Source organism: Neoarius graeffei, chromosome 9, assembly GCF_027579695.1.
Source record: "Neoarius graeffei isolate fNeoGra1 chromosome 9, fNeoGra1.pri, whole genome shotgun sequence".
In the NCBI taxonomy this organism is placed as follows: domain Eukaryota; kingdom Metazoa; phylum Chordata; class Actinopteri; order Siluriformes; family Ariidae; genus Neoarius; species Neoarius graeffei.
In genome coordinates this window covers 68,368,689-68,640,740 of record NC_083577.1, presented here as the reverse complement: position 1 = coordinate 68,640,740, position 272,052 = coordinate 68,368,689, and the positions used below count along the sequence as shown (strand labels likewise).

Genomic DNA, 272,052 nt, shown 5'->3' with positions numbered 1-272,052 from the left:
ATAGGCTCCAGCTTGCCTGTGACCCTGTAGAACAGGATAAGCAGCTACAGATGATGAATGGATGTATATTTTTTTCTCCTTTAAATTTCAAATTTTTTTCTTTCCATTCTTCAAAGTGGTCCTATCAAACCACAGTAAAAGTGATAGCATTTAGTTTGCTAGGATACAGTGTCTTGCAAAAGTATTCATCCCCCTTTGTGTTTGTCCTGTTTTGTCACATTACAAGCTGGAATTAAAATTTTTGTCACAATAATAAAACAATTTGTACCTTTAAAGTGCACATCCTGGACCAATTTCATTTTGTTTTTGATATGACAGAATGTCCCTTTACACACTCGTCCAGAAGGGTAATTTTGCACAAGGCATCTGTCTACAGCAGAAAAAAATAAAATAACAAAACGCGTCTGGAAAAATCCCAAGGGAGTCTGGAGCCAGATTCGTGACGTCACCTGTGGAAGCGCCAGCAGGCTGCGCGAGCTTTGCACGGTTTCAGTGCACAGCCTGTGTAGACCAAGCGCTCCCATTTCTCTCTCATTGTCCGGTCTTTTGGAAAACGATGAGTACTAATCCCATCATGATTGGTGTTGCTACACCCTCCTACGATACATCTGTTAACCATTTTAATAATTACGTGATAACGTTGAAGAAATTTGCAGAAAACCACCAGGTCGTTTTCTCATAAACAAACCATCGCTGACATAGGATTCAGAGGGAGGCGTCCCGCACGCGACGTCACGAAAATCAATGTTTCCCAGGAAATCCAAATGCCAAGTTTTTTCAGAGCCGGACCAATCCGCCTCAAATGGCTTGATTTCAAATGAATTTTTCTGGTATTGCGCACGGCAAAAAAATTGCACAAAATGCAAAATGTGACAGATATTTGACCAAAGTTTAATATAAAATAGGAGAATTACATTGATCTTGCTCCTGAACTTACCCGTGATATGCACTTTAAAGTGCTAGGCATGTTGTGTAAATCAAATGGCGCTATCCCCTGAAAAATTCATTTTAATTCCAGCTTGTAATGCGACAAAACAAGACAAACACCAAGGGGGATGAGTACTTTTGCAAGACACTGTATATTCTGTGTTAAAGCTGAGGGATTATTGCTGAATCACAACATTGCCCGAGTGGCTATCCAGTGCTCCTGCTCTCTCTTACACAACACATAAGCTTCCTTGGAATGTCTCTTAAAGTGCTACGCTTGAGCCCCAGTGCTTTAGAGAGCCCTATATGAGCCCCATTCTTAACCTCATATGGAACTACAAACTCTCAGCCATCGCATCAGCCCAAAGATACTATCAGCTGGAGCATGGAGCCAGTCTTCAGACATGTTTTTGAAGAAGCACACAGAGATCTTAATGCTGCAGGGCTGAACCATTAGTGTAATGTTGCTGTTAAGAGAGAACCGCATGTCTCTCTTGGCAGACACTTTCCCCAAAAGTTTTCCATGATTATCATGAAACTTCAGTGTGATAATAGTTACATTTGTAGCCAGACTGTTTCAAGACTAAGGTGGTTTATATAAGAAATCCATCACTGGTGTGTACTAGTAATGCTCTGAGACAGAGTCATATGATTTGAATAGGAAATAAAAAAGGCAGCAGTAACTGAAACCATAACTGTCAGAAGGGCAACACCAATACTTCAATTATCGCCATCTAATAAATCCTAAACTTTCTGCATGTACTTTTTCCTTGTCTTATGAACAAAATGTTTTCTCATGACAGTTTTCTTTTGAAAGAAGATTGATGTTATTAATGACATTCTGTGTTTAATGGTCAATTAACCAAAACATTGATTTGTGGCTAAGAATTTGTGAATAAAAAAATATTGGCAATGATAATTAAAGAAGGCGGCACGGTGGTGTAGTGGTTAGCGCTGTCGCCTCACAGCAAGAAGGTCCGGGTTCGAGCCACGTGGCCGGCGAGGGCCTTTCTGTGCGGAGTTTGCATGTTCTCCCCGTGTCCGCGTGGGTTTCCTCCGGGTGCTCCGGTTTCCCCCACAGTCCAAAGACATGCAGGTTAGGTTAACTGGTGACTCTAAATCTGGGGTGCCATGGTAACGGCCCGCGGGCCGGATACGGCCCGATTGGTCATCACATCCGGCCCGGTGGTTAATGAGACTTTTTTTTTTTAAATAATAAATTAATAAAAATCGAATGTTGTGTTTTTTTTCGTAATGATTTTAAATCTAATGTTTCAATTTGATTCCATTTTCGTGTAATCCATCGGTTCATTTTTAGCTGCTCTCTGCTTGCTGCAGCACGCGCAGGTGCAATGACCCGGATTTAATGTAGAGTAGGCTAGTTGTTGCTCGTTCACAAGCAACAACAGTCTAAAAAGAGAAAAGTTGATTCTGAGGGTCGCATCTTTCAGGAAAAATGGAGAGAGAAATACTTTTTCTGGGAAGTAGGGGGAAAACCTGTTTGTCTGATTTGTTCGCAACAAGTGGCTGTACCGAAGGAATACAATGTCATAAGACATTACGAGACCCACGCCGACAAATACAGCCAATTCACCGGGCAACGCAGGACTGAAAAGCTAAATGAGCTTGCCTCAAACCTTCAAAAACAGCAAGCAGCTTTCTCAAAGTCTCGAGAGACACATGAAGGTTCGTTTTAATATCATACATCATCTTCAGTTCTCCTTTAATGTTAAATGCGGCTGTTTTCAAAGAGGGGTGTCTCAATATCTTTGTTGTACATTTTATTTCATGTTAGGGGCAGTGAAGGCGAGCTACATCATCGCCTGGGAGATCGCAAAAGTGTCCAAGCCATTTTCGGAGGGTGCATTCGTCAAGGATAAATACGCATCTGTTGGAATCCAATCTTTCTATCAGTCATTGCCACCAGAGTACCCAATTATCACGGCCTTTGCCGGTAAAATACTCTGTATGTTCGGGACAACATATTTATGTGAACAGGCATTTTCAGTAATGAATATTAATAAATCGAAACTGCGTAGTCGTCTGACCCATGGACATCTCAACAATGTCATGAAAATAGCAACTGCCCAGAGTCTGTCCCCCAATGTCGACAAGCTGGTAAAAAGTAAAGGACTTCTGGCTTCCACATGTAAAATATAGCTGGTATTTCTCCCCCATGTTGCTGTGTGCTTGAGGGGGAATAAACAGGATGGGTGTGTGGAAATATATGTGGGACTTGACCAGCAAATTTAATGTGCCATCTGTAGTTTGTTTTTATTGGTATGTTCAGTCATATTTGGCTCTTTTAAACTAATGCTACTGGATATTTAGTCACTTGACCTATTGGTGGAATTATTTACCCTGGCACTTCTTTCTTTTGACTCGTTTAGGCCTACTTGCCAATCTTTTTAATTGGCCTAATTAGGTCTATGCATTGACATGTTTTTGATGTGCAAGATCAATAAATCTGATCTAAGTCATTTACAGTTTACACTTGTGTTATTTGTGTCTTAGTCCATTTCTGTAGCATTTTTTTTTTATAAGTGTAGGCTACTTGCATGCTTAGACTGTTACATTTTCAGAGGGTAAATTGCTTTTGTCTGCCATGTTATTGTGCGCCTCATTTTGAGGCTATAGCTTTACAATTCCTTTTGGGCGTATAGGCCTTCAAAAATCATATTAAATAATGTCCTTTTGTTGAGTTAGTGTCTGGTCTTTTCAGGCCAAAAGTGTAATCCGGCCCCCAAGGTCCCACTTGAAAAAAATCTGGCCCCCTTACCAATTTCACCCTGGCACCCCTGCTCTAAATTGACCGTAGGTGTGAATGTGAGTGTGAATGGTTGTCTGTGCCTATGTGTTAGCCCTGTGATGACCTGGCGACTTGTCCAGGGTGTACCCCGCCTTTCGCCCATAGTCAGCTGGGATAGGCTCCAGCTTGCCTGCGACCCTGTAGAACAGGATAAAGCGGCTAGAGATAATGAGATGAGATGAGATGAGATGAACATGTTATTCAATTACTTTTTCGGTTTTAGTAACCTTATATCATGACTCGTAGTGGCAACTAATTGCAATTAAATATTATACTTATCAGCCTATTTGGTTTTTAGCCATGTTGAATTTAGTTCATTTGGTCCACGGCAGGCGTCGCTTATCCGCGTGATCTTCACAAGACTTGTGCTAAATTTCAAAACGTGAAGTGTCAGCCAGGTGTCAATCCTGAGATCGAGATGCTGACCTCTTCTGCTCCTCTGACCTGCCTGATCCATCCTGGTGGCCTACGTCTGGCTGGAGTCTCATCACATCGCTCCTGTAGAGGACGGCCCCATATGGACAGTTGAAAGTCGCACTTGGAAGATGCTCTGGATACTTACAGTGATGTTTTTATGGCTGAGGACTACAGTTGACTTGCTAACTTTAGAACTGCAGTTGTCATGAGCAGTTTTGCACTCAAGTTTCCATCAATGAAGAGTTATAACATCAATGAAACTGACTTCATGTTAAAACTGTTAAAAATGTTATAATCACATTGTCTGTTATCACCCAAATGAGGATGGGTTCCCTTTTGAGTCTGATTCCTCTCGAGGTTTCTTCCTCATGTCATCTGAGGGAGTTTTTTCTTGCCACCGTCACCACAGGCTTGCTCATTGGGGATAGATTAGGGATAAAATTAGCTCATGTTGAAAGTCATACAAATTCTGTAAAGCTGCTTTGCGACAATGTCTATTGTTAAAAGCGCTATAGAAATAAACTTGACTTGACTTGACTTGAGGTGTCAGTGTCGCCATTTTGAAAACTGTTTTCCAAATGAAATATTGCACAAAAATGAGTTTAAATGATGATTACTTTCCTGATTGCTATCAAAACAAACAAAACTTCCAGCTTGATTACGTCAGCATTCGAAAGAGGGCTTGCGCGTCTTTTGACAACGTTGGCAGATGTTGGTCACTTTGATTTCCGCTGTACGTTTTACTTCCGTCCTACGATGTCTCGCACAGGTCTCATCGAATCTCGTTTACAGCCATTGCTTTGACATATGGACTGATATATTACATAGCATATTTCAAACACTCATAACTTGCTATAGCAGCGACAAAATAGCGATCAAAAATGCATTCCTATATTTAATAAAATGAGATAAATAGGATTTTGATAATAAAAAAAAATTGCCTTCAGTTCTCATCTCATCTCATTATCTCTAGCCGCTTTATCCTTCTACAGGGTCGCAGGCAAGCTGGAGCCTATCCCAGCTGACTACGGGCGAAAGGCGGGGTACACCCTGGACAAGTCGCCAGGTCATCACAGGGCTGACACATAGGCACAGACAACCATTCACACTCACATTCACACCTACAGTCAATTTAGAGTCACCAGTTAACCTAACCTGCATGTCTTTGGACTGTGGGGGAAACCGGAGCACCCGGAGGAAACCCACGCGGACACGGGGAGAACATGCAAACTCCGCACAGAAAGGCCCTCGCCGGCCCCGGGGCTCGAACCCGGACCTTCTTGCTGTGAGGCGACAGCGCTAACCACTATACCACCGTGCCGCCGCCTTCAGTTCTCCTTTAATAAAAACTAAAAACTACACTAGTTACAAAAAAGGCCATTATGCTGTATATTCAGTCCAGAGACAGTGACAGTGATGTATGTTTCTTGGTATTATGATTAAAAACAAAAACAGGTTTGTAGCATATTAGAAATATTTGAGACCCTGAAATTAGTGATTGCTGGACTAAAAGTAGGAATATAAATGTCTTTATAGGTGTCTTTCCAGCTGCAGCTTTTCACCGTGGTAGGCTGATTATATTTAGTTTATTCCCAGTCCTGGTTATGAAGGAGGACACATTCTAAGGAAACTCCTCACACAGAGATATTTCACAATCTGTATTCCCAAAGTCTATACTCTCTCTCCCTTTCTCACCCAACTCACTGTTAGTCTGAATGTAATAATGGAGAGAAATTAATAATCAAACAAAGGAAAATACAATCACATGTCCTTCCTGTGGCATAAAGGATCTGAGGAGAGAGTAATGGCAGCGAGTAAGAAATAATCTGAAACGATACTGAGGGATGGGCTTGCAAGGACTGATACATTTCCCAACTTTAAACAATGTTTTAAACAAAACAATCTGTCTAACGGTAGTGCTCCGAGTTCATGTTTAATTTCATTTCAGACAATTCATCACAGGGGATTTGAAATGCCTTTTAAAGCTAGTTTAAAGACTTGACAGAAAGGGCCTAATCCATTCAAGCATGGCTGTGATATGAATACTGTGGTATGTGTCTTATGACATGTCACTCCTCATAACTGAGGAATGTTTATTCATTCATTCGTCTTCAGTAAACACTTTATCCTGGTCAGAGTTGCAGTGGATCCAGAGCTTATCCTAGGAAATGTGGGTACAAGGAGGGAACACACCCTGGATACGATGCCAGTCATTTACAACTAGGAGCAATTTTGAGCTGAGAATCCGCCTACTATCACGTTTTTAGGAGTTGGGATAAAACTGGAGAAGCCGTAATAAACCCATATTAAAATGAGAAGAACATGCCGACTCCTCGCAGTAACCTGAGCTCAGGACCCTGAAGCTGTGAGGGAGCATCGCTAAACATTCCTTCTGAGGAATGTTTCATGTGTAGCAAATGTAGTTGGTGACTAAACAGCAGCTGGTGAGAGGCAACAGTGGTTAGGACACATTTAGGGTGAAGAAGATGGGGGGGTGTGAGGCTAATCAGGGGGTTGAGTGAGCTAGAGAAACTAGGAGTGGGGGCAGAATGGAGAAGAGGAAAAGGAGGGTCTTTGAGATGCAGAGGGGGTTAATTCGAGCGACAATAGGGTGAACTGACAGGGCTCAGGACCTGCTCCAAAGAGCGGGGCCGGGCCAGCAGAGGCCAGCGGGGTCGTGTTCAGCCTGGCGTGCCATTGAGCCTGGCTTTAGGGGGGTGATGGGGGAGGCCCCGCTGTGAGGCCCTGGGGGGCATTTTAATCCCCTCTTACTTGGACAAGAGATTAAGAGATTCCCGCTTTATTTCCCCAAATTTCCTGCTGCTTCTTGTTTTGCTAGGACAGGCGACAGTTTGGGGTTTCTTTTTCTTTTTTTTTATCCATAAAACACATGATATGGAACACAAGCCTGTCGCAGCTTTGATATGGGGTACTTAGCTGAAAATTGATGGGATTGTATGAGGAATGAGGATTTTGCACAAAAGCTAGGTTAAAGTCAAAAGCTCAGGAAGTAGCGTGTTGACTTGATGAGCCACTAAAATGGAGACAAAATGGCCAAATGGTGTGAAGTGACAGTAAATACATATAGGAGTGTGAGAAAGAAGGGATGAAGGAATGGGAAAGTTACAGCGAGACAGAGAAAAGCAAGATGGTGCTGCGAGAAGACAGTGGTGCGAAATAACAAAAAGAAAACAAATTCTGACAGGAAATTGGCTGCAACGACTGAACTTTGTTCAGCTGCAGGAGAAAAAAAAAATCACTCAGCAACAATTAAGCATTCCCGTCATGGCTGCCATGTCCCATGGAGTTCAGTGCACATTTCCCGAATGTCTCAGAGCTTTTTCAAGCCCTTCTTTCAAAAAGCAGCCTGTTAGATAGTATCTTGCTGACAGCTAAAACTCCAGCGGGCAGCCTCAGATTCAGCCAGGCAGGAGCCAGAGCGAGGTCAAGAGCTCCGAGCCAGGGGTCTTGTTTCTCTGTTGATCCAGCAGGGTATCTTGAGGAGGGCTCTAGAGCAATGCAAACACTCCTGTGTTTCTTCTCTTGTAGACACCAATGGTTTAAAAAAATCCCTGCCAGCACTGCTGCAGTTCACCACTATTCCCTGCTGATCTGTCAGATAGGTGAGCATGCTGATCTGTTAAACGCAAACACTGCAGGCTACGCTGAGAGCCAAGAAGACACACGAGTAAGAACAGCAAGCAAAGTGGTGCTGTTCTCAACAAACACTGCATAATCAGATCGGTGCCATCAGATAAACTGAGATCAGACACCTTGCTCCAGCATGCTAAGGTAGCCAATTCTTTACAAACTCTGGGAATAAATGAACCTTTTACCGTCGCTGAAGATCAGCATCCCAGTCCGATTCCTAATTCTAAAACATTCTCTGGAGGCCCCCTGATCAGTTGCCAGATAGCTCAAAATGAACCCTCTGTTAGCGTTTGAAGATGCCTTGTACGAGTTTGCAAGGGGGTTCCCCTGGTTTGGTGGCACACGTGATGTGGCGGGCTACTCTGAATTCCTGCAATAACACTCATTCCACCCTCACCATGTATCGCAATAAGGCCGTGAAAGCCCCCTCCCAAACCCCAAACCTGTATACAGGCAGGACGGGATTGAAATAGCCATTCAAGAGCAGAACCTTCTCTCACCAGTTTGTGGAGAGGAAACTGCCTTGGGCTGCTAAACAACAGATCCATCACAAGAGAGACAGCTCCAGAGTATAATGTAAACACGTACAATAGACCCATGTCACTCAGAAGTTTATTTCTTTTGTCAAAATAGCATGAATGAGAACGGGAGTAAAACAACTATTTGGAAACCCTTAAGAGGAATGCATAATGAAGAGTTCCCGTTAATTTATTTTTGCGCTGAATTCTTGAGTCATAAATCAAGATTTTAGTTCACGCTGTCCCAGGAGCCACCCATGCCTCCAGTTTCAACACAGAGACTAATAATTTTAAAGATGTCATAAAAGATACCTGACTGACAAAGAGCATGCAAATTTATCTCTCTTATCCACCTGTTTTCATACTTGCAAATTTGTAACAATTACAGAACTCAATTTGTATAAAAAAGATTAAGATCAAGGTGAGGGTTGTACATTTTCTTACTTGAATTTGTATAAAAGTTCAAGACTTCAAACAAAATCCACCTCCAACTGTTTGAACTTGTACTCATTTCTTTTTCTGTTCAGGTTTTTCTCATTGCCAGTCTTTATTTTACTATTCTTACAGTGGTAAAGCCTACAGAAATTCAGAGGAAAGACAAAGAAAAAATGAGCAAGAAACACAGCAAGCTGAGACCTCGTAGAGAAAACTTGTGGAGGAAGGAAAAAGGAAAGAAGAAACGGACCTTACAGTGACCCCCAGCCGGGCCGAGAGGCTGCCCAGGATTTAATGCTGTTTATGCAGCTGTTTGAGGCACCCAAGAGATCACGGCACTGGAAAAGACACACACACACACCCAAATTCCACACCTTTTGAAGTGACATGTGGGATCTAACGTTCTGTCGTGATAAGGCTTCACCAGGAAGGTGTATTTGTTTTCTCCATTTCTCCATAGACTCGAGTAAAAAAAAGTTATATTCTTTCCCCATGTCGCAATTCTTTAGTTTAATGAAACATCATTAGTAAATTAGGAACAAGATTAGTCTCATTATTTGTATTATTTTAACATATGATGCTCTCGCTGGACAACTTTACAGAATATGTTCGTCTCTGAAAATGAACTTCACAGTGAAAATCCGAGTTCTGAACTTCCTAAATCCAGTTTGTTCTGTCGAACAGATGGATCCACACACTTGTTTCTATATGAGACAACATAAAGCCACTGTCTCTGAAGTGTTTCACTAAGTCTGGAGCAGGGCCACAGGAACAGACCCTGCAAAAACAAACACCATTTGTCTGCGTGTAATAAATCTGAGCGAAACATGCCCCACATACGGAGCAACCCCTCCCCACTCAATCCTCCAAAAAAAACAACAAAGAAGATACTTGATCAATACTCAAGGCATGCGTCAATACATGTGCAACATTCATTCTCTTTGTTATATTATTTATGGATTCACCAACCTAAGCCTAGAAGGCAAGAAAAAAAAAACATTTCTATTAATGACTAACATATCTGATTTAACACACACACACACACACACACACACACACACACACACACATTTATACAGTCTGAAGTTAGATCTATCTGCAGGTTGATCTGCAGACATTCTTCAGGGGTGTGTGCAATATGTTGGTGAAGGGGCAGTTAAAATGCACTCACAGTTATTTTCAATGGCTCAGTACCATGTGGTCTGATGCTAATGTCTCCACAAACTGTAGTAACCTCTCTCAATGTGTGCCAAGAGCACGACTCCAACAAGGACCCTAAATTCTCTCACACACACTCGCACGCAGCAGAGCTTGTTAAATCAGTCTGGATGACAAATATAGATTTAATATCATGCACACTCATTTCAGCAAACGTACCCGTAAAGAACAAAGCTGACACTTTGACTGAGTGTGATTTATTCTAGGGTAATATATGGTCAAATTTCCTAGTGTCGACAGGAGGAGTGGGATTTAGAGCGGGATCGAGAGAGACGACGCGGCCCCATGATCTGGGCCCTATTTACGGTATCAGGCAGTCATGTGGCCAGGGGGAAAAGGGCCTCCATACATACACTTAGCCTTTTGTGGGGTATAGGAATGCTGTATGTTAGAGAGAGAGCGACAGAGTGAAAACGAGAGGGAGGAATAGAGGGAGAGAAGGAGGGACGGTGTGGGGGTAGTAAAAGAATGTGTGGGAGGGAAGTTAAAAGGAAGAAATGGGAAAAAAGAAAGGACAAAAAGAGAGTTTAAAGCATATAGCTCAGTCTGACATTGGCTTCATTCTTGTTCTATGGAACTGGGGTGTAAATCACATGCCATTCGTTCTGGCAGGGTCAACGATCGTAGCAGGAAGAGAAGAGTATAAGGAGCGGTGAGGAGATGAAAACATAAGAGATGTAGCGTTAATTTGAGGAATGATGCAGGATTGTTGTCAGTCAGCTCCAAACTCCAGTGAGATGCCTTCAAACCTCTTACTCGCTCTCTCTGTCCATCAGTCCCTTGGCCATAGCCTTCACTGTCTCTTTCACTCTTTGCTCCTGTTCCCTTTTTTCAAAGAAATAAACTCCCCCCTCCATAGCTTTTGGGATTTACACACAAACAAGCACACACACACACACACACACACACACACACACACACTAATTCATTCAACTTCAAAGCAGCACCACATCGACCTCTCTCTCTCTCTCTCTCTCTCTCTCCACAAATCACTTCTCTTTCTCTTGCAAACCTTTTTTATTCTCTTTCTCCTTCGCTCTAGCCAGCCCCACATCCTGGCAGCTGGAGCAAAAGAACGAGTAGTGCAGGAGTCAGAGAAAAAAAAATAAGAGTGGTGTACTGAATGAAAAGTCTTGTTTCCTTGAGTAAACACATCTTCACACTGTCTAAGAGACACTTTTAGAAAGTCATCTTCCTATTCATTCCATTTCAACTTCAGTACAAATGATGCTCTTCGCTGCATTCACACATTTTTGTGCGGTATGTCCATTGAGATCTGTGCTACTGTAACTATACCTACAGTGGTGCTTGAAGGTTTGTGAACCCTTTAGAATTTTCTATATTTCTGCATAAATATGACCTAAAACATCATCAGATTTTCACACAAGTCCTAAAAGTAGATAAAGAGAACCCAGTTAAACAAATGAGACAAAAATATTATACTTGGTCATTTATTTATTGAGGAAAATGATCCAATATTACAGGTCTGTGAGTGGCAAAAGTATGTGAACCTTTGCTTTCAGTATCTGGTGTGACCCCCTTGTGCAGCAATAACTGCAACTAAACGTTTGCAGTAACTGTTGATCAGTCCTGCACACCGGCTTGGAGGAATTTTAGCCCGTTCCTCCGTACAGAACAGCTTCAACTCTGGGATGTCGGTGGGTTTCCTCACATGAACTGCTCGCTTCAGGTCCTTCCACAACATTTCCAGTGGATTAAGGTCAGGACTTTGACTTGGCCATTCCAAAACATTAACTTTATTCTTCTTTAACCATTCTTTAGGAGAGCGACTTGTGTGCTTAGGGTCGTTGTCTTGCTGCATGACCCACCTTCTCTTGAAATTCAGTTCATGGACAGATGTCCTGACATTTTCCTTTAGAATTCGCTGTTATAATTCAGAATTCATTGTTCCATCAATGATGGCAAGTCGTCCTGGCCCAGATGCAGCAAAACAGGCCCAAACCATGATACTACCACCACCATGTTTCACAGATGGGATAAGGTTCTTATGCTGGAATGCAGTGTTTTCCTTTCTCCAAACATAACGCTTCTGATTTAAACCAAAAAGTTCTATTTCGGTCTCATCCATCCACAGAACATTTTTCCAATAGCCTTCTGGCTTGTCCATGTGATCTTTAGCAAACTGCAGACGAGCAGCAATGTTCTTTTTGGAGAGCAGTGGCTTTCTCCTTGTAACCCTGCCATGCACACCATTGTTGTTCAGTGTTCTCCTGATGGTGGACTCAAGAAAATATACACTAGCCAATGTGAGAGAGGCCTTCAGTTGCTTAGAAGTTACCCTGGGGTCCTTTGTGACCTCGCCGACTATTACACGCCTTGCTCTTGGAGTGATCTTTGTTGGTCGACCACTCCTAGGGAGGGTAACAACGGTCTTGAATCTCCTCCATTTGTACACAATCTGTCTGACTGTGGATTGGTGAAGTCCAAATGCTTTAGAGCTGGTTTTGTAACCTTTTTCAGCCTGATGAGCATCAACAATGCTTTTTCTGAGGTCCTCAGAAATCTCCTTTGTTCATGCCATGATACACTTCCACAAACATGTGTTGTGAAGATCAGACTTTGATAGATCCCTGTTCTTTAAATAAAACAGGCTGCCCACTCACACCTGATTGTCATCCCATTGATGGAAAACACCTGACTCTAATTTCAGCTTCAAATTAACTGCTAATCCTAGAGGTTCACATACTTTTGCCACTCACAGATATGTAATATTGGATCATTTTCCTCAATAAATAAATGACCGAGTATAATATTTTTGTCTCATTTGTTTAACTGGGTTCTCTTTATCTACTTTTAGGACTTGTGTAAAAATCTGATGTTGTTTTAGGTCATATTTATGCAGAAATATAGAAAATTCTAAATGGTTCACAAACTTTCAAGCACCACTGTACATCTAATCCTGACTTTAAATATTTTAGTTTCCAAATACAAGTCTACACAGTGTCAAATGTGATGCATTCCTATGATCACAGGAACATGTTGAAGAAGAACAACAACAACAACTTGTTTATTCATCACACACTTGTGAAATTCCTCTCTGCATTTAACCCATCTGAAGCACTGATCACACACATGTGAGCAAATGAGCACACACACATAACCAGAGCAGTGGGCAGCCATGCTAACAGCGCCCGGGGAGCAGTTGGGAGTTAGGTGCCTCGCTCAAGGGCACCTCAGCCCAAGGCCATCCCATATTAGCCTAACCTGCATGTCGTTGAACTGTGGGGGAAACCGGATCACCCTGAGGAAACCCACGCAGACACGGGCAGAACATGCAAACTCCACACAGAAAGGCCCCCGCCGGCTGCTGGGCTTGAACCCAGAACCTTCTTGCTGTGAGGCTAACCACTACACCACCGTGCCACCCACACAGAGCTAAGTACATGTCCGCACACTCTCCTCAGCTTGCTAAAGTAAGACAGTCATAGCTCCAACTTGAATGTTTTCAAAGCAATTCAGTCAGAAGGAGCATGTCTCTTATTTTACTCAGTGGTTCCTGTATTCTTTACTCAGCTTGCTGCATGCGAGCACCACAGAGGCGAACCCGCTCAGCCAGAGAGATGACGAGAGAAACTGAAAGCTCTGCAACTCTGAGATGAGAAACAAGCATCCAAATCTTTGGGAAATTCTCACCACTCAGACAATAGGGGGGTGGCCTGGAGAATGACATCATCAACTAGTAACAGCCCTGTCAATGAAAACGACTGGGGGCTGAACACCCTGGACAAGTCACCAAATCATTGCAGGGCTGACACATAGAGGCAAACAACCATTCACATCTACGGTCAATTTAGAGCCACCAATTAGCCTAACCTTGATGCCTTTGGACTGTAGGGGAAACCGGAGCACCTAGAGGAAACCCATGCAGACACGAGGAGAATATGCAAACTCCATACAAAGGCCCCCTTAGCCACTGGGCTTGAAATCAGAACCTTCTTGCTTTGAGGCAACAGTGCACCAACATGCTGCCACCACAGAAACCATCCATCCATCCATCCATTATCTGTAGCCGCTTATCCTATCCTACAGGGTCGCAGGCAAGCCGGAGCCTATCCCAGCAGACTATGGGCGAGAGGCGGGGTATACCCTGGACAAGTCGCCAGGTCATCGCAGGGCTGACACATAGACACAGACAACCATTCACACTCACATTCACACCTACGGTCAATTTAGAGCCACCAATTAGCTTAACCTGCATGTCTTTGGACTGTGGGGGAAACCGGAGCACCCAGAAGAAACCCACGCAGACACGGGGAGAACATGCAAACTCCGCACAGAAAGGCCCTTGTCGGCCGCTGGGCTCGAACCCAGAATCTTCTTGCTGTGAGGCGACAGTGCTAACCACTACACCACCATGCCGCCCGGAGAAGCCATATTTCCTGAAATTTTAATAACATGACCTAAAAGCTTATTGCATTCTATAATAATCTTCACTTAACCAAACTGCATGATGTGAAATTTTAGTACAAATTACCTTTAAAGTAAGAATATTTTGCACTTACTTGAATTACTGAAACATTCTATGTTTCACATAGTTGAACTAAAATTAGCCATATTGGTAAAATTTACAACCCCAAATCAGAAACACAATATCTCGAAATTGAAATGAAAGCTGAAAACAATGGTTTGTAAAGAATATTTGACCTGTATTGCATTCAAAACATACAACAGCACATTATTTGATGTTTTACCTCATGAACTTTGTGTGTGGGGTTTTTTTTCTCCAAAATAAACTCCTATTTCAATGGTGATTCTTGCAACACATTTAAAAAAAAAAAAAGGTGGGATGGTAAAGCATTTACCACTTTATAATGTTGCCATTCCTTCTCACAATACTAAAGGATATAGGGACTGAAAACACCAAGTGATGAAGTGTTTTAGGTGTTATTTTGTCCCATTCTTCCTGCAAATTGATCTGAAGGTGTGCAACAGTATGGGATCGTCATTGTCATATTTTTTGTTTCAAAATTTACCACACATTCTCAATTAGGGACAGAGGGGACAGGCGCCCTCTTTTTCCACAGCCATGCCTTTGTAATGCGTGCAGAATATGGTTTTGCATTGTCTTGTTGAAATATCCCTGGACAAGATGTCGTCTTGAAGGCAGAATATGTTACTCCAATATCTGTGTACTTTTCTGCATTAATGCTGCCATCACAGAAGTCTGGAACCCATGGTGTCCATTTCTTCCAAATAGACCTGGAATACTGATTTGTCTGACCACAATACATGTTTCCACTGCGTGATGGTCCATCCCAAATGCCTCTTAGCCCAGAGAAGTCGACAGCGCTTCTGGACACAGTTCATACAGGACTTCCTTTGTGCACAGTAAGTTTTAACTGACATTTGTGGATGTAACTCTGTATTGTAGAGCTTGACAAAAATTTGCCAAAGGAACCCTGAGCCCATGTGGTTATATCAGCTATAGAGGAATGATGGGTCTTGATGCAATGCCATCTGAAGGATCAGCACTCACGGGTGTTCAGCTTAGGCTTGTGCCCTTGACCTTTATGCACAGAAAGTCTTCCAGATTCTTTGAAATGTTTTATGATATTATGCACCATAGGGGGTGAAATATCCAAATCCCTTCCTATCTTTCTTTGAGGAACATTAAACATCTCATCTCATCTCATTATCTCTAGCCACTTTATCCTTCTACAGGGTTGCAGGCAAGCTGGAGCCTATCCCAGCTGACTATGGGCGAAAGGCGGGGTACACCCTGGACAAGTCGCCAGGTCATCACAGGGCTGACACATAGACACAGACAACCATTCACACTCACATTCACACCTACGGTCAATTTAGAGTCACCAGTTAACCTAACCTGCATGTCTTTGGACTGTGGGGGAAACCGGAGCACCCGGAGGAAACCCACGCAGACACGGGGAGAACATGCAAACTCCACACAGAAAGGCCCTCGCCGGCCACGGGGCTCGAACCCGGACCTTCTTGCTGTGAGGCAACAGCGCTAACCACTACACCACCGTGCCGTCCCACATTAAACATTTCGATAATTTTCTCACGCATCTGTTGACAAACCGGAGATCTTCGGCCCATCTTTGCTCCTCAAAGACTATGAAATGAAGTTGACCAGACAAAACACGAAATATCTTGTGTTCATACTGTCCACAATGAAATACAAGTCAAAGGAAATTTAGAAATCACTGCTTTCTTTTTTTTAATTGCATTTTCCATACCGTCCCAACTTTTTTTCTGATTTGGGGTTGCAGTATACAACTTTAATTGTACAAGAGTTCTGGTGCCGAGCTGTGTGTCATTCAAAGTTTCAGTGAAAGCTATGCCTTCTTTTGACTAACATAGTCTAAAAGTGTCCCTTATAAATCAGGAACTGGAAGTGTGTGTAAGAGTGTCTTTCATCACCTGCACATCTGAAAACTTTCCTAAATCATGGCTCAGCCAATAAAAATGCAGTCTCATGCATGACTGCATTCAGAGCCTGTTATTTAATCCTGGAGTGCATGTGTGTGTCCGGACCAGCCTCAGCAGAACATAAAGCACAGCAGTGTCTGAAGGGGACCATATTCTGACAGGCAGTCACCACAGAAGGGTGGTCTGCAGATAAGGTCTGTGTGCAATGAGGGAGCTATCTAATGGCACAGGGATCATATTAACAACCTGATGGTCAGTTAGATGAAAGCTACAGAGTGCCTGGGGGAAGTATTGAATTGATATTTGTGTGTGATAAAATAGGCGAATGTTAATGTGAATTAAATTATTTCCTAATATAAGACATCAAAACAGATCATACTGAGAATTTTCTGATAGAAAAAGCTTTGGGTTGTAGGCTACTGTAGGCGTCCATAGATTGTTTTAGGGACTAAATCTGTCAATCTCAGAGAAAGGAAAGAAGGGTGTATTTTTTTTCCAAAGAAACATGGCACAATTGAGTTAAGGTCCCAGCTCCATGACCTCTGACCTTGCAATCGCACAGGGTCAAGACACTGAGTATAGCCTGATGACAGAGTCTGTATGGCCTGTTCTAAGAGAGAGAGAGAGAGAGAGAGAGAAAAAGTGGGAGGATTGTCTGCCAGTTACCAATTTAGTAGCAGTCTCTGAGTTTTAATGGAAAGGGGTGTTGACTGATTAATATGCATGAATTTGGGAACAGTTGTGGTTTTGTGCTGGACTGTGCTTTTCTCACGAAAGGTGGGATGGCCAGGGGAATGAATGCATTAGTGCTCTGAAGGCCAGGGAAGAAAGAGGAAGACAGAGCCGTGAAAGAGAGGTGCTGGACAAAGGAGGAGGGGGGCTCTTCTGATTTTCCATCAAACAAATTAAGAAGGGAGGAAAAAAGGAGGCTGGTCCCTAAGTGGGGGTGATATCAGTTTTCTTCAGCCTTTCAGCCTTTCTCAAGCCGACGAAAGTTCTGAACAAGATCCAAACTCACTCCTCTCTCAGTGACAATAGGAATCAGAGCCAAGCATGGAATAGGTTAGCTTATTAGTAAAAAAAAAAAATTCAGATTTGGCCACCATATTAAATGTAGATAAACATTTTGCGATGGATATCTCAGTGTATACACTGATACATTAGAGGAAAAAAATACCCAAAGTTCTAATTATCACGAAAGGCAGAGATTGCACCTTATGTATCATGAAATCTTGTCAAAAGTTGAGGCAAAATCTTTCATCATATTCAGTTTGTTAATTCTCTTTCTCATACTCAACACGAGAAGATCTGTCATCAGGACACCCAACAGGGGAAAATGCTCAACATTCTGTGTTCAAACTCCCCTTCTTTAAAAGGAGTTTTATTCTAGTTTCATTTCTTACCCCTCCCAAATGTTTCTTTCCTCCACCGCCGCCTTTATCTTCACCACTCCAACTCCCCCTTCTCTCTCTGGACATGCAGAAGGAGAACTATTGTTCCCTCTCTCCCAGCATAGCCTGGGGCCCTGCAGCCTGGCTTGTCATGGTAATGGCTCTGAATGATGTGGTAATGGGATGTAAATACCGCTATACTCTTTAACATACCACCAACAGCACACACATTCAAAACTTCACTCCCTGTCCCGCGCTCTCCTTCATTTCTCTCTCTCTCTCCATCTGAGGGGAATTTTTCCAGAGTACACACAGGTTAGAGGACAAGGTAAAAATTTCTAGAAAATACTGTACAAGGGCTATTCTCTAGCTTTTTGGTTGAGATGTTGGAAGTTGGAGGTAATGAAGGGTGAAGGTTTTAGTCAGCCCTCACCACAGACAGCAGCTGTTTCAGACACCATTACAGAACTCGTAAAGCCATTACACACCACTGTCTCCACTGTCATTAAGAGATTAGAGACTTAGCCATACGCCTGCCAGCCTTTAATCATAATATTGCATATATTCAATAATTTAAGACAAAAGGTACAAAGAACACATTAGTGAAATTATGAAGCAGTTAAATGAGTAGACCAAAAAATACAAGTCTGATTCTTTTAACAGTATGATTAATTTCACATATGAGGATTTATTAATGAATTTTCACCTTCGTTTCACCGATCCAGTGCTGTCACTTAAACCTTAAAATCTAATAAAATCCTAAAGCAAAACAAATGAGCACACACAATCTTGACTACACCTGTAGCAAAATGTCTACAATCTGCCACAAGTGTGTTCTCTTTAAAAATAATCTTCAGACCTTTCTTTTTACTCAGGCCTGTGACTAGCTAATTTTATTCTATCCACATTCACTGGATATGAGCAATCGTGTGCTCTGATTGGCTACTCTACTACTAGACTATCAGCTCATAAACCATGAGTAGAGGTAAAACAAAATGGCGGAGCGCATCAAGTCAGATATATCACTTTGTTATCAAGTATTTAAAAGAAACAGAAATAGCTGAATAAAAGAATATAGTTTTTTTCCTCCCCCAATATTTCCTGTTCCGGGCGGCACGGTGGTGTAGTGGTTAGCGCTGTCGCCTCACAGCAAGAAGGTCCTGGGTTCGAGCCCCGGGGCCGGCGAGGGCCTTTCTGTGTGGAGTTTGCATGTTCTCCCCGTGTCCGCGTGGGTTTCCTCCGGGTGCTCCGGTTTCCCCCACAGTCCAAAGACATGCAGGTTAGGTTAACCGATGACTCTAAATTGACCGTAGGTGTGAGTGTGAATGGTTGTCTGTGTCTATGTGTCAGCCCTGTGATGACCTGGCGACTTGTCCAGGGTGTACCCCGCCTTTCGCCCGTAGTCAGCTGGGATAGGCTCCAGCTTGCCTGCGACCCTGTAGAAGGATAAAGCGGCTAGAGATAACGAGATGAGAGATATTTCCTGTTCCACACTCCAGCTAAGTCGGTGGCAGTAATGCACCTTTAAGTTGGTTTGCCAACCGCCAAAAAACGAAGAAAAGAAAATGGCAGAGTGTGTTACTGAATCAACCGAGGAAGAAATAAAAACTCTACTCAAAAACAAAACCCCAGAAAATACAAAAAAAGGAACAAAATATGGAATAAAAGTATTTGATGATAAAAACATATCTTTTTTATTTTTCAAGAATTATTATTCAGCATTTTTCACAAATTCAGGTCAAGGTCCTTCCCACACCATGCATTTGGTGGTGCCAATCTCCGTTTTGTAACCCTCGGCCTCTCACCTATATTACATAGCTAGGGTTACAGTGGGGGGGGCTAGTCCTCTGGTAACCACGAGAGTTTGACTCCCCACTCGCATCTATATTGCAGCGTGCCTTGCCAGTGGGCACCATTTTTATGATGGTCTTTGGTATGACCCAACCATGAGTAGAACTCACAATCTCCCGATCAAGAGGCAGACACGCTAACCACTAGACCGGGGTGGGCAATTATTTTTTCCATAGGGCCACATGAGAAACAGAAAATTTTGTGGAGGGCCGGACCATAAGGCTGAACTAAATTCTGCATAATATTAATTGTATTTCTTTATATAAAGCAATAAATATCATTGTTTTTACAAGCTGCTAAGACTGGTAAGAGTATGGAAGAAACGAGGTTGCCTTACAAAAAATGTAATTTATTCAATCAAATTTCCCAAAACAATGGTTAACAAAATGTGAACGTTTGTACCATTTTTTTTTCAGTCACATTCACCCCAAAACACAATAAAGGCATCACAATATTGTCTTTCTACTCCAAATATCAAGCAAGATACATCATATTATAATAATGATACCCACATTTGTAGTCTAATCACCTCATTTGGTGTTTTTCAGTTTTTTATTTGTTCAGTGAGAGAAATCTAGTCTCTGTTGGTCTTTAACGAGTGCATCAGAGTCAGGTTGAATGTCTGAGGTGGAGATGCAAAGCACAGCTGACAGATGATCATCAGTCGATTCGGTGTAGGTATCAGATCTACAGATCGGCTCGGGCTCCGGCGCCTGCTGGTGACGTCACGTTATGTGATTGGCTGGACCGTTTGAAGGATGACGTACAAGTTTGTGGTTGGTCTGGACAAATTACGGAAGTAGTTATCGCGGGATTAGGTTTCGTGGGATTTCATGTCATGTTCATGTCGCGCGCATTGCGTTTTTGTTGAACACAACTTCAAAATAAAAGCAATGCACATTCAGTCCATGCATGAGGTAAAATTAGAAAATACATTTATTTTGTAATTTCTAATTAACCTTACGCGGGCCGGTCAGAATGAACCAAAGGGCCGGATGCGGCCCGCGGGCCGTAAAATGCCCAGGTCTGCACTAGACCATTCACCGGTGGTTAGTGCTAGCTTCACAAATTGCTACTGTCATTTTGCTGGTTTGTTTACATTCTAAGCAGAAATGATTTTGTACATTTGGATGGCTTGTATAAAGTTTTTATTTATTGAATTTGCAAAAAATAAAAATGCTCTGTTTCTCAAAATCCAGCGAATGTGGATAGGATAAAACAGTTATTCCACTCAGTCTCATTGTACATGATTTATAGCCGACTCGGTGCTATGTGCCTCATCGTCTGTCAGCTCATGTACAACTCAATTTCGTGGAATAACTGTTATTTATGCAATATCCATCAAAAGTTTGGACACACCTACTCATTTGTAAGTTTTTCTGTATTGTGACTATTTTCTACATTGTACAACCCTGATTCCAAAAAAGTTGGGACAAAGTACAAATTGTAAATAAAAACGGAATGCAATGATGTGGAAGTTTCAAAATTCCATATTTTATTCAGAATAGAACATAGATGACATATCAAATGTTTAAACTGAGAAAATGTATCATTTAAAGAGAAAAATTAGGTGATTTTAAATTTCATGACAACAACACATCTCAAAAAAGTTGGGACAAGGCCATGTTTACCACTGTGAGACATCCCCTTTTCTCTTTACAACAGTCTGTAAACGTCTGGGGACTGAGGAGACAAGTTGCTCAAGTTTAGGGATAGGAATGTTAACCCATTTTTGTCTAATGTAGGATTCTAGTTGCTCAACTATCTTAGGTCTTTTTTGTCGTATCTTCCGTTTTATGATGCGCCAAATGTTTTCTATGGGTGAAAGATCTGGACTGCAGGCTGGCCAGTTCAGTACCCGGACCCTTCTTCTACGCAGCCATGATGCTGTAATTGATGCAGTATGTGGTTTGGCATTGTCATGTTGGAAAATACAAGGTCTTCCCTGAAAGAGACGTCGTCTGGATGGGAGCATATGTTGCTCTAGAACCTGGATATACCTTTCAGCATTGATGGTGTCTTTCCAGATGTGTAAGCTGCCCATGCCACACGCACTAATGCAACCCCATACCATCAGAGATGCAGGCTTCTGAACTGAGCGCTGATAACAACTTGGGTCGTCCTTCTCCTCTTTAGTCCAAATGACACGGCGTCCCTGATTTCCATAAAGAACTTCAAATTTTGATTCATCTGACCACAGAACAGTTTTCCACTTTGCCACAGTCCATTTTAAATGAGCCTTGGTCCAGAGAAGACGTCTGCGCTTCTGGATCATGTTTAGATACGGCTTCTTCTTTGAACTATAGAGTTTTAGCTGGCAACGGCAGATGGCACGGTGAATTGTGTTCACAGATAATGCCAGAAGCATGCCTGTATGTGATGCAGTGCCGTCTAAGGGCCCGAAGATCATGGGCACCCAGTATTGTTTTCCAGCCTTGACCCTTATGCACAGAGATTCTTCCAGATTCTCTGAATCTTTTGATGATATTATGCACTGTAGATGATGATATGTTCAAACTCTTTGCAATTTCACACTGTCGAACCCCTTTCTGATATTGCTCCACTATTTGTCGGCGCAGAATTAGGGGGATTGGTGATCCTCTTCCCATCTTTACTTCTGAGAGCCGCTGCCACTCCAAGATGCTCTTTTTATACCCAGTCATGTTAATGACCTATTGCCAATTGACCTAATGAGTTGCAATTTGGTCCTCCAGCTGTTCCTTTTTTGCACCTTTAACTTTTCCAGCCTCTTATTGCCCCTGTCCCAACTTTTTTGAGATGTGTTGCTGTCATGAAATTTCAAATGAGCCAATATTTGGCATGAAATTTCAAAATGTCTCACTTTCGACATTTGATATGTTGTCTATGTTCTATTGTGAATACAATATCAGTTTTTGAGATTTGTAAATTATTGCATTCCATTTTTATTTACAATTTGTACTTTGTCCCAACTTTTTTGGAATCGGGGTTGTAGAACAATACTGAAGACATCAAAACTATGAAATAACATATTGAACATATACAAAATTGTGTGGTAAACAAAAAATGTGTTTAAAAAACAAAACACGTTTCATATTTTAGACTCTTCAAAGTAGCCAGCGTTTACCTTGGTGACGCTTTGCACACTATTGGCATTATCTTAACCAGCTTCATGAGGTAGTCACCTGGAATGCTTTTCAATTAACAAGTGTGTCTTGTCAAAAGTTAATTTTCTGCAATTTTTTGTTTTCTTAATGTGTTTGAAATCAAACAGTAAATAATAAATAATAAAATATAGTACCCTATTCCACAACTGTAGTAATTCATATTATGTCAAGAACTTCTCAGCTAAGTAAAGAGAAATGACATCCATCATTACTTTAAAACATGACGTGTCTTTTAATGGATAAAAATACAGAAAAACCATTGAATTAGAACGTGTGTCCAAACATTTGACTGCTATGGTATGTTAGATTGTAATTTGCTATAGTCATCTTCTCTTTCTCTCTCATACTCACACATATTAATGTCTTTCTCGTTAATTTTCGTATGATCACCAATCAGTATTACAGCCACTCTGAATTATATTATGTTTTACTCTTTGTCTTTATTATTATTATTATTATTATTATCATCTACCATGATATATCTCATCATGTCAGCTTATATATCTACCATGAACTGTTAGACAGCTTTCATCCCACTAATTTGCCCTCATCAAAGCATATGCACAGCTTTAATGAAGCTCCTGGTGGCATGGGGGTCTGCACACACAGCATGGCAAGGTCAAACTTGTACGTGCCACTGATGCCATCCTATCAGCTCTTCCTGTACAAAACAGTGGAGAATGAGAGCTAGCATGGCATGAGGGTTACAGGACATGATGAAGAAATGAGATATAAGATGGAATGATAGGAAAGACCAATAGAGATATGGATGGACAGCAGATGAAAGGAAGGAGGAAGGAGGGTCACCCTCCTGCTGGGCTCATCCCAGCTGATAGCTTTATCTGTCCATTCTTCCTTTGTTTCACCCGCTCTTCCTGCCTTAATTCCCTTTATCTTTCTCTCCCTCTGATCACCATGTCCCTCCTCACTCCTGCAAGGCAGGCTCTCCTTCCTTTCTTTTTTCCTGGAGAAGATGCAAACTCAAAGAGACTTCACTCATTACTGATGATAAACACAGTCACACACACTCACAGTGTGCCGAAGAGGTAAAAACAAAAAAAAGTAGACTTTTCTTGTTTGACTGAGGTACCGATTTCATCTTAGGAACAAACACAAATTCCTTATTCCTCCATTTTCCAGCTTTCACACAGTTGCATCATGCTTCAAAGTTGAGAAGTGCAACTCACACACTGAAGTTTCAATCTTAAACTAATAAAGTTTCCAAGGCTGTGTGACTACTATTACATCAATGTTTAATTTTACACCAATATACAGTATAATTAATCTGCCTACTAATTAGAGGAAAATGATGTTTAAGTAATATAACACCATATACTATAACAATCCCTTACTTTGTCCAACTAAACCACTACAAATTCTATCAATTTGCTCAAATCTGATTTGTAATATAGGTGAAATTTAAGTCAATATGATCTAATTCTTGGCTTATAGTAGACATTTCAGGCATGTTTATGAAACTCATCGGCAGAACCACATGACTGGCTAATCATGATACATTCATCTGAACCTGGGAAGGGGTTCAGCACAGGATCAGCACCAGAGGAACAGTGAAACAATATGAAAGACAGACGAAATGGGTAGAGGGACAAGTCCATTTTCAGCCCAAATTATTATTATAATATCTAGGTTAATTAAATCACTTCTAAATGTAATTTAGTAACAAATTTAAACACAAAAGGGAAAACATTTGCAGTCAGTGGCATCCTGCAGTTTGTCATGTGACCCACACTCTTGCTATGTGACTCAATGATTCCCTAAAGAGCTTCTCTCTCTCTCTGGCTCAGTATCATCTCCCATACAGCTGAGCCACATATTCTTGAGTTTTGGATGATAATATATTCCAGCCACAAAGCCAGCTGAACAATGCTGTGTATAGAAAGGGTTCTCGCTCGGCCTTCCTGAGGACTGCCTGTTTTTCGGGCCCTGTGTTTTGAGTTTCTCTCCCTTCTTTAAATGACAAAGTAAATCCTCATGGCAGCCCCCTACGAGATTCTCTCGCCTGCCCCCTACCCATAACCCCCAAGCTCCAAGACAAGCCAACAAAAGGGCCCATTTGCACGGTGTAAGGGCATAATGCAGTTATTAGTGCGAGGAGCTGCAGAGGGTCAGAGGGGGAGAGCAACCCTCCTGCCCCGGTACAATGCAGGCCAGTGGGCTGAGCCAGGGGGCTCAGGGTGCTGGCCATTCGGCTTTTCTTCCCAGACCTTTTTTTCATCAAAGAGTCACTTGATTCACAGCTTTATAATAAAACGTCTGTTTTTTCAGAAATAAATTACTCAAGAATAAACCTGGCAAACATCTCAGGTTTTCAAGCAAATTAAAGTACTTTGTAAAAAACAGAAGAAGAAGAAAAGAAAGAAAGAAAAAAAATCTTAGCAGCTCAGCATTGACATTTGCTGCATTAAACCTTCAGTCACTCTAATTATCACAATAAGCTCCCACCTAAGAGTCATGACAGCCACTGAATCATGGTTTGAAGGGATCTCCTTATTAATAACAGTCCAAAGAAAAAAAAGTTTGCTTTTGATACAGTTGCTAGGTTCTATCCCATTAAGTGAAACCAAGGGTTTCGTTTTCTTTCACCACATCAGAGCAACTAAAACCCGAGCTAAACTCATCAGTCTTGTGCCCATTTCTTCCACTCAGACCTAACTCACATCTCTGGCCTAGTTGAAGCTTCAATCCACTGCCTTCTACTGTGCCCCATTATTAACCCTCTCCTTATCCCTCGCTCACACACAACTCATTTACATGGACGGCTGACATTGCTTTGATCTTGAATCTATCCACTCCATTTTTAGTTTGTAAAGTTAACGCAGGCTGTCCCAGAGAGAGATAAACACTAAATCCTGCTCACCCAGCACCTCATCAGTCTGACGTTGGCTTAGAAGATGGGCGAGAAACCTCAGGCATACAAAACCAGCTTTTGTGTATATGTGCACGTACATACGTGTATATGTGAATTTAAACATGGATACACAGAAAATCTCCAACATCCAGATTAATAATGAAAACATTTTTCTTTAAACCTTAACCAGAAGAGAAGCTTTTTTGAAATAACATCATGCAGGACTACTGAGGACTGGAACAACACAGTGTATGTATTAAATGTATTTTGTCGAAGGAAGACACTCAGTGCATTTACATGCACATCCAAATCGAGCTGCTGTCGGTAATCGAGCTAAGGGTCCCAGCAGGGGTGCCAGAGAAATCCAATCCTACATGCACACAAGGAAATCAAGCTATTGTGTGAGGTACATTGTGCACCCAAGCCACAGGTGGCGCTACACGCCCCATCGTGTTGGTACACTTCCGGTTGTCGTCATGAAGAAGAGCTATTCAAGAGTATAAACAAAGTTATCAGTTCCGTGTTCTGCTCGCCATTTTCTCTTCTTCGTTCGTTCGTTCTCCTTGTTCCTCCTGACCTCTTCTGGTGCTCGCTACTACTACTGTTGTCATGCCGACCGAGGCTGTCGTGTTTCCCGCTTGTGGTCTCGTCACTCGTCACTTCCGGAAGGGGCAGTGCTGAAGTAAGTAGCTCGACTACGTAGCTCAATAGGGTTTACATGCACTAAGTAGTTCAGCTACAATCGCATAATCTAGGTCGCGTAGCTCGATTACGAGAAATCCAGTTCGGTTCGATTTCAGCCGAGCTAAGCTGTTTCCATAGCATTTAGAACTTCGATTTCAGTCGAGCTACGGCAGAAATTCGATTTTCTCTATGTGCATGTAAACGCACTGACTGAGCCCAGACTGAACTGAATACTTTCTCATTTGTACCAAAGCTGTACACACACTGGAACAATTGGAACTCTAGTTCTTTGTGTACAGTAGCAGGCAAAAGTTTGGACGCACCTTCTAATTCAGTGTTTTTTCTTTATTTTCATTCATTAAAAGTCACTTCATGTCTTAAAGTAATGATGGATATCGTTTCTCTTTACTTAGTTGAGCGGTTCTTGACATAATATAGATTACTACAGTTGTGGAATAGGGCTATTTACTATATATTTATTATTTATTGTTTGATGGTGTCAAACACATTAAGAAGGCAAGAAATTGCACTAATTAACTTTTGATGAGACATGCCTGTTAACTGAAAAGCATTCCAGGTGACTACCTCATGAAGCTGGTTAAAATAATGCCAGTAGTGTACAAAGCATCATCAAGGTAAACATTGGCTACTTTGAAGAATCTAAAATATGAAACATTTTGTTTTTTTAACACTTTTTTATTTACCACATAATTCCATATGTTATTTCATAGTTTAGATTTTTTCAGTATTGTTGTACAATGTAGAAAATAGTCAAAATACAGAAAAACCTATAAATGATCAGGTGTGTCCAAACTTTTGACTGGTACTGTATATTTTCCTCACTGTCTCATTGCACTGTGTGTGCTAACTAAGGTGTATATTTTAGTAGTAAAATATACATTTGAATCATAACTTTGAGAAATAATTGCAGTCTTTAATATTGTAACATTCTCACAATACTAAGTTCTTCTCATGTGCATGTGGATTTTCTCTGGTTTCTTCCCACCTCCAAGAAACATGCTGGTAGGTGGATCCATGCTGGGTTCTGGATCCACTGCAACCCTGACAAGGATAAAGTGACTGCAGATGAAGGATGAATTATAGCACACAAACAGTCCAATATATAGCATGATTCATATTGTTAAGTGTTCTATCTAGAACCCTACAACAGAGAGTTTCACATTTCATAAATTGTTCAGAATTGCATCCCTTTATATTGGTTGAGGAATTCACTAAATAAGTTCAATAGGCTAAGGCTGAATTTCTACAACCCCAATTTCAAAAAAAAAAAGTTGGGACGCTGTGTAAACTGGATAAAAACAGAATGTGATAATTTGCAAATCTTGGAAACCATGTATTTCATTGGAAATAGTACAAAGACAACACATAAAATGTTGAAACTGAGAACTTTTATTGTTTTTTGAAAAATAGTATATGCTCATTTTGAATTTGATGTCAGCAACACATTTCAAAAAAGTTGGGACAGGGGCATGTTTACCACTGTGTTGCATCTCCTCTACTTTTAACAACACTCTGTAAACGTTTGGGAACTGAGGAGACCAGTTGCTGTAGTCAGAAAAATGTCATCCCATTGTAGCCTGATATACAATTTCAGTTGCTCAACAGTTTGGGGTCTCCTTTGTCACATTTTGCACTTCATAATGCACCAAATGTCTTAAATGGGAGACAGATCTGGACTGCAGACAGGCCAGTTTAGCACCTGGACTCTTACTATGGAGCCATGCAGTTTTAATATGTGGTTTGGCATCGTCTTGCTGAAAGAAGGAAGGCCTTCCCTGAAAAAGATTTTGTCTGGATGGTAGCATGTTGCTCTGAAATGTGTATATATCATTCAGCATTAATGAAGACTTCCCAGATGTACAAGCTACCCATGTCATGTGCACTAATGCACCCTCATACCATCACAGATACTGGCTTTTGAACTGTGCACTGATAACAAGCCAGATGGTCCCTCTCCTCTTTAGCCTGGAGGACGTGGGGTCCATGATTTCTAAAAAGAATTTCTACTTTTGACTCATCAGACTTCGGGACAATTTTCCACTTTGCCTCAGTCCATTGTAAAAGAACTCGGGCCCAGAGAAGGTGGCGATGTTTCTTAATATTGTTTATATCTGGTTTTAACTTGCATTTGTGGATGCAGTAATGAACTGTTTTCATAGGCGATGGTTTTCTGAAGTGTTCCTGAGCCCATACAGTGATTTCCACTACAGACATGTGTCTGCTTTTAATGCAGTGTCGCCTGACGACCTGAAGATCATAGGCATCCAATGTCAGTTTTCAGCCTTGTTTCTTGCATACAGAGATTTCCCAAGATTCTCTGAATCTTTTAATGATATTATGTACCATAGATGATGTGGTCCTCAAATTCTTTGCAATTTTACATTGAGGAACGTTATTCTTAAATTGTTGCACTGTTTGCCCACGCAGTCTTTCACAAAGCAGTGAACCCCTCCCCATCTTTATTTCTGAGAGACTCCGCCTCTCTGGGATGCTTTTTTTATACCCAGTCATGTTACTGACCTGTTACCAATTAACCAAATTAGGTTTGTTTCTTGTTTTTTTAGCATTACACAACTTTTCAGTCTTTTGTTGCCCGTGTTAACTTTTCTGAAGCATGTTGCTGACATCAAATTCAAAATCAACATGTATTTTTCAAAAAACAATAAAATTTCTCAGTTTCAACATTTGATATGTTGTCTTTGTACTATTTTCAATGAAATATGGGGCTTCCATGAGTTGCACATCTTCACATTATGTTTTTATTTATGTTTTACACATAGTCCCAACTTGGGCGCCACGGTGGTGTAGTGGTTAGCGCTATCGCCTCACAGTAAGAAGGTCCGGGTTCGAGCCCTGTGGCCGACGAGGGCCTTTCTGTGCGGAGTTTGCATGTTCTCCCTGTGTCCGTGTGGGTTTCCTCCGGGTGCTCCGGTTTCCCCCACATTCCAAAGACATGCAGGTTAGGTTAACTGGTGACTCTAAATTGACCGTGAATGTGAATGGTTGTCTGTGTCTATGTGTCAGCCCTGTGATGACCTGGCGACTTGTCCAGGGTGTACCCCACCTTTCGCCCGTAGTCAGCTGGGATAGGCTCCAGCTTGCCTGCGACCCTGTAGAACAGGATAAAGTGGCTAGAGATAATGAGATGAGATGAGACATAGTCCCAACTTTTTTGGAACTGGGATTGTATTTTTAACATAGGCAAATTCGTAATGAGGAACAGACAAGCAAGGGGAAAACACAGGAACGTATATATTTTTTTGAACCAGAAATTCTGGCTTAGGGTACTGGTCAGTCATGCATATTACACCAGAAATACTTGAAAAAGAACTAGGTCAAATGTTAGCAGCATAGGAGTCTGAGCCAGAGCTGGGAGATGAGAGTTATATCCACAGTTTGATATTCCCAAGGCAGAAATATCTATCATAAAATGCATAACAAATGCATCATTATACACGTCTGGTTTGTATGAATATGTTCAAAGCATTCAGTGATGGAGAATTTCCAGTCAGCAAAATGTTGAATCAGCAAACTGAGCAACCTTGAAAAGATCTATGAAACAATCAACAAACAGAGCAAAGAAAAACTGCCAAAAGTAGAATGTGTACATTCTGCCTTTTTTCCCCAATCAGCAGAGATCTGTAATCCCTGAAATATGCAACTTTGATAAAAGCAAGCTCTCCTGATGAAGATCGCACATGGTTGGGAGACAGGACGTCTGCAGAGCAGCAAAGATACAGTACAAAGTGGAGAAGGCCAGTGGAAGATAGTCCTGGTCTTCGTCCTCTAACTGCCACAGAGCAGATTTACAATATCTTGCCTCCTATCAATCCCGGAATCTGTGGAATGTACTTTGGCCAACTCAATAGGCGGACTCCTATCAGGAGCGGAGTTCAGCTCTCTGTCAGTTTATTGATAAAACAGCCTCTCTCTCTCTCTCTCTCTCCTTTCATCTGAAGTGTGCTCCTTCAGTACGGAAGCTGTCAGAAGTGTTCTGCCAGGCCGGAGACTTCTGCAATCACCACAGCAGCACAAAACAGAGGCCTGAGGAAAGCACTGGGGAAAATGTGCAGGCATGGAATTTAAAAACATACGAATATGGCTATCCATCAACACACTTGCACAAACATCACTGCATGTCATATACACAAAACCAGGCAAAGCAGTTTCCACTCTTATGACTAGAATATATCTGAAAATCAAACATCTATTAATGATGTGTTGGTGTATCCATTTTTGTCACTAAAATCATCTTATTTCTCAGTCATTTTGATAATCTACAACTCTAATTGGAACTGAAGACAAGAATGTAACAGAGTGTTGAAACTTAAGAGAGGAAGAGAAATGAAAGATTATTACAAATTGAGAGAATGTCAGTGATGGTAGCGAAGAAAAAAAATATTAAATTTATTTAAAAAAAGAAAGAAAGAGCAAATCTTTGATGGTTGTCATGGAAACTGTAGGCCCTTGGTGCTAGGCTGCATGTCTCTGAATGTGAGCAGACCAAAGGAACCTGACACACACGCGCGCGCACACACGCAAGTACAAGCTAAGTCACAGGGATGACAGTGGTGAGCATGAAGAGATGGAGAGAGTCTCACAACCCCTCTCTCTCTCTCTCTCTCTCTCTCACACACACACACACACACACACACTAGAGATGGTCAGACTGTCTCCTGTCTGCTGCCAATCCATTAGTTTCCCTAAACTAAGAAAAACAAAAGTTTATAGTTTGCTGCTCACCTTTATTGCAGATCACAATAAAAGTCTCATCTCATCTCATTATCTCTAGCCGCTTTATCCTGTTCTACAGGGTCGCAGGCAAGCTGGAGCCTATCCCAGCTGAGTACGGGCGAAAGGCGGGGTACACCCTGGACAAGTCGCCAGGTCATCACAGGGCTGACACATAGACACAGACAACCATTCACACTCACATTCACACCTACGGTCAATTTAGAGTCACCAGTTAACCTAACCTGCATGTCTTTGGAATGTGGGGGAAACCGGAGCACCCGGAGGAAACCCACGCAGACACGGGGAAAACATGCAAACTCCGCACAGAAAGGCCCTCGCCAGCCACGGGGCTCGAACCCGGACCTTCTTGCTGTGAGGCGACAGTGCTAACCACTACACCACCGTGCCGCCTTCACAATAAAAGTAATAATGCAAATTTGTTGTGCATATTGTGTAATGGTGACATTACAATAATATACTGTCAATTATAACAGTTCCATGTGACCAAAGAAATATAAAAAATAGGACATTTAAGACTGAAAAGATACTGTAGCAGGATGCTAACTATCAGACACAGACACAGGAGATGAGGTGGAAAAAGAAGTGCTCTTTTATTTACAGTGAAGTGGGGGGGGGGAAGTGGAGAGTGCAGGGTTGTATGAGGCATAGTGAGTGTCCAGGAGCTCTTCAGTTATGCACTGGAGTGGTGAAGGGGACCCGAGGAGCTTGCTGCAAGGCTGGAGCTCAGACTTTCTCTTCCTTGTCGTCGGCCAAGTGACCTGCGAGCAGTCTAGAGGGAGAGATCAGTATGTTCAACTGGCTTGTGTTCCTGGCGGTGCTTTCTTATACTCTCCTGATTGCTTGCGGAGGGTGAAGAGAGATACCGCTCAAGCTGCTCCACCTGGGGCTGGCTGATTGGTTCCACCTCACAGCCATGCACCGCTCTGCTATCCAAAATATAGATGCAGAACCGGGGCTGTGTTTTCAGTGCCTGAGATGCAGTAGCATGAGGAGTGATGTTCTGGCTTTGTGAGGTGCCGCTGTGACATCTCCCCCTGCTCAGCTCAGAGCTGCTCCCACTTCCAAGTTCAGCCCATATCTCCTTAACAGGCTGTCAGCATTCCCTTGCTGTGCCACCACTTGGTACTGGATCAGGAAAGAGAAGTCCTGTAATGAGAGAATCCAATGAGTGATGCAAGCTTTAGAGTCATTAGAGGGACAGCTATGGCCTGAAGGTTGGTTGTTGATTGTCCGTCTTTGTACCACTTTTGGTAGGTACTAACTACTGCATACCAGTACCACCCCACAAGATGTGCCATTTTGGAGATGTTCAGACCCAGTCACCTAGCCATCACAATTTGGCCCTTGTTAAAGTCACTCAGATCCTTACACTTGCCCATTTTTACTACTTCCAACACATCAACTTCAAGAACTGACTGTTCTCTTGCTGCCTAATATATCCCACCCCTTGACAGGTGCCACTGTAACGAGATAATCAAATGTTATTCACTTCACCTGTTAGTTGTCATAACGTTATGGCTGATCGGTGTAGTCTGAATATTAATAAATATAACATGACGATGAAGACAGTCCTATCTTTTACAAAGGCAGGAATTCAAGGTCAGAATTCAAAGAATTTTCATTCAAGGTCGGCTCATAACATCCGATCCCTTCATCAGACCGACCACTAGTTTTCATTTCAAGAGCCATGAGGCTAGGCCCTGAACTACACTGCCACAAATGCTTTTAGCATCACCCACTGCTAATAGAAAACACCCATGTGAACCTGGAACTGTGTGGCAGCAACACTACCTGCCGATGCCACCATAGTGTACAATGACCATCCAAATATCTCTTCACATCATAGTTGTCATGTCCGTTGCTTGGGTAATTTAACATTGTGAAACATTTCCTATCTGCTGGACCCGAGCCATCTCCTAAAACATAGTTGTGAAATACAAATTAAATACAATGCTGCTATCAGTTATTTGCACGATCACAAAATAAATCAGCTTTTTCTGTTTTCTCAAGATTTATGGTAAGAGGACTTGTGAAGAAAAAAGACTGATGAAGTCGACAACAGCAGAAACTGACTCTGCCTTATAAATCAGATAAAATTTCTAAAATAAAGCTACGTCTTACAGATATGATCCTGTATAACAAAGAAATTTAATCTGGTTAATTTATGAACAAGACCAAAATTAAATATTTCCGCATGGTTGTCAAGAAGAACATACCGGTAATAAGAAAGATAAGTTATCTGTACATTTCACAGAAACCGACTAGTGGCCTAGTGGTTGCGTGTCCGCCTCTCGATCGGGAGATCGGGAGTTCTATTCACGGTCGGGTCATACCAAAGACCATCATAAAAATGGTACCCACTACCATCTGGCAAGGCATGCTGCAATACAGATGTGCATGGGGAGTTGAACTCTCGTGGTTACCAGAGGACTAGCCCCCCACTGTAACCCTAGCTATGTAATAGGCGAGAGGCCGAGGGCTACGGAAATGGAGATCGGTGCCGCCCGATGCGCCACCATCAGAGTTGGGCCTGGTTAGTACTTGAGTGGGAGACTGCCAAGGAATACCAGGTACTGGGCGTGGGAAGGACTTTAACATTTCACAGAATGTGGGGTTTCCCCCCCCACACACACACACAGTTAAAATGCTAAATTGTAGTGCTCATGGATTTACAGTTTAGAGGTATTTTTATAGGCTTTATAATTTGATCTTGATTTTGATGTCTTATAATAGGCATGTAAGTGTAGTTAAGGGGTTAAGGTTACTCTGGATTATGACTTGTTTTTCACTTTTCTCTTCCTACATAATAGTTCTAAACTATTATTGGAACTTGTTGGAGAATCAGCCCTGAGGACACGTTGAAAAAAACTCTCGCTCATACACTCTCACACACACACACACACACAGAGCACGCATGTGTCTTCTCCCAGCGAGGTATAGCCAGAAGGGCTTTAGCAGCAGCCCGGCTCCTCAGAGACTGATTAACACAGGCATGTCTCCAAGTACGAGAGCATATCTTACACTCCTGTTCAAAGAAAGCAATCACGCACATGTGTGCACACACACACACACACACGCAACGTACTCACATTGTGCTCACACTCAAATGTTACTGCTACATATCAGAAATTGACACAGAGGTTCACAGAGGAAAACACACTCACATAGAACACACAAAACATTTACCTGTCCAGCTTAAGCAGTGTTAAACAGTGGCCATGTGGAGAGACCTGAATGCAGCAGTGACTGATTGTGCCCCCTGTTCTCTCCCTCGCCACACAAGCCTGCTCTGCTTTCATCCTAACCCCCCTTCCCTTGCTGCTGCCTTTTGTCTGGATGTGCTAATATCCCGAGTGCAACACTCCAAACTCTGCAAGCCTACTGCGAGAGGGAGATCAATACTGCATCCAGCTCTCTTCTGCCCTGTTACTCGGGGTTATGTAAATGCCCTCGATCGTTCCCAGGAAAAACAAAAAACAAAAAAACACCACACTTGCACACAAACACACACAATACTCTAACCCACAGCTCTAAGCACTATTCCTACCTCTTAAAAGACTACAGCCTGACATGGTAAAGGCGTGGAGTCAGAGAGTGGGCAGAGTGAACGTTTGAGTTCATCGATTTCCTGTCAGGTTAAAAGCCTAACCTGCCTAGCAGCAGTTGACTGCTCTTCTTCAGGTGCTGAGAGCTAGCCATCCCACAGCCTCAAAAAAGAAGCCATTACAGCAGCCAGATCAATACCAGCACTACGTAGCAGTCGAGAATAAGGCCAGAAATGCTGGACATCTATTTTTATGAGACCTGATCATCACCTCACAGTCAATTATAGCTTCTCACATGACTGAGAGTTCAGTGGGATCAGGGAGTTCAGAAAGATTAGACTAAAAATGATGACTGAAATGCTGCAGGAGTTCCAAACGCAACTGGATTAAATAAATATCATCTCCACTGGTTATGTAGAGCTGTTTCCATGAGAATTCATATACAACCCCGATTCCAAAAAAGTTGGGACAAAGTACAAATTGTAAATAAAAATGGAATGCAATAATTTACAAATCTCAAAAACTGATATTGTATTCGCAATAGAACATAGACAACATAACAAATGTCGAAAGTGAGACATTTTGAAATTTCATGCCAAATATTGGCTCATTTGAAATTTCATGACAGCAACACATCTCAAAAAAGTTGGGACGGGGCAATAAGAGGCTGAAAAAGTTAAAGGTACAAAAAAGGAACAACTGGAGGACAAAATTGCAACTCATTAGGTCAATTGGCAATAGGTCATTAACATGACTGGGTATAAAAAGAGCATCTTGGAGTGGCAGCGGCTCTCAGAAGTAAAGATGAAAAGAGGATCACCAATCCCCCTAATTCTGCGCCGACAAATAGTGAAGCAATATCAGAAAGGAGTTCGACAGTGTAAAATTGCAAAGAGTTTGAACATATCATCATCTACAGTGCATAATATCATCAAAATATTCAGAGAATCTGGAAGAATCTCTGTGCGTAAGGGTCAAGGCCGGAAAACCATACTGGGTGCCCGTGATCTTTGGGCCCTTAGACGGCACTGCATCACATACAGGCATGCTTCTGTATTGGAAATCACAAAATGGGCTCAGGAATATTTCCAGAGAACATTATCTGTGAACACAATTCACCGTGCCATCCGCCGTTGCCAGCTAAAACTCGATAGTTCAAAGAAGAAGCCGTATCTAAACATGATCCAGAAGCGCAGACGTCTTCTCTGGGCCAAGGCTCATTTAAAATGGACTGTGACAAAGTGGAAAACTGTTCTGTGGTCAGACGAATCAAAATTTGAAGTTCTTTATGGAAATCAGGGACGCCGTGTCATTCGGACTAAAGAGGAGAAGGACGACCCAAGTTGTTATCAGCGCTCAGTTCAGAAGCCTGCATCTCTGATGGTATGGGGTTGCATTAGTGCATGTGGCATGGGCAGCTTACACATCTGGATAGACACCATCAATGCTGAAAGGTATATCCAGGTTCTAGAGCAACATATGCACCCATCCAGGCGACGTCTCTTTCAGGGAAGACCTTGCATTTTCCAACATGACAATGCCAAACCACATACTGCATCAATTACAGCATCATGGCTGCGTAGAAGAAGGGTCCGGGTACTGAACTGGCCAGCCTGCAGTCCAGATCTTTCACCTATAGAAAACATTTGGCGCATCATAAAACAGAAGATATGACAAAAAAGACCTAAGACAGTTGAGCAACTAGAATCCTACATTAGACAAGAATGGGTTAACATTCCTATCCCTAAACTTGAGCAACTTGTCTCCTCAGTCCCCAGACGTTTACAGACTGTTGTAAAGAGAAAAGGGGATGTCTCACAGTGGTAAACATGGCCTTGTCCCAACTTTTTTGAGATGTGTTGTTGTCATGAAATTTAAAAATCACCTAATTTTTCTCTTTAAATGATACATTTTCTCAGTTTAAACATTTGATATGTCATCTATGTTCTATTCTGAATAAAATATATATGGAATTTTGAAACTTCCACATCATTGCATTCCATTTTTATTTACAATTTGTACTTTGTCCCAACTTTTTTGGAATTGGGGTTGTATATGAGGGCTTGAAATTCGTGGTGGTCCGGTCACCCGAGGCGACTTATTTTTTCATTTGGCGGGTAATTCCTGTCACTAGCCAGCCCGGCTGGCTAGTTGAAAATAAAAAATATATATGAAGCGAAGATTCAGACACACTGTCAACTAAAGCCGCCACATATTAAGCGCGTGCCGTGTCTGTGTTAATCGATGTGTTTATCGGCAGGACGGAAAATACAGAAGAATTCCTAATCGTATCGTGTATGAGTCAGGCTGTCAGTTTTTTCACTACTGCGCATGCATATAACACATCTCGTTGAATATCGCAGTAATCACGTGTAGTATTGGACCAGGTGGGTGGAGCACAGAAGCATTGCAGGCCAGAACTGAGTTCTCAATGAACTATTTATTGCTAGCTTTTCAGCCTTTTATCACTTCCCAGCCGCGCGTGCGCACACACGTGTTCTGGTTGGGGAGAGAGAGCTCCCTTTCTCTGCTCTCCTCTCCTTTTAAAGGGCGCGGTCACTGGGGAAGATACACAAACACAGGTTAATCCCCATCAGGTGCAATGATTCCACCACTTACCTTCCCTGACTCCGCCGTCCATTCACAGACCGATGCTTGGCCACGCCCCCGCTGCCACATCACGTTATCAAATTCAATAGATGTGGCCACATTATCGCCCATTTAAACTCGTGTTTTTGTTGTTGTTTACGTCTACATCTGCCAAAGCTACGTTGCAATGTGGAATTTTCTGAAAGGTGTACAGAAACCGCCAGAGACAGGGACAAAGCGACCTCGATCTGAAGAGGAGAAACAACAAAGGACTTATAAGCAAACGTGGGAGCAGGGTAGGCCTTGGCTGCGATATGATTTTTATGGAATAATTATTTTTTTTTCAAGTTGATTCCTAGTCAATATGAAGCTCCTAATGCTTTCTCTCTCATAAATGGTTAAATACAGAAAGCATGTTGGACATATTTTGGGTGCTATAGTCATGATAGTAAGTGTATTTGCTTTCAATACTCATACACCAAGTTGCCAAGTTTTCCAATATATTATTATTTGTTGATATTATATTATGGTGCTCTGTGTTGTTCTCATTTATGTATTTAACAACAGTATCAAAATACTCGGGTCTTGAAATAAATACACATTATTCATGAACAATGGTAACTACTGTCTTTTGCGTTATTTTTGACAGAAGTAAAATTCATACATGAACAAATTTTGGCTAGTTGATTTTCTGTTTGGCTAGTTACTTTGGAAGGTAACTAGTCTGGCTGGCTGGTGAAAAAAAATTTAATTTCGAGCCCTGTATATATATGTATGTGTATGTATGTATGTGTGTGTGTATGTATATGTATGTATATATACCTGTGAGTGTTTAGTCTATGTCTATTTCTTATCTAGAGTGTTTATACTGTTTATATTGTTTATTTCAGTTATTCTATTTTTATTTATTGCATTGCCTGTTTGCACCATGGGTCAGAGAGGACTGAAATTTCATCTGTGCTGTATGTTGAGCATGTATAGCATATTTGACAATAAAGTTGACTTGACTTGACTTGAAATTCTGTTTCAGCCCAGATTGGAGTGGGAGAAATGATAACGTTCATCTCATTACTATAGCATGGGAATTTCATTGTTTCATCCTAAAACGACTTGGGAAGTACATCATACACATTTTCTGCCAGCGCCATACTTCATACTTTGTCAGGAGCCAGTCAATCTTTCAGACTACTGTCCCATGTTTCTATTGGATTGAGAGCTATTCAGAAGTGGGGATGAATTAAAATTAAGAAAAATAATGTGTGGTGCACTTAAGTATTTGTATTTCTGGCTTTGAGACCATGCATTATTATCCAAAACATACATCATCTTTATTCTCAGTCTGAGACAGCCACAGTGTCAGGGACTACTAGTGCATCTCAAAATATTGGAATACTGTGAAAAAGTTTAGGGTTTTTTTTCATAATTTAATTCAAAAAGGTAAACTTTCACATATTCTATATTCATAACACACAAAGTGAAATATTTCGAGGCTTTTTTAAAAATTTTGCTGATTATGGCTTATAGCTCATGAAAATCATAAATCCAGGATCTCAAATATTCTTCGAGTTTGAGTAAAACAATATAAATACTATGTATCTCTTAGGCCCTGTCCACACGGCAACGGATTCAGGTGACTCCGATACAATTGCTTATCGTTTAGGCCTGGCGTCCACACGGCACCGGCGTTTTGGGTGCCCAAAACACAATCTTTTTGAGAACGGGTTCCAGAGTGGAAAAATCTGGCAACGTTGCCGTTGCGAAGTCGTCTGGATGAGTAGAACGGATTTGTTTACGATGATGTCACAACCACATGACTGTGAGTGCTTCACGCCGGGTAGAAGTGTAACGAACTCGATGCGAGTTGTCAACAAATCCTATAACTTGGTTCATGAAACGCGCTTACAAAATATTTTCACTGTGAATATTTATTGTGTAATGGTGCAAAGTGAGAGAGAGAGAGAGAGAGAGAGAGAGACTCTGCCCTTAGGGCAGAGTCAATCCCGCCAGCAAAAATAGGGAAAAAAAGGAGCGATCTCACCTCTTCAGATGTTGGTTTACAGTAAGTCCTACAATACATTCCTCAAAAAGGGCATAGAAGAGCAAATTAATCCATCAACGTGTAGCATTCAATTTATTCCGGACCATTAAAGACGCCGCCTTCCGCGTAGAATCATACGTCATCCTCGCCGCCATATTGGATAGGTCAAAGCGGAGAATAAAGATTCATGTGCTGCGTTTAACTGTACCAACAGGTTTACCGTCCAAACGAGATCACATGGGATTACCTTTCACAGGTGAGAAACAACAAATTAATCCATCAACGTGTAGCATTCAATTTATTCCGGACCATTAAAGACGCCGCCTTCCGCGTAGAATCATACGTCATCCTCGCCGCCATATTGGATAGGTCAAAGTGGAGAATAAAGATTAGCTGCGTTTAACTGTACCGTCCAAACGAGATCACATGGGATTACCTTTCACAGGTGAGACTGGAAAAATACTTTTCATTGTATTTGGTCATTATAACGTAATTTTACGAACAGATTTTCCTGACTTTGTAGCTAATATGAAGTCTCGCGCATAATAGTTTATGTGCATGCGTCCTTACTTCTTCTATTCTTCTGGTGTCTCCGAAGGGACCATCTTACAGCGCCCCTAGAGGTGTGGCATGTGTATTGCATCGTTTTCAGCAAGCGTTGCGTTGCCATATAGACCTGATATTTTACTGATCGTTGCCCATTTGGATGCGATATATTTTTAAATAACATCTCGTTGCCGTTGTCGTGTGGATGTAGCCTTAGTCTAGTTCAGTACCTGCAACCACAATCATGGGGAAGACTGCTGACTTGACAGTTGTCCAGAAGACGATCATCAACACCCTCCACAAGGAGGGTAAGCCACAGAAGGTCATTGCTGAAAAGGCTGGCTGGAAAAGGTGCACAAGCAACAGGGATAACCACAGCCTTGAGAGGGTTATCAAGAAAAGTCTATTCAAGAACTTGGGAGAACTTCACAAGGAGTGGACTGAGGCTGGTGTCAGTGCATCAAGAGCCACCCTGCACAGACGTCTTCAGGAAAGGGGCTACAACTGTCACATTCCTAATATTAAGTCACTCCTAAACCAGTGACAACGTCAGAAGCGTCTTACCTGGGCTAAGGAGAGAAAGAACTGGACTTTTGCTCAGTGGACTTGATAAAACACAGTGGACCAACACCAGCGGATGACATGGCACCCTAAATCATCACAGACTGCAGAAACTTCACACTGGACTTCAAACACCTTGGATTCTATGCCTCTCCACTCTTCCTCCAGACTCTAGGACAGGGGTCGGGAACCTATGGCTCGCGAGCCAGATGTGGCTCTTTTGGTGACTGCATCTGGCTCGCGGACAAATCTGACATTTGTTAACAGTTGGTCAAAAATAATTTTGTTAGGCATATATTATCAAAGTTTAAAAAATGACTTCCTGAAATCTAAATGTTAAATTAGCTTTCAAAATATAAAATATGATCACGTATTTGCAATCCATTCCATCTGGGGTTTTTTTCACCGCTGAAGTTCACGGGTGCGTCAGATCAGCCAATCCCAGCAGGCGACACGTCAGACATAAAAAAACCCCGCAATTTTTATTGGACAATAAGGTGCCTACGGGGTCGTGTGAGGTAAAATTACATCCGCTTTATTTAAAATTCCAGCTAGCTACCTGTTGCATGCACAACTAACAAAGAAGATGGCGAAGAGAAAAAAGGATGACGATTACCGAACATTTCAAAATGAGTGGACAGAAGAATTCGCATTTGTGGAGAGAGGAGGCTCGGCTTCGTGTCTAATATGCAATGACAAAATTGCTTCAATGAAACGCACGGCAGCAAGCAGAACTGGCCAGCCAACACAAGTGGACAGAAATGAAAAAACTTCCACATGCAGATGAACTGATTGTGAAAACATGGAACGCGCTTCCAGTCACATACCACACACTGCAGCGAGTGAGCGTTGCTGTGTTGACCATGTTCGGATCTACGTATACATGTGAGCAGTCCTTCTCTCATAAGATCGCGTCTAACTGATGAAAGCCTCAACGCCTGCATGAAGCTCAACCTCACCGCATATCAGCCAGATTACAAAGCCATCAGTAAAACGATGCAGTCCCAGAAGTCTCATTAATGGTGAGAAGTGGTTTTTTTCCCCTTCTTGGCTTCAATATAAAAACGTAATTAAAAATAATACATTCGTACACTCAAATTGTTTGGTCTTTTTAAAAATACATAGGCCTACATTTAATTGTATTCATTTTTTTAATGGTATGGCTCTCACGGAAATTTTATTTTTTAAAAATGGGCATTTATGGCTCAGTCAGCCAAAAAGGTTCCCGACCCCTGCTCTAGGACCTTGATTTCCAAATGAAATGTGGTCATCCCTGTTGCTTGTGCACCTTTTCCAGCCAGTCTTTTCAGCAATGACCTTCTGTGGCTTACCCTCCTTGTGGAGGGTGTCAATGATTGTCTTCTGGACAACTATCAAGTCAGCAGTCTTCCCCATGATTGTGGTTGCATGTACTGAACTAGACTGAGAGATACACAGTATTTATACCATTTTACTCAAACTCAAAATGAAATACTCTAATATTTTGAGATACTGGGTTTCTGATTTTCATGAGCCATAAGCCGTAATCAGTAAAAATAAAACAAAAAAAGCCTTGAAATATTTCACTTTACACATAATGAATATAGAATATATGAAAGTTTACCTTTTTGAATTAAATTACGAAAAAATAACTTTTTCACGATATTCCAATATTTTGAGATGCACTAGTATTATTGTTGTTTTACACTTTTCTGGCCATAAGCTTCAGAATCATGCAGGTTGCATTCTGACTCTTTCATCTATACACACTTCCTTGCACTAGTTTTCACAGTGAAATAAACTTTTGAACACAGTGGCACAATGAGTTGTTCAGGGCATGGTATATTGACTTGATTAAAGTGTACAGAAACCCATACTTAAAAAGATTTTTGAAGCACTTAGTTGTGAGTCATTGAGGTAATTTGCATGTTTGCCAGTGGGCTACCGCAATGTCTGTGGTTGGTCATCTTCCATCTGCCTATGAATGAAGTTGCATTTATTCAAGTAATGTACCAGACTCTCTAGTGATTACTAGAGTTCTGGCTTGTGATACTATATTAATTATACAATTAGACGTATGTATCTACTCAGTGGAAGTTTGTTTAGCTTTAGCAATGCAACTTCTATTCAGTACATTGTAATTTCCATAGTTTCTTCTGCATATTTAATTTAGCAATGAAAATAACCTGAGCTGCTTGAGTTATCGTCAACGTGATGAACTGACGTTGTCCCAAAACCTCAGATATCCCCAGTTTGTAGTGCTGGTATTGATCCAATTTCCCCATCTGGGAATTTGCCCATTGGTGGTGCAAAATCTCAGAATGATTTGAGATTAGACAGAGATGAGCCCATGATCCAGTGCTGGCCACTTGATATAAAAGAGCCATCATGGCTACAAGGAAGCAGATCACAACACTGCTAGCACGGGAAAGATTTCTGAGCAACATTCACATTGAAAAAATTCGACAAACACCAGCAAAGGCTGATGCACATGGATATGCTTGTCCACACACACACACACACACTCAGACAGTAAACAGAAGGTTTTTTTTTCCTCCTAATGTAGCATGTGTGTGTATGTCTTCCTGCTGTCTGAAGGGTCACTGTGTTTATTAATCTTACATCAGAATGTCACTTTCAAACAGTGCAGAGCTCCCAGAGGGGGCCCTCGACCCTGTTTTTTTTTCTCTCTGGTGATAAACACAAGATGGCTGGCCCCACCCCTGTTAGTTTACACAAGCCTGTTAAACATCCCCTGCCTCTTGCCCTCTGCACCGGCACCCCAGCACCAGGCTGCACAGCCAGAACAGCCTTCCTGCTCATTTGCCAGTGGACCGTACATGCAGCATGTTTGTGCTACATAAATCATTCTTTCATCGCTTGTCCCCCCCTCCCCCTTCTCTGGGCGCCATGTTTTTTTTTTTCCAAGTTGGTGTAGGTAATGTACCGCTCGCCTGTACTGTAGCAGCTCTGTAAAGCGCTGACGGATTGGAGCCAGCTGGCCAGGATTACGGCACTCTGCCCAACATTCCTGCCCAGCTCGAGTGCACTTCATCGCTGCCACCTTCACAGCATCCGTCAAGAGAAAGCAGGCTTGGCCGAAACAGCTACCTTATTCATTCATGTCCTCTTTCGCTTGTTAAGTCAGCAGAAATATCGAGGACATTAGAGCGAGCTTTGCTGTAATGTTTAATCATGAAGCGAGATGAAAAAAAAAAACCCTTATGGAAATGAAATATTTTGACTAATTCTAAAACTTTTTCCTTTCTGACAGCTCATAATCAGTTAATTTGCCTGCATTACAGAAAGCTGTTTCAATTAAATCCAGACTAGTTAATGCAGTGTGGGTGGGTGAAAGGGAAGGCATGTACACAGTTCCTTTAAATCTGGACTTTGATGATTCCAAGTTTCTCCAAACTATTTCAGCTAAAAAGCACGTTGGCAGACGGCTGTGTTTAAGTTTAACTGTATAGTGTGTTTACACTATGAGGGCTTCTTCCACTGTGGAAAAGGCCTCGGCTGAATTAGAGGATTATCAAAATGATGCATGGTCTCTGACAGCTCGCCACTTGAGTTTGACAAATGTTGTAGAAACATCTTCCATTCAGCAGAAACCCTGAGATGAACTGAGAGCAGGACTGGAACTATGAAGAGAAAAAATTATGAATAAAACTGACAAAACTGAAATCGAACAAGAACCAAACATGATACTATATACAGCCTGTAATAGAGGGTATAGTAAAGCTGTTTACATTGATGCTGTTTCATCCCGAACAAAGTTCCCGTCCCCTTTCCAGCCCCACACACAAACGCTGCAGGCCAGAGGAGGAAACACTTCACCGGTTTAGAGACTTTTACAACTCTAATTAATAGCAGGTCTGGCTCTGTGCTCCTGTCTCACACACACACACACACACACACACACACACACACACACACACACACACACACACACATATGTAAACATGAATGAATTGGGTCATAAGGTCATGCGATAATGTTGATTTTGGAAGATAAACAATAGTGTGCACATGAAATGTTTTAAAATATGAAATGTCTTTTCAGTTGGGGGTCTGGATTTAACAAGCAATCTAAAATCTACTTATCAAATTTCCCTTACAGCTTTCAATACATAACATTTTCAAACTTCCAAATCAATCAATCAATAATCCATGGGCTTGAAAAAACCCATTGGTGCTTCATTTTCTGATGTTTACCACTGCCCTCCACCATTCTCAATCTTGTGCAGTCTCAGTCATCTGGTGAAGGGTCATGTCTGTCCATTTTGTGATGTCATCAATCCACGCCCCACTAAGCCACCTCTTTATACTGCTTCCATCAACCATACCAAGCATGATTATCTTCAACAACTGCTCGATAGACTATATATATATATTCTACACACGTGCCCAAACAGCCGAACTTTCCTCCTCTTGATGGTCGTCACAACATCATCTTCCAGGTGCACACGCTCCCTGATCTCTTCATTCATCATATAATGGAACCACTTCACATCAAGTAAACTTCTATAACACTTCATCTTGAATGCTTTCAGTCTTTGCTCATCATCTTTCTTCAAAGTCCAAGTTTTGGAGGCATACAGAAACACACTGAAAACATAAACACGTAGCAGGTGTAGTTTCATCCGTAGACTCCGTTCACCAGCATTCCACGACTTTTTAAATATTACAAACAAACAAACAAACAAACAAACAAATAAATAGCAGCTAATTGGATGAATCTTCAGTACATAAACTGTAAATAATGAATGAGCATGAAAGTGTTGTCTTCTGTAAAGAAGATTTTCATCAAATATAAATGTATCCAAGTCTTGCATTAACATTTCTGTACATTGCATGAAAACAGGAAATATGTTAAACGCAATGCAAATCCTTCACAACACTTTACATAAATTGTGTAATCCTTAGGTTTCCATTAAAAATCCAATTACATTGAATTGCTTTGAATTTTCTGATTATTAATTTACTAACCATTATTGAGCTGCTCCTTTCAGGCCAAAAACTCAATTGTGGATCACATACATAACGTTTTACTTTTGAGTTCACACTTTGTTTTTGCCTTAAAACAGGAAGCACAAAACACTGTAATGGTAAGGGTCTCATGAAGGGTCATTTTTCATGATCACATGTTCACCTGTTGCCCTTTAGCAGCAATGAAGGTCATTTAGGATCCTTAGTAATGTGTCATCTCAAAGCTGTCTCTGAGCACTGCCACAAAATCCTGAGAAACCTGCATTTCCTGTTTCTCTTTCTCTCTCTCATTCATTCCTCATTGTAGCCTCCACGGTTGTTTATACTGTTCATGTTCATGCAAACAGGGTTTTATAGATCAGGGGGAAATAAATAAATATATATATATATATATATATATATATATATAGTGGCACGGGGCGGCACGGTGGTGTAGTGGTTAGCACTGTCGCCTCACAGCAAGAAGGTCCTGGGTTCGAGCCCCGGGGCCGGCGAGGGCCTTTCTGTGTGGAGTTTGCATGTTCTCCCCGTGTCCGCGTGGGTTTCCTCCGGGTGCTCCGGTTTCCCCCACAGTCCAAAGACATGCAGGTTAGGCTAACTGGTGATTCTAAATTGACCGTAGGTGTGAATGTGAGTGTGAATGGTTGTCTGTGTCTATGTGTCAGCCCTGTGATGACCTGGCGACTTGTCCAGGGTGTACCCCACCTTTCGCCCGTAGTCAGCTGGGATAGGCTCCAGCTTGCCTGCGACCCTGTAGAAGGATAAAGCAGCTAGAGATAATGAGATTATATATATATATATATATATATATATATATATAGTGGCACGGGGCGGCACGGTGGTGTAGTGGTTAGCGCTGTCACCTCACAGCAAGAAGGTCTGGGTTCGAGCCCCGTGGCCGGCGAGGGCCTTTCTGTGTGGAGTTTGCATGTTCTCCCTGTGTCCGTGTGGGTTTCCTCCGGGTGCTCTGGTTTCCCCCACAGTCCAAAGACATGCAGGTTAGGCTAACTGGTGACTCTAAATTGACCGTAGGTGTGAATGTGAGTGTGAATGGTTGTCTGTGTCTATGTGTCAGCCCTGTGATGACCTGGCAACTTGTCCAGGGTGTACCCCGCCTTTCACCCGTAGTCAGCTGGGATAGGCTTCAGCTTGCCTGCGACCCTGTAGAACAGGATAAAGCGGCTAGAGATAATGAGATAGTGGCATGGTGATGTAGTGGTTAGCACTGTCACCTCACAGCAAGAAGGTCCTGGGTTCGAGCCCAACGGCCAACGAGGACCTTTCTGTGTGGAGTTTGCATGTTCTCCCTGTGTCTGTGTGGGTTTCCTCTGGGTGCTCCAGTTTCTCCCACAGTCCAAGACATGCAGGTTAGGCTAATTGGTGGCTCTAAATTGACCGTAGGTGTGAATATATATGGTGTTAGCCATAGCCTAATGGTTAGAGATGCAGTTTTGGGACCAAAATGTCATTGGTTCGATTCCCTGGACCAGCAGGAATGGCTGAACTGCCCTTGAGCAAGGCATCGAACCCCCAACTGCTGCTCTGGGTATATTGTACATCACTCTGGATAAGAGCATCTGTTAAATGCCATTAATGTAATATACAGAAAGTTACATGGATTGTATATGCAGGACATATAATGAAATGCTGGCTAGACAGGGACATACATAGAGAGGAAGATAATAAGGGTTATATGGACAGACTCATGTTTAACCTCCTGGGAACCAAGAAAAAAATGTGTCTCTCAGTTTCTCTTTTGTTGTGATTTCCTTACTAGGAATTTCCCCAGCAACCCTCCTAGACACTTGATATATCATTGGAAAGCCCAGGATGTACTCTTTACAACACACCAGGATTCAAGTGAATAGCTTGAAAGAGTAAGAGGGTGTGCATGTAAAACAAATGTCAACTACAGAGGACACAAGTCTATGGGTTGGTTCTCAAGAGATCATGTGCTGTGGATATCAGGCATGAGAAAAAGCCTGATACAGAAACAGGCATGCACTGTTTTCTGCAAGTCTAGACAAAGATTAATACACGCAAACAATGAACACACATACATGCACTCATAATCACAGATAAATGTCTTATCTTCATCAATCCATCTCAAGCATCTTCACACCTCTGCACTGCTAGAGTGTAGATAAGAGCCAGCATGTCCTGCCAACTCAGTTGTGTTGAAAGCTTGGTCAATACTTTGGCACCACCCTTCCTGGTGGGTGTCAGGTAAGAGAGGAATACCAGGCATGTCTTCGCCTCAGGGGAAATGTAGCTAAAGCCTCACACAGCAGCCAAGCTAAAGCTACACACACCAGCACAGCTTCTAATTGACCGCAGTGATATACACTTGGCCTAGAAAGATGTGACATGAAGCACTCGCAGACTGCACTTAAACATTCTCGCTTGGCTTGTTTGTGTATTCTGTGTTGAGTTATGCACCACAGTCTCCTGTATACCTGTACATTTGCCAGATTATGGCAAACCAAGAGCTTGACCAAAGCAAAACAGGCTTTCACCCACAAATTTACAGACCTGCTACTGGAGGAGAGAGGACGAAGGAAGAGAAGGAAGCGAGAGAAACAGTCACTGAAACCTACAAAGAGTCTGCTGCAGTCATTTAATTGAAAAAAAGTGTAATTCAACAAGAAAATTCGGAACAAATAAAAGGAGTCCTGAAAGAAAAATAATCATCTGCTGACTACAGCTCCAGAGCAATTACTGCTTCTTATCTCCATTCCCTGGTAAAAGCCGTCCTGACTGCCTCTACCGGTACATCAAACATGTCCAACACACAAAGAGACAGGGCTCTGTATGTGAGGAATGTGTATGATAAAAACATTATGGGGAAAGTGAATGCTGAATGGTATAATGAGATTTCCTCATGTCCAAAATGAGGAAATCACCCGAGACAGACATGGCTATGACATGGGTTTTGCTGGAGACTTTGATGGATCAGACATCAATGAATTTGCAAAAGGGCCTCTAAAAATGAAATACATGCAAAAGCTGCAAAGTAAACACTACACATCCTCTCTAATCTTAAACATTCAGCCAAAGGGAGGGATTATTCAATAAAATATCCTGAATCTATCTGGGCCATTTAATGCTTAAACATTCTTAGTTGATTCTCTGGCTGGATCATCACAGAAATCCTATCAGAAATAAATACATTTCTATTTAATCTCGTGCTCATTTTATTTCACCGGCCAGTAGTTGGCGATATCCCAGGGGTCCTGTGATTACGACTTGCTCTCTGGGGAAATCAGAAAGAGCTTGCCACACACAAGAAGTGACCTTTTATAAAGAATACATAATTGACTAGCAGTGGAAAAAAACAAACAAAAAAAAAACAGGAGTTTAATTAGCACACTAGCCCTAAACCAAATGAAAGGAATGATTTCATCACATGACTAGACTTTATAAGCCCCAGGCCTAACGTTAACGCCTTCTTTGCACATTTTCCTTAAGGCTATGTGATGATGTGTGATGATTCCTTGAGGCTGTGTACAGATGTATGGTGATGAATGAAATATTCAAAACTAGTACAATCATAAATATATAATAACATGTTGCCCTATATATTCATCTGCAACTGCCATGTTGGCCAAGGTGGCTATAGGGTGGCTGTGTCTTTTCAAGGTCATTTTAGAACTAATCCATCACTTTATTAGTGAAAGCAGTGGCACACACAGCCCTAACTGCCGCTATGGATTTTTGGCACCAGGACAGACATTGACACTGCACACGCCAGTTTTCAACTCTGCTCGATTTCTGCAGGTTATTAGCAGCCAAGTGTAAGGCTACATCCACATTAATATGTTTTAGTTTTAAAGCAGCTTTTTAAGACAAAAACAATCTCCTTCCAGACTAGTGTTTTAGCTTTATTAGAAATAATCTCCATCCATAGCAATATGCCTGAAAACGCATATCACCTGACCATTCACATAAACTGAGCATGCACATGCCACCTAATAAAACAGCTGATGCCACCTGTCTTTTTCTAGAAAAGTCTTACATGATAGGAGTGTGACAAATCAGGGTGATGCGTCATGACTGATAAGATCCATTCATTATCTGTAACCGCTTATCCTGTGCAGGGTTGCGGGCAAGCTGGAGCCTATCCCAGCTAACTATGGGCGAAAGGCGGGGTACACCCTGGACAAGTTGCCAAGTCAACGCAGGGCTGGCACAACCATTCACACTCACAGTCACACCTACGGTCAATTTAGAGTCACCAATTAGCCTAACCTGCATGTCTTTGGACTGTGGGGGAAACCGGAGCACCCGGAGGAAACCCAAGCAGACACAGGGAGAACATGCAAACTCCACACAGAAAGGCCCTCGTCGGCCACGGGGCTCGAACCCAGAACCTTCTTGCTGTGAGGTGACAGTGCTGACCACTACACCACCGTGCCGCCCTGATAAGATCCAATCAGGAAGCAAATGTGTGTGTGTGTGTGTGTCTGTCATCGTTTATAAACGTCTCCATTTTTGCTAGTCTACACTAAAATCCTGCCCAGGAAATTTCAATCTAAAAAGGGACCAAGGGCGTTTTCAAATGTTTCTGTTTTTAAGGCTCAAAAACTCCAGCGTAGTGTGGATGCCAAGTGTAAACATAGCAAAAGTGATGCATTTTAAAACTAAAATGTATTAAATGTGGACATAGCTTAATTATGCCAGAAGCCCATCACACCAAGTAGGTGATTTATAGGTATTACTTAAAATAAAAGAATAAACAAGAGATGCTGTGATACGCCATGACCAGAGGTGTTTTTCTCTACCAGACATTTGTGATCTTGGTTTTATTCTGGCACATTTCCTTTCCATTTTGCTCCCTCTCTCTCTCCTTTCAGTAAAGGAGCAGTGAAGATATGAGGTGAAGCCAAGTGTGAAAGCTAATAAGGTCCAGTGGGAGAGTACATAACATTAATGAGCTCAGATACAACTCGCCTTCACTACCCCAACTGCCCTAATCAACTGCGGCACTGTGAATCTGATAACATTCAGCCGGCACACATTTGGTTCATTAGTAAATTTACTGACTCTCTAAGTGTTGGGTTTAAACAGGACTATAGTAGCATGCATCAATCTGTGCAACTTAAACACTGTTTGTGATATAGAAAGTTATTTTGGACAGGACTTAAGCATGCATAAGCATGCACAAAAATCAGAGATGTACTGGTATAAGAAAAGAAAAGTATGTGTATTTTCCCTAGCATAAAACATTCTGATGCAGACTGAAAACATGATTGAGGAAAAATCCATGAATATTTTCAGAGGAAATATTCCTGAAATGGGGCAGTGGTGGCTCAATGGGTTAAGACTGTGGGTTACTGATCAGAGGCTTGGGGTTTTGAGCCTAACACAACCAAGCTGCCACCTTAGCCTTATCAGCTCAACCTATCATTTCCACATCAAACCCACACAGAAGTGGGGAAAATATGTAAAAAGAAGAAGATGCAATGTTGCTGAAATGTAAAGACAAGGAAGAGTAGGACAATCATCAGACCCAGGGCAGAACTGATATGTTGAGAGAATGAGAATAGCAGGTGGCTCGGTTGCGAGGTGAGCCAGCAGCCTGGGCTTCTCCATGTGATTGATGTTGAAGTCCACAGAGCAGCTTATCTCCCTCAGCCCTTACATTTACATACTGAATAACCTCACTCTCTGCTCTCTAGATCTCTCAGATCTATTTTTAAAACTTGCTCCAGCAGAGAGCAGGGAATTTTTTATTCATGATCAAGAATAACTTATTAAATAACAAGCCAATAATTTAGGGCATCTGGTAGCAGCATGATTATTAATGGATCCATTGATTATCAGGTTGAGCTGTGAACATTTTCCGAGTTACGGCAGTTATGACGGATGTTATGTTGGAGATGAATGACATTTGTGATCAAGATGTTTTCTTGAAATATTTTACTCTTAATAAAAAATTTAACTTTTAATGGCACCTGTTGATGTAATTGTACAATTTAACCACTAAAAGCTTTCCAGTGCTCAAGAACTGGCTGTGTGTTCTGGCTTCTTGCTACCAATTTGAATTGATATGACTCTTATTCAAATGAAAAGAAGTTAACAAATCCTATGCAATTTGCCAAAAGTGACACAACTTGGGGTGTATGAACAGGTGTGTCTTTGTACTGTAACGCTGAAACTACCACTTTCACGTTTACAAATGAGCTGTTTGAGCTAATCTCTCCCACTTTTAACTAACATTAGGTTTAATGAATTTGGTTGAATTGAGAGAACTGTAGAGAGCTGGAAAAGTAATAGGTGTATGCCACCACTTTAAATATTCAATATTATTATACATACGGGCCACTTTTTCCATGGAATAAAAACATGTATTCTATTCCTTTCTAGTGTGTTTATTGATGGCATGTAATATTGTTATCATATCACTTATCCTCCATGTATTACACCACTCTCCCCAATGGAGAATGAGCGTGCAATATTGTTATAATATTGCACGTTGTCAAGACAACACGACGTCACACGTCAGAGCTCATGCGAAGATCCAGTGACAAAACTTTGCTGCTGCGCATGTGCACAATCATTTCTTTGTCGGACAGGAGAGAGAGAAGACAGGGTTAATTCAGTGCTCGGTTTAAGCACGAAATAAATAAACTGAAAACTGAAACTAAAGATGTGCTGAACACCCGAAAGGCTACCAAAAGTTCATTATATACATATTCTTCACACATATTTACAAGAGAAAAAAACATATCAATAGACATAAAAAAACTGGAAAAGAGACATGTCGGAGATGTAAAACTTGCTCACTAGCGAGTGACTGTGACAGTTTGTACGCAAACATGGCCGCGAGGTTTGCTTCATTAAAAGTGGAACAGTTAAAGAGAAAGACGCGCTGAACACCCGAAAGTCTACCAAAACTTCAATGGATATTCTTCACGCATATTTTCAAGAGAAAAACATACCAATGGGGTTCAAAAAACTGGAAAAGAGAGCAATAGCAGAAATATTGTCAAAGTTCTACTCGCAGGTGAGGAAAAGTGATGGAGACTTTTACAAGAGGACGTCACTCATGGACTTCACTCAGCAAAGCCCTTTTGTTTTGAACAACTGCAATGTAACAATTAACTATGACCAAAAGTAACTGTGAACTTGAACTGTCTACCTGTATATAGCTTGTATATAAGTTGGGTTGTTGTTCAGGCTTTTTGGACTTGTACCATTTTTATTGTTAGAACTTTGACTTTGTACAGTACACTGGATTGACAGAACACTGAATTACATTTGGTCAGAATCAGCATTCAATATTGGTAAGTTACCCCCCTGTTCTTAACTTTTTGTAAAATCTATAATTCTTCCATCACATGTGTGTATAATAATAATAATAATAATAATAATAATAATAATAATAATAATAATGGCTTTTTTTTCATGGTATATCAGATATATTCCATTCAGCTACTCATCTTCGACTCGTTCAGGAGCATGCTAGCTGAATGGAATATATCTGATATATCACTCAAAGCCAGCCAATATTATTTAATTATTATACACACAGGACACTTTTTCGATGGAATAAAAACATGTATTCTATTCCCTTCTAGCAGGTTTCAGTCATTTACTTTGATAACATGCAATATTGTTAGCATATCGTGTATTACGTCGCTCTACCCAATGGAGAATGAGCGTTCGATATGGTTTACGATATTGCATGGTTGTCAAGACAACATGATGTCACATGTCGGAGCTGATGCGAATATTCGATGAGAAAGTTTTCTGCTGCGCATGCACAGATGCATCTCTTTGCTCACCAGGAAAAAGAAAGATGTGCTGAACACCCGAAAGGCTATAAAACTTCATTAGATATTCTTCATGCATATTTACAAGAGAAAAACATACCAACGGACATTGAAAAACTGGAAAAGAGAGTGTGTGTATATCTCATCTCATCTCATTATCTCTAGCCGCTTTATCCTTCTACAGGGTCGCAGGCAAGCTGGAGCCTATCCCAGCTGACTACGGGCGAAAGGCGGGGTACACCCTGGACAAGTCGCCAGGTCATCACAGGGCTGACACATAGACACAGACAACCATTCACACTCACATTCACACCTACGGTCAATTTAGAGTCACCAGTTAACCTAACCTGCATGTCTTTGGACTGTGGGGGAAACCGGAGCACCCGGAGGAAACCCACGCGGACACGGGGAGAACATGCAAACTCCACACAGAAAGGCCCTCGCCGGCCCCGGGGCTCGAACCCAGGACCTTCTTGCTGTGAGGCGACAGCGCTAACCACTACACCACCGTGCCGCCCTGTGTGTATATAATAATAATAATAATAATAATAATAATGTCTTTGAATGGTATATCAGATATATTCCTTTCAGCTAGCATGATATTGAACGAGTTGAAGAGGAATGGAATATATCCGATATACCACTCAACGCCAGCCAATATTATTTAAATATCTTTAAAATATAATAAAATGATATAAAATAAGAAACTGGACATCCCGTATTCGAAACATACACTACCGTTCAAAAGTTTGGGGTCACTTTGAAATGTCCTTATTTTTGAAATAAAAGCACTGTTCTTTTCAATGAAGATCACTTTAAACTAATCAGAAATACACTCTATACATTGCTAATGTGGTAAATGACTATTCTAGCTGCAAATGTCTGGTTTTTGGTGCAATATCTCCATAGGTGTATAGAGGCCCATTTCCAGCAACTATCACTCCAGTGTTCTAATGGTACAATGTGTTTGCTCATTGCCTCAGAAGGCTAATGGATGATTAGAAAACCCTTGTACAATCATGTTAGCACAGCTGAAAACAGTTGAGCTCTTTAGAGAAGCTATAAAACTGACCTTCCTTTGAGCAGATTGAGGCTACATCCACACGACAACGGCAACGAAATGTTATTTAAAAAAATATCGCGTCCACATGGGCAACGATCAGTAAAATATCAGGTCCATATGGCAACGCAACGCTTGCTGAAAACGATGCAATACACATGCCACACCTCTAGGGGCGCTGTAAGACGGTCCCTTCGGAGACACCAGAACAATAGAAGAAGTAAGGACGCATGCGCATAAACTATTATGCGCGAGACTTCATATTAGCCACAAAGTCAGAAAAATCTGTTCGTAAAATTACATTATAATGACCAAATACAATGAAAAGTATTTTTCCAGTCTCACCTGTGAAAGGTAATCCCATGTGATCTCGTTTGGACGGTAAACCTGTTGGTACAGTTAAACGCAGCACATGAATGAGGCATCTTTATTCTCCGCTTTGACCCATCCAATATGGCAGCGAGGATGACGTATGATTCTACGCGGAAGGCGGCGTCTTTAATGGTCCGGAATAAATTGAATGCTACACGTTGATGGATTAATTTGTTCTTCTACGCCCTTTTTGAGGAATGTATTGTAGGACTTAAACCAACATCTGAAGAGGTGAGATCGCTCCTTTTTTTCCCTATTTTTGCTGGCGGGATTGACTCTGCCCTAAGGGCTATTCTCTCTCTCTCTCTCTCTCTCTCTCTCTCTCTCACTTTGCACCATTACACAATAAATATTCACAGTGAAAATATTTTGTAAGTGCGTTTCATGAACCAAGTTATAGGATTTGTTGACAACTCGCATCGAGTTCGTTACACTTCTACCCGGCGTGAAGCACTCACAGTCATGTGGTTGTGACGTCATCGTAAAAAAATCCGTTCTACTCATCCAGACGACTTCGCAACGGCAACGTTGCCAGATCTTTCCACTCTGGAACCCGTTCTCAAAAGATTTCGCCAGGCCAAAACGATAAACAATTTTATCGGATTCACCTGAATCTGTTGCCGTGTGGACAGGGCCTGAGTTTCTGGAGCATCACATTTGTGGGGTCGATTAAATGCTCAAAATGGCCAGAAAAATGTCTTGACTATATTTTCTATTCATTTTACAACTTATGGTGGTAAATAAAAGTGTGACTTTTCATGGAAAACACAAAATTGTCTGGGTGACCCCAAACTTTTGAACGGTAGTGTATGTACTTTTAAATTAATCCTTGTAACATTACCTCATGAAATGTGTTATTTTTATTGCATTTTTTTTCTTGTATCTTATCTTGGTATAACTTAATTATTTGGCCATCATAATCTCATTTAAAGGTGATTGACCACATGATGTCCAGTTACTACTTCAAAAGATAACAAAATACCAAAAGCATCAGGTAAAAGTCCTCATTCCTTGCCAGGACAATAAAATCAAGAACATCTGGCTCTCAACAAAGACGCGATAGATAAAGTTATAAAGAATATCACTGACATTTTTTTTTTTTTTTTTTACTTTAGCAAAAGCAGGAGGAGGAAAGTTTCTAGTAAACCTCTGCAATTACTTCCTTTGACCAATCAGGAGCAAGAGGCGAAGGAAAACAAAATCTGTGATTGGTCTGAGGGGCCTCGGTTTCAAGGCGCCCCGCCGTGACGAGCAGCGGGTCTGAATGAGGGGCGCCTGGAAACCGTGGACACACATTACAGTGTGCGCTGCGTGCTCGCGCTCAAACCGTGCAGAGAGAGAGAGACGTGATTTTGCACGCGCTCTGAGACGGACGACCGACAGACAGACCGACAGACAGACAGACTCGGTCTAACCTGGGGGAAAGAGTTTATACGCGTGGATCAAAACATCCTCCAAAGTGCATGAGATACGCATTCAAGGGCACTGAGGAAGCCATGGAAAGTTAACATCTGGATGGTTTTCTGATCTGATCCCAGTAATTTAGTTAATAATGGACTTTGGAGCAACTTGGTGAGTTTTTTGAAGACAAAACGCGTACATTTCTTTTTTTTTTTTTTTGCAAACTTGTCCGACCTGATGGTGCCATCATGCTCGTCTGGATACTCAGAGTGAGTTGGTGTTAAAAAAAAAAAAACCGATGCAAGCAACAGCTGGAAAGGATTTCCCCTCTGTGTAATTGGGTGAAATTCAGTGTTGGACTAAACAGGCCTAGTTTAAATTTTTTTTGACCATACTTAGCCTCCAAAAAAAAAAAAAAAAGACAACATATTGTCTTTTTTTTTTTTGTCCCATAACGACGGCTTTCTCCAAAATGCGGCGGTGCGCGGAACATGTGGACTTTCTCTTTGCAACTATGTGCCTTTTGTGTTTCACCCCAAGCAGCGGTCAGTACCACGGGGAGAAGGGCATCTCCATCCCGGAGCACGGATTCTGCCAGCCCATCTCCATTCCTCTGTGCACGGACATTGCGTACAATCAGACCATCATGCCTAATCTTCTCGGTCACACCAACCAGGAGGACGCAGGACTCGAGGTGCACCAGTTCTACCCGCTGGTAAAAGTGCAGTGCTCGGCTGACCTGAAATTCTTCCTGTGCTCCATGTACGCGCCTGTGTGCACGGTGCTGGAGCAGGCCATCCCACCATGTCGCTCCCTCTGTGAGCGGGCCAGACAGGGCTGTGAGGCGCTCATGAACAAGTTCGGGTTCCAGTGGCCCGAGCGCCTGCGCTGCGAGAACTTCCCAGTCCATGGCGCGGGTGAGATCTGCGTGGGTCAGAACACATCAGAGGCTGGAACTTCGACGTCCGATCCGACACCGTATGCGCCCGATCTCATCACACTGCCACCCATTGGAGGTAGAAACTCTCAGCAGTTCACTTGCCCTCTGCAGCTCAAAGTGCCATCATACCTCAACTACTATTTCATGGGTGAGAAGGACTGCGGCGCGCCGTGTGAGCCCGCCAAGCCCAACGGCCTCATGTACTTCCGTGAAGAAGAGGTGAAGTTCGGACGCCTCTGGGTGGGCATCTGGTCCATTCTGTGCTGCGTGAGCACCCTTTTCACTGTGCTCACCTATTTGGTAGATATGAGGCGATTCCGATATCCGGAGAGACCCATCATCTTCCTGTCTGGCTGCTATTTCATGGTGGCCGTGGCCTACGCGGCGGGTTTCTTCCTTGAGGACAAGGTGGTTTGCATCGACAAATTCAGCGAGGATGGATACAAGACAGTAGCGCAGGGTACAAAGAAGGAAGGATGCACCATCCTCTTTATGATCCTTTACTTCTTCGGAATGGCAAGCTCCATCTGGTGGGTCATCCTGTCCCTCACGTGGTTCCTCTCAGCTGGCATGAAGTGGGGCCATGAGGCCATCGAGGCCAACTCGCAATACTTCCATCTGGCAGCATGGGCCGTTCCTGCGGTCAAGACCATCACCATCCTCGCCATGGGGCAGGTGGACGGAGACCTGCTGACAGGCGTGTGCTATGTGGGTATATACAGTGTGGCGTCTCTGCGGGGTTTCGTCCTGGCACCACTCTTCGTTTACCTCTTCATCGGCACGTCGTTCCTTCTAGCAGGCTTCGTGTCGCTCTTCCGCATCCGCACCATCATGAAGCACGACGGCACAAAGACTGAGAAGCTGGAGAAGCTCATGGTGCGCATTGGGGTGTTCAGTGTGCTCTACACCGTGCCTGCTACCATCGTGATCGCGTGCTATTTCTACGAGCAGGCTTTCCGTGAGCACTGGGAGAAGACGTGGCACATGCAGACGTGCAAGCGCTTCGCTGTGCCCTGCCCGGCCGGCAACTTCGCACCCATGTCACCCGACTTCACCGTGTTCATGATCAAGTACCTGATGACCATGATCGTAGGAATCACGTCTGGCTTTTGGATCTGGTCCGGCAAAACGCTGCAATCGTGGCGCAGGTTTTACAAAAGACTCAGTAACAATAACCAGGGTGAGACGACTGTATGAAAACAGGACACGACCATGAGAGTCAAAGACAAGACTGAATTTTGGAGGGAATTGGTTCGCCGAGCCTGGACGACACTTTTTTTTAATAGACATTTTCTTGTAAACGAGCCCAAACACAGATCTGCAGTTTCAGATAAACATGCTTTACAGCAATTCTTGCTTTGTCTTTTGAGAAATGAAAATCTGTGGACACTCAAAAAAAATTATTAACAATAATAATAATAATAATAATAAAAAACAACAACAACATGCCAACATGTTTTCCCAAACTTCTGGCTCACTCGCCTTTGTTTTATTCATGTGAAACACATATTTTGACTTTGCCTCTATGTACCAGTATATTTTACACGTGATCTCTGCACATGCATTTTTAAGGCCGACATTTCACGCGCTGTACTCGGCATATAGGCGACATGTAGCGCTCATTACTGTGGAATCATGATTCTTTATTTTAAACCCAAGAATATTGACCATGTTTTGCTTTCCAGATGTATCCTCTCTCCTCTTCTATGGACTTGTATGACTTTCAGAGCCACCCACTGACAATCGTGCATCGTTCATGTGGCACAAAAGTGCACCAGGTTTGGGGTTGGAGGCCTACATGCATGTGTCCAGCTGGGAAATTATGCAAGCTCCTTTTAAACTGCGTAACTTGTAAATAATCACCTTTTCGTAAAGAATATATGTATTTATGAAGATAATCTTGTTGGGTTTTTTTACTTGATTTTTTTAAAAACAGAAAATTGGTAAGAGGACATTTGTATATGTACAGTTTCACCGAATAAAACGATTAGATTTTTAATTATCTGTTTAATAAGTTTTCATTTCTTGAGTGTTTTTGGTGATGATTTCAGTCATTTGTTAGATGATTTAAAACCCTGAACAATTAGACGTAGTTTATCCTAAGGCGATGTTGTAGTATGAACTTTGGAATATTATTATTATTATTATTATTATTATAATATAGCAAGAGCATTTCCACTCATTTTTTTTAAAGTCAAAACTGCCACAAATGAGCTAGATCTTCATCATGTTTATTAAAAGGCTACAAACACGTCAGTAAAAGTGGCTACAAGTTGGTCTTTTATAGACATAATAAACAGATGAACATGCATTAGAAAAGACAGTGGTAATTTAACAGGGACAACTGCAAAATCGCCTCATTATCTTCAGTAATAACCGCCTATCAGAGAGGAATGGCCCAAAAAGCATTATATCAGAGGTGTACCCCAGTGAGAGAGCGCCCCCAATCGGTTGATGGTGTTAAAGACACCTCTGTAAGGCCCTTGAACCTGGGCTTCTCAAAATGTGGTCCAGTGAGGGTCCAGTCAGGTAGTTCCTGAATTTACTACTCTTTTAATGACATGATCAGGGTCAGGAACTGCTAGGCCTATTAATAATATAGTTGTGATTCTAATTAAATATTATAGTACTGTTCAACTATACAAGCATCAACAATCTACAGTAAAAATATTATATCTATATTTGTCAGGTTCTGCAAGCTGCTTTTTAATAACCAGCTAATTTGCTTATAAACCCACACAAATTGTACCTGGTACTGTGGCAGCTACAATTATCGACACCTTAATGACTGTTGCAAAAGTAGAAGAGACTTTCAATACATAAATTGTGCATGAATAATTACTCAAACTTCCACTGGAAAAAAATGAGCTGATTCCCGATTACTTAGCGTATCAGGTCACGTGACACCGTTCCACAGTTATCGACATGTTTGTCCACAATTATCGACACTCAGATGATTATTTATAAAAAAAATTAAAATAATCGGTATGTGGTATTAAGTTAACAAAACATAGTTTTTATTTAAATTTTGTTTTACATAGACTTATATTTAGTACAAAATATCTTTTATATAAATATATCGATGTCAGTGTTTATGTAAATGAGGAAGTAATTCTAATGTTTGTAAATAAATGAACTGATAATGTTTAACCTGTCAGAAAATCTATTTGTTCCACTTTCTACCCTCTTTCTAAGCATTTTCGGAGATCACATTTTCTTAATCATTCGTTGTTGTTTGTATTAATTTCTAGTTTTGTAGTTTACCAATAAATATCAACAGGCAATTGACACTGTAACCACATGAAAATCCAGGTCAAAGATCGCATGTCATTCCTCGAACCAAAATATAAAATGTCTACTGATGTTGTAGTATGTGGTAGATATTTACAACAAACTGCAAAAATATATATATTTTCTGAATGGAATAGAAAAATCTGAATATTTCAAGCATGTAATTTTTTATATGCGAGGAATTTAATTCTGGTCTAATTCTATTTATTGCAATCGGATTCCAAATACTCTCTAAACATTCCATTCTGTTATGAATCAGAAAAAAAAATTATAAATCACAGCACTTTTATTTTTTTTAAAGTACTTCATCTACTTCAACAATGTTACACAAAGATCGATCCATAACAGTTGTAAATGTCCCTTAATTCCACAGGGTGTCGATAATGGTGGACACCGGTGAAAGCGATCACTATTATCGACACCTCATGTGGCTTCTCAAACGCACGTTTAGATACAAAATGGCGACTGTCAAATGAAAGAGTAAGAAACAAAGTAGGTTTCGACAAGGAGATCATGAAATATCGGTGAATTTGAAAAGTAAAATCACGTCCATGATCGTTCCACCATGCTTACCTGCGATGATAACGTCCAGGTTTTCCTCAAATTGCTGATCGTGCTAAAAAATTCCATCTCGGGTAACGAGCTGTGTCATCAGACGACAAGCTCAAAGGGCGAGGAGGGTCTTCAGGTTGATTAATTAACCAATATTAACTGTTGTAACTGAAACTCACCTTTGTGAAATTGTTTTTATTGGCAAATCTGAAAAGGTGTTGATAATTATGGACTGTTGATAATTGTAGCCGCCGCTCTACTATTTTTTATTTTCAGCAGAAGGTCGTCACACCAAATATTGAATTGTTTCATTCATTGCTGATTACTACTCTTTATAGTATTTTTTATTTTTGAAGCCAGCATTTCTTTGCATGTGCCTAAGATTTTTGCACAGTACTGTATGGCTACAATAAATAAATATAATAGTATATTATTCTTTTGTTCATTTTGAGGGTTGTGTTAGATCCAGAGCATATCCCTGGAACAACTGGCATGAGGTCTGGACACAGCAGTCTATTACTGTCTAAATATATTGAATATGTAGTTGTTTGTGCTCTGTTTATAATGCATGTAATTGTTTTGTTTGTTTGTTTGTTTACTCTGAAAAAGGCACCTGGATATCAAAACAACTAAGAAGTGACAATGAACCACATTTAAGGTGTGTCCAATTTAATCTGTACTTGACATGGCATTTATGAAGATTAGACCTCCATTGGGTGTGTTTAACCAGAAACAGATGAGTTAGATTAAGAGGTGATACACACGATGAAAATTATGGTAAAAGTCGTTCCTAATTTTACACACGGTACGTGAAAATTAATTAATGCAAGGGCATCGTTTACCAGTGTTAATGGCTCTCTGTAGTCTACGTATGGTAGCACGCAGAGTCCAACAGCATGATGACATTGCTTACAAACTAGCTCCAAGCCCTCCATCGTGCATGCTGGTCTAGAACAATTATTCTATCCATGGAGTTCAGCTAAAAGTAGGCAGCTACTATAAAGATGTGATCAGACTGAAATGATAAATTGCAAACTCCACACACATAACATCTGCTAATCATCTCAGCAAGCTTGGAAATAGTTCTGCTTAGCTTTGTTTTAGTATGATCTCACATAGCTATAAAATAATTTACTACGGTTATACACAGCAAGAGGAAATGCGAAAGCTAATATGAATGTTGTGGCTCACAGGCATCCTCAGCAGGGAGGAGAGATTCTCTCTCAGCAGTACACTGTGAGATTCCGGATCATTTTTCCAACATCTTGTCGCGAAACCACCATTCTAAGACAGTAATGCGAAATAATCGCTTCGATTTTATATTAAATCAACAGTTGATCCTAAGGTTATATGATTTAAATGTTCTGAAAAGTGCTGAATGTTCACTCAAACAAGCTGCGTTGAGAGTCTTGTGAAGTAAATGCGAAGGAATTGTCTTTCATGTACAAAACATGTATGTAAGTCGTATAACAAAGCTGTCTAACAACTGGATTTTTCGGTAATATGACCACAATAATTACTGATAAACCCAGTGCAGATCAATAATTTCAGTTAGATTCAGTGTTATTCGTATTGCCCATGAAAAACACTAAACAAGTACAGTTCACTCTATGGAAAGTATTCAGATCAAGTTCTTCTGGCACACTTCCCTCTTAAATAAATGGCCCATGGCTATGTGTCTACCTCCTCTCTGCTTTTATGGAGATATATTACACTAAATGTCAGAGGGAGGTGCAGCATTTGGAGGAAGTAACTAAAAAGTGACAAAACTACCCCAATCAAAAACTCTAATTAGGGGGTGCCCCATCTGGATCTGACAGGAAGTGATGAAGAGTTGTGGGGAAACCCAGCCCTCAAAGCAAACACAGGCCATTATTGTAAGTTAGCAGGTCTTCTCTTCCCTTTTGTTTGAAATTCAGGATGGGTACAACCAGGGTAGCCCAAAATAGCCACCTAAACCAGGGGGTAATCTCTTGGTTCCAAGGCAACATGAAAACAGTCCTGTCTTAAGGAGCTTTGGAGAGCCTAGCAACGGCAAACAGAGGCAACCAAATGGAGTCAGACATGACTGTGCTGCAGTGTGAAAGCAGCGATTCCCATTCACTGATACTGAACAGGCTTCGGAATATATTCTCAGAATGCTAAAGAGACAGTTGCTCAGGAGAAGAGCGCAGCAACATAAACTCAGGTGAGACAGCACAGCACTGGGTGAGTGAAATGTGTTTTATTTGTTCTTCCAGAACTTGATTCTGAAATACAGGCACTGAAAAAAAAAACCACTTCAGTCTTCACTGTTAGGTTATGAACTCTAGATTTTTTTTGAAAGGACGAAGAGAAAACCACCACCAGCTTCAACATGAAAGAGCTTGTCCTGTCGCTCCTGAGTCGAGGATATAGTCATGTGGTCCACACTGATGGCAAAGGACAATATGGAAGACTGGAAGTCTGTTTCGAACCTGAGGTATTCACTAACCGCACTAGGTGTTGTCAGTAAATAAGTTGTGCCTCAGCTCCAATTAGAACATCCTGCAGTAATTAGAGTGTATACTTCATTAGATGGCAGGCTTTACCTGTCTAGTGCATAAGTCACTGAACACAACTGGCTCAGTATGTACATTTAAATAATTTGAAAATGAAACACTGAGAGCATATCAATGGTTAGTCAAAATTATGTTAACACTTAAATGGTAGAAACCAATTGGATCTGTAGTGGAAGTTCATCAATGGCGTACTGCTGCACCATTTGTAAGTAGACATCTGATGTCATTGTTGGGGTGTCAAAAAAAGTAGGGCCCAATTACGCCAGCAGCGGTCATGGCACACCACACATTCAGGAGAAAAATAATCCATTAGTGTTAACATAATTTTGACTAACCCTGTGTGTATACTATACTATACTATACTATACGTGTGTGTGTGTAGGGCGGCACGGTGGTGTAGTGGTTAGCATTGTCACCTCACAGCAAGAAGGTTCTGGGTTTGAGCCCAGCGGCCAGTGAGGGCCTTTCTGTGTGGAGTTTGCATGTTCTCCCCGTGTCCACGTGGGTTTCCTCCTGGTGCTCCGGTTTCCCCCACAGTCCAAAGGCATGCAGGTTATAATTGGTGGCTCTAAATTGACTGTAGGTGTGAATGGTTGTCTGTGTCTATGTGTCAGCCCTGCGATGACCTGGTGACTTGTCCAGGGTGTGCCCCGCCTCTCGCCCATAGTCAGCTGGGATGGGCTCCAGCTTGCCTGCAACCATGTAGGACAGGATAAGGATAAGTGGCTACAGATAATGGATGGATATATATATATATATATATATATATATATATATATATATATATATATATATTAACCCAATTTTTATATGTGCCACTTCTTCAGGGGTCCAAAAGTAAACTGGAAAATTGGTGACTTTTTTTTTTTGGCTGGCTGGCTGGCTGGCTGGCCAAAAAAATGATTTGTTGCATCATTAGTTCATACTGTACATGAGAGGTAACCAGAGGTCTGGAGTTGATTTTAGACATATTAATTGTACCTGAAGTATGTTTCTTCTCAGTATGATGACTGAAGAAGTTTCAGTAAAGCAGAGTATTATGACAATAAAAATCTAAAGATGTGCCTAAAACAGCTCGGAACACACACTGTCAACACTGAGATGCCATAAAAAAAAACCTGAACATCTATGGTTGCTTGAATCTTCTGTGCAACTTGGCAAGAACTTGCCACTGGGGGCACGATTTGAAAAGAGTGTTTGGCTCCCACAGATTGTCACTTACAACTGTATTTATAGATATGATAATCGCATCTGGAACATGTTTCGGTTGCCTCAGAATATGTCGCTGAAAAAGTTTTCATTTCAGTCAAACATAACATTACAATAATGGAAAATCTATAGACATACCTAAAGTGTCATCTTAAGTGTTTAATGTTAACCTTAGTGTGTCAAAAGCAATAGTTTAACACACTGTTAAGAATCAACAATGATTAGTGAGCTTATTGTACACGCACCATCCACTTTAATAGGAACACATGTATACCTGCTCATTATGCAGGAATCTAATCAGCCAATCACATGCCAGCAGCACAAAGCATAAAATTATACAGGAAAAGGTCAACAGCTTCAGTTAACGTCCAAACAAATCAACAGAATGGGGGGGAAAGTATGATCATTGTGACTTTTTAATTATGACGTGGTTGGTGGTACCAGATGGGCTGGGTTGAGTATTTCAGAAATTGATGATCTCCTGGGATTTTCACACAGAGTTTACATAGAATGGTGCAGCAGGTGTTCCTAATAAAGTGGACAATGTGTGTGTGTGTGTGTATATATATATATATATATATATATATATATATATATATATATATATATATATATATAATATATGGGTCCGTCTCAGAAACTGGTCTCTCATTTGGGACATTATCGTCAAAAAATAAATGTTCTAATTTTACTATATATATATATATATATATATATATATATATATATATATATATATATTTTTTTTTTTTTTTTTTTTTTTTTTTTTGCATTTACCTAACACCCAATGTTTCTTTTGTCATGTTTAATAAGAATAAAGATAGTATCTTGCTTTATCTGGCCTCCACTGTGGAAATTTTTTTTTTATTACAATTCAAATGCTTTTGTAAAATTGATTTTCATATAAAATAACTACATCATGAAGAATTAAAGCCCCTCCTTCACAGAGGAGTGAAAATATTGAATAAATTTCCTCTTTTTGATTACTTGGGTTAAAAATGCCAAGTTATGATGACTGAATTGATTATTCACTTAAATATGAATAATATGATACAGTTTGGGTATTTGATATGGCGGAATAGGACACAATGGAAAAATCAAGAACACACCGGAAAGATGAGAATAACGGCGGTGGTAAAAGAACAGCGACTGTACCGGCTGAAGGTCGCGCGGGTCTCTGCTGCGGCATGTGAGCAACGGGACATCACTACCGCACTGGACGGAGCGCGAGGCGGGGGCAGGGCAAAATGACTGGCCGTAGATTCTATCAAAAATTCGATCTAACTTGACCATGGTTGCAAAATATTGGCCAAAAATACGCAAACACTACGAAATATGAAAGTAAGATGAAAAAGAAACATTCTGTTGCCTTATACTGCAAGACTAAAACAAAATAAAACTGCCAAAACTCACCTTTTCAGTGATAACGTCCGAACAGATCACCCGCGTAACAGAAAGACCGCAAATGGAAGCACAATCAACTTCTAACTGTTGGAGTGGAAAATTCCATTCTACACATGCAAATTGTTAACGTGTGTCCTTCCCCGCACACAAATAACACGCTACGGTAAAAATAGACCACAACTCATTTTATAGCTCAGAAATTCATACAAGACCAGCTACCATCGTAACATATTCTGTAAGAAACATATTCTATACCTAACTTTCAGCTTTCGTTTTAAAAAACAAAATTGCAGATTTATAACTAAATTTTTATATGGCGTAGTGATTTTAAGTTACTACTTTTGGTGAGGTAGTGACCTTGACCCTGAGGCTTTCCGTTTAGATCAAAACACACGATCGTATTGGTTTTGGGTCTGCGGAAAATGGAGTTACAACAGTGATCAAATATTTTGCATGATGTTTTATTACGGTTATGATTATTCTGTGAGCGCACCGATCCTTAGGTGTATAAAGTTACAACTTAAAATGCAATTAGTGATAACTGTAGACTTTTCAGTGGACTACAACCTTTTTAAGGGAATGCGATGTAGTCGACCATTTACCATGTCCCAGATCAAGCCGCCATTTTTCCACAAATTTGCAGAATTTTTGCCAAATTCTTAATAGAGTATTCACATCAAAGATTTAGTTTTATCTGTATTATTTCTTTCATCATTTTATTTAAAATTAAAACCAACATCACCATTCAAAACCGTATAGTTTATTGACTGTGAGTATATTTACTGGGGTACCTCCACAGTACCCAGTTTCTGAGACAGACCCATATCTATATATATATATCAAAGAACCTGGAAGACCACAGTAGTGGATGTCCAACAGAAGAAGAACACTGTTAATGATGTAGGCAATGATGCGTCAAAGTACAACCTCAATTCCAAAAAAGTTGGGACACTGTGTGAAATGTAAATAAAAACAGAATGCAGCGATTTGCAAATCTTTTTGTCTTCACTTGAATACAATACAAAGACAAGATATTTAATGTCCAAACTGATAAACTTTATGGTTTTTTGTAACTATACACTGATTCTGAATTGGATGGCTGCAACAGTTTTTCACAAAGTGGTCAACCTTGCTCTAGCCTTGTTTGTGAACAACTGAACCTTTCCAATTACCATTTAGCCTGCGTAGAATATTCCAAACAGGTGTTTGTTTGTTTGTTTAGAGCATTCCACAACTTTCCCAGTCCTTTTTTTTGCCCCTGTCCCATCTTTTTTGGAATGTGTTGCAGACATCAAATTCAGAATGAGTGAATATTTACAAAAAGCAGTAATGTTTATCAGTTTCAACATTAGTTATCTTGTCTTTGTATTGTATTCAACTAAATATAGGTCAAAAAGGATTTGCAAATCATCACATTCTGTTTTTATTTACAATTTGTACAGCCTCCCAACTTTTTTGGAATTGGGGTTTTACACTAATGTAAAGAGAAGAATACAGCAGGATGACATCAGAATATTTAATGCAAGGTGCAAAACATCAATAAACCTCAAAAACAGAAAAAGTCAGGTTTGAGTTTGCTAAAAAAAAAGGAAAGGTAAATTACTATAAAGATAAATTCCAATCCATTCTGCTTAAAGTGAATGTAATGCCTCTAAACCCCACTTTTTTCCTTTGTGCAAAGCAACAATCATCATGTTGATTGACCATGTGTTTTCGAACCATAGTTGATCCAAAAGGCCATAAATTAATGGAAAATCAATAAGATTAGCTGATTTTCACAGAATCTGCCGAGACTCATCCGGAAGATCCCGAAGGGGTGTGTGACGTCACATGGGTAACAATTCATGTACCAATTTCGTTCATGTGTGCAGCAGTGGTTAGACCAGTCTCAATATGAATCACGTTGTGGAGAGAATTCTGATAGTGATTGGGATTCTTATGTGTCCAATGACGGGGCAGAAGATTATCAAGGATATTCCAGAGTAAATGGTTCTCTTTTCGAGCCCCCAAGACAAGAAACTGCCAGTTCACTCAGTTCACGACAGTCTTCCTCTGTAGTGCACGCAAGATGGAGAGATAGCTAGAGAGAAAGATGTGCAGAACGCAGTGGTTACCTTTCATCATGTTTTCCTGAACAGAACTAAAAACAAATTGAGTCTTGCAATATTGCAATCTGAAAGCATTTAACACGTTTCAGTTAATAATTAATGATGATTGCATGTGCGCATTTTTCTTCCTGTTAAACTGCATCAGATATGATAAGATCGGATGTCGCGAGCGTGTAAATGTTACTCATAATCCTGCGTCTGGTGCACTCTGTGTGTGTGAGAGAGAGAGATAATAGGGGAATCGACGAACTGTCCAAATGTCAGATCAAATGTCATTTATTAAATCAATGGGTTTCTTTCTTGCTCCAGTAATTCCCATGTGGTCATTCTGGTGGTAATGAAAACTTGATGAATCAGATTTATTATTAGTAGGCGACACAAAATCTGCCCACTTTGTTTGCACAAACTTCACCCACTTTTGCTTTAGATTAGTGGGGTTTTTTTTTTCTTGGAAATTCATGAACCGAATGTCCTGTTGTATAGGGATTTGAACATCTAAACACAACGCAGTGCTTTCACATCGTTATTTTTAGAAGATTCCAACAACAATATCCAATCTCGGTGAGTAAACAAGCATGGAGTCAGATGAACCGAAACGACCCAGATAACGTGTGACTTTGTGAGATTAGCCCTGGGGCAAGGCTGCCTTTTTCCGGGATCCAGAAGCCGCGATTTATCAATAGTTTTGTGCTTGATAATAAAAGAACAAATAATTTATATTATTTTTCCCCCTGCTTTATTATTCATTTTGGTTATTACTAGGGCTGTCAAAAGATTAATTTTCTTGATCGCAACTAATCTCAGAAATTTCATCGTTAATCGCGATTAATCTTGATTTACTTTGCATGTGTAAAATTGATATTTTGCAGTAAGACCGTTCGAATCTAAAGTTAAACCCACAATGCAAAGTATTTCTGACCATTGTGTCTTAAATTGGAATAAAATGAAGACAGAGACAAAAGCAGAATTTATCTTTTGGGCTTTTTTATTTCAAAAAGAGTGTAGAGAAAGGAAAACAAGTATTAAGAATGAATGACTGGCTACTTTGGAGAAATTGTAAATAAATGAACACAAGAAAAAAATCAGAAAAAGTGCCATGTAGACCCACTTGTCTCTACTTCAGATTTGACTATGAACAATGTAATGTCAGGCCACTCTCTTCTTCAAAAATAAAATGTCACCATAAAAAAATAAATAACCATACAAAGCACTTCATAACTTAAATTCAAACAAACCATTCAGAGGTCCAGAAAACCGTTACTTATCCATCACAAAAGAGGACTAAACTGAAGACAACAGCGTGTCCTTCCATGCCAATGCCAACGACTCGATGGAAACCACACGCTTCCGCTCGAGCTGCCTACGGATGCGTAGAAGGAACAAAAGACTAGCAAACTCGAAATAGCGCGTTTAACCGAAAATGAGTTTAATTAATACAACCAGAGGAGCTGCATGTGGATGGTAGAAGTGCGGAAAATGCTGGTAAACTCTGATCGCGATTAAAAAAAATATTCGCAATCACAATTTACATTAATCTAATCGCGATTAACGCGTTAATATTCCCAGCCCTAGTTATTACTAATGATGTATATTCATTTTAAAGCATTACAATAAGGCATTACATACACTTTAAAAGAGCCAAAACAACACACCTGTATGATATCATTACATTACATTAACGTCATTTAGCAGACGATCTTATCCAGAGCAATGTACAACATACCCAGAGCAGCTTGGGGAACAGTTAGGGGTTAGGTGCCTTGCTCAAGGGCACTTCAGCCATTCCTGCTGGTCCACGGAATCAAACCAGTGACCTTTTGGTCCCAATGCTGCTCCTCTAATCATTTGGCCATGGCTTTAATACCAAATTTAGTCACTGTTTCACAAATGTCATTGATTGAATGAAGTGGAATGTGACCAATCAATGTTCTTCTCTTACATAATCTACTCTCACCCAGGACTACTTCATCTGGAAATCACAGCCTCCTATGCTTCGTTTATCCAGCAGTGGACATCTGCTTAATGGAGTGGATCCCACCCCACCTAAAACCTACAGCACTAGGAGAGGGCCACTCATTCTATACTCAGAAGACTTTGCCTTATCATCATCCTCCTCCCAACCTGACAAGGTCAACAGGAAGGAGCGGGCTTTCAGGGCTTCTAGACAGGAAGCAGAGTTTGAATTTTACTCTCTTCGAGATCTGACCGAAGCCGCTTTAGCGTATTGTAAAAAACAGGTAACATCAACAACAGACAACTGTTCATAAAGACATTACTACAGTACAGGAAGACATGTAGATTAGATTAGATTAGATTAGATTAGATTAGATAAAACTTTATTGACCCCTTTAGGAGGGTTCCCTCAGGGAAATTAAGATTCCAGCAGCATCATTACAGATAAACAGAGAAAAGAAATAGAGAAAAACTTCTAGATAAATTAAAATAAATTAAGTATTTACATATACAAATATAAAAGAATAAGATATGGGGAAGGGAGGAGGGGGGGAAAGGGGGGTAGAAGTGGGGTTAGGGTAAGTGTGTGTGTGTGTGGGGGGGGGGGAGCAGGAAAGATATTGCACTTTATATTGCACATTATATTGCATATTGTCCGGTATTGCTTATTGTTAGACTAGGCTACTGTATATAGTAGATTATATCTAATGTGAGTAAATACTGCAGCGGCTTTACAATAAAAACAAGATGATACAAAACACTGACAATGGTTGTGCTGTCTTTCACAACTGACTCATAAAATATAAGTAGGAAAATAATTTTACAAACCATAAGCCAAAGCCTGATATATGCCCTGATGTAAAATTGGTCCTTCTCTGTCAGATTTAACCAGTTAAGAGGTCCAGATCTGCTATAAATGAACCATTGTGTCGATCTGGTCGAGGCCAACTCCACACGGCTGACTGAAGGAGCAGTGGGACATAAACTAAAGCGAGAGGGCAGGCTGCAGTAAATCTCCCAGTCTTTTATTGCCTAACTGAGTTTAAACTCCGGTTCAGGTCAGGGTGATAGCCTTCACAGCAGTATTAGTTTACCAGGCCTAGTAAGAGATCTGCAGCTCTTTTCTGGTCCTGAGAGTTAACACCATCCTGAAGGCAGAGCGATTAAGTGCTGTATATTAATTTTACGTCTCATTCGCTAATCTCTCAGAGCGGCTGCACAGCAGCACCTGGACTCGGCTGATAAGCCTGCAGCGTGTATGCTCCACACACTCTCACTGCTCAAGGTGTCTCCAATTTCCTTACATTTCAAGCCAATCAAAATGCCAATTTAAGTATATTATCCTGATTGATCTCAGCATGATACGAGCTGCAACTCTTAATAAAGTTGTCCTAAGGGGCTTTATATAAGCAGACAGTCCATAATCTGTCCAGTTCCTCTCCAGGACAATCTACAAATGCGCCACAGGCCTCAGCCGTCAACTCATTATATGAACATTAATCTTTTCCCCTTAGCTGATTTAGTGAGCAGTTTGTGGCAACGGACAAAAAGATACCATACCATCCGTCTTGTAGAAAACAACAAATACAGACTTCATTACAGATGTATCCAAATACACATCCATTATTTGTAATTAATCGATAATGCGTTCTAAATAGATATAAATACAGATATATAGTTTTTAAACTATGCAGGTTTTTCCTGAAGAAAGCTTGTCAAGAAGGTTCAAGTCCATTGGAACTGGGATCCCACAGGATGTAATAAAAACTAGTCACAGTCATAGATGAAGCTTACAGGACAAAGAAAGACCGCACTGATGAATTCATAGCATGAATCTAAGGTGCTATACAAAACATTTAGCGCATTAATTCATCCTTGCTGGTGGCACGGTGGTGTAATGTTTAGCACTGTCGCCTCACAGCAAGAAGGTCCTGGGTTCGAGCCCAGTGGCCAACGAGGGCCTTTCTGTATGGAGTTTGCATGTTCTCCCCGTGTCTGCGTGGGTTTCCTCTGGGTGCTCCTGTTTCCCTCACAGTCCAAAGACATGCAGGTTAGGCTAATTTGAAACTCTAAATTGACCGTAGGTGTGAATGTGAGTGTGAATGGTTGTTTGTCAGCCCTGCGATGACTTGGCAACTTGTCCAGGGTGTGCCCTGCCTCTTGCCCATAGTCAGCTGGGATAGGCTTCAGTTTGCCTGTGACCCTGCACAGGATAAGCGGTTACGGATAATGGATGGTTGGATGGATTCATCCTTACTGACTGTGTTATGGTGGGCGGCATGGTGGTGTAGTAGTTAGCACTGTCATCTCACAGCAAAAAGGTTCTAGGTTTGAACCTCATGGCCGATGGGGGCCTTTCTGTGTGGAGTTTGCATGTTCTCCCCGTATCTGCGTGGGCTTCCTCTGGGTGCTCTGGTTTCCCCCACAGTCCAAAGACATGCAGGTTAGGTAAAGTACCCAGGGTTGTACAAGACAGTGCATACTTAGTGCCAGTCCCAAGCCTGGATAGATTGGGGAGGGCTGCGTCAGGAAGGGCATTTGGTGTAAAACCTATGCCAAATCAAATATGTGGAACAGATCCGCTGTGGCGACCCCTAACGGGAGTAGCTGAAAGAAGAAGACGACGAACTGTGTCATGGTGGTTTAAATTAGGCTACTAATCTGGTTATATTTTGAGAAATAGAAACAACTAAATTACCAAATATCACAGACAGGTATAAACAAAAATATAACTGCAGCAATTTAGAACAAAAAGTCCCGTAAACATCTCAAGCTGAGCTCATTTATGAACTGAGTGATCTAGCTGAGGTTGAGGAACTGACATGCCGATAGTGCTGCTGTTTCTACCTGTTTTTTTTCCAGTTCATAATGATAATTTTAAAAAGGAAAGGTCACATCCAGTTAAGACCCGTAACCTAGAGCCCTGCACTCCCGTGGGGGTCCCGCGGGACTCGCGGGACCCGCCGCAAAGCAGTGCGGCGCGGGACAAATTTTGAAATCTCGTTGCGGGCGCGGGCGGGACCGGAAGTGCACATATGCGGGCGTGGGCGGGAGTGCACATATGCGGCGCGGGCGGGAGTGCACATATGTGGCACGGGCGGGAGCGGGAGTGCACATATGTGGCGCGGGCGGGAGCGGTGATAAGCCGCAGTCCCGCTAACTAAAAACGTGTTTGAAATAAAATTTATAAATTATTAATTTATGTCTATCATATATAATTTGTGCTGGATATTTTATTTGGCATTAATAAAAACATTTTAAGATGCCTAAATTTGCAGAGAGAGTCAGATTGCCAGATTGAGTGAGGAATAGCATCTTAAATTTGCCATTGATCACCCTAACGGGAAATCCTTTGATCACTCTAATGACTCGCTGTTCACACCCAGCTAGCAAGAGAACCATGAGTGAAGTGATTTACTGCTTGAGTTAGTCTACAACTCTAATCAGAGAGACAGGTTACACAGTGACGGTAGGCTTGACTCAATGCTATCCCAGAAATCCTTCCTGTAATATGCAAATTTGTCTGTCCAATCAGAGGTGGCCAAATTTGCATATTACAGGAAGGATTTCTGGGATAGCATTGAGTCAAGCCTACCGTCACTGTGTAACCTGTCTCTCTGATTAGAGTTGTTCACTCATGGCTCTCTTCCTAGCTCTGCTTTGCAATAAAAAAAAAAACACATTGGTACAAAGCAAGCCCATTCACTTTTTTATGCTGATCAGAGAATTACAATGGTTTCTCATGTGACAAAAATGTGCAATTTGCTATTAAATATTTTAATTGCTTGACAGCACTAATTATTATTATTAGAGACACTACATGCTGAATTCAGAAACAAGGTAAATAATAACAAATGTGAGCTGTAGATATTTATGCTCAAATCCACTCAAAGTAGGGGGCGGGGCACCATCACGCTGTGTCAAGACAAGAACTTTCCTGAGAAATAACGCGAACGTCTGCATCATGCGGGATTTGCGGGCGGGAGTGGGACAAAATATGGCAGGCGCGGGCGGGACTGAAAATCATAATTCTTTGTGGGCGCGGGCAGGAGCGGGACTGAAAATCATAATTCTTTGCGGGCACAGGCGGGAGTGGGACTGCACAATGCGGGCGCCGGCGGGAGCGGGACTGAAAAATCCGACCCGCACAGACCTCTACCGTAACCACAGGCAAGCTGGAGCCTATCCCAGCTGACTATGGGCGAGAGGCGGGGTACACCCTGGACAAGTTGCTAGGTCATCGCAGGGCTGATACACAGAGACAAATTTCACACTCACATTCACACCTACGGTCAATTTAGAGCCACCAATTAGCCTAACCCGCATGTCTTTGGACTGTGGGGGAAACCGGAGCACCCGGAGGAAACCCACGCAGACACGGGGAGAACATGCAAACTCCACACAGAAAGACCCTCGCCGGCCGCTGGGCTCGAACCTAGAACCTTCTTGCTGTGAGGTGGCAGTGCTAACCACTACACCACCGTGTCGCCCTGCCAATTATACACATACAGTTATTTGTAGCACCATACAGATACAGGTAATGGCATTATGTTCTACTCATCTCATCTCATCTCATCTCATTATCTCTAGCCGCTTTATCCTTCTACAGGGTCGCAGGCAAGCTGGAGCCTATCCCAGCTGACTATGGGCGAGAGGCGGGGTACACCCTGGACAAGTTGCTAGGTCATCGCAGGGCTGATACACAGAGACAAATTTCACACTCACATTCACACCTACGGTCAATTTAGAGCCACCAATTAGCCTAACCCGCATGTCTTTGGACTGTGGGGGAAACCGGAGCACCCGGAGGAAACCCACGCAGACACGGGGAGAACATGCAAACTCCACACAGAAAGACCCTCGCCGGCCGCTGGGCTCGAACCTAGAACCTTCTTGCTGTGAGGTGGCAGTGCTAACCACTACACCACCGTGTCGCCCTGCCAATTATACACATACAGTTATTTGTAGCACCATACAGATACAGGTAATGGCATTATGTTCTACTCCTAACGTATATTTTGCTCAAGAAATTAATCTTTCAAAATTGGTACTGATTCCCATATCTTAACCCAAATTTTTATTGAGATACAATGAAAATCTTTTCAGGATTTGTCTATTCATTACCATAAGTGGTTTGAAGCAAGTTTCAAGTTTTGCATTACCCTAAACCTTGGTGTATATACGGTAATGTCACCTCAGATTAATAGCATAAGGCTGGAGTGCTGGAGGCACTTGCATGAGCAGCTGGAGTATGTGACCCAAACAGACAGAGTGTCAGGCCAAAGCGGGAATGCTGCAGGTGATGAGAGCTGAATGTAGTAATCAGAGTGTTTACGGATCAGGACGCGCCCCAGCATGGAGACGAGCCCTCTGTGTGGGTGGCCTTTGCGTAGAGTGCCCCATCTGTCACGTTCTGCCTACAGTTGAATGTAAACAACACAGGTGTGCCCTGGGCAGCCAGGAACTCCAAACAACTGCAGATGCGGTTCTTATCGCTACACATCTGAATTCATGTAAATCGTATTCATACTTTCGCAGACAGATGATGTTATGCAGACAAAGCCAAAATAATCACGACATCGCATGCAATAATCTAGCACAAATTTTGTATGCAAGTAAAAGAAAGCACACAAATGTTTTATAAACAGTCGGCTGCCTATATAGCCCAATGCCAACCTTTTATTCTCTCATCCTCCTTAAAGGTTTCCTAAGGTAAAAGCTTTGAAATGGTGCATCTGTATGTGGAATACATGTGTTTAACACTTCCCTTTAAGGCAGTTAAATGTTCAATGCTCAGGATGGCAACATTTTAGTACTGTATTTATTGTAAAATTTGAAATGAAGTCAGTTACAAAGGCAATAAATAAGCAAAATTTCAAAAGCTATAAGATGTTTTGAGAAAAATGTTCAGGTTTTTTTGTGATTCAGAACTACAGTAGAAGGGAGATGTGTAAATTTATTATTATTTTTTTTCTTTTCATCTTTTTTTTGTTGTTGTTGATCTTAGGCCAAGATGAAATGCCATACTAGCGTTACTCAGCCTATGTTGCCAGACCCCAAACCTGGCACTAAGCACTTGCAGTCACACCAGAGGCCCGGAGACGAGCGCAGCTATCTGACCCAGACTACTGGTGAAGGTCAGTACATCCTGAAACACATCTGGCGACCAGATACAGCCACCATTGTTTGTTTGTGGAGAGTCTGGTTTGTGTATTAATATTTAAGCACATGCAAAATATTAATGCCCTGTTGTATGAAGAACAAAAGTCAGTAATAATATCTGAGGAACAATAACTCAAGTTACTTTATCCAATTCTTATTTTTCAGAAGCTGTTAAGTACGGAATAAAAAAAATGACAGGGCATGTTGTTTTAGGAAAAGAATTGAAGACGAGATGGTGTGATGAGATTCCCCTTACCTGCCTCTCTTTTGACATAAATAATACAAAAAAAATGCAGCTTGTAACGTTACCCTGCATCCTGAAGACTATTCTATGTTTGAAAACGTAAACAAGCAAATTTTTTACCTGTTGTGGAGTGTCAAGTCTCCTTAAAAAAAAAAAGATAGCCAAGCTTTGCAAGTGAAAAATATCTTGAATAGGGGTTTATCTAAAATTTCTTATAATAAGATTAATATAAAATCAAAGATTATTATTCAGCCTGCTTTGAGATGCTTGTGCTTAGTTCAAGTTTTAAATTATCTTATTCTATTAGCAGATCATTTTGCTACTTGTCATAAAATACTTAAAATTAGGGGGAAAAAATATCTGCCAATGCCAATTTCAAGCTTGATATTAGCAGAAAATATCCAGAAACTGGTTTAATAATGTGATATCTGATTTACTGTAATATTAAAGTATGAAATACTAGATACATTTGACTACATTCATGGTGTTTTCACTTGCTGTCATTTTTGCAGTGGACTTGTGTAAGTTGTTACTACAGAAAGCAATGCATTAGAATGGGTGTATTAATATAAACTTGTGTTTAATCTATAACTTCGGACCAATCAGAATCAAGATTTCAGTGCTGTGGTATAATTTTAATTATTATACAGACAGGCCATATTTTCCATGGAATAAAAACAAGTATTCTATTCCCTTCTAGTGGGTTTATTGATGGCATGCAATATTGTTATCATATCGCTTATCTTCCATGTATTACGCCACTTTCCCCAAAGGAGAATGAGGGAGCAATATAGTTACAGTATTGCACGTTGTCAAGACAACACGACGTCAGATGTTGGCGCTTGTGCGAAGATCCAGTGACAAAACTTTTCTGCTGCGCATGCACACAGTCATTTCTTTGTCGGCCAGGAAAGAGAGAAGACGAGGCTAATCCAGTGCTACTGCTAGGATTAAGCACGAAATAAATAAACTGAAAACTGAAGACGCGCTGAAGACCCGAAAGGCTACCAAAACTTCATTATATATTCTTCATGCATATTTACAAGAGAAAAACATACCAACAAACATCAAAAAACTGGAAAAGAGACATATTGGAGATGTAAAACTTCCACGCTCGCAAGTGACTGTGGCAATTTGTAAACAAACATGGCCATAAGGTTTGCGTCGTTAAAAGCGGAAGATTTTGAGAGAATTTTGGCTGCCAGGTCGCTCCGTTGTGTGTAGTTATCAATGTTGATTTTAAAAGTAACTAAGTAAATTACACAGGGAAAATAATAATAATATTTGGCTTGACTGCGCTAGCACTGGCCTTCCCTAACACTACACCAGCTGGAAGGTAACTGGACTGCCGCGCTAACAGCACCGAATCGCAGGTAAGCTAGTGTTGGCCTTCACTAACAATACTGCTATGCCGGCTGGAAGGTAACTGGACTGCCGCGCTAAGAGCACCGAATCGCAGGTAAGCTAGTGTTGGCCTTCGCTAACAATACTGCTATGCCGGCTGGAAGGTAACTGGACTGCCATACAAACAGCACCGAGTCGCGGGTAAGCTAGCACTGGCCTTTGAGAATACTGATATGAAGAGAATGTGTATGTATAACAATAAAAATATTGGCTGGTTTTTCTTCATGGTCTATCAGATATATTCCATTCAGCTCGTCTTCGACTCGTTCAATATCATGCTAGCTGAATGGAATATATCTGATAGACCATGAAAAAAAGCCAGCCAATATTTTTATTGTTATACATACACATTCTCTTCATATCAGTATTCTCAAAGGCCAGTGCTAGCTTACCCGTGACTCGGTGCTGTTTGTATGGCAGTCCAGTTACCTTCCAGCCGACATATTATTTAAATAGCAGCACAGCTCTTATAGGTAATGCTGATCCTATGGAAAGTCAGAGGTATTTATTACTGTTTGTTCTGTTATGTAATTTAAAGCTTGGTAATGCCTTCTCCATGTCTAACTTTATCAAAAGTTTGCATGTTTCAACAACAATTAATACTTATAAGCTTAAACTACAACCCCGATTTCAAAAAAGTTGGGACAAAGTACAAATTTTAAATAAAAACGTAATGCAATGATGTGGAAGTTTCAAAATTCCATATTTTATTCAGAATAGAACATAGATGACATATCAAATGTTTAAACTGAGAAAATGTATCATTTAAAGAGAAAAATTAGGTAATTTTAAATTTCATGACAACAACACATCTCAAAAAAGTTGGGACAAGGCCATGTTTACCACTGTGAGACATCCCCTTTGCTCTTTACAACAGTCTGTAAATGTCTGGGGACTGAGGAGACAAGTTGCTCAAGTTTAGGGATAGGAATGTTAACCCATTCTTGTCTAATGTAGGATTCTAGTTGCTCAACTGTCTTAGGTCTTTTTTGTCGTATCTTCCGTTTTATGATGCGCCAAATGTTTTCTATGGGTGAAAGATCTGGACTGCAGGCTGGCCAGTTCAGTACCCAGACCCTTCTTCTACGCAGCCATGATGCTGTAATTGATGCAGTATGTGGTTTGGCATTGTCATGTTGGAAAATGCAAGGTCTTCCCTGAAAGAGACGTCGTCTGGATGGGAGCATATGTTGCTCTAGAACCTGGATATACCTTTCAGCATTGATGGTGTCTTTCCAAATGTGTAAGCTGCCCATGCCACACGCACTAATGCAACCCCATACCATCAGAGATGCAGGCTTCTGAACTGAGCGCTGATAACAACTTGGGTCGTCCTTCTCCTCTTTAGTCCGAATGACACGGCGTCCCTGATTTCCATAAAGAACTTCAAATTTTGATTCGTCTGACCACAGAACAGTTTTCCACTTTGCTACAGTCCATTTTAAATGAGCCTTGGACCAGGGAAGACATCTGCGCTTCTGGATCATGTTTAGATACAGCTTCTTCTTTGAACTATAGAGTTTTAGCTGGCAACGGCAGATGGCACGGTGAATTGTGTTCACAGATAATGTTCTCTGGAAATATTCCTGAGCCCATTTTGTGATTTCCAATACAGAAGCATGCCTGTATGTGATGCAGTGCCGTCTAAGGGCCCGAAGATCGCGGGCACCCAGTATGGTTTTCCGGCCTTGACCCTTACGCACAGAGATTCTTCCAGATTCTCTGAATCTTTTGATGATATTATGCACTGTAGATGATGATATGTTCAAACTCTTTGCAATTTTACATTGTCAAACTCCTTTCTGATATTGCTCCACTATTTGTTGGCGCAGAATTAGGGGGATTGGTGATCCTCTTCCCATCTTTACTTCTGAGAGCCGCTGCCACTCCAAGATGCTTTTTTTATACCCAGTCATGTTAATGACCTATTGCCAATTGACCTAATGAGTTGCAATTTGGTCCTCCAGCTGTTCCTTTTTTGTATCTTTAACTTTTCCAGCCTCTTATTGCCCCTGTCCCAACTTTTTTGAGATGTGTTGCTGTCATGAAATTTCAAATGAGCCAATATTTGGCATGAAATTTCAAAATGTCTCACTTTCGACATTTGATATGTTGTCTATGTTCTATTGTGAATACAATATCAGTTTTTGAGATTTGTAAATTATTGCATTCCGTTTTTATTTACAATTTGTACTTTGTCCCAACTTTTTTGGAATCGGGGTTGTAATTTCTTATTATTATTGTTATTTATCATTTCTGTAACAACCATTTAACAAGGATTTATTTAATGCAGTTTACTAAAAAACAGATTTAAAAAAAACCTGCTGCTGTTTAAACATTATGCTAAAAACTGCATTATATTTGTCAACCAGAGTAAAGCACTACAGTATATGCAGTTATAAGAAATGATTTGTTCTGGGGCCATATAATACCATCCTGTCATTGATTGTTTGCTAAAACCAGTTGTCCCATTGTGATTTGTTTCTTGCATAACCTTTCAATGAACGAAATGTACTGTTTTACAGGACATGAGGAGGAACATGCTTTCTTCAGACGTCAAGGTAACCATGTATACCCCAAACCAGAGCAACAGCGATATCAGCCCCGCTTCCTCTGTTTCCCACGGCCTAATCGTCCTCCACCGGGTCCTCTCCCACTCATAACCCCAAATCCAGCACTCAGAAGTAGTGGGGATAAGCCTCATATGGCAGCAGGTATATGTTTACTACAACCCTGGTTCCAAAATGTTGGGATGCTGTGTAAAACATAAATAAAAACAGAAAGCTAAGAATTACAAATCCTTTTCAACCTATATTCAGTTGAATACAATACAAAGACAAGACATTTAAATGTTCAAACTTTATTGTTTTTTGTAAATATATACTCGTTCTGAATTTGATGTTTGCAACATGGTGCAAAAAAAGTTGGGACAGGGGCCTGTTTACCAGTATGTTACATCACTGTTTCTTTTAACAACACTCAGGAAGTGTTTGGGAACCGAGGACACTAATTGTTGAAGTTTTGAATGTAAAATTCTTTCCCATTCTTGCTTGATATATGATAATTCCTGAACACAAGTACAGAGTCTTGCAAAAGTATTCATCCCCCTTGGTGTTTGTCCTGTTTTGTTGCATTACAAGCTGGAATTAAAATGGATTTTTGGAGGGTTAGCACCATTTAATTTATACAACATTCCTACCACTTTAAAGGTGCAAATTGTTGTTTTATTGTGGCACAAACAATAATTAAGTTAAAAAAACAGAAATCTGGAGTGTGCATAGTTATTCACCCCCTTTCGTATGAAACCCCTAAATAAGAGCTGGTCCAACCAATTCACTTCATAGGTCACACGATTAGTTGATTAAGATCCACCTGTGGGCAATCAAAGTGTCACATGATCTGTCACATGATGTCTGTATAAATCAACCTGTTCTGGAAGGACCCTGACTCTGCAACACTACTAAGCAAGCAACATGAAAATCAAGGCCGCCCACCAAAACTCACAGACCAGGCAAGGAGGGCATTAATCAGAGATGCAACAAAGACACCAAAGATAACACTGAAGGAGCTGCAAAGATCCACGGTGAAGACGAGAGTATCTGTCCATAGGACCACTTTAAGCCATACATTCCACAGAGTGGGGCTTTATGGAAGAGTGGCCAGAAAAAAGACATTGCTTAAGAAAACACTTTTGGAGTTTGCCCAACTGCATGTGACAGACTCCCCAAACACGTGAAAGAAGACTATCTGTCAAATGAGACTAAAATTGATCTTTTTGGCCATCATGGGAAATGCTGTGTGCGGCATAAACCCAACACCCTGAGAAGACTGTTCCTACAGTGAAGCATGGTGGTGGCAGCATCATCCTGTGGGGATACTTTTCATCTGCAGGGACAGGAAAGCTGGTCAGGACTGAAGGAAAGATGGATGGCACTAAATACAGGGCAATTCTGGAGGAAAACATGTTTCAGTTGGCCAGAGGCTTGAGACTGGGATGAAGGTTCACGTTCCAGCAGGACAATGACCCTAAACATACTGCTAAAGCTACACTGGAGTGGTTTAAAGGGAAACATTTAAATGTCTTGGAATGGCCTAATCAAAGCCCAGACCTTAATCCAATTGAGAATCTGTGGCATAACTTGAAGATTGCTGTACACCAACGCAACCCATCTAACTTGAAGGAGTTGGAGCAGTTTTACCTTGAGGAACGGGCAAAAATCCCAGTGGCAAGATGTGCTAAGCTAATAGAGACATACCCCAAGAGACTTGCAGCTGTAATTGCAACAAAAGGTGGCTCTACAAAGTATTGATTTGGGGGGGGAATACCTATGCACACTCCAGATTTCTGTTTTTTTTTATCTTAATTATTGTTTCTGTCACAATAAAACAACAATTTTCACCTTTAAAGTTGTAGGCATGCTGTGTAACTCAAATGATGCTAATTCCCCAAAAATCAATTTTAATTCCAGCTTGTAATGCAACAAAACAGGACAAATACCAAGGGGGGATGAATTCTTTTGCAAGGGACTGTAACTGGTGTTGCTGCAGTCACATAAAGCTTGACCATTTTCAGAAGCAGTCTCTGTTTAGATAAATGAAATTTGCAGAACTGCTTTGTGACCCTGCCAAAAAGGAAACTGGTCGTCTGGTTTGGGTCATCATTTTATTACATTGGCTCCCATTCCAAAGGAAACTAATTACATATTTAGAATATGTAGGTCTATGAATGCCTTCAATTCATGGTGAACAGCAATGCGGCAAGATTTCCTATTCCATGCCATTTTAGCAGTAGGAGTACATCTCCAGGACAACAGAACTTCAGCACTGACGTTACAGCACTGCACATTATAAGATGAATGCTTAGTGCAGTGGTGGTTCAGTGGTTAAGGCTCTGGGTTACTAATCAGAGGGTTGGAGTTGAAATCTCAGCATCACTAAGCTGCCATTAGTGGGCCCTTCTGCAAGACCTTTAACCATCAACTGCTCTATGGTGCTGTATCATGGCTGACCCTGTGCCCTGACCCTAGATATCAGGTAGATATCTTCTACCTGAGATATCCAAAGGAAATATTTAGAAATAAGAAAATGATTATTTTCTTGTAACAACTAAATGATCCAGTGAGATCCAGTGAATTTGTATTTAATTCCAGGAGAGTCAGCAACCTCTAAGCTAACAGGAGCGGAGGAGCAATCTATAACCAGAGACAGAAAGATGAGTTTCAGAACAGAATTAGTGACGCCCAAAGCTCAAATGAGCCCGATTCCTGAATCTGATGCTTGGGAGGAAGACCGAGAACAGCCTGAGGATAAACCGCCTGAGGATGTTTACAGGGTAATGCTGCATCTTTATCCAATGCTGTGTGAATTTTATTTCTTTATATCCTACTGAGATTAAATTAATACACAAGATCAATGTAGCATTTGACTTAAACTGGTTTAAGGCCATACACTACACAGTAAAAGGCTTAATTTTCTTGTACTCTGCATCAAAGTATAGATCACTAGATCATTAAACATATTCATTTGCATATCATTAAAGTACACTTCAGGAAATGGATTCCACTCAGAATAATTTGTTTGTTGTTTTATTGTGATAGCACAATCCATGTTGTCAGGCCTTTACAGAGCAGTTTATTAAAATACTATTATTTTAACTGTATTACGTGAGAAACGAGAAATTAAAATAATTAGAAAATCCTATATCAAAATCTAGCTTTAAGACCTTTGGAACAGTGTGTGAAGTTATATGGACCATGAGAACAATGATGCAGGGAAAACAAGCTATTTTGAAACAACAGCAAGTGAATATATTTTCAGCCAACAGATTCCCAGAATACATTGTTTCAGCATGAATCATTACATCATCTAAGGAGATGTTAATTATAAATTTGTTTTTAAATATTGTGGTAGTACGAACACTTGGTGGAAAATATCCAAAAACTATTGTTGCCTGTGGGCGGCATGGTAGTGTAGTGGTTAGCACTGTCACCTCACAGCAAGAAGGTTCTGGGTTTGAGCCCAGCGGCTGACGAGGGCCTTTCTGTGTGGAGTTAGGATGTTCTCCCCATGTCTGCATGGGTTTTCTTCGGGTGCTCTGGTTTCCCCCACAGTCCAAAGACATGCATCCATCCATCCATCCATCCATCCATTATCTCTAGCCACTTATCCTGTTCTCCAGGGTCGCAGGCAAGCTGGAGCCTATCCCAGCTGACTATGGGCAAGAGGCAGGGCACACCCTGGACAAGTCACCAGGTCATCGCAGGGCCCAAAGACCTGCAGGATAGGATAATTGGTGGCTCTAAATGGACTGTAGGTGTGAATGGTTGTTTGTCTCAATGTGCAGCCCTACGATGACCTGGCGACTTGTCCAGGGTGTACCCCGCCTCTCTCTCATAGTCAGCTGGGATAGGCTCCAGTTTGCCTGCGACCCTGCACAGGATAAGTGGCTACAGATAATGGATGGATGGATAGATTTTTGCCTGTGGTGCCCAAACTAAATCAGTACCCACTGTGTAAATGTCTATCTTTCTTTCTCTCATAACATTTTCATCTTCTGTAACTTGACATTCTCTAAACATGACCCAGGTTTCCTGTGGTTTCTTCTTTATGGAATTACTATGTAATTTCTGATACTTTTTTTTTTTAACTTCAGCATTATTGGATGAGAAATCTGAAAAGGTCGATTTATAACCAATCTTCTGACCTTAAGTGTCTTTAGTTTCCGCTCTCTTTGCCAGTATCTCTCATGAGATGCATCACACTATTGTAATGGCAGACATTTGGCCTTTTAATGTGGAAATAAAGTAGAGTAAACAGAATAAACAGAATGAAAGGAAACGGCACCTATTTGAGGTTGATTATTTGAAACTTTTCAAACAGTTAAGTTTTTCTTTGGACACAATTTGACCATTACTTCAAAGAGCCTAACCTTTTCCTCAATAGCTTTTATCTCCCTTATTTTGACACAAACTCACCAGGTTGCAGAGCATTTGACTGGCTACCCAAAGGACTTAAACGGTCAATGGAAACAGAGTGCAATAGAGACAGGTGGTGAGGAAGGTGGACACGCTCCAAGACCAGCTTATACGAACCTCTCTTTGGGTTGCAGTCTCCTTTCAAAAGTCCCTAATGACAGAAGACAAGCAGAGGGAGGCTGGTGCTCAAGTCCTGGTGAGCACCATCTATCCTGTCAAAACAGACAAACAATTAAACGCTTTTTTCATTAAACTGCTTTAGATAATTTTATGCCATTGAAAGGTTTCAGCAAAAATATAAACGTTTACTGTTCGCATATCAACCTACCACAGTCACATGTCAATAGATAACCTACAAAATGATTAGTGCTGTATTTCTGCTTTAGTGAAATGGAGTGATATTCATCTTCCCCCCATTAAGCAAGCATTCCCTGCAGACTCAGACAGCAAGGACCTTGGGGTAAGTCAACATTCCATGCACAAAAATGTTTCAAGCTGGTGTGGTTTTTTTCACCATAGCAACCAGTTTGAACAGATATAACGACTGAACAAGCATTTTTGTGTTGTATACTCTATGTCTTAGAATTGTCAATGGACCTCTCAAATTGAGAACAAACACCAGTGACACAGTAAATACAACTGACTGTGTACAGACATCAAAAAGAAATACTACCAGTACAAACAATCTGAGGCACTCCAGAATGTGTATCTACTAAAGCAATAATAACTGTTGAAACACATAGCAGCAACACATTTTCAGCTCAAATACAGTGTCTTGCAAAAGTATTCATCCCCCTTGGTGTTTATCCTGTTTTGTTGCATTACAAACTGGAATTAAAATTGATTTTGGGGGGGTTAGCACCATTTGATTTACACGACATGCCTACCACTTTAAAGGTGAAAATTGTTTTATTGTGACACAAACAATAATTAAGATGGAAAAACAGAAATCTGGAGTGTGCATAGGTATTCACCCCCCAAAGTTAATACTTTGTAGAGCCACCTTTTGCTATAATTACAGCTGCAAGTCTCTTGGGGTATATCTGTATTAGCTTAGCACATCTAGCCACTGGGATTTTTGCCCATTCCTCAAGGTAAAACTGCTCCAACTCCTTCAAGTTAGATGGGTTGCGTTGGTGTACAGCAATCTTCAAGTGATGCCACAGATTCTCAACTGGATTGAGGTCTGGGCTTTGATTAGGCCATTCCAAGACATTTAAATGTTTCCCTTTAAACCACTCCAGTGTAGCTTTAGCAGTATGTTTAGGGTCATTGTCCTGCTGGAATGTGAACCTTCGTCCCAGTCTCAAACCTCTGGCTGACTGAAACATGTTTTCCTCCAGAATTGCCCTGTATTTAGTGCCATCCATCTTTCCTTCAGTCCTGACCAGCTTTCCTGTCCCTGCAGATGAAAAACATCCCCACAGCATGATGCTGCCACCACCATGCTTCACTGTAGGAGCGGTCTTCTCAGGGTGTTGGGTTTGTGCCACACATGGCATTTCCCTTGATGGCCAAAAAGATCAATTTTAGTCTCATTTGACCAGAAACTCTTCTTCCATGTGTTTGGGAAGTCTGCCACATGCAGTTGGGCAAACTCCAAATGTGTTTTTTTAAGCAATGACTTTTTTCTGGCCACTCTTCCATAAAGCCCCACTCTGTGGAGTGCACGGCTTAAAATGGTCCTATGGACAGGTACTCCCATCTTCACTGTAGATCTTTGCAGCTCCTTTAGTGTTATCTTTGGTGTCTTTGTTGCATCTCTGATTAATGCCCTTCATGCCCGGTCTGTGAGTTTTGGTGGGCGGCCTTCTCTTGTCAGGTTCATAGTGGTGCCATATTCTTTCCATTTTGCTATAATTAATTTAATGGTGCTCCCTGGAAAATTCAAAGTTTGGGATATTTATCATCACCCAACCCTGATCCATACTTATCTACAGCTTTGTCTCTGACCTGTTTGGAGTGCTCCTTAGTTTTCATGTTGCTTGCTTAGTAGTGTAGCAGAGTCCGGGTCCTTCCAGAACAGGTTGATTTATACTATCATGTGACAGATCATGTGACACTTTGATTGCACACAGATGGATCTTAATCATTTAATTATGTGACTTATGAAGTGAATTGGTTGGACCAGCTCTTACTTAGGGGTTTCATATGAAAGGGGGTGAATACCTATACACACTCCAGATTTCTGTTTTTTCATCTTAACTATTGTTTGTGTCACAATAAAACAACAATTTTCACCTTTAAAAGTAGTAGGAATGTTGTATAAATCAAATGGTGCTAATCGTCCAAATATCCATTTTATTTCCATCTTGTCATGTAACAAAACAGGACAAACACCAAGGGGGATGAATACTTTTGCAAGACACTAAGGTTCCATCATTTTTTACTTTAGACTTTTTTAAATTATCAGTAGGTCAGATGATGGGAACACCTGATCCAGTTGTGAGCCCGTGGGAATAAGTGATAACAAATTAAGAGTTTAAATGGAAGTAAAGCAAACACATGTACATGTACAGTAAAAGTTGAGCAAGTTTCCAGAGAAATATATTTCAAAAAACAGTCCTTCATCAGCAGTGCAAGCTAACTGCTTCTGAGGCTGTCGGAGATGAAACCCATATGCAGTATATAGGTGATACACTTTATTTCATAAGTCATGAAATGGACATAATAATTAGATGCTCGTTGGAGTGAATACCAAATGTGCAAAGACTAACTAATATCGATATTTAGGCACTGCCTGAAAGCAGAACTCCTGATGAGTGTATGAGCAAAATATTTGCAGGGGCACAAAATCAACGTGAATAGAATAATAATATTAAAGCATATGAACCACTGAATTGTGTAGTATAGTGTATTTCATGTCAATAATTTGCTGCATTGTCTTGTGACGGTGATACCAATAATGAGATTCACATTGCAGTTATGAATACATATTTATTCCTTTCTTTGACACCGCATGCCATGTACCAGAAACACCATGACATTTATTATGGTGTGACTCTGCTGGGTGCCTGGTGGACAGCAGCGAACCAGCACTTTTATTTTACAGCATTACTATATAATTACGATCAAATATCAAATTTGATGTCAAACAGTTGTCTGGTTACATCTGTCACAGCCATGCGCATTAGTGCTTGGCACGCACAGCTGCAGATTGAAAAGCGTGCGTATGTCTTTAGGACTAATTAGCATACACCTGTTCCTGATTAGAGCGCAATCACAGCACATACATATAAGGACTCTCAGTAACACACAGACTTTGCGAAAGGCTGGTATTTTGTATCACTTTTCTGGTTTTGACCCTATCTGTGTTTTTTGGATTGAAAGTATTGTATTACCTCTGATATCCTGTCTGTGCCTCACTCTATCACTGTCTGTTTTTTGACTCTGCCTTTGTCTATGTTTTGGATCTATTTGCTAGCATGTTTCAATAAAACTCTTCCTGCGATTATATCCATCTATCGCCCTTACGTGACAGAAACTCTCAATTGTCCAACAAGCAAGTGGACTAATAAAAGGGTTTTAACTAGTTTTATATGAAACTGTTGCGAATATTTTCCGTAAAATGTGCCGGTAAATAATTCCACATTACTTTTTAAAAAGCAAATTAAAAATAAGCACTGGATAAAAACCCATCTGTCTTATGTCAATAAAGATACAAATTTTATGGTCTGGTGGCCAAGTGTTTATGAGATATGTTGCCATGCACTTATGGTCAGGTTTCCTGTGGTGGTACACATACGTCGTTCATACGTACAGACAAAAGCCATCAAAAATCAGGTCAATGCATTACCATATTCTCTTAAGTATGGGCCTCTATAATTTTCACTTATTATATGCACTATAGATATTTAGTTCTGAATGACAAATTAAAGGAAAAATGAAAAAGTGTCTTAGTAAAGTGTTGGGCCACTACAAACGGCCAGAACAGCCTCAATGCACCTAGGCATCAATTCTACAAGTCTCTGGAACTGTACTAGCGGTATGAACACCTTTCTACTGAAAAATATTCCCTCAGTTAGTGTTTTGAAAACAGTGGCAAAGAGTGTTGTCAAGCACATTGCTCCAAAATCTCCCATAGGTGTTCAATGAGGTTGAGATCTGGTGACTGTGAAGGCAAGAGCATCATTTTCATCCTTATCAAACCATTCAGTGACCCTCGTGCCCTGTGCATGTGGGTGAGGTTATCCAGGAAGGTCCACACTCATTAAAATACAAATGTTTCATCATATGATAAAAGTGATCAGTCTGAAGAACTTTGTATTGATTTGTAGTGACCGTTTTCCCTAAGGAGACAAATCAACCCAAAACATGCCAGCAAAATGCCCTACCCAACATAATGCAGGGGCACAATCATCATTGGACAAATGTTCAACCCTTCAGGAAAGCTCCAGAAACTTGCAGCGTCTGTGCCAAGGAGAACTGAAGCTGTTGGTGGCTTGTGGTGGCCCAAAACCTTACTAAGACAGTGTTGTTTGTGGGGGTTTTTTAAACTTTAATTTCCTTTCACCCATCTGTGCGATTATTCAGAGAAAAACAAATTCCTCATCACAAAATAATTATTTTCAACAAAAACACGTGCTACTATTATTGGCACCCCTGGAAATGATAGTGAACACAATATAACTGAAGCATGTTTCCCATTTAAAGTATACATTTTTGAGTTGATTGGAGTGTGTAGGAACTTTCAAGCTGTAATCCATGACTTCCTGATTAACTGGGGAACAAATATGAGGTTACACAGAGGCCAAATTCCCTTAGTCAGCCATCAACATGGGAAAGATAAGAGAACACACAAACCAAATGAGGGAGAAGTGTGTTGACCTTCATAAGTCAGGGAATGGTTATAAATAATAGCTACTCACCTAAAAATGCTCATTTCTACTATTAGGGCAATAATAAAAAGTGGACACCAACTGGAACTGTTACAAACTTGCCTAAAAGAGGACCCAAGTTTATTTTACCCCCATGTACAGTGAGGAGGATTGTAATAGAGGCAAAAACACCCCCCAAAGATCACTGTTGGTGAATTACAAGAAAAAGTAAAAGGTTTCCAAGTGTCCAAAACCACCATCAGACGTTACCTTCATGCCAACAGATTATTTGGAAAGTCTGCCAGAAAAAAAGTATTTTCTGTCAGTTAACCACAAAAGTAAGTGCCTGAAGTTTGCAAAGCGCTACTACCACTTTGACTGGAATCATGTTCTATGGTCTGATGTAATAAAAATGGAGCTTTTTGGCAATAAATACTCGAGGTGGGTTTGGCATAAAAAGAAGGATGGCTAGAAGGAAAAGAACCCAATCCCAACGGTAAAATATGGTGGACATTCTGTGATGTTTTGGGCCTGTTTTTCCTCTAAAAGCCCTGGAAAACTTGTTAGGGTACATGGCATCATGGACTCCATAAAATACCAGGACATTTTAAATCAATATCTGGCTGCCTCTGCCAGGAAACTAAAACTGGGTTGTGATTGGATCTTCCAGCAGGACAGTGATCCGAAGCATATGTCCAAATCAACACAAAAATGGTTAACTGACCACAGAATCAAGCTCCTGCCCTGGCCATCGCAGTCCCCTGACCTGAACCTCATTGAAAACCTGTGGGGTGAACTGAAGAGGAGAGAGCACAAGAGAGGGCCTCAGATGATCTGGCGAGATTGTGTAAAGAGGAATGGTCTCAGGTGCAGGGACGGATCCAGCCCAAGAATCTGACAGATCCACATTTGCAGAAATATTTTCACTAATTTTACCAGATGGGCGGCACGGTGGTGTAGTGGTTAGTGCTGTCGCCTCACAGCAAGAAGGTCCGGGTTCGAGCCCCATGGCCAGTGAGGGCCTTTCTGTGCGGAGTTTGCATGTTCTCCCCGTGTCCGTGTGGGTTTCCTCCAAGTGCTCCGGTTTCCCCCACAGTCCAAAGACATGCAGGTTAGGTTAACTAGTGACTCTAAATTGACCGTAGGTGTGAATGTGAGTGTGAATGGTTGTCTGTGTCTACGTGTCAGCCCTGTGATGACCTGGCGACTTGTCCAGGGTGTACCCCGCCTTTCGCCCGCAGTCAGGTAGGATAGGCTCCAGCTTGCATGCGACCCTGTAGAACAGGATAAAGCGGCTAGAGATAATGAGATGAGATGAGATTGCTATGGGTTTTCACAGGGGTGTAGAGCACGCCGAGCCTTTTCCAAAGAGGGCAGTAACAGCCCGCTATGACTGCGGCTCAGCCCGCTATTCGCCCCCAAAGCTTCGCACAGGTGCAGCTCGCCGAAAACTTTAATATGAGCCCTGGCTCCAGCTGCATGCATGCAGGGATTTAAAATCTCATAACTCAGCTACCAAAAGTCCTAGCCCCGCCAAATTTTACAGGCACCTCCCTCTCCCCAAGACCTTTCGAAACAGCCCAGGCACAGCCCACTACGACTGCCCATTATTCACTGAGAATTTCAAATTTCGACCTCTTTCTGGAGCATTTTATTGGTTTGACCTAGATTCTTTGTCTCAGGTCACGCTATACAAAGCATCATGAGAATACAAGTAATAAGGTCAGGTAAGTATCACCACTTACCACAGGTGGTCGGATCCTGAACCGATGGTCTGTTGATTGAGCGTGGCTATAGCTGGCCATGTCGCCAGTGAGCGGTAAAGTAAGCAAACACTCCATGACTGATGCCAAGTGGTGCACATATATTTCTGACTGATGCACGTGCATCGGTTGCATCAGTCTGGATCTGTCCCTGTCAGATACCCTGCTCTGTATCTCCAACCTTATAAAATGTTATAGGAGAAGACTCAGTGCTGTTTTACTGGTAAATAGAGGTTGTAAAAATTATTAAATGCAGGGATGCCAATAATGGTTTTTGTTGAAAGCAATTATTTCTTGAGGCATTTATTTTTCTCTGAATAAATTTCTTTCAATTAAATGTTGGATTTTTCTCGTTTTTACCTCCGCCAACTTTACTGGAGGAGGTTATGTTTTTGCCACTGTTTGTTTGTCTGTTCTCAATGTAACTCAAAAACTACTGAATAGATGCTGATGAAATTTTGAGGAACAGTGGACCATGAGCCAAAGAACAATTGATTAAATTTTGATGCAAATCCAGATATGTATGGAGATCCAGGATTTTTTTTTTTTGTGGATATTCTAAAATGTGGCTTGGCACTCAAACAAGTACCCTTTTAATTTCAGTGTGAGATGAAGCTACTTCACCAAAATAATTTTTTTCTAACCCTTTTCAATCTTTACAAGATGTGCCAATAATAATGGAGATGTGTGTGTGTGTGTGTGTCTCTCTCTCTCTCCCCCTCCAGTGGTGCTTGAAAGTTTGTGAACCCTTTAGAATTTTCTATATTTCTGCATAAATATGACCTAAAACAACATCAGATTTTCACACAAGTCCGAAAAGTAGATAAAGATAACTATTTATTGAGGAAAATGATCCAATATTACATATCTGTGAGTGGCAAAGGTATGTGAACCTTTGCTTTCAGTATCTGGTGTGACCCCCTTGTGCAGCAGTAACTGCAACTAAACATTTCCGGTAACTGTTGATCAGTCCTGCACACCATCTTGGAGGAATTTTAGCCCATTCCTCTGTACAAAACAGCTTCAACTCTGGGATGTTGGTGGGTTTCCTCACATGAACTACTACCACCACCATGTTTCACAGATGGGATAAGGGTCTTATACTGGAATGCAGTGTTTTCCTTTCTCCAAACATAACGCTTCTCATTTAAACCAAAAACTTCTATTTTGGTCTCATCTGTCCACAAAACATTTTTCCAATAGCCTTCTGGCTTGTCCATGTGATCTTTAGCAAACTGCAGACGAGCAGCAATGTTCTTTTTGGAGAGCAGTGGCTTTCTCCTTGCAACCCTGCCATGCACACCATTGTTGTTCAGTGTTCTCCTGATGGTGGACTCATGAACATTAGCCAATGTGAGAGAGGCCTTCAGTTGCTTAGAAGTTACCCTGGGGTCCTTTGTGACCTCGCCGACTATTACACGCCTTGCTCTTGGATTGATCTTTGTTGGTTGACCACTCCTGGGGAGGGTAATAATGGTCTTGAATCTCCTCCATTTGTACACAATCTGTCTGACTGTGGATTGGTGGAGTCCAAACTCTTTAGAGATGGTTTTGTAACCTTTTCCAGCCTGATGAGCATCCACAACGCTTTTTCTGAGGTCCTCAGAAATCTCCTTTGTTCATGCCATGATGCACTTCCACAAACATGTGTTGTGAAGATCAGACTTTGATAGATCCCTGTTCTTTAAATAAAACAGGGTGCCCACTCACACCTGATTGTCATCCTATTGACTGAAAACACCTGACTATAATTTCACCCTCAAATGAACTGCTAATCCTAGAGGTTCACATACTTTTGCCACTCACAGATATGTAATACTGGATCATTTTCCACAATAAATAAATGACCAAGTAGAATATTTGTGTCTCATTTGTTTAACTGGGTTCTCTTTTTCTACTTTTAGGACTTGTGTGAAAATCTGATGATGTTTTAGGTCATATTTATGCAGAAATGTAGAAAATTCTAAAGGGTTCACAAACTTTCAAGCACCACTTTATATATAACAGTTATTCCATGAACTCAAGTCGTACATGAGCTGATAGCTGGCGATGCATGTAGCGCTGAGTTGGCTGTAAGCCATGTCTGACAAGATTGAGTGGAATAACTGTTTAATTCTATCCACATTCACTGGATGTTGAGAAACAGGGCATTTTTATTTTTTGCAAATTCATTAAATAAAAACTTTATACAAGACATCCAACAAAATCATTTCTGCTTAGAATGTAAGGAAACAGTGAAATGACAGTAGCAATTTGTAAAAAATGCAATAATAATTCTTGAAAAATATAAAAACAATATGCTCTTACCATCCAATACTTTCATTCCATATTTTGTTGCTTTTTTTGTATTTTGGGGGGTTTTCTTCTTCATCTTTAGGGTTTTTTGGCAGTTAGCAAACTAACTTAAAGGTGCATTACTGCCACTGATTGGGCTGGAAAGGGGAAGAGGAGATATTGGGGGGGGACAAACAAACAAAAAACCCTATATTCTTTTTAGCTATTTCTGTTTCTTTTAAATACTTCATAACAGTTTTTGGGGTTTTGTTTTTGAGTAGACTTTTTATTTCATTCTCGGTTGATTCAGTTGCACGCGCCACCATTTTGTTTTTCTCTACTCATGGTATATGAGCTGATATCCTAGTAGTAGAGTAGCCAATCAGAGTGCGCGATTGCTCATATCCAGTGAATGTGGAGATATATATATATATATATATATATATATATATATATATATATATATATATAAAATATTAATGCATATTATGTTTATTAAAGTGAACTTTACATGACTACAAGATGTCTTTAAGCTCAAAGCTGGAAGCACGACTCAAGAAAGGCACAAGGAGCCAGTACCACGACTGCCAGATATACATCATCCTGAGGTCAGAACTGAGGCTGCTGCTCCCAAACCCCCAGACAGACCTGTACTTAAGGAAGTATTAGTGCTGCTCCCTTTACCGATGGAACAAGGTAAGACCCACAGGCTGCATGGATAACTACTATCCACTAACAATTAATCCCTTCAGGAGCACTGGAACAACACTTTCACAGCTTCAACAGCACTGGAACGCAATCCCTGAACTGGAATCTTTGTGCACTGCATAATGTTTGGCGTTCTCTCTTGGCATATACCTCACGTCACCTAATTCCCAAGTCATTTGTGATTTGAAGTAGCTACAGTACTTGGGCATCTTCCCCTTCCTGTCCCTTATGACTCCACATTAAGTTCTCAATCCTTTTGTCTCAGTGTCAGGAGCTCAGTAGCTTGCCTTAGGAAGTTTCTCTCCTTCCTTTGTCTTGTCAGATGGTCTTTGTGGCCTTCCTGAGGAAAAGGAAGAAATTGAGGATGTCCTGTGTAGTGATTTGGAACAGAAAGAGGAGTCGATTAGGAAAGAAGAGAGCAGGCCCATTGAACCTGGGTTCAGGATCAAAGAAACACAACAAGACAACCTCATTTGGTTTGAGCCTGAGGATGACAAAGGTAAAGTTAAATCAAAACAACAAACTCTGACTATATATTAACTTATATGATACACTGTCTTAAGCCCTGTGATGACCTAGCGACTTGTCCAGGGTGTACCCCGCCTTTCGCCCATAGTCAGCTGGGATAGGCTCCAGCTTGCCTGCGACCCTGTAGAACAGGATAAAGCGGCTACAGATAATGAGATGAGAGACTATGTCTTAAGCTGCGTATGATACTATGTCTTATTTTTAATTCAGCTTCGATTTGAACAGTTGGGGATTGGGTGTGTTTCAGCTATTTCAACTAACTGATAAACGTCCAAACATATTACAAAAGAAGTGTATACTACTGATTAGTGATTCGCAGTTGAAGTCAAACCACATCATCATCGAGCTTGTTTTCATGTGGTGTGATGAAAGCATTGCATACTGGACAACTAAAACATAAATGTAAGAATGTTGGCAGAGAAATAGGCTTGGCCTTGCTTTACAAGCATTATAACAGCACAAACATCGCTCTTGGCTTTGATATAACAAAAAAATAACTTTCTGAAGAGCTTTAGACATTTCAACCATAAAATCACACAGTGAAGAACTGCTTGAAGAAAGAGTGAGGGGGAAATGTTTTTACTGGCTGGTTATGCCCCCAAAAAGTACCATTTCTGAGAAGGAATCCATTTCCAAATAAAAATGCGAAGCACGGATGTACACACCAATATATCATACGTACATCCTTTTTTTGACAGAGTGACTAAGATCAAGTCTTGTGTTGACGGCTTCTCTTCTCCCTTTTAGTTTACATACAAATACCTCCACATGAAATCAAAACAAGCAGAAACAAATGAAAAGCACAGATCTCTGAGGAGTGATCACAGCCTGTCAGTGTACAGCTTAACCTAGTCGTGCTGACAGTGGGGTACTGGAGAGATCTCTGGGGCTGATATGATAAATAACAGCAGACTAGCTGAAGTTCATTCAACACTCCTGAGGTTCTGGGGTCAAAGCACCAAGGCTACAACATTGTGCACAAATGTAGACAGCATTAGACTGGCACAGAGACCAAAGGAGGAGGGGAAAGCAGATTTTTGTCTAACAAGTTCACAGAAAATCAAGAGTCTTTTTTTTTTCAGTTCCTCTAAAGCAGAGGACAGACAGATTATTTAAAACCACACTACATCAAAATGGAATCAGTTCAAAGAAGGAACAAAATGATTAACATGCCAAAATGTTACATGATATCATTCTGATCTTATTTCTTTTTTTCCTGTGGAGGCATTTACAGGAAAACATCACATGTGGAAATAAAAATTTACATTCAGTATAACAGCAGCAGAGGCCTTTGGGCTTGAGCTATTGTTGAGGCCCTAAACAGTGGTGCTTGAAAGTTTGTGAACCCTTTAGAATTTTCTATATTTCTACATAAATATGACCCAAAACATCATCAAATTTTCACACAAGTCCTAAAAGTAGATAAAGAGAACCTAGTTAAACAAATGAGACAAAAATATTATACTTGGTCATTTATTTATTGAGGAAAATGATCCAATGTTACATATCTGTGAGTGGCAAAAGTATGTGAACCTTTGCTTTCAGTATCTGGTGTGACCCCCTTGTGCAGCAATAACTTCAACTAAACGTTTCCGGTAACTGTTGATCAGTCCTGCACACCGGCTTGGAGGAATTTTAGCCCATTCCTCCGTACAGAACAGCTTCAACTCTGGAATGTTGGTGGGTTTCCTCACATGAACTGCTCGCTTCAGGTCCTTCCACAACATTTCCATTGGATTAAGGTCAGGAGTTTGACTTGGCCATTCCAAAACATTAACTTTATTATTCTTTAACCATTCTTTGGTGGTACGACTTGTGTGCTTAAGGTCATTGTCTTGCTGCATGACCCACCTTCTCTTGAGATTCAGTTCATGGACAGATGTCCTGACATTTTCCTTTAGAATTCGCTGGTATAATTCAGAATTCATTGTTCCATCAATGATGGCAAGCCGTCCTGGCCCAGATGCAGCAAAACAGGCCCAAACCATGATACTACCACCACCATGTTTCACAGATGGGATAAGGTTCTTATGCTGGAATGCAGTGTTTTCCTTTCTCCAAACATAACGCTTCTCATTTAAACCAAAAAGTTCTATTTTGGTCTCATCCGTCCACAAAACATTTTTCCAATAGCCTTCTGGCTTGTCCACATGATCTTTAGCAAACTGCAGACGAGCAGCAATGTTCTTTTTGGAGAGCAGTGGCTTTCTCCTTGCAACCCTGCCATGCACACCATTGTTGTTCAGTGTTCTCCTGATGGTGGACTCATGAACATTAGCCAATGTGAGAGAGGCCTTCAGTTGCTTAGAAGTTACCCTGGGGTCCTTTGTGACCTTGCCGACTACAACACACTTTGCTCTTGGAGTGATCTTTGTTGGTCGACCACTCCTGGGGAGGGTAACGATGGTCTTTTATTTCCTCCATTTGTACACAATCTGTCTAACTGTGGATTGGTGGAGTCCAAACCCTTTAGAGATGGTTTTGTAACCTTTTCCAGCCTGATGAGCATCAATAACACTTCTTCTGAGGTCCTCAGAAATCTCCTTTGTTTGTGCTATGATACACTTCCACAAACGTGTTGTGAAGATCAGACTTTGATAGATCCCTGTTCTTTAAATAAAACAGGGTGCCCATTCACACTTGATTGTCATCCTATTGATTGAAAACACCTGACTCTAATTTCACCTTCAAATTAACTGCTAATCCTAGAGGTTCACATAACTTTGCCACTCACAGATATGTAATATTGGATCATTTTCCTCAATAATTACCTGCTATACCTCAAGTGCCCTTGACTGTTTATTTGCTCCAATTTATATACAGTATGTGTGTGTGTGTGTGTATATATATATATATATATATATATATATATATATATATATATATATATATATATATAGAGAGAGAGAGAGAGAGAGAGAGAGAGAGAGTGTTTGGTCTATGTCTAGTTCTTATCTAGAGTGTTTATACTGTTTATATTGTTTATTTCAATTATTCTATTTTTATTTATTGCATTGCCTGTTTGCACCGTGGGTCAGGGAGAACTGAAATTTAATCTGTGCTGTATGTCGAGCATGTATAGCATATTTGACAAAGTTGACTTGACTTGATAAATAAATGACCAAGTATAATATTTTTGTCTCATTTGTTTAACTGGGTTCTCTTTATCTACTTTTAGGACTTGTGTGAAAATTTGATGATGTTTTGGGTCAAATTTATGCAGAAATATAGAAAATCCTAAAGGGTTCACAAACTTTCAAGCACCACTGTAGGTCTTACCTTGGAGACGTCCACAGGATTTATTTCCTTAGCCTTTTTTTTGTATTCAACTACAATATCTTCATTATCTAACATTATAACAATATTAAAAGCCCATGTGACTGTACCTGTGTTCCTACCTATTGTCAAAACCCAAACCAGCAAGCACAAGCCAAATATGACCAATATACAGCTACATAAATTGAGGTAGCTTGGTGGTGTAGTGATTGTCGCCTCACAGTAAGAAGGTTCTGGGTTTGAGCATGTGTGGCATTTGCATGTTCTCCCCGTGTATGCATGGGTTTCCTCCAGGTGCTCCGGTTTCCCCCACAGTCCAAAGACATGCAGTTAGGTTAACTGGTTACTCTAAATTGTACATAGCTGTGAATCGTTGTTTCCCAAGCCCGGAAATGGGAGGGTTGCAGCAGGAAGGGCATCTGGCATAAAACTATGCTTCAATTAATATGACATATGATCCACATGGCAGCAACCCCACATATATAAGTGGCACAAGCTGGAAGAAGTGAGTGAGTGAGATACAACTCCATAAATCAAAACACCTAAAGGAGTGACAACATTTGAAATTAATTTAATTCCTGGACTGAAAACCTCAATATGCAGTATATTTATAGGGTTTGATTAATTTGGGGCTGCACATTTGTGGAGTGGCTAGCACCGTCTTTCACTATCTGGGTTCAAACCTTGCCACCAACTAGGGCCTTTCTGTATGGAGTTTGCATGTTGGCCCTGTGCCTGCATGGGTTTCCGCCAGTTTCCTCCCACAGTCTGAAGACATGCGGTCAACTAGCAACTCTAAATTGCACATAGGTGTGAATGAGAGTGTGAATAGTCGTTCATCTCTGTGTTAGCCCTGTTGTGACTGGTGACCTGCCCAGGGTGTACTCCGACTCTCGCCTGAAGTCAGCTGGGATTGGCTCCAGCTTCCCCTGTGACCTGGATAGATAAGGGGTATAAATAATGGATGGATGCATTAATTTGCAAGACACTAAAATAACTTTTTACATTAATACTCCATCCATTTTAGCATATCACTACAGTGACATGGCCGCTCTGATGGCTTCAGCCATCAAAGTTTCTAGGGAGCATTACAGTAGTGGCTTTCTGTTGCCTTCTACTGGATTATTATAGAGGTTTTCTCCTCTCAACCATTCACACAGACAATTTTAGAGCCATCAATTAGCCTAACCTGCATGTCTTTGGGGGAAACCCACGCAGACACGAGGAGAACATGCAAACTCCACACAGAAAGGCCCCCGGTCAACCGCTGGGCTCGAACCCAGAACCTTCTTGCTGTGAGGCAACAGTGCTAACCCCTACACCACCATGCCGCCATACTAATACGAGATAATAATAGAATTTTTTAAAATAATTTTACCTTTATCATCATTATATTGTATATGAATCAAGCTTAGTATTTAACATACCAGTTATATACACTGTTCTCTTCAAATTGTACTAAAGCTTGGCTAAAAAACTGAAATCATTAGGCAAGTAAGGACATGCCACATTAGCTTTGTACACTTTTTTTTTAAAATCACACTTAATATTCATTATTGATTTCTTTCTTCATCAGAGCATCAGACTGCCATGGGTCCACTACCTCCATTTGTAGGACGTAGAGGTCTCGGAAAACAGTGCTCTATGGCACTCTACAGACAAGACCCGCGTGACCCTGCAGATCAGTCAGAGCCTGGCATCATCAGAGGCAGCCTTCCTTTGGAGCTGAGAGGTATCTCCCAAGTGACTTATTAAAACCTAGAAATGGCATCTCTTCAAAAGTTGATAATCATGCTATAAATCAGGGAGGTATAAAGTTTTTATAATTACAGTTTTAGTATATTAATGAACATCTTGGGTTGTTTTTTTAAACTGTATAACATCAGCAAAACAAGTAACTTCTTGTTATCACTGACATTTTAGCAGACAAAGTCATTCCTTTAACAAATTTCTGGTTTTTTTCTCTTTCTGGAAATTAAGATTTATACACACACACACACACACACACACACACACACAGCATGTCATGTTAGAGAAACCAGAAGGATTTTGGTCCTGAAGTTTCTGCCATGTTTTGTGACAAAGTGCTGACATCCGAGACTCCTTCCATAAATATTAAATAAATGCTTCCTTACACAAAGTTTCATCATATGAATGATTACATGATTTTTTAATTCTATGGGTTTTTTTTACCCATTTATTATAAAGCTTTATTTATGTGGTGTGTCCTCTATAGAAGTCCCTGTGAACGAGCTGTTACTATGGGAATGATAACGTGTCAGAAACAATGCATTAATATAAACCGAACATCGTACAACCCCAAATCAGAAAAAGTTGGGATGGTATGGAAAGTGCAAATTAAGAAAAAGCAGTGATTTTTTAAATTTACTTTGACTTGTATGTCATTACAGATAGTATGAACCCAAAGTATTTCATGTTTTGTCGAGTCAACTTCATTTCATTTGTTAATATACATCCATTCCTGGGTTTCAGGCCTACAACACATTCCAAAAAAAGTTGGGATGGTGACAGTTTATGGCTAGTAATGAGGTCAAGCAATTAAAAAATGATGTGATTTTAAACAGGTGATGTCAGCAGGTGACTGTAATCGTGATTTGGTCCAAAATCAGTATCCAGGAAAGGCCTAGTCTTTGAGAAGCAAAGATGGGCCGAGGATCTTCAGTTTGTCAAAAAATGCGCGAAAAGATTATTGAAATGTTTATAACCACATGGGCCTGGCGACTTGTCCAGGGTGTACCCCGCCTTTCGCCCGTAGTCAGCTGGGATAGGCTCCAGCTTGCCTGCGACCCTGTAGGACAGGATAAAGCGGCTACAGATGATGAGATGAGATAACCACATGGGCTCGGGATTACTTTGTCAAGCTCTACAATACAGAGTTACATCCACAAATGCCAGTTAAGGAATCTTTATGTTAACTGTGTCCAGAAGCACCATCAACTTCTCTGGGCTCGAAGGCATCTGGGACCATCACACAGTGGAAACGTGTATTGTGTTCAGACGAATCAGTATTCCAGGTCTTTTTTTTTTTTTTGTAAGAAATGGACACTGTACTCCGGACCAAAAAAGAAAAGGACCATCCAGACTGTTACCAGCAACAAATCCAAAAGCCAGGGTGTGTCATGGTATGGGGTTGTGTCAGTGCCCTTGGCAAAGGTAACTTACACTTCTGTGATGGCAGCATTAATGCAGAAAAGTACATTGAGATTTTGGAGCAACATATGCTGCCTTCAAGACTACATGTTTTCCAGGGAGATTTCAACAAGACAATGCAAAACCACATTCTGCACACATTACAAAGGAAACATAAAATATGATCTTGACAATCCCGTACTGTTGCACAACTTAAGACCTGTTTGCAGTAAGAATGGGACAAAATAACATCTGAAACATTTCCTCAGTTGGTGTCTTCAGTCCCTAAACATCTTTTAAGTGTTGTGAGAAGAAATAGCAAAATTCTATCTATCTATCTATCTATCTATCTATCTATCTATCTATCTATCTATCATACCATCCCAATTTTTTCTGATTTGGGGTTGTCGATTACAGCCGGCACTACTGTCAGAGCTGCTGTTAAAGAAAATGAATCAGCACCTTTGGGAATCAGTTAAGCAATTAAATGTCAGTGAGTCTGCAAAACAAAAAGGAAAGTAATACAAATTATGGGTCTGTCTCAGAAACTGGGTACTGTGGGGGTACCCCACTAAATATACTCAGTCAATAAACTATATGGTTTTGAATGGTGATGTTGGTTTTAATTTGAAATAAAATGATGAAAGAAATAATACAGATAAAACTAAATCTTTGATGTGAATACTCTATTAAGAATTTGGCAAAAATTCTGCAAATTTGTGGAAAAATGGCGGCTTGATCTGGGACATGGTAAATGGTCGACTACATCGCATTCCCTTAAAAAGGTTGTAGTCCACTGAAAAGTCTACAGTTATCACTAATTGTATTTTAAGTTGTAACTTTATACACCTAAGGATTGGTGCGCTCACAGAATAATCATAACCGTAATAAATCATCATGCAAAATATTTGATCACCGTTGTAACTCCATTTTCCGCAGACCCAAAACCAATACGATCGTGTGTTTTGATCTAAACGGAAAGCCTCAGGGTCAAGGTCACTACCTCACCAAAAGTAGTAACTTAAAATCACTACGCCATATAAAAATTTAGTTATAAATCTGCGATTTTGTTTTTTAAAATGAAAGCTGAAAGTTAGGTATAGAATATGTTTCTTACAGAATATGTTACGATGGTAGCTGGTCTTGTATGAATTTCTGAGCTATAAAATGAGTTGTGGTCTATTTTTTACCGTAGCGTGTTATTTGTGTGCGGGGAAGGACACACATTAACAATTTGCATGTGTAGAATGGAATTTTCCACTCCAACAGTTAGAAGTTGATCGTGTTTCCATTTGCGGTCTTTCTGTTACGCGGGTGATCTGTTCGGACATTATCACTGAAAAGGTGAGTTTTGACAATTTTATTTTGTTTTAGTCTTGCAGTATAAGGCAATAGAATGTTTCTTTTTCATCTTACTTTCATATTTCGTAGTGTTTCTGTATTTTTGGCCAATATTTTGCAACCATGGTCAATTTAGATCGAATTTTTGATAGAATCTACGGCCAGTCATTTTGCCCCGCCCCCGCCTCGCACTCCGTCCGGTGCGGTAGTGATGTCCCGTTGCTCGCGCACCGCAGCAGAGACCCGCATGACCTTCAGCCGGTACAGTCGCTGTTCTTTTACCACCGCTGTTATTCTCATCTTTCCGGTGTGTTCTTGATTCTTCCATTGTGTCCTATTTCGCCATATCAAATACCCAAAATGTATCATATTATTCATATTTAAGTGAATAATCAATTCAGTCATCATAACTTGGCATTTTTAACCTAAGCAATCAAAAAGAGGACATTTATTCAATATTTTCACTCATCTGTGAAGGACGGCTTTAATTCTTCATGATGTAGTTATATGTAAATTTGTAATCAAAAAAATTTTCCACAGTGGAGGCCCGATAAAGCAAGATGCTATCTTTATTCTTATTAAACATGACAATAGAAACATTCAGTGTTAGGTCAATGCAAAAAAAATAGTAAAATTAGATAATTTATTTTTTGACCATAATGTCCCAAATGAGAGACCAGTTTCTGAGACAGACCCATATATACAGTATATTATACTTTATTCTCTTTCTCACTCCACTGCATGTGTTTTCAGAGTGTCAGAAAGATGGAGTACTGGGCACCTTAATAATGGGCCCTGCTGGGGAAATCATATGCTTGTCTTTCTGGGATCCTTTAACTGACACAGCGGACCACCCAGCTGTGGAGAATGCCATGAGAGAAAATGGTAAGCAAGTGTCTTACTGGCTTTTACCTTCTTCCCACAGAAAAGTCAGCACTGGAGTATAACATGCTCTGAAATAAGAGGAGCGTATCTTAAATATCACATTGTCACCTCGAGCCTATAATCTGTCTTAAAGATAGCTTATACAAATGTAATACAAGGTCCACTCACAGTCATTCAGTGGAGCATTAAGTCAAGCACAGTGATGGTGAGAAGGTCAAGAAGTCAACTAAGTGAGGAGGAAAGGCAGACAGTGAGGCTTTTCTAGCTGAGAAATTAGCAAGTAGAAATGGAGAGCCCCATGCTACTGTAATGTCATGGTTAAGAATACAATTATTGTTTGATATCTTAAAGTATGTACATGTCAGTATTAGAGGTTCTAGGACACCCTTCTGACATAAACTGAATGTTTCACAGGATGATTTTAGTTTAAACCAGTGTTGTAGTCGAGTCACTAAACCTCGAGTCCAAGTCCAGTCTCGAGTCCCCAGTGTTCAAGTCCGAGTCAAGTCCAAGTCATGAAAAAAAACTTAGAGTCGAGTCTGAGAACAAGACTCCAACCGCACCATTTGACGGTGGCTGTTTTAGCGCCATTAACATTAGTTTGTTCCTGAACAGGAGAATGTGCATCCTCTTTGTCAGGGAGTGTGAAGTATTCTGTCAGAGATGGTTGAGAGACGGATGTAAGTGTGGAAGCTGTGTTTATTACTACAAGTGAAGAGGGTAAACAATCCAGAACAGCAGGCAAAATCGTAAAACGGTGAAACAGGCAATAGGTCAAGCGAGGCACAACCAGGCTATCATAGACTCGGCAGAATCAAAGACGAGAAACAGGAAATCAGGGATCAGGAAACCAAACAAGGAAATAAGGCTCAGTAATGTGTCAGCAATGCAACTCAATACTTCGCAAAGTAAGTGTGTTTTCACAGTTTTTATATAGGCACGCTGATTGCACCTTAATCCTGTGCAGGTGCGAGTCATTTACGGCGTGCATGCCAGAGTCTGCTTGGCGAGTGAGTCTATCTGATGCACACGCCAAGGCACGCAGGAGTGACACTTTTGCACGAAATTAGTATAAATAATTAATGTAGATATAAATATCTTATGCCAAATTATTATGGCATGTTACAAAAAATAAAGAAAAAATCCGAGTCCTCGTCTCCAATTTATGATTCGGAATGCAGTTAACGCACGAGTCCGAGTCATCAGTGCTCAAGTCCAAGTCAAGTCACGAGTCCTTAAAATTAGGGCACGAGTCGGACTCGAGTCCAATTCCTGGACTTGAGTACTACAAGTCTGATTTAAACTCCCATGCTGCAGGCATTTTTTTGTTTTTAATGTATAGTTTATCTTATTTTTGTAGAATAGTTTTAATGATCTTCAACTGTGTCATTGATGTACATCTGTGTAAGAAGAAATAAAAGCTATGGTTTGGTTCGGTTAATAATGCAACTGATTATGACAGTGAGGCCAGTGAAGAAAGAAAAGGAAACAATGAAAAAAATTAAGGTCTAAAAGTAAAATGTCTTTTGTGGAAATGTCTTTAAGTTGTCAGGGTTATGACGTCTGAAGGTGTTTTGGAGGCACCATTGATCATCTTGGACCAACCAGAAGAGCAAGCTACACAAAAAGGTTAGTATCTGTTTAAACAGCATCATACAGACAACCCTGTTATCCTAGTCCTAGACACTGGGCCTCATTTATCAAGATGGATTTGAATGAATTTATTCATCAATTGTTCACAGGTGCATTTATTGTGGTATTCCATCAACTAAATCCAGTTAGTTCATAACCCAGTTAATTAATATCCTACAAGAGCTGCTGAGATTATGTGTAAAGCTCTCTCTCTCTCTCTCTCTCTCTCTCTCTCTCTCTCTCTTATATATATATATATATATATATATATATATATATATATGGAGACTCACTAATGTGAACCTTGACTGATCAGGTTCTAATTGTACAACTGGAGATGAGCTTCTGCAATTTTATACACCAATTATGTTTTCAAGTTTAAACAACTTATTTATTCCAATTATACACACAAATGTAATGAAACATTTCTGAAACTCTGTCCTTTTATATTAATGACTTGAAAGAAAGAGATTAACAAACATACAGTAACTAGTTATTCAGAAAAAGAAAATGGCATCCTATAAAAGGAGGAGGAGTTAGTGTGTCTGTCAGTGTTGTAGTCGAGTCACTAAACCTCGAGTCTGAGTCCAGTCTCGAGTCCCCATTGTTCAAGTCTGAGTCAAGTCCAAGTCATTAAAGAAAATTTCGAGTCGAGTCCAAGTCAAGTCCACAATTGATCCAAGTCGAGTCCGAGAACAAGACTCCATCCACACCATTTGACGGTGGCTGTTGCTGCCTTTATATGAAACCGTCTCTGCTACTGTGTTGGACGAACGTTACTGCTCGACTGCCCCATTTTAGTTAACAGGCTACAGATAAAAAGCTTGTTCATCGCTCAGCAAGCCCCGCCCACTATCAACAGGGCAAATAACATGAGAGAGGGTTAACACTAGCTAGTTCATCGCCCAGCAAGCAAGCCCCGCTATCAACAGAGCAATGAACATAGCGTGTCACTTCCTTCTCTGGGTGGAGTCTCGCCAAATGACGATTGAAGTTCGAGGTTGTCCCCGTTGTCTCCGTGATAGTTCTTCTACATATGGAACACATAGCAGTGCATTTTTTCCCCACTGCATGAGAACTCTGTATAAGCAAAGTGGACAATCCTAGGGGCTTCTCTCCAGGCATTTTAGCGCCATTAACATTAGTTTGCTCCTGAACATGACATATGAACAGGTGAACGTGCATTCTCTTGCACAAAATGAGTATAAAATTAACGTACATGTAAATGTCTTGTACCAAATTATTATGGCTTGTTACAAAAAAATAAAGAAAAAATATGAGTCCTCATCTCCAATTTACAAGTCTGAATGCAGTTAACGCACAAGTCCAAGTCCAAGTCATCAGTGCTCAAGTCCAAGTCAAGTCACGAGTCCTTAAAATTAGGGCACGAGTCAGACTCGAGTACTACAAGCCTGGTGTCTGTGATAGCCAACATGCTTCAAGGCTGAGGTGCAGTAGTGGAAGAGTTAGCACACACTGCACCGAGGAGACGCTCTTTCACCATTTAGTCATCATTTTTTTGGTTTGTGGGTGTCACTAAAGTGTCAATCAGCCGTGCTACAAAACCACTTGGCAGGTTACAGTTGATTGGCCTTTATCAACATAATACACTTGAGTATGAAGAAAACCAGCATTATGGAAACTTTCATAAATCTGGCAGGACAGTTTAGTTCAGTCTGACTGATAAAAACATTCAGCTTTACTTAAAGATTGGTAAATGGTAGTATGACAATACACAAATGCTGTGTTCACACTTATACCAGTACGAAAGTGGTATAACTGTATCGATACAAAGTATACCGGTTAGTGTTGCCACACGTCCAGGTTTTTCCGGGATTGTCCCGATTTTTTTGTGGAAAATGGAAAATGTCCAGGAAAATGGAATAACCTTCCCGGGACACGTTTTGTCCCGGTTTTTTACTTCCTCACATTATCCCCCATTGAAATAAACACAAATCATTAATGTTTCTCGCAGCCACTTAACATATTAATAGTTTTCACGTAATTGTAGTTTTCACGCATATTGTAGGCAGCTACTTGTGCGGCCTCACCGAATGTTTGCGCACGCAGCCAGTCGCCGTTGCTAGGTGATCGTGGTCAATACAACGGCGGCCGCGCGAAATCAAAGATACTGGAATACCGTAATACCAAACAATAGGTGAGAGTTCCCTTGGTCGGTGCGCGAGTAGGCTGGCTGTCTACTTCCTATGTTCTGATTCTGATAAAGGCTGGTTCTAAAGCCTGGGCCAATTTCATCCATAAATGAATCATTAAATAAATCATCTCATCTCATTATCTCTAGCCGCTTTATCCTGTTCTACAGGGTCGCAGGCAAGCTGGAGCCTATCCCAGCTGACTACGGGCGAAAGGCGGGGTACACCCTGGACAAGTCGCCAGGTCATCACAGGGCTGACACATAAACACAGACAACCATTCACACTCACACCTACGGTCAATTTAGAGTCACCAGTTAACCTAACCTGCATGTCTTTGGACTGTGGGGGAAACCGGAGCACCCGGAGGAAACCCACGCGGACACGGGGAGAACATGCAAACTCCACACAGAAAGGCCCTCGCCGGCCCCGGGGCTCGAACGCAGGACCTTCTTACTGTGAGGCGACAGCGCTAACCACTACACCACCGTGCCGCCCTAAATAAATCATTAAATATATCAAAAAAGAATGCCTGAACACTGGCGTGAGAAATGAATAAATCAGTTGTCCCAATAACATAGCACCTCTCTCTTGTGATTAAAACAAAGGATTAGGGCTATTTGGTATGATACGGTAGTCTAACTTTTAAAGTTCAGTTCTCCAGAGAAAAGGCTAAAACAACAACGAAGCAGACTGAGAGAAATTATATTGATTATATTTGTATTATTTTGATTTGGAAACGGAATGGGAGGAGAGACAGACGATGAGGGAGTCGGACAGAATGAAGTAGAAGATCCGGTACCTGTCAAAAAGAAAAAAAGACATGTGACATTCAACGAGGGATGGGCAAATTTTGACACATTCAGCGAATGGGTAAGGCCCACACAAAGCTTCAAAGTAAGATGCATGCTCTTCAGGGGGCTGTTAGCCTACTATTAAATATTTGTTAAAAAAATATTGGCGTCCAAATAAGATCATTCCTATATGAAATTATTTTTTGTAATAATATTTGTGGTAGTGCCCATTTAAGGGTTAAGAAGACAAAATGAATTTTAACTAAACGCCTAACTGCACCAGTTGAACTGTTTTATTTTTAAACGTGAACATTCACATAAGGCATCGTAGATGTGCGTGTCCGCAGCCCTCAACCCCCGCGCTCGTACGTGCGCGCAGGCGCGGCCGCCGACCGATGTGTCCCGGTTTTTTACAACTCAGATGTGGCAACCCTAATACCGGTACAGTTTAGTGCATCTGTCCACACTAGCGAGAAATGTTTGCGGTTTTCTTTCACGGTAGTTGAAATGCGCGTGCGTGAAATGTTTCCGTGGTTACCGAGTAACTTCCTTCCGAGAATATATGGCATCCATTATTTCGAGATCTCGAGAAAACAAAACAATTATTCCGTGATCTCGAGAAAACAAAACAATTATTTCATGATCTCAGCTGGATCACTGTATCTCCGTCAGGAGAGACGAAGCCGGGCCAGTCTTCTGCGGAGGCGCCGCGGACTCATCTCATCTCATCTCATCTCATTATCTCTAGCCGCTTTATCCTTCTACAGGGTCGCAGGCAAGCTGGAGTCTATCCCAGCTGACTACGGGCGAAAGGCGGGGTACACCCTGGACAAGTCGCCAGGTCATCACAGGGCTGACACATAGACACAGACAACCATTCACACTCACATTCACACCTACGGTCAATTTAGAGTCACCAGTTAACCTAACCTGCATGTCTTTGGACTGTGGGGGAAACCGGAGCACCCGGAGGAAACCCACGCGGACACGGGGAGAACATGCAAACTCCGCACAGAAAGGCCCTCGCCGGCCCCGGGGCTCGAACCCAGGACCTTCTTGCTGTGAGGCGACAGCGCTAACCACTACACCACCGTGCCGCCCAGCTGTTTACTCGAGATCATGAAATAATTGTTTTGTTTTCTCGAGATCTTGAAAAAAACGGTTTTGTTTTCTCGAGATCTCGAATTAGTTGTGTTGTTTTCTCGAGATCCTGAATTAATTATGTCGTTATCTCGGGATAACAAGGTGAATAAAAAAAAGGATTATATGAAGGGCCTCTCTCGGCTTCCGTATGGATGAAACAACGTGTGTGTGCTTTGTGTTGTCAGTGTACAGTCTGTATTTCTGGTGGTCGTTTATTCAGTCGAATCGTATAAAACACGCGAGGCAGTTGACAAAGAAAACGAATCTCCGTTCTTCACTATTTTATTCAGCGAAGCCATCGATTGAGGTGTGTGACTTTGCGCATGCGCATTATATTTGTATTGATACAGAACCGCTTCATCTGCCCACACTACAGCGAAGCACTACAGTACCGATACTGTACCGGTACGAAACTCATACATTTGTGGGTTTCGTACCGATACAGTTATACCGCTACAGTACTGGTATAGTTGCTAGTGTGGACAGGTGTTGCGGTACGAAAGTAGTTTCGTATCGGTACAAAATCCCTAGTGTGGACAGGGTAACACAAAGGGACTGTTTAAAAAGCGTACTACAATTTTGGTGGAAGTGTAAATGGACTGGACTCTCAATTCACTTGTAACTCTAGACACAACTATATTGCAGATTGAAACCTCGCATCTACAGTAATGTTCATAGTAGCTGTTTTAGTTCTTATACAGATTTCACATTTTTAGCTCCATGTCAACACACTCCATTGCCACATGAATACACACAGTTAGCCTAAAACTAAAGAATACTATATGCACATATATACAGCTCCCCCCCCCCCAAAAAAAAAAAAAAGTCGTGAATGCGCCACATCTGGTAGTGTTTTGCAGCAGTGAGGTATCCCGGCCGGAGAAATGTGATCTCCTTCCAGGCCAGGGCTTAATCCAAGCCCAGGAGTCTGTGTGACTGACAGAGGCTGTGTTTTCTCAAGCCGACCTCTGGAGCTGTTCTGTTTCCTTTATCCTGTCACTGGTCAGAAACTGAACACCCCCACCACTACCAAACCTATTCTACCTCACCCACCCAACCCCCAAGCACTCTCCACTCCCTCTTCTATCCACGCTGTACTCTTCATCGCGTCTCCCCCTTTCCTTCTGAAAGTTGGGCCTCTGGAGAAAAAGACACTGTCTAAATAAAGACTCTTTATGCAAATGCCCAAAACTGGCAACATGGCCTTGAGCAACGCAATCCAACTATGGACTATATATAACACTCAGCTCAAGAGCTTATGTGCATGGGGAAATAATCTTTAACAATCCTGTTTGGCAAAATTTAGATTGATAAGAAGCTTGAACACACGTTTTCAGTTTGAATTTAATGAAAGTAAATTAAAGATCAAATACAAGATATCAGCTCTAGAGAAACTGCTTAAATACAGTCATCACGTTAGTTGTAATGAATGCTTAAAAGATTCAGACACTCACAGTTGCACATTATTATTTACCCTCACAAGGATTAATGAAGGTAGTGAAGACAGCTTTGGATATTAACTGTAAGTCTGAAGCCAATAAGTGTGTCCTTAAAATTACCAGAAAATACTTTACATTTGGCTGTCATGGCACTGACAACGTGCTAACAAGCTCATAACCAAAAATAGCCGGTGGTGTAGCAGAGTCGACACATTTCGATCTGGGGTGGATGGCATGCCAGAGCTGTTGGCATATGTTATGGATATCTTACTAGGAAAGAACTGATGAGAGAAAACGTGTTCAAAAAGAATTTCAACAAGAAAAAAAAGCACACTAAGTAGTCAGGTCTGCTATTAAAGATATCCATCCATTATCCATAACCACTTATCCTGTGCAGGGTCATGGGCAAGCTGGAGCCTATCCCAGCTGACTATGGGCGAGAGGCGGGGTACACCCTAGACAAGTCACCAGATCATCGCAGGGCTGACACACAGAGACAAACGACCATTCACACTCACGGTCAATTTAGAGCCACTAATTAGCCTAACCTGCATGTTTTTGGACTGTAGGGGAAACCGGAGCACCCGGAGGAAACCCACGCAGACACGGGGAGAACATGCAAACTCCACATAGAAAGGCCCTCATCAGCTGCTGGGCTCGAACCCAGGACCTTCTTGCTGTGAGGCCACAGTGCTAACCACTACACCACCGTGTCGCCTCTCTATTAGAGATATTTGAGGTTAAAATGAGCACGGACTGCTCAGACTGCAACATCTGATCAACAGGCTGGATGCAGGATGCATGGTGAAAATAAACTGAATAACTGGTAATTGAAATAAACAACTCTCATCAGTTCTGACTAACGGATTCATCATAATTTTACAATGTTTCATTTGGTAATCAGTGTCCCAGAAGATAACGAGGGTCATATAATCCTATCCAAAGCATCTACTGGCCTCTAGTGGGTAGTATTTCTTCATGGCCTGTCCTTAAATTCATTTAAAAAAAAAACAATCCAGTTCCAAGACATGCAATACTAGAGTAAGAAACAATCCCAGGCTAACAAAAATAACAAATTTTGTATAAAATCTGTAGTGTTCACGGGTCATATACAGTCATATTATATATTATAAAATCACTCCTTTTTCAGTCTCAAACTGAAATCAAATACCAGTCCTCAATTTCATCACTACATTGTTTCCTGGGCGGCACGGTGGTGTAGTGGTTAGCACTGTCGCCTCACAGCAAGAAGGTCTGGGTTCGAGCCCCGTGGCCGGCAAGGGCCTTTCTGTGCGGAGTTTGCATGTTCTCCCCGTGTCCGCGTGGGTTTCCTCCGGGTGCTCCGGTTTCCCCCACAGTCCAAAGACATCCAGGTTAGGTTAACTGGTGGCTCTAAATTGACCGTAGGTGTGAATGTGAGTGTGAATGGTTGTCTGTGTCTATGTGTCAGCCCTGTGATGACCTGGCGACTTGTCCAGGGTGTACCCCGCCTTTCGCCCGTAGTCAGCTGGGATAGGCTCCAGCTTGCCTGCGACCCTGTAGAAGGATAAAGCGGCTAGAGATAATGAGATGAGATGACATTGTTTCCCTAATAGTGAACAGCAAATGAAGAGAAGCATGTCATATGACACGGTGCATTCACTAACAACACTTTTTTAAAAGATCATCTACATCATAATTCTTAACCGGTTTGAAAGTTTATATCACCCTGCACTGTTAATAATGATGGAAATAATATTGAAACAGCTATACTTTTTTTGGCTTGAGTCTGATAGGGGAGGAAAGGTGTGAAATAAAAGTGCCACTTCAGGTTAAAGCGATATGTGGTGGCCTACATTCCATGTTACATGGACGCTTATTGAGGGGTCCAGCAAGGGTGGAGGGGGTCACAGAAAGAGAGAGAGAGAGATGCAGAAAGTGTGATGTGAGATGGCAAGAAAGGAAAAATATTAAGAGCATAAAAGGAGAAGAAGAAGGAGTGAGTAAGTGAATTAGTCAGTGAGTGGATGAAGTAGAGCAAGACGGCAGAGAGATGGAAAATTAGAAAAAGAAAAAGGTATGAGAGAGAACGAGGTAAACAGTGAGCGGTGAGAAAGGAAAATCTTCGGAACCTAAAAGGGAAAAAAGAAGCAGTGAGTGAGTGAGTGAGTAAGTGAGTGAATGGAAGTAGAGCGAGACAGCAGAGAAACTGAAAATAAGAAAGGAAAAAACATATTTCTGTTGCCATTACATGGGATTTGAGTCATGGCAGATGAATAATAGGAACAGTTGATTGGGCAAGTGTGCGGGATCAGAGAAGCTGGAGCGGTGAGTAAAGCATGGAGAGACAGACGTGGTACAGCCTGGCTCTCTGGGGTGACTGCTGCAGTCAAATGAGCCTGAATGGCAACAGAGAAAGGCTGAGCTTGTCCCCCCCCTTCTCTGTCTCTTTCAGTATATCTTCTTAACACACCCTTTCCCTTCTTTCTGACTTCAAAGCTGTCCTGGAACCCATTAAAACAGACAGACTTGTCGAAAAATAAACGGTGCCTCGTTGGAGTGGTGGTGCAGGAGCGCAGGCCCCTGTGTGTCTGTGTGTGTGCAGGCTGTAAGGTGCAGTCTGCCGTGCTCCGCTGGGGTCTGATCTACTGCCCACAGGCGTAAAGCAAATACCACCACTCTGTAGCCAAACACTGTTCATGCTCACCATGTCTCCCAGGGCTCGAGACAAAGAGTACATAAACATCTGACATTTTAAAGGGTGTCTGCCTGTGCATGTGTGTGTGAGAGAGAGAGAGAGAGAGAGAGAGAGAGAGAGAGAATGAACAAACACAGTAAAAAAAAAAAAAAGGCATGGTCTCAGTGTTCCTCATGCAGTATGTCAGTTTGACTACTGAAACTGTCACCTTTTGTCTAGATACGTTCAATGGATGGACAGATGGCTCTATAAAGGCTGGTTTTAATGCAAAACTAAAGTTTTACAGTTTAAAAACAATCGAACCATTGTTATATAGTTGCTCTCTTTTGTAAGGATTAAATATGGCAGTGGTCATGTGGACAGGGTTAATCGTAGTGCTCCCTCTAGTGGAATGAAGCTTTATTACTGCATGGACGACTTGCCAGCACTGTGGTAACAAACATCATAATCCAATAAACATGTCTAATAAGCATATGCTGCTGATTTCAAAGCCCAGGAGGCTCACTTTAGCGAGTCTGCGTCCATCAACACTGCTGCAGGAATGTGCAGTGTTTTGGGTTCTGTAAAGTGAGACCTCACCGGTCACACAGGTCAGATTTTAGGTTAGATACACTTTCAACAGAGCAGTATGGTTCTCTTTCTTCCAGGGCCAACTGGATACAGCATGGCATTGTTATGTAAAAAAAATAGCCTTCTGTTTAATCCAAAAGCATGAGAATTATTACTTGCTTACTTCAAGTGGTATATCAGGTACATGAGTGTTAAATCACAGCTACGTTGCGGAAGTGTTTTTCCTTCCTGTCAATTCATTTCATTATCTCTAGCCGCTTTATCCTGTCCTACAGGGTCGCAGGCGAGCTGGAGCCTATCCCAGCTGACTACGGGCGAAAGGCGGGGTACACCCTGGACAAGTCGCCAGGTCATCACAGGGCTGACACATAGACACAGACAACCATTCACACTCACATTCACACCTACGGTCAATTTAGAGTCACCAGTTAACCTAACCTGCATGTCTTTGGACTGTGGGGGAAACCGGAGCACCCGGAGGAAACCCACGCGGACACGGGGAGAACATGCAAACTCCGCACAGAAAGGCCCTCGCCAGCCACGGGGCTCAGACCCGGACCTTCTTGCTGTGAGGCGACAGCGCTAACCACTACACCGCCGTGCCGCCCCTTCCTGTCAATTATTGAAAATAAATTCCTGAGCTATGAGTGCGTATCATTTTAATGCACAATTTCTAAATTAATCCTGTAATCTAGTGCTCCGTACCACATCTGTAGCATGTGTGCAGTTACCATGAATAAGAATTTTGTATCTTTCCCCAGTTCTGATAAAAGAATGACAGTTAGTCGGCAAATCATATTATTTAGCATTTCTTTAGAAAGCCTTCCTGCATTTTTCTGTTAAATGTAGGCTATAGCTCAACCTTTAAGAGAGAACTGCTTTTGAAGAAATATATGTAGTGATGCGTTACCGGAGTAGCTCATGACAACCAAAGAAGTCCAATATTTCTGTCTGATGAGGCAAAATATTAAAGAAAGTATAAATAACCAGAATTACTTTTAAACGGTATTAGTTAGTGACAATTTGGAAAAACAAACTACGTAAGAACAGATTTGCACTTTCAGTCATGTCTGTTTCATCCTAAAACCTGCATTGGTAAGAGTATGGCTGCGGTTTTATATGTACATTTAATTTATTTTGGAATCGAACAGCTCTCTTTCACTTCCACAGATGCCATAAACATCCATCCATCCATCCATTATCTGTAACCGCTTATCCTGTGCAGGGTCACGGGCAAGCTGGAGCCTATCCCAGCTGACTATGGATGAGAGGCGGGGTACACCCTGGACAAGTTGCCACCAAATCATCACCGGGCTGACACATAGAAACAAACAACCATTCACACTCACATTCACACCTACGGTCAATTTAGAGCCACCAGTTAGCCTAACCTGCATGTCTTTGGACTGTGGGGGAAACCAGAGCACCCAGAGGAAACCCACGCAGACATGGGGAGAACATGCAAACTCTACACAGAAAGGTCCTCATCAGCCACTGGGCTCGAACCCAGAACCTTCTTGCTGTGAGGCGACAGTGCTAACCACTACACCATAAATGTGATTCAAGTAATGAGGATTTAATTCTTTTTTTTCAGTACAGGGAATTAAATTCTTGTCAGTGGTAATCAGGCATACACTCTCCACAGAGACACTGTGGAGAGACTGGGTTGGAAAATGCATGCGAGAGAGAGAGAGAGAGAGAGAGAGAGATAAAATAAGCAACCATGTCTCCTAGTAAAGTTCAAACAATCCTGCATCTGTTTTCCTCTTCCAGGAGGACTGAATGACAGAGAAGTGGAGGCTAAGCGAGGTCACAAGAAACAAACCAGCACTAAGCCAGAGGTATGAGCCTGAACTAAAAACCCTGCTGCACCTGCACAGCTCACCATGTCCCACAGTGTATTTACTCAAACCATGATGTCTCAGCATGTTAAGTGACCTGAGGAGCACTGAGAAATAAACACGAATGAAATATGGTCTTGAAATGATCCAAGGATCATGTCTTAACAGAATCCAGTGTACTGTTGCCAAGCAGAGTTTATGATTCATGGAGCTTCATGTACCTGAAAGAAAAGACACACACACCTGCCAGCTACACTAAGATATGGCTTAAATGTTTTTAATGGTGTTATGGAAGTTCACAATGCAGATATGATTAGTTATCATGCTGGATTTCTGTGTTTATGGTTTTGAAGGACATACCTCGATCTGCCGAACATATTACAGTGGAGGAGATGGCAGAATGTTCTGGCACTGCTGAGTGGCGAGTTAAGAGGAAGGCCCAGGTGAGTCTTAATTCACACGAGACGTTTCTTTTGTTTCTTCTCTTCAACTGCAAGCACGTTTTATATGTACAGCTGTTTGTTTGTTGGTTGGTTGGTTGGTTGGTTGGTTGGTTGGTTGGTTGGCCGGCCGGCCGGCCCAGTGGGGAGCTTACAAAGTTGAAAGTCACACTTGAAAGATGCTCTGGACACTTACAGTAATGCTTTTATGGCTGAGGACTACAGTTGACTTGCTAACTTTAGGACTGCAGTTGTCATGAACAGTTTTGCACTCGAGTTTCCATTAATGAAGAGTTTATAGCATCAACGAAACTGACTTCATGTTAAAACTGTTAATGTTATAGTCATGTTGTCTGTTGTTGCCCAAATGAGGATGGGTACCCTTTTGAGTCTGGTTCTTCTCGAGGTTTCTTCCTCGTGTCGTCTGGGGGAGTTTTTCCTTGCCATCGTCGCCACAGGCTTGCTCATTGGGGATAGATTAGAAATAAAATTGGCTCCTGTCTTGGGTCATTCAGATTCTGTAAAGCTGCTTTGGGACAATGTCTATTGTTAAAAGCGCTATACAAACAAACTTGACTTGACAAAGTTTCTATTAAACATAGAAAAGTACATTTTGGAAATGTATTTTTTAAAAACCTGTTAACCAATCAGGTCACTGCAAGATGGGGGCAAGTGAGAAAGAGGTGCTGGTGTAAAAAGTAATCTCAATAATGAGTAAATGTAAGGAAATTTGCAACATAGTGAACCAAAAATATTTTATGGCTAATGTTTCAGAGTTGCAGTATAACTAAATGTAACAACATGGATATTTTTGAGACCTTCATAGGTGTTCTGGGAAATTGTCCTGTAAAGTACGTATGCACACTTAACTACTGCACACCCAGAAATTCATACTTCTTCATATACGCTATATGGCCGAATGTTTGTGGACACCCGAACATCACACGGGCAGCACGGTAGTGACACCACAGTGCTAACCACTACACCACTGTGCCACCGTCATTGTTAATTATCATTCACATTTTAGGTAAATTATTTTATTTTGCATCTTATAAGGATTTTATAAGGGAAATAAGGGTTTTGGAGGTTGGTTATACAGGTTTGTTCAATCAAAGGTTGATGTGTATGTGGTGTAGTGGTTAGCACTGTCGCCCCACAGCAAGAAGGTTCTGCGTTCAAGCTCAGTGGCTGATGGGGGCCTTTCTGTGTGGAGTTTGCATGTTCTCCCCGTGTCTGCATGGGTTTTGTCCAAAGATATGCAGTTAGGTTAACTGGCTACTCTAAATTGTCCATTGATCAAGCTTGGACAGGGATGTGTTCTGCCAAGTTTAAAATGCCCTAGACACACCAATGATAGACTGTTAAAATGTCATCAGTGGTGCCCCTACAGCCCTTGCTGGCTATGGAACGAAGAAGAAGTAGAACATCACACCAATGTGCAAGTGTAACCTTTGCTAAACTGTTGCCTCAAATCTGGAAGCACACAATTGTATAGATTGTCTTCGTATGCTGTAGCTTTATAATTCCCCTTCACTGGAACTAAAGGGCCCAAACCTGTTTCATCATAACAATGCCCCCGTGCACAATGAACACTCAGTGTGACGAAGCTGGTGTGGAAGAACTTGAGTGGCCTGCACAGATCCCTGACCTCAACCATATTGAACTGGAACACTGACTGCACCCCAGACCTCCTCATCTGACATCAGTGCCTGACCTCACTAATGCTCTCGAGGCTGAATGATCACAAATCCACACAGCCACACTCTAGTGGAAAGCCTTCCCAGAAGAGTGGAGGTTATTATAGCAGCAAAATGGGCTGTAAATCTGGAATGGGATGTTCAAAAGTACATACGAGTGTGATGGTCAGGTGTCCACAAATGTTTGTCTATATAATGTATTTCAGTGGTGGAAACATTTTCTAGTCTATATGCTACCTGTAGTTTCATTTTGGAAGCATTTCTATCAAGACAACTTACATCATTTATATCTGCTGCCTATAATTTACTTGCTGGTGCAATTTTCTGATAAGGTCACAGTAATAAAGTATACAAAATAACACAAAAACTGGGGGTCTTTTTTACCTCGCCCGCCACGGAGTAAGCGGGGCCAGGTATTGTAATCAGTTTGTTTGTTTGTTTGTCTGTCTGTCTGTTAACAATCTAGCGTCTAGACGGTTGCACCGATTGACTTCAAATTTTCAGGGTAGGTGGGCAATGATCCATAGATTACCTGATTAAATTTTGGGGGTAATCGGGTCAAGGTCAACCTTTCGGTCAAAATAACATATTTTCCATTATAACTCAAAAACGGTTGCCGATAGACAGATGTTTACTATTATGAGCATATAGGAACTCCCATATGGCCTTTCATTTGGTACCATGATCTTTGACCTTGAGCAACCTCGAAAGGTCAAGCTCAAGGTCACGGATTTTCAGAGGGCTGTAACTTGAAAATGGTTGATGGTAGACCAATATTTACCATTATCAACTTATAGGAAGTGCCGTATGGGCTTTCATTTGGCACCCTGATCTTTGAACTTGAATGACTTTGAAAGGTCAAACTCAAGGTCATGGATTTTCATATTACTATAACCTGACAGCTGATGATTGAGAAATATTACCATTATCAACACATAGGTATAAAATAAGTGCTGCTGGGCAAGGTTTGTTTTGCCTGGCAACACTTTTTTTTTTTTTAAGCAAAGAGCTACGATATGACAGTTTGAGTTTGATCAGATAGGACAAATCATTATAACACTGGTATGTGATGCTGGATCCCAACTGTGATGACTTATAGTCAAGGTCACACAAGCAGCTCCTGTTCACTTTATTTTCTGCATTCAAGGGGAAATAACCTTCTCATCACCCTCATCAAATCACTCTTTATTTTAACTAGTTATGAATCTAGATCACAAGCTAGGCTAATTAGATAGGTGATACTAGCTAGATGGTGTGAGACTCCAGTGAGCTGGGGGGGGTTTCTTCTCATATCAACACAAAGGCACTTTTTCTAAAATAAAAATAAAACACGACACATAGAAGCACCCAAAGTCTTCACGCCTCATTTCACCTGTATATATTCCTCAGACTAAACTACCCAGTCTGGTCTGGTCTAACACAATTGTATCCAGTCTAATCTCTGGATTTCTTCCCAGGCTTGTGCACCTGAGCAAAGAATAGAAAGGATAAACAACTGTACAGAAAGTCAGCCCTACAGCAGAGGTAAGAACCACAACAAACGCCTTTCTCTGGATTCCTGGGATGATCTTAGTCTTATACTGTATCAAGTTCAAGATCAAACCTTGTCAGCATTTAGTATACAAGCAATCGCTAAAGCACCTTCTCAACATGAGGAATGGCACCAAATCACACGGAACAAACTCAGTCTAGCATTAGAAATTTTTTGGATGACTGATCCAGTGGTTCAGTCCTGAGCCTGGTTTACTGCCTGTGTGGAGTTTCACTCTCCGTGTCTATATCGATTTTCTCTGGCTTCATCCCACCTCCCAAAATACATGCCAGTAGGAGGATTCACAACTCAAAATTGCATGAGTGTGTGAATGTGCATATGTGTGAGCGCATGGTGCCCTGCAAGGGACTGGTGTCCCACCTGGGGAATATTCCTGCCTCACAGACTATTAAAAAGCAGATGTATTTCACACTCTAGTTATAGCCTATATCTATAGCCAGTCAACACCGCTAACATGAGCAATAGCCTACACTGACTATTTTCAAAATATTCCAGAGTTGGATCAGTTCTAACTGGAATATACAGTAGAGAGAAAGAATTGCAAATTGTTATCTTGATTGGCAATTCACAGTGTTAAGACTTGACTGGTCTGAGGACACTTTCAGACTTTTAGGTCCTTTAGTCTTTTTTTCTGTCTGCCTCTAATTAATTGGAGGAAGAGACCAAGAAAGAGACAGAAGACAGAGGGGCCGCATAGATGAATGTTTAAAAAAAAAAGGTTAGCTGGACTAATGCGAGATAATTTTCACATCTAACAATCTGTTTTATACCTGAATTGTAAATGCTTGAAATATCCTAGCTTTCACATGTTAATTTGTGGACATGTTATGTGATACTCTGATTTCCTCTTTGTGTACTTTATCAGTAAATCCAAAAGACACCACATACTGTAACCTTATCTCAGGTTAGTAGAGATCTTTAACATATATGGGCCGTGGTTTCCTGCATATTCACATAAAAGACTTGTGGGTTTTTTTTCTTTAGGGGACGATATTACGCAACAGACAGGAGGAAGGACACGGAGGCCACAGCCAAAGGCAAGAGAGAGACCTGGGTCACCGATAAGACCTGTGTCTACTAGCAGCACTCAAAAAACGGCTCTTTCCACCCACAAAGCTGCGGATGAACATATAGATAAAACAAGACCCCAAAGTCAGACAGAATCATTTAAACATACTGCGTGAGTAACACTTTTGTGCATTTTAGACCATGGCATAATGCAAGATCATAAACTGGTTCATTTTAAACTGCTCTCTCATATTACATTGTGTGTTATGTGTTATATTACATTACAAATACAAATTACAATTATAATTACATTGTAAATATGTTGAAGACTGAAGTGGAACAGGTTTTGAATAACAATTACTTTATGAGGGTGGCAAAGTGGGGTCAGAATATTACCTCAGTGCCCCAGTGACTCTGCGTTACAATTTACAACTCAGCTTGAGTTACTGTCTGGACAGAGTTTCATATGTTCATATGTTTTTGCGCCTATGTGGGTTTCCTACAGGTTCTCCGGTTTCCTCCCACCTCCCAAAAACATCCTGATAGGTGGATTGGTTACTCTAAATTGGCCCGAGGTGTGTGTGTGTGTGTGTGTGTGTGTGTTTGTTTACGCTGCCCTGCAATGTACTGGTTTCCCATCCAGAGAGTATTCCCACCACATGCCCAGTGTTCCTGGAATAAGTTCTGTATCCACCTACAACCCTGACCAGGGTCAATCTGAACTTCATCTCATCTCATCATCTCATTATCTCTAGCGGCTTTATCCTGTCCTACAGGGTCGCAGGCAAGCTGGAGCCTATCCCAGCTGACTACGGGCGAAAGGCGGGGTACACCCTGGACAAGTCGCCAGGTCATCACAGGACTGACACATAGACACAGACAACCATTCACACTCACATTCACACCTACGCTCAATTTAGAGTCACCAGTTAACCTAACCTGCATGTCTTTGGACTGTGGGGGAAACCGGAGCACCCGGAGGAAACCCACGCGGACACGGGGAGAACATGCAAACTCTGCACAGAAAGGCCCTCACCGGCCACGGGGCTCGAACCCGGACCTTCTTGCTGTGAGGCGACAGCGCTAACCACTACACCACTGTGCTGCCCCCAATCTGAACTTACTGAAGATAAATGTATGAATAAATGAGCTATTTTATCATTAATGATTCAAAAAATAAATTGTGAGGGTGGCAAAAATTTAGAAAAAAGTACACTACTTGAGGAAAATCTGAAAATACAGTCCTGAGGCCCCGGGGAAGACCCAGGACACGCTGGAGGGACTGTGTCTCTCGGCTGGCCTGGGAACGCCTCAGTGTTCTTCCCGAGGAGCTGGCTGAGGTGTCTGGGGAAAGGGAAGTTTGGGCTTCCATGCTCAGACTGCTGCCTCCGCGACCCAGCCCTGGATAACCGGAAGAAGACGAGACGAGTCCTGTGCAAAAGACTTAGGCACATGTAAAAAAATGCTGTAGACCAAAAATGGCTTAAAAATAATGAAAATAAATATTTCAACCTTTAAAAAAAACTATAAACAGAAGTAAGCCATAATAAATGAAACAAAGTCAATATTTGGTGTGAGACGACCCTTTAAAAAAAATAGTAGTCTCTGGTACAATTAGTGCAGTTTTATATCATTCCAAGGATAGATAAATACACCTGTATCCTGAAAGAACATTATAATGAGATGCCAATGAGGTACTATAACACCAACCACAGATGATTTCAGCTAATTTCCCTGAACCTATTCCTTCCTTACCAAAGTAAAATTCAGCATCTAACATTTTTGTTAAAATACACTATTTGTTTATTTTGCCATGTCATTCTGTTTAATGTCGTAAAATTTACCTTATCCTTATCATTCCAACAACCCTATATTGAATTATCTAACTGCTACTTGTTTGGCTGGAGATCAAAACCTAGGTCATTTTTCGGGTTTAGTCTCAGAGCAGTTAATATGTTTTGTCTTAATCATCAACGTCATCATCTCCTTCTGTCTCAAAAGACAACAGACTGCACCTGGATTGTCAGTTTGTTGTAGAGCAGCGTCGACTGTGACTGTAAAGTCCAATTCTGGAGTGGCAGTCTCTGTCGCAATTGCTGCATATGAACCCTGATGGTAGTGAGGGTGCAGAAGCTGCTCTCTCTCGTCATCATTCCCTTCTGCCAAGCCACTGCTGTTCCCTTTTCGCGTCAGCTCTCTTGACACCTGTCTTGATGACATGTGGCCAGTTGCTGCGGTCACTTGCAGCTGCTTCCCACAAGTCTGGGTTAATGTCAGCAGACTTCATGTCCCTCTTACATATGTCCTTGTAACGCAGTATCGGGCGGTCAATTTGTCTGGAGCCTGAGGTGAGTTCGCTGTCCAGAACATCCTTTGGGAGGCACCCATCCTCCATACAACAAACGTGGCCGAGCCATCGTAGGTGTCTCTGGGACAGGATCACAAACATGCTGAGTGTGTTTGCCCACTTGAGGGCATCCTTTTTGGGAACTCTGTCATGCCACAATATGCGCAAGATGCGGCACATGCAACGCAGGTGGAAGGTGTTGAGGCGTTGCTCCTGTTGTGCATATCACATGGGTGCTGTGTGAGATGGCTGCCTCTCCAGTAGCTCTGTAGTTTTTAGCTCTTTAAACCTCTTTTTTTCCACCTTTTTTTTTTTACTTTCTGCTCTTCTTATGAAGACATGGTGTGTTTTACTTATATAACATGAATATTTTTAACTTTAACACGCAACCAGGAGCCAGTTTTCTCACTTATTCGAGAGAGGAGCTGCTGGCCCTGAAAACAATGGGATGAGCCGGGATACGACACCCCATCCCAGCTGAGCTGAGGAAGAAACCCAGGGGCTGCAAAGCTGGAGCTAAGCTAAAGGCTAGGCTAGCGGACAACCGGCGACGCTGCAAACCCTCCATTCCCTCTGTTATCATGGGGAATGTGAACTCACTGCCAAATAAAGTCGACGAGCTATCCGCTCTGAACAACCAGCGGATTTACCGGGAGAGCAGCTAATTTATCTTTACGGAGACATGGCTAACACATCTCGTACCAGATACTAACGTGGACCTGCGGGGATTCACTGTTGTGAGAGCCAACAGAGACACTAACGCATGCGGGAAAGGCAAAGGTGGGGGACTCATCATTTATGTTAACAATCGCTGGTGTAACCCAGGACATATCTCCGTAAAAACAGTTTTATGTTGCCCAGACTTGGAGCTGCTAGCCGTTAGCCTGCGGCCATATTATCTGACGAGGGAGTTCAGTCACGTGATTACCATCTGTGTTTACATCCCTCCGAGGGCAGATGCAGCCGCTGCATGTGAGAGGATTCACTCTGTCACAGCAAGGCTGCAGACACAGCACCCTGAGGCATTTATCATAATTTCTGGGGACTTTAATCACACTACTTTGGACTCTACTTTGGCTGCTTTTTACCAGGCTGTGGATTGTCCAACAAGGAACAACAGGACAATTGACTTGCTGTATGCTAATGTGAGGGATGCATACAGAGTCACACCCCTCCCCCCACTAGGGAAGTCTGACCACAACCTGGTTCATCTACAGCCGAAGTACACCCCCCTGGTTCAAAGGCAGCCTACAACAACTAGCTCCATCAGGAGGTGGTCCCCTGAAATGGAAGATGCCCTCAGGGACTGCTATGACATCACGGACTGGGATGTGCTGCTTAGCCCACACTGTGAGGACATAGAGGGACTGACACACTGTCTGACGGATTACCAGTACCTTAACTTCTGTGCAGACGTGGTCTCCCCCGCTAAGACTGTACAGTGTTACCCTAATAACAAGCCATGGGTAACACAGGAAGTCAAAGCTGTCCTCAACAGGAAGAAGGCCGCCTTCAGGAGCAGGGATAGGGAGGCGATGAAAGCAGCACAGCAGGAGGTAAAATGCTGTGTGAGGGAAGCTAAGGACAGCTACAGGAGAAAGGTGGAGCAGAAGCTGAAGGAGAACAGCATGAGGGAGGTCTGGGAAGGTGTGAAAACCATCACAGACCACAACACAAAGACCAGAGTCGTTGAGGGGACAGTGGAGAGGGCGAATGAGTTGAATGACTTCTTCAATTGGTTCAACCAGCCCACGTCCCCCCACCCTCTGTCTCACTGCAGCCATCTCTCCTTCTTCCCTCAACACACCTCCCCCCAGTCATCACAGCAGCCCCCTCCTCCCCCTCCTCAACACAGACTCCTCCATGCATTACTACAGACCAGGTCAGAGGTCAACTGAGGAAGCTTCACCCCAGGAAAGCAGCAGGCCCGGACAAGGTGTGTCCCTGACTACTGAAGACCTGCGCAGTGGCACAATGGCACAGTGAGGATCCTCTTCTTGGACTTCTCGAGTGCCTTCAACACCATCCAGCCCCTATTGCTTCAGGACAAACTGAACAGGATGCGAGTGGACCCCTGCCTAGTCACCTGGATCTCCAGCTACCTCACTGACAGGCCACAGTATGTCAGGCTGAAGGACATCACGTCTGACACTGTGATTAGCAGCACCGGAGCACCCCAGGGCACGGTGCTGGCCCCTCTTCTCTTCACCCTGTACACTGCGGACTTCTGCTACAACTCGGAGCTGTGTCACATTCAGAAGTTTGCCGATGACACAGCCATCATTGGGTGTATCAGTGACAACAGAGAGGAGGAGTATAGGAGCCTGGTGAGGGACTTTGCTGTGTGGTGCAACAGAAACCATCTGCAGCTCAACACCTCGAAGACCAAGGAGCTGGCCATTGACTTTGGGAGGTCCAGACCAAGGTCACGACCAGTTCTGATCGAGGGAGTCGAGGTGGAGGCTGTGGATTCCTACAAGTACCTCAGGCTGTGGTTGGACAGCAAGCTGGACTGGACTTGCAACACCAATCACTTATACAGGAAGGGACAGAGCAGGCTATACTTCCTTAGGAGGCTGCGGTCCTTTAACATCTGCAGGAAACTCCTGTGGATGTTCTATCAGTCTGTGGTCGCCAGTGTCCTGTTTTACACCGTGGTGTGCTGGGGGGGCAGCACATCCAAGAAGGACACATCCAGGCTGGACAAACTGATCAGGCAGGCCGGCTCTGTGGTTGGCATGAAGCTGGACTCTCTGGTGACAGTGGCAGAGAAGAGGTCTATAGACAAACTGTTGAACATCATGGATGATGCCAGTCACCCTCTGCACACCGTCATCAGCAACCAGAGGAGCCTGTTCAGTGACAGAATGCTCCTTCCCAAGTGCAGGACGAACAGACTCAAAAACTCCTTTGTCCCTCATGCCATCAGACTGTACAACTCCTCTCTGGGGGGGAGGAGGGGTAACAGGAGGACAGAGGACGGGAAGGAGCAGTGGCCTAGCCTAACAATAAGCAATACCAGACAATGTGCAATATAATGTGCAATATAAAGTGCAATATCTCTCCTGCCGCCACCCCTCCACCTTTTTTTTCTTTCTCCTTTCCCTCCTTCCCCATATCTTATTCTTTTTATATTTGTATATGTAAATACTTAATTTATTTTAATTTATCTAGAAGTTTTCCTCTGTTTGTCTGTTTATCTGTAAGGATGTTGCTGGAATCTTAATTTCCCTGAGGGAACTCTCCCAAAGGGATCAATAAAGTTTTATCTAATCTATCTAATCTAAGCTGTCCATGTTTTGCTGCTGTAGAGCAGAGTGCCCAATATGCAAGCATTGTACACTGCAATCTTTGTGTTTCTGGTCAACTTATCATTCTCCCACACTCTTTTGGACAGTCGTGACATGGCAGATGCTGCTTTGCCGATGCACTTGTTGATCTCAGCACCAAGGGTCAGGCTGTTGTAGATCGTGGAGCCAAGGCATGTGAAGTCCTCGACCACTTCCAGAGTGTAATCCCCAGTGCAGATGTTGGGTGTGTCGCTGACATCCTGTCCCATCACGTTCGTGTTCTTTAGACTAATGGTGAGGCCAAATTCTTTGCAGGCATGAACCAGGCAGTTGACGAGCCTCTGAAGTCCTTCCTGTGTGTGGGAAACCAGAGCAGTGTCATCAGCAAAGAGCATTTCTTTGAGTATAAGCTGGCAGACCTTCGTCTTGGCTCGCAAGCAGGAAAGGTTGAACAGCTTGCCATCTGATCATGTGTGGAGAAACACCCCGTCTTCTGATGAGCTGAAGGCGTATGATAGCAGCAGCGAAAAGAAGATGCCGAAGAGAGTGGAAGCAAGGACACAGCCTTGCTTCACTCCACTGCTGATGGGGAAGGGAGTGGATGATGACCCATTGAACTGCACTGCACCCGTCATGTCCTCGTGGAACGACGATATCACATTCAGCAGTTTTTGTAGGCATCCTATTTTCTCGAGGCGCTTGAAGAGACCCTTTCTGCTTACGAGGTCAAATGTCTTAGTCAGAGCTATGAAGGCAATGTGCAGGGGCTGCTTTTGTTCCCGGCACTTCTCCTGTAGCTGTCTCAGAGTGAAAATCGTGTCAACGGTGGATCGCTGTGCTCTGAAGCCATACTGCAACTCAGGATAGACTCGCTCAATGAGTTGCTGTAGTCTCTTCAGGGCTACTCAGGCGAACACCTTCCCTGCGATGCTCAGCAGTGATATCCCACGATATTTGTGACAATCGCTGCGGTCCCCTTTGTTCTTGTAAAGTGTGACAATATTTGCGTAACGCATGTCATGGGGCACTGATCTTTCTTCCCAGCACTGACAGAGGAGCTCATGAAGGTGCGGTAGTAGAATGGACTTGGTGCACTGTAGCACTTCTGCTGGAATGCCATCGCCTCCTGGAGCCTTGCCATGTGCAAGGGAGTTAATATGTTCTTTCTTAATACACACTTAGAAAATAGGTGCCATCACAGTATTTGGTTAGTCCCTCTGGGGGAGCGTTTAAAGATTCTAGGTAGAACCTTCGAATATTTTTTCTCTATTCCAAGTAAAACCCCTTTGGGAAGCTAAGAACCCCAAGCCATTTAAAGATAATTTTCCCTTTTTGTCATCTTTCACGTTTTGCTTTACAGCACTACAGCATTTAACAGTTTCCTTTCCTGCCTGTAACACAGTTATGTCTTGGGTGCACTGTAGGTCAAGACATAAGGCCAAAGGTTATAGTGAGGTCAAGCACCATGGCATCGTGGGGTTTGGAGTCATTAATATCCTGTCTAATTACAACTTGCATTCTGCTCTCACCCGTATCATTTCAGCATCCGCCTCGGTTTCCATCACTCTTTGACAGCGTGTCGAGTTTCAGCTGCAGCCTCTTGGCCTTTTGTGAGAAAGCAGGGATTAGAGCTCCTCTCGCCATCTGCCTTCCTCCCTTTCTCTGTGCTATATTTTATCCCAGACATTTCACTGATCCTTCATCACCATCCACCAGCTAAGTGTCTATGCTTTTCTTCCTTATTTTAACAGCAAGTCCAGAAAATCAGGTAAATTAGACAATGCAGATGACCCCAACATAAGGAATGTGAAGAAGCAAAAGTTTGATCAGCATGCCAACAAAATCACAGATATTAACTATGCAGAGAAGAAGACTGTAGAAACAAATGTGGAAAATGTGGACATAGAGTCACAAGACACAAGTTTTGGTGAAGAAACAGCTTCTGGTCCAATACAAGTGAGTCTTACTGTTGAGTATGGTGTCAACAGTGAATAGTGAAGAATCGTTTTCATTTTTCATTCTCGGTTTCTTGCCTTTTCTCTGCAGAAGAAAAATAAAAAGGCAGGTGATAAGAAAGCAAAGTCCACAAAGTCACAAAACACAGCAGAAAAAGTCAAAAAGAAGTCAAAAGGTCAAGCAGCATTTGTTGTGGGTGAGTTTTACTATTACTCATGAGTGCTAATTATAATTCCAATATCTAGAGCAATGCCTGAATATGTCAAAGAATGTCCAATTTTCATCTGTCTCAGGTAAACCAAGGCAGTCGCAGGAAGTACTACCAACTGAAAAGAGGAAATATAGTTCAGGGAGACCTGAGAAGACAGTAACCAATGCACTGATGAAAGAGTCCAAGGACAAATTGACAGACAGTTCTTACCGGGGTTCTTCTCAATACTCTATGGATGCCATAGAAAGCAGCCAGGCATCAACTGTCCAGAAGAACGATGAAGCTGGATGCAGTCCAAATATTGATCAGGATTACATCCATCATGAGAAGTGTGTAGCAGGACACAGTCTGGAGAGTGATCAGAATGCTGTCTCCAGAGAAGATGGTGAAGCTCAAGATACTGATCAGGTCTCTGATTTCCAAGAAAGCAAAATATCTGCACTTTCTTGGAGATCACACAGCTCTGCCAAGTCGTCCTCCACAAGTACATGGAGCATTCGGAGAACCAGTGTATCATCAGATACTGACATGTGTAGCCCAGTACAACGTCCTCGTCTTTTCCCACTACGCAGTGTCCCAACACACCATCCTGCATCCAACCCTGCCGAGTCAGAATCAGCTGCTGATGTGGGTTTTATTTTAGTGTCATAATATAATACTCAGAAAATGGAGGGTTGGTGTTTTCAATCGGAGTTATTATGGTCAATTTCTTCAAAACACATTTGGACAATTATCCTAAAATACAAAATTGAGTATATACAGTACCAGTCAAAAGTTTGGACACCTAATTCAGTGGGTTTTCTTTCTTTATTTATTTTTTAATTAAAAGACACTTCATGTCTTAAAGTAATGGTGGATGTCATTTCTCTTTACTTAGTTGAGCGGTTCTTGGCATAATATGAATTAATACAGTTATGGAATAGGGCTATTTACTATATTTTTATTATTTACTATTTACTGTTTGATCTCAAATGCATTAAGCGAGACTGCCTTTCGATTTCATAAAATCGGTGAAATTTAGTTCCCTCTGAAATTTGGTCATTGTGATATGTTTATTTCTGTAATACCTCAAAAAAAAAAAAAAAACAAGCCATTCTGTGGCTGGGAAGTTATTTAATTTGAGGGGATTATTTCCCTAGCAAATAATGTGCATGAAATCGCTCCGTGGAAGTCCGTGTGTGCATGCACAGGTTTACCTTCTTCTCCTTCTTCTTTTGGGTTTTACAGCAGCGGGCATCCAGTGTTGCATTACTGCCATCTACAGGTTTACCTTTGATGGTGCACTGATAGTTACATCATTTTGTCGCCAAATGAACAGCTGATCACACCGAGGTGCTCGGTGACCGCCGATATTTATTAGTTTGGTCCTGCGTTTCCTTTCTTTCGCAACATAACGTCTTTTCTTCTCACTTTCCGTTACTGTAGTCGGTCTATCATGTTTTATTCGCACGCTCACGTCCTCCATTTTTCTCTCCTGTTTCAAATTTGTATCCCACAATGCTTTGCACAAACAGGGAAAGCCCACCATGTGATACATGACATAGTATCTTGAATTGGGTCATGGTGAAGCAGGAAAAAATAGCGGAGAATTTAGGGCCACATGGCCCTAAATTCATTAATTGTTCTATTTTTTTAAATAATAATAATAATAAAATTGGAATCTGTGATTCGAATTCAGTAGCTTTCGGTCCACTAAACAAAAATAATTGGCTGTCAGGGAAAATTCTTTTTATGACCTACAGTTGAAAAATTTGAAAGGCAGTCTAGCTTTTAGAAGGCAAGAAATTCCACTAATTAACTTTTGACGAGGCACCTGTTAATTGAAAAGCATTCCAGGTGACTACCTCATGAAGCTGGTTAATATAATGCCAATAGTGTGTAAAGTGTCATCCAGGTAAACGCTGGCTACTTTGAAAAATCTAAAATATGAAACATATTGTTAAAACCCCCCACTTTTTTTTGTTTACCACATAATTTCATATGCTATGTTATAGTTTTGATATCTTCAATATTGTTCTACAATGTAGAAAATAGTCAGAATACAGAAAAACCTATGAATGAGTAGGGGTGTCCAAACGTTTGACTGGTACTGTGTGTATAATATATAGAGCCCCTTCCAGCTATGATTAATTAGAAAAATAACCTGTTCTGATGAGGATAAAACTATAGATGGTTTAAATTAAGATGAATTATAACCGTCTGAAGAAATGTTGCATGTTTTTTTGTTTTTTTTTTGCCATGATAAGCGATAAAATTATTTTTCCCACCTTTGTGGTGGGATTTTTGGGTCACTGTGGCATCAACGAGATAGCTGTTTAAGAAGCCACTCCCCTTTCTTCTATAACAGCAAGTCCTAAAGTGTTTCATTCCTCTAATACCGCAGCAATTTAGCGATTATTACAATTCTGTCATTTTTTCAAGAAAGATGTTCCAACATTTTTATAAGTTAAGCTGTACATTTAGAGGAGCATTCAATGTTGTGGAACATCCATGAGATAGGTTGGTTCCTGTTATTATTTATGGTAAGAGTTATAAACAGTCATTGCCTCACCAGCTTCTCTTCTTTATTCCTCCTCTTCAAGTTAATAAGACAAAAATGCAGCTTGTCATGTTACCAAGAAGCAGCAAAATGCAGCTCTCAGTCCTGAAGAATTTCCTGTGGTGGAAAAATTAAAGGAACTTTACGTCTCTGACAAACTGTTCACACCCGAGACTCCTGCCATCAATTTTAAAGGAACATCTTCACCATATCAATGATTATACATTTTTATTTTAATGACACACTAACAGCACAGTATAGCACAACTACTGTTAAAGCTGCTGTCACAGAAAACAATCCCAATTTAGAATTCAACAGTGTGTTATGATTATGATTAAATATGGTCAATTGAGGTTTTTCACCCACGTGACCAAGTCATGTGATGCTGCCATTTTGGACGTCACGGCTCGAATCAGTTTGAATGTGAGGAAGGCGACAAACGAAAAACATAAAAGAAAAAGGAGCGAGATGCAGAAAACACCTTCACTATCCAGCGACGTAGGGCATTTACAGGGCGAGCAGAGGGAGAGGTATTTGCAAAAATTGAGGTTAGCAGGCTTAGAGAACGACGTTTACCTGCTTCCAGCAGGATTGTTCACTGACGTACGGAAGTATACGAAGCCCTCGTCTTTACCTGACTTCGGCCCACATGATCTGTATACCTATGTCGTTAAAAACCCATCGCCATACACAGGTATTGATCTAAAAGCGTATAAGAGTTTGGATGCCTACAAATATTTTGTGTCAGGCTGGGTAACATGCCTACATCAGCGGGTCGTCCCTGGAGCCGGTGGTCGCCATCTTATTACAGCTAAGATTTGTTCACATTTTCATTTACTTTCGGTCCTCAGGATAAACAAAATGTTATTAAATGTCATTGAAATAACTTCTTAGTCTGTTGAGACATGGCCCGTTATAAATTTGCTGTTACCAGGCAATGACCAAGAACTGTATTATTAGGGTCGGTGTCTGTGTTGTAGCAGTGTACTAGCAGCTAGCTGTTAGCACTAGCTAATGTCAACAACATATGCTAGTATGTTACTGTAGTAATGTTTACGTTCAGTCATTTGGATGACTGTTAAAACCTTTCAGTCTCAAGTTTTTCCTTTACTGTATTTACTAGTTTACTGTAATTATGATCCGGCAGCTGTTTACACCGGATCCAGTGTAAATAGCTGCCGGAGCGCGCTCCGGCTTGCTCCCCCTCAAATTAAGCAGCGCGCTCCGGCTTGCTCCCGGAGCGCTCCAGGAGCAAGCTGGAGCGCGCTGCTTAATTTGAGGGGGAGCAAGCCGGAGCGCGCTCCGGAACCTCGGCCGGAGCACTCCAGGAGCAAGCCGGAGCGCGCTGCTTAATTTGAGGGGGAGCAAGCCGGAGCGCGCTCCGGCAGCTATTTACACTGGCTCCGTTGACATTAGCTAGCTTGACCTTCAAAATGGCGGACACCGGGGTGTCACGTGACCCTGTGATGTCAGGTGAAAAACCTCAATAGTGGATGTGCATGGCTCAGATCATTTACATCTCCTCAGGCAAAGAGGAATGAACAACCCATCAACCTGAGGGAAAGCAGAGTGGCAGCAGCACAGGCCGCAAAGGCCGAACGTCGCCGGCTCGAGGTGGAGAGGAAAAGGAAGGAGAAAGAAGAGGAAAAAGAGGAGGAGAGAAAGAGACAGGAGGATAAAGAGCAGACAGAAGAGAGAATGCGGCTGGAGCTGGAGGAGGAGCAGAGACAGAGGGCACAGCAGGCCAGGTTCACCTCTTATACACACACTCTTATAGGTTTCCATCAGAGACATCACTGAGGTCAGAAACAACAGCCGTTTCTTAGACGTATGGTAAACTTGAGTGGAAAACAGACAAAAAATCGAAAAAGCTAATAAGTTTAGTGTGCGACTCCTACAACTTGAAGACAATCGCAGAGTATGAGATGTGCAAGGAAAGGAGAAGAAGAAATGATACTATACTGTGTTTTTACCCGTTTTCAGGCTCAAGCATCAATAATTATAGGTTTCCATCAGAGAAATCACTGAGGTCAGCAAAAACTCACAATAAATAGCAACCTTTGTTTGATTCTCATGACCTAACAGTGTGTATAATCAGTGCCTAATGTCTATTCTAATGTATGGTAGTGAGACGCAGACTTTATATCAACGTAGGGTGAAGCAGCTTTGTACAATACAGCAGCACCATCTACGTCTTATCTTAAAGATTAAATGGGATCATTTCATCAGCAATGAAGATGTGCTGAAGAGGGCAGGGGTCGACGACATCGAATTGCAGTTAGTGAAAAGTCGCTTACAGTGGTTCGGTCATGTCTGTCGAATGAATGATGGCAGACCAGCAAAGGAACTCTTATATGGCGAACTGGCTCGTGGTTCTCGACCGATAGGACGTCCTAAACTTCGCTTTAAAGACACTTGTAAGAATGCTTTAAAGCGTGGCTGTTTCTTAGACGTATGGCAAACTTGGGTGGAAAACAGACAGAAAAATGGAAAAAACTAATCAGTTTAGTGTGCGACGCCTACAACTTGAAGAGAATCGCAGAGTACTAGAAGTGCAAAGAAAGGAGAAGAAGAAATGATACTATACCGGGTTTTTACCCATTTTCGGGCTCAGGCATAAATAATTATAGGTTTCCATCAGAGGCATCGCTGAGGTCAGCAAAAACTCACAATAAATAGCAACCTTTGTCATTAAATTGTGCATTTTCCAGGTTGAGAAAGCTTAAAGAAGAAGAAGAGGAGAAACAGAGACAGGCAGAGAGAGAGAAGGAAGCACAGAGGAGTGAGCAGGCTGAGATGGAGAGGGAGAGGAAGAGGCAAGAAGAAACGAGGAACAAGAAGAGATATCTAGAACGACTTCAGAAAGAGAGGCATGACGAGGAGATGAGAAGAGCAGGTATACTTTCAAGTGCTTACTGCCGTTTATAAAGATTAGTCACTTTATAGTCAGAGAGAAAGGGGGGGGCTAACGTAGACACTCAAAAAAACATAGCTGCACATTTGGCGACAAAATTTCAATGAAGAAGTTGCAAAAAAAAAAAACATTTTACATTTAAATGTAAAGTTTACATGCCCTTAGGACAAGCCAGAAATAATTAATTCATAGAAATAAGACAGGTAGCGTGTTAGGTTTAACATATGCCCCTTTATTTTACAAGCAACAAAACCAACACTGCGGTGGCACAGTGGTCTAGTGGTTAGCATTGTTGCCTTACTGCAAGAAGGTTCTGGGTTTGAACCCCATGGCCGACAGGGGCCTTTCTGTGTGGAGTTTGCATGTTCTCCTTGTGTCTGTGCGAGTTTTCTCTGGGTGTTCTGGTTTCCCCCACAGTCCAAAAACATGCAGGTTAGGTAAAGTACCCAGCCACTGGGGTTGCACAAGCCAGTGTGTACTTAGTGCCGGTCCCAAGCCCGGATAGACTGGGGAGGGTTGCGTCAGGAAGGGCATCCGGTGTAAAACCTATGCCAAATCAAATATGTGGAACAGATCTGCTGTGGTGACCCCTAATGTGAGCAGCTGGAAGAAGAAGAAACAAAAATGTTCAAACGTTGTGTGTATATGATATGTTTTCTTTAATATCTTGTATGCCCAGACTTTTTATATCTGCTTTTTTTCATCCTCTGATTTCTTCTTGTTATAGCTCTGCCAGATGTCGTACACATTCATTATATTTTTCGGTTAGTCTTACTTTAGATTTTGGATTGTTGCCTTGTTGCAGGATCCATATTTCATTTTTAACTGTTTGGATTTTTTTTTTTGTAAATAAATAGTAAAACAGAAGTAAATTTTTCTAACCAGAAATATTGAGGGATGCAAACTTTCACACACCGTTTCTAAATGAGTTATTTTATGATAACGAGTACAATTGTGTGGGGTGTGTAGCTGAGTTAAAGCATCAGCATGAGGAGGAGGAGGCTCGTAAGGAGGAGGAGTATAGGAGATTGCAGGAGATGGATGAGAGCGAAAGACTGGAGTACTTACGCAGACGGCAGGAGGAAGAAGAGGAGAGGAGGAAGGCTGCGGAGAAGAGAAGACGAGCAGAGGACGAAGCAGCTATGTGGGATGAAGAGTTTAATAGGTATGTCAATTAAAGGAAAACCATCTCAACAATTATTCTAGAATTAAAAGTGAGGCCTGATTAAATACATTGCACTATTCTGATTTACAGGCAGAGGGCAGCACTGGAGCAAAATCTCCAGTTCCACAGAGGACTTGTTGTAGAAACAGAGGGTCTGAAACAGAAGCAGAACATCTCTCGGCCCTGGGTCTTCTCTTATTTCAGTCGTCTGAGCTTAGCGTCTGAGGAGTAAAATAAAGTTCACAACATCCATCTATTTTGCTGAAAATGAAAATTCACTCTTATTATAATCGCTGCATTCGACCTGAGAAATCTTCCACGTGACCAGACTGACCTTCTAGTTATTTTTGTGTTACAGCCCAAAAGGGAAACTAAAACAAATGAAGGACATTAAATCAACTGTAGGTTCCAAGAATATAACAACTTCTTTATACTTCACGCTTTAACGGTCTCTAATCACTAGCTGATGTGTTAACAGATTAAATACGTTATCTTATCTGGTGTTTCTCTTTGGGCTGATAGTATTATTGATGGATTTGAATGATAGACAAGGTCAGGATAATAGTATTGATGGCTTTCCCTTAGACCATTGGTTCTCAGGACTTCTTACACCAGGATACACAGAGGTAGATAAAGCCTGGGCAGGGGTCAGTGTTTTTCTAATTTAGCTACAGTGGTGGAAATCACAACCCACCATTAAAGCTAGACGGCCTTTCAATTTCATAAAATTGGTGAAATTAATTCCCTCTGAAATTTGGCCATTGTGATATATGTTTATTTCTGTAATATCTAAAAAAAAAAAAAAGGCCATTCTGTGGCTGAGAAGTTAATTAATTTGAGGGGATTATTTCGCAAGCAAATAATGTGCATGAAATCACTCGCTTTGCGCAGTCAAGCAGACAGAGGAAGTCCGTGTGCGCATGCGCAGGTTTACCACCTTCTTCTCCTTTGAGGTTTTACGGCAGCTGACATCCAATGTTGCATTACTGCCATCTACAGGTTTACCTTGACCGTGCACTGACAGTTACATCATTCTGTCGCTAAACGAACAGCTGATCACACCGAGGTGCTCGCTGACCGCCAATATTTATTAGTTTGGTCCTGCGTTTCCTTTCCTTCGCATCATAACGTCTTTTCTTCTAGCTTTCCGTTACTGTAGTCGGTCATTCATGTTTCATTTGCACACTCACATCCTCCATTTTTCTCTCCTGTTTCAAATTTGTATCCCACAATGCCTTGCGTGAACAGGGAAAGCCCACCACGTGATGCATGACGTAGTATCTTGAATTGAATCATGGTGAAGCAGGAAAAAATAGTAGAGAATTTAGAGCCACGTGGCTCTAAATTCATGAATTGTTCTATTTTTTTTTAACTAATAAAATTGGAAGTCTGTGATTCAAATTCAGTAGCTTTCAGTCTACAAAACAAAAATAACTGGGTGTCGGGGAAAATTCTTTTTATGACCTAAATTTGAAAAATCTGAAAGGCGCTCTAATATAAATGTACAGTACTGTGCAAAAGTCTTAGGCATATGTAAAGAAATACTGTAGACAAAAAAATGGCTTAAAAATAATGAAATGAAATGTTTCAACATTAAAAAAATTACTATAAACAGTAATCAGTGAGGGGCGGCACGGTGGTGTAGTGGTTAGCGCTGTCGCCTCACAGCAAGAAGGTCCGGGTTCGAGCCCCGTGGCCAGCGAGGGCCTTTCTGTGTGGAGTTTGCATGTTCTCCCCGTGTCCGCGTGGGTTTCCTCCGGGTGCTCCGGTTTCCCCCACAGTCCAAAGACATGCAGGTTAGGTTAACTGGTGACTCTAAATTGACCGTAGGTGTGAATGTGAGTGTGAATGGTTGTCTGTGTCTATGTGTCAGCCCTGTGATGACCTGGCGACTTGTCCAGGGTGTACCCCGCCTTTCGCCCGTAGTCAGCTGGGATAGGCTCCAGCTTGCCTGCGACCCTGTAGAAGGATAAAGTGGCTAGAGATAATGAGATGAGATGTGTAATCAGTGAGCCATAATACATGAAACAAAGTCAATATTTGATGTGAGACGACCCTTTGCTTTAAAAAAAAATAGTAGTCTCAGGTACAACGAGTGCAGTTTGATAAGGAAATGAGCTGTAGGTTTTACTGAGCATCTTACAGAAGCAGCCACAGTTCTTCTGGACACTTTGACTGTCACACTTACTTTTTAATTTTGCACCAAAACCCAGTAGCCTTCATTATGTTTTCTTTTTTACTCTGAAAAGTGCTCTCTTATGTAATATGCTGCTCAGATACAAACTTTATTTTTCTGTCACATTTAATTTTGTGCTGGAAAACAAATGTTTGGAATCTAAAATGTTTTTGTACTGACTCGATCATGTAGAAGTCATAAAATAGAAATCTATAGCAAAGTTTGTATGGAAGAGAATAAGGTGCCTAAGACTTGCACAGTACTGTACAGAATATCAGCTGGAATTTAATTCGAAAAATGGATTCTGTGAGTGGAAAGTTTGTAGCTCTGGCTTCTATAAAAAGCCAAAATATTATTAATACCGGGCGGCACGGTGGTGTAGTGGTTAGCGCTGTCGCCACACAGCAAGAAGGTCCTGGGTTCGAGCCCCGGGGCCGGCGAGGGCCTTTCTGTGTGGAGTTTGCATGTTCTCCCCGTGTCCGCGTGGGTTTCCTCCGGGTGCTCCGGTTTCCCCCACAGTCCAAAGACATGCAGGTTAGGTTAACTGGTGACTCTAAATTGACCGTAGGTGTGAATGTGAGTGTGAATGCTTGTCTGTGTCTATGTGTCAGCCCTGTGATGACCTGGCGACTTGTCCAGGGTGTACCCCGCCTTTCGCCCGTAGTCAGCTGGGATAGGCTCCAGCTTGCCTGCGACCCTGTAGAAGGATAAAGCGGCTAGAGATAATGAGATGAGATGAGATTATTAATACCTCTAAATAATGTGCCTGGGTTTGTTTGTTTGTTTTTAATATCTGTCTTGAGGGGGAGAGATTTTTCTTTTCCACTTAATGTGGTTACTAACTGTAAACTTGCTTGCCATAGACAACTTGTATTATCTATAAAATGTAACAATTTATATGGAAAAAAACAACAAATTTGACTAAACCTTTCCTGTTTCTATTTAGTTGTCATGCATTACATACTTTTTTCTTATTTTTAAAGACATTTGTTTTTTAATGTCTTACCTTTGCTCTGAAAGATTATTATTATTAATAATAATAATAATAATAATAATAGGGTGGCACGGTGGTGTAGTGGTTAGCGCTGTTGCCTCACAGCAAGAAGGTCCGGGTCCGAGCCCCGTGGCCGGCGAGGGCCTTTCTGTGCGGAGTTTGCATGTTCTCCCCGTGTCCACGTGGGTTTCCTCCGGGTGCTCCGGTTTCCCCCACAGTCCAAAGACATGCAGGTTAGGTTAACTGGTGATCCTAAATTGACCGTAGGTGTGAATGTGAGTGTGAATGGTTGTCTGTGTCTGTGTGTCAGCCCTGGCGACTTGTCCAGGGTGTACCCCGCCTTTCGCCCGTAGTCAGCTGAGATAGGCTCCAGCTTGCCTGCGACCCTGTAGAAGGATAAAGCGGCTAGAGATAATGAGATGAGATGAGATAATATGAAGTGTTTCAACTGCAGGCTTTGCCTGCCTCCTTGGTAATGCAATACCAATCGAATGTTGAACATTTACAATAAGCATGGCAGAGCTGGCATAAATAAAAAACAGGTTTAACTTGACAAGTTTTGATCCTGAGCTCCTACATTCCCAAGAATATGCTAGGAGGTACCGTAGATTGCCTTCTTTAAATTGCCCCTAGATGTGAATGTGGGTGAATGGCGCCCTCCAGTGGAGTGTCATCCCATCCCAGGTGATTTCCTGTTTTGCTCCCAGTGTTCTAGAGGGTTTCACTGCAACCCTGAGCAGGATGAAGCAGTTACTGAAAGGGAATGAGCGAGTATTCATTTATACATCATCCAAGATGGCACCGCAGATGGTTGCCTCGGTACTTCGCTCTCTCGTACTTTCTATGTTTTTGTGTATTTGTTGTGTTTTTTGCGCTCCTTCGCTGGTCACATACTCCAGAGAAGAACTTATAAACATTGGAATAACCGCCAGTAAAGTTTTTTTCATCGGTTTTCATCAATCCAGAAAATTTTCCAGAACTACTTGTTGGAGGAGCAGCAGCCCTCTATGGATTACGCCGGAGACACCGGGGGAAGCGAGCCGGCGAGCTCGTCAGGCTGAGGCAGCGGGGGTTTTGCACTGCGCTCCCGTCTATTCACCTGGCTAACGTCCGCTCTCTGGCCAATAAGATGGACGAACTGCTGCTCCTCAACACAATCAACACGGATTTTAACAGATCTGCTGCCTTGTGCTTCACCGAAACCTGACTCGGTAAGCACATCCCGGACACTTCTCTCCACCTGCCTGGATTTCACCTGCACCGAGCAGACCGCGAAACGGAACTCACGGGGAAAATGAGGGGAGGTGGAATCTGCTTTTACATTAACAAAGGCTGGTGTACTGATGTCACAGTTCTAAACAAATTGTGCAGTCCTCATCTGGAGTCATTATTCATAAACTGCAAACTGTTTTATGCTCTGTGAGAGTTTTCCTCATTTATTCTGGTTGGAGTTTACATCCCCCCTCAGGCGTGTATTAATGAGGCGTTACAACACCTGGCTGACCAGATAAACAATGTGGAGAAAAAACACCTGGACTCTTTGCTCATTGTTTTGGGGGACTTTAACAGAGCAAACCTCAGCCATGAACTGCCAAAATATAAACAGCACATTAAGTGTCCCACCAGGGACTCGAACACTCTGGACCATTGTTACACTGTTTTAAAGGACTCATACCACTCTGTCCCCCATGCAGCCTTGGGACTATCTGATCACTGTATGGTTCATCTTATCCCGTCCTACAGGCAGAAGCTGAAATCTGCTAAGCCTGTAGTTAAGACGGTGAGGAGATGGTCCAATAAAGCCAAACTGGAACTACAAGCCTGCTTTGACTGCACTGACTGGAGTGTTTTTGAGGCTGCAGCTTCAGACCTGCATGAACTGACTGATACTGTGACATCTTACATCAGTTTTTGTGAGGATATGTGTGTGCCTACCAAAACCTTCCACATATACAACAACAATAAACCCTGGATCACTGCAAAACTCAGGCAACTTTGTCAGAACAAAGAAGAGGCCTACAAAAGTGGAGACAGAGTTCTGTATAATCAGACCAGAAACACACTGACAATGGAGGTGAAAGCAGCCAAGAGGAGCTATGCTGATAAGATTAAAAACAGCCTTTCAGCAAACAATCTGACGTCAGTGTGGAGAGGCCTGCAGAACATTACTAACTATAGGAGACCATCCACCAACACTGCAGTGAACCATCAACTGGCTGATGAGCTGAATGTGTTTTACTGCAGATTTGACACATTCACACCTCTCCCCCCTTCAGTCATTAAAGACCCATTTACGCCCCCTGCCATTCTGCCACCCCTCGCCTCTGACCCCCTACCAGCACTCAAGATCTGTGAAGAGGATGTCTGTCAGCTTTTCCACAGAGAGAAGATCAGGAAGGCACCTGGCCCAGATGGTGTGTCACCCTCTTGTCTGAAGGTCTGTGCTGACCAGCTGGCTCCCATCTTCACCCAGATCTTTAATAGATCCCTGGAGCTGTGTGAAGTCCCCTCATGCTGCAAATGCTCCACAATAATCCCGGTTCCTAAGAAAACCAATATCACAGGACTGAATGACTACAGGCCTGTTGCCCTCACATCTGTAGTCATGAAGTCCTTCGAGAGACTGGTGTTGTCATACCTGAAGGACATCACAGACCCCCTGCTGGACCCCCTGCAGTTTGCCTACCGGGCAAACAGGTCAGTGGATGATGCAATAAATATGGGTCTACACTACATCCTGCAACACCTTGACACTGTAGGGACGTATGCCAGGATCCTGTTCGTGGACTTCAGTTTGGCATTCAACACCATTGTTCCAGACATCCTCCACACCAAGCTCACCCAGCTCACTGTGCCCTCCTCCACCTGTCAGTGGATTACAAACTTCCTGACTGACAGGAAGCAGCAGGTGAGGATAGGGAGCATCATATCCAGCACTCGGACTATCAGCACTGGCGCCCCCCAAGGGTGTGTGCTCTCCCCACTGCTCTTCTCCCTTTATACCAATGACTGCACCTCAAGAGACCCGTCTGTTAAACTCCTGAAATTTGCAAATGATACAACGGTCATCGGCCTCATCCGAGATGGTGACAAGTCTGCATACAGATGGGAGGTTGAACAGCTGGTCTGGTGGTGCGGTCAGAACAATCTGGAACTGAACACGCTCAAAACTGTGGAGATGACAGTGGACTTTAGGAGGAGCCCCCCCACTCTGCTGCCCATCACCATCACCAACAACACTGTGACTGCTGTTGAAAGCTTCAGGTTTCTGGGTTCCACAATCTCTCGGGACTTGAAGTGGGAGACAAACACAGTCACTATCATCAAAAAGGCTCAGCAGAGGTTGTACTTTCTACACCAGCTCAGGAAGCTCAACCTGCCTAAAGAGCTGCTGACACAATTCTACTCTGCCATCATTCAGTCTGTTCTTTGCTCTTCCATCACTGTTTGGTTTGGATCGGTCACAAACAGGAGAAGAACAGACTGCAATGGACAATAAGGTCGGCAGAGAAAATTATTGGTGTCAACCTGCCCTCCATCCAAGACCTATACTTATCCAGAGTCAGGAAACAGGCAGGTAACATCTCTGCGGACCCATCACACCCTGGTCACAATCTGTTTAATCTTCTCCCCTCAGGGAGGCGATATAGATGACCGTATGCAAAAACAACCAGACACAAGAATAGTTTTTTCCCCTCAGGCTTTCTCTGTGATGAACAGCTAAAATCCAGATTAATATATCAGTAATATCACTTGCAAAATATCTGCACACTCATACTGTCATTCTGTGCTCACTGATACTTATATTTATATCAAGTCAAGTCAACTTTATTGTAAAATATGCTATACATGCTTGACATACAGCACAGATGAAATTACAGTCCTCTCTGACCCACGGTGCAAACAGGCAATGCAATAAATAAAAAATAAATAAAAAATAGAATAATTGAATAAACAATACAAACAGTATAACCACTCTAGATAAGAACTGGACATAGACTAAACACATAAATAAAAAATAGAATAATTGAAATAAACAACACAAACAGTATAAACACTCGATAAGAACTAGACATAGACTAAACACTCAGATAAAAATAGAATAATTGAAATAAACAATACAAACAGTATAAACACTAGCAGGGGTAGACTTACCATTAGGCAAACCAAGGTGGTTGCCTAGGGCCCCCAAAATTTGGGGGCCCCTAACAGTCAGCCCCGTCACGGTAAACACCAAACAATATATATGTAATCTTAATTTGTCTCTGATATTAAGTAGTCAATGATATAAATGGAAAAACACACCAAAATAGCATGAGAATATCTAATTCATGTGTATATAGTATTTGTCCCAGCACACACACACACCCTGGTTGTTTTACATTGGACTAGTCCATGATCTGATGACGTAGACAGGTGCGCGATGGAAATTCAAACCAAAGCAGCGGGAACTGTAAACAAGATGAAGCGCAGTTATGAGAGCGGTTGCGCTAAACGAAAAAAAAGGGCACAAAGCAAAAAGAATGCAGCTGCACTTCTGAAACTAACTAAAGTGGAGACAATGTCATATTAAGCGATGATCCGGCACTGTGGCCAGCAACGTTGTCAGACTCAGAGAGGTGTTCAATTGTCCAAAAAGGTCCAGTACAAATATGAGGAGTAGATTTTCCCAAAAACAAGTAGGACTTTCTTTCTCATATGATTATGAACAATGGACATTTGGAGATTAAAGACTTTTCAGTAATGTACTGGCTCATACCTCTCTCTTTATCTACCCCCCTCTCTCTCGCACACACACAAACACTATCTCTCTCACACACACACACAAACTCTCTCTCTCTCTCTCTCTCTCTCTCGTACATTTATCTTGGCATCAGTCTTATCCCATTGAAATGTAGAGGTTTCGATAGAGTAATATCCATTTGTGTTGTAGTTCTGATAACAGTAAGATCATTTTGTATCTCTGGTAATGTGTATCTGGTAATATGGATCCATTTGTGTTCTACTTCTGATAAGAATAAGATCATTTTATATCTGGTAATATGTATCTGTGGAGTAAAAATAATAATTGGATTTCAGATATCCTTGTTTTATTAAAATATGGAGATTGACTGGCGGCACGGTGGTGTAGTGGTTAGCGCTGTCGCCTCACAGCAAGAAGGTCCTGGGTTCGAGCCCCGGGGCCGGCGAGGGCCTTTCTGTGTGGAGTTTGCATGTTCTCCCCGTGTCTGCGTGGGTTTCCTCCGGGTGCTCCGGTTTCCCCCACAGTCCAAAGACATGCAGGTTAGGTTAACTGGTGACTCTAAATTGACCGTAGGTGTGAATGTGAATGGTTGTCTGTGTCTATGTGTCAGCCCTGTGATGACCTGGCGACTTGTCCAGGGTGTACCCCGCCTTTCGCCTGTAGTCAGCTGGGATAGGCTCCAGCTTGCCTGCGACCCTGTAGAAGGATAAAGCGGCTAGAGATAATGAGATGAGATGAGATGGAGATTGACTCTTAAAATTGGTGCTCTCTCTCTCTCTGCAGTCTCTTCTTCTGTTGTTTGCCTTGTCGCTCTCTCTCTTTCTGGTTTGATCTGAGCAATAAACACTGTCAGAATTTTGGCAAATGCTGGAGTAATCTCAAACCTGTTTCACTGTGGAGCTTATTTGGGGCACACTGTTAGTGGCAGTTTGCTCTCTTTTTTTCTGAATTTACAGCAAGGAGATATGGCATGTGCCAAGTAGGGATGACCATTATTCTGTATGTGTGTTTCAAGACTGACTTTTGAGGGCCCCATGTCTGTATTTTGCCTAGGGCCCCAAAATGGCTAGAACCGCCCCTGAATACTAGATAAGAACTAGACATAGACTAAACACTCATGTACACACACACACACACACACACACACACACACACATACATACACACATAAATTGAAGCAAATAAACAGTCAAGGGCACTTGAGGTATATCAGGTAAACATGAGATAAGCAGAATAAACAATAAACTAATAGCTGTTAAGGTGAGGTAGTGCGGAATAGTGCAAATGAGCGAGGTAAAGTGAAATGTGCAGTCCCTGAGTTCAGTGTGTTAATGAACGTTGTGTGTGTGTGTGTGTGTGTGTGTGTGTGTGTGTGTGTGTGTGTGTGTGTGTGTGTGTGTGTGTGTGTTGGGGGAGGGGAACTGTGAGGGTGACATGTTAGATGCTGAAGGGGGGGCAGGGGGGTGTGCGGGCAGAATCTGTGAGAGGGGGCAGAGGGGGGAGGAGGGACAGAACAGGGAGGGAGTTGAGCCTCCTGACTGCCTGGTGAAAGAAACTGTCCTTGAGCCAGCTGGTTTTGGCCCAGAGACTCCGCAGTCTCCTCCCTGATGGCAGCAGGCTGAAGAGGCTGTGAGATGGGTGGGTGGAGTCACCTGCAATCCTGATGGCTTTGCAGGTGAGGCGGGAGTTATATATATCCATTAGAGAAGGGAGAGAGACACCAATGATCCTCTCAGCTGCTCTCACGATGCGCTGCAGAGTCTTGCAGCAGGACATGGTGCAGGCGCCGTACCACACGGTGATGCAGCTGGTCAGGATGTTCTCGATGGTGCCTCTGTAGAAAGTGTGCATGATGGGGGCCGGGACTCTTGCTCTCCTCAGTTTGCAGAGGAAGTACAGACGCTGTTGGGCTTTTTTGGCCAGTGATGCGGTGTTGTTGTTCCAGGACAGGTCTTCAGAGATGTGCACACCTAGAAACTTGGTGCTGCTCACCCTCTCCACTGCAGCACCGTCGATAGATAGTGGAGCATGCTGGGTGTGCGCTCTCCTGAAGTCCACAACAATCTCCTTCATCTTCTCCACGTTCAGGCAGAGATTGTTGTCCTTGCACCACATGGCCAAGCGGCTCACCTCACTCCTGTAGATTGTCTCATCGCCATTGTTGATGAGACCCACTACAGTCGTGTCATCCGCAAACTTAATGAAGACATTTGAGCTGGATGTTGGTGTGCAGTCGTGGGTCAGCAAAGTGAAGAGGAGGGGGCTTAGCACACATCCTTGGGGGGCCCCCGTGTTCATTGTGATGATGCTGGAGGAGTTGCTGCCGACCCATACAGCCTGTCAGGAAGTCCAGCAGCCAGTTGCACAGGGAGGTGTTGAGTCCCAGCTGGTCCAGTTTATGAATGAGCTGCTGAGGAATGATTGTGTTGAATGCTGAGCTGAAGTCTATGAACAGCATTCTGACATACGAGTCTTTTGTCTCCAGGTGGGTGAGGGCTGAATGGAGGGCAGTGGAGATGGCATCATCGGTCGAATGGTTGGACTGATATGCAAACTGGAAAGGGTCCAGGGCGGGGGGGAGGGCAGACTTGATATGCCGCATGACTAGCCGCTTGAAGCACTTCATGAGGATGGGAGTGAGTGCGACAGGGCGGTAGTCATTGAAGCAGGAGGGAGACGGCTTCTTCGGGACCAGGATGATGGTGGTGGCTTTGAGGCACGTGGGGACAACAGCCTGGCTCAACGAGATGTTGAAGATGTCTGTAAAGACATCTGTGAGCTCCTCAGCACAGTCTCTCAGGACACGACCAGGAATGTTATCAGGACCCGGGGCTTTCCGTACATTTGTCGAACTGAGGGCTCTCCTCACGCTGTCTGGGGACAGCGTCAGCACCTTGTCGCCAGGAGGTGGTGGGGTCTTCTGTGCCGTGGTGCTATTGTCTGCCTGAAAGCGAACGAAGAAGTCGTTCAACTGATTCAGCAGAAACGTGGAGTAGTCACAGGTCAGCGGCAAGGGCTTGTAATCTGTGATGGTCTGAATCCCCCGCCACAGGTTCCTGGTGTCTCTGCTGTCATTGAAATAGTCAGCAATGTACCTTGAATACTGTCTCTTGGCCACCCTGATGCCTCGAGACAGGTTGGCTCTAGTTGTCCTCAGGCCCACCTCGTCCCCAGCTCTGAAGGCAGTGTTCCGAGCCCCCAGGAGCCTGTGGACTTCCCCTGTCAGCCATGGTTTCTGATTGGCCCGAATGGAGATGGTTCTGGTGACCATAACGTCGTCCATGCACTTCCTCATGTAGGCAGTGACGGTCTCCGTGTACTCTTGTAGATCTGTGGAGTTGTTGTAGGTGGCCGCCTGTCTGAACATGCTCTGAACATGCAGTGGTCGAAAAACAGTCCTGGAGTGCCTATGATGACCCCTCTGGCCACACATGTATCTGCTTTTTAGTTGGTTTGGTGACTTTAACCAGCGGCCTGTATGCTTGCATTAGCATAACAGTGGAGTGATCTGAGGCCCCAAGGTGGGGGAGGGATAGGGCTTTGTAGGCATCTTTGTGCATGGTGTAAACATTGTCCAAAGTATTGTTTCCACGTGTGGGAAAGTTGATATGTCCATAGAGTTTTGGAAACACACTCTTGGGGTTTGCATGGTTGAAATCCCCAGCCAGGATGAGAAAAGCATCTGGGTGGGCTGTCTGCTGCTCACTGATGTGCCGATAGAGTTCATTCAGTGCTTCACTCCTCTTGTTATTGGAGCCGGGAGGGATGTATATTGCTACCAGCAATATGGCTGTAAATTCCCTCGGCAGGTAGAATGGCCGGCATTTAATAATCATAAACTCTACCAGTGGTGAGCAGTGTTTGCAGACCACGACAGCATCGTGGCACCAGGCATCACTGATGTAAACACAGTTCTCTGCCGCGAGTCTTCCCCCCCTCGGCTAGCGCTCTGTCTGACCAGTAGCCTGTTAGCCGGGCTAGCTGAATGGCACATATATATTTATACTTATTTATAATTACTATTTCATCTTTGCACTATGCACCATATTGCACCAAAAGGGAAAATCCTTTCTTTCTGTGATGAACAGCTAAAATCCAGATTCATATATCAGTAATATCACTTGTAAAGTATCTGCACACTCATACCGTCATTCTGTGCACACTGTATACTTTATATTTATCTATTTCATACTTGACTTACTTGGATTACTTTGCACCTATGCACCTATTGCACCATTTATTTTTTTGTTTGTTTGTTTTGTGTATATGCTTTTTATCTGTTTTGTACTATGAGAGCTAAGTGAAACCAGAGTCAAATTCCTCATGTGTGTCCACATACCTGGCAATAAAAGTGATTCTGATTTTGATTCTGAAATATGATTAGTTCTCCATAGGGCGGCATGGTGGTGTAGTGGTTAGCACTGTCGCCTCACAGCAAGAAGGTTCTGGGCTCGAGCCCAGCGGCTGGCAAGGGCCTTTCTGTGTGGAGTTTGTATGTTCTCCCCGTGTCCATGTGGGTTTCCTCCGGGTGCTCCGGTTTCCCCCACAGTCCAAAGACATGCAGGTTAGGCTAATTGGTGGCTCTAAATTGACCGTAGGTGTGAATGTGAGTGTGAATGGTTGTTTGTCTCGATGTGTCAGTCCTGCGATGACCTGGCGACTTGTCCAGGGTGTACCCCGCCTCTCGCCCATAGTCAGCTGGGATAGGCTCCAGCTTGCCTGCGACCCTGTAGGACAGGATAAGCGGCTACAGATAATGGATGGATAGTTCTCCATAACTTTATAGAATGAGTCACTCCATTGCTATGTTTGGGAATAGGATTCAGAGAACTATTTAGGAAATTACAGGAGATTTTCTCTTCTATGTTCCCAGACATGACTACAAACTCCAGAAAACCTGGTTCTGTAAAATAAGTGCTAAGTTTTTCAAAAGAGCTCATCTTTTTTGGATTGGTCCACATTCTGCACTGGTATTGTTTGTTCATCTTCCAGTAAGATGTGTGAGGGCACTCTCAGTTCCTCTGGCTTTTCACTGCCATTTTATAGGCACCTTATATAGAGAGTGCAGACGGGGCTCCAGGTTCCATACAGGGGCTCTGTGTGATACAAACCACAAGCTCAATGAATGCTGTGTGAGTGTGCCCTCTGCTGGATATATGCTGCAACTAAACAGCTTACCACACAGAGAAGTCCGTAATATACACCATAACCATCTAGTCTATCTATCTATTTGGCACATCACCACAGTGATATGGCCATCAAAGGGAAGAATTATTATAGAGGTTTTCTCCTCACACATATCTATGGACAATTTAGGGTAGTTAACCTAACCATATATCTTTGGACTGTGGGAGAAACCAAAGCACCTGAAGGAAACCCACACAGACATGGAGAGAACATACAAGCTCCACACAGAAAGGCCCCCGTCAGCCACTGGGCTCAAATCCAGAACCTTCTTGCTGTGAGGCGACAGTGCTAACCAACTGCACCACCATGCCGCCAACCATCTAGCACACACAGTTAAAGTCATGCTTAATACTTAAGCCTTTCAGTGACACTTTAAAGGCAGTTTACAGCCAAATTTTCAGTGAGACACTTTTTATATAAGTAAAAATGTCTTAATATTTGTTATGCAACATAAATACAGAATTATAACATGGAAGTGCCATAACATTTTAGAATTATAACGTCAGTCACACTATTAAAGTGCACTAAAAAGAAAATAAATTACAGCAAAGTCTGCAGTGATCGTTAACATTAGCCTCAGTTTACTGTGCATCATGTTTTCAAAGGAAATTTAATGAAGTAATTTATGAAGAATAAATAGCCCTGCGATGATCTGGTGACTTGACCAGGGTGTACCCCGCCTCTCGCCCATAGTCAGCTGGGATAGGCTCCAGCTTGCCTGTGACCCTGCACAGGATAAGCGGTTACAGATAATGGATGGATGGATGAAAGAAGAATAAGCAAAATACCAAGATAACAATGCCTTACAGAGCATAATCTAAGCAAAATCAAAGACCATAATTGGAATTTAAGGCAATTTCATATGAGATTTTAATCATTTTTGGCAAATTACAACTTTTAAGGACTTGCTCATAAAAGGGTCCTGAAAATGTTCGAGGCTATTAAGAAAATGCAGGGAAGCACCAAATCTGGACGCAAACAAGACAAAGCCATCTAGACTGTACTTAAATTATTAAATCATATCTGAGACTGAGTTCAATGACATATCTGAAATCAGGATTCTAAGTTGCTCATCTTTAAGATAAGCTAGTACAGCATGTTTCTAGTGGATGGCACGGTAGTGCAGTGGTTAGCACTGTCGCCTCACAGCAAGAAGGTTCTGGGTTTGAGCCCCACGGCCTTTCTGTGTGGAGTTTGCATGTTGTCCCCGTGTCTGTATGGGTTTCCTAGGGGTGCTCCGGTTTCCCCCACAGTTCAGAGACATGCAGGTTAGGTAAAATACCCAGCCACTGGGGTTGTACAAGCCAGTGCATACTTAGTGCAGGTCCCAAGCCTGGATAGACTGAGGAGGCTTGCGTCAGGAAGGGTATCCGGTGTAAAACCTATTCGGAACAGATCCACTGTGGTGACCCCTAACCTGAGCAGCCGAAAGAAGAAAAAGAAGAAGTGCAGAGTGTTTCTAACAAATGTCTCAAGGAAAAACGAGAAGTAGCTCTGCAGTTTGCTTTTATCCCTGACACATCATCATGTTGGACAACAAGATGGAAAATTAGAAAAAGAAGGCAGCATATGAGAGAGAGAGAGAGAGAGAGAGAGAGATCAGGATGGTCAGTTCAGAGAACTAAACAGCATATGGTGAGAGTGTGTCACTTCCTTCTAAGAGCTCTTTCTTCTGGAGTTTACTGAGAGCAGAAATAAAATTAAAGCAGACTGGAGATGTTTAAAAATCACCACAAAATATCTCTTGATGAAGAATATCTTAAAGCTTTTTAAACTTAGTCAAGTTTACTTATTTTTAAAGAGAAAAGCTCTTAACACATCCAACCATCCATTATCTGTAGCCGCTTATCCTGTGCAGGGTCGCAGGCAAGCTGGAGCCTATCCCAGCTGACCATGGGCAAGAGGCGGGGTACACCCTGGACAAGTCGCCAGATCATTGCAGGGCTCACACATAGAGACAAACAACCATTCACATTCACACCTATGGTCAGTTTAGAGCCACCAGTTAGTCTAACTTGCATGTCTTTGGACTGTGGAGCACCTGGAGGAAACCCATGCAGACACAAGGAGAACATGCAAACTCCACACAGAAAGGCCCTCGTTGGCCACTGGGCTCGAAGCCAGAACCTTCTTGCTGTGAGGCGACAGTGCTAACCACTACACCACCATGCTGCCGCTCTTAACACATGTTCCAGGCTATTGTACTCAATCAGCACACCTTGTCATGATTTATCTTACAGATCATTATTATGTTAGAATCCTGAACAACACTGAGGATCCTGCAGATTCCTCTTTAGGTTGAAGAAGGCTTTCTTCTGCTCTTGACATACAACCTTCATGTCCACGTTGGGGTACTCCATACAGGAAACTTGCACACAGTGCATCTACACAGTAAGTGATACAAGAGCAATACAATGACAGCATTCAGTGAATATAATTCATATGAGGCTCCATAATCAGCTAACCAGGGAATAAGGCACTGAAACAGCCACATAAGGCGGGGCACTGGTTTGGCTGGTGAGAGCGACTGGTGGGTGCCAAGCTCACAGTGAGTCAGCTGCTTCTGCAGGAACAACACATCGTCCAGCTCTGTCTCTGTATTACGGTAACCATGGTACAAGTTGCCAGTCTTCTATTCCACATCAAACACATTTCGTAAGCCAAGTTAGCTTGAAATGAAGGATCACTCGATATATTTAAATTTACTGGAATCATTTAAAAGAACGTTGCAGCTACACTGCCTTCACATCCTGACAGCCGTCACTAAAATAGATGCTCTGAGAATAAAATGTCCATGACTAAGCATGATCTCGCTATATGAACCAATCAGCAAGGAGGAGGCCCTCTGCCTGTCAATTATACATATTGTACACTGGTAGTCCATGTGGCTCAGTGCTGACTACTTTGCATGAATGACTAGACTAGATAGTTGTGAGTTCATATCCCAGAACCAAATGACTACAGTTGTTTGTAAGCAAGGCCCAAAATCTTCTCTGCTAAATTGTACGTTGCTTATAAAAGCTGCAGACTCTATTGCTAATGAGAGGTTATTCAACAGAACCACTTAGGAAAACGAAGATTGCACTGGAAAAGGATGTGTCCAGAACAGGATAAGTTCAGTAAACATCAGTGTGGCTTTTCAGAGCTAGACAGACCTGGGGGCTGTAAAAGGCTTGGAAACTACCAAGGTGGCTTTAATGCCTGAAGTATAATTACTTTACTTGAGAGATTTTGGACTAATCTGGTATCTCCACAAAAAAGTTGTTCTTCCAAATGGTAGCTTTTTAATGTAGGCCTACACAACATCGTTAGCTAGACAAAAACAACACTTAAATGTCTGTCAGTGTTGGGCTGTGAGTGTTTGAATGTTGCTTATAAAACTATTCTGGCAGAGGTGAGCAAGATTTATTTAGAAATACAAAGAAATGTTTTTTATAAGGGGGCAGGACGGTGGTGTAGTGGTTAGCACTGTCGCCTCAAAGTAAGAAGGTCCTGGGTTCGAGCCCAGCAGCCGGCGAGGGCCTTTGTGTGGAGTTTGCATGATCTCCCCGTGGGTTTCCTCTGGGTGCTCTGGTTTCCCCCACAGTCCAAAGACATGCAGGTTAGGCTAATTGGTGGCACTAAATTGACCGTGGGGGCGGCACGGTGGTGTTGTAGTTAGCGCTGTCGCCTCACAGCAAGAAGGTCCGAGTTCGAGCCCCGTGGCTGGCGAGGGCCTTTCTGTGCAGAGTTTGCATGTTCTCCCCGTGTCCGCGTGGGTTTTCTCCGGGTGCTCTGGTTTCCCCCACAGTCCAAAGACATCCTCAAAGACATCCTCAGAGCAGTGGGCAGCTATGCTACAGCACCTGGGGAGCAGTTGGAGGTTAGGTGCCTTGCTCAAGGGCACTTCAGCCCAATCTCAGCCCAAGGTCACCCTACGTTAACGTAACCTGCATGTCTTTGGACTGTGGGGGAAACCAGAGCACCCGGAGGAAACCCACGCAGACACAGGGAGAACATGCAAACTCCACACAGAAAGGCCCAAGCTGGTTGCTGGGCTTGAACTCAGAACCTTCTTGCTGTGAGGCGTCAGTGCTAACCACTACACCACCATGCTTCACAATCCACTAATAGCGATATTGCAAATCACATTTGTTTCTGAGTCATTCTTAAAACTCTTTCCAACATTGTAAATGCCCCCTTTAATCCATAACTACAGTTAAGATGTTCAAGATCTCTGTGGTGGTCCAGTGCAAATGGTACCACACAGGAGGCTGAATAAGCAGTCCAGATGCTTAGAAAACCAATCATGACCATTTTGATGTTGAAATACCAGTTACCTCTTGTTGGGTTCTTCCATACTGGTTGGATAGAAAACAATTTGTTCTCTGTCAGCTAGGAGCAGCGTCCTCAGTAAAACATCATACAGAATACAAACTTTTAAAGGTTCCAGAAATTATTTCCTCCTGTTTAAATAATAATCTACTCCAGTGTTTCCCAATCATGCTGCTGCAGGTTTTTCTCACTATTCCTCCTTTGATACACCTGATTTGCCTCTTCAGCTAATTAACAAGCTTTCCTGAGTTTAAACTGGGTGTAGTTCAGGCAATAAATAAATAAAAATAAAATAATAATAAAAAGTGGGGCGGCACGTTGGTATAGTGGTTAGCACTGTCTCTTCACAGCAAGAAGGTCCTGGGTTCGAGCCCAGCAGCCGGTGAGGGCCTTTCTGTGTGGAGTTTGCATGGTGTCTGCATGGGTTTCCCCCACAGTCCAAAGACATGCAGGTTAGGTTAACTGGTGGCTCTAAATTGAGCGTAGGTGTGAATGTGAGTGTGAATGGTTGTCTGTGTCTATGTGTCAGCCCTGTGATGACCTGGCGACTTGTCCAGGGTGTACCCCGCCTTTCGCCCGTAGTCAGCTGGGATAGGCTCCAGCTTGCCTGCGACCCTGTAGAACAGGATAAAGCGGCTACAGATAGTGGATGGATGGAGGGTGGGATTAAATAAGTTTATACTTCTTCCCACTCCTTTTCGAATATGGAAAGTAAATCATTGTGTGTCTTGCTGTCCTTTTTTATGTGCCTTTTATGTCTGTCTGTGGTTGAATGTCCATTTGCTTTTGTGTCTAGTTTTCTTTTTACATGTTTGAAATAAACTTAAAAAAAGATGAATTAATTACATTGGCTTTAAATAATATCACCTTCATAATGACAATTATAACATCATGTCTTAAATTATATTAGACTGCAACACTGCAAATATTGTACCTGTTACTGTGTGTACACATGCATCCTGTACAGACCTCACTGCCCAGTCATTTTACTCACCTGCAGCTACAGGCTTCAGTGGAGGCGCCACCACATCTGGAAAAGATAGATAAAACAACAACAACCACCCATACCATGCCCTTCAAGTATCATATTAAAAGTTAGAGGAATGAAAGCCAGTATAAAAGTTGACAGTAAATGTAATCCGAATATTAATTTTGCCTGTTTGTGAGAGATTTGGCATCTGTGAAGCTTGTTACTGTGGTTCAAGGTTAACTATATTATTGATGGCATTTATGGGTGTATTTAGCTAGTCTTCTTGCCTAGGTTGGTCTAAAAGAAGCACAATAATCATTTTTATCCTACATTTCAAAATTGTTGTTACTTCAGAAGATATTTTTAAACATATATGATTTTAAAAAAAGCCACTCACACAGGTTTATTAGCACACCCTGTCATGTTTATCCCTTTTGTTTAAATCACTTCTTAAGTATTATCTTCAGATGGTTAAAAAGCATGATTTTCAAAGGCACTGTAATTTTGTCAGTTATTAAAAGTAAAGAGTAGTGCAGTGGTTAGTGCTGTCACCTTGCAGCAAGAAGGTTCTGGGTTCGAGCCCAACAGCTGACGGGGGCCTTTCTGTGTAAAGTTTGCATGTTGTCCCCATGTTGTGGGTGTGCTCTGGTTTCTCCCACAGTCCAAACACATGTACTTAACTAGATACTCTAAATTTCCCATAGCTGTGAATGTCTGGTGAAGCTGTGAGAGGGGTAGCAAGCTGGTGTTAGATGAAGTGTGCTCAAGATGGACGGCATGCAGACAGCTTTGTAAGAGGCTGGTAATTGACAGGCCAATTGGCCTCCAGGGTGTGTAAAAACAAACAAAATAAAAAAGGAAAATTGCAAGTTTCTTAATCCTAGAGCCCTCTGCTGAATAATATGTGCAATAAAAATCTCATCTCATCTTATCTCATCTCATTATCTGTAGCTGCTTATCCTGTGCAGGGTCGCAGGCAAGCTGGAGCCTATCCCAGCTGACTACGGGCGAAAGGCGGGGTACACCCTGGACAAGTCGCCAGGTCATCACAGGGCTGACACATAGACACAGACAACCATTCACACTCGCATTCACACCTACGGTCAATTTAGAGTCACCAGTTAACCCAACCTGCATGTCTTTGGACTGTGGGGGAAACCGGAGCACCCGGAGGAAACCCACGCGGACACGGGGAGAACATGCAAACTCCACACAGAAAGGCCCTCGCCGGCCACGGGGCTCAAACCCGGACCTTCTTGCTGTGAGGCGACAGCGCTAACCACTACACCACCGTGCCTCCCCTGCAATAAAAATATAATAAATAAATACACGCATTCCCTTCTAACCATGTACTGCTACTGTTTTTCATTTTGGAAAAATACATACGCCTTGTGGATTGTTTTTTGTGGAAAACGGATGAGGCTGAACAGCTCTGTTCTGTGGGCGGAGCTAGTCGCTCATTTCTGGACTGGAAATCTTAAAATGTATCATGAAGGGAAGATGAAGCATTTATTTGTCACATGCACACTCAAGCACAGTGAAATTTGTCCTCTACATTTAACCCATCTGAAGCAGTGAACACATACATGTGCGCGCACACACATCCTCAGAGCAGTGGGCAGCTATGCTACAGCACCTGGGGAGCAGTTGGGGGTTAGGTGCCTTGCTCAAGGGCACTTCAGCCCAACCTCAGCCCAAGGCCACCCTACGTTAACCTAACCTGCATGTCTTTGGACTGTGGGGGAAACCGGAGCACCCGGAGGAAACCCACACGGACACGGGGAGAACATGCAAACTCCACACAGAAAGGCCCAAGCTGGTTGCTGGGCTTGAACTCAGAACCTTCTTGCTGTGAGGCGTCAGTGCTAACCACTACACCACCATGCTTCACAATCCACTAATAGCGATATTGCAAATCACATTTGTTTCTGAGTCATTCTTAAAACTCTTTCCAACATTGTAAATGCCCCCTTTAATCCATAACTACAGTTAAGATGTTCAAGATCTCTGTGGTGGTCCAGTGCAAATGGTACCACACAGGAGGCTGAATAAGCAGTCCAGATGCTTAGAAAACCAATCATGACCATTTTGATGTTGAAATACCAGTTACCTCTTGTTGGGTTCTTCCATACTGGTTGGATAGAAAACAATTTGTTCTCTGTCAGCTAGGAGCAGCGTCCTCAGTAAAACATCATACAGAATACAAACTTTTAAAGGTTCCAGAAATTATTTCCTCCTGTTTAAATAATAATCTACTCCAGTGTTTCCCAATCATGCTGCTGCAGGTTTTTCTTACTATTCCTCCTTTGATACACCTGATTTGCCTCTTCAGCTAATTAACAAGCTTTCCTGAGTTTAAACTGGGTGTAGTTCAGGCAATAAATAAATAAAAATAAAATAAAATAATAATAAAAAGTGGGACGGCACAGTCGTGTAGTGGTTAGCACTGTTGCCTCACAGCAAGAAGGTCCTGGGTTCGAGCCCAGCGGCCGGTGAGGGCCTTTCTGTGTGGAGTTTGCATGGTGTCTGCATGGGTTTCCCCCACAGTCCAAAGACATGCAGGTTAGGTTAACTGGTGACTCTAAATTGACCGTAGGTGTGAATGTGAGTGTGAATGGTTGTCTGTGTCTATGTGTCAGCCCTGTGATGACCTGGCGACTTGTCCAGGGTGTACCCCGCCTTTCGCCCATAGTCGGCTGGGATAGGCTCCAGCTTGCCTGCGACCCTGTAGAACAGGATAAGCAGCTACAGATAATGGATGGATGGAATAATAAAAAGTACATATGTACCCAAGTAGCAGCATGGTGGTGTAGTGTTTAGCACCATCGCCTCACAGCAAGAAGGTTCTGGGTTTGAGCCCAGGGGCCTTTCTGTATGGAGTTTGCATGTTCTCCCCGTGTCCGTGTGGGTTTCCTCCGGGTGCTCCGGTTTCCCCCACAGTCCAAAGACATGCAGGTTAGGTTAACTGGTGACTCTAAATTGACCGTAGGTGTAAATGAGAGTGTGAATGGTCGTTTGTGTCTATGTGTCAGCCCTGTGATGACCTGGCGACTTGTCCAGGGTGTACCCCGCCTTTCGCCCGTAGTCAGCTGGGATAGGCTCCGGCTTGCCTGTGTGACCCTGCACAGGATAAGCGGCTACAGATAATGGATGGATGTGTCCAAATATAGTGAGTCCTGACATGTTTAGTGTCTGAGGTTTGCATCTGTCCATTCATACAGGATAATGGAGCTAAAAAGTAAGGCAGGCTTACAACTACCAGTTTATCTTTGCCTCAAACAATGTTGAGAAGTTCAATAATATCAAACAGACTTAAGCATGATGCACTGATACCTGTATAAATGTACATGGATTTAAAAAAAAAACAGCAGCCAAATCAGTTTCTTCCTCAGCACTTACCTTGATAATCACTCCACACAAACATCATATATCAGAAGGACGTGTGACTCAGTGGATGAATTGCTGAGGCAGAACATGGCCTTATTCTGCTATTTCATAAAACTGTTCATGTACAAATGATTTCTTTTGAGATGAATATATGGTGATATGTACATGTAGTTTGCACAAAGTTGAGCTGATAGCTAAAAGCTTTCCCTGTTTTTTAATCTTGATACACCAGTACAAAACCAAAGAAGCAAACTTTGGACACCAAATGTCTCTTCAATGATCAACGACATTTGGGATTCAGGGGGAAATGTTCGTTTAGACTGTGCAAACTTCCAAAAATAGGGCTAAGAAACAGTTTCCATATAATGTATACATCATCTCATCTCATTATCTCTAGCTGCTTTATCCTGTTCTACAGGGTTGCAGGTAAGCTGGAGCCTATCCCAGCTGACTACGGGCGAAAGGCGGGGTACACCCTGGACAAGTCACCAGGTTATATATATATATATATATATATATATATACACACACACTACTGTTCAAAAGTTTGGGGTCACCCAGACAATTTTGTGTTTTCCATGAAAAGTCACACTTTTATTTACCACCGTAAGTTGTAAAATGAATAGAAAATATAGTCAAGACATTTTTCTGGCCATTTTGAGCATTTAATCGACCCCACAAATGTGATGCTCCAGAAACTCAGGCTACGTTTACATTAGACCGTATCTGTCTCGTTTTCTTCGCGGATGCACTGTCCGTTTACATTAAACCACCTGGAAACGCCGGGAAACGGGAATCCGCCAGGGTCCACGTATTCAATCCAGATCGTGCCAGCTCCGGTGCTGTGTAAACATTCAGAATACGCGGATACGCTGTGCTGAGCTCTAGCTGGCGTCTCATTGGACAACGTCACTGTGACATCCACCTTCCTGATTCGCTGGCATTGGTCATGTGACGCAACTGCTGAAAAACGGCGCGGACTTCCGCCTTGCATCACCTTTCATTAAAGAGTATAAAAGTATGAAAATACTGCAAATACTGATGCAAATACTGCCCATTGTGTAGTTATGATTGTCTTTAGGCTTGCCATCCTTCCACTTGCAAGTGGTAAGTGATATGCGCTGAGATCACGCACACAGCGGCTCAGTCCCGAATCACAGCTTGTGCACTTCACTCGCGCGCTCTGTGAGCTGCACAGGGCCGGAGTGCGCACCCTCCAGAGGGCACTCGCTGTTCAGGGCAGAGTGATTTGGAGCGCAGGATGCCTGCGGAGCCGAGCGTATCTGTGTATTGGTGTTGCTGTGTGCACGCGAATCGTGTATTGGCGTTGCTGTGTGCACACTAATCATTTTAAAAACGTTATCTGATGATCCGCTGATACGGTCTAATGTAAACATGGGCTCAATCTGCTCAAAGGAAGGTCAGTTTTATAGCTTCTCTAAAGAGCTCAACTGTTTTCAGCTGTGCTAACATGATTGTACAAGGGTTTTCTAATCATCCATTAGCCTTCTGAGGCAATGAGCAAACACATTGTACCATTAGAACACTGGAGTGAGAGTTGCTGGAAATGGGCCTCTATACACCTATGGAGATATTGCACCAAAAACCAGACATTTGCAGCTAGAATAGTCATTTACCACATTAGCAATGTATAGAGTGGATTTCTGATTAGTTTAAAGTGATCTTCATTGAAAAGAACAGTGCTTTCCTTTCAAAAATAAGGACATTTCAAAGTGACCCCAAACTTTTGAACGGTAGTGTATGAGGTCATAGTGTTCTAGCTTAGAGTGGGAATAATTATTCCAAAGTATTCGACATTGCTTGTACAACACTGCCAAATCTAATGATGATGTGGCCTCACTGGTTTGTTTCCACTTTCAAGAGTTTTGTGTTTTTGTCCAAACTGTTCTACTCAACTCACTACAGAAACAAAAATATATTGGGTGGAGCAGGATCTGATCCAACTCCACCTATAAGCCTAACCCCTAACTCATACAATGCTGTAATACAACACAAAACAACAGATTAAACACACCAGTCTGAAATACAGTTTGTTCTCTCCAACCCCTGAACTTTTGGCTCAACTCCACCCTGGTAGGAGGGACTGGATCAGGTCTGACTCCACCCAATGGACTTTGCAGCACATTTCTCTTCAAATAGCATTAGAATAGGCAAGCTACTAAAGTTCGACAGATAAGATGCTTAAAATTTGGAGATGTTGGAGGGATGTTTTCTGTGGTTTAGTGTAATATGCAGATCAAAAGAAGGTGAATTTTACCTCCTTGAAGGGAAGGAACTGAGCAAATTACTCAGGAAAATCACAAACCTTGCTGGCAGCACAGCAGCACTGAGCTGCATTAATTTTTTTTGGTCAAAAAGACTTAATATAAGGTCTGAGTCAATATCGTAATTTATCATTTTATTCTGTGACTTTATCTTCAAGCTAGACGGCTTTTCGATTTCATAAAATCAGTGAAATTTAGTTCCCTCTGAAATTTGGTCATTGTGATACACTACCGTTCAAAAGTTTGGGGTCACTTTGAAATGTCCTTATTTTTGAAAGAAAAGCACTGTTCTTTTCAATGAAGATCACTTTAAACTAATCAGAAATACACTCTATACATTGCTAATGTGGTAAATGACTATTCTAGCTGCAAATGTCTGGTTTTTGGTGCAATATCTCCATAGGTGTATAGAGGCCCATTTCCAGCAACTCTCACTCCAGTGTTCTAATGGTACAATGTGTTTGCTCATTGCCTCAGAAGGCTAATGGATGATTAGAAAACCCTTGTACAATCATGTTAGCACAGCTGAAAACAGTTTAGCTCTTTAGAGAAGCTATAAAACTGACCTTCCTTTGAGCAGATTGAGTTTCTGGAGCATCACATTTGTGGGGTCGATTAAATGCTCAAAATGGCCAGAAAAATGTCTTGACTATATTTTCTATTCATTTTACAACTTATGGTGGTAAATAAAAGTGTGACTTTTCATGGAAAACACAAAATTGTCTGGGTGACCCCAAACTTTTGAACGGTAGTGTATATGTTTATTTTTGTAATATCTGACAAAATATCAGGCCATTCTGTGGCTGGGAAGTTATTTAATTTGAGGGGATTATTTCCCTAGCAAATAAATGTGCATGAAATCACTCGCTTCGTGCAGTCAAGCAGACAGAGGAAGTCTGTGTGTGCATGTACAGGTTTACCGTCTTCTTTTTCTTCTTCTTTTGGGTTTCACGGCAGCTGGCATCCACAATGTTACATTACTGCCATCTACAGGTTTACCTTGACCATGCACTGACAGTTACATCATTCTGTCGCTAAATGAACAGCTGATCACACCGAGGTGCTCGCTGACCACCGATATTTATTAGTTTGGTCCTGCGTTTCCTTTCCTTCACAACATAACATCTTTTCTTCTCGTTTTCCGTTACTGTAGTTGGTCTTTCACGTTTCATTCGCACACTCACGTCCTCCATTTTCCTCTCCTGTTTCAAATTTGTATCCCACAATGCCTTGCGTGAACAGGGAAAGCCCACCATGTGATGCATGACGTAGTATCTTGAATCGGGTCATGGTGAAGCAGGAAAAAATAGCAGAGAATTTAGGGCCACGTGGCCCTAAACTCATTAATTGTTCTTTTTTTTAAAAAAAAAAAAACCTAATAAAATTGGAAGTCTGTGATTCGAATTCTGTCACTTTCAGTCCACTAAGCAAAAAGAATCGGTTGTCAGGGAAAATTCTTATGACCTACATATGAAAAATCTGAAAGGCCGTCTACCTTTAACTTGCGAAGTCTAACTAGTAGTTGGTGTGTGGAATTTGCTCTTCACAGTGACTGGTCATGATTACTAAACTTTGTCTGCCTCTGGGCAGGAAACCTGTCTCAGCATTCCACAAACTAAAAACAGGAAAAGTCTGATGTAGGCACTGGACCTGAAGAAGTGAGCTTGGTGTCGAGGACTGTGTTGAACCAGCTGATCCTTTGTCAGGTCTAAACTAACACCACAGCGTCTGAGCTTAGCCTGTAACAAAGAGGGTTTGCATACTCTGGACGAAGGGAAAAAGTGAGGAATCTGGGCCTGTAATCCCAGGCTGGGCGTGAAGCCTGTTCCCTAATGGTCCATGGGCATGGAGATCAGAGAAAGAACAGCTCCGAGGGGGGCTCTGGGACGTGGCGACGAGCAGTCTCACACATCCTCACACAATAACTTTGAGGGGGAAAAGGATCTGAGCTCATTTTTGACCTAAAAGCAGGAGTGAGAGAGGATGAGAGATGGACAAGACGATTGTAGGTGAGCGTGTCTGTGCATGTGTGTGTTAAGTCATCAGTGGAAATGCTTTGCAAGTATGTGAACTATGGATTCTCACAAAGGTAGATTGTACTTTGAACGTGTCAAAAATGAAAGGGATCCTGGCCTATTCGGTTAAACCCCTTGCTGTGCTAATCACATGCCACGTCCAATTATGTGACCTGGTCTTAAATGGCCTGGTCTCAGTCTATTCTCCCTCCTCCCTGAATGATTCTCCAGACTGGCTGAGACTGGGATGTGGACATGAATGGATTCTGGATAAATCCATCCCATCATCCCATCCCCCAATTCACCCTTCATTGAGTATTGTGTTGTATACACATTTTGTGAAAATCTGTTGTGTGTAATTAATATATATATATATATATATGAGATAGAGAGAGGTGGGACAAATGGTAGCACTGTAGCACAAAGACAAGTTTATCTTCGAGTGGTGAACATATTTCACAAGCGAGTGAAGTGACCGAGTGAAATATTTTTCAAAACAAGAAGATACAGACACATCCACAAAAAAATACCCAAGTTTATCAAAAGAATTTTAATTTTGAACTGGTTCGCCATTTTGACAACGCGCATCTAGTCAGTGGGAAAACACTGGGAGTGACATCATCGGAGTGAAATCTCATCTCATTATCTGTAGCCGCTTTATCCTGTTCTACAGGGTCGCAGGCAAGCTGGAGCCTATCCCAGCTGACTACGGGCGAAAGGTGGGGTACACCCTGGACAAGTCGCCAGGTCATCACAGGGCTGACACATAGACACAGACAACCATTCACACTCACATTCACACCTACGCTCAATTTAGAGTCACCAGTTAACCTAACCTGCATGTCTTTGGACTGTGGGGGAAACCGGAGCACCCGGAGGAAACCCACGCGGACACGGGGAGAACATGCAAACTCCACACAGAAAGGCCCTCGCCGGCCACGGGGCTCAAACCCAGGACCTCCTTGCTGTGAGGTGACAGCGCTAACCACTACACCACCATGCCGCCCGGAGTGAAATATCAGTGATTATTATACATACCGGACACTTTTTCCATGGAATAAAAACGTGTTCTATTCCCTTCTAGCAGGTTTCATTCATTTGGTTTGATAGCATGCAATATTGTTATCATATCGCTTATCCTACATGTATTGCGTTACTCTACCCAATGGAGAATGAACGTGCGATATTATTACAATATTGCACGTTGTCAAGACAACATGACATCACACATCAGAGATGTAAAACTTCCATGCTAGCAAGTGACTGTGACAATTTGTAAACAAAGGTGGCCACCTGGTCTGCTTCATTAAATGTGGAAAATTTTGAGAGAATTTTGGCTGCCAGGTAGTTCCGGTGTGTGTAGTTGTTGATTTTACAAAGTAACTAAGTAAATTACACAGAGAAAATAATAATAATATTTGGCTTGACTGAGCTAGCGTTGGCCTTAGCTAACACTGCACAGGCTGGAAGGTAACTGGACTGCCAAGCCAACAGTACCGAGTCATAGGTAAGCTAGTGTTGGCCTTCGCTAAAGCTAGTGATGAATGCTACAACAGCTGTAAGGTAACTGGACTGCCACGCTAACAGCACCGAGTCATGGGTAAGCTAGCGTTTGTCTTTGCTAACGCTAGAGATGAATGCTACACCAGCTGTAAGGCAACTGAACTGCCACGCTAACAGCACCGAGTCGTGGGTAAGCCAGCGTTTGTCTTTGCTAACACTAGTGATGAATGCTACACCGGCTGTAAGGTAACTGGACTGCTACTGCTGGTTCGAGCCCAGCGGCCGGCGAGGGCCTTTCTGTGCTGAGTTTGCATGTTCTCCCCGTGTCCGCGTGGGTTTCCTCCGGGTGCTCCGGTTTCCCCCACAGTCCAAAGACATGCAGGTTAGGTTAACTGGTGACTCTAAATTGACCGTAGGTGTGAATGTGAATGGTTGTCTGTGTCTACGTGTCAGCCCTGTGATGACCTGGCGACTTGTCCAGGGTGTACCCCGCCTTTCGCCCGTAGTCAGCTGGGATAGGCTCCAGCTTGCCTGCGACCTTGTAGAACAGGATAAAGCGGCTAGAGATAATGGATGGATGGATGGATATTATATTATAATATAATATATAATATATTATATTGTGTAGTGGTTAGCGCTGTCGCCCCACAGCAAGAAGGTCCGGGTTCGAGCCCCGGGGCCGGCGAGGGCCTTTCTGTGCGGAGTTTGCATGTTCTCCCCGTGTCCGCGTGGGTTTCCTCCGGGTGCTCCGGTTTCCCCCACAGTCCAAAGACATGCAGGTTAGGTTAACTGGTGACTCTAAATTGACCGTAGGTGTGAATATGAGTGTGAATGGTTGTCTGTGTCTATGTGTCAGCCCTGTGATGACCTGGCGACTTGTCCAGGGTGTACCCCGCCTTTCGCCCGTAGTCAGCTGGGATAGGCTCCGGCTTGCCTGCGACCCTGTAGAAGGATAAAGCGGCTAGAGATAATGAGATGAGATGAGATATATTATATATAATATTGGCTGGCTTTTTTTGTGGTATATCAGATATATTCCAGTCAGCTACTTGTCTTCGACTCATTCAGTATCATGCTAGCTGAATGGAATATATCTGAAAGACCATGAAAAAAAGCCAGCCAATATTATTTACATATGTCACTCAGATCCACGATGTATTTCATATGAAAAATACAAGTTTTTCAGCATAAGAAGATAAACTTTATATCTTCAAGCCAACTTGTGATTTTCTTTTTACTATATAGACACATTCACACACAAAAACTACACAAGTTAATCAAAACAATTAATTGATATCCTCATGAGTGAAGATACTGGAAAATATGTTACTCAATGTTCTGGATGTAGTTCGTATGAAAAATACAAGTGGTGTATTTCTCAGTAAAACACTGTGTGTGTGTGTGTGTGTGTGTTATATCACCTCATAAGATAAGGGCAGGTGGCAGCATGAGGCTACAGAGTCTAGGGTTACTAAAAAAAAAAAGTCCCTGTTTGGACAAGGTCTCTGCATTGTCCTCCATGTGAAAAAAAAATTCATCTCTACGTACACAAAAAATGGGGATGGATGGACCACTGGACACTGGCTGGAAAATTTGCATGACTGCACACTTTGAAACACCTTTCACCCAAATGCCTGTAACACACTCGCAGAAGAGCAGGCTGCAGCAGCATCCACAGTCTCTCACGAGAGTGGCTCAGGGCTTTCATTCATATGAACACTAACACTGTCAACAAACCGTTACAGAAGTAGTTGACTCAGCAGGTGTAATATGACAGTGTAAAGCTAAAAATGCTTTCAAGACAGTATTTAAAGGAGTATAACTTTAAAGGAATAAAAAGTTACAGGAGAACATATGTTTTTTAATATTATACATCCTCCATTAGGGCGGCACGGTGGTGTAGTGGTTAGCGCTGTCGCCTCACAGCAAGAAGGTCCGGGTTCGAGCCCCGTGGCCGGCGAGGGCCTTTCTGTGTGGAGTTTGCATGTTCTCCCCGTGGGTTTCCTCCGGGTGCTCCGGTTTCCCCCACAGTCCAAAGATATGCAGGTTAGGTTAACTGGTGACTCTAAATTGACCGTAGGTGTGAATGTGGGTGTGAATGGTTGTCTGTGTCTATGTGTCAGCCCTGTGATGACCTGGCGACTTGTCCAGGCTGTACCCCGCCTTTCGCCCGTAGTCAGCTGCGATAGGCTCCAGCTTGCCTGCGACCCTGTAGAACAGGATAAAGCGGCTACAGATAATGAGATGAGATGAGATCCTCCATTATAGTATAAAAGTGTTCAGTTCGGGTTGCTGTTTGGGTGGAGGTTCACATGTTCTCCCTGCATATATGTGGGTTTCCTCCAGGTTCTCTGCTCCCCCTCAATGATATTCTGTTGTGTATATGCTATTTAGCTATGCTAAAATGAATGAAATTAAGATAAGGTATAGTAGGCATATCAGGTGAAAAGTCAAATTCAATCCAAATTGACTGAAACTGCTCTCATTGAATTCAGAATTGAATGCAACATACTTTTTACAGAATTAAAATATGTTTATCCGTTCTTGAGATATTACAAATCAAAGATTGAAAAAACGGCTTAATTTTTGGAAAACTGCCGTAATATTCCGTATGAGGATCACATGGTCCAAAATGGGCCTCGTTAACCAATGAGATCAAATGTTTTTTCTTAATAACTTTTCTATTTTTCCAAGATATTTACATGGGAATTGGCAGCACATAGATGGTTGTATACTGAATACAAAGTTTAAAAAAAATTAGTGAAAACAAATTATGCAAATTAGTATTTATTATGCTAATTAGGTAAAAACGTTAAATCAGTACACTCAATAAAAAAGTAATAAAAGATTATTTCTAATACCCTCTTTTATATATATATGTTATTTACCAGCTGGGAGGTCCGTATCGTGAAATACTGTGACCGAGGTCTTGAAAGTTTGAAAGTACTGACCGAGGCCCTCTTTGCCACCGTCGCCACAGGTGTGCTCATTGGGGATAGATTAGGGATAAAATTAGTTCATGTTTGACGTCTTTAAATTTCTGTAAAGCTGCTTTGCAACAATGTCTATTGTTAAAAGCTCTATAAAAATAAACTTGACTTGACAAATGGCGAAGCAGCAGGTGCAGAAACACTGGAAGCTGTAGTCACGGACCTGCACGCAGCCGGCCCAAGGCATAAGGTCACTCTCTGCTGGAACGAAGCAGCAGTGGAGTTCAGCAGCCCCCTGGGTGTCTGAGCAGCCCTGTTTAGGATTCACTCTGCTCAGCTCCATGGAGGAAGGGGTTAGGAAAGGTGCCCCAAACATAGCCTGTTTCATCTCACCCTGGCTAGCACACCGAAGTGGATGGGGATCCTACTCAGCAGTTGAAATACAACAAATAAGAAAATAAATAAGATAGCAAAGGTACTCAACACTGGCACGTGGAATGTGCACACTCTACTGGATAACATCAAAGCAGACAGGCTGGAGAGAACAACTGCACGAGTCAGCAGGGAACTTAGTTCGCTACAACGCGGAGTGAAACGCGTCTAGCGGACAAGGGCCAGCTCATGGAACGTCATGGTGGTTATACCTGCTTCAGCACTAAGCGGCGAGAGGCAGGCGTTGGATTTGCTGTAAAGTCCCACCTCGCCCAGAAACTTACCAAACTCCCAGAGGGCATCAACGATCACCTGATGACACTTCAGCTCCCACTTGGAGGCAAGAAGAACGCAACGCTGATTAGTGCTCCCACAATAGATGAAATGCATCACAGAGGCCCAGAAGAAACGAGCTGCATGGAAGGCTCGAATTATCGCCACCCCCACTATGTATGCCCGACATGTGGGTGTACCTTCAAAGCCCGGATTGGCCTCATCAGTCACCTCCGGACCCACAACCACCACCCACCAAATCGAAGTCATGGTCATCTTCGACTCCGAAGAACGATCATCATCAGTTGAACGGCATTGTGAAAATCAACCATGTTGATGAAAGAAGATTAAACTAAAAAAGTCAACTCGGAGGTTTACTACAACTTGAATGTTGTTGAAAATCACATTAATTATAAAGATTAATGTGCAAGTCATTCAGGGATTGGTAAGCATGATGGTGCAGTGGTTAGCACTGTCGCCTCAAGGCCAATTTATGCTGACAACCCAGTCCTCGCAGATAGCATCGCAGACAGTGTCTGCGTAGCCCCCCCACCTTTGCAGACGCTCTGCGCGCACCTCCCAAAAATTGTGACCACCGCAGAAGCCTCGCAGACAAGAGGGCTCTGATTGGTCCACTCTACATCCGCTGTACACGCACTTCCGCTTCCCTACTTTCCCGGTTTGGTTTGTTTTCACGACCGCCATTTTTAAAAACACGAGCGAAGATGGAGCAGCACGAAGAGTGGTTGATCGAGGAAGTGAGGAAGTACGTACATCTATACGACTCCAGTTCTAGTCATTATAAGTAACCGGAGGATAAACACTCCACTAACCACACCCACCAACTACTCCTAGCGATTTCGCGACCCCTTGCGTTATGGCGGTGAATAACCTCGTGCACGCCTATTACTCCCCGCTCAACGATAAATTACAACTGTCTGCGAAAAGCTATCTGCGAAAGCCTTGTCGCAAGAGCATGCAGAGGCCTTCACAGAAAGCAGGTTGTACCTGGGGATCGACTGGAGCCCTTCTGCATGGAGTTTGCATGTTGTCCTCATGCCTCCATGGGTTTCCTCCGGATGTTCTGGTCTTCTCCTACAGTCCAAAGACATGCAAACCAGGTCAACCCTGAATTGCCAGTATGTGTGAATGGGAATGGTTGGTCATGTCTCTGTGTTAGCCCCGTGACTGGTGACCTGTCCAGGGTTTGCCCTGCGTCTCCCAGCTCACACTGGGCAATTGGTATAGAAAGCAGTATAGAAAACGAATGAATAATTCAGGTATTTTTCCTAGAAACTGAACCTCGTCATACAAGACCTGCTCCGTTGTTCCACTAGATGGCACATGTGAGTTCTTCTGAAAGCATGCTAGAAGCATAATGTTTGGCTTTATGAACTGGAGTGCCAAAAGAAACAGGCTTACCGTACATGACTTGAGATTTCTGCTCAATTCAGGGTCAGAACTCCATCTCTAATGATCCTGCTCAGCATTCTTGGAATGTCTTCGGACTTTTAGATGACAACGTCTGACATGCAATCATGTTTTAGATCATTTACAGTGGTGCTTGAAAGTTTGTGAACCCTTTAGAATTTTCTGTATTTCTGCATAAATATGACCTAAAACATCATCAGATTTTCACACAAGTCCTAAAAGTAGATAAAGAGAACACAGTTAAACAAATGAGACAAAAATATTATACTTGGTCATTTATTTATTGAGGAAAATGATCCAATATTACATATCTGTGAGTGGCAAAAGTATGTGAACCTTTGCTTTCAGTATCTGGTGTGACCCCCTTGTGCAGCAATAACTGCAACTAAATGTTTCCGGTAACTGTTGATCAGTCCTGCACACCGGCGTGGAGGAATTTTAGCCCATTCCTCCATACAGAACAGCTTCAACTCTGGGATGTTGGTGGGTTTCCTCACATGAGCTGCTCGCTTCAGGTCCTTCTTCAACATTTCGATTGGATTAAGGTCAGGACTTTGACTTGGCCATTCCAAAACATTAACTTTATTCTTCTTTAACCATTCTTTGGTAGAACGACTTGTGTGCTTAGGGTCGTTGTCTTGCTGCATGACCCACCTTCTCTTGAGATTCAGTTCATGGACAGATGTCCTGACATGTTCCTTTAGAATTCGCTGGTATAATTCAGAATTCATTGTTCCATCAATGATGGCAACCCGTCCTGGCCCAGATGTAGCAAAACAGGCCCAAACCATGATACTACCACCACCATATTTCACAGATGGGATAAGGTTCTTATGCTGGAATGCAGTGTTTTCCATTCTCCAAACATAACGCTTCTCATTTAAACCAAAAAGTTTGATTTTGGTCTTATCCGTTCACAAAACTTTTTTGCAATAGCCTTCTGGCTTGTCCATGTGATCTTTAGCAAACTGCAGATGAGCAGCAATGTTCTTTTTGGAGAGCAGTGGCTTTCTCCTTGCAACCCTGCCATGCACATCATTGTTGTTTGGTGTTCTCCTGATGGTGGACTCATGAACATTAAGATTAGCCAATGTGAGAGAGGCCTTCAGTTGCTTAGAAGTTACCCTGGGGTCCTTTGTGACCTCACTGACTATTACATGCCTTGATCTTGGAGTGATCTTTGTTGGTCGACCACTCCAGGGGAGGGTAACAGTGATCTTGAATTTCCTCCATTTGTACACAATCTGTCTGACTGTGGATTGGTGGAGTCCAAACTCTTTAGAGATGGTTTTGTAACCTTTTCCAGCCTGATGAGCATCAACAACGCTTTTTCTGAGGTCCTCAGAAATCTCCTTTCTTCGTGCCATGATACACTTCCATAAACATGTGTTGTGAAGATCAGACTTTGATAGACCCCTGTTCTTTAAATAAAACAGGGTGCCCACTCACACCTGATTGTCATCCCATTGATTGAAAACACCTGACTCTAATTTCACCTTCAAATTAACTGCTAATCCTAGAGGTTCACATACTTTTGCCACTCACAGATATGTAATATTGGATTATGTTCCTCAATAAATAAATGACCAAGTATAATATTTTTGTCTCATTTGTTTAACTGGGTTCTCTTTATCTACTTTTAGGACTTGTGTGAAAATCTGATGATGTTTTAGGTCATATTTATGCAGAAATATAGAAAATTCTAAAGGGTTCACAAACTTTCAAGCACCACTGTAATAAAGCCAAGTTTACTTTCTGGTCATTGGAAAATACACTGATCTCCATCCAGCTGGACACAAACAACAACAACAACAACAACAAAAATAACCACCAACACCTCTCAGTTTGTATTTGGAGCAGCTGCAACTTTATTTTATTTTTCAGTTACATACAGCCAGAGGAACATTACGGAGTACATGAACTGTATGGGAATAAAACGAACAGAACAGACATCTGACACAGAGTAAGAGATCAGAGGCCTACACAACAGTGTTGAAGCTGTATCTGAGCAGACCTAAATGTGCAACATGAATAGAACACTCTAAAACACGAGTCTAATCTGATCATCTTTTCTAGTTTCTCCAAGTGTGTACGAGTGTGGAAATGTGACCGAACCATGTCACTCTCATTCACCTCGTTTCTTTCAAACTAACAAATACACTAATCAGAAAGAGAAAATGAAGGCCACCGTTCTTATAAAAATGCATTAAAATTGTCTCTACACTGAGCATACTCTACTTAAATATAGGCACATATACTAAGCAGATACATCATCAATATTCCAAACAGAGAACTGTTAATATTTTGTAGTTGTTGGGAAGAGCTTAATGTTCGTACATTCCTGAGTACAGACCTACAGCGGTAACCATCAGCTGATTTCAGATGATTAAGACCTTGTAATACAATAGTTAGAAATGGTCGGTGTTCAAAGCTATAAGCCACGTGGGGCCTAATTGATCTGCAACACTGGCAAAAAGTGCGACAATTATTTTTTTTTCAAGTTCATTATTTATTTTATTTAAAGCACAAAATAATACCTTAACAGTTGTGAACAACAAGAACAACAACAACAAAAAACCTAACAAAAACGGACCCCAATACTACAGAAATGTGTTGGGCTCCACCCATGAGCTTGAGCCCAAATCCAGGCCTGCTCAATAAACAAGGGAACAAATGAAGGTCAGAAACCAAGCCACTAGCGTGACGAACTGAAGCAGGCACTCCACGGCTTTGGTCTTCATTCGAACTTTACACAGGTTTGAGCCTGATGATTACTGTTTTTACTGAAACTGCGGAACAGTAAACCGTCTCTGAATCATTGTTCTATGCCGCTTCACTCTTCCTCCTAGCTTCAACAGCAGCCATTTTCTTTGGACAGGATTACAGAGTGATCATAACAGCCTGTTCTTATTACCTTTCAGCCAGTCGTTGATTACAACAGTGACACTGCTAACATAAACACACACAGTACAAAATAAAATGCCTACAGCACATAGTACGAGAGCATGAATGACACACACTTGGCAAGCAGTGTTTATTATGACAGTCAGCTCTACGATACCGAGGGAGATGATGTGGCCAGAAAGCAGCCACAGACGGGGAATGACTACGAAAGACTTTGATTGTTTTGTTTTTCGTCATTTCTGAGAGATACGAAAACTGAAAGCAGGTGGATTGCACGCAGAAGTGTGGATTGTGAACCGTGACTAAAGGTATGACTGTTACCTTTCTAAACACAATGTATGAAATCATGGTGCACTTTTCAGTTAATATGATCCATATGAAGCATCCTGGATATAAATTTAAGTTTTCTACACCTTTTGGACTAATTTATTATTATAATTAATTGTGATTTGACAGTGAAAATCCAACACAGTCCAAGTCATTCAAACTGTTCACTAAATACAGTTTAAAGCAAAAGTCACGTGACATTAAATATCCATTTGATGCAATTTCATCTTCCGGATTTTCTCTCTCAGCGTCGCAGCACCCTCGGTTCAACAGTCTCCGCCTCATCGGTCAGTGAATGAGAAGAGAGGATACACGCTCGCTCGCACGCATTTAATTCATCATACGCTCAACATGGCATCTCTCTTCTTTTCTCTCACACACACACTCTTTGTTCCCTGATGTGTTTGAAGTTCAGCATTTGGACCCAAATTAATCTGAAATGTGCTCTACGGCCACACGAACGAATGCATGCTGTTTGCCGAGTTCTTGTGCTCCTGTCGCCTGCCAGCCTTCAGCGCCGAATCAGAGCGCGTCACACACACAAACACGAAGCACAGAATGCACTCGCTCTCTTCTTTTCTTCTCCGCACTTTCTGTTCCTCTCACAGACCACGGGGGAGGGCGGGCAGGGTTTGGGGTGAGGGGGTGTAAAAGGCCAGCGGAGTTCAGCCTGTCTTTCCTGCTGTCCGCCTCATGGTCCAAACACACAGGAGGGCGCAGGCCAGAAAACACTCACTAAGACAGAGGCCTTCATAAACCCAGTTTCTACATACCAGGTCTCTTGGTCTTGTCAGATCATCCAAAATATTCAGATATCATTTGTATTCAATGATGCACTGGTTCTACCTAAATGAAAAATCCAGTTCTCTAACAGAGATACACTGCAAGCTATTAGAAAACGATACAATTTCTCAATCTCTCAAGCCTCATGCTCCGAGTGAATAAGGAAGAACGCTAAACGTGAGCGGATGCTCTCTTTGTGTGTGTGTCCTATAAGAGATACAAAATATTCGTCCACATGTCTCCACTCACTCATATCTATCAAAAGGTAGAGAAACGATAAAAATATATCTATGCTTATCACAAACCCTCACAAAAACTTGTCCTCCTGGTCCTTAAGTAGTACAAGTACTGACCTAAAAAGCTGCATAGCAAATCGCAAATGTCATTATCTTATCAAATATAAGCAGTGTTACCAAAATAGAGCCCTACGTTTTCTTTTCTTGTGTTGTTTGACGTTTTTTTTTTTTTTTCTTTTGAGTTATAACGTGTGCTGTGCTTAGTTTGGAGGGGGAGGGGACAGGATTGCCAGGAAACTTGATTGGTTGATTGATTGCATATCAAGCTCTCTGTGTCTCCTACATGTGGTGTGAGGCAGGATGAGGACGAGAAAGAGGAGGAAGGCTACTGGGACAGGGTGCTGGTGCCGCGGGACACTCTCTGTTCGGCCTCAGCGGGGACGCCCAGACCGTGCGGTTTGAGAATGCTGACCAGGCAGAACGCTGAGCCGCTGTTGGGGATGAAGTTGACCTTGTTTCTGTCTGGGCACAGGAACTGCGGGATCTCATGCGGAGGTTTGGCCCTGAGTGGCGCGCACACACACAGAGGACAGGGAGAAGACAGTGAGAATCAGAAAAATCAGTCAAAAACGCTGAGTCAGCAATGAGGACACTATCAAAGCCATACACAGTCATCACTTCAAGGCCCAACAGATGCAGAAAGAACCAAAAACAAACGTGGGAAAGAGAGAGAAAGATGATAAAGAGGGTATCGGGAGGAGTACTGACTGTGTTTCCTCAGTGAAGACCTTGACACGCTCGCAGCCCTCAGGAGGCTCACGTTTGAACATGTAGCTGTTGTTGGGCTTAGGAGAAGATGCATACTTGGGCAGAGGAGATCCAGGAGTCAAATCTGTTAGCAGAATACACGAGTGTTCATTTCCCTCTAATGCTAACATTTAAACTCAAAACCAGTCAGACAAAGCACTGAAAGAAACAGTTCCTGAACATGTTCCTGATTTGCACTTCTACAGTGAAACATGCAACACAAATACATGTTTTATTAGAGATGCAAACAGCAAACAAAAGCATCTCACTGGTTGTCTTTATTGAGCAAAGAGAATGATAATGTTAACCCTTTCAATGCCCTTGGACGAGTCATGTACGTCATGAAGTCTTTTACCACCGTGCCTTATGACGTACGCTACTCATCATAAACACTTCCTGGCACATTACTTTTACTTCAAAGTGGCGCGTTACCGCGAGTTGGCCTAGTGGTTAGCGTGTCCGCCTCTCAATCGGGAAATCACGAGTTCTATTCATGGTCGGGTCATACCAAAAGACCATCATAAAAATGGTACCCACGGCACGGTGGTGTAGTGGTTAGCACAGTTGCCTCATAGCAAGAAGGTTCCGGGTTTGAACCCAGCACCTAGCGAGGGCCTTTCTGTGTGGAGTCTGCATGTTCTCCCCGTGTCTGCGTGGGTTTCCTCCGGGTGCTCCGGTTTCCCCCACAGTCCATGCAGTTAGGTTAACGTGGGGCGGCCTTGGGCTGACGTGCCCTTGAGTAGGGTACCTAACCCCTGACTGCTCCCCGGGCGCTCTAGTGTGGCTGCCCACTGCTCTGGGTGTGTGTGCGCGTGTTCACTGCTTCAGACGGGTTAAATGCAGAGGATGAATTTCACTGTGCTTGAAGTGTGCATGTGACAAATAAAGGTTTCTTCTTCTTCTTCAGTTACTTGGTGTACATTGTGTTTTCAAGTACTAATAATTCATGTTTATGGACAGGTTCTCATTGACAAGACCCGCTGTCTTGTTTTTTTTTGGATGTTTTTGATTACTGAAGCTATTTTTACTCTACAACAGTGTTTCTTGGGATTCTTCTATACAAATATTAAAAATATAAAAGTTCTGAACAAGTTAGAGAAAGATTATCAAAATATCCCAATTTTGACCTATTTTTGTCCTATATGCCCAGCACATTACAAATAATTATGGGTGGCAGCCAAGGGGTTAATATAGATTTTAAAGCTAGCTGAAGTACCTTGATTTGAGTCCTTTTTTTGGCTGTTGGTGCAAGCAGCATGCCATTAGATACATGTCCAAAAAAAACTCGAAACAAAACAAAATTCTGACCCACCACTTGCGTTACAAAAGGAATTCAAACATTTCTTGTTGCTTGTTCTACAAGACCTCGGGTATAAACCAAGCTGTGGTTTGTTTTCGCTAATGTAGATTTTAAAAAAATGGCAGGTCAAGTGGGTTCGTTATTCTGTGAAGTTTGTATTTGACTAGTCAGTGATATTTACCATGTCGAGCTCCACCCTAATAGTTTCAGGTCCACAGAAAACCTTGTATTCTACAGCAGGAACTAAATAGCTCCTGTAATTAAAGAACTAAAATTAAGTATGATTTCCTCTGGAAATACACCCGGGCTGTGTCCGAAATCACTCACTCATTCACTGCTCCCTACTCACTATATAGGGAATTTTATATAGAGGACTACAGTGAGCTCACGAGTAAAATGAAAAAACTAGGGCTGTCAAACGATTAAAAAATTTAATCGCGATTAATCTCAGGATTTCATATAGTTAATCGCGATTAATCGCATTTTTTTAAATCTATGTAAATGAATAAGGCTTTTAAAGTGAAATGTTACGATTAAAATGGTGAACACATTTTATGCTAAAAGTACTTGTTTAAAAACTGCTGGGACAAGAGAAAATGGTAAGGGAGTTTATTCACTCACATACTAGGCAGTACTGAACATACGAAACACCAAATTGGATTTTGTGATGGATTAGGGAGCTGTAGTCTCAAATAGAAAACGTAGTCACATACTACTGTGTCTCAGTTCAGACATGTGTGACAAAAGAAAATCTCATCTCATCTCATTATCTCTAGCCGCTTTATCCTGTTCTACAGGGTCGCAGGCAAGCTGGAGCCTATCCCAGCTGACTACGGGCGAAAGGCGGGGTACACCCTGGACAAGTCGCCAGGTCATCACAGGGCTGACACATAGACACAGACAACCATTCACACTCACATTCACACCTACGGTCAATTTAGAGCCACCAGTTAACCTAACCTGCATGTCTTTGGACTGTGGGGGAAACCGGAGCACCCGGAGGAAACCCACGCGGACACGGGGAGAACATGCAAACTCCGCACAGAAAGGCCCTCGCCGGCCACGGGGCTCGAACCCAGGACCTTCTTGCTGTGAGGCGACAGCGCTAACCACTACACCACCGTGCCACCCCACAAAAGAAAATAAAAATGAAATAAAACTTCAACTGTGCTGGAGTTGTATTCAGTCGCAGCCTATAGGACTTCACAGTGCTGTGCAAACAAAAATAAATTGCAGTTGGACTTCAATAAAAGACATTTAGTGTCATATCACAGTGCTACAGCGTACTGAAATCAGGGATGTGATTTGGGGCTGGTGAAATTATCTGAAAATTTTAGCCGGGGGTCTGGGGGCCGCAGGCCCCCAGCTGGTCCAATTGACGTAAATTACGTCATTTACGCAATTACGTCATTGAGATGAAACGAGGTACGTGATTGGCTCATCGCTCTGTAACAACCAATGAACGCGCTTGTTAGATAGCTGTACATAAGCTCGCTTCAAACAAAGAGTTGAAAGATGGCAGCCTCCGTGATCGAGGCGTAAAGATGCAAATCCGAGGCTGCCATCTTTCAAACAAAGTCGGAACGAATAGGATACGAATGTGGATGAGGGAAAAATCGGAAAAAAAATTTTTTTCTTCAAGTTTTGAGGTGAAAAAAGCGGAATTCCGCGAATTCGCGGAAAAATCACATCCTTGTGAAATCTCACTTTGCAAAAGTATTTTAGAACTGCAAAGTGCATACCAAAACCAACTCAATCTCACACTACTTTTGAAATGAAACTTCCCGTTTAACAGACCTTTCTCCATCACTCACACTTAAGGCCTCTGCATGCTCTTGCGACAAGGCTTTCGCAGATGGCTTTTCGCAGACAGTTGTAATTTATCGTTGAGCGGGGAGTAATAGGCGTGCGCGATGTTATTCACCGCTACAACGCAAGGGGGCGTGAAGTCGCGAAATCGCTAGGAGTAGTTGGTGGGTGTGGTTAGTGGAGTGTTTATCCTCCGGTTACTTATAATGACTAGAACTTTTTTTTTTTTATAATGACTAGAACTTGAGTCGTATAGATGTACGTACTTCCTCACTTCCTCAATCAACCACTCTTCGTGCTGCTCCATCTTCGCTCGTGTTTTTAAAAATGGCGGTCGTGAAAACAAAACAAACCGGGAAAGTAGGAAACGGAAGTGCGTGTACAGCGGATGTAGAGTGGACCAATCAGAGCCCTCTTGTCTGCGGCACTGTCTGCGAGGCTTCTGCGGTGGTCACAATTTTTGGGAGGTGCGCGCAGAGCATCTGTGAAGGTGGGGGGGCTACGCAGACGCTATGTGCGACACCGTCTGCAAGGACTGGGTTGTCAGCATAAATTGGCCTTTACTCTTATTGAAGCAGCGCGCGACAAGCCTCAACAGGAACTACGGGTGACTCGCAGGGCCAAATTAGAATTTGCGTTAACGGCACTATTTTTTTTTTAATCACGATAAACTGAGATCGCGTTAATGCGTTATTATCGCGTTAACTTCGACAGCCCTAGAAAAAACGCTTTCCGGACACTACTCCGTCGCGCTGGTATTTACGTCATTACTGTCGCACAATTAAAACGAGCCCGATCAGTCGGCTGGTGGGTTTTCAAAATAGTAAACAAACATACACTATCTTGCCAAAAGTATTCGCTCACCTGCCTTGACTCACATATGAGCTTAAAGTGCCATTCCACCATTGGATGTATTCTTTGGCATAAAATACAATATATTTTATGACAACATGACTAGACAGAGAAATCTTTTAGCTTCAAAATGATATATCAAACATAATTTTTTGACAACGACAAGTATATTAATTTTGCGACCAAAGTCCCCTACCCTTTTAATTTCCGCGCGGTAGTGAAACGTGATGTCATCGGCAGGTTCCCCTTCTTGTGTACCATGTGTCGGTCTATTTTTAGACCAGGAAACCCCCAAAGTGAGAGAGTCATTTCTCCTCGTATATGGGGGCCAAAAAAATTGCGAAAATTTTTGAGTTAATCTTTCAGTTAGCTAGATTTATTGGTATTAGCTAGATTTATTGGTATTATTTTTATCGCGTTCTATCCGCCATTGCTGATAATATGTGCCACGTCACACGTCACGAGGTACACAAGAAGGGGAACCTGCCGATGACATCACACGCGGAAATTAAAAGGGTAGGTGACTTTGGTCGCAAAATTAATATACTTGTCGTTGTCAAAAAATTATGTTTGATATATCATTTTGAAGCTAAAAGATTTCTCTATCTAGTGATACCATTTATATATGTTGTCAAAACATATTGTATTTTATGCCAAAGAATACATCCAATGGTGGAATGGCACTTTAAGTGACATCCCATTCCTAATCCATAGGGTTCAATATGACGTCGGTCCACCCTTTGCAGCTAGAACAGCTTCAACTCTTCTGGGAAGGCTGTCCACAAGGTTTAGGCGTGTGTTTATGGGAATTTTTGACCATTCTTCCAGAAGCGCATTTGTGAGGTCACACACTGATGTTGGATGAGAAGGCCTGGCTCTCAGTCTCCGCTCTAATTCATCCCAAAGGTGTTCTATCGGGTTGAGGTCAGGACTCTGTGCAGGCCAGTCAAGTTCATCCACACCAGACTCTGTCATCCATGTCTTTATGGACCTTGCTTTGTGCACTGGTGCACAGTCATGTTGGGAGAGGAAGGGGCCAGCTCCAAACTGTACAAACAGTCTGCATGCCTAGGTGCTTGATTTTATACACCTGTGGCCATGGAAGTGATTGGAACACCTGATTCCGATAATTTGGATGGGTGAGCAAATACTTTTGGCAATATAGTGTATATTATACTGAGCGTATTTCCCACATTGATAAATACAAAGTACTTGTGTCTGCTGCATCTTTCAGTTCTTTTAAATCAAGGCTGAATACTTTCTTCTTTGCCTTTTATCAAGTCAAACTCGTGGCTTTTGATTAATTCCTCACTCTTAACGGTCACTTTTATTCTTGTATTTTATCTGTCTTATTCTATTTTAGCCTATTTCTATTCTCTTACTATTTTTAATTGTACTTGAATGTCTGTTTATAATGCGTTTCTTCTTCTTCCGTCCATTCATCCAAACACTCCCCCCCCCCTTCAGCATGACCGCAATGAATGATGGTACTGTATATATTGCTTGGTTCGTGACCATCGGTTGTACACTACTTTTCACGATACATTGTGGGATATTATGAGTCCACTAAATAGGTTGTAATCATTCTCACAGCACTACAAAATGCCGAACTCACTATATAGTCCACTATATAGTGAGTAGTGAGTGATTTCGGACACAGGGCGAGATTTTCTCAAAATGGGTGCAGTAGTGGAAACCTGCCTACTGACACTAGTAAGCACTATACCTATAAGAGAGGATATGATGTGTGTGTTGTACCTTTATCACGACAGTCACTGACTGGTTCCTCATTGGGAGAGGGGCTGTCACTGCAGGGTTCACTGGGCACGCTCAGAAAGGCGGGCGAGACAGACTGGGATCGGCTGCTGCTGTCGCTATGGCTGCTGCCCACAGTGATGCCTGAGGGCGTCTGTGTGTCGATGCTGCGGGAGCTGGCGCTGCGCTGGCACTGCGGAGGAGGCGCACGGTGCCCATCAGGGGCATCCTGAGGCTGCGGAGTGGGGAAAAATATACACAGTGACGCTTCTAATCTCACTCAAGCAGTGGTGCTGCAGTTAAAGGTGCAGTTTATTGAAATCTGTTTAATGTTTAAAAGGTGTCTCTAATAACCATCTAATATCAAAAAATGGCCAAAACGGATCAGATCAGATCATTTAAAATACTGCCATGTCGTGGATCCAGGTTGACATTCATTTTACGTTTTTTGCTAAAAATTTTCTGGCCCAGAAATTAGCTCCACCCCCAGCCAAAAGGAAAAAAAAGTGCTTAGCAACTCAAAAGCCATATAGTTTCAACATCATGGCAGGGGTGGGCTTGACAGAAGGGGGTGGGCTTGACATAGCCTGGGCCCGCCCATCCTAAGCGTGACGCAACACGAGGGCCTGTTCCGAGCTTAGTCTGGCCAGGCAGGCTATCTACAGCATTTCCAAGCTCCCGAAAATTGGGAACCAATCAACTTTGAGCATCTCCAACGGCCCTGGGTAGAGGCGTGTTCAAGGCAGTGACGTAGTAGAACTGCGACCGGAAGCCATAGATTGTTTACAGAATCTATGCCGGAAGCGCTTCATTCACATCACGAACATGGAGCAGCGGCAAGCCTTTAACACAGCGGTAGATGCTGTATTGAAAGCATTCAACGGGAAGTTCTCATTGAAAACGGAGCAAAGAGCAGCCCTGGAGGTATTTATTGAAAGGAAGGACGTTTTCGCCTTGCTCCCGACCGGCTTCGGTAAGAGTTTAAATCAACCAGTTAGCCCCGTCGCGTCGCGTACGTCAGAGGAAAGAGTGATGTGATTGGTTTAAGCTTCGTCACAGCCTTTTCTGGCTTCGACCAGTAGCAAACTGAGGCATTTCAGGGAGGCGGGTCAACCATGGGCTCTGGGAAACGGTTTGGCTTAATAGCTTGGCCAGACCAAATGCTCGGAGAGCTCTGAAGTCGCGTTAGCCAGGCTAGGCTTGACAGTGTTTCGGCCTCTCAGACAACAGAGAATAAAGTTGAAGTATTTGCTTTTAATATCGCATGATGTAAAGGGGCGGTCACACAGCACTCCGCGTCTATATCACGTACAAAAAGATACCAAAATCTGGTGGACGTGGTCGTAAGTGCTAATTTTTGGTCAATTTTGGCTTTGCCGTGCTTTGTACGGGGTATGGCCGTCGGCGGCTGTTTCACTGCTGCAGCACTGCCTAAGCACAGCTAACCAAGTCCAGCCACGCACCCAGATGTTCCGTACCACCCTCCTCCTCCTCCTTCTTCTTCTTCTCTCAGCAAGGATATGTTGAGCCTGTATCAGTTGGTTCTGTTGGTGCTGGAGCATTAAGATGAGGACATCACAGCGTTGAGGGTTCATGTTCACCCCTTGACATCTAGACTGCAAGTGCCGAGGTCTCAGAAAATTACGGTATTTATACATGCCGCAAATCAGAAGTGATGCAGAAGTGATTAGACAGTGATCAATCGAATTTAGAACTTGTTTGAGACGTCGTTTAACGGGCTTAGACAGTGCTATGTACGCGGAAAAATCCATTTCTCAGTGATAAGCCGCTAAACACACGCTATATCCCGTGATACCAACGCGTAACACCCGTCCGATGACCGTGCTCTGCCCGTGATAGACCGCCAAACTTTCGCGTCTTACCACGTCTCCCCAAGTTTTAATAACGGCCGGGACACTGATTATCACGTGTTTTTCACGTGTGTTGCACGTCTTTACCACGTGTGCCGGCCGTGGTTGTCCGAGGTCTAAAGTTTTGAGCAGTCCAAAACTTTTTGCCGCGTCCGACGCCGTTCCGATTTTCCCCTGCGTCCTGTCACGTCTGTATATCGACTGTAACACGTCTTAACTTCGACATCAACACGAACAACATCGTCTGCTTCACGGGAGAGCACTTTTTGACGGGTTTTGGCCGTGATAAAGCCGTAAAGCGCTGTGTGACCGGGCCTTTACGTGGACATTCTGTTGTAAGAGCATGATCTATATCTGTACACCATCTCTATGACCTGGGTCTATGCTCAAAGCCCATGAGCTCCCATTGTTATGCGACACTATGTTTATGTGACAGCAACTGCTACTCACAAGAAACTGTTCGTCTTTGTCTCCTGAGTCTCGGATAATGATGCGCTCGATCTCCTGGTTGAGGCCCTCGATGCTGTTGCGGAAGCGTGAGACAGAGGATTTGGAGATGGGGATGGGGATCAGGATGCTCTTTGGGATGGGAGCCTGGAAAGCACACACACACACACACACACACACACACACACACCCCAGAGCAGAGCCATTATGCATGGTGAAGCGAAAGCAGAAAAACATGTTTGTGTGAAAGTGTATTTACGTGTCTCTGTTCTGAGAGTGCATGCTTTGAGGTGTGGGGGAGTGCACAAGTGGTGTGTGTCAGAATATGATGTCCACTCTGAGGGAGATAAGGGGCATGGCGAGGAAATAACGAGTGATGTGACGATAAAAACGTATACACAAGAGTTAGCAGATACTCAGTTAAGCTCTTACACGCCACAAATGTGTTCACTGTATAGTAAGCAGATGTTAATTGTGGTGCATGACATTTTCAGCACGCTAAATCTGCAGACCATCGTTGGAGCAGTGTGTAGTGTTTTCTCTGCAGAGCCCACAGTTATGTAACGTTGTCTCCCTGGCAGACTTCTGATACTCGTCTCTGATTTGCTGAGCCCCAGAGCGCCTGGCTATATTCAGACATATAGAGACTAACCAGACAAATCCACGCGTCACTCGAAAACACGTACACGCCGGCCTTTCGTGACCACATCTGAATCTGATGCCAAAAAGAAGAGCGTCACCTTTTCCGAGAGCCGACTTCCGGTCATCTTCAGAGTGAGGACTCCCTCGTCTTCCTCCGGTTTCTGTGCTTCCACCCCCTCTGCTCTGTGCAGTCCTCAGCTCATGCTCTGTGATTGCCTCGCTCTCTCAGCTCCCTCCCTCCATTGAGTTCCTCTCCTCTCTCCCGTTTCTACCATTCCCACATTCCACACCCTCTCTCCGTTTCATCCTCCCCCTTCGGCTCTGCCTGTCCCAGAAACTCAGCCACCTCTCTCTCTCGCTCCCTCCCCCTTTGCTGAGGGGTGAAGGGAACAATGTGGGTGCATTAGGAGGATGTAGCAGAGCTGTGTGGCCCCGTCGTGATGGTCTCTTTAAGCACGGAGGATCAGCCTGCACCCTGAACCCTCATTAACATCTCTATACATCCAGGCTCTCTCAACTCCCCACACCACACCGAGTGCCAATGCAGCACAACTTTACCCCTCTGGGTGAACTGCACGTGTATTTAAATAACTGAGACGCCACATATTTTTTATTTTAAAGCTCACATAATTCAGGACACTCTTTTCCATTTCCTGTTTTAAAATGCAACATGGGACCTGTGTATAACCAACAGGCAGACACTGTGCCAAACCCTGACCTCTGAGGTCACCCGAAAACAATAAGCTGGTTAAGTGATGCTGTCCAGCTCCTGGCAACTTCCTAGCAACTGCTCACTAGGAGACAAATATTTGTTTACGTGTCAAATTTCCAGTGGCGAGCTGCGCTGGAACATGGGCACTACGGCTGGTCTGAAGTGTCAGGGCTTTTACTAGCGTGCAAGAGGAGACAAAGTGTTTGTGGCCCTTTGAGTCATTCCCACACTATAAAGCCATTGATCTGATCAGGGCGGTCTGTGGCTGAAGGTCAGGAAGGCCAGCACTTTGTCATTACTATAGCAAAGGGCACTGGGACACCAGGCGCTACACTGTAGACGGCGCAACGCAGATCCTGAGCTCGGAGGTGTACGAGCGAACCACATGGGGGAGTTGCGCTCTGCTGTTTGTATATTGTGAGAGGTCAGAGGCTGAGACATGAAAACACTGGGGTTAATGCCCCTTTTTGCTCATAAAATAGCTGTTCTGCCTCTGTGGCTCCTGGTTTCTGGAGTCTCGCAGAGTGATACAAATGACTCTCAGACTTTAGAAGGCTACAGATAGTTAAACTTTAAAAGAAACATGACAGTTATTCCAACTTCCGTCCACCACATCAAGAAGGTACGTGCAATACACACACGAAATTTTTTAATAATATTTAAAAGGACCGCTCCAGTGGTGCAGATAACGCTTTACCTTCCTTCGGGTTACATATTGAAAATGAATTCCTGGTTTATAGAGGCTTTCAGTGCATAAATGCTACTTAAGGCATAATTGCCATGTTAAAGGAACACTCGAGCAGTTTTTAAATTAACTTCACTCCCGTCTCCTGCATCCGCAGCGTAAGCATGATTACAACACGCTTGAATTTTAGCATATTTCCTGTACGGAGACAGAAATTTACTCTAAACTGTTTTAAAAACTCTGGGAAACACGTTACTCAAAAATGCTTCGATCAAAGCGCTTTCTAAGTTCAGCTCGAAACCTCGATCGTTCGTTCTTCCCGAGGTGGTACTACCACTTTGAGAAGGTGGTCATGTGTTACCGACATTGATGTGTGGGTGTGATGGTCCATGGACACCACAAAACCTTTGAGAGAGGCAATAAATAACCAGAATTACATTTACAGTAGTGCTCTGGTGTTTAAAAGTTGGAAAAAAAAAATCCATAAGAATGTCCGTCTCATTCTAGCACGTATCTGATTGAGTGTAACCAAGTTCACACTGCTCATTTTAAAAAGATAATCAATAGAGCCTGCCATTGCGTTCCATTATTAATGAGACTTTGAGGAAAATTTCCCCCTCATTCTTTTCTCAGGACAGAGAAATGCTGGAATTCTTGTCCATGGTAATCAGTCATATGCTACACATTATAAAGAACGATTAGGATGGGGGGAAAAAAAAAGTCTTATTATGTACTGTACGTAGTCTTAACTGATATCAGAAGGTAATTAACTGCAGAAACTTTCGAAATAATTGCAATCAGCATAAATCACAAGGTTGGAGCAACGTGTAGTTGCCCTAAATGGTAAAGTAAAGCAGACTTATTCGTGTCATTTGTGAGGCTTTTACTGGCAGGAAGCGAGTGGTCTTTCTGTGCCGGGTTTGTTCTGGTTACTACAGCCTGCCTTTAAATGTGGAGGTCAGATAGAAGAATCCCTTTGAACCGTCCCCTGGCTCTGATAGCTGCCACAGGCACATTCACACGCGGCCTTGTTTCACTGCCGTGGCATTTATAAAAAGCAGGAGATTCACGAGGCCACGGCTGTTTACCAGAGCTGAACTATGGACAACCTTAAGAATACAAAAGGCACTACCACACACACACTCACACGCACACACACACACTTCCTCTCTCTTCCTCTCGAGACTTGCTACACATTCATAAGCCCGACTACAAAACCACCCATGCATTCCCAGCAACAGTTTAGCATAGTTTAGACTAAATTCAAGTCTGTTCTCTCTGTTGTGGCCTGCTATCTGAATAAAATGCTGAAACAAATCACCAGCCATCAAACGACCCACTCTTCCTCATAAATGCAGCAATCCAAGAAAAACACATGTGAAACCACAAGCTAACCACAGAAGAGGGGCACTGATGGAGTGGAATTCATTCCTCGCTCTGCAATCGGATCAAACTTGAGCGGAACGGTGCAGAGCGCTTCATCATCCCCCCCCAACACACCCCACTGTGCCAAGAGCAGCACAGCCGTGGCCTTGACGCTTCTTGTTTCAGACACTAGTGGGTGCTGTGGAGATCGAGTCCACACAGGAAATCGTTTGCTTTGCTCCAAGTATGCTCAGACATTTTCTTTTGTGGCAGGAAAGATCAGGCTGCAACGGAAAATCGTTGATTTTCTGACACGGCAGCTGAGTAACATAAGACTCGGTGGATAGTGAATGGAAAAACAGCACAAGTCGGGTGTGTGTTAAAAGCCTTTAGTCTACCCTGCAGCCATGTTGGTTTGGGCCTTAAACTATAAAAGCATGTGTGGAGTTTTAAGACCCCTGAAATGATGAGCACTTTCTCTCACACACAGATGGAGTTGTTTGTTGTTAACCCACACAGTTCAAATATACATACCTCCAACCGGACAGGGCTTCTGCACTGCCGTCACATCTTATAATTAACCCTGCCCCCAGCACTGGCAAAACAAGCACTGGTGCACGCACACACACTCGCTTGCTCGCTCGCTCACCCCCCACAAGAGGTCATGCTGTGTGTCTTTTCAGGCTGCACCGCCATGCTCGGTGTATGAAACAAATCCTCATACGAGAGAGAGGGTGAGGGGTGGTGTGTGGGTGAGAAAGAGTAGGTGCCCCTCTGATCAGGGCAGGTGTGGCAGTTTGTGTCAGAGTAGAATAAACATCCAGAGATTTGAATAGGCCAGACTACTTCTGTACTATTATTTAAAAAAGAAAAAAAAAAGTCACAAATCCAAGTCCAAATCTCTGTCCCGCATGCAATTCAAGTCCAAAACTTCTCAAGCTGATACCCTGTAGATGACCATGCAATGGGAGAGGGCATTTTGGTGACACGGCGGTGTAGTGGTTAGCACTGTCGCCTCACAGCAAGAAGGGTCCGGGTTCGAGCCCAGTGGCCGACGGGGGCTTTTCTGTGTGGAGTTAGTATGTTATCCCCGCGTCTGTGTGGGTTTCCTCGGGGTGCTCCGGTCTCCCACACAGTTCAAAGACGTGCGGTTAGGTTAGCATGGGGCAGCCATGAGCTGAAGTGCCCTTGAGCAACACACCTAACCCCCAACTGCTCCCCGGGTGCTGTAGCATAGCTGCCCACTGCTCTGGTTATGTGTGTGTGGTCATTGATCACATGTGTGTGTTCACTGCTTCAGATGGGTTAAAGTGTATGTAACGTCCCTAAACCCCGCTTTTTTCCTTTGTACAAAGCAACAATCAATCATTATGTTGATTGACCGTGCGTCTTTGAACCATAGTTGATCCAAAAGGCCATAAATTGATGGAAAATCAATAAGATCAGCTGATTTTCAGGGAATCTGCCGAGACTCATCTGGAAGATCCCGAAGGGGTGCGTGATGTCACATGTGTAGCAATCCAGGTATCAATTTCGTTCATGTGTGCAGCAGTGGTTAGACCAGTCTCAATATGGAATCATGTTTTGGAGAGAATTCTGATAGTGATTGGGATTCTTATATGTTGGATGACGGGGCAGATGATTATCAAGGATATTCCGGAGTAAAGGGTTATCTTTTGCAGCCCCCAAGACGAGAAACTGCCAGTTCACGACAGTCCCACTCACCACCGATAGCGCACCACCAGCCAGAGAGAATTGGAAACACAGATTGGTTTGTGGATTTTTGTTCTAAACTGGCCACTGCAAAATATAGGGAAATATTTACATGTACCTCAATCTCATCTCATCTCATCATCTCTAGCCGCTTTATCCTGTTCTACAGGGTCGCAGGCAAGCTGGAGCCTATCCCAGCTGACTACGGGCGAAAGGCGGGGTACACCCTGGACAAGTCGCCAGGTCATCACAGGGCTGACACATAGACACAGACAACCATTCACACTCACATTCACACCTACGGTCAATTTAGAGTCACCAGTTAACCTAACCTGCATGTCTTTGGACTGTGGGGGAAACCGGAGCACCCGGGGGAAACCCACACGGACATGGGGAGAACATGCAAACTCCGCACAGAAAGGCCCTCGCCGGCCACGGGGCTCAAACCCAGGACCTTCTTGCTGTGAGGCGACAGCGCTAACCACTACACCACCGTGCCGCCCCATGTACCTCAATAAATGCAGAAATATAATCTTTAAAACGTAAACTTATTCAGTGTAATTATTGAAAGGAAACATGAAGTGGGCGATAATAGGGGAATTGACGAACTGTCCAAATGTCAGATCAAATGTCATTTATTAAATCAATGGGTTTCATTTTTACTCCAATAATTCCCATATGGTCGTTCTGGTGGTTATGAACACTTGATGAATCAGATTTATTATTAGTAGGCGAGACAAAACCTGCCCACTTCGTTTGCACAAACTTCACCCACTGTCGTTTTAGATTAGTGTAATTTCTCGGAAATTCATGAACTGAATGTCTTGTTGTATACGGATTTGAACATCCAAACACAACGCAGCGCTTTCACATCGTTATTTTTGGAAGAATACTACAACAATATCCAATTTCAGTGAGTAAACAAGCACAGAGTCAGATGAACCGAAACGACCCAGATAACCCGGGTTCCACGTGTGACATCATGCGAGATTAGCCCTGGGACAAGGCTGCCTTTATCCGGGATCCAGAAGCCGTGATTTATCGATAGTTCTGTGCTTGATAATAAAAGAACAAATAATTTATATTATCCCCCCCCCCCGTTTTATTATTCATTTTGGTTGTTACTAACGATATATATTCATTTTAAAGCATTACAATAAGGCATTACATACACTTTAAACGCAGAGAAGAATTTCACTGTGCTTAAGTGTATGTGTGATAAATAAAGTTGTTCTTCTTAAGGAATTATAGTAAGCCGTAAAGTCATATTATTTTCTCATTCATTATCTCTAGCCGCTTTATCCTTCTACAGGGTCGCAGGCAAGCTGGAGCCTATCCCAGCTGACTACGGGCGAAAGGCGGGGTACACCCTGGACAAGTCGCCAGGTCATCACAGGGCTGACACATAGACACAGACAACCATTCACACTCACATTCACACCTACGGTCAATTTAGAGTCACCAGTTAACCTAACCTGCATGTCTTTGGACTGTGGGGGAAACCGGAGCACCCGGAGGAAACCCACGCGGACACGGGGAGAACATGCAAACTCCACACAGAAAGGCCCTCGCCGGCCACGGGGCTCGAACTCGGACCTTCTTGCTGTGAGGCGACAGCGCTAACCACTACGCCACCGTGCCGCCCTCATATTATTTTACTTTCTTTTTTTTCTTTAAACCATCACAACACTATTTAGGTTGGCTATTTAGACTAGTCAGAGAAATGAGAAGGAAATTTTTCAAGACCAAGTCTTGCAGTATCTGGTGTGACCCCCTTCGGCAGCAATAACTCAAGTGGCATCTTAAACAACACACAAGAGTCACGTTACAATGAGGGGGAAAAAAAAAAAAAAAGCATTTACCTAAACCCAAGGAAAAAAAAAAAAGTTAAAATGTTAGTGAACTCTGTGAACCAGTTTAAGTGAAGATTTCTTCCTTAGTTACCATCACTTCATAAACATTACTCAGCTCATTTTCCCCACTTTCTGAATACAGCACTACTGCTGCTTCGCAAAATGAAACTGTGTGTCTTCTGAAAACATCTTGAAGAATCACAATATGTTTTTTTTTTTTTTTAAACCATACTGCCCATACACAAGCAGCTCAGCCAAAACTCAGAACACACACCCGTTTATAGCTCAGCTATGACACTGAATTAAAACCCGTGTCCCTGTGATCCAAATAAACTCCAGTCTGGGAGAATTAACGTGGTTATACAGCGAGCTCTCGCTCACCTGCTTTCCATTAGGCCTAATGTGAAGCAGAGCAGCTTTAGACAAGGAACCCCCAAGCAAATAAACCTCATCGAGACAATAAAGTCTCCATGAGGGAAAAGAAAAAAAAGAAAAATCCAGCTCTACCACTATATAGATCTGGCAGCAAGGGCAAATAAAAACGCTCACTGCAGAGAATAATTAAGGCATTGAGCGTATGTGTGTTTCGTGACTAAGTTACCTCATGTCAGAATACTGTTTTGGAACTGAAACCCCCCCAGATTTCCATGTGCTTTCTCACCCAGGCAGCACTGTAAAAACTTCCTTGAAAGTTTGAACCAAAAACAACGAGCCAAGCGCTCTCCTAAAACAACCCAACATTCCTGTCCTCTGTGCGCTACACCCTGCGCGAGGCCTAATGACACACTCGTGTTCCCGGCAGAACCAATTCAACCCATGAGAACCGGGAGTTCGGTAAGCGCGTTTCTCAGAGATCAGAAGGATCGTCTCCGTACAGTAGGGCCAACCTCAATACGGTGGAGCGACAGATGGTGCTTTAGTTTGCCACAGGCACTTAGACAAAAAGGTAGCCACACAACAAGCTCGTCTCCCTCACCCGACACCCACGGAGAGGGACAGCCGGACAGAGGGCGGCCTTTAATTGACCGGCTGGCAACTACAGTACAGTACAGAGCAGGCGTGCAGGACGTTTGCCACACGCAGGCCTAATTCATGAGCAAACACAAAACACACACACAGAGACCAAAAAAAAAAAAAAAAAGAGAGAGCAAGACCGACCCAAATGTGATCGCTGTAATTTATTCACTAATTCCCTGCTCATGAAGAGAAGCCTTTCACACTCGAGAGCCTTCATGCTTGCACCTGGCCTTGCTGATTAAGCCCCAACACACACACATGCGGATCAAACCTCACACATGGCTGTCCTGCACTCTCTTTCACTCTCACCAACACTTTTCAGTCTCTATGTGTGAGCGTGTGTGTGTGGTGTCTATTACAACAAGTGATGGAGTAATTAACATGGCTATTATACATTCTGGCAGTTCATTAAGGATACAGCTTTTATAAACAATCCAGTTGGGACTGCGTGCACGTGCGTCTCTCTCTCTGTGTGTGTGTGTGTGTGTGTGTGTGTGTGTGTGTGTGTGTGTGTGTCTGTGTGTGTGTGTGTGGAAGCGGGGGTCCTCAGACCAAGCTAAGCTTTAGTTGATCACAGCATGGCCATATCCCATAATGAATCATCCAATACAACCTTCAGAAACCTATTTGTGTTTCTGCGGTACTTTCAGAAACTTTCATAAACACTCAAGTGATTTATAATGCTTCGTCTAAACTAAGAGAGCTTCACAGCTGCTTCACTTCAGCGCTGTGCGAGAACGAGGCAGAAAGAGAACAAGAAAGTGAGCGACACAGACAGACAAAACCGAAGAAAAAAATAGGAAGGGCGAAATGGAGAACGGGAAGGACAGTGTTGAAAAAACGAGACAGAAATACAATAGAGTTTGCTGGGTTTCTGTAGCAACTGGCAACACAGCGATGCAGAACCGTCCCTCCTCTAACAACTTGTCCGGTGGTGCTTGAAAGTTTGTGAACTCTTCCGAATTTTCTATATTTCTGCACAAATATGGCCTAAAACAACATTAGATTTTCATACAAGTCCTGAAAGCACATAAACAGAACCGCATTAAATAAATGAGACACAAATATTATACTTAGTCATTTATTTATTGAGGAAAATGAGCCAACATTACATATCTGTGAGTGGCAAAAGAATGCGAACCTCTCGGATTAGCGGTTAATTTGAAGATGAAATTAGAGTCCATGTTTTCAATCAACGGGCTGGTAATAAAGGTGTGAGTGGGTGCCATGTTTTATTAAAAGAACAGGGATCTATTAATGTCTGATCTTCACAACATACAGTATATTTGTGGAAGTGCGTCACTGCACGAACAAAGATGATTTCTGAGGGCCTCAGGAAAAAAGAGCTATCGATGCTCATCAGGTCGGAAAAGCCATCTACAAAAAGAGTTTGGACTCCACCAATTCACAGTCAGACAGGTGGAGGAAATTCAAGGTCACCGTTACCCTCTCCAGGAATGATTGACCAACAAGGATCACTCCAAGAGCAAGGCGTGTAAAAGTCTGAGTGGTCAAAACGGACCTAAGGTAAGCAATTAAAAGGCTCTCTCACATTGACTAACGATGTTTATGTTCATGAGTCCACCGTCAGGAGAACACTGAGCAACAATGGCGTTCATGGCAGAGTTCCAAGAAGAAAACTACTGCTCTCTAAAAAGAACTAAAGATCATATGAACAAGCCAGAAGGATACTGGGAAAATTTTGTGGACCAGTGAGACCAAAATAGAGCTTTTTGGTTTAAATGAGAAGCGTTATATTTGGAGAAAGGAAAACACTGCGTTCCAGTATAAGAACCTTATGCCACCTGTGAAACATGGAGGTGGTAGTATCACGGTTTGGGCCGGTTTTACTGAATCTGTGCCAGGACGGCTTGCCTTCACTGACGGAACGATGAATTCTGAATTATTCCAGCAAACTCTAAAGTAAAATATCAGGACATCTGTCTGTGAACTGAATCTCAAGAGAAAGTGGGTCATGCAGCAAGACAACGACCCGAAGCACACTTGGAATGGCCAAGTCCTGACCTTTATCCAACAGAAATGCTGTGTGATCAGTTCATGTGAGGAAACACACCAACATCCCAGAGTTGAAGCTGTCCTGTACAGAGGAACGAGCTAAGATTCCTCCAAGCCGATGTGCGGGACTGATCAACAGTGACCAGAAACATTTATTTGCAGTTTTTGCTGCAGAAGGGTGGGGTGGGGTCACAACAGATACTAAAAGCAAAGGCTAACATACTTGTGCCACTCACTGAAATGTAATATTGGATCAGTTTCCTTAATAAATAAATATCCAAGTATAATGTTTTGCATCGTTTTAGTCCGGTTGTTAAGCATAAAAAAAAAAACCCACCCTGGAATTGCTCGTTTTGTGATAGAAGCATGAAATTTGCCACACTAGCTCAAGTCAATGTATATAATAATTCTAGATATGGGGGCGTTTGACTCCTTGTGGTTGCAAGAAAGGGTGTTTGGGTCAATGTAAATGTACGAAGGTTAATCTTCAGTGTACAGCGTTATGCTTCTGTGGCAGGGATTGTAATCAGTAATGACGAGAGAGGTATTTTTTTTCAATGTTTTGATATCACATGATCATATGAATCCATATTACCAGCTAAAACTTTGAACTGCAAAAATTATTTTCTGGCAACCTTTTTATTTACTTAATACTGCATCCCATGTCACGTGACTAGTCACATATCACATCTTTGAGAACAAGCCCTGTGTCCGAAATCGCTCACTCGTTCACTACTCCCTATATAGGGAATTACTGTATAGAGGACTATACAGTAAGCTCACTGGTAAAATGAAAAAACGCTTTCGGACGCTAGTCCGTCGTGCTGGTATTTACGTCATTGCCGATCAGTCGGTTTTCAAAATAATAAATACATGCATGTATTTTTGAGATAAATACATATTATTATACAGAGCGCATTTCCCACATTAATAAATACAAAGTACCTGCATCTTTCAGTTTTTAAAAAAAATCAAGGCTTTCTTCTTTGCCGCTGCCTTCTATTAAATCAAATTTGAGGCTTTTGATTTCTTTCAGCGCGACCGCAATGCACGACAGGATATATTGCTTGGGTAGTGACTATAGGTTGTACACTACTTTTCGTGATGCATTGTGGGATACTTTGAGTGCACTATATAGGGTGTGAATAATCCTCACTAAGCTTTCGGACAGCACTACAAAATGGCGTCCTCACTATATAGTGCCCTATTATAGTGAGTAGGGAGCGATTTCAGACACAGGGAAGAAATTCTCTATTTGTGAGGTAGACATTCAATCAATCAATCAATCAATCAATCAATCATCAATCAATCTTATTAAAAAAAAAAACTTGAAAAGAAAATTAGTTTAGCCTCGTTTTCATGTTAGATCGATTTTGCACGTGTATGCCAGGGTTTAGAAGCCGAATTTGAAATGCCCCCATATCTAGAATTATATATATCAACTAAGTGAACAATTTCTTACTTTAACAGCCCGACTATTTGTTTAACTGGGTTCTCTTTATCTACTTTTAGAGCTTGTGTGAAAATATGATTTAGGTTATATTTAAACAGAAACGTAGAACATTCTAAAGGGTCCACAAACTTTTGAGCACCACTAAGTCCTGCAGGATCAGACACGGAGAGAGAGAAGGAGAGAGAGAGAGAGAGAGAGAGAGAGAGAGAGAGAGAGAGAGCTTACCTGTGATTGGTTAATGGCGGCATGGTTGCCATTGAAGGGGGATTTGCGCTCCTTATCGCGATGGTGCCGACTGATGTGCTTACTGCGTTGGAGCTGCTGCCTCAACTTCGCGATCTGAGAGAGAGAAAGAAACATTGTTAGCATACTTGTCACTAACCTCTATTTCAAAGTGGCTTCAGCCTTCAGCAGTTTCTCCCGGTTTCCCATCCCTCAGACAGCCATGCATGGAGGTAAACTCGTACATAACAGACAGAATAAGGCCACATAAACACAGTGCATGTCTGCGCATAGAGAGCCGTGTTCTTCCACATGAGCAGTCTGAAATAAAGAAAGCACAGAGAAAGGCATGAGACCTCACGCACGGGCTCTCTGCATTCTTCTGAGATTACCTTTGGCACCATTGCTCTACTGCATCCACGCACACTAAGCGCATATACACACGGGAGCACAGAATTATATAATCCCAGTCTCTCGGCCCCATGCGACACCCGAAACAAAAATGCATGCGCTCGCTATCCTCGCTACACAACCTCTCACACGCGTACTGAGGCACAAGTGGACGGTGTATGACTGGAAGAGATCAGATATCCGGCTGAAATGAGGTGCCTGGCTCATTTAATCAATAAATGAGTAATGGCAGAGAGCGGAGAAGCTAATGACATGTTCATGTAATCTCTTTCAGCCTCAGCACAATGGCCTGCAGAACCGCTAACTCCTAAAGATGCATTCTCGGGCCAGCAGGCCTCAATAGGCCTGTGTGTGCTTTGTGTGTGTGGGGCAGTGCAGCACAGGCTAGCGTTGGGTCAGAGAGGTGAGCTGTAGTTTGTAGTTTCACTACTGTGTGCGCACGCGCGTGTGCGCGGGTGTGAGAACACATCTGACCCAGTGACTGCAAGGAGAATGATTAACTCAACCGAAGCTAGAGTGAATGTTAATGTGAAGCTGAATACTCTGGGTATAATCAGTCAAGGAGCGTAATGCGGTGCAAGGTTTTACACCAGGCAGATATTCCACCGCTTGCACAGGATGTGGAATTAATCAGCATTATGACAAGAGGGGGAAGGAGGAAGTCTCGGAGAGACAGAGGAAGAGAAAAGAAGAAGAGAGATAAAACGGCAGAGGGCAGGAGTGAAAGGCTGAATAGATGGAGCAGTTTATAAAGCAGCTACAAGGGCGTGGTTCACGGTGTGGGGTCTGCGGACCCCCGGAGTCTCTGACTTGTATCTGGAGGGTCCATGATTTTACTGAAATCCTTTATGACGTGAAAGCAATGAAGGCCATTATCATTATCATTATCATCTACTGCCAAAGCTGTTATAGTTATTAGGGAGTTATACTGACAGGTCACCGAAAATGAACACAGTCGCTACATGCCACAATACACACACTGCAAAAAATGCTATCTTCTAGTCTCGTCTTGTCTTCTTCCGCTTTATCCGGGACCGGGTCGCGGAGGCAGCAGTCTAAGCATGGAAGCCCAAACTTCCCTTTCCCCAGACACCTCGGCCAGCTCCTCGGGAAGAACACCGAGGCGTTCCCAGGCCAGCCGAGAGACATGGTCCCTCCAGCGTGTCCTGGGTCTTCCCCGGGGCCTCCTCCCAGGGGGACATGCCTGGAACACCTCCCCAGGGAGGCGTCCAGGAGGCATCTGAAAAAGATGCCCGAGCCACCTCAGCTGGTTCCTCTCGATGTGGAGGAGCAGCGGCTCTACTCCGAGCTCCTCCCGAGTGACTGTACTTCTCACCCTATATCTAAGGGAGCGCCCAGCCACCCTGCGAAGGAAACTCATTTCGGCCGCTTGTATCCGCGATCTTGTTCTTTCGGTCATTACCCAAAGCTCATGACCATAGGTGAGAGTTGGAACGTAGATCGACTGGTAAATTGAGAGCTTCGCCTTTTGGCTCAGCTCCTTCTTCACCACGACGGACCGGTAAAGCGACCGCATCACTGCGGAGGCTGCACCGATCCGCCTGTCGATGTCACGCTCCATCCTTCCCTCACTCGTAAACAAGATCCCGAGATACTTAAACTCTTCCACTTGAGGCAGGACTTCTCCACCAACCTGGAGAGGGCAAGCCACCCTTTTCCAGTCGAGGACCATGGCCTCGGACTTGGAGGTGCTGATTCTCATCCCAGCCGCTTCACACTCGACCGCAAACCGCCCCAGTGCATGCTGAAGGTCCTGGTTTGAAAAAGCCAACAGGACAACATCATCCGCAAAAAGCAGAGATGAAATCTTGTGGTTCCCAAACAGGATTCCTTCCGGTCCCTGGCTGCGCCTAGAAATTCTGTCCATAAAAATTATGAACAGAACCGGTGACAAAGGGCAGCCCTGCTGGAGTCCAACATGCACTGGGAACAGGTCTGACTTGTGCTATCTTAGCAAGTGAAAATATCTTGAAAATAGTTGAAATGATCTAGCAGTTCCTATTAGAAGAATACAAGACACCAACTCAGATTATTAAACCTAGTTCTAGACTGCAACCAACTAATTCCAAGATGTCTTATCAAGTAAAAATATCTGTCCATGCAGCAACATAACTTCACTAGTATTAAGTCATTTTCTCCTCAAATTCAGATTTAAATTTTTTTGCAGTGCGATTCTCCTCATTCTTCTTTTCCGACACGGAAAAACACCCAAAGCTGCAATTCATGAACGGTCCGCTCCACATACAATCTGTCGGTCTCCGTTTGATCACAAAACAATAAAGGTTTCCTGAATCAACATTTCAGCCACTTCAAATCAATATTAGTGTCCCCTGCTGCCGATTTTCTGAATCGAGCCGAAAAGTTTGTCTACTTTGCTGGCGCCGCCATGATTGAAAAAAATCATGTGATTGCATTCCTGTGCACTGATTGGCCAAAGCTTGAAACAGTGTTTGTGAACCTTAAGCGCCGTGCTGTTTTACCTATGGCGGCATGGTGATGTAAGTGGTGAGCACTGTCGCCTCAAAGCAAGAAGGTCCTGGGTTCAAGCCCAGTGGCTGACGAGGGCCTTTCTGTGTGGAGTTTGCATGTTCTCCCCATGTCTGCGTGGGTTTCCTCCGGGTGCTCCGGTTTCCTCCACAGTCCAAAGACATGCAGGTTAGGCTAATTGGTGGCTCTAAATTGCCCATCGGTGTGAATATCTGTGTGTGTGTGTGAGAATGATTGAGAGGAGAAAACCTCTATAATAATAATAATAATAATAATAATAATAATTCAGTAGAACGCAACAGGAAACCACTACTGTAATGTTCTTTCAACATTTTGATGGCTGAAGCGGTCAGGGCGGCCACGTCACTGTAGTGATATGCCAAAATGGATGGACGGATGGATGTTTTACCTATAGACTGTGGACTACTTGTTTAATTTCCAACCCTTCCATACCATGACACGTTGTGTTGTGAGCCTTTAGTTCCGTTTTTGTTACTCGTTTTGGCAATTCACATTCAAAACATTGGTGCGTGGTTTCTTGCAGACGAATTCAACCAATCAGCATGCAGCACTGCATCATGTGATTTCCAAAATGGCAGCACTGGCAGAGTAGACTGGAAGTTTTCTTCTTAGTTGAAGGAAAAAAAAAAAAAAAGACTGCTTGGATCAATATTATTGACTCGAATTGAATAACATGTTGGGCCGAGTAATCTTTATTGATTCGTGATCAAAATAAGGTTGGTGGACTGGCTGTGGAGCGAGCAGTTTACGAAATACATGACTTCTAAACACGGGAACCCCCAGCTTCGGGATTTTTCCGCACCATAACTTGCAGGAAAAGAAGACCGAGGAGGATTGTGTATTGTGGCATGTACCGACTGTGAAACTGAATGGGTCTAAAACAAACAATGCCAGTGGCACCGTGTTTCTGACAGAAAATAGTAACTTGCACATGTATAGAGAGCTAGAAACCAACAACAGCATGTTACAAACATACTGCAAAGTGATTTACATCTGCATTTTAAAACACCATGCTTTCAGGATAGAAATCTCAAGCATAAAAAAATAATAGCTCCCATTATAACAATAAACATGATGTACCTAATGTCCTTAAATCTAGACCTTGGAATGATAAGGTTCTGTCGTTTTGCATGTAAATAATTTAGGACACCGAAGAGGTGAGTAATTTTTACACCAAAATATTGCTTAAAACTTTGCGGCCAATGTCAGTCAAAAATGCTGGAGCAGATCACAAAGGGAAAAAAAATCCTAATCCAATCATTAGTTTACTTTCGACTATTAAGAAAAAACAAACAAACAAAAACACACTTGTGGTCAGATGTTTACATTCACTGATATGAATGTCATGGCAATATTTGGGCTTTCAGTAATTTCTTTGAACTGTTCTTTTTCTGTGGCAGAATGATTGTACAGCATACATCTTTAATTAAAAAATCACTAGAATTTGGTGCACAAGTTTTAATTTTATTTAGATTTTCTGAAAACAAACACAGGGTCAAAATTATACATACAGGGTCAAAAACTTACATACGCTCACTTAGATTAGTAATTCAGAGATGCTGAAACTTCCAAAATGTCTTTTATCTTGCCAAGGTCGAGGTCTCTTAACTTCCTGTTAGTGATCATGATTGACTACAGCTGGTCGCTTCTCTGTGCCTTCATAAAAAGGGTTTGTTTACAGCACTAATCGGACTGACCAACACACAGTAAAATGGGAAAGTCCAAGGAGCTCAGTGCAGATCTGAGAAAGAGGATCGCAGATATACACAACTCCGGAATGTCTCTTGGAGCCATTTCTAAACAACTGCAAATTCTAAGATCAGTTCAAACAATTGTATGCAAGTTACTGTGAGGTGTAGTCACTTTGCTTTAAGAAAACCCAAACTGTCACCCTCAGCTGAAAGGAAATTGGTTTGGATGGTCAGGAACAACCTGGGAACCACCATGGCACAGCCCTGCCATGAACTGGAAGCTGATGGATCACTGTCTCCAGTTCAGTTCACCATGGTCTAAGAGGCTGCTATCCAAGAAATAACTCTGCTCCAAAATTGACACCTTCAAGCTTAACTACAGTTTGAAGCTGACCACAGGGACAAAGAAAAAGACTTCTGGAGGATAGCTGTATGGTCAGATGAGACAAAGATTGAGTTCTTTGGCCACAATGACCACCATGTACAGAGGGACACTGTACCAGCTGGTGGTGGTGGTAGGATCATCATGCTCTGGGGCTGTTTTGCTGCCAGTGGAACTGGTTCATTGCACAAAGTGGATGGAATAATGAAGGAGGAGGACGACCTCAGAATTCTTCAGCATAAACCATCAGAAACTTGAATACGACTTGGGAGTTACAACAGGACGATGAACCCAAACACGCATCAGAGCTGGTTGTGGAGAATAAAGCAGGCTAACACTAAACTTAAAACAAGTCCTGACTTCAACCCTACTGAAAATATATGGACCGTGCTTATAAGTCGAGTCCATGCCAAGGAAAAAAAAAAGAAAAAAAAAAAGAAATTTAATTAAACTCCACCAATTCTACCATGAAGAGTCATGAAATATCCAACCAGAATTCTGCCAGAAGCTTGTTCATGGTAAATAAAAATGTTTGGTCAAGGTGAATCTTATGAAGAGACATTGTACCCAAATATTAGGTGTGCTGTATGTATAATTTTGACCATGTGATGATTTCAGAAAACCCAAAGAAAATTAAAACTTGTGCACCAAATTCTAGCATTTTTTTAATTAAAGATGTATGCTGTACAATCATTCTGCTACAGAAAAAGAACAGTTCAAAGAAATGACTGAAAGCCCAAATGTTGCCATGACATTCATATCCAAGATGACATTCCAGTCACTGTATGTAAACTTCTGACCACAACTCTGTCTCTCTCTGAGTGAGAGAGAGATGTATGTGTGTGTAATATATATGCGTGCAGCATGGTGGTGTAGTGTTTAGCACTGTTGCCTCACAGCAAAAAGGTTCTGGGTTCGAGCCCAGTGGCCGGCGAGGGCCTTTCTGTGCGGAGTGTGCATGTTCTCCCTGTGTCCGCGTGGGTTTCCTCCGGGTGCTCCGGTTTCCCCCACAGTCCAAAGACATGCAGGTTAGGTTAACTGGTGACTCTAAATTGACCGTAGGTGTGAATGTGAGTGTGAATGGTTGTCTGTGTCTATGTGTCAGCCCTGTGATGACCTGGTGACTTGTCCAGGGTGTACCCCGCCTTTCGCCCGTAGTCAGCTGGGATAGGCTCCAGCTTGCCTGCGACCCTGCACAGGATAAGCGGCTACAGATAAAGAAGATATATATGCACAGTGGTGCTTGAAAGTTTGTGAACCCTTTAGAATTTTCTATATTTCTACATAAATATGAACTAAAACATCATCAGATTTTCACACAAGTCCTAAAAGTAGATTAAGAGAACCCAGTTAAACAAATGAGACAAAAACATTGTCCTTGGTCATTTATTTATTGAGGAAAATGATCCAATATTACATATCTGTGAGTGGCAAAAGTATGTGAACCTTTGCTTTCAGTATCTGGTGTGACCCCCTTGTGCAGCAATAACTGCAACTAAACGTTTCCGGTAACTGTTGATCAGTCCTGCACACCGGCTTGGAGGAATTTTAGCCCATTCCTCCATACAGAACAGCTTCAACTCTGGGATGTTGGTGGGTTTCCTCACATGAACTGCTCGCTTCAGGTCCTTCCACAACATTTCGATTGGATTAAGGTCAGGACTTTGACTTGGCCATTCCAAAACATTAACTTTATTCTTCTTTAACCATTCTTTGGTAGAATGACTTGTGTGCTTAGGGTCGTTGCCTTGCTGCATGACCCACCTTCTCTTGAGATTCAGTTCATGGACAGATGTCCTGACATTTTCCTTTAGAATTCGCTGGTATAATTCAGAATTCATTGTTCCATCAATGATGGCAAGCCGTCCTGGCCCAGATGCAGCAAAACAGGCCCAAACCATGATACTACCACCACCATGTTTCACAGATGGGATAAGGTTCTTATGCTGGAATGCAGTGTTTTCCTATCTCCAAACATAACGCTTCTTATTTAAACCAGAAAGTTCTATTTTGGTCTCATCCGTCCACAAAACATTTTTCTAATAGCCTTCTGGCTTGTCCACGTGATCTTTAGCAAACTGCAGACGAGCAGCAATGTTCTTTTTGGAGAACAGTGGCTTTCTCCTTGCAACCCTGCCATGCACACCATTGTTGTTCAGTGTTCTCCTGATGGTGGACTCATGAACATTAACATTAGCCAATGTGAGAGAGGCCTTCAGTTGCTTAGAAGTTACCCTGGGGTCCTTTGTCACCTCGCTGACTATTACACGCCTTGCTCTTGGAGTGATCTTTGTTGGTTGACCACTCCTGGGGAGGGGAACAACGGTCTTGAATCTCCTCCATTTGTACACAATCTGTCTGACTGTGGATTGGTGGAGTCCAAACTCTTTCGAGATGGTTTTGTAACCTTTTCCAGCCTGATGAGCATCAACAACGCTTTTTCTGAGGTCCTCAGAAAAATCTCCTTTGTTCGTGCCATGATACACTTCCACAAACGTGTTGTGAAGATCAGACTTTGATAGATCCCTGTTCTTTAAATAAAACAGGGTGCCCACTCACACCTGATTGTCATCCCATTGATTGAAAACACCTGACTCTAATTTCACCTTCAAATTAACTGCTAATCCTAGAGGTTCACATACTTTTGCCACTCACAGATATGTAATATTGGATCATTTTCCTCAATAAATAAATGACCAAGTATAATATTTTTGTCTCATTTGTTTAACTGGGTTCTCTTTATCTACTTTTAGGACTTGTGTGAAAATCTGATGATGTTTTAGGTCATATTTATGCAGAAATATAGAAAATTCTAAAGGGTTCACAAACTTTCAAGCACCACTGTATATCTATTTTTTTTCCCATTCCAAAGTTGCATTTGTTTGACTTCTGGAGAGTTAAAACTCCATGGCTTTCAAGTCAAACCTGTCAGCTTGAACCTTATAATTCAATCATATGATTGTTAGATTTGTTTTATGAATTATAATCTATGCTATTATCATAATGGAGTCCATGTAAATGTCCCTAGCAGTTAAAATTGGGAAGCCCTGCTGGAGAGGGTGTGACATGGGAAGAACAGGGTGTCAACACATCCGTACGTGAAGAGTGGCATTATTATAATTTGAGGTGACACCGTGCTGGCTGTGCCTCGCTGAACCCTTCTCTATTCTAATCCTGACATGGTCTCCTCCCAGCATGCTGCCGGCGCGTCTGCACCCCACTGAATGCTGGGAGACTGAAACAGATCACCGGCCTCGTCCTGAATACAAGAGAGTGGGGGAGGAGGAAGGCGTCCTGACCTCTTTAAGCTGGTCAGTGCTGCCCCAGGACGCTGAGCGCTGGTGAGAGCTCCGCCTCTTCTCCTCGCTTTCATCCGCCCAGGCACTGGGGGTCTGAGAGAGAGAAAGAAAAAAATCAGCACATATGGTACTCAAGTTTACAACATGGCAAACATTTATAGTCTCCAAATCTGACATCTGTACAGTCTTGGTGCTGTGTGTATACATCCTCGCAGTGATGCATCAACCACTCGGGTAGCACACGGTCATAAAACAGCATGCAACCACCTTTTGCTCAGTGAAGAGGAGCACTCTTCCTGCAGATTCGAGCTCTCCTCTCTCTCACACACACACACAGTTTTGTCTGAGTAGTTTTGTATTAAAGCTTGCTGGACACCCTGTGGCAGCGTCAAGACCATATCAATGGGTTCATCGTCTCCTCTTCTTCACGCACAACCCTCACCAATGTATACGACAGGAATCTCTCATACCCCTTTTCCACCAAATCAGTTCCAGGGCTGGTTCGGGGCCAGTGCTGGTTCACAACTCGTTCAACTTGCGAGCCAGGTGAGAACCAGTTTGCTTTTCCATAGCTCGCGGTGCTAAGCGGAGCCACGTCATTACGTCGCTGTATACGTCAGTTACGGCGCTACCTTTACATAAACCTTGGTGCAAATATCAAAGCAAAAACAACACGGAAGAAGCGGCAACAACAACAATAATAATGGATGACTTCGCGTTTGTACAGCTGCGGCTTCTCGTCGCTTAAAAATGGCGATCTTTCACGGTCTTGTTATTGTTGTTGGTCTTAACAACTCCGCCCCCCCGCTGACGTAAGCGGTTCTTTCCTCTGGCCCAGCAGAGAGTTGGTGCTAGCCTGGAACCGGGTTTTCTGGCCCCAGAGCCAGTTCTTTGTCAGTGGAAACAGAAAACCCGGTTCCAAACTAAGCACTGGCCCCGAACCAGCCCTGGAACTGCTTTGGTGGAAAAGGGGCAACAGTGACTACGTTTACATGCACGTCCAAATCGAGCTGCTGTTGGTAATCGAGCAAAGGGTCCCAGCAGGGGTGCCAGAGAAATCCAATCCTACATGCACAAGTGAAATCGGGCTATTGTGCAAGGTGCATTGTGCACCCGAGCCACACGTGGCGCTACATGCCCCATCGTGTTGGTACACTTCCGGTTGTCGTCATGAAGAAGAGCTATAGTGTTGCCACATACTGCTGACGTTTTCCAGCCCAAAACATGTTCAAATCCGCTAAAATGCACTTAAAACACCCAATCTGGCAACACTAGCAGTTCCGTGTTCAAGCTGTTAGGCTTGCTCTAACAGACTGTATGGCTACAAACTGTCCGGCGCAGACCACTGTTTTGTAAGACAACTTATTTTGCACAATAATATTTTTCTAAAGTCCATTTTTTGCTTACAAAAAAATATTTTTTTTTTTGCTTACAATTTAACTTCTGTCTTAATAAACACACAAAAAGTTCAATTGTTTTGTTTTTATTGACATTCTTCAGATGTTGGACATATATATATATATATATATATATATATATATATATACACACACACACACACACACACACACACACACACACACACACACACAAATACAATGACTTGTTTATGTACACAATTCACAGCTATGCAACAGCTGTACAGATGTATTTGGTGATACAGTAAGTGAGCTAAATTTTAACAGTGCAAACAATGCCACAAAAAGAAAAGATTCATGCCGTTGTCATGATTCGTTGTCATGCCGACCGAGGCTGTTGTGTTTCCCGCTTGTGGTCTCGTCACTCGTCACTTCCGGAAGTAGCTCGACAACTAGCTCGATAGGGTATACGTGCACAAAGTAGCTCGGCAGAAATCGCATAAACTAGGTCGTGTAGCTCGATTCCGAGAAATCAAGTTCGGTTCAATTTCAGCCGAATTAAGGTGTATACATGGCATTTTGAACTTCGATTTCAGTCGAGCAACGGCAGAAATTCGATTCTCTCTATGTGCATGTAAACGTAGTGAGTGACGCCCAAGTTACAACAGGAAAACTGAGGAACTTTAGGGGCATTTGTTTACCTACACACTTGTTGCTGTTGCTTCCACATGTGTCTTTTCTTCCAAAATATAAAGCTGCAATGATCCTGTCTATAGTACAGCCAGAGGTGGACAGTAACAAAGTACGTTTACTTGAGTACTGTATTTAAGTACACTTTGAGTATTAATTTTTTTGTAAACTTATGACTTTAACTTCACTACATTTGAAAGACAAAAATAGCGTACTTTTCACTCCACTACATTTCTATCAAGGCCCTCATTACTCGTTACTACTGTATGAAGCAGCTTTGAAAGTGGATGTTTTTTTCTTTTCGTTTCTAAAACATGATAGTTCTTTTTTCCACAGGTGACACTGAGAAAAGCCCATCACTAGGGTCACGTCACGTCCACAGACTGTATAAAACCAAGTTCAGTGATTTCTCAGCAGCATAATCTGAACACGATCAGTTGATGGCAGAATGGAAGGAGGTGGTTCTTCTGGGGAATGCACACACCCATGGCCCATGAACCCGTGTTTCAGTTTTCTGAAAGGAATGAAGATTTGTTTCATTTTAATTGCCTGCATTGTTTTTTGAAAACGAGCCATATCATGGCCTATAAAAATTCGCCTTCCAACCTGCAGAAGCATGTTGAAGTATGTAAACGTTTTATTCCAAGAGAAAGCTTGCAATGAAGTTGTCTGTGCTTTTAGAGCTAGTGATAACGTTGCAATAGCTATGCAGTCTGGTTAGTCAAATGACTCTCTGTAGATTTGCTCACCAAGTTGCCATCGCCTTGTCCACGGCTAATGTTAATACATAGCTAGTTAACTTGGACACTGTTAGTTAGCATGTAAAAACGGAGTTACGCTAACATGAATAACGTTAACTTATCTGAAGTCCTTTCAGAAATGTGTTTCAGCATAATCTTGCCAAATAAACAGAATGTAGAAATCTGTGTTGATCTGTGATTAGTGTTTATTCGACAGGTTCTACAAGCGAGTCAGTAAATCCAGTCGGTTCTTTCAGAGGCAGTAGGTTTTGTAAGCGTTGTGGCAATAATACAACGATGCATTGACAGAAAATGTACTTTTAATACTTAAGTATTTTTAAAAGCAAGTACTTCAGTACTTTAACTTAAGCAAAAAATGTGACTGTAGAACTTTCACTTGTATCAGAGTAACATTTGACCAGCGGGATCTGTACTTTGACTAAAGTAATGAAGTTGGGCACTTTATCCACCTCTGAGTACAGCACTGCAACTTCTCTGTCTGATCCTCTCTAGAGAACTAAAGCCTCGGTCACAACCGAGCCGTACGTGCTCCTACGGCCGGTCTACGTGCAAAAAACACAAGAAACGCACGGAGGGCGCGCGTGTGACGTGCTGATTTTCGAGCCGTAGACTGGCCGCAGAGGTTCTTTGTCATGTCAAACAAATTCTACGGGCGCTTACGTTTTTTTCAGGTTGCAAGGCAAACTTACGGCCAACGCGCGTCTTTCTCCACGAACAAAAAAAACGCAGCGATTTGGGAAACGCCAAAAATCGCACGGCCAAAAAAAATCGTACGTCCGGTTGTGACCTAGGCTTAACACACAATGTGATCGAACATGAGCTCTGACCACATGCACACATACATACACATACACTGAGGTGGGGTGGGGGAAGAGACCATCCCTTGCTTGAAAAAACGGAAAGACAAAGATAATCCATCTTGTAAAAGTGTCGGTGTCGTATCAATATTTAATATCAAATTTCATCCATATTCGATATTCTGTGTCCCATGTTGCCTTGGATGTAATGCGAGATCCTCAAGTAAAAGAGCGCTCAGAACACAATATCCCCCCCCGCTGGTAATTATGTCATAACTCTGGTAAAATGTGACTGAATTGAATGAAACTGCAATATGCGTATTACCGGCATATAACAAAGAATCCTGACAAGTTTCGTGAAATTCCTCCAAAAACTGTCAGAGGAGTTGATTTCAGAACGTGAGTACCCTTCCCAGGACGGACGGACATCGCCACGACATAATCCCGCTTCAGGCCTTTTGGCCAGCGGGGGATAAAAATTGTGAGGGAAGTTGATTTCAGAAAGCAAGCACACCTTGATGAAATTGCCAAAGTACAAGTTTGTTAATAATCAGGGCATAACTCCGGTAAAATGTGCCCAAATTAAACGAAATTTCAATATGCGTATAACTGTCATATAACAAAGCGTTCTGCCAAGTTTGGTGAAATTCCTCCACAAATTGTGAGAGTTGTTGTTTTCAGAAGGAAAACACACTCTCATGAAATTGTCAAATTATAATTTTGTTAATCAAGGCCTGTAACTCTGGTAAAATGGGACCGAATTTAACGAAATTACAATATGCGTATTACCGACGTATAACAAAGAATCCTGCCAAGTTTCGTGAAATTCCTCCAAAAATTGTGAGAGGAGTTGATTTCAGAAGGTGAGCACCCTTCCTGGGATGGACATCGCCACGACGTTATCCCGCTTCGGGCCTTTCGGCCAGCGAGGGATAAAAATTCATTGAAAATCTGCTGAGGAGAAAACAACCATCATTGATCCTGCTCTGTGGGTGAATAGCATTCCTCTCGATCATATCAGGCCTCCGTGAGCTTAAAGTGCTACTCTTGCTAAATGAAATCACCCCTGGAAATTATACCTTATAAAACTAGACATGTTAAAAATAGTTTACTGTCTAAACTGTATTTTAATATGAGACTGGAACCATGTTCTATTTAGTTGGTAAAGTTTGGCTCTTTGAGTCCACCATTACACGAATGCGTCTCTGGTAAATTACTGTTAATTCAAAGGAAGTGACGTTATACGCACAATGCTTGAAAGTTTGCGGCATTTCTGGCTTCGTCCGCTTTGCAAAGCGTAGCACATTTTTAACGATTTTTTTTTTTTTTATTATTCCAAAACAAAATTAAAACCAAAAGCATGCCTCCTAAGAGGTGTGTTGTTCAAGGCTGTTCAAGTGCAGCCAATTAAAAAAAAAAAAAAAGGGCCGAATTTCAATCCATGATAGCCCAAAGTCGGCAGGACACTTAGGCTAGATCCACACGACAACGAGATTTTTTTTTTTTTAAATATCGCGTCTACATGGGCAAAGGATCAGTGAAATTTCAGGTACATATGGCAACGCAACGCTTGCTGAAAACGATGCAATACACATGCCACACCTCTACGTGCGCTGTAAGACGGTCCCATCGGAGACACCAGAACAATAGAAGAAGTAGACGCATGCGCATAAACCCCTTCTTCTGTAGCATCAGCCACATAAAGTTTTGATTATTAATCAGTAGCGTAAAATGAAAGATGCGGAAAGAGGAATGAATGGGGGTAGATGGAAGCCGGTACGCCAACATTCTGATATCCTCCAGAATTCTTTAATGGTCCGGAATAAATTGAATGCTACACGTTGATGGATTACTTTGTTCTTCTACACCCTTTTTGAGGAATGTATTGTCGGACTTAAACCAACATCTGAAGAGGTGAGATCGCTCCTTTTTTTTTTCCTATTTTTGCTGGCGGGATTGTTTTTGTAAAGCGCACGGGCGGTGCGCGGTTTGGTACTGCTTCCGCAGCGTTTGGACTAAAGACTCTGCCCTAAGGGCTATCCTCTCACTCTCTCTCACTTTGCACCATTACACAATAAATATTCACAGTGAAAATATTTTGTAAGCGCGTTTCATGAACCAAGTTATAGGATTTGTTGACAACTCGCATCGAGTTCGTTACACTTCTACCCGGCGTGAAGCACTGACAGTCATGTGGTTGTGACGTCATCGTAAACAAATCCGTTCTACTCATCCAGACGACTTCGCAACGGCGGCGTTGCCAGATTTTTTCACTCTGGAACCCATTCTCAAAAGATTTTGTTTTGGGGCACCCAAAACGCCGGTGCCGTGTGGACGCCAGGCCGAAACGATAAACAATTTTATCAGATTCACCTGAATCTGTTGCTGTGTGGACAGGGCCTTATGGAATGAATGAGCTCGATTCGTACGGAGGTAACTTCAAGCTGACAGGACGGTTTGGTACCTGCTCCATACACTTTGAAAGTGATACATTTGTGAGGCAGATTCACATAGAAGAATCTGAGTGACGCTTGGTACGTGGAGCAGTTCCTACGATCTGGAAACAAGTCAGAAGTGCCGTCCCAAAGAGCTCACCGCCGCACAGGAAGTGTCACGCTAGTGTTTATACTGTTGCTTGAATTTATTAGCTGTCCTTTGTCAGATCAATAACGTTTGAAGGTAGTTTCTATGTGGCCAAATATGATACTTTGATAGACAACCGACAATTACTGATCTAAAAGCAAACCAAAACGTGCTTACTCCGAGTCACTTCTTCGTCCGTGCTGTCGTAAAGTTGTGTAGAGAGCTTTACAAAAGAAGGCAGCGGCGCATATGTCGTCACACATGCAGCGTCGCTGACCAATAAATCGCTGCGATCTAATGGCGGACAAGCTTTTAGTGATTTTTGGAACAGAATTCAGCTGCAAAAAAAAAAATTCTTTTTTGAACCAATTTTTTATTAAACGGTGAACTTTACAACCTATTTGAGCACATCACGTACAGAAAACCCAGGATTTTATGATGTCATTTTTGTAAAACTAGCACTTTAAGTACATGAAGGAGGAAACTGACACCCTCCTCAAAAGTGTGTTCAGTTGCCCTCAATGTTTCATAAGCAACATTCATTTACTCATCTGCGGGGAATTTAGAACACTGACCAGGAATTTGGAGGTGCCAAATGCACCTACCAGCATGTTTGGGAGAAGGAAAGAAACCAAAGAACCCAGAACACACCCTTGAAGGCATGAGGAGAACCTGTGAAACTCTGCACAGACAGACCCCCCCAAACTCAGGACTGAACCAGAAACCTGGTGCTGAGAGGCTGGGATCAGGCTTGTAGTACTCGAATTTGACTTGTGCCCTAATTTTAAGGACTCGTGACTTGACTCGGACTTGAGTGCTGATGACTCGGACTTGGATTCGGACTGGAGATGAGGACTCGAATTTTTCTTAATTTTTTTTGTAACATGCCATAATAATTTGGCATAAGATATTTATATCTACATTAATTTTTGCACTAATTTTGTGCAAGTGTGTCACACCTGCGCGTCTTGGTGCGTGCATCAGATAGACTCTCGGGCGCGCTCCGGACAGCACGCGCCAAGCGGACTCTCGCGCGCACGCTGTAAACGACTCACACCTGCAAAGGATTAAGGCGCAATCAGCGCGTCGATATAAAAACTGTGAAAACACACTTACTTTGCGAAGTATTGAGTTGCGTTGCTGACACATTACCAAGCCTTATTTCCTTGTTTGGTTTCCTGATCCCTGATTTCCTGTTTCTCGTCTTTGATTCTGCCGAGTCTACGATAGCCTGTTTGTGCCTCACTCGACCTATTGCTCGTTTCGCTGTTTTACGATTTTACCTGCCGTTCTGGATTGTTTACCCTCTTCACTTGTATTAATAAACACACCTTCTGCACTTACATCCGTCTCCGACAGAATACTTCACACTCCCTGATAAAGAGAAGCACATTCACCTGTTCATACGTCATGTTCAGGAACAAACTAATGTTAATGGCGCTAAAACAGCCACCGTCAAATGGTGCGGTTGGAGTCTTGTTCTCAGGCTCAACTTGGATCAATAGTGGACTTGACTCGAAATTTTTTTTAAATGACTTGGACTTGACTCGGACTCGAGGTTTAGTGACTCGACTACAACACTGGTTGGGATACACTAGTTGCTGCACCACCGCATCACCCTAGTAGATATCATTATTGGCCGGCTTGCTAGACAGCAAAGTAACTGGTTCATATGAGCTTAAAGTGCATATCACGGGTAAATTCAGGAGCAAGATCAATGTAATTCTCCTATTTTATATTAAACTTTGGTCAAATATCTGTCACATCTTGCATTTTGTTCAATTTTTTACCTTACACAATACCAGAAGAATTCAGTTAAAATCAAGCCATTTGAGGCGAATTGGTCCGCCTCTGAAAAAAATTGGATTTCCCGGCAAACATTGATTTTTGTGACGTCAGCGCTGGTTTGTTTATGAGAAAACGACCTGGTGGTTTTCTGCAAATTTCTTCAACGTTATCAAGTAAAATGGTTAACAGATGTATCGTAGGAGGGTGTAGCAACATTACATTCTTCATCCAAAGGCGAAGTAACATTGCGCTCAGCTGACAATTCCATATTTCAATGCAAAATCGCTAGCTGATAAACTTGGTCTACACAGGCTGTGCACTGAAACCGTGCAAGCTCTCGCAGCCTGCTGGCGCTTCCGCAGGTGACGTCACGAATCTGGCTCCAGACTCCCTTGGGATTTTTCCAGATGTGTTCATCTCATTATCTCTAGCCGCTTTATCCTGTTCTACAGGGTCGCAGGCAAGCTGGAGCCTATCCCAGCTGACTACGGGCGAAAGGTGGGGTACACCCTGGACAAGTCGCCAGGTCATCACAGGGCTGACACATAGACACAGACAACCATTCACACTCACATTCACACCTACGGTCAATCTAGAGTCACCTAACCTGCATGTCTTTGGACTGTGGGAGAAACCGGAGCACCCAGAGGAAACCCACGCGGACACGGGGAGAGCATGCAAACTCCGCACAGAAAGGCCCTCGCCGGCCACGGGGCTCAAACCTGGACCTTCTTGCTGTGAGGCGACAGCGCTAACCACTACACCACCGTGCCACCCCCAGATGTGTTTTGTTATTTTATTTTTTTTCTACTATAGACAGATGGCCTTGTGCAAAATTACCCTTCTGGATGAGTGTGTAAAGGGACATACTTTCATATAAAAAAAAAGAAAAAAAGAAATTGGTCCAGGATATGCACTTTAAACCCACCACTCCTTCAAGAACAGGACTCTTCCTATTTGCCACACTTATCACAGCAACCTGAATGTTCAACTTCTCTTCTAAAGTCTCGGGGCTGGGTACTACGTAACTCCGTGCTCCGCTGTAGTATTGTTTGGGGTAAAAAGTCACATGGACAACCAGCCTGGGCTTGTAGAAGCACACACACACACACGACCCTAATCTTACACTGTTAAACCTCATTCCTGAACAAGATAATTAGAGCAAACGTTAAACTGAGCACACACCTGTGAGGTTAAGAACATCAGGGAAGGGAACACAGCACACACTCGCCTGCAGCACCCAATCAGGACAGTTTATTAGAACGACTCAGCAAGATCTGAACCACAAAAGAAGCCACCGATTCGAAACAAAGCTTGTGTGTTGTTTTACGTGCACACCTGTGAGTGACACTAGACTGTGTTCAATGAGGGAATTTACATATTCATCTAGGCCACATCCTCAAACGCTTCTTCAAATCAATAGCTTGTGTCACTACACAGAAAGACCAAGCCAAAGTACTATTCTCTCTCATAAGAGTCAAGATAACTTTGTCAATATGTCTATATACAGTGCACCGAGTAACCGTTTCCCCTCAGGCTCCCCATGGTGCATTTATAGAGAAATAGAAGGTTAGAAAAAATAAGGTACATCAATAACTATCTCTAGCTATCTCAAGCTGCTTTTACACAAGCAGCAGGAATAAGTTAAACCTGGAACAATTTGTATCCACTTTCCTTCGTGTTTACACGCTCACGCCTATCTAAGGCCCTGGTCACACCGCCCGAACTTTGCTGGAGCGTTCCTACTATAAATACGGGAGAAATGGACCAGGAGCTCATTTGGAATCGAGCTGCCGTTGAGTTCAGACCTCATCTATATCGATTTTGCTCAAAGTTACAGTAAAACTGTATCACCATGGATGCTGAGAGACTTGCTATGATTGGTGCTAAACCAACTTTATACCCCCGCTGAGCCAAAGCCCGCATGCGCAGAATGCCGCTATACCAACGCTCGCATCACCGCTAAACCAACGCTCGCTACCGCTAAACCAACGCTAAAGCAACGCCGGCTTCAGCGGTGCACTGCTAAGCCAACGCCCGTGTTTTCGATTTTTTTCCCATTTTGTGCGCGGTGACGAGAGTTGTCGAAATTCCCCCCCCCCACCGTTCAAGGAACGCTCCAGCAAAGTTTGGGTGGTGTGACCGGGGCCTAACTTCCAGTTTGCCACCAAGAGAGAGCACGCGAAAGTACGCCTGTGCAAATCAGTGATCAGAAGCTTGTTTTTTTTAAAACTTGCTTTATTTGTCCTCTCGCTGCTCATTTCTGTGGAAAACGTTCAGTGATTCGGTGATAAATTGGCTCATCGCGGCCCGATTTCTCCAAATCCGACTGGGTCTCCATCTGCATCTGCTCACAACTGGATGAGGGTAAGAACAACTTCTTTAGTCCCGTCATCGCTGTGAATGTCTTGGGAATCACTTGACTCCATCGTTTAAAGGCGGAGAAGGAAAAGCACTCGAGAAGAAACGGCCGCTGAATTTGGCGCAAAGCGGTCTTTTCTGGATGATAAATGACCCGGATACACGCTACCGCACACTCGTAAGCCCTCCTACTTGCCAGCAATATAGCCTAGGTCACAACTGGACGCAAGATTTTTTGGCTGTGCAATTTTTGGCGTTTCCCAAATCGCTGCGTTTTTTTTTTTTGTTCGTGGAGAAAGACGCGCGTTGGCCGTAAGCTTGTCTTGCAACCTGAAAAAAACGTAAGCGCCCGTAGAGTTTGTTTGACATGACAAAGAACCTCTGCGGCCGGTCTGCGGCCAGTCTGCGGCTCGAAAATCAGCATGTCACACGTGCGCCCTCCGTGCGTTTCTTGCACGTACACCGGCCGTAGGAGCACGTACAGCCGGTTGTGACCGAGGCTTAACCCTAACCCCTGACTATGTCAGTCATCGCTTGTTCCCTGCAATGCATTACGGGTGATACCCAGGGTCAGCTCCGCTGTATTGTTTACTTTCGCCTTTGTTAAACACTGCATTGTTCTGTCTAACCGGCTTTAACCATGCCGCCTAAAATGAATTGCTGTGTGCCTTACTGTATCTCCACAACAAAGAGAACGCCTAATTTGAGCTTTTATCAGCTGCCAGTCGAGAAGAAAGAAATGGATAAGTTTAATCTGCAACGAAAACCTTTGAACTGAATCGAAACGAACACATGTTTGTAGCTTATGTTTCTCTGGTGGAAGAAAGACGTACTTAAACTGTGACCCAGCGATATTTCCATGGTCTGTGGAACGGCCTTCGGTTATAGATGATTATAACAATCGACACTGTTCATCGTCTGAAACTAGCGATATTCCAAAGCCTGTAAAACAAAAGACGCATTCTCCGGCCTTTACCTCTCAACGTACCGAAGCACTCGGCAGCCGAACGAGCCTGTCGGACTGATAAAACTCCCAAACCACGAAGGGTTCTCTTTTGGGTATGTATAATGTTCAGCGTACCTCACTAGCGGCACTTATTGAAGAAAATGCATTTATACTGAACATGACATGGCAGGTCAGCGGGTTTCCAAAGATTTTTTTTTTTTGTAATGTTTCCTGATTTAACTAATCACTCATTTATAAATGTTTTGATAAGACATTCTGAGGTTTGATGCTGTTGTACAGTGTGGTCGACTCGGTCAATCTCTAGGTTGTACGAATTCTTGTCCCTTACGTCTTACCTTCTCACCAAGCTTGATTTGGATTCCGATTTTCCTGCTGTAAACCCTCGATGCGTTATCCACCTCTTTAAGTCACCAATTTCATCATCTTCGACGACAGAGCATGGCAAAATCGCTCCTCTCACCTCGCGCTCACGTAAAATTAATCTAACATCCGCTATATTGCACAACTACCGACCCCGGTTATCCCCCACAATGCATTGCGGTAAACAAGCGACAACGCAGTTATGCTTGGGAGCTATTGTGTTTAGACGGTAAGCAGGAACAAGTTGCACCCGGAACAAAAATGTTCCTGAACAAGTTGCACTGCCTTGTACAGTGGAGCAAGTTGCGCCCAGCGGTGTCAGATTGCTCCGGAACAAATCGTGTTGAGACGGGAAGTTGCGCCAGGGCGACTTGTTCCGGCGCAACTGCCTGCGTAAAAGCAGCTTAAAGGAACAGTCCACCGTACTTCCATAATGAAATATGTTCTTCTCTGAATTGAGACGAGCTGCTCCGTACCTCTCCGAGCTTTGTGCGACCTCCCAGTCAGTCAGACGCGCTGTCACTCCTGTTAGCAATGTAGCTAGGCTCAGCATGGCCAATGGTATTTTTTGGGGCTGTAGTTAGATGCGACCAAACTCTTCCGTGTTTTTCCTGTTTACATAGGTTTATATGACCAGTGACATGAAACAAAGTTCAGTTACACAAATTGAAACGTAGCGATTTTCTATGCAATGGAAAGTCTGCACTATAATGACAGGCGTACTAACACCTTCTGCGCGCTTCGGCAGCGCATTGATACCTTCACTCCTCTTCGGGCACGGCCAGGCGGGCGAATGCCCTGGTCCGTCCGCCCTGTCTAAAAAAAATGGTACAACTCGAGCCCCATGGTAAAACTGGGACTTTGTCATTTTTCCGCATGAGGCCCATGGTAAAACCACACTTCCAGGAGGGGCTGCCGTCTGCCTCCCAAGCCGGCCGAGAGCGCTCCTCGTCGGGCACGGCCAGGCGGGCGAATGCCCTGGTCCGTCCGCCCTGTCTAAAAAAAATGGTACAACTCTGAGTGAAGGTATCAATGCGCTGTCGAAGCGCGCAGAAGGTGTTAGTACGCCTGTCATTATAGTGCGGACTTTCCATAGCATAGAAAATCGCCACGTTTCAATTTGTGTAACTGAACTTGTTTCATATCACTGGTCATATAAACCTATGTAAACAGGAAAAACGCGGAAGAGTTTGGTCGCATCTAACTACAGCCCCAAAAAATACCATTGGCCATACTGAGCCTAGCTACATTGCTAACAGGAGTGACAGCGCGTCTGACTGACTGGGAGGTCGCACAAAGCTCGGAGAGGTACGGAGCAGCTCGTCTCAATTCAGAGAAGAACATATTTCATTATGGAAGTACGGTGGACTGTTCCTTTAAGTAACATTTAGCTAAGTAGACATCTAAGCTATCTAAACATATAGCTATCCAAGGACAATAAACAACATAAGTGACAAGACAGTTGCAAAGTGGCATTGTGCAAATGTTCATTTTAGTACAAAAATACAAGTTCAAGTTTCACCAGGATATTACACAAGACAAGACAGATGCAAAGTGGCGCTGTGCATGTGTGTGCAAACGGATAAGAAATGGATGAGAAACTGTAGTTTCAGTTTGAATTGTTTGACTACTGTCAGTTCTTTGGGGTAACAGCATATCTCTCTCTCTCTCTCCCTCTCTCAAAGGTTCTAGCGTCTCCCCACAGTTGTGTGTAGTTCACCTGCAGCTTTATACAGTAATGAATCCACAATTTATCCTGTATCACACACACCCTGGTGAACATGGCCACAAATCATAGCCACTTGGTACCAAACTTCAGCTCGGGGTTCTATACCGTTTTCAGGTCTGTCGCACATCAACTTCCTGTTTACCAACAATGTATTTACGAAACATGTAGCGTGGATTTACAAAATTTTCGGAACACTTTTCACAGCAACTACAAATCACATCTGCTTGATATTTGGTACTGAGCTTCAGCTTGGGCTTCTATAGAGAGCGTGCACGTGACGTCACGAGGTCACGTGATATTTGTTTATCTGCCATCTTGGACGGCATGGCCGCGCATAGAACTTAGACGAACCCGTTCTAATTATCAAGTGTGTGGGAGTAGATCTTTCGAGAATGGTTATATCTTGTTCAGCATTTGGTTGTACCAATAGACAGGGCCAAAAGGAGGGCCTGTCATTTTATAGATTCCCCGCAGATGAGGAGAGACGCGCAAAATGTGTGAAGAGAAAACTGGTACCCCAGTTCTCATCTCATCTCATTATCTCTAGCCGCTTTATCCTGTTCTACAGGGTCGCAGGCAAGCTGGAGCCTATCCCAGCTGACTACGGGCGAAAGGCGGGGTACACCCTGGACAAGTCGCCAGGTCATCACAGGGCTGACACATAGACACAGACAACCATTCACACTCACATTCACACCTACGGTCAATTTAGAGTCACCAGTTAACCTAACCTGCATGTCTTTGGACTGTGGGGGAAACCGGAGCACCCGGAGGAAACCCACGCGGACACGGGGAGAACATGCAAACTCCGCACAGAAAGGCCCTCGCCGGCCACGGGCCTCGAACCCGGACCTTCTTGCTGTGAGGTGACAGTGCTAACCACTACACCACCGTGCCGCCCCTCACCAAGTTGTGATCAAAAAAATATAACTGGTTTTCACATGGACGTGTAATATTAATGTTTTTAATAAAATATGTATACAAATGCATAACTTGTTTATAAAGTTCTTCCTATCAGATTGTGTAAAGTACTGAAAAAGAATATGTATGTTATTTTAGGCAGATAGAGGTGCAAGAAAATATTTTTTTTAAATTTGTTTGAATATAGAAGCTGGACATATCTGTGACCCCTATACATTTATATCTGATATTGAATAATAATTCTGCACAGATAAAGATAGTGGTGATTTGTGATTTTTTTTTTCAGACAAAAACATACATATTTACAACCCTGTCATTATCTGGAACTGAGTTTAGATTTCGAACATTCTTACGATAAAACGTCCTGCACAGTCTCTTTATGATAAACGTCTTAATGCCACTTACCCGTGAGGTTATCAAGTAGACATTCTTCTTCGGAACCTTCCAGAGGTATAGTTGGGAAACCCATCCCGCAACAAAATATTTATAAGCTTCCAGGCTCTTGTAAGCTTTGAGGGCTTTGCCAGTGTAACACGATTCACGATTAACAAGAAAATTGTAAATGTCGTGGAAGGCCAGATCGGGCAAATCGCCGGCACCGCAGCTCCGAATTTCCCTGAACAAGGATTGCGGCAAGTTGTACGGATCTGCAATCCCCAACCTGGAACACTTTTCCACGTAATGCTGCCTCACGTCACCTTCAAGATGCTGAACAAACTTAGACAAGTAATCGCGCGATGTAGATGGGGTATGTCCTGAATTTTCTTGGGGATTACTCCCTGGATCCATTACGCTCACGCAAGGTAAACAATCCTGAAGCCGTCCAATATGGCAGAGTAAACACGGACGGGTCACGTGACTGCACATCCTCTATACCGTACGGTATATACTGTTTTCAGGTCTGTCGCACATCGACTTCCTGTTTACCGACTGAATGCATTTACGAAACGTATAGTGGGGATTTTGACGCTATTTCAAGAAGCAAAATGCCATTTCAAAATGACAGTTTCCCAGGATGCGATTTGAAATCCCTGGGGAGACACACTGCTCTTTACTTACTTGTTTCAGGGTTCATTATTTATTGAAGTCAACGTTCATAATACAGTGGTGCTTGAAAGTTTGTGAACACTTTAGAATTTTCTATATTTCTGCATAAATATGACCTAAAACATCATCAGATTTTCACACAAGTCCTAAAAGTAGATAAAGAGAACCCAGTTAAACAAATGAGACAAAAATATTATACTTGGTCATTTATTTATTGAGGAAAATGATCCAATATTACATATCTGTGAGTGGCAAAAGTATGTGAACCTCTAGGATTAGCAGTTAATTTGAAGGCGAAATTAGAGTCAGGTGTTTTCAATCAGTGGGATGACAATCAGGTGTGAGTGGGCACCCTGTTTTATTTAAAGAACAGGGATCTATCAAAGTCTGATCTTCACAACACGTTTGCGGAAGTGTATCAAGGCACGAACAAATTAGATTTCTGAGGAGCTCAGAAAAAGCGTTGTTGATGCTCATCAGGCTGGAAAAGGTTACAAAACCATCTCTAAAAAGAGTTTGGACTCCACCAATCCACAGTCAGACAGATTGTATACAAATGGAGGAGATTCAAGACCGTTGTTCCCCTCCCCAGGAGTGGTCGACCAACAAAGATCACTCCAAGAGCAAGGCGTGTAATAGTCAGCGAGGTGACAAAGGACCCCAGAGTAACTTCTAAGCAACTGAAGGCCTCTCTCACATTGGCTAATGTTAATGTTCATGAGTCCACCATCAGGAGAACACTGAACAACAATGGTGTGCATGGCAGGGTTGCAAGGAGAAAGCCACTGCTTTACAAAAAGAACATTGCTGCTCATCTGCAGTTTGCTAAAGATCATGTGGACAAGCCAGAAGGCTATTAGAAAAATGTTTTGTGGATGGATTAGACCAAAATAGAACTTTTTGGTTTAAATGAGAAGCGTTATGTTTGGAGAAAGGAAAACACTGCATTCCAGCATAAGAACCTTATCCAATCTGTGGAACATGGTGGTGGTCGTATCATGGTTTGGGCCTGTTTTGCTGCATCTGGGCCAGGACAGCTTGCCATCATTGATGGAACAATGAATTCTGAATTATAACAGCGAATTCTAAAGGAAAATGTCAGGACCTAAAGGTGGGTCATGCAGCAAGACAACAACCCTAAGCACACAAGTTGTTCTACCAAAGAATGGTTAAAGAAGAATAAAGTTCATGTTTTGGAATGGCCAAGTCAAAGTCCTGACCTTAATCCAATCGAAATGTCGTGGAAGGACCTGAAGCGAGCAGTTCATGTGAGGAAACCCACCAACATCCCAGAGTTGAAGCTGTTCTGCATGGAGGAATGGGCTAAAATTCCTCCAAGCCGGTGTGCAGGACTGATCAACAGTTACCGGGAACGTTTAGTTGCAGTTATTGCTGCACAACGGGGTCACACCAGATACTGAAAGCAAAGGTTCACATACTTTTGCCACTCACAGATATGTAATATTGGATCATTTTCCTCAATAAATAAATGACCGAGTATAATATTTTTGTCTCATTTGTTTAACTGGGTTCTCTTTATCTACTTTTAGGACTTGTGTGAAAATCTGATGTTGTTTTAGGTCATATTTATGCAGAAATATAGAAAATTCTAAAGGGTTCACAAACTTTCAAGCACCACTGTAAGTGTCCTATTCCTTCGATTGCTTGCGTTCTGATATAAGCGAGAGTGGGGGGAGGGGGGATATACATAAGTGAGCAGTAGCTTGTTGATTGTTGTTTTAATGCAGAAATTTTTCCCTTAGTCTACAGAAGGAATCGCTGCGAAGCAGTTGTACACGTAGAGCAAGTGAAGCATGTCCAGACCCAACAGCATGCTGGAACAGTTGTAATAAACCTCAGCCCCAGCACAGGGCTTCACTCACACCCAGTCAAAATCCTTTTCATTTGGGTACGAATACTTCACTTAACCCAGCAGGCCCAGAGCCTAATACACATGCATCGCTATCTTTCTCCCGCAGCCTACATAAGGAGTTATGTCCACGAGTGTGAACTTTTCCCACAGTGCGTCCTTAACACTAACTGTCTTCTCCACACCCAAACTCTCGCAAAGGTAACTGATCAATAAACTCATGCATCATCGAGACGTGTTGCCACACTTTCCTTTGGCCTTAGCTGTTGCAAATCATGACAAACGTGCAGAGAAGCTCATCCTGTCATCCTCAGCCATTTGATCTGTTTGTCAAAAGCCCTAAGACAAGCCCAGATGTGTCCCCACACACACACCTCAAACTAATTCCCAAGGCTGAGGTGAATGTACAGTACGTACAAGTACCAGATGCTATGACAGGAAAAATCTATCCTTGCATATTAAGCTTTATTGTTAAAATGTGACCATTAATAGAGTCCAAGAGTTCAAGACATCACTGCTTAAAGAGACTGATGCAGCAGCGCTTTAGTCCATTACACTATTTAGCTTTCTTACCTCCTCAAACTTTGCTCAAACAAATCAGGTTCCTAAAGGGTCAACTTTCATGCCAATACAACCAATGCGGTCATCGTCATCATTATGCTTGTCATCTAAATACCTGAGCTGAGTCACTGCCATACAGTAACTCGGCGTAACCATGTCCTTTCGCTGTACTGCATTCTGCAACTTCAGAGTCCAACATTTGCTTTCGCAAAGAAGCTCTTCCTCTTTTGTTTTTAGGAGCCAACAGGAGAAACCTAAAAGCTACAGTGGGGCAAAAAAGTATTGTCAGCCACCAATTGTGCAAGTTCTCCCACTTAAAAAGATGAGAGAGGCCTGTAATTTTCATCATAGGTACACTTCAACTATGAGAGACAGAATGGGGGGAAAGAATCCAGGAAATCACATTGTAGGATTTTTAATGAATTAATTGGTAAATTCCTCGGTAAAATAAGTATTTGGTCACCTACAAACAAGCAAGATTTCTGGCTCTCACAGACCTGTAACAACTTCTTTAAGAGGCTCCTCTGTCCTCCACTCGTTACCTGTACTAATGGCACCTGTTTGAACTTGTTATCAGTATAAAAGACACCTGTCCACAACCTCAAACAGTCACACTCCAAACTCCACTATGGCCAAGACCAAAGAGCTGTCAAAGGACACCAGAAACAAAATTGTAGACCTGCACCAGGCTGGGAAGACTGAATCTGCAATAGGTAAGCAGCTTGGTGTGAAGAAATCAACTGTGGGAGCAATTATTAGAAAATGGAAGACATACAACACCACTGATAATCTCCCTTGATCTGGGGCTCCACGCAAGATCTCACCCCGTGGGGTCAAAATGATCACAAGAACGGTGAGCAAAAATCCCAGAACCACACGGGGGGACCTAGTGAATGACCTGCAGAGAGCTGGGACCAAAGTAACAAAGGCTACCATCAGTAACACACTACGCTGCCAGGGACTCAAATCCTGCAGTGCCAGACATGTCCCCCTGCTTAAGCCAGTACATGTCCAGGCCCGTCTGAAGTTTGCTAGAGAGCATTTGGATGATCCAGAAGAGGATTGGGAGAATGTCATATGGTCAGATGAAACCAAAATAGACCTTTTTGGTAAACACTCAACTTGTGTTTGGAGGAGAAAGAATGCTGAGTTGCATCCAAAGAACACCATACCTACTGTGAAGCATGGGGGTGGAAACATCATGCTTTGGGGCTGTTTTTCTGCAAAGGGACCAGGACGACTGATCCGTGTAAAGGAAAGAATGAATGGGGCCATGTATCGTGAGATTTTGAGTGAAAACCTCCTTCCATCAGCAAGGGCATTAAAGATGAAATGTGGCTGGGTCTTTCAGCAAGACAATGATCCCAAACACACCGCCCGGGCAACGAAGGAGTGGCTTCGTAAGAAGCATTTCAAGGTCCTGGAGTGGCCTAGCCAGTCTCCAGATCTCAACCCCATAGAAAATCTTTGGAGGGAGTTGAAAGTCCGTGTTGCCCGGCGACAGCCCCAAAACATCACTGCTCTAGAGGAGATCTGCATGGAGGAATGGGCCAAAATACCAGCAACAGTGTGTGAAAACCTTGTGAAGACTTACAGAAAACGTTTGACCTCTGTCATTGCCAACAAAGGGTATATAACAAAGTATTGAGATGAACTTTTGTTATTGACCAAATACTTATTTTCCACCATAATTTGCAAATAAATTCTTTAAAAATCAGACAATGTGATTTTCTGGATTTTTTTTTCTCATTTTGTCTCTCATAGTTGAGGTATACCTATGATGAAAATTACAGGCCTCTCTCATCTTTTTAAGTGGGAGAACTTGCACAATTGGTGACTGACTAAATACTTTTTTGCCCCACTGTCAGGGCTTTGAACCAGTTCAAGGAACGAAAACGAAAACCGGGAACTTTTTCTATTTCACATGGAACAGAAACGAAACCAGAAACTTTATTATGTTCCGGAACAGAAACGCTTATTAAAAATAATGGTAACCGGTTAATACCGGTTTTTATTTCGTTCCGCAAAGTTTCCGTAGCCTACAAATAAAAAAAAAGTCATTCTTCTCCTGCGCAAGTTTCTATGACCCGCTGGGGTTCACTTCCTGTGTGACGTTCGCTGACTGAATGGAGAGAGCGGGAAGGTGGACTGCTATCATGTCTCCACGTGATAATAAGTGAGTAAGTGCATTACTGAGTGTCTGAGCAAAGAAGAGCCTGAACGTTGCAACCTCCCTATTGGCTGTTTGTAAAAATGTATCAGTTGTTGCCCTTCCCACGGGAATCATCGCGGGCTCGAGAGACGAGACAGTTCGTTGGTAGCAGAACAAAATGTCTGGACACAAATCGGGTTTTCAGAAAAGGAAAGAAAATAAACGGAGGGTCGAAAATACAAAAAAGGAGGCAGAAAATGCAAAACGAGTTTTAAGGTAGGACAAATGGTTACTTTTCTGAGGCAGCCCGCCGTGGCTGCAGGCTTTCAGTTGTGTCATTGAATGGTTACTTTTCTGAGGCAGCCCGCCGTGGCTGCCTGCAGGCTTATTTATTATAGCCCATTTAGTTAAAATAGTTGATATAAAATGTTTATAGTTATGTGATGATTGTCCTGATTTAGACTGTTTTTTTTGGGGGGGGGGGGGGGGGGGGGGGGTTTGCGCGATGTTGCACCCGGGTCCAGATTAGGGTAGAACCGGCCCTGGCTACATTTCAGGTGTAGTTTGTTTTATGAATGTATGTACTTGCATAGATGTGTACTTGGTCTTCCAATATGGCGCCTAACAAAATCTCGCGGCGCGGTGACGTCATGCGGTAGCCCTCTATAGGGCCTGACTAGCCTTTGGTAACACACTAAACAAATTATCTTTCATTTTTGGCACTTTTTCTGTTTGTGTAGATGGGAAGACATACTGAGAATCCAAATCGCCAACATTTGAAATAATAATTGTTTTGAATTATTTCTTGTAATAGAATTAGCCTACATTTGGCTTAAGCTGGATGAGACAGAGACATAATTTTATAGCCATTTGTTAAACAGCTGACAGGGAACGTAATTAACCGTTCCGGGAACGAAATTTTTTTGTTCTAACCGGTTCGGGAACTTCTATTTAATGGTGGAACCCAAAACCGGAAACGTTAAAATTCCGTTTCTGTTCGGAACGAACCAATAGGAAAAAAATGTATGAGAATTTATTTCCTCTTATTAAACACCATTGTAACTGTGCTAGCAATGTCTGTTTGTGATGTCGGTGCAACACAATGGCTAACTTCACACAGGAAATACCAAAAATACATTCATCATCATCATTGGTCAAGCGAACTCGGATAAACTTGACCCGTCCCAAGCCATCCATCATCATTGCTGGGAGATTGGTTGGTTGGCACCCAGTATCTGAACAGAGTTGATCAATATATGTTGGTGCGGGACGACCCACACGAAGATGGCCATGTTGGGGGTGTCTAACGAAGCAATTCACTAGCACGTTCTTGTTTAGCTCTGAAGCAATGCCCAGCGAATCGCAATCTGCGCTCTCTCAGAGTCTCTGATATAGGGGGTAAATCTCCATATAGCTGTGCTTTGGTGGGGTGGTCACACCATGAGAAGTTTAATATGGCTCGCAGCATGCGCGTGTATGTCTTATCAAGTTTTGACTCAAGTGGCTTTGTTAGAGTCCAGGTTGTGGCGCCGTACATCAATACGGAGTCAACGGTTGCTCTGAAGAAGCTACGTTTTAAGTGCTTGGGAAGACTGGATTTCCACAAAAATACATTACCAACCAACAAATCGCTAATCACCTCAAAAATACACTACCGTTCAAAAGTTTGGGGTCACCCAGACAATTTTGTGTTTTCCATGAAAAGTCACACTTTTATTTACCACCATAAGTTATAAAATGAATAGAAAATATAGTCAAGACATTTTTCTGGCCATTTTGAGCATTTAATCGACCCCACAAACGTGATGCTCCAGAAACTCAATCTGCTCAAAGGAAGGTCAGTTTCATAGCTTCTCGAAAGAGCTCAACTGTTTTCAGCTGTGCTAACATGATTGTACAAGGGTTTTCTAATCATCCATTAGCCTTCTGAGGCAATGAGCAAACACATTGTACCATTAGAACACTGGAGTGAGAGTTGCTGGAAATGGGCCTCTATACACCTATGGAGATATTGCACCAAAAACCAGACATTTGCAGCTAGAATAGTCATTTACCACATTAGCAATGTATAGAGTGCATTTCTGATTAGTTTAAAGTGATCTTCATTGAAAAGAACAGTGCTTTTCTTTCAAAAATAAGGACATTTCAAAGTGACCCCAAACTTTTGAACGGTAGTGTATTTCAACACAAACATGTTTAATAGGGTTTGTTGTCGAAATTTAATTTAAAAGCATAACTTCACCCCCCAGCTCTCAACCTAACCCCACCCACTGCATAATTTTGTAAAAATGCTAAAAAGTGGGCAGGGGATGAAGGGGGAATAGCATGAACTCCTGTGAATGATGAGCCTTGAAAGGAACGACGTGGTGGTGTAGTGGTTAGCACAGTCGCCTTACAGCAAGAAGGTTCTGGGTTCGACCTCTGGTGAGAGGGCGTGCACATTCATTTTTTTCTTTAATATATAAAATTTCACAAAGAAACGGTCAACTTTCTCTCAGCATTGGCCGTGCAAGGTTCAGGATAATTTTAACAAGTAAAAAGACAGTCGATGACGGCGTAGCTCGCTCCGGCCCCGTCTAGTCCAGAAGGAACGATCTAAAGTTGGCCACCTTGCGCAGTTCTACTCTCAAACAGTCCAGCTCAAATAATCCAAAACGGTGAGGAATTGGCCGAGAAGAAGCGATTTTTGTTGACCTGCTCATTAAGGCTTAATTAGTCCATAACTTCATTAATAATTGTAATTAAGCAAATCTTGGTAGAAGTTATATGCACCCTCGGTACTCCGACCATCATGCCAGAAAGAATTTAAAAAAAAAAAAAAAATCGGTGAAGAATTGAGGGAGAAGAATTGATGTGTGGAAACTGCTCGTTAGGGCTTAATTACTCCATATCGTCATTATTAATTGCAATTATGCAAATTTGGGTAGAAGCTATATGCATCCCAGGCAAACCTACCTTCCTGCAAAAAAGAATAAAAATCCGTGAAGAACTGAGAGAGAAGAAGCGATTTTCCTGAAATGTGGACGATGCCAGACAACACATGATCAGCGGTCTCAAAAGTAGCCGGTCACTGGCGGCAAATCGCCAGCTATGGCTTGTTATGCCGCCGGCTTTTGTCAGTCGAGTCACAAAATTTAATATTAAATATTTCTGACAGCAAAAAAAAGTTGTGAACGTAAATTACATCCACTATGTCATGTATGTCCGTTGCCGCGTCAACTGTGTTTACATCCTCGACATGAGTGCAGCCATTACTGCCGCCTGTGTTGCCAGATTTCCCGCCCAATTTGGGCGGTTTTAAGTGCATTTTGGCGGGTTTTGAACATATTTTGGGCTGTAAAACGTCAGCAGTATCTGGCAACATATTTTTTTACTTAATACAAGAAATTAATGGATGCCAACGTTTTTGCCAAAATAGTATTTTATTTTCCATTGTTTAGGCAGCTTCAGCATCATACTGTGAGATTCTGTTCAAATTGTTTTTTTTCTTCTATGAAGCCTGAGCCATTTATTTTATTAGTTTATAATTATTGTTTAATTTAGTCTTCAGGAGAGACTGCCTGCACACAGTACTAGTATTAATAGTTTTTTTCTTACATGAAAGCTGAGGCATTTATATTATATTTTAAGGGAACTTCATGTTGTGCTGTGAGGTTCTATGCACTTTAACTTTTGAACCAACAGGTGCATTTGGATAAGTAAAGCCTATTTTTCTGCATTTTTGTAGTCCTGGTAAAGTTGTTTATAGGACCATTTCTCAGTGTCTGTTTTTTTAATCAATAGTTTTTCAGTAATAACTTAATATTTAACATGTATCACTCAATTTTAAACAACCCCCGCACCTCCCCCATGGCTTGCCCCCATAGTCTCCAAAATTTCTGTGGGAAACACTGGCGTGCGTAACAATGCTAATCAAGCTTAAGCTAGACGACCCGCCTCAAATACCCGTCCCGGGTAAATGTTATCCCAATTTTAGATGGCCTGTTCCAAACCATCCCGCCCCATGAAAAATTCGTACTTGCATCCATCCATCCATCCATCTATCTATCCATCCCTGCACGCTTTGCATGCATTATGTCTGCCGCTGGCAGACATTTTACCATTTTGCACCCTGCTGTAAATTATTTGTACCCTGCTATTCTCCCAAACTTTGAAGCCCCTGCATGATGGCATAAACTCATCGCCTGTCGGCCGGATGAGCTAACCAGTAGCAGTTCTGAGCCATTTTCAACCCGTAAAATGCAGATTTTTATAAAAATGGGAATTTTGTCAATAGTAACACCAGCATTGATGCTTTTTATCAAAGTACAATCATATCGTTTAGCTTACGCCTCAAAAAACACATTTAAGTGTGCAGTACGTCTTTAATTATGGGATGTACAGAGACACAATATAAGCACAACTTTTTTTCCTTGCTACATTTCACATCCAGTTAGCCTTTACAAAAAACAAACAAACAAACGACTCCATAACCACAGCTTTCTCTGCCTGCGACCTCATTCCGTGTACCTTATAGTTACTTTTTCACACTGTACTCCTTCAACTAGCTGTTTTCTTCTCATCATATTTCTGTTTTTTCCCACCACTCTGCCTCAACTCCCTGTGGATGTCCTCTGTCTGTAAGGGCTGCTCCACTCTCTTCCTGTGTGCATGCATCTGTATATACTCTGCTGAACTCATTTTGTGAGAACCAGATGTCTACTCTAGTGGTTACGAAAACCTAACACACCAACACTGGCAACTTTTTACTGATCTCCAGAAGGAAAAAATACTTCAAGGTAGACTGCCTTTCAGATTTTTCAAGTGTCGGTCAAAAAAAAAAAAAAAAGAATTTTCCTCCCGACACCCAATTATTTTTGTTTAGTGGACCGAAAGCTACCGAGTTCGAATCACAGACTTCCAATTTTATTAGTTTTTTTTAAAATAGAACAATTAATGAATTTCAGGCCACGTGGCCCTAAATTCTCCGCTACTTTTTCCTGCTTCACCATGACACAATACAAGATACTACACCATGCATCACGTGGTGGGCTTTCCCCGTTCACGCAAGGCATTGTGGGATACAAATTTGAAACAGGAGAGAAAGACGGAGGACGCGAGTGTGCGAATAAAACGTGAAAGACTGACCACAGTCACGGAAAGCGAGAAGACGTTATGTTGCGAAGGAAAGGAAATGCAGGACCAAACTAATAAATACCAGCGGTCAGCGAGCACCTCGGTCTGATCAGCCGTTCGTCAAAGGTAAACCTGCGCATGCGCACATGGACTTCCCTTTCTCTGTCTGCTTGACTGCACAAAGTGAATGATTTCATGCACATTATTTGCTCAGGAAATAATCCCTTCAAATTAAATAACTTCCTAACCACGGAATAGCCTGATATTCTGAGAGATATTACAGAAATAAACACATCACAATGACCAAATTCCAGACGGAGCTAAATTTCACCGATTTAATGAAATCGAAAGGCCGTCTTGCTTTCATGTTAAATACAGCTTTCACTTGAAACATTTTTTTTTTAAAAGTCCAAATATTTCTTTCAGTAACCATGGTGAATATCTGAGTCAGGTTTAAGCGGAGCTTAGTGACAATAATGACTTATTCAATGAAACGCCCCATACAGATACTAACGCAAATGCGCGTTTTGTGAAGGTTGTGACCCAGTGGGATCCCCTGCATATGTTGGCACACTTCCAATCCAAAGAAACCAAAGCCCTTATTGACTTCCTCTATTTGCCCACACTAGAAATGCAGGGCTAAACAAACTTTTTTCACATTGCAGGGGGTTCAGTAGCTTTTTATCATCAAGTGTGCCAACAACGTTAAGATTTATGGATAAACAACACTTGATGCCACAACATAAAAATGTTAAATCAATGGATATTTTGGGAACGGAGACACGGAACGGCACAACCCACACCCCTCTATGGAGCATTCCACCTGAATCCCAGCCCCAAGAATTATTATAAAAATGCTCATTACGCACAATGTATGTCTTGATTTAGAAATTCAAAAACCGACAACTACCGTAGCTGACCGAGGCGAGTGATATTTGTAGACATTGAGCTGCTAAAACAACCAAACATACCTATTAATACATGCTACAACACAAAGAGGAAAAACCATGCTTCATCTCCATATATAAAAACGCATTGTGACTTCCTGTCATAAAATAATGAAGCCCATATAGCAGCCCATTCATTTGTAGCCATGACTAAAATCGTAACCACTAAGGTTCACTCCATTTGTGATTCTCTACTCCACCTAGGGCTGTGCGATATATCGAATATACTCGATATATCGCTGAAAATTCTGTGCGCGATACATAAAATTATTATATCGTAACTATCGAGTATTTTATGGTCATCTTCCGACTTGCGTTCGTTTCGTGTTTGTTTAAAACATCTCTCTGTCCCTCAGGCAGTAACGTGAGAGGCTGCCTAAGGGTAAAGAAAACAATAACGTCACGCACTCGCCAACCAATCCCGGGCGACATCTCGGTGCTGAAAGGAACTTCCGGGAAGATTTTCTAGTTTCGGTTGTGTTGCCAGATTGGGCGGTTTTAAGTGCGTTTTGGCGGGTTTTGAACATATTTTGGGCTGGAAAACGTCAGCAGTATCTGGCAACACTGCAAGATTTCCTGGTTCCGGTTTACAGCGCTGACTCAGTTCGTGCAATCGCTGATTTTGCATAGGCTACCGTGTAAGCTCTGTCAATTTCAGCGACAAATTAAAAATGGAAGCGGACGAATTGGTTCCTAAAAGAACTAGTAAGGGGTCAGTCATCTGGCGTTTTTTTGGATATCACAAGGAGGACGTGGAACAGCAAATGCCAGTTTGTAAAGTGTGCAAAAAAACCCCTGTCATCACGAAAGGCAGCAGCCGGAATTATACACATCTGAGAGTCAGAGCCAGAAAACACTCAGTTCAAAAGTGTGCAAAGAGAAAAATGATGTTTTGCAGATCTCTCTCTTCTCTCTCTCTCTCTCTCTATTGTGAATGTTCCAGTGGTTCTCAGTAGTCAGGTTAATAGCTTGGAGATCTATTTTTTTTTAAATAATTTAATGAAAGAGCACTTTTCTTATTTAGGCTAAATGTCTTTCTCACTGTTGAGCTTGCACTTTATTGGTTTGAGCTCTGAGCAGCTCTGTATTGTGTTGCCCCTTTGTTGCAATTTTCAAGATTGTTTTTGCAGTTTGTGCCACATCTTTGTTGAATAAAAATAGTCTTATTTCAACTCAATTGTGATTAAATCACTAACATGAAAATTTAAAGTGTTGTTGAAAACCACCTGTAAAGTTAACCAAGAATGTTATTTAATCTGCAGGGATTGTAGTGAAAACAGTAAAGAGTAAAAGTTAGATTTCATGGGGTCCTTTAGAGGAGATTTAAATATATCGAGATATATATCGCATATCGTGAAATGGAGAAAATGTATCAGGATATTCATTTTTTCCCATATCGCACAGCCCTAACTCCACCCGATAATAATTTCACTTTTCCCCGACTAACAGTTCAACCACAGCTTGGGATGTGCCTATCTGTGCACACAGTAGACTGAAGATGATAAATAATGAACACTTTCTCTGTGGCTGCTGCTGTGACTCGTGCATGTGTGTCAGTGAGCTCCTCTTTCAGTGCTGCTGTGCTGTGACTGACTCCGTTGTGTGTGTGATGCATGGCTGAGCTGTTGCGCTCGTGAGCCGTTCTTAGAGCTCAGGCCGAGAGCCAGACATCACTTCCTCCTTCCCACGATTTTAAGATTTCCAGCGTGGCTGCCTGGCCGAGCACACAAGCGCCGCTCTGTTCAGCAGCTGTGGCGAGTTCACAGTGACACACACACTGCACAGAGCAGGGGGGAGCATCTGGCTGCTAGGACTGCCAAGACCACGACTGATGCGAGACAGAGTTACACACACACGTGCTCTCTCTCTCTCTCTCTCTCTCCCCTTCACACACACAGACATATATATACACACACATTGCTGTCACTTGTTTTGCAGCTGTGCCATGCTCCGTGGTGTGCCCCTCTATCCCTGCCCTGTGCCCTCTCCACCTAATCTACTGATCAAATCTCACACAACCAACCAGCGTGAGCATGTGCACTCCAAAATGACTTTAAATCCTTCAGGATTTCTGTAGGTAGTCCATATAGCTGATCAGACTTTAAAACAGAAGAGAACAGCACACATGGAAATCACCTCATGATTTGACTCGTTTTCAATTCAGGTCACCAGGGTATGAAAGAAATGGTTCCTCATACATCTGGCTACATTTCAGTTTTCAATAACCTGCTGTATATCATCTCTCTCTCTCTCTCTCTCTCTCTCACACACACACACACACACATTCACTATTTGATTTTTCATAGCACAAGCAATAAAATTTGCACATTTAAATGTTTCCATGTTCTACTTTTAGCTGAATTTCCTATATAAATAACAGTTACAGCATTTAGCGCATGGCCTTATTCAGTGCAACAATGTCTTTGTAATCTATCTATCTATCTATCTATCTATCTATCTATCTATCTATCTATCTATCTATCTATCTATCTATCTATCTAATCCTGTAGCTGTGCGCGTGCGCATATTTAACAGTTATTCCACGAAATCGAGTCGTACATGAGCTGATAGCCGATGAGATGCGTAACGCCGAGTCGGCTATAACCCATGTACAACAAGATTGAGTGGAATAACTGTTTTATTCTATCCACATTCACTGGATTTTAAGAAGCAGAACATTATCCATCCATCCATTATCCGTAGCCGCTTATCCTGTGCAGGGTCGCAGGCAAGCTGGAGCCTATCCCAGCTGACTATGGATGAGAGGCGGGGTACACCCTGGACAAGTCGCCAGGTCATCGTAGGGCTGACACACCGAGACAAAACAACCATTCACACTCACATTTCACACCTACGGTCAGTCAATTTATGCCGCTTTTCCACTACCAACGCGGCTGAGTCGGTCTGAGTGGGGCTGTTGGAGTTGCATTTCGACTACAACCGCGCTGAACCGTGCTGGCTGGAAGTGGGTGGACACATTGGGTGGAGTTAGCGAAAGTGGGTGGACGTCACGCGATGTCGTTAGGTGGCGCAAACAGTGACATCAGTGACCTTTTAAGCGGTAGTCTCACGGCCCGGATAGTAAACAATAAACATGGAGGACATGGAGTCGTTAGTGTTGCTGGTCTTGGTGCTGTGGCTTGTTGTCACCGACAACGCCAACAGATACTGGCAAGAGCGTATAGATGAGGCGAGGCGCATAAGGCTTCAGAAATTCTCGTAATTCGTAATTCTTCTTCTTCCGGGTTTACGGTGTTTACAGATCCCAGCGTGCTCGCGGGGCGTGTGTGGGCGTGTGAGGACACTCCTCCTCACCAATCAGTGCACAGGGGAGTGTCTCCTCATGCCCCTAGCCCCACTCGGCTCGGTTTGGCTCGCTTCAGCCCTACTCCAAAACCATGCGAGTTTTGGGTGCTGAGTAGGGCTGAAGCGAGCTGAGTCGTGCTGTTCTGAGGTAGTCGAAACGCGAGCCGTGTCGGGCTGAAGTGAGCTGAAAAAGGGTAGTGGAAAAGGGCCATTAGAGCCACCAATTAGTCTAACCTGCATGTATTTGGACTGTGGGGGAAACCGGAGCATCCAGAGGAAACCCACGCAGACATGGGGAGAGAACATGCAAACTCCACACAGAAAGGCCCTCGTTGGTTACTGGGCTCGAACCCAGAACCTTCTTGCTGTGAGGTGACAGTGCTAACCACTACACCACCGTGCCACCCCCAGAACATTTTATTTTTAGGAAATTCAATAAACTAAAAACCTTATACAAACGTCCGACAAAATCATTTCTGCTTAGAATGTAAACAAACCAGTGAAATGACAGTAGCAATTTGTGAAAAATGCTAGAATAATAATTCTTGGGGGGAAAAAAAAAAAACGTTCTTACCATCAAATACTTTTATTCCATATTAAGTTGCTTTTTTTTGTAATTTTTGGGGTTTTGTTTTTATTTCATCTTCGGTTAGTTCAGTAACACACTCCGCCATTTTGTTTTTCTCTACTCACGGTATATGAGCTGATAGCCTAGTAGTAGAGTAGCCAATCAGAGCGTGCAATTGTTCAACTCCAGTGAATGTGGATAGAATAAAAACAGATATTCCCACTAGTACAAATAGGCCATAGTCTAAGAATACACTAAAACTAAAATACTGTTAACATGGGTGTTAGTACAGAAAAGGAAAATGGAGTGCAGTTTGAGTGTGTTTTTCAGAAGCTGAGTGCCATAAAATTACTGATTTACACTTGTGTTATAACCTAAGTACATAGAGTACCAGTCAAAAGTTTGGACACACCTAATTCAATAATGAAAGAGACCAAGTCTCTAAAGTGTGAAATGTCAGTAGAAACAACCAGTAAACATTCTTACAACCGTCAACAGCTTCTGGACAGAAAACACACCACAACCAGATGGAGACACGCTGCAGAAACTATGCTGTACCAGCATTCTAAGGACTCCGTGCGGCCATGCCGCAGCATCACCTAGGTTCCATACCCACTTGGATGTTCTGCAAAAGCGGTGTGCGAGGAAATGGAAGCACGGTGTAAAAAAAAAAAAGAGTCAGGATCCACGTTAGTCTCAAGGCTAACTGGAGCCAGCTGGCACTCCCTTCTCTTCTCTTCTCTTCTCGAATGTGTGCACCAGAGACAATAAACTGGACTGTTTAAGATGGATTCTGACCTCCTGGAAAGAGATAAGACACTACTGTGCTCTCATTTTCACAAAGATATGGCTGTATGAAGGCATCGCCGACTCTGTGACCCAGGTAGATGGGTTGGTCACCTTCCATGCCAATATAAACGCTTCCTTGTCGGGTAAGACGCATGGCAGCATATTGCGTGTTGACATAACAGCTGGGTGTACGAATGCAGCGATCATCTCTGTGCACTGTTCAGCATTGTGGAGGTTTTAGCAGTTAGATGTAAACCTTTTTAAAATTCCCAAAGCGCTCACTACAGGTATCATCATCATCATCGCTGTTTACATCCCACCTAGCGCTAACGCTAAAGCTAGTGGTGCCTGAGTGAACTCTATGGGATTAATCAATCAGCGAGGTTCAGACAGCTTACCCTGATGGCATCTTCGTTGCCACTGGGAACTTCAACAACGCATCACTCAAGGCAGTCAGTTCTACCCAGATTTCATCAAAACATTGACTTTGCTACACAAGGGGATAACATGCTAGATCTTCTCACCCCTGCAAACAGACCCATTCGCAAACAAATCAGACCAGCCTTGAGAGAGGTGAGAACTTGGCCACAATATGCTATATCTGCCTGACAAGACTGTTTTGACTACAGACCAACATGTTCAGGGAAGCTGCCACCTATGAACATTCAGTGGACCTGGAGGAGTATACAGCCCCAGTAACTGGATACATCAGCAAGTGCATTGAGGTGGTCACTCTTTCCAAAACGGTCATCTCCCGTGCAAACCATAAACCCTGGTTCTCTGCAGATTTACGCAGCCTGGTGAAAATCAAGGATTCTGCCTTCAAGTCCAAAGACAGAGAGGCTTACACTACAGCTAGGGCCAAACGGTCACGGGCCATCAAAGACGCAAAGCGAGCGTATGCTGAGATGATCAATGGTCTCTTCATGGACTCGAGACATTTGGTGCATGTGTCAGGGCATTCAAACCATCATGGACTACAAGCCAACAGCAGCGAGCCCTCCCTGCCAGATGTACTGAATGTCTTCTTTGCATGTCTTGAGACACAGAACAGGGAACCAGCATGAAAGATGATCCCATTCCCCAATGACCAGGCACTCTGTCTTTCTGCTGCTGATGTCAGGAAGACTCTTCCAGGAGTGAATCCACAGAAAGCCGCAGGCCTTGACAACATACCTGGCCAGGTGCTTGGGGAATGTGCCGATCAGCTTACAGACATCTTCACGGATCTCTTCAACACATCCCTGAGCACAGCTGTGGTACCTGCATGCCTCAAAACCACCAAAATCATCCCGGTACCAAAGAAGTCTACCGTGTCCTGTCTCAATGACTACCAGCCTGTAGCACTCACGCCCATTGTTATGAAGTGCTTCGAGAGGCTGGTATTGAGTCACATGAAAAGCACCACTACCACAGGAAACAGACCCCCTACAGTTTGCTGAAAATACCAAGCCTGCACCACAGATGATGCCATTTCAACTGCCCTCCACCTGACCCTCTCGCACCTGGACAAAAAAGACAGCTATGTTAGAATGCTGTGTATTGACTTCAGTTCAGCATTCAACACAAATCATCCCATAGAAGCTGGTACAGAAGTTGAACCCACTGGGCATGAACACCTCCATCCGTAATTGGATCCTGGATTTCCTGACTGATATACCCCAGTCGGTCTCCATAGGACACAATACCTACAGGGTCCTCAGACTGAGCACAGGCACCCTCTCAGGGCTGTGTGCTTAGCCCGCTGCTGTTTATTCTGCCAACACACGACTGTACTGCCCAGCTCAAATTATATCAAGTTTGCAGATAACACAACAGTAGTGGGTCTCATCAGCAAAAACGATTCCACATACAGAGGAGAGGTCAAACACCTGGTGGAATGGCGTCAGGACAACAACCTGACCTCTTCACGTCAAGAAGACTAAAGAGATGGTTGTTGACTTCAGGAAGAATCCCGCTGTTCGCTCCTGACTGCACATCAACGGCTCTACTGTTGAAACAGTTCCTGGGAGTGCACGTGGAAGACAACCTTTCCTGGATCCTGAACACCATTGTCATCACCAAAAAAAGCTCAGCAGCGTTTACACTTTCTGTGAAAGCTGAAGAAGGCCAGCCTCCCTCCTCCCATCCTTCTGCTGAGGGACCACTGGGTGTGTTCTCTGTGGTTTGGGAACTGCAACGTTGCTGAACAAAAGTCCCCGCAGTGGATAGTGAGGACAGCAGAGCAGACCACTGGGATCCCTCTCCCACCCATCTCCCAATTTTACAAGCAGCACACTGTCCGCCGTGCCAACGGCATAGTGTAGGACAAGTCCCACACATCACATACACCATTCTCACTCCTGCCATCTAGCAGAAGGTATGGAAGCATCTGAACCATCACGGCCAGACACTGCAACAGCTTCTTTCCCCAGGCAGTCAGAGTCCTCAACTCACTGTTACCCCTGAAGAACTGACAGTAGGTCAAACAGTTCAAACTGAAAGCACAGTTTCTCATCCCTCTGCACTACACAGGCACAATGCTCACTTTGCACCGGTCTTGTCTTGATATCCTGGTCAAACTTGAACTCTTCCAAGTATTTTTGTAAAAAAAAAAAAGATCATTTGTACACAAATGGACAATATCACTTTGTACCTACCTTTGTCTGGTCATTCATTTTGTTTATTGTTCTTGGATAGAGATATGTTTAGAGAGCTAAATGTTTACTTAGACAGCTATATACAGAGTTATTTATGGACCTTGTTTTGTCTTCCTTTATAAATGCACAGTGGGGAGTCTGAGGGAAATGGTATTTCATATGCACGGTATACTTGTATATGGACACATTGACAAGGCTCTCTTGAACCATCTTTATTTTTTATCAATTAAAAGACACATTATGTCTTAAAGGGCGGCACGGTGGTGTAGTGGTTAGCGCTGTTGCCTCACAGCAAGAAGGTCCTGGGTTCGAGCCCCGGGGCCGGCGAGGGCCTTTCTGTGCGGAGTTTGCATGTTCTCCCCGTGTCCGCGTGGGTTTCCTCCGGGTGCTCCGGTTTCCCCCACAGTCCAAAGACATGCAGGTTAGGTTAACTGGTGACTCTAAATTGACCGTAGGTGTGAATGTGAGTGTGAATGGTTGTCTGTGTCTATGTGTCAGCCCTGTGATGACCTGGCGACTTGTCCAGGGTGTACCCCGCCTTTCGCCCATAGTCAGCTGGGATAGGCTCCAGCTTGCCTGCGACCCTGTAGAAGGATAAAGCGGCTAGAGATAATGAGATGAGATGAGATTATGTCTTAAAGTGACGACTTATTTCTCTTTATGTAGTTGAGCAATTCTAGACATAATATGGCAGACCTGGGCATTTTCCGGCCCGCGGGCCGCATCCGGCCCTTTGGTTCATTCTGACGGGCCCGCGTAAGGTTAATTAGAAGTTACAAAATAAACATATTTTCTAATTTTACCTCATGCATGGACTGAATGTGCATTGCTTTTATTTTGAAGTTGTGTTCAACAAAAATGCAATGCGCGCAACATGAACATGACATGAAATCCCACGAAACCTAATCCCGCGATAACTACTTCCGTAATTTGTCCAGACCAACCACAAACTTGTACGTCATCCTTCAAACAGTCCAGCCAATCACATAGCGTGACGTCACCAGCAGGCGCCGGAGCCCGAGCCGATCTGTAGATCTGATACCTACACCGAATCGACTGATGATCATCTGTCAACTGTGCTTCGCATCTCCACCTCAGACATTCAACCTGACTCTGATGCACTCGTTAAAGACCAACAGAGACTAGATTTCTCTCACTGAACAAATAAAAAACACCAAATGAGGTGATTAGACTACAAATGTGGGCATCATTATTATAATATGATGCATCTTGCTTGATATTTGGAGTAGAAAGACAATATTGTGATGTCTTTATTGTGTTTTGGGGTGAATGTGACTGAAAAAAAAAAAAGGTACAAACGTTCACATTTTGTTAACCATTGTTTTGGGAAATTTGACTGAATAAATTAAATTTTTTGTAAGGCAACCTCGTTTCTTCCATACTCTTACCAGTCTTAGCAGCTTGTAAAAACAATGATATTTATTGCTTTATATAAAGAAATACAATTAATATTATGCAGAATTTAGTTCAGCCTTATGGTCCGGCCCTCCACAAAATTTTCTGTTTCTCATGTGGCCCTATGGAAAAAATAATTGCCCACCCCTGTAATATGGAATACTACCACTGTGGAATAGGGCCGTTTACTGAATTTTTATTCTTCACTATTTACAGGTTTGATCTCAAACACGTTAAGGCCGCAAGAAGTTCCACTAATTAACTTTTGACAAGGCACCTGTTAATTGAAAAGCATTTTAGGTGACTACCTCATGAAGCTGGTTAAGATAACACCAATAGTGTGCAAAGCACCATCAAGGTAAACACTGGCTACTTTGAAGAATCTAAAATATGAGACATATTTTGTTTGTTTTTAACACTTTTGTTTACCACATAATTCCATACATGTTCCATATGTTATTCCATAGTTTTAACATCTTCAGTATTGTTCTACAATGTAGAAAATAGTCACAATACAGAAAAATTTATGAAATGAGTAGGGGTGTCCAAACATTTGACTGGTACTAGAGTGGCGGCTACAATTAAATTATTGACACCTTAATGATCTTTTGGCCGCTGCAAAAGGATAAAAGATTTTCAATACGTAAATCGTGCATGAATAATTACTCAACTTCCACTGGAAAAAAAAAATGAGCCGATACCCGATTACTTAGCGTATCAGATCACATGACACCGTTCCACAGTTATCGACACCTTTGTCCACAATCGACATCCAGATGATTATTTATTAAAAAACACCCCGGTATGTGGTATTAACAAAACAGTTATTTAAATTTCATTTTACACACACTTGTATTTAGTACAAAATACCTTTTATATAAATATATCGATGTCGGGGTTTACGTAAATGAGGAAGTAATTCTAATGTTTCTAAATAAATTAACTGATCATGTTGAACCTGCATCAGAAAATCTTTTTGTTCCACCTTCTACACACAAAGTATTTTCATAGATCACATTTTGTTAATCGTTCGTTGTTGTTTGCATTAATTTCTAGTTTTGTAGTTTACCAATAAATGTCAACAGGCAATCGACACTGTAACCACATGAAAATCCAGGTCAAAGATCGCATGTCATTCCTCAAACCAAAATATAAAATGTGATAGATATTTACAACAAACTGGAAAAAAAAATCTGAATGGAATAGAAAAAAAATCTGAATATTTCAAGCATGTAATTTTTTATATGCTAGGAATTTAATTCTGGTCTAATTCTATTTACTGCAATGAAATTCCAAATACTCAATAAGCATTCCATTCTGTTATGAATCAGAAAAAAAAAAATTATTATAAAATCACAGCCCTTTATTTTTTTTTTTAAGTACTTCATCTACTTCAACAATGTTACACAAAGATCAATCCATAACAGTTAAATGTTACTTAATTCCACAGGGTGTTGATAATGGTGGACACCGGTGAAAGTGATCACGATTATAGACACCTCACGTGACTTCTCAAATGTGCGTTTAGATACAAAATGGCAACTGTCAGATGAAAGAGTAAGAAACAAAGTATAGTGGTGCTTGAAAGTTTGTGAACCCTTTAGAAGTTTCTAGATTTCTGCATAAATATGACCTAAAACCATCAGATTTTCACACAAGTCCTAAAAGTAGATAAAGAGAACCCAGTTAAACAAATGAGACAAAACTATTATACTTGGTCATTTATTTATTGAGGGAAATGATCCAATATTACATATCTGGTGAGTGGAAAAAGTATGTGAACCTCTAAGATTAGCAGTTAATTTGAAGGTGAAATTAGAGTCAGGTGTTTTTAATCAATGGGATGACAATCAGGTGTGAGTGGGCACCCTGTTTTATTTAAAGAACAGGGATCTATCAAAGTCTGATCTTCACAACACGTTTGTGGAAGTGTATCATGGCACGAACAAAGGAGATTTCTGAGGACCTCAGAAAAAGCATTGTTGATGCTCATCAGGCTGGAAAAGGTTACAAAAACATCTCTAAAGAGTTTGGACTCCACCAATCTACAGTCAGACAGACTGTGTACAAATGGAGGAAATTCAAGTCTATTGTTACCAACAAGGATCACTCCAAGAGCAAGGCGTGTAATAGTTGGCGAGGTCACAAAGGACCCCAGGGTAACTTCTAAGCAACTGAAGGCCTCTCTCACACTGGCTAATGTTAATGTTCATGAGTCCAGCATCAGGAGAACACTGAACAACAATGGTGTGCATGGCAGGGTTGCAAGGAGAAAGCCACTGCTCTCCAAAAAGAACATTGCTGCTCCTCTGCAGTTTGCTAAAGATCACGTGGACAAGCCAGAAGGCTATTGGAAAAATGTTTTGTGGATGTATGAGACCGAAATAGAACTTTTTGGTTTAAATGAGAAGTGTTATGTTTGGAGAAAGGAAAACACTGCATTCCAGCATAAGAACCTTATCCCATCTGTGAAACATGGTGGTGGTAGTATCATGGTTTGGGCCTGTTTTGCTGCATCTGGGCCAGGACGGCTTACCATCATTGATGGAACAATGAATTCTGAATGATACCAGTGAATTCTAAAGGAAAATGTCAGGACATCTGTCCATGAACTGAGGTGGGGTTTACATTAGACCGTATCAGCGGATCATCAGATTAACGTTTTTAAAACGATTAGCATGCACACAGCAACACCAATACACGGATACGCTCGGCTCCGCAGGCATCCTGCGCTCCAAATCACTCTGCCTTGAACAGCGAGTGCCCTCTGGAGGGTGCGCACTCCGGCCCTGCGCAGCTCACAGAGCGCGCGAGTATAGCGCACGAGCAGTGATTCGGGACTGAGCCGCTGTGTGTGTGTGATCCCAGTGCATATCACTTACCACTTGCAAGTGGAAGGATGGCAAGCCTAAAGACAATCATAACTACACAATGGGCAGTATTTGCATCAGTATTTGCAGTATTTTCATACTTTTATACTCTTTAATGAAAGGTGATACAAGGCGGAAGTCCGCGCCGTTTTTCAGCAGTCGCGTCACATGACCAACGCCAGCGAATCAGGAAGGTGGATGTCACAGTGACGTTGTCCAATGACGACGCCAGCCAGAGCTCAGCACAGCGTATCCGCGTATCTTCAATGTTTACACAGCACCGGACCAGACACGATCTGGATTGAATACATGGACCCTGGCGGATTACTGTTTCCCGGCGTTTCCAGGCGTTTTAATGTAAATGGACAGTGCATCCGCGAAGAAAATGAGACAGATACGGTCTAATGTAAACTTGGCCTGAATCTCAAGAGAAGGTGGGTCATGCAGCAAGACAACGACCCTAAGCACACAAGTCGTTCTACCAAAGAATGGCTAAAGAAGAATAAAGTTAATGTTTTGGAATGGCCAAGTCAAAGTCCTGACCTTAATCCAATCGAAATGTCATGGAAGGACCTTCATGTGAGGAAACCCACCAACATCCCAGAGTTGAAGCTGTTCTGTATGGAGGAATGGGCTAAAATACCTCCAAGCTGGTGTGCAGGACTGATCAACAGTTACCGGAAATGTTTAGTTGCAGTTATTGCTGCACAAGGGGGTCACACCAGATACTGAAAGCAAAGGTTCACATACTTTTGCCACTCATAGATATATAATATTGGATCATTTTCCTCAATAAATAAATGACAAAGTATAATAAATGTTTACTTAGACAGCTATGTACAGAGTTATTTATGGACCTTGTTTTGTCTTCCTTTATAAATGCACAGTGGGGAGTCTGAGGGAAATGGTATTTCATATGCACTGTATACTTGTATATGGACACATTGACAAGGCTCTCTTGAATTATCTTTATTTTTTATCAATTAAAAGACACATTATGTCTTAAAGTGATGACTTATTTCTCTTTATGTAGTTGAGCATTTTCCTCAATAAATAAATGACAAAGTATAATATTTTTGTCTCATTTGTTTAACTGGGTTCTTTTTATCTACTTTTAGGACTTGTGTGAAAATCTGATGATGTTTTAGGTCATATTTATGCAGAAATATAGAAAATTCTAAAGGGTTCACAAACTTTCAAGCACCACTGTAGGTTGACAAGGAGATCATAAAATATCAGTGAATTCGATCAGTAAAAACATGTCCATGATCTTTCCACCATGCTCACCTGCGATGATAACGTCCGGGTTTTCCTCAAATTGCTGATCGTGCTAAAAAAATTCCATCTTCGGCAACGAGCTGTGTCATCAGACGACAAGATCAAAGGGCGAGGTGGTTCTTCCGGTTAATTAATTAGCCAATAATAACTGTTGGAACTGAAACTCACCTTTGTAAAAGTGTTTTTTTTATTGGTAAACCTGAAAAGGTGTTGATAATTATGGACTGTTGATAATTGTAGCCGGCGCTCTATATAGTGAATAGAACATCATTTGTGATTTGGTCTAAATGTGTATTTAAAAAAAAAAAATATATATATATATATATATATATATATATATATATATATATATATATATATATATATATATATACACACACACACATACACACACATATACATACATATACACACACACCTGCAGGAATTTAGCATCCAGTCCTGGCCTCATGTGTTCCATCGAAATGTTTTACTTTTTCCCCCATTTAACCCAATTACGAATCCAGTTATGACATTTTAGGCCTGAAATTGCCATTCCACCATTGGATGTATTCTTTGGCATAAAATACAATATATTTTATGACGGGGCGGCACGGTGGTGCAGTGGTTAGCGCTGTCGCCTCACAGCAAGAAGGTCCTGGGTTCGAGCCCCGGGGCCGGCGAGGGCCTTTCTGTGTGGAGTTTGCATGTTCTCCCCGTGTCCGCGTGGGTTTCCTCCGGGTGCTCCGGTTTCCCCCACAGTCCAAAGACATGCAGGTTAGGTTAACTGGTGACTCTAAATTGACCGTAGGTGTGAATGTGAGTGTGAATGGTTGTCTGTGTCTATGTGTCAGCCCTGTGATGACCTGGCGACTTGTCCAGGGTGTACCCCGCCTTTCGCCCGTAGTCAGCTGGGATAGGCTCCAGCTTGCCTGCGACCCTGTAGAAGGATAAAGCGGCTAGAGATAATGAGATGAGATGAGATATTTTATGACAACATGACTAGACAGAGAAATCTTTTAGCTTCAAAATGATACATCAAACATAATTTTTTGACAACGACAAGTATATTAATTTTGCGACCAAAGTCACCTACCCTTTTAATTTCCGCGCGGTAGTGAAACGTGAGGTCATCGGCAGGTTCCCCTTCTTGTGTACCACGTGTCGGTCTATTTTTAGACCAGGAAACCCCCAAAGTGAGAGAGTCATTTCTCCTCGTATATGGGGGCCAAAAAAATTGCGAAAAATTGAGAGTTAATCTTTCAGTTAGCTAGATTTATTGGTATTAGCTAGATTTATTGGTATTATTTTTATCGCGTTCTATCCGCCATTGCTGATAATATGTGCCACGTCACGTGGTACACAAGAAGGGGAACCTGCCGATGACATCACGTGTGGAAATTAAAAGGGTAGGTGACTTTGGTCGCAAAATTAATATACTTGTCGTTGTCAAAAAATTATGTTCGATATATCATTTTGAAGCTAAAAGATTTCTCTATCTAGTGATACCATTTATATATGTTGTCAAAATATATTGTATTTTATGCCAAAGAATACATCCAATGGTGGAATGGCACTTTAATGCAGAATCTTTCAAGCCATGATCACAATGCAGCAAAGGACTGATTATTTTCCCCTTATTCAGTGAACAGTGTGAGAGAGAGCTGGATGCAGTTACAGTTGGGCTCTGCTGAGAGTAGATTATTGGAAAGACAATGAGCCCTTTATGTGCAGGCCATGCGTTTAGGCTTGCTTTGATGCCCAGGTCATGAGGTGAGCCCTGGGCTATGATGCAACGCCTGTCTGCAAGTGAATACTTGGAAAGGAAGTTGCAAATGGTGGTTAATAAATATAATGATGGGAGGGGGAAAAAAAAGGTCAGTGAAAGAAAAACTCTTCAGGTGGAAATCAATACTGCCTTACAAAAGAAGGAATAAAACAAGTATCAGCTTGGGCTAGAGGTCGGGACTGAAAATGGAGGAATAAGAACTTGCCGTTTGAAATATGGAAATGCCAGAATTTGCATTTCCTGTCATTTGCTTCTCCGTATATTGCTTCATAAACACAAAAGGACATCTGTAAGGCTGCCTTGGCAAGCTCCCAACTTACATGTGTATAAGCCACATGATAGACAGAACATTCTAGAAAACAGTTGAAGCACAAAAGAGCTATGATTCAATACTTCTAGGCAGTTTTCACACTGAGCCAACAGCTGCTGTGTAAAACTGAGCCTGAGGTGAAATGCAGGGACCAGGCCGGCAGCAGACCGGGGGGGGGGAGCCACGTACAATCCCACCTTTTTAAATCTGTCTCCAGCTCTGCCATGGCTTGGTCTCTGCTCCCATAGACAAATTTCCCTCAGTAGAACCATAATTCACACATGGCTTACTTTCTGTAGGCAGCAGAAGGTACGTCAATGCGCGAGGGCCAAGTTCACCGAGGGCCTTTTGGAACATACTACTGACAGAAAATGGCAGCAATTTTCAGGCCGTCAGTCATGATGGGGGGGATTAGCATGACAAAAAGCCCTTTCTTGTTAAAAGGCAACAAAGCTGGCTGTACGACAGACTTACAACACACAGACACTGCATGGGACATTGGTAGCCTTGTCAAAGGTCTGGTTCTTTCTATTCTCCTCAGGTACATGTTCACTTTGTAGCTGAAAAGTAATCAGACAAGGAATCTGACACAGGCAGCCAAATCGCGACCAGCTCGTATTGTTGGGCTGTACAAAACTAGAGGGTGCAATATTTGCTTTCAGAACGAACCTGCGTTCAGCAAGAAACCAGCCTACATCTACAGGGCTTTCTCAAATGTGTATTCACTTCCAGATCATACAGTTCAAACTAAATTCATTTGGGTTTGGCCGAATTCTGTAGGAAGTCTAACATATGACATCGGTGTAGCTCAGAGAGATGTGGCTTTGCGATCATATTCTTCTTTCATCTTGTTTAAGACTTCCTCAGTCTCAGTCTCGCTCTCTCACACACACACATCTACTGTCCTCAGACTATTACCCTGTCCACACTAGGGATTTTGTACTGATACGAAACTACTTTCGTACCGTAACACCTGTCCACACAAGCAACTATACCGGTACTGTAGCGGTATAACTGTATCGGTACGAAACCCACAAATGTATGAGTTTCGGTACAAATGTACAGTATCGGTACTGTAGCGCTTCGCTGTAGTGTGGGCAGATGAAGCGGTTCTGTATCGATACAAATATAATGCGCATGCGCAAAGTCGCACACCTCAATCGATGTCTTCGCTGAATAAAATAGTGAAGAACGGAGATTCGTTTGTTTCTTTCTCAACTGCCTCGCGCGTTTTATACGATTCGACTGAATAAATGACCACCAGAAATACAGACTGTACACTGACAACACAAAGCACACACACGTTGTTTCATCCGTACGGAAGCCGAGAGAGGCCCTTCATATAATCCTTTTTTTTTTATTCACCTTGTTATCCCGAGATAATGACATAATTAATTCAGGATCTCGAGAAAACAACACAACTAATCCGAGATCTCGAGAAAAAAAAAAAACGTTATTTCGAGATCTCGAGAAAACAAAACAATTATTTCATGATCTCGAGTAAACAGCTGAGAAATGGTTCATTCAGGTGCGCCAAGAGACTTGTGATATGCTGACTTTGGGGCTATTTCTCATTCTGTATAGACGCAACTTTGGTCATTAGAATGTCTGGAATAATCGATCACCTAATAAGGCAATATTTTGATCAGGGGTTGACACAGAGAGAGATTGCATCAAGTCTTTTAATCAGGGATAATTTCAAAATTAGTCCGCGGCGCCTCCGCAGAAGACCGACTAGTGGCCTAGTGGTTGCGTGTCCGCCTCTCGATCGGGAGTTCTATTCACGGTCGGGTCATACCAAAGACCATCATAAAAATGGTACCCACTACCATCTGGCAAGGCACGCTGCAATACAGATGTGCATGGGGAGTTGAACTCTCGTGGTTACCAGAGGACTAGCCCCCCACTGTAACCCTAGCTATGTAATAGGCGAGAGGCCGAGGGCTACGGAAACAGAGATCGGCGCCACCCGATGCGCCACTATCAGAGTTGGGCCTGGTTAGTACTTGAGTGGGAGACTGCCTAGGAATACCAGGTATTGGCGTGGGAAGGACTTTTTTTTTTAACCTCTGCAGAAGACTGGCCCGGCTTCGTCTCTACCGACGGAGATACAGTGATCCAGCTGAGATCATGAAATAATTGTTTTGTTTTCTCGAGATCTCGAAATAACGGATGCCATATATTCTCGGAAGGAAGTGACTCGGTAACCACGGAAACATTTTGCGTACGCACATTTCAACTACCGTGAAAGAAAACCGCAAACATTTCTCGCTAGTGTGGACAGATGCACTAAACTGTACCGGTATACTTTGTATCGATACAGTTATACCACTTTCGTACCGGTATAAGTGTGAACACAGCAAAAGCCTTTTATGTCATGTGAATGTATCCCAATAAAAACATCCCTAAAAACATCGCCTGTTTTAGAGGATATGGACTTCTTCCCAAGGGCAAAAGCTGATGGGATTCCAGCAGAACTGTGTCTCTGAAATGAGTCAGCTTTGAACTATGGTTTTCAGGACAAACTCCATCCTTAACAGCTGTCGATGCACAAGTCTGCTCAGGTTTCTGTATTAACATAATTATGGTTGTGTTTAGCAAAATGACTCGCGTAAAGCTCGGCTAAACTTCCCTTTCCTACACTTTCTCAGGGCTCTGGACTAAGATTGGGATATTTTGGAGAAAACAGGAGTGCATTCAGATGGAATTTACACTAGCTAGCAAAAGAGAACTGTTGCTAGGCAATCAGGAAACAATGACACAGCATAACGGCAGAGAGTACCAATATCGCTAGCTAGCACGTAGCCATTAACTTCTTTATATCAATGTAAAGGCGAAACGACTGAGAAAAATGTCGCGAACATCACAGCATTTCCTTCAGACATGTTGCCAAATTGCTTATTCTTCATTTGCACGTGACGTCACAGCTAATTACACAAGGCTTTGAACCGGAAGTCGGCCATGTTACACAAACACATTTACGATAGAAGATATGCTCGCGAAGTTGTTACGCTCAAGAATTCCTTGTGTTTCTTCGCTATGCCAACTCTTTGTGCTGTAACTGGATGCGAGCACAACTCTAATCGAGACCAGAGGATTTATAAGTTCTTGAGAATTCCAGCAATTATAAATAATCAAGAAGAAAAAAAAAAGGGAGGAGTTGTCCACGGAGCACTGACGTCAATGGCTGTCCAACACAAACCGGGCTGATCCAAGCGATGAGAAAGCAAAACCCACACGAGTCTGCAGTGAACATTTTATCAATGCTCAGCACAACAAACTAGTTATTAATGAAAGATCGCAATATATAAGAAATATTGGATTGTTTAATAGCCTGGTCGTGCAGAAACTCGCTGCTGTCAAACGTGACAAAGCCGCGGATCATCGAGTGTGTGATCCGACAATCAAAGGCTTCTACGATTATTTCATTTTAAAAAGAGTTGTGTATAATTTTGGATCACGCTGCTTTAATTTTGCTTTTTCTTTCCATTAGGGAAACCAGCTGATCGACAATTTTACGGATCCAGACTGGGCTCAAACACAAAATATGGGCCACAACAAAATCAAAGATGGTACTAAAGTGGTAGCTTGAAATGCGAGGCTTACAGAGTGCAGAAAGAAACGCAAAATTATTGAAGAATCTTCCCAAACGATCACAAAGTGAATCGAACAAAATTCATGTTAATCCACTACCTCAAACACTGCAGCTTCCTCGCCTGGTGAGTGCTCTTTTATAACTAAATATGTTATGTAGTGTGTTATGCCGCTTTTCCACTACCAACGCAGCTGAGTTGGGCTGAGCCGTGCCGTGCTGAGTTGGGCTGAGTCGAGCTGAGCGGGGCTGTTGGAGTTGCATTTCGACTACAACCGCGCTGAACCGTGCTGGCTGGAAGTGGGTGGACACATTGGGTGGAGTTAGCGAAAGTGGGTGGACGTCACGTGATGTCGTTAGGCGGCGCAAACAGTGACATCAGTGAGCTTTTAAGCGGTAGTCTCACGACCCGGAGAGTAAACAATAAACATGGAGGACATGGAGTCGTTAGTGTTGCTGGTCTTGGTGCTGTGGCTTGTTGTCACCGACAACGCCAACAGATACTGGCAAGAGCGTATAGATGAGGCGAGGCGCATAAGGCTTCAGAAATTCTCGTAATTCGTAATTCTTCTTCTTCCGGGTTTACGGTGTTTACAGATCCCAGCGTGCTCGCGGGGCGTGTGTGGGCATGTGAGGACACTCCTCCTCACCAATCAGTGCACAGGGGAGTGTCTGCTCACGCCCCTAGCCCCACTCGGCTCGGTTTGGCTCGCTTCAGCCCCACTCCAAAACCATGCGAGTTTTGGGTGCTGAGTAGGGCTGAAGCGAGCGGAGTCGTGCTGCTCTGAGGTAGTCGAAACGCGAGCCGTGTCGGGCTGAAGTGAGCTGAAAAAGGGTAGTGGAAAAGGGCCATTAGATACCTATCTTCTGAAGCAGTCAAAATTATTGTTTTTAAAATAGATTTGAGAAATGACTCTAAACGTAACTCCTCTTTACCTTCCAGTCTGTACTCTTACCACTGTATACACAGTGTCATGCAAAAGTTTGGGCACCCTTGCTGAAAATGTCTGTTACTGTGAATAGTTAAGTGAGCAGAAGATGAACTGATCACCAAAAAGCATAAAGGTAAAGACGAGACATTTCTTTTCAGCGTTTTATGCAAGATTTGTGTATTATTTTTGTTTTGTACAATTGGAGAGTGAAAAAAGAAAAGGAACACCATGCGAAAGTTTGGGCGCCCCAATACATTTGAGTTCTCAGGTAACTTTTACCAAGGTTCCAGACCTTAATTAGCTTATTGAGCTGTGGCTTGTTCAAATTCTTCGTTAGGAAAGGTCAGATGACGCAGATTTCAAAGCTGTATAAATTCTCTGACTCCTCAAACTTGTCCCTAAAATCAACAGCCATGGGCTCCTCTAAGCAACTCCCTCGCATTCTGAAGAATAAAATTATTGATGCTCACAAAGCAGGAGAAGGCTACAAGAACGTAGCAAAGTGTTTTCAGGTAGCCGTTTCCTCAGATCGTAATGTTATTAAGAAATGGCAGTTAACAGAAACAGTGGAGATCAAGGTGAGGTCTGGAAGATGAAGAAAACTTTCTGAAAGAACTGCTGGTTGGATTGCTAGGAAGGCAAATAAAATCCCTGTTTGACTGCAAAAGACCTTCAGAAAGATTTAGCAGACCCTGGAGTGGTGGTGCACTGTTCTACTATGCAGCGACACCTGAACAAATATGACCTTCATGGGAGAGTCATCAGAAGAAAACCGTTCCTGCGTCCTCGCCACAAAATTCAGCGTCTGAAGTTTGCAAATGAACATCTAAATAAGCCTGATGCATTTTGGAAACAAGTCCTGTGGACTGATGAAATCAAAATAGAACTTTTTGGCCACAGTGTGCAAAGGTATGTTTGGAGAAAAAAGGGTGCCAAATTCCAGGAAAAGAACACCTCTCCAACTCTGAAGCATGGGTGTGGATCGATCATGCTTTGGGGTTGTGTTGCAGCCAGTGGCACAGGGCACATTTCATTGGTCGAGGGAAGCATGGATTCAAATAAATACCAGCAAATTCTGGAAGCAAACAAACATCACACCATCTGTAAAAAAGTTGAAGTTAAAAAGAGGACGGGTCCGACAATAAGACGATGATCCAAAACACACCTCAAAATCTACAATGGAATACCTCAAGAGGCACAAGCTGAAGGTTTTGCCCTGGCCCTCACAGTCCCCCGACCTAAACATCATTGAAAATCTGTGGATAGATCTCAAAAAAGCAGTGCATGCAAGACAGCCCAAGAAACTTGTAGAACTGGAAGCCTTTTGCAAGGACGAATGTGTGAAAATCCCCCAGGTAAGAACTGAAAGATTATTAGCTGGCTACAAAAAGTATTTACAAGCTGTGATACTTGCCAAAGGGGGTGTTACTAGGTACTGACCATGCAGGGTGCCCAAACTTTTGCTTCAGGTCCTTTTCATTTTTTGGTATTTTATGCCTGTAAATGATGGAAATAAAAATGTAATCTTGTGGAAAATATTAAAGAAATGTGTCATCTTTACCTTTATGCCTTTTGGTGATCAGTTCATCTTCTGCTCACTTAACTATTCACAGTAACAGACATTTTCAGCAAGGGTGCCCAAACTTTTGCATACCACTGTATGTATATATATATATATATATATATATATATATATATATATATATATATCCTCCAACATGGTGGCGGTCAATGACGCAAACAGTTTTGGTCACGTGGTTGCAAATGAATAATAAAAGACTACACTTAAAGGGGAACTGAAGGCAAACTTATCATCAAAATTCTATTTCTCTCATTTTATTAAATATCGGAATGCATTTTTGATCGCTATTTTGTCGCTGCTATAGCAAGTTATGAGTGTTTGAAATATGCTATGTAATATATCAGTCCATATGTCAAAGCAATGGCTGTAAACAAGATTCGTTGAGACCTGTACGAGACATCGTAGGACGGAAGTAAAACGTACAGCAGAAATCAAAGTGACCGACATCTGCCGACGTTGCCAAAAGACGCGCGCACACTCTTTCGAATGCTGACGTGATCAAGCCGGAAGTTTTGTTTATTTTGATAGCAATCAGGAAAGTTTGAAAAAAGTAGGCAGTAATCGTCATTTAAACTTGTTTTTGTGCAACATTTCATTTGGAAAACAGTTTTCAAAACGGCGGCACTGACACCTGGCTGACGCTTTACGTTTCGAAGTCTCGCACAAGTCTGGTGAAGATCGCGCGGATAAGCGACGCTTGCTGTGGACCAAACGAACTAAATTCAACACGGCTAAAAACCGAATAGGCCGATAAGCATAATATTTAATTGCAATTAGTTGCCGATACGAGTCACGATATAAGGTTACTAAAACCGAAAACGTAATTGAAAATAACACGTTAATTAAGAAATAAAGCAAGTTTAAAAATGACTTCAGCTCGCCTTTAACTCGAATTACTATGTACTTACATTTAGCACTCAGTCACTAAATGAGCAAATGTGGCTTGCCATTTTGTATGAATGTTGTGTCATGACCATGGGCGCCGCCAGAGGGGGAAAGGTTAGAACAATTCTAGGGGCCCAGCACTGCCATGGGGCCCTTTAAGGGGCTGATAATATGCTTTTAATGATTTTAATAAGACTTTTGAAATAACAACAATGCAATATTCCATCTGGTAAAATGAGCTAATTGAACAAGGTTGTCTATTTCTTGAGTTCTTCAACATATTGTCATTTAACCCTCCCCCTTTTGCGAAATGGTACGGTCCAGTTCTGGTCGAAGCGCGATGCGTTAAATCTGTGTGCTGATCAGTGCAACGCTACTTGCTGCTGTGTCGCAGTACAGCAGCCAGCCAGCCAGCAGTGGAGTGCGTACAGTCTATGATCGCTAAATATGAAGAGTGGCTGTCAAAAACGTAAAGAAAGGCAGCTGAAAGCTGAGAGGGACCGGAGAGGCAGGCAACTGGTCACTCAGTTTTTCCCAAAGAAAAGTAGCTAATCGCGCACGTGTGTGTTCAAAATATTAGCGAATGGTAAATGAACAGTATGAACGTGGTTGGATTAGCCTACCAAGAGAACACTTTTACAGTTTGTACAGTGACATTTTTTCCATTTTAATAACTGAACTGACTTGTGTGATAAACAAGATGAAATATTACGGTATGCTGGTGCTAATAACTAGTGCTAATAACCAGTTTCATAACTAATGGGGTGCCCTAAATATGCACAGATTCAGCCTCAGGAGGACCTCCGCCCTACCAAACCACTGAACCCCCCTTTGGAGAAGGAGGTAAGCAGCAATACAACCCATAAATGCTTTAGGATTGAAGTTTTTAATGAGCGAGCGCCATATACAGTTTGCTCGATTAAAGTGTTGCTAATAACGGACACCAGTCAAGTGTTTGACATGGTTACGTGTGTGGAATGTTCACACGTTCTAAACCATTGGTTTCAAATTGAGGAGCTGGAGAAAGCGCAGCACACAGAAAAGAGGGATAGAGTTTTCATCTAGTCCCTGGTAGGTTAATACATAAAATGTAATAAAGTCACAAACTCAAGGTCCATGGGCTATCAAAAAAGTCAAATAATGACAATAGTGCAATTGTGACGAGGGTGGGCAAAGTTGGGGGGCCCAAAATTCTAATCTTTCATGGGGCCCAAAATTTCTGGCGGCGCCCCTGGTCACGACTACTGGAAATTCAACACTGAATGTAACAAAAGTCCTCCTGCACCTCACAATCTACAGTATGCCATAACACCCAGTATGAAAACACTTTCGTAAACAAGATGTTCCTGCAAGAAGTATAAAAACTTCATAGAAAGCTATACACAGAGGATATACAGGTCAGTGACTGCCCGGTGCCCAGCGTGTCAGCTGTATAGTCCTTCCAGGCAGCAAGCGGGGCAAAGACTCACTTCGGTGTTGTTGTTTGGTCACTAGGTGTGAGCTCAGCTCCATGGCAACTCGCACCACCGTACAGATCCAAGACCTGGTTATTTTGGCCTGATGTTGCAGTGCGAATGAGAGACAGGGCTCTGCAAATTCTGTGCAAATTCCACATTCTCTCCAGGCTCGGTCGCCCAGTTCCTGTGTTCTTTTGCCCTCATTGTGAGACGGGCTGCTGACACAGACAGAGAGAAAGCGAGAGAGATGGGTGGAGGTCTGGGATCTCCAGAGGAAGCACAGCGTGCACACAAACACACACTGTGGACAATAAAAGAAAACCCTGGAGACCTAGAGCTCGTAATCAGTAGTGCCGCGACAAGCGTGTTACACTTGTTTGTGGTTAAACAGATGACGAATCCCGTTTAAAAAACAACAACAACAATGCTCTGACTTCACATCCTGTGTAATCTTAGAAACCCCGTTTTCGAAAAAGAAAAAAAAAAAAAAAAAAAAACACAAAGAAGCTACATACACCCTTTGAAATTTATACTTTAAAATGTTAACAAACGTTGCTAGAAGCTGCTGTAGAATTCCAGGTGTAGATCAGAAGTGCTGGGAAAAGATGAGGCTTTAGGAAAGAATGAGGCTGCGATGGCAGCCAGTTTCTGCCTTCACCAAAAATATGCTTCTGTTTCCGTTCATCTTTCAGCAAGCCAGGGAGAGGCTTCCTCCTTTCTTCCTCCAAACACGCACACACAATTTATTTCTATCTGTCCTGCTGTCCATTGACCTTCTTCCTTCCTACCAAACTTATAATTCAACAGAAACAGCTCGTATATTACTTTAATCACTAGATACTTAATTATTTGATTAAATAAAACTATTTAAAAGTTATAAAACATCCTCTTGTCAGAAGATGTAGTCGTCTGTGCTCAGAGCTCATCGGCGTCCTGAATACTGGGTAAACACGCGGCACAGAGGCGGATCTGAGAATGCAGGAAAACCACATTAAAAGCTCACAGTAATTGCTGGTAATAGCTTCTTGAAGAGAAAACACATGTTTACATCTGCTCACCTGTGTGGTCCGGTCCGACAGCAGGGTGAGGAGTACGTGCTTTATAGGAGCACAGGCATTAGATGGACTGCAGTTATTTTACTGACAGTAGTAAGAGCTTCAGAGTTGGATATACTCAGAAGGGACATCGACCAGCATGACGAGAACGTGACCCGTTCGGAGCAGGCCGCATATAATCACACGGGTGTGTAAAGGTGAGAATACACTGCAAGTTTCACACGCATGCTGGAGACACAGTGGCTGAACAGTGAAGGCCCACAGGCTGTTCCCATGAACCGCACTGGGATCAAGAGTCAAAGCGGATGAGGGATTTTGCTAAAAGTAAGCAAGTATGTATGTGGTTGTGAAGTAGGGAGCTCTGTTGGAAGGACGATAAATGTTGCCATTCTGTACTGGACAGTAAAATAATACAGGGAACAGTACACGAAAGCAAAAAACACGAGACACGGTTGTCACTATCCCCCGCCAGGAGCACTTTATGAAGACCTCTTAACACTTACGCCCTTATAAACCCATTGCTTTAATATTGACTTACGATGTCCTAAGTGCTAGGACACCTTCATAAAACGCTACCTAGCTTTGTTCAGCATGCAAAGTTTCATTGATGTAGCTCATATAGTTTCTGAGAAAACTTGTCCAGATTGAGTCCACTTGTACAACCCCGATTCCAAAAAAGTTGGGACAAAGTACAAATTGTAAATAAAAACGGAATGCAATGATAGCGGAAGTTTCAAAATTCCATATTTTATTCAGAATAGAACATAGATGACATATCAAATGTTTAAACTGAGAAAATGTATCATTTAAAGAGAAAAATTAGGTGATTTTAAATTTCATGACAGCAACACATCTCAAAAAAGTTGGGACAAGGCCATGTTTACCACTGTGAGACATCCCCTTTTCTCTTTACAACAGTCTGTAAACGTCTGGGGACTGAGGAGACAAGTTGCTCAAGTTTAGGGATAGGAATGTTAACCCATTCTTGTCTAATGTAGGATTCTAGTTGCTCAACTGTCTTAGGTCTTTTTTGTCGTATCTTCCGTTTTATGATGCGCCAAATGTTTTCTATGGGTGAAAGATCTGGACTGCAGGCTGGCCAGTTCAGTACCCGGACCCTTCTTCTACGCAGCCATGATGCTGTAATTGATGCAGTATGTGGTTTGGCATTGTCATGTTGGAAAATGCAAGGTCTTCCCTGAAAGAGACGTCGTCTGGATGGGAGCATATGTTGCTCTAGAACCTGGATATACCTTTCAGCATTGATGGTGTCTTTCCAGATGTGTAAGCTGCCCATGCCACACGCACTAATGCAACCCCATACCATCAGAGATGCAGGCTTCTGAACTGAGCGCTGATAACAACTTGGGTCGTCCTTCTCCTCTTTAGTCCGAATGACACGGCGTCCCTGATTTCCATAAAGAACTTCAAATTTTGATTCGTCTGACCACAGAACAGTTTTCCACTTTGCCGCAGTCCATTTTAAATGAGCCTTGGCCCAGAGAAGACGTCTGCGCTTCTGGATCGTGTTTAGAGACGGCTTCTTCTTTGAACTATAGAGTTTTAGCTGGCAACGGCGGATGGCACGGTGAATTGTGTTCACAGATAATGTTCTCTGGAAATATTCCTGAGCCCATTTTGTGATTTCCAATACAGAAGCATGCCTGTATGTGATGCAGTGCCGTCTAAGGGCCCGAAGATCACGGGCACCCGGTATGGTTTTCCGGCCTTGACCCTTACGCACAGAGATTCTTCCAGATTCTCTGAATCTTTTGATGATATTATGCACTGTAGATGATGATATGTTCAAACTCTTTGCAATTTTACACTGTCGAACCCCTTTCTGATATTGCTCCACTAATGCCGCTTTTCCACTACAAACGCGGCTGAGTTGGGCTGAGCCGTGCCGTGCTGAGTCGAGCTGAGTGAGGCTATTGGAGTTGCATTTCGACTACAACCGCGCTGAACTGTGCTGGCTGGAAGTGGGTGGACACATTGGGTGGAGTTAGCGAAAGTGGGTGGACGTCACGTGATGTCGTTAAGCAGCGCAAACAGTGACATCAGTGAGCTTTTAAGCGGTAGTCTCACGACCCGAATAGTAAACAATAAACATGGAGTCGTTAGTGTTGCTGGTCTTGGTGCTGTGGCTTGTTGTCACCGACAACGCGAACAGATACTGGCAAGAGCGTATAGATGAGGCGAGGCGCATAAGGCTTCAGAAATTCTCGTAATTCTTCTTCTTCCGGGTTTGCGGTGTTTACAGATCCCAGCGTGCTCGCGGGGCGTGTGTGGGCATGTGAGGACACTCCTCCTCACCAATCAGTGCACAGGGGAGTGTCTGCTCACGCCCCCAGCCTCACTCGGCTCGGTTTGGCTCGCTTCAGCCCCACTCCAAAACCGTGCGAGTTTTAGAGGCTAAGCAGGGCTGAAGCGAGCTGAGTTGTGCTGTTTTTTGGTAGTCGAAACGCGAGCCGTGTCGGGCTGAAGTGAGCTGAAGCGAGCTGAAAAAGGGTAGTGGAAAAGGGCCATATTTGTCGGCGCAGAATTAGGGGGATTGGTGATCCTCTTCCCATCTTTACTTCTGAGAGCTGCTGCCACTCCAAGATGCTCTTTTTATACCCAGTCATGTTAATGACCTATTGCCAATTGACCTAATGAGTTGCAATTTGGTCCTCCAGCTGTTCCTTTTTTGGTACCTTTAACTTTTCCAGCCTCTTATTGCCCCATCCCAACTTTTTTGAGCTGTGTTGCTGTCATGAAATTTCAAATGAGCCAATATTTGGCATGAAATTTCAAAATGTCTCACTTTCGACATATGATATGTTGTCCATGTTCTATTGTGAATACAATATCAGTTTTTGAGACTTGTAAATTATTGCATTCCGTTTTTATTTACAATTTGTACTTTGTACCAACTTTTTTGGAATCGGGGTTGTACAAAGTCTAGTAACGAAAATCAAGGGCCCATCCATCCATTATCTGTAGCCGCTTATCCTGTCCTACAGGGTCGCAGGCAAGCTGGAGTCTATCCCAGCTGACTATGAGCGAGAGGTAGGGTACACCCTGGACAAGTCGCCAGGTTATCGCAGAGACAATCAATCATTCACACCTATGGTCAATTTAGAGCCACCAATCAGCCTAACCTGCATGTCTTCAGACTGCAAACCCACGCAGACACGGGGAGAACATGCAAACCCCACACAGAAAGGCCCTTGCCGGCCGCTGGGCTCGAACCCAGGACCTTCTTGCTGTGAGGTGACAGTGCTAACCACTACACCACCGTGCCGCCAAAATCAAGGGCCATAACTCTGAAAATAATAATTTCTCGTAAATGATTTCCGAACTCAACTTGGATCATGAATAGTAACATGAGCACACAAAGTTTCATTTATGTAGCTTATGCAGTTTCCGAGAACACTTGTCCAGATTGAAACGGACGGACGGATGGACTTCATTCCTATACCCCCCTGCACACTTTGTAGCAGGGGATTAAAAAAAACAAACAAACAAACAAACAAAAAAAAACCTGATGATTTCAAACATCTGCTCACAATACAATTCTGGATGTAATGCATTATTTTTTTAAGTACACTGAAATTTCAATTCTTTAAATGCATTCAAATAATAATAATGCATTAAAAAACCCACACGTAGTGAGTGGCAATTCTGCAAGCGGAAATGCATTGCTGACGACAGAGATCAGGTCAGGGACCGGCCAGACTGGTTCCAGCTGACAGGAAGTCTATGGTCATAAATAACCACTCTTTGCAACTGTGGTGAGCAGAAAAGCTTCTCAGAATGCACAACATTACTGTCAGTCAAGAACAGGAATCGGAAGCTATAGTGGTTAGAGAAACTGTAGAAAAATGGTGCCCGGTCTGATGAATCCTGATTTCTGCTGTGGCATGCAGATGGCAGTGTACAGCTAAAAAAAAAAATCTGCACGTATGTGTCATAGAAATGTTTCCGTCACCTCGTACAATCCATGCTACACAGACTGTGCGCGCGCGTATGTGTGTGTGTGGGGGGGGGGGGGGGGGGGGGATTTAGTATTTGTATGTTCCTAATAAAGTGGCCAGTGAGTACATATGCCCAATATAATGTAATCTGAGATTCAGCCACATAAAAACTAGACTGTAATTGTGCCTGTTGGAAACGAACCAAATGGTTCGAGAAGCAGCTTTGGGACCAAAAGGTCGCTAGTTCGAATCCCTGGACCAGCAGGAATGGCTGAAGTGCCCTTGAGCAAGGCACCTAACCCCTAACTGTTCCCCAGGCAGTATGTTCTATGTTGCCATCTGGGTATATTGTGTGTTGCTCTGGATAAGCGTGTCTGCTAAATACCATTAAAGGAGAACTGAAGTCATTTTTAAACTTGCTTTATTTCATAATTAACGTGTTATTTTCAATTACGTTTTCGGTTTTAGTAACCTTATATCGTGACTCGTATTGGCAACTAATTACAATTAAATATTATACTCATCGGCCTATTCGGTTTTTAGCCGTGTTGAATTTAGTTCATTTGGTCCACGGGAGGCGTCGCTTATCCGCGCGATCTTCACCAGACTTGTGCGAGACTTCGAAACGTGAAGTGTCAACCAGGTGTCAGTGCCGCCATTTTGAAAACTGTTTTCCAAATAAAATATTGCACAAAAACGAGTTTAAATGACGATTACTGCCTACTTTTTTCAAACTTTCCTGATTGCTATCGAAACAAACAAAACTTCCGGCTTGATCACGTCAGCATTCGAAAGAGTGCGCGCGCGTCTTTTGGCAACGTCGGCAGACGTCGGTCACTTTGATTTCCGCTGTACGTTTTACTTCCGTCCTACGATGTCTCGCACAGGTCTCAACGAATCTCGTTTACGCCCGTCGCTTTGACATACGGACTGATATATTACAGAGCATATTTCAAACACTCATAACTTGCTACGGCAGTGACAAAATAGCGATCGAAAATGCATTCCGATATTTAAAGGATAAGGCAACTTTTGTACAGTGTGTGTAATAGGAGAAAAACATATACGTAATCAATTCCGTTAATTATTTCCATTATATATCGAACATGAAAAAATATTTTTAACTTTGAAATCATGAATTGACACAGAGGAGCCGAAGTTGGAGGAGTCAGCCATTTTGAGATTGTGGGCAACTATAAACCAATCAGAATCTTTCGTTAATGCGCCTCCCTCTGATCTGTGACATCACTGGGCCCATGAAAACAGTGTTTACAGACAGATCACTGTGATGACAGTAAGGAGTCCCGGCGGGTGGCTTGTATTCGATTCGTTTATATCCTGACCTTGTCAGCTGTCAGATTTATGTTCATGGACCCGGTAAGCTGGTAAATAATATTTATTTATTTTTTTCTTTACCAAATTCTAACAGAAAACGAGAGCGCCCGAAAGGGAAAACCGAGCCGAGCCGCTTCGCGCATGCGCAGTAGGCTTGGTAGGACAAATCCAAATAGGAGTCATTCAGGATTCAGCCATGTTTTTGCTCCGTGTTTTTACTCGACCAAAGTTATACAGCAATATGAGCTTTAAGTTGCATAAATAAAACCATTTGGTGAAACTTTGAAGAAGCGATTGTACTGGTTTTTTACCTTATTACCATGAAGCACTGAAGAGTTCTTTTCAGTGGTGGGCCGCATGACGTCACGCAGTAGATCAATATGGCGGAACGCATTTTCGCTGAGCTCAGCGCAAGCCCATATTATTAAAAGAAGTTAAAAGATACTGTTATGCGGTCTGTTCTTTCTCGATAAATTCATAGAATTATCATAGAATTATGATAAAAAAAATTTGCCTTCAGTTCTCCTTTAATGTCATTAATGTAATGTAATGAACCACCACGTAAAATTTGTCCGAATAGTTCTGAATTAGAAAATGAACACAAACGCTAACGTGAAATTCTGTTCAAGTGATGAGAGACGAAAGAAAGCTCAGAAAATGTTCCACTAAACTGGCACGCGAGATCGACGATATGATCATGCTTATTTCCCCTTTTTGAATAAATAAATAAATAAATACTTCCGTGAAACTGGTTCCAAAAACTCGTCCTAGTGTAGCGAGAGATGGATGCGGAGCTCACCTGGGTGGCTTTGTCTCTCATGCAGGGAACATAAGGGGTGTGGGTGGCATCCCGGGGCCAGTGGCCTGACAGATAAGGGCCGGTGAGGGCATCCAGGGAGGAAGTCCGGCGGATACTGGCACTGCTGCTGCTGCTTCCCACTGGACCAGCCAGTGAAACTCTGCACCTTTCTGTGATAGACAAAGATGGCAGAAGATAGATGGAGAAGAGCGGGGCCGATTTGGTGGGTGAAACATACAACAAGGACAAACAAGTGGGGGAGGAAGAAAAGGAACAGATGGAAAATAGAAGAAGAGAAGAACAAGTATTAGGAGCTTAACATGCGAAACGAGGCCAGTTCATTAATGGTGTGTGATCGGTATTGTTTGCTTGGTCGGCGTACACTACTGCAAGAGTGAGAGATTGTGTGTTTGGGCAAGCACTCCGTGTGTGTGTGTGTTTCAAACAGAAGCTGGCAGCAGTTGAAATAGGTGGCGAAGTTTGCCGGTGATAATCAGTAAAGCTGGGCAGATTGAGAACGGCATTAACATAGTAGCCAGCAGGTCTTTTAATGGAGGCAAAGCTGATTAAGTTCTGATTGGCTGAGGCAGGCTGGCTTCGAGGAAACAGCCCTCGTGTCTTGACCTACATTCACCGAGCCTCCACAAGTACTTGCCCACTATACTCTCTCCCTCCCTCTCTCTCCCTCACTCATTCTTTCCACCGCACAATCAACAGGCTCCCTCTCACTCGCACACAAAATCTCCCACTATCCCTCTCTTTCTCGCCTCTTTTAAAGGCCATTCTTTCATGTAAATCTGCTCTATTGAATACACTCGAGAAGGGCGAGGCGTACAGTACGGACGAAGCCGCAGCACCTGTCGTTTTTGTGCTGCTCTGAAGAGCTGGAGCCGGTGCAGGAAATCCAGCATATGGGCTTTTCAGCGCTGCTTTAAAAGCACAACTGCTCGCTCCTGACACAAAACTTTTACTACACACACACTACCTCGCTCCCTCACCGTGTCTCTGTGTGCGTCACATATTCACCACTACTCCCAGGAAAACAAAATCAGACGGGAATCGTTAAAGCTGTTTGCAACCATTACTCTCAGGAGCGCATGCACACCCAGTCGCACTCGACCCCGAAAAAACAAGCAGCTCAGCACTTTTTTTCACTTCTGGCAGGGACCCTGACTTCACTTGGAGGTGACATCAGATACTGAACTCATCAAAAATGCAAAAAAGCAGAAGTGGATGGTTTTTTGCTCTGTATTTTGAAACGGAGAGCTGCGAAAATAGCAGAAATGCTTTCAGGAGGAGGAACCTGGGAGAAATTTCAGAGGAAGTCATGCATCGCTAAGCATGACTGTGTGCATGTGAGAGGACATGAGCTGTAATGGGTCAAGCTGCAGACTTGGCTGTTTACATTTGTTAAACGTGCTCACATGGGAACAAATATGCCTGCAAGGACTTTGGCGTGCTTCGGTACACAAACAGGTGTGATAATGTATGGGTGTCTGTATGTGAATACTATCCTCCGTATGAAGTCCATAATAAACACAGCCAGCAAAGCGATTCCTAAAGGCTCGCTTCATTACCCACAAAATCACTCTTCCCGTGTACCCCTCACTCGCGAGTGCACGAAGATAAAAAGAGTGCCGAATGACCGGGCTGTTGTGTCGAGACACAGGTTGGATGTAAAGGACGTTGTGCGTGTGAGGTGGAGATGCTTTTCTGGGCACTAAAACTCGCTTATCAGCACTGCTCATGCTGTGTCTATCACACACTCCACCTGCTACACTCTGTTCAATCATTTACGGACAAGGGCAAACCAACAGCTCTGCACCCACAGGCTAAACTTTATATGGAATTTATACCGAATAGACAAAACAAAATGTGACAGCAGCACAATTAACTTCGCTCTATTACTCTACAAATCTACAAGTCTATAAAGAGCCTTTTTCCCCCCCTTCTTTCAGTAAATGCATGCTTAAAGGGCTAGTCCAGAGTATTTCAACCTAATCTCTATCTACTGCATCTGTAGCATACACTCGCCATCCACTTTATTAGGAACACCTGTACATTCATGCAGTTACCTAAATTAAGCCTATCATACAACCCCGATTCCAAAAAAGTTGGGACAAAGTACAAATTGTAAATAAAAACGGAATGCAATAGCCTAATTTACAAACCTCAAAAACTGATATTGTATTCACAATAGAACATAGACAACATATCAAATGTCGAAAGTGAGACATTTTGAAATTTCATGCCAAATATTGGCTCATTTGAAATTTCATGACACATCTCAAAAAAGTTGGGACGGGAGCAATAAGAGGCTGGAAAAGTTAAAGGTACAAAAAAAAAAGGAACAGCTGGAGGACCAAACTGGAACTCATTAGGTCAATTGGCAGTAGGTCATTAACATGACTGGGTATAAAAAGAGCATCTTGGAGTGGCAGCGGCTCTCAGAAGTAAAGATGGGAAGAGGATCACCAATCCCCCTAATTCTGCGCCAACAAATAGTGGAGCAATATCAGAAAGGAGTTCGACAGTGTAAAATTGCAAAGAGTTTGAACATATCATCATCTACAGTGCATAATATCATCAAAAGATTCAGAGAATCTGGAAGAATCTCTGTGCGTAAGGGTCAAGGCCGGAAAACCATACTGGGTGCCCATGATCTTCGGGCCCTTAGACGGCACTGCATCACATACAGGCATGCTTCTGTATTGGAAATCACAAAATGGGCTCAGGAATATTTCCAGAGAACATTATCTGTGAACACAATTCACCATGCCATCTGCCGTTGCCAGCTAAAACTCTATAGTTCAAAGAAGAAGCCGTATCTAAACATGATCCAGAAGTGCAGACGTCTTCTCTGGGCCAAGGCTCATTTAAAATGGACTGTGGCAAAGTGGAAAACTGTTCTGTGGTCAGACGAATCAAAATTTGAAGTTCTTTATGGAAATCAGGGACGCCGTGTCATTCGGACTAAAGAGGAGAAGGACGACCCAAGTTGTTATCAGCACTCAGTTCAGAAGCCTGCATCTCTGATGGTATGGGGTTGCATTAGTGCGTGTGGCATGGGCAGCTTACACATTTGGAAAGACACCATCAATGCTGAAAGGCATATCCAGGTTCTAGAGCAACATATGCTCCCATCCAGACGACGTCTCTTTCAGGGAAGACCTTGCATTTTCCAACATGACAATGCCAAACCGCATACTGCATCAATTACAGCATCATGGCTGCGTAGAAGAAGGGTCCGGGTACTGAACTGGCCAGCCTGCAGTCCAGATCTTTCACCCATAGAAAACATTTGGCGCATCATAAAACGGAAGATACGACAAAAAAGACCTAAGACAGTTGAGCAACTAGAATCCTACATTAGACAAGAATGGGTTAACATTCCTATCCCTAAACTTGAGCAACTTGTCTCCTCAGTCCCCAGACGTTTACAGACTGTTGTAAAGAGAAAAGGGGATGTCTCACAGTGGTAAACATGGCCTTGTCCCAACTTTTTTGAGATGTGTTGTTGTCATGAAATTCAAAATCACCTAAGTTTTCTCTTTAAATGATACATTTTCTCAGTTTAAACATTTGATATGTCATCTATGTTCTATTCTGAATAAAATATGGAATTCTGAAACTTCCACATCATTGCATTCCGTTTTTATTTACAATTTGTACTTTGTCCCAACTTTTTTGGAATCGGGGTTGTATGACAACAATGCAAAAAAAAAAATCAAAATCATCCACACGCAGCTCAAGAGCATTAAATGCACAAGTGTTCCTAATAAATTGGTCAGCGAGTGTACTTGCGATTACCAACAGATGAGAATTTCAACAGGTTTCCCAGGGTTCCAACTCTGCTCTCTCAGCACATCGGGCCAATACGCGAAGTTTCCTTTCTGCTATGCCCACAATATTGCTGCTACGCTAATAAAAAAGACTTGTCAATCTTCAAAACGTGGTCTTTGGTTTAATTTTCTCTTGCTATCACTATGCGGCAGTGACGGCGCGCCGCTATGCGAATGTTCTACTTTTGGACATGCTCCGCTCCCCGTCCACGTAAGCGCCCAGTGCAGAGCTGCCCGAGTAGTTCCGTGTGGAGACGGTCACTGATCATGCTAGTCCGCTTTACGGGTACCTCCTTCTTTATGTTGTGTTCGCGGTAAAGCGCCATCCGTGTTAAGAGGCGCTTACATGCCAAGCTTGGACCTAGAGTTAGACCTGGATCGTCATGTCTTGTAATAGAACGGCTGAAGCTGAAAAAGCCGATGCTTGGTGAACATCAGCTGGTTGTTTTATTCTTATTCCATAAATGTGCCACTAATGTAGTTGAATATTAATTATAATAAGTGTTAAATGAAAAAACAATCACAGCAACTTTTGGCAAAAAAGAGCGTCTTTCAGGGAGGCCTGCAAGTGACGGGAAACGTACTAGAATGCATCTCTGAGTATGCAGAACCCGTGAGCTTTCAGGGGCTTAAGGCAGCTCCTGAACCGCCAGCCGTTACGACTGGTGCCGCTACACTGATATTTTGGTCTAGTTAGAACCCTGGTTTCCCTATCCGAAGAATAGGACAGAAAAACACGGTGACGCAAAACTCACTTAAAATGGCCGTCTACGGGCAGTTACTGAATGGATAGAGTCAAAATATGAAACTATGTGAATTCAAACCTACAACCATAACACTTAAATGCTGTAGAACCCATGCCAGCCATGAGAGAAAGTCTTCCCAAATACTTTTCTTGTATATTTAACTTTCGATTACTGGTGCAATTCCGGCTACCGATGCTTGTCAGAAAGCGTCATCATCCATCCATCTCATTATCTCTAGCCGCTTTATCCTGTTCTACAGGGTCGCAGGCAAGCTGGAGCCTATCCCAGCTGACTGCGGGCGAAAGGCGGGGTACACCCTGGACAAGTCGCCAGGTCATCACAGCGCTGACACATAGACACAGACAACCATTCACACTCACATTCACACCTACGGTCAATTTAGAGTCACCAGTTAACCTAACCTGCATGTCTTTGGCCTGTGAAACCCACGCAGACATGGAGAGAACATGCAAACTCCACGAAGAAAGGCCCTTGCCGGCTGCGAACCCAGGACCTTCTTGCTGTGAGACGACAGTGCTAACCACTACACCACCGTACCACCTTCAGCGTCATCACATCCTTCACAATCAGTCCTCCACAGCTACTCTGGGAACACACAACCACTAAATCTTCCCCCTGCATGAGCCGTCCTCTCTCTGAAATCGACACGTCATAGAGGAGCTCCGGCCCATGCGAGCGGAGCCCCATACGCTTAAGGGGTGTTCACACGGCAACTTTTACTCCGGTGTAGCACCGGGGCTGCCCCGGTAGAGCGTTCACACGGTACGAAGTTATACCGGTGTAGCCCCTGAAAGCTGCTTAAACCGGTGCAAATCTAACCCTGCTCGGGAGGCGGTTTAAGAAATTTACTCGGGAGTAAATGCTAGTTTGCGGGGCAGCACCGATATAAAATGGGACGTCTGAACGCTACAGTGGTAGACTTGCTACGCGTCAGGAGAGTTGATTACATACGGGCATCACATAATTTGCATCCTGGTATTTTGCGCTTCCAAAATGGCGAATATCCACAACAACAGAACTGCGTGTCTTCATCCACATTGTTTTCCCGGCGCTTGGTGACGCCATGACAACCGGGAAAAGGAAGTACATTTTTCACGCATGTGCATATTTCATTTCCGCATTATTACTATCGTATAGCACAGTCGCAAAAACTGCCGTGTGAACGCAAGTGGGGCTGCACCGGTGCTAACACGCTTCTCTCTAGTAAGCAGGTTTGTGACGTGTGAACGCTCCACAAAATTTACACCGGTGTAAGATATATCGCAACAAAATACATCGGTGCAGCATCGATGCAAATATGTGCCGTGTGAACACCCCTATAGCGTGTGGATACATAAAGAAGCCCATCGAGTTGTTTTCTGATGGTTTCGGTCCTGTGCGTGTGTGCCCGCCACTACAGGCAACCTAGTCACGGCAGGAAAATCTCCGTGCACGACGCGCGTCATGCCTGAATTTTTGTGGTTTTTTGGCGATTCTCGATATAAAACAAAAGAGGCTGGCTACGCTATAAGAAAATTCTACAAAACTAGTGCTGTCAAAAATGTCGCGTTATTAACGCGTTAACTTGACTCAATTTTAACGGCGATAATTTTTTTATCGCGAGATTAACGCTCTGTGACATGATGTAGGTTTTTCATAAGCTTTTGAAACTGCCAGGAACTTGGAACAGAGACTTTGCTTAGAAAAACGATAGCAGCTAGACTGTAATGCCACGCCCCGCACAGCCAGAGTCCTCTGCCCTCCCCCGAAGAGCCATGGTGCTCGGCTTAGGTTTCGTTTTCCCATCGGCAGCTCCAGCCCGACTTTGCAGTGGCTGTGACAAGACGTGTTATGCTCTACAATAAAAAAAAAAAAAAAAAAAACATTGGTACAACCAGTGTTCGAACTATGCCGATATTTTCGGGGGGGTCCTTTTTTTCCCTTGGGGGTGTGTGTGTGCTTGCGCTTGTCTCAGAGCACGGCTCTCCATCGCGCGCTCACTTCGGATATGCAAATGCTTCCCGTTACACACGATTGCTATGTCAATAAACATCATTTTGCCAATATTTTAGAGACCCCCCAACATTTCCCAAATCATGTTTTCAAGGGATCGCATGTCTGTTTCACGGGATCTCGGATCCCCCGAGTACCCCCGTAGTTCGAACGGTGAGCAAGCCCATTCACTTTTTTATGCTGATAAGAGAATTACAATGGTTTTTCATGTGACAAAAATGTGCGATTAAATTGCGAGTTAACTATGACAGTCGCGACATTAATCACGATTAAATATTTTAATCGCTTGACAGCACTATACAAAACAGAAACAGATGGGAGCGCCGCTTTCCGGCAGCGCCTAAATCTATATATTACACATGAAAAGCTTCGAGAAAAACGTTCTCCAAAAATAAAAAAAGTTACACGTTGTGACCTTTCTAAGCACAGTGAAACTTATTCAAAATCGTCTTTGCGGTAATCACGCAAAACAATACAGATGCAGATTGTGTTGGAAGAAAAAAAAAAAAAAAATCCAGACTATTCCTTTAACATGCACATCTCGTCTCTGTGAATGCACAAAGCTCACTAATCAAAGCTGACACATCTTTCCGGTATTATGGCTCGGTTCAAGATAGCACACCTCTCTAGATACTTGTGCAGCACAGTGCAAACAGTAAAACACCTCACCGCTATCAGAAGAATGCGAGAGCCTGTTTGGGCTGGAAAAGTAAAATGAATCTCTAACCAGACTCAACACATTCTGTGCTGGTGAACAAACAATCCGGAGGAGGAGATGAACGTTAGCGAGCGAGCAGGATTGATATGGGTGTTCGTGGGCGCAGTGGCGGCTCGATTCTCAACCGGGCTCTTTTGTAAGGCATCTGGAGTGATCTCGCTGTGGCCTGCCCTTACAGGCCCTGTGTGCTTTGCTTCATCAAACCACTGCTTTCGGAGAGCGCTGCAGAAACAAGACTTTGGGGCCTGAGCATGTTTGTTTGGAGTTGCATCACAGAGAGGAACGGTTTTAGTGGGAACGTGGGAGTTTATACGCACTGCTGCAAACTGCCTGATTAACGGCCTGGATGAATGTTTGCAATTATTGCTAACTTTGCGGGATATGTTCACCGAAAACAGATTTCGTGCTTGGAAGCCCTGAAGCAGGCCTATTCCTCCCTCGCTCTGGTCCAACTTGTTTGTCTTCAAACCCTGTCTTCATCCTTCACGCCCTTGCGCGCGCTCTCTCTCTCTCTCTCGCTCATTTTCAAAGGGTCTTGGGTAAGCCTGTTGATCTGGAAAATCATCAGACTTCACATAAACAAGAGCAGACTGTTCAGATGAACACAATGGGATAGGTGAGACGAGGGGAAGACTAGAAGCTCGAGACTGTAATACTGTATGCAGCGCCCGTGCACCGTGCTTCTTTTCTGAACACAGTCATTTTGCTAAAATGGAGAGAAACAGGATAAAAGAGAGCGAGATTCTTCTTTGTTTCTACACTGCACTGCTCCTGCAGCTAAAACCACCTCATGATCGGCCGGGTCTGCTTACATTTCAGACCCCAAATTACCCGAATCACCCAACACTGGCATTAAAACAATCCTCTGCATGCAGGACTGCAGTTTCATGTTTACCATATCAGCTCGCACACGTCGATTCCTTACTGGTTCTCCATGCCGACTTTTAGTTTCTTAAACTAGTAGGGAAAAAAAAAAAAAACACGTAGCTGCTGCCTCAAAAGTGATGAGCGCCAATATACGGGCGACATCGCCGACGCTAAACGGCGCGTGGCGGTTTTGAGAAAGGGATCGCTAGGAGACGATCTCCACGGCCTTGCCTGTAAGCAAAACCGTTAGACGTGTAATAAACCTCCACATGGCTACCGTGTGCACAACACTGCTCCTTTAGCCGTCACAAACGCACTGAGGCCTCTGCCATATTTCCATGTAGCAAAGCTGGCCAAGTGCCCTTGCTACAGTTTTACAAAAATAAGCCGCCTGGCTGAGAAAAACCGCGCCAGATAAGCATTAAGCACCATTTGAAGAGAAAATATGGTGCTGTGGAGCTCAAAGTTAGTGGGTTCATGCTGTTGGCGGCTCTGTTTCTGGAGCTCCACCAGCACCCCTCCCCCTCCGCAGGATGAGAGAGCAGATGGGGGTTTCAGAGCCTAATCGGGTTTTACCCAGCAGCCCAGGGAAAGCGGAATATCTGCGAGATGGGGCACGGTGGCAGGGGAGAGGGGGAGGACTGATAATCTGCAGTGTCTCAGAGGTAGAGGCGAGGATTTGTGGAGCATCTTCACGCTGAATGGATGCAAATGACAATGACGGTGTCGGTTAAACCGATGCCGTGATGGACATGTTAATGCCCCCAGTTCTCTGGCATGATAATAAAAGGGGCCCAACTGCTCGTAATGTAGGCCAGTAACGAGCTCAGGATGAACATCACGCACGAAACCATTATCCCAGTCGTTCTCAATTCGTCCCTCAGGGACTCCAAGATCGTGCATGTTTTTGCTCCCAGCACACCTGAGGCAGGAAAGAAAGGCTGTCGAACAACAACTATCCCAAGTAGGAAGACTGGAGAACTCCAGATGGGAGGGTTTGAAACCCAGCAGGAGATCAGGTTCGGTGAAAACAATCCAAGATGGCCGACATCTAACGTTAGAAGCTATGTTTGAAGGAGTCCATTTCATCCTACTTGGTTTGTTAGGCACCAATCGGTGGAGTAGCATGACGCCAGGTTTCCGTAAGAGTGGATCAGAGGTGATATTTCAATCCAAATCTCCAAAGTGAAAAAACATAACCAAGCATCACAGGCTGCGACAGTTACCGATGAGGCTTTCTAACGATGTTCATTACCCTGTCCGTCTTTATATGATCGTACGGCTGTCGCGTCCCTCCCTAGCAGTGGCTTGTATTTTCTCGTATTCTTCAACGACCCGTGAAAAGTGACAGTACTGAACAATAAGAAGCAAAGTCCCTCGGTCAGCTTAAAGGGGTGCCAAATATAATATATACAGTTGCTGATGTGACAAAGTAACATATTCTTAAGTACTCTATCAAATTTATATACTAGAAAACAACGAAATATCTTGGTAATTGTAAATATAATACTTTACACGCTAAACCGCACAAGAGTCGCTATTTTTAAAAGACCGTGACGTCAGCACTACCCACTGCACTAGCGGAACTCTCTGAAATAGAGGAGATAAGCGTGTAATCATGGCGTCGGGCGCATCAAGTGAAAGCGACAGCTCTGTCGAATCATACGAAGAGATCCCGCAAGACGCACTGCAAGCAGGCTATGGCTTAGAAGGGTACCAGTTTGAACCTAGGAGAGGTACTCTCGACTCCGGTGATGAAATAAGAGAAGAAAGCTTGGATGACGGCGAGGATGAGACCGATGCTGACCATGGGCATGGCGAGCGTGGGGCAGAGCGTCTGCGTGCAGGTGACACGGCGTGGTGCTCGTGCGGAAAATGTAACGTGGAGTTGCTCACGAGTCCAGCAGAATTTATTTGCTGCAATGAGATAGGCGCCACCCGTGGACTTGCGAAATCGTCGCAAGAGGCAGAAACAGGTATTTCACACGTGCTATTCCCAACCTCAATGAGCCAACACAACTGGGCACATACATACGTCATGAGTGTTACGCAGAGAAAATGAACGTGCATTCTGATTTGGATAAAATTAATATCATGGCGGGCTGTTCAAACTGCGGAAATAGTTTGCTCGAGCTGCTTTCAAAACACTACAACTTTCCAACCTTGGAACAAAAAACTTTTGTAAGTCTTGAATAAGGTTCGTTAATGTGTGTTTTACTGTTATATTTACTCTATATATTGCCCTCTGTTCCCCTTTAAAACACATTTTGAAGAATTTGTGAAAACAAGATCAACCGTGAACGACCGCTCACTTTCGTACACCCCCGCTCTCGCTGATATCAGAACGCAAGCAATCGAAGGAATAGGCCACTTGTTAGGAATGCTGACTTCAACAAATAATGAACCCTGAAACAAGGAAGTAAAGAGCAGTGTGTCTCCCCAGGGATTTCAAATCACATCCTGGGAAACTGTCATTTTGAAATAGCGTCAAAATCCACACTATATGTTTCATAAACGCGTTCAGTGGGTAAACAGGAAGTCGATGTGTGACGGACCTGAAAACGGTACACACGGTATAGAACCCCCAAGCTGAAGTTTGGTACCAAGTGGCTATGGTTTGTGGTTGCTGAGAAAAATGGTGTTTCGGATGGACGGAGATACGGACGGACAGAGGAAAACCAGTATATCCCCCCTCCCCTCCCCTCCCCTCCTTCGGAGCGGGAGTATAACTACTAGCATTACTATTACAGAGTGTCCCAGTCACTGGCTATGAAGACAAATCTAGATCTTTTAGCAAAGTAGAGAAAATGTCTCGCTGATTTCAGACACCCACGTTTCACAACTTCTGTCTGCATGGTCCTGCCTTCATTACAAGTAAAAAACAAACTCTTTTAGGTCATCAGGCTATTGAATTGCTCGACAAAATCGCTTAACTAATCAATCGGTCTTTTCGTCTCCCATACAGGGTTAAAGTAAAAGTAAGGAGGCTAACAACTGTAATGAGGGATGATTTGTAAGAAGGTGGTAGCGGCGTTATTTTTCCACATATACGCTATAGAACAGATAAATTCCTTGCTTCACATATCCCAACTTGTTAGGAAGTCGGGGTCAGAGCACGGGGTCAGAGCACAGGGTCAGCCCTGATACAGCACCTGTGGAGCAGACAGGCTTAAGGGCCTTGCTCAAGGGCCCAACAGAGACAGCTTGGCCGTGCTTGAACTCAAACCCCTGAGTAACCCAGAGCCTTAAAGTGCATATCCTGGATCAAATTCGTTTGGTTTTTTTATATATGAAAGAATGTCCCTTTACACACTCATCCAGAAGGGTAATTTTGCACAAGGCCATCTGTCTACAGCAGAAAAAAATAAAATAACAAAACACGTCTGGAAAAATCCCAAGAGAGTCTGGATCCAGATTTGTGACGTCACGTGCGGAAGCGCCAGCAGGCTACACGGGTTCAGTGCACAGCCTGTGTAGACCAAGTTTAGCAGCTAGCGATTTTGCATTGAAATATGGAATTGTCACCTGAGCGCAATGTGGGAAACGATGAGTCCTAATCCCATCAAGATTGGTGTTGCTACACCCTCGTACGATACATCTGTTAACCATTTTAATAATTACGTTATAACGTTGAAGAAACTTGCAGAAAACCATCAGGTCGTTTTCTCATAAACAAACCAGCGCTGACGTAGGATTCAGAAGGAGGCGTCCCGCACGCGACGTCACGAAAATCAATGTTTGCCGGGAAATCCAAACGCCAAGTTTTTTCAGAGGCGGACCAATTCACCTCAAATGGCTCGATTTTAACTGAATTGTTCTGGTATTGCGCACGGTAAAAAAAAAACTGCAGAGAATGCAGAATGTTACAGATATTTGACCAAAGTTTAATATAAAATAGGAGAATTGCATTGATCTTGCTCCTGAATTTACCCGTGATATGCACTTTAACTGCTGAGCCACAAGCGTCTGTACAGTAATTGTAAAATAATGTATTGTTATGGACGGCACGGTGGTGTAGTGGTTAGCGCTGTCGCCTCACAGCAAGAAGGTCCGGGTTCGAGCCCCGTGGCCGGTGAGGGCCTTTCTGTGCGGGGTTTGCATGTTCTCCCCGTGTCCGCGTGGGTTTCCTCCGGGTGCTCCGGTTTCCCCCACAGTCCAAAGACATGCAGGTTAGGTTAACTGGTGACTCTAAATTGACCGTAGGTGTGAATGTGAGTGTGAATGGTTGTCTGTGTCTATGTGTCAGCCCTGTGATGACCTGGCGACTTGTCCAGGGTGTACCCCGCCTTTCGCCCGTAGTCAGCTGGGATAGGCTCCAGCTCGCCTGCGACCCTGTAGAACAGGATAAAGCGGCTAGAGATAATGAGATGAGATGTATTGTTATCATGTAGTGGTCAGCACTGTCGCCTCACAGCAAGAAGGTCCAGGGTTCGGGCCGGCGATGGCCTTTCTGTGTAGAGTCTGGATGGGCTTCCTCTACAGTCCAAAGACATACGGTCAGGTTAACTAGTGGCTCTAAATTGACCGTAGGTGTGAATGTGAGTGTGAAGGCCTCTGCATGCTCTTCCGACAAGGCTTTCGCAGACAGCTTTTCGCAGGCAGTTGTAATTTATCATTGAGCGGAGAGTAATAGGTTGTGCACTGCCACAACGCAAGGGGGCGCGAAGTCGCGAAATCGCTAGGAGTAGTTGGTGGGTGTGGTTAGTGGAATGTTTATCCTCCGGTTACTTATAATGACTAGAACTGGAGTCGTATAGATGTACGTACTTCCTCACTTCCTCGATCAACCGCTCTTCGTGCTGCTCCATCTTTGCTCGTGTTTTTAAAAATGGCGGTCGTGAAAACAAACCAAACCGGGAAAGCAGGGAAGCGGAAGTGCGTGTACAGCGGATACAGAGTGGACCAATCAGAGCCCTCTTGTCTGCGAGGCTTCTGCGGTGGTCACAATTTTTGGGAGGTGCGCGCAGAGCGTCTGCGAAGGTGGGCGGGCTACGCAGACGCTATCTGCGACGCTGTCTGCGAGGACTGGGTTGTTAGCATAAATTGGCCTTGAATGGTTGTGTGTGTCTCTGTATCAGCATCAGCCCTGGCGACTTGTCCAGAGTGTACCCCGCCTCTCGTCAGCTGGGATAGGCTCTAGCTTGCCCGCGACCCTGTAGAACAGGATAACCGGCTACAGATGGTTATGTACAGTATACATAAAAGAAAAGAAAAACACGCCACTCACTCATACGTTGAATGAGTAGGTAAACGGGTTACCTTTGTGCACAGGTGAGCTCGGGCTTATCCTCTCAGGTGACAGTCTGTCATTTTCAGGTGAGCCGTGCTGCGAAGATGCCAGGGCTTTGCCCCTGTGCCCACAAGAGGGGGAAGATGTTGAAGGATGTGAGGCGGCTGTGAGCACCAAAGTGTCCGTCAGTGAGCTGAGCAGCACGGATGAGGATGAGGATGAGGAGGATGAGGATAAGTGAGAGCCAGCAGACAGGGAGGAAGGCACGCTGGGATGAGCCAGTGATGCCACACTGACCTGTGTGTGAGGAGACACAGGAGAACTGCTTCTGAGGGCCAAGGAAGAAGAAGAAGAGGGACATGTAGGAGATGAGGACGGACTCAAAGCGGCGCAGGAGGAAGAGGAAGATGAGGAAGCAGAGCGAGAAGGGGCGCACAGACGACTTCCGGCTGCGTCGCATCCGCTGCATTTAATGTTTGCATTATTTCCTCCTCCTCCTCCGTTGGACAGCGCCATCCTGGCCGCTAGGGGGAGCTGTGGCTGTGCTTTGAGCTGGAACGGCACGGTGGCTTTCATAGGCAGCAGGCGGCTCAGTAAACTCACCCCGGCGCTCAGACCCGAGGTTCCGCTCGAACTTCCGCCGCTCACCGAGCTGCAGTTGGACGTCGGCGAGCCGTTTTTCCGAACTCTTTGGGACATGACGCTCACAAACTTCCGAAAAAAAACCCAAAAAACAACCCTAAAACTCAACACCAGGTGTGTTTGAGGTCGTAGACACTCTTCTATCCTTCTCGTATCACTCCATATAGGTGCTTTGTTTCTTCTTTCGCTCGGTTCCGGAGAGCTCTTCGGCTCGGCTCGGTTCGGTTCGCGTCCTGAGGTAAACTCCACTCACACAGCAGCAGCGCGAGCCACGCACAGTCAACTCCTGCCAAAGCTCCGCCTACCCGCCCTTCTCATTGGTCAATCCTTGACATAAGACAACTTTTCATTGGCTGCTTACAGGATCCTTTTAACTCTTTCTATAGCACGCTGGATGCAATTTTTGCTTGAAGGAAATGTAAACAGAGAAAGCCACATTGTGCAGACTGGACAACTTCTTTTTCAAAATTCTCTCTTCGGTTGGAATGATAAAAACAGTGGATCCCAATTGATATTACTCTAGGTTATGGGATTCATGTATCAGGCATGACAGAGCTCAGAGTGAAAAATCTGAACTTGTCTTGATTTGAGCTGAAAAATCTCATCTCATCTCATCTCATTATCTGTAGCCGCTTTATCCTGTTCTACAGGGTCGCAGGCAAGCTGGAGCCTATCCCAGCTGACTACGGGCGAAAGGCGGGGTACACCCTGGACAAGTCGCCAGGTCATCACAGGGCTGACACATATAGACACAGACAACCATTCACACCCACATTCACACCTACGGTCAATTTAGAGTCACCAGTTAACCTAACCTGCATGTCTTTGGACTGTGGGGGAAACCGGAGCACCCGGAGGAAACCCACGCGGACAC

The 272,052-nt window shown here is 42.8% G+C and overlaps 3 protein-coding genes across 3 annotated transcripts; 2 read left to right on the top strand and 1 right to left on the bottom strand.

The window, feature by feature from the left end:
* Nucleotides 1-55,859: 55,859 nt before the first annotated feature.
* On the top strand, nt 55,860-58,899 carry fzd7a (frizzled class receptor 7a). The gene has a single exon (XM_060930151.1). It carries the CDS (start codon nt 56,433-56,435, stop codon nt 58,095-58,097), a length of 1,665 nt encoding a protein of 554 aa, XP_060786134.1. The 5' UTR covers nt 55,860-56,432; the 3' UTR covers nt 58,098-58,899.
* Nucleotides 58,900-133,594: 74,695 nt separating this feature from the next.
* Nucleotides 133,595-135,267, top strand: LOC132891325 (uncharacterized protein KIAA2012 homolog). Its single transcript, XM_060928826.1, has 3 exons — nt 133,595-133,668; nt 134,656-134,851; nt 134,942-135,267. The coding sequence occupies exons 1-3, from the start codon at nt 133,656-133,658 to the stop codon at nt 135,081-135,083; spliced, it is 351 nt and encodes a 116-aa protein (XP_060784809.1). The 5' UTR covers nt 133,595-133,655; the 3' UTR covers nt 135,084-135,267.
* A 34,069-nt stretch (nt 135,268-169,336) lies between these two features.
* Nucleotides 169,337-271,477, bottom strand: fam117bb (family with sequence similarity 117 member Bb). The gene is made up of 8 exons (XM_060930150.1): nt 270,566-271,477; nt 257,121-257,290; nt 200,574-200,666; nt 192,265-192,378; nt 180,587-180,730; nt 178,269-178,500; nt 172,511-172,634; nt 169,337-172,305 (listed from the first exon to the last, which is right to left on the bottom strand). The coding sequence occupies exons 1-8, from the start codon at nt 271,233-271,235 to the stop codon at nt 172,128-172,130; spliced, it is 1,725 nt and encodes a 574-aa protein (XP_060786133.1). The 5' UTR covers nt 271,236-271,477; the 3' UTR covers nt 169,337-172,127.
* Between the last annotated feature and the right edge of the window lie 575 nt (nt 271,478-272,052).

What these genes read in the sequence shown, in the direction of transcription:
- LOC132891325 (XM_060928826.1), top strand. An exon ending in TGGGATGAAGAGTTTAATAG is followed by an intron (nt 134,852 to 134,941) that starts GTATGTCAATTA and finishes TCTGATTTACAG; the next exon opens with GCAGAGGGCAGCACTGGAGC.
- fzd7a (XM_060930151.1), top strand. Translation starts at nt 56,433, where the DNA reads ATGCGGCGGTGCGCGGAACATGTGGACTTTCTCTTTGCAACTATGTGC.
- fam117bb (XM_060930150.1), bottom strand. Translation starts at nt 271,235, where the DNA reads ATGTCCCAAAGAGTTCGGAAAAACGGCTCGCCGACGTCCAACTGCAGC. An exon ending in GAGCTCACCTGTGCACAAAG is followed by an intron (nt 257,291 to 270,565) that starts GTAACCCGTTTA and finishes TGTCTATCACAG; the next exon opens with AAAGGTGCAGAGTTTCACTG. An exon ending in ACAAAGACGAACAGTTTCTT is followed by an intron (nt 178,501 to 180,586) that starts GTGAGTAGCAGT and finishes CCCACTCCGCAG; the next exon opens with CCTCAGGATGCCCCTGATGG.